The sequence below is a fragment of the Zalophus californianus genome, chromosome 5, assembly GCF_009762305.2.
Source record: "Zalophus californianus isolate mZalCal1 chromosome 5, mZalCal1.pri.v2, whole genome shotgun sequence".
In the NCBI taxonomy this organism is placed as follows: Eukaryota; Metazoa; Chordata; class Mammalia; order Carnivora; family Otariidae; genus Zalophus; species Zalophus californianus.
This window is the reverse complement of record NC_045599.1, coordinates 60702481-60911896: the sequence shown is the minus strand read 5'-3', so window position 1 is coordinate 60911896 and position 209416 is coordinate 60702481. Positions and strand designations below refer to the sequence as shown.

The 209416-nt window shown below is 37.9% G+C and overlaps 5 protein-coding genes and 1 long non-coding RNA gene across 17 annotated transcripts; 2 read left to right on the top strand and 4 right to left on the bottom strand.

Moving 5' to 3' along the window:
- Positions 1-4506: 4506 nt before the first annotated feature.
- Positions 4507-19592, top strand: ANKRD34B (ankyrin repeat domain 34B). 6 transcript variants are annotated; one of them, XM_027604354.2, is made up of 4 exons: positions 4507-4590; positions 6117-6258; positions 8085-8182; positions 16367-19592. In XM_027604354.2, exon 4 carries the CDS (start codon positions 16389-16391, stop codon positions 17931-17933), a length of 1545 nt encoding a protein of 514 aa, XP_027460155.1. In that variant the 5' UTR covers positions 4507-4590; positions 6117-6258; positions 8085-8182; positions 16367-16388; the 3' UTR covers positions 17934-19592. The 6 variants fall into 6 exon arrangements, with proteins under 6 accessions (XP_027460155.1, XP_027460157.1, XP_027460153.1 ...); XM_027604356.2 differs by lacking the exon at positions 4507-4590 and adding an exon at positions 4959-5129 and having other exon boundaries at positions 8088-8182; XM_027604352.2 differs by lacking the exon at positions 4507-4590 and adding an exon at positions 4959-5129.
- A 7895-nt stretch (positions 19593-27487) lies between these two features.
- Positions 27488-74533, bottom strand: FAM151B (family with sequence similarity 151 member B). Of its 4 annotated transcripts, none has more exons than XM_027604521.2 (6): positions 74224-74533; positions 66172-66297; positions 54632-54797; positions 49364-49581; positions 45489-45624; positions 27488-29642 (listed from the first exon to the last, which is right to left on the bottom strand). In XM_027604521.2, the coding sequence occupies exons 1-6, from the start codon at positions 74246-74248 to the stop codon at positions 29483-29485; spliced, it is 831 nt and encodes a 276-aa protein (XP_027460322.1). In that variant the 5' UTR covers positions 74249-74533; the 3' UTR covers positions 27488-29482. The 4 variants fall into 4 exon arrangements, with proteins under 4 accessions (XP_027460322.1, XP_027460324.1, XP_027460323.1 ...); XM_027604523.2 differs by having other exon boundaries at positions 74392-74508; XM_027604522.2 differs by lacking the exon at positions 66172-66297.
- On the bottom strand, positions 63301-64349 carry LOC113928661 (aminoacyl tRNA synthase complex-interacting multifunctional protein 1-like). The gene has a single exon (XM_035727542.1). The coding sequence runs from the start codon at positions 64319-64321 to the stop codon at positions 63389-63391; it is 933 nt and encodes a 310-aa protein (XP_035583435.1). The 5' UTR covers positions 64322-64349; the 3' UTR covers positions 63301-63388.
- Positions 74534-74548: 15 nt separating the features above from the next.
- On the top strand, positions 74549-141937 carry LOC113928664. 2 transcript variants are annotated; one of them, XR_003521918.2, is made up of 5 exons: positions 74550-74614; positions 82065-82218; positions 93784-93847; positions 102314-102405; positions 141350-141937. It is a non-coding gene; the product is annotated as an uncharacterized LOC113928664 (long non-coding RNA). The 2 variants fall into 2 exon arrangements; XR_003521917.1 differs by lacking the exon at positions 82065-82218 and having other exon boundaries at positions 74549-74614.
- ZFYVE16 (zinc finger FYVE-type containing 16) lies at positions 82330-134178 on the bottom strand. Of its 3 annotated transcripts, XM_027604518.2 has the most exons (19): positions 133761-133932; positions 130989-131038; positions 120153-120261; positions 117242-119496; positions 116241-116337; positions 112673-112834; positions 110445-110587; positions 108101-108476; positions 106728-106850; positions 105877-106032; positions 105102-105326; positions 101360-101442; positions 100491-100595; positions 99759-99906; positions 97986-98066; positions 93674-93836; positions 92750-92855; positions 91086-91253; positions 88104-88265 (listed from the first exon to the last, which is right to left on the bottom strand). In XM_027604518.2, exons 3-19 carry the CDS (start codon positions 120220-120222, stop codon positions 88104-88106), a joined length of 4623 nt encoding a protein of 1540 aa, XP_027460319.2. In that variant the 5' UTR covers positions 120223-120261; positions 130989-131038; positions 133761-133932. The 3 variants fall into 3 exon arrangements, with proteins under 3 accessions (XP_027460321.2, XP_027460319.2, XP_027460320.2); XM_027604520.2 differs by lacking the exon at positions 130989-131038 and having other exon boundaries at positions 82330-88265; positions 133761-133931; XM_027604519.2 differs by lacking the exons at positions 130989-131038; positions 133761-133932 and adding an exon at positions 134047-134178.
- Positions 141938-175487: 33550 nt separating the features above from the next.
- Positions 175488-177202, bottom strand: SPZ1 (spermatogenic leucine zipper 1). Its single transcript, XM_027606128.1, has one exon. It carries the CDS (start codon positions 176931-176933, stop codon positions 175818-175820), a length of 1116 nt encoding a protein of 371 aa, XP_027461929.1. The 5' UTR covers positions 176934-177202; the 3' UTR covers positions 175488-175817.
- Between the last annotated feature and the right edge of the window lie 32214 nt (positions 177203-209416).

The window sequence follows — 209416 nt, the reverse complement described above, 5'->3', positions numbered from 1 at the left end:
CAGTCTGCCACAACTACTGTGGGACACACCACTTAAAGCTTTCAAAAACCATCTTTGAAACTTCTGAATTGTTCATTTTAAGACAGTTTATTTTGTTGTGTGAATTTTACCTCAAACATTTTTTTCTTTAAAAAAAAAGATATTAGATGGAGTTTGTGAAAGACAGGCGAAAGAGTAGTCAAGAAGAGTTGCCTGTTTAAATGCTTCCCCCCCCAGCCCCCCTGCACTTCCCCAGCACAGGTCATTCTCTCCCGGAAACCTGGCTTGCTCCCTCACTACACCACTGCTTCCCATGATAGTCATGTCACTACCCCAGGGTCTCCAGGAGTGACATCTGTCGTTTCTAGCCAGTCAAATGTAGATAGCATCTTTTCACTGTCACCCCCTACTCTGTAAGATGAGGCTATCAGAGACCCCGCCCTCCTGCCACTCACTTTCCTTCTCTGAACTCCCCGCTCTGCCATCTTACTGTTATCTTTATATCACTGAGACTGATAAAAGGTTAGTCTCTTCCGCAATTATAATTACATCTTCTGCGCTTTGTCTTCAAAGTTAAAAAATCAAGTTCCGAATATCTATATGTTGTTCACCGCACTCTTTAATAACTGCTTTCCAAGAAAATTTCCCAGAACTGACATACATGAGTTTCCAGATGTGAAGGGTTTACTAAGTGCCTAAAAGATTACATAAAAACAACCCCGGCCTAGGGTGCCTGGGCAGCTCAGGCGGTTAAGCCTCCAACCCTTGGTTTCGGCTCAGGTCATGATCTCGGGGTTGAGCCCAGAGTCTGGGCTCTGGCTCAGTGCAGAGTCTGCTTGAGATTCTCTCTCTCTCCCTCTACCCAGCCCCCTTCGCACACACATGCTCTCTCTCAAATAAATAAATAAATCTTTAAAATAAGTAAGTAAATAAATAAATAAAGACCAAAGCGAATAATAGTGAAGTTTTAGAGCCCTTGTAGAAAAAGAGTAAATCCTACATGTTTCCAAAAGGAGTGGGAGTGGGGGTAGGAGTGTCCCAAATAAAATCAGGAATCAGAATGGCTTCAGATTTTTTCTCAGTTACTCTGGGAACTAGAGGATAAAGGAGGAATGCTTTCAGATTTCTGAAGGACGATTATTTTCATCTTAGAATTTTATACTCAGATAAACAATCAAACAGTATTAGGGTAGAATAAAGACATTTTCAGATATGCAAGGACTCCAAATTTACCTTCCACATACCCTTTTTAGGAAGTTACTGGAGAGATATTACCCACAAATAGAGGAAGTGAATTAAGAACGAGGAAGACACAGACCTATAAAATGGGGTCCATCCAGGAAATCACAGAACAAAGTCCCAGGGTGACCGTAGAGCAGTGTTCCCAGGTAGTTGAAAAGGGTGAGGTAAAAGACTTGACACTGTCCTCGGAACAACTTCAGTAAGTGGTCAAGGCAGAGAAACCTAAGGGGGACTGGGGTAGAAGGGAAGACGAAAAGGCCAGGGTAGGGGGAGGTTGTTCAAGACAGGGGAGCAGTTATTAATGATGATTATGGCTAGGAGGATGATAACCAAGGGATTTTTAATTCAAAATGGCAGACTAATCACACATCTCCTCTCTGTCTTGAGATCTGAATTAAACAGATAGTAAATGACTTATAGTATAAACCACAATTTTGAAGAGAAATGGAGGGGTTCCATCAATAGACCAAAGTGTTCAGCTTATTTCTGGAAGGCAGAAAGTTGATGGAGGGATTTCTGATCAAGATGCTTATCAAACACAGGTAACTACTGTTACATGTTCCTAAAACCCCCCCAAAACATATTTTTGATGGCATAAAACCAGGTAATCCCACTGTATCACCCACAAGGTAGGATGTGTCCAGTTTGGTTTGTGCATGTAGGGTCAGTTCTGCCTCAGCTCCCATGACTTCAGGCGTCAGTGGATCTCACACACCAGGGAGATGGAACAGTGCCAAAGGGGCAAGAAGAGCTGCAAGGATTGCTCGGTTCTGGTCCCGTTCCTGAGGCCCCTGGAGTAACTCAGAAAGCTGCTTGGAGCCCTGCTGATCTCTTTTGTAAAACGGGGCTAATAACATCTGTCCTAGCTCCTTCAAGGGTGTGGTTGCTGGATCAAAATGAGACCAGAAGGAAGTAGAAACTATATGTCCTCGGGGCGCCTGGGTGGCTCAGTCAGTTAAGCGTCTACCTTGGGTCCGGTCATGATCTCCGGGTCCTGGGATTGAGCCCTGTGTCAGGCTTCCTGCTCAGCAGGGAGTCTGCTTCTCTCTCTCTCCCCCTCTGCCCCTTCCCACCGTTCGTTCTCTCTCTCTCAAATAAATAAATAAAATCTTAAAAAAAAGAAAACTATATATCCTCATCCTCAAATCTAGAGTGTGAAAGCCATCCATCTCCCTTTAACATTCAAGTTACAATGAAGGCATGGGCATGCCTGCCTAGATTGCAGGCTCTGCCATCCCATCACATCTTCACCTTACCCCACAATTCCACCAGCAACGCTGAAAAGGATCAGTCCTCAGAGCATGTAGGATGGACAGTGACATGGATGGGGTGGGACACTGTCTGCTGACCACAGGACCTTACCCATAGTGCATAATATGACTTGTTCACACCAATCCTTCCTTAACATTTCACTTGGCAGGGTGCCCAGGCCCAAATCGACCTAGACTCTCATTCTCTTTATGAAAGCCCTTGGCCCCAGGTATGTTGGTGGCACCAGGATCGTGGTGGCCAGAGATAATTTTCCAGTATCAGGCTCCTCCTGCCTACCAGCCCTAGCACAGCCCCTAGGGCAACAGAGCCAATCCTCCAGGTGAATTGAATCTCAGGGCTTCATCATCCTTTTATCTTTCTTTCTTTCTTTTTTTTTTTTTTTGTTCAGTCCAGCCTCTCTCTATCCATCCAACATAGCAGGTTTCAATACCCTGCTGATAGGTGTAGTAGAGTAAATAATGGCCCCCCAAAGAGGTTCACATCCTTGTCTCTGGAATCTATGAATATGTTACCTTATATCACAAAAGGAACTTTGCATATGTGATTAAACTAAAGATCTTCAGATGGGAGATTATTCTGGATTATCTGAGTGGGCCCAGTACAATCACAAAGGTCCTTGTAAGAGTGAGGCAGGAGGATCAAAGGGAGATAAGGAAGCAGAGGGAGAAAAAGACATGTGACAACAGCAACAGAGTTGAGAGAGAGAGAGAGTTTGAGAATGGAAGTCAGAGTAAGGGGCCACAAGCCAAAAGAGATAGTCAGCCTCTAGAAACTGGAAAAGCCAACAATTGGGACATCTGACCTCCAAAACTCTAAAAGAATACATTTGTGTTCTTTTAAGTCACTAAGTTTATGGTAATTTGTTACAAGTAGCAAAAGGAAATTAATAGAGTGAAAATTAGATCATCTGCTTTGGAAAAACTATTTTGCAATATCTGCAGAATTTGAACATATATGGATATATGTATGTTTCATAGGTATGTACCCAACAAAAATGTGTATATACGTTCACCAAAGACATCTACTATAATGTTCCTAGCAGCATTATTTATAATGTCTCAAACCTGAGAATTACCCAAATGTCTATCAGTAGTATAATGAATAAATTTAGGTAAATTCACACAGCAGAATTCTACACAGGAAAAAGAAAAAAAAGAACAAACTATGACCACTATGACCATAGGCAGTTTGCATCTCCTAAATATAATGTCAAGTGAAGGAAGTCAGACAACAGAGTAAATTCGGTACGATTTGACAGTTATAAAGTGCAAATATAAGCAAAAAATCTATGCTGGGTAAAGCCACTACCCTACCCCCCCCCAAAGGGAGGATATGAGGGAGTCTTCTGAAGAGCTGCTAATGTTCTGTCCCTTGATCTTAAAGATGCTTCATTTTGCACAGTATCATTGAACCTGTGAAATGGGCACCTCTTAATATGTACTATACATAAATAAAAACTTTTTTTAATGGAGGAAAGGAGACCTATGCCTTCATCCAAATTTGCCTCCTTGGGACCCTCCAATCTCCTCTCAAAAATGGGTGGGGGTACACGGTAATCCAGACCCAGGATTCCAACTCCCTTAGAGCCCAACTCTGGGTTAAAATATCCTGTGAATTTGCTTTATCTATTTTTACCAAAGGGCCCATTTCAGCGGGTTATTTTCCTAAATAAAAGAAGCTTGCCCAGAGATAAGTTTACTTTCCCCCTTTGAGGACTCAAAACTACAAACTAGTTTTGATTGACATTAACCGAACAACAACAAAAACATGGTAATAGTCTTTTCTCCACCCAGACGACCCCTGATAAATGAAGAGTTAAAACCACTGCAGCACAGTTTAACACATAAAATAGACATTTTGTTAAATTTCGAAGTGTTAATGTTTTAATAATAGTGTCACAAAGTTTAAAAAATAGTGTAATAAAATTATAAACTCAAAAGAAAAACAAGAACGGTTGCTCCCACCAACACCCCAACCTGAAGGGAGACTCAGGATCTACCTAAAGCGGGTAGAGGGACGAGAAGGAGGAAGAAGGAGCCGTGGGAGACAGACACATGGACCAGTCTGGTCGATTATGAACTGGAGGGAGAGATGCAGGTATGGCCAGGGGAAACCAGAAGCCGGGATGTCGGGGTGGCGGTCTCGGGACAATGGAGAGGACCCTATCGCCCCTGCTCTGGGCAAAGCCGACCCCGCCAAAGCGCCGCGGCTGCGGTGAGGGGTGTGTGTGTGTGGTTGTGGGCAGGGGGCTACTTGTGGGGACACTGGGCGGAGCTTCAGAGACAACCTTTGAAGGTCCTAGGGTCCGAACAGACTTTGGCCCCGCCGCCCCCACCTGCCGAGCAGCTGGGAACCAGCGCGTCACTCCCAGCAGAAACGCCGCACCGCCCGGGCGTCTGGCGAGGTGCGCGCCTCCCGGCCCCGGCTTCGACGCTCCGCGGCTCCGGGCCCGCCGCCCGCCTCTCTGGGCCGAGCAGGGGCGGGGACAGGGCAGCACCTACCGGGATCCGCGACTCCAACCGCCGAGGAGCCCCCGAAGACAAGCCAGCCCGGACGGCACCCTGGAGACTGGCGCGGAGGGTCCGAGCCTACCCGTGGGTGGGAGGCGCCGACGCCGACTTGACGGCGCGTCCCAGGTTCGTGTGCGACGGCGTCTCTGCAAGCTGCACGTGGAGAAACTTTGGTTCGCCGTGTTGGCTGCCGGGAGGAGGTTATGGAGGGTGCTGCCCGGGGCCCCGCGGCCTCCGTGCGCCCCGGCAGGTACGCTCAGGCCCTGGGAGCCCGCACCTCCCGCGCACCCTGACACTGCGGTGTCCTGAGCGGGGACCGAGACCCGCCGTCAACTGAGGGCTGCTGGGGGACAGGGGCCTGTCCAGACTCCTCCCGAGCCTACTCTCGCGTCTCCCGCAATCCCTGTCTGTTCTCGGCTCGGGCTTTGCAGCGGCTGGGGCTTACAACCCCGCGGGGATAGTGTTTCATCTCCTGCTCGGCCTTGCAGCGCGGGAGAGTGGATAGGGGCAGCCCCGCGACTGCGGGATGTCGGGGAGCATGCGGGCAGGGGCTCGCGGGCGCGGGTTAGCGCCGCAGCGGGAACGGCGCGCGCGAGGCCGCAGGAGCGCGCGGGTCTGGGGGTCCGACTAGCGCGCGTCTCCGCAGGTGCCTCCGGCCGCCGGGAGGCGGGAGGTACTGGCTGGGCTCGGGAGGCGGGCTGGGGGCTGCGGAGCCGTTTGCGGTCACTGGCTGGACAAATGGGAGCCACACGGGGGCGGGCAGCCCGGTCCCGGCGTCTCTCGGGCGCGCACCGCCTTGGCACCCGGACCCCGAGCCCCCTTACAGGAGGTCCGGGGTCTAGAGGTGCCCCTGCCCCTGTCCGGGAATGGCGGCAATGGCTGCTCCCCTCGGACGCGCCCATTTCCCAAGGGAGGGCCGTGTTCTCTGGGCTGGCGGTGCGGGGACGGCTCCGCTGCGGCTCTGGGCAGAACCCCTTTCACGTGGATGGCGATCGCCTCAGCTCGCCGGCTGCCTGTCTTGTCTCAGAGACGAGGCGACAGAACGCACACCCCGCCCCCATCGGTGCCCCGGCGCTTTCGCCCCAGTCACCTTCCTTTGCCCTTCTCCGACAGCACCACGGGCTCGCTCGCTCTCGCTCTCAGGAAAAACTGAGGCACCCAGCTTGGTTCCCGGAGCCAGCGGGGACTGTGGAGACACTGCCAGAATCCTCAACGGCTTGGAAATCCTATCACCTTGGTTCCCTGAGACTTGGAGGTATAGGTTTGTGTGTCTGTGTGTGTGCTGGGAGGGGTGTCTGCTGAGAGAGGTGGGGGTGTAGCCGCCGGGGGACCCAACCCAGAGGCCTAGGGGACATACAAGTAACTAAAAGACACCAGCCCTTTTTTGGCTTTGTGTGGGGAAACATAGCAAACCTTACCAGCTACTCACTCCTTCCCTTGGGCAGTTTCGAAATATTTCTTCCAAGCTGGTGCCAGAGAAGAACACTTTCCTAGCAAGTCATTACATTTCCTGGGACAATCTCTGGCACATCTTTTGTTCTGGCTTTGGCCCTTCGCTTGCATGGCAAGAAGACACACGTTTTGCTTCAATTCTAAGTGCCACTATCCCCCACATCCTGGCCTTGGGCTGCCCACTGTACCTCTGGATTTTTTTCAGACCTGTCTGGGAAGGGTGGGACTGCAAACCTCCAGTGCCTGGCCCATTCTAACTCAAGTCTGTACTCTTCTCCAGACCTGTGGGCTCCTTCATCCCTCTCTAGGCCATGGCAGTCATCTCTGCCCTTAGCTCCTCTGGGAGAGTTGAGCAGCAGACACCCTAGAAGTGACGATGTAGACAGCCAGCCTGGTAAGAGCCTGAGGCAGGGGTTGACAGCAAGTAGGAAGCGAGACTAGAATGAGGAAGGATGAGTTTGTCACAGATTTTCTCCAAGTCTGCATAGGAAGCCTCCCCTATTGACTATGTGGGAGTGGAGCCTGAAATCTTACTTTTAAGAAGCTCTCTGTGTGATTATGCCCACAGAAGCTGGAAAACCCATCGGTGTAGGCACTTTGGCCTCCATTGTCAGACCTCATCAGCCCAGGATTCATATGTAGTGATGCATGTTTAGAAACTGACATTTGTTTAATTCCTAAATGGAAAGTATATTAGGATCTTCTAAAATTCTCACAATCATCTTCTGTAGATATTATCCCCATTATCAGAAACTGATCTCAGAGGATCAGTTTCCCAAGGGTTGGTAACTTGGGAATAAACAGAGCCCCAGTCTCTGATACATATAGCCTGCTGCCCCTTCTGAGCATGCTCTGGTCCCCTTGTGGGCAGCACAAAGACAGGACGACCTTGGGGCAAGAGAGAGGGGCTGAATTTCCAGCTTGAAACCCATTTGTTAATTTCCACCCCCCTTGCTGCCCTCTCCCACCAGGGCCCTTTATGGGAGGGAACACCAATCCTATTTGGAGGTGGAGTACGAATCTCAAAGGAAAATAGCATTTCTCTCTGCATGCAAGGAAAATGGGGTGGCTTGAAGAGAAAGAGCCACAGGGAAGGCCAAGCCTGTCATCTCCAAGAAGGCTTTTAAAATACCTCAGCCCATGTGGCACTACCATTGTTGATACCACTCAAATCAGGTACTCAAAACAGAACCCTACTCTGTGGGAAGCTGGTATCCAAGAAGCAAGGAAACATTAGAGAAACAAGAGAAAGGACACAGGAAGATCTAATTAAGTCCTGGTGAGCAGGCGAATAAGAGGAGTGACTGGGAGTTCTCCCACCCTTCCTTCCTAGGCCTCCTCCGCTGCCGTGGACTGGGATGGGGTGGGGGAAGGCTGGATCAGGTGAGTGCTGTGCCCCTCTCAACCCCAGCATCCTTGCAGGGCAAGCCTTGGCTTGTATACACAGGACTGCAGTGCATGGGATCCACTCCAGACGCTTTTACTCATAATCACTGAAATATAATTAACTGAACAAACACTGTAGGGATGTCTTAACCAGGAATTAAAAAACTAGACTCCGAATGGGAGAGATGTGTGGAACAAATTATTGGTATTTATGTAACTCTGAATAGCTTTGATTTCCTTCAGTAGGAACTGACAGCTGGCTGACAAAAAAAAAAAAAAAAACCTCATCCAGGGAGAGAAAAGACATAAGTGAAGTATGAAATTTTGAATAACGTTTTCAGGTAACTTTCTATTTCCATTCAAGAGTGGGTGTCTGGAGGGGCGAATGTAGTTATTTGAATTGCTTCATTTATCAACAGAGATTTTTAACAGGGCTCATAATTCTAAGACCCAGTGCTTTTTTCCTTCTTTTTCCCTGGCTTCTAGTCTCCTGCTAGCAGGGCAGAGGTCTGGGAATTCCACCATTCAGCCTGTAAACTCTCACTTTATCACCTATTTTTAGCCTTTCTGATGGATCTGTTCAGAGCATAAATCTTGTTTTCTTGCCTAGGATAGTGGTTGTCTACTTGGGGTGGGGAAGAGTACCTGGGGGTCCAGTAGATTTGTCCAGAGACGTTGAACCACCCTCGCTGTCAGCCCTGCACCCCATTGCCACTTTCTGTGCTACGTGGGGCCTCTCAGCACTAAACTTCCCAGGGCCTGTGGGTCAGCTGGCTCCCCTGTCATGGGGCCACCTCCTGGGAGCTTTATGGTACAGCCTCTGCTATGCTAAGGCAGTTTACCACACCGCCATCCCCACTCTGTTTCCAAAGCTTGTCTGAAATCACTCATCTGATGATGCATCTCTCCTGCAAGTTTTTGTTCTTCAGAGTATATACTTTTTTTAATTTTTAAGTAACTAAACTGTAATTTCAGTGAGGTCTCGGGAGTAGAGAGAGGCACTAAAAGAGTATAGTAAATATGCCATGATGAATCATAAGTGATGTTAAAGACATTCTAATTTTAAAATAAAAAGCAATTTGTCCAGCTGCTTAATAATTAATCTATAATATGCTGAAACTATTGTATTTGGAAATTATAAGGAAAATACATTTAAGGCTATCTTTTTTCCATATTCACTTAATAGATTCCATTTATGTTTACAAAGCATTATTTACAGATCTTTAAAAAATTTTTAAATATTTTATGTTATTTAAGTAGCCTGTGAATTAGAGACATGATAAAAATAAAAGAAGGCTAAATTCTGAGATAAAATTTTTGAAAATACACTGCCTAGTGAGGCACAATAGGAAAGTCTTTTTCTAGACATCTGATTTCCTCCCCACCTTGAATGAAGGTTAGATCCTTGTCACGTTACAGAGGAGGGACCCAAGACTGAGAGGCTGAGAGATCTGACTGTGGTACACAGCTTGTAAATAGGGGAATCAGGATGGAAATGTGGGTCTGAGTCCTGAATTTTCTCCAGTTGAACTGCTATCTATTTGGCAGGTGTAACTGAATGTGGGGGTTACTTATATGCTATATTATAACAAAGGGTCTGACTGAATGTTAACACAGTATCAGCAGTGGGTACTCAGTGAGGATGTTTCACAGAATGAGACACGAAGCAAGAACATTCCTGAACTAGGATAACTGTAGGCTAGAGAAGTGATCTTCGTCACAGGTAGGGCTTAGCTCTATGAAGAGTAGATAAATAGAGCTTCAGTTTCAGCATTTTTTGATGTGCAAATGGATGATCATGATAAAAGAATTGAAAGAGAGTAAAGGCATAAAGACAAGGGGATTGTGCCAGTAAGGAACTGAGTATGAGACACTAAGAAAACAAACATATATACATGTGGACAATAAAGTATCTGACAGCTTTTTTTCTCTGTGAACTTTAATTTTAAACAATTTTAGAATTGTTCTATTAAATGTGAACAATTTAAAAAGTGAGCAACCCAAAGGGTTTTAGAAGTCTTTAAAATGAACCAAGAGGGCACTTGGGTGGCTCAGTCGTTAAGCGTCTGCCTTTGGCTCAGGTCATGATGCCAGGGTCCTGGGATCGAGCCCCGCATCGGGCTCCCTGCTTAGCGGGGAGCCTGCTTCTCCCTCTCCTACTCCCCCTGCTTGTGGTCCCTCTCGCTGTGTCTCTCTCTGTCAAATAAAATCTTAAAAACAAAAATCTTTAAAAAACAAAATAAAATAAAATAAAATAAAATAAAATAAACCAAGAGTAAGGCTTTGTTGTGGCTGGTTTTTTTTCTAGACAGTTCTAGAGGGGGTATGCCTACATCCACGAGACAGATTCACTAGTTGCCAGTAGCTAGTGGTGCCATTGCCCAGCTTCTTCAGAGAGCCCTGGAGCCCACAGCAACAGCCCTTTCCACAGGACCACAGTGGGGCCACTGCCCCCCTCAAGCAGCCAAGATGGCAGTACCTTGCCAGTTCCCCCTTCTTTTCCCAGAACCTTCTGATACTAATCTTGGTGAGAGAAAGTTATGACAGAAAGTGGTCAGGTTTAGTGTTGTAGAGAAAGCCTTTACATGAGGGTGGGTGAAAAGATTTGAAAGTCTTTCCAAAAGATTCTTATAAGACTTTTTTTAAAAAACAAACAAACAAACAAACAAGCAAGACTGGCCCCAAAACTAGAAACTATATGAGAATACAGTATTGAAATCTACAGGGCGCCTAGGTTGCTCAGTTGGTTAAGTGTCTGCCTTCAGCTCAGGGTCCTGGGATTGAGCCCCGTGTTGGGCGGGGAGCCTGCTTCTCCCTCTCCCTTTGCTGCTCCCCCTGTTTGTGCTCTCTCTCTCTCTTTCTCTCTCCTTGTCAAATAAATAAATAAAATCTTAAAAAAAAAAAAAGGAAAGAAATCTGCTATCTGGCAACTTGTTCTCATTTGAATATGTTTCTCAAATGCCACTATGGTCAAAGGTGTTTTTATGTGATTGATACTGTATCTCTTCTCCAACTGTGGTTACTAAATGATTTCTATATTTGATATTATGTTCCAGCTAATTTCTCTACATCTCTTTGCTTTATTAAACACCTTAGTATTGGGGCGCCTGTGTGGCTCAGTCATTAAGCGTCTGCCTTCGGCTCAGGTCATGTTCCCAGGGTCCTGGGATCGAGCCCCGCATCGGGCTCTCTGCTTGGCGGGAGGCCTGCTTCTCCCTCTCCTACCCCCCTGCTTGTGTTCCCTCTCTCGCTGTGTCTCTCTGTGAAATAAATAAAATCTTTAAAAAAAATAAAAATAAAAAAATAATAAGCACATTACTATATGAAAAATGCTAAAAGAAGGTTTCTTTTGCGAACTCTTTTCAGATGCTTTGCATTCAGAATAGACCTCTGTTGGGACCCAAGCTGTGAACCAATCCTAAATTCCTAAGGTCCCAAATTGCAGGTGTGCCTGGCTTTGGAATAGCTTTCATAGAATGTTGCACAGGGAGACAAAAAATGCAGCATTCACTTTCATTGTATTTATGTATGTATATATTGAATAGTTCTTTGCTTAACATCATGAGTGATACTGAAGTAGAATGAGTAAGTATATTCTTTTGAATACTGCCTTTCAGGAGCTCACTAGTTGAAAGTCCTTGAAAGTCTAGGCATAAATACTATTGATAATACCACAAAACTGAATGATATTGTAAAAAGTTACAACCTCATATGGCTCTTTTAAATTTTAATTATGGAATAGGGCACCTGGGTGGCTCAGTCTGCCTTCAGCTCAGGTCATGATCCCAGGGGCCTGAGATCAAGCCCCACATGGAGCTCCCTGCTCAGCGGGGAGTCTGCTTCTCCCTCTCCCTCCGCCCCTCCCCTCTCCTCATGCTCTCTCAAAGGCTCTCTCTCTCTCAAATAAATAAAATCTTAAAAAAATATATAGGTACTGTGTTAAAAAGGAACAGAGACGCAGTCAGGACAAAGCACGTAGAGATAAGAACTGAGGGCAGGGTCACTCGGGCATTTTGTTCTCAGTTAATAAGATAGTAAAATGACAGTATGATCTCAGAGATGATGTGCACATCCATCATACTGACCCCTCACCATCTTCCTGGAGATATTTTGTACTTCTCCTCTAAGATGATCTCCAGCCTCTGGTATCTTGTTTCCTCTTTCTTCTTCTACCATTTTATCTTTGTAGATTATATCCTTCAGTACATTCTTAAGAGTCTCTCAATCCTTGGGGTGCCTGAGTGGCACAGTGAGTAAAGTATCTCACTCTTGATTTCACTTTAGGTCATGATCTCAGGGTCATTAGATCGAGCCTGGCTTTGGGCTCCTTGCTTAGCATGGAGTCTGCTTGAGAATCTCTCTCCCTCTCCCTCTGGCCCTCCTGCTCGTGCATGCTCTCTCTCTCTCTAAAAATAAATAAATCTTAAAAAAAAAAAAAAAGAGTATCTCAATTCTTGACTGATGGTTTGGCTAGATATAGAATTCTAAGCTGGGAGTCATTTTTCCTTCAGATTTTAAAAGACATTCTTCCATTGTCTTTTACTGTTGTTGATATATCTGAATCCACTGTAATTCTTGATCCTTTAGCATGTGACTTATGTACCCAACTCCCCACTTGCCCCCAAGCTTGTGGAATCTTCTTTATTCTCAGTGTTCTTTGAACTTACAGCCATGTGCCATGGGTCTGTTTTCATCTATTGTGCTATGTTCTAATTGGACCCTTTCAATTTGGAAACTGGTGTCACTCATGACATTTTTCTTGATCTCAGTCATCATTTCCTTTCCTGCTTGCCCCTTCTTCCACCCCACTATTTTGTCTTGCCAGAGCTTCTAGTAGTTGAATGTTCAACTTCTAGCAGTTGAATTTCCTAGTGTAGACCTCTAATTTTCTTTTTTTCCCCTCTATTCTTTTTGTTTAACTGTTAGAGATTTTATCAACATTGTCATCTAACCCTTCTATTGAGTTTTGCAGTTTGTATGGTGTTTTTACCTTTTGAGAATGCTTTTTATGGTCTCTGAATATTCTTTTTCCTAGAATTTTATTTTTGTTTCATGGTTACAACATCTTATATCTAAAGATAATGAGCTTTTGAAGTTTTCATCTTCCCGACTAATATCTGTCTCGTCCAAGTTGCTTTTTTTCTATGTGTTCTGGTCTCTAATGTAAGAGGCTTTTCTATTTTGTTTTGTTTTTTATTTTGATTATCTGCTCATGAATAGAGGGCTTGGATTGAAAAGCTGATGAGAAGCCTTGAGCACGTGGGTGAGGCTTGTAATCCTTAAACCTCACTGTAGGATGATCTGGGTGGCATGTTAGGGAATCTTAGGTATTTTCTTTTGAGCGGGTCAGATTATTGAGAGAAGAGTACAGCAGTATTCTGTTGCATAATAAGGGTATAGCTGCCAGCCTTCTTGGAGTTGAGTTGGGGAGAAGGCTCTGAGTCTCTTCATTTAGTGATCAGTGAGCATTCAGTCATTTATTCCCTGTTTTCTTGTCCCCAAATATGTCAGGTGCCTTCCAGTCCAGAGACCCTCCATTTCACCATTTCTGGAGAATAAAGGTCTGGACATCTCACGTGGGAGGGCTAATATCCTATCTCCTAGTGGCTTGGAGTGGAGGAATGACCTGAGGCAGTCAAATTTTAATGCACATAGAAGTCACCTGAGGATCTAATTAAAATGTAGGCTCTGATTCAGTAGGTCCAAGACGGAGCCTGAGATTAAGCTTCAGGTAATGGCAGTGCTGCTGCTGGTCCAAGGTAGGATCACACTTTGGCTGACAAGGACCTAGGGACCTAACTGCTTCTCCTGACAGCTTTTCACCTAATCCTCATTATTTTAGCTATACTCCCCACCACCACCACCACCACCTGCACAGTTCTAGAACTTCTGCTGTTATTGCCTCTTGTGAGGATTCTGCAGTGTCCATGGGCTGAGTTCTCAGCTTTATCATGAATGATCTGAGGTACAGCCTTCTCAGGTTGGATAAGTTGGTTAACACTGGCCCATCTGCTTTCTGGCTTCCAAAATGTTGCCATTGTCTCCTTTTCCTGCTATCCTTGTGAAGTTGTGTCCTTTAAAAAATTCTTGGGGCACCTGGCTGGCTCGGTCAGTGGAATGTGTGACTCTTGATCTCAGGGTTGTGAGCTAGAACCCCATGTTGGGTGTAGAGATTACTTGAAAAATAAAATCTTGAGGCGTGGGTGGCTCCATTGGTTAAGTGTCTGCCTTTGACTCAGGTCATGATACCAGAGTCCTGGGATTGAGCCCCGCATCCAGCTCCCTGTTCAGTGGGGGGGTCTGCTTCTCCCTCTCCCTCTGCCCCTCCTCCCTGCTTGTGTTCTCTCTCTCTTTCAAATAAATAAATAAAATCTTTTAAAAAATAAAAATAAAATCTTAAAAAATAAAATTAAAACTTCTTTTGTTTTAGGGGATTGTTCGGGAAGAGGCAAGATTAAATGTGTGTGTTCTGCCATATTTACCCTAACTAAAACCATCTGCTAAAATATTTTTCTAAAGTTTGGTTATATCAGCATAAATAGAGCCTGATTTATGATAAATAACTGCTATTTTAAGCCTCTAGGTTTTTGCACAAGGAACATTCTCTACTTCTCTCTTCCTACTTTATCTGCCTACCAGACTCTTATGCAGTCTTTAAGACCCAGCTCAAATGGCTGGCCTCTGTGAAGCCCCTCAGTCCCCAAGCCACCAAAGCCACCAATATACCACCTGTATATTCTCATGACTTTAACTCATAACCAGCTGCTTATATAGTGTTTCTTCCAAACAACTGAGCAAGCTCTTCAGGGCTAGGGCATGTGCCTTTGTAGCTAAGTGCCCAGGACATAATAGGAGCTTGCAGCTGTTTAATACTTAAATTCTAAGTTCTGTGTGCATGTCTTTCTTCCCCCCTTCATTTTCCTTCTGTTCCCTTCATCTCTTCTTCTGTCTGTTAAAAGGTCATTATATTTATTATCTATTCTATTATCCAGTAAAAAAAATTCATGTCCCATATTGCTAATCTAAAAGTAAATAAATGGAATAAATAATACTTCTCCATTTCTGAAACCTACCTCATTAAATAAAATAGATTTAAATATTATATAAACTCCATTTGATTTTTCTCCCCAGCTCTAAGTACTCTTCAAAGACAAACATTTCCTCAGCTCTAGATAAAGACATAATTCTTTATTTTAATAAGCTCTACACCCAACGTAGACACCCCTAAAGACATAATTCTTATCAACTAATGGAATTATCTGTTGAAGGGGTTTGAATCTAAATTATTTAAATAAATTAAACATAAATAATTTTTAGTTTTAAAGATAAAAAATAAAATGTTTATAAAGGCTACATGTTGGAGCACCTGGGTGGCTCAGTCGTTAAGCATCTACCTTTGGCTAAGGTCATGATCCCAGGGTCCTGGGATCGAGCTCCGCATCAGGCTCTCTGCTCAGCAGGAAACCTGCTTCTCCCTCTCCCACTCCCCCTGCTTGTGTTCCCTCTCTCACTGTGTCTCTCTCTGTCAAATAAATAAATAAAATCTTAAAAAAATTTATAAATAAATAAATAAAGGCTACATGTCATCATTCACATTTCCAGCCTAGAAAACTCCCTTTTCAGAACAAATGTACTGCTGTCCAAATTTAACCAGACAGTATGTGGCCAACCCCATCCATAATCTAGTGTCTGATTTAAATAATGAAATCAAGGAAACTGCATAATCACCTGTTCACCATTCCCATCTCAGTGTGAGTTCCAGACAATGTGTCAGGTATTTTAATGTCTTGTAGTTTGAATGATTTTTCATCCTTTAAAAGAAACATAGAAATGTTCTTCAAGGGGCGCCTGGGTGGCTTAGATGGTTGAGTGTCTGCCTTTGGCTCAGGTCATGATCTCAGGTTCCTGGGATCAAGCCCCACATCAGGCTCCCTGCTCAGTGGGGTCTGCTTCTCTCTCTGCCTCTCCCCTCCACTCATGCTCTCTCTTTCTCTCAAATGAATAAATAAAATATTAAAAAAAATGTTCCTCAAGTTGAAAATCTAGATTAATAGTTGCATTATTTAACTCAAGAGCACATATAAGTAATTTGACACTAAGAAATTTTTAGATTATCTGCCATAAATATCTATATTTTAATTGATTTAGTTGCAATTACACAGAATTTTGGAATTTTTGCTTAAATCTACATTTTTAGTGTTATTTTAAAAATATTTTTCACAAGTAGAAAGTAAGTGGATTGTTGTTTAATTAATGTGGAATTTAGGGAAGTAATGGGTTGGTATTATATCATAAATATTCAATGAAGATTTTGAAAGTTAATTTTAGTATGTAACTCCCTAAAAGCTGTTACTATTCTAAAATGTCTTTAAGTTTGCAGTTCACTATTTTGTTCTATATTTATTAATAATATAATCTCATGTCCTATTACTCTATACGTACATATTTTAGAAATTATGAATTATAACATGAATACAAATTGGGATCTGTCTAATCTTTTGTTCTTCATATTCTTTGATAACCAGGTATTAATTCTGACTTTTGAAGATGGATGAAAGTGTAGAAATTTCAAGTGATGGAAATTCCCTCATCAAAGCAGTCCATCAGAGCCGGCTTCGCCTCACAAGACTCTTGCTAGAAGGTGGTGCCTACATTAATGAGAGCAATGACCGTGGGGAAACCCCTTTAATGATCGCTTGTAAGACCAAACATGTTGATCACCAAAGTGTCAGTAAAGCCAAAATGGTTAAATACCTGTTAGAAAACAACGCTGATCCCAACATACAGGACAAATCTGGGAAAACTGCTCTGATGCACGCTTGCTTAGAAAAAGCCGGTCCTGAAGTTGTTTCCTTGCTCCTAAACAGTGGAGCTGATCTCAGCTTGCAAGACCATTCTAGTTATTCAGCCCTTGTTTATGCTATAAATTCAGAGGATAGAGAAACCCTGAAACTTCTACTTAGCGCTTGCAAGGCAAAAGGGAAAGAGGTCATTATCATAACGACCGCGAAATCACCCTCTGGTAGGCACACTACCAAACAGTACTTAAATATGCCTCCTGTAGATATAGATGGGTGTCATTCCCCAGCCTCCTGTGCCACTCCTTCAGAAATAGACATAAAAACAGCCTCATTGCCACTTTCACATTCTTCTGAAACTGAAATGACACTTTTTGGCTTTAAAGGTCTAGAGCCCTCAGGAAGTAGTGATGATACACAGGACCCCGGCTCCCCTATGAGGAAGCCTGCTATGGCCTCTAATGGGCCCAAGCTACCCCAGGCTCCAACCTGGATCAAGAGTCCTCCCTTATTAATGCACCAAAACAGAGTGGCCTCCTTGCAAGAGGAGCTCCAGGATATTACTCCAGAGGAAGAATTATCCTACAAAACCAATGGGCTAGCACTTTCCAAGCGATTCATCACTAGGCACCAAAGTATTGATGTAAAAGACACTGCACATTTGCTAAGAGCCTTTGATCAGTCCAGCTCAAGAAAGATGTCATACGATGAAATAAATCATCAGTCATTTTTTTCAGAAGGAAGCCAGCAATGCATTGAAATCCCTGCTGACCCAGATCCAGACTCTAACCAGACAATCTTTGCTTCCACCTTAAGAAGTATAGTTCAAAAAAGAAATTCAGGGGCAAATCACTATAGCTCTGATTCCCAGCTCTCGGCTGGTCTTACCCCTACAACTCTAGAAGATGGCAAAGCACTTATAGGAAAGAAAAAGATCTTCTTGCCATCTCCTTCCCTGTTGTCAGGGCCCAAAGAATTGCTGGAGAATATCTCACCAGGTCCCTTGAGCAGGAGAAATCATGCACTTTTAGAAAGGCGTGGTTCAGGAGCTTTCTCTTTAGATCACAATATTACTCAAGCCAGATCAGGATTTCTGCCACCCTTAAATGTGAATCCTCACCCCCCCATCTCAGATCTCAATGTCAATAACAAGATTTCCAGCCTCCTTTCTTGTGGTCAAAAAGTGCTTATGCCAACAGTTCCTATGTTCCCTAAAGAATTCAAAAGTAAAAAAATGTTGTTAAGGAGACAATCATTGCAAACAGAACAAATTAAGCAATTAGTAAATTTTTAAGAAATGGCTAGAAAGTACATTTGTTCAAATGTCTACATCAGAGAAATATAGAAACAGAAGAAATCTCAAATGTCAATCCTTTTAAATCTTGTAATTGGTTAGTCCATAATTGTTAGGGGTATCAAAATATACTGTGTATCATACTAGGCACTGTGGACATACAAATAACATGTAGTTCCTACTAAGGAAATTCAAACAAAATTAAAGCTATATTTCTCAAAACTTCTAATATTTAACAACCTTCATGTGGTCCAAGTTTTTAATTTAAACAAAAATCAGTAAAAAAAAGATCAAATATGTTGGAGATGACTTTAAAATTTTTTTCAGATTTCCCAGATATTTTATTAGGAAACACTGCATTCAAGTCAATAAACGTTTTTAACATTACAAGTCAATAAATAAGATTGTAATTTTCCATGATGCCAAAAGCATAAAAAAAAAACCAGAAATAGCCTATGATCAATAAGCCTATAAGGTATAAGGCATAAGGAAAGAATGAACTAATTCTTAAAAATGTTGACTGCAAGTATATGAAATCTAATTAAAATTGTAAAAGGCCAACCATTATAGTAGACTTGGCAGCTAATATTCACGTTGTCAGCTTAATCAATGTCAAATAACAGATCAGAGTTTTACAAGCTAGTAATAATCTATGCTAAGTGTTGGTGTGTTGTTTTTTGCTTGGTTTTATTTTGTCTTTAATATTATCTCATAGAATTCTTTCTTCATATCATTTAACTCCTATTATTATTTCTGAGATCTATCTATAGGTTCCCAAAAACAAGATAAAGCAAAAGTTTAAAAGCATTCCTTGTTACTTATATCAAATTATTCTTGTCTTTCTTACAGACAACCAAAAAAAAAAAAAAAACCCCAGGGCTTTATCACAAATAGAGACTATGTGCTTGCTTCATTTTAGAAAAGAAAAACTGATTATTAGATTCTCTTAGATTAGCTAAAATTAAGAAAGCCAATAGAAACTTACAGAATAGAAACAAAGTACACTAAATATTTGGTAAAGATTAAACAATAACTCTTAATTTCTAACATAATTATTAAACATTTATATAATAAGGATAATTTCCTTAGTGTGACATTCCAATCATCTAGTATTTAGGACCTGTGAATAACTTCTAACAAAATAAATGAATACCATGTTACTATTATAAAACATTACAAAATGACTATATTATCTATATGATTTCAAAATGTGGTGTTTATATAAAGAGTCCTTATTTCAACCTAGCAGTTTCACAACAAAGAATAAGTCAAATTATATAAAACTGGAGTGTACTAATCTGATGACTGTCATATACAAGTTTATATCTTTGCCTTCTGTTAGTAGAGGAGATCCTAACAATTGGTATGATGCTTTTCTTGGTAATTTGATATAAGCAAGTTGTAATGTACATGGTAATTATTTAATGTTTTTGTGGCTTTTATTTGAAAAAAAATAATTGGAGGTTTTTCATTTAATGTTTTAAAGAACATTAATGTAAATTACATTAGAAATAGTTTTTGATTCAGAACTTAGAATTGTACCTGATGTTTATAGGTAGCTAAACCCTTTTCACAAGTTTTAATATTGAGAAAAGTGCTTGGCTTTAAGTTGCAAGGATACAGTTTGGAGGAATATGTAAATATATTAGTTCATAAACAAAATGCTATCAATAAAAATTTTAAATGTTATTTTGATTATCATTTTTATTTATCTCAAATAGTAATGATAAATATTTCAACATAATCTCAAGAGAAATTGTGCCACATGTTCCTTTGACTAAACAGAAAACAGAATAATTTTTGTTGCTATTCTAATACCAACATGCAAAAAATATTTAATAGGACTAAACCTTTGTTGGCCATATTTGGAAGAGCTTTTAGTCTTCTCTCAATCCTGAAAAGATTTTAGGGGCTAAGGTTGCTTTAGGTTGTAAAACCATCCTACGGGACTTTGCACTCCATTAAGTGGAGTATATCACTGGGCTCCCAATGGTAAGTCACATATGTTGGCACCAGGAGTCAGATATGTATATATGTGTTATATTTTAACATAAAAGTATGATTTAACTTTAATTTACAGGTATGATGACACTTCATGCATTAGTTTTACGGGTACCATTCTTATTTACTTGTGGCTAGGATTTCCAAAGAGTGCAGCTAATACTGATGCACAGCAAGGATAACTTGGGGAGGGTATAGGGCAGTCCGAGTCACAGACACAGGTGCTGACGGTGTCCCGTTCAAGCAGTGCCCAGGGAAGGTGACGAACACCTGCCTGACATATTCTTTGGTAGAGATGCACCCATCAGTTATCCGGGGAGGATATAGGGCAGTCTGAGTCACAGACACAGTGCTGACAGTGCCCCATTCAAGCAGTGCCCAGGAAGGTGACGAACACCTGCCTGGCATATTCTTTGGTAGAGATGCACCCAGCAGTTATCCAGTACCTGGACCTTATGCTTAGTCTGATTAAATACTATGTAGCCTTCTAGTAACTTGATTTCCGTATAGCTTGTTTAAAGGAAGGAATGAACTTGTCAGGGTGGTGACAACTGTATTAATCATGGGGGTTTTTTGTTGGTGTTTTTTTGTTTGTTTGTTTGTTGTATTTTCTCATGCTTTGATATCTTGGGGCCTTGCTGACACTAGAGGGACCACCCCTCCCAGGGTTAGCTAATTCCTAGGGATAGAAAACAATTTGCCCCAGAATGCGTCTTTCATATGCAAACCAACCAACTCAGAGTCTGTACTCCAACCATCTCCTTTATCAGGCACTCAAAGGGCTCTCAGGGCCACTACCCCCCTGTCCTGATCACCCCAGGGTCACGTACCAAACAACCAGTGACAGCTCCCACATCCCAGAAACCACTGAAATTATTCAAACTAGCCAATCCTAAACCTGTTTACCTTGTCTCTCACCCTCCTACAGAAACTATAATAAAGGGTCTGACTGACCCAGTTTTCCCCTCATTCCGTCTCCAGGCAGACACTGGTGCTTCCCCACATTGTCCCTGTGTAAGGTGGTGTGCCTGCCTCCTCTTGGCAACTGTGAGTAACAAACTATATTTTCAACGTAACTGTCTCCTGTTGGCCTCAACGTATGTGAATAATAAAACCTATATTTTTAAACAAGAAGGCACAGTCTTCTTGGAAGTCATAATTCTTGATAAAATAATATTTGAGTTTATATAGCCTTGTTTAATGCCAATATTCCTTAGATCTAAGTCACATTTTTAAGGCATTTCTAAGTCACCAAGAGGGCCAGAACATGGACCATGATAAATCTGCTAGATTTACTGGAGCTGGCCATTGGCCTTTCCAAGGTGACATCCTATCTCCTTATGTACCTTCTTTGAATGTCTATAATTCTTTTTTTTTAAGTGTATGTATGTATGTATTTGAGTAATTTCTATACCCAGTATGGGGCTTCAACACATTCCCCCTGACTAAGCCTGCCAGGCCCACCTGAATGCCTACAAGTTTTTTTTTTTTAAGTTTTTATTTATTTATTTGACAGAGAGAGACACAGTGAGAGAGGGAACACAAGCAGGGGGAGTGGGAGAGAGAGAAGCAGGGAGCCCGATGCGGGGCTCGATCCCAGGACCCTGGGATCATGACCAGAGCCAGAGGCAGACACTTAATGACTGAGCCATCCAGGCACCCCAACAAGTGCTTTTCTTTAGGGCAACCATTGAATTTCAGTATACAGAAGACCTGTTCTGTGTTTACCTCCCATTTCATCACACAGACTATTAAAGAGTCAAGATGTTAATCTTTTTTTAAAGATTTAAAAAAAAAAAGATTTTAAAGATTTTATTTATTTATTTGAGAGAGAGAGAGAGAGCATGAGCAGGGGAAGGGGCAGAGGGAGAGGGAAAGGGACAAGCAGACTCCCCACTGAGCAGGGAGCCTGACACAGGACTCAATCCCAGGACCACAGGATCATGAACTGAGCCAAAGGTAGCCGCTTAACTAGCTGAGCCACCCAGGCACCCCTTTAAGAGATTATTTTTAAGTAATCTCTACACCCAACATGGGGCTCAAATTTACAACCCCCAAGACCAAGAATCACATGCCCTACCAACTAAGCCAGGCAGGTGCCCCAAGATCTTTTTTTAAAATTTAATTTAATTTTTTAATTATTATTATGTTCAATTAGCCAGCCAGCCATCATTAGTTTTTGATGTAGTGTTCAACGATTCATTAGTTGAGCATAACACCCAGTGCTCATCACCACACATGCCCTCCTTAATACCCATCACCTGGTTACCCCATTCCCCCAACCCCCCCCTTCTGTAACCCTCAGTTTAGTTCCCAGAGTCTAGAGTCTCTCATGGTTTGTCTCCCTCTCTGATTTCTTCCCATTCAGTTTTCCCTCTCTTCCCCTATGGTCCTTCACGCTGTTCCTTATGTTCCACATATGAGTGAAACCATATGATAATTGTCTTTCTCTGCTTGACTTCTTTCACTTAGCATAATCTCCTCCAGTTCCATCCATGTCAATGTAAAAGTTGGGTATTCATCCTTTCTGATGGCTGAGTAATAGTCCATTGTATATATGGACCACATCTTCTTTATCCATTCATCTGTTGAAGGGCATCTCGGCTCCTTCCACAGTTTGGCTATTATGGACATTGCTGCTATGAACATTGGGGTGCATGTGCCCTTCTTTTCCCTACATCTGTATCTTTGGGGTAAATACCTAGTAGTGCAATGGCTGGGTCATAGGGTAGCTCTATTTTTAACGTCTTGAGGAACATCCATTCTGTTTTTCAGAGTGGCTGTACCAGCTTGCATTCCCACCAACAGTGTAAGAGGGTGCCCCAAGATCTTAACTCAGGGATGTTAATCTTGACTCAGCATCAAAAATTAATAATTTTTGCCAAATCAGTGATGATACTTCTAAGTCTTTTTTTTCCTTTTTAATGTGAGTGGTGGCAGTGAAGAATATGATTACTAGTTGATGCCATGAACTTGATTTATACTAAGGCATCACAATTTAACCTACCATTGTTTTTCCAACATTGGTGTAAATGTCAACACGAGACAGGCAAATGCTGTTATTTGTGAATAATAACTATTTCACAAATGGTTCTGACCTCATTAATCTCCTAAAAGCATCTCAGGGGGACTGAGGGGTTTGTGAGCCACACTGTAAGAACAATTTGTCTAAAAAATTACTGAGGTTTTGTGTCATCCATCCATCCATCCATCCATCCATCCCACCATTTGTTAAGGGCCTATTCTGACCAGAAATCATATTAAAATGAATAGTTTCTTCCTCTAAAACAACACAGCTGAGAACAAAACACAAACCTGTAGAATAATTATACTCTAGCAGAGAAGGTGCCTCAGGAGAAAGTCCACAGGTCTGCCTGGGGAAGTCACAAAAAACTCCTTAAAGGAACCTTGGTTTATGGCTGACCTCAATAGGCTCTGTGAAAAGATCATGCCTTTCTACTTCAAACCAAAGTTTTTGATTAGCTCTTGAATTCACAAAGTAGCAACAGACTCAGTCATTATTTCAGTTAAATTTTTTGAACTCTTATTACATTCTTTCATCCCAAGGAAAGGATAAAGAAGAAAGAGGCAATGACCAGCCTTAATGAACATTCTGTAGCAGGAAGCAAACCCAAAAGAGCTCAGCCACCAGATTTAGTCAGACTGGTCCCCTTCTTGGGCAGAAACATAGAAACAAGAACCTCCCTAGAGGGCAGGAGGCTGACTGAGGCCCTTTCAAGCCCTGTCTGTTTTCTCTCTTCACTGACAGTGGGCCTATGGAAATAGTTTTCTTATTTAAAATTACAGAATAATTAAAATATGTAGTAAAGTAGCAATTACTTGGGGGGGGATCTTTAAAAAACTAGTCAAATTAAATAAAAAAGAGCATCCTTCCTAATGTTAGAGTAAGAGGTAAGTGAGTTAAGGGGCAGGCAGATGGGGTTTTGAGTTTTCTTTCCAAGTGGTATAAAGGAGCAATATCAACAAATCACTGAGAAATACAGCCACACTTGGACTCTGTCCTATCCTGTGTGGGTTAGTAGGAGCACCTGACTCTCTGTTACTTAACTGAAAAAACACATATGCTAGACTCTTCCCTCTCTCCCATACTTCCCATTCAACTAGTTTAAAAACTCTTACAAATTCTTCCTTCATAACCTCTTTCCTCTGTCTCTTGAGCATTTCCATTCCCCTTTGCAATCACCTTACTTCAGGGCTTCATCTCCTTTCACTTCCAGAATGCTAAATCTCGGGGCACCTGGGTGGCTCAGTTGCCTGGGCGTCTGCCTTCGGCTCGGGTCGTGGCCCTGGGGTCCTGGGATCGGGCCCTGCATCGGGCTCCCTGCTCATTGGGGGGCCTGCTTCTCCCTCTGTCTCTGCCTGTCTCTCTCTCTCTTTCTGTCAAATATATCAATAAATAAAAATAAAAATTTAAAAATTTAAAAAAAATTTCAAATCTCCTTCTCATGCCATTGTAAACACATTTCTAACACTCAAACTGATAATAAGCCTCCCGTACTTAAACTGGTATAATGATTCCTATGACCTACGAGAAAAGAAGCAAATTCCTCAGCTCAGAAAGTCAATCTGGTCCCTGCATAAATGCCCAGCCTCATAGTATGGTGCCTCCACATACTTTTTGAACAGGTCAGGTCAGTCTCTTTCCCACTTAAAGTTCCTTTGCTCATGTGCTTCTGTCTGAAAGGCCCTTCCTCCTCTTAGTATACCCAGTGAAACTTGCTCATCACTGAAGATACAACTTAAGTGTTTCCTCTCAATTTGAACAAAATGCTGTCTGTCACCACAACTTGGTGTATAGTTCCATCATATTGGCAAATATCCAACTTATTGTTTACGGGTCTCTCTCCCCCACCTAGATTGTAAGATCCTTGAGGTAGAAATCATTTCTGAATTATTTGCACAGCCTCAGCACATCAGACACCAATTAAATGCCAGTCCCCTCCCCTCCACGCAGTACTCCTCAGTGAGCACTGAAGACAGAAATGACTAGACAAATTACAGTCCCTGGATGGTAGGTACAAAGAAGAGAGAGAAGCAATCACACTCACGAGTAAAAGAATGACACTGATGTGGAACACTAGACACTAGAACAAAGACCCTGAGTTCCTGCTGCTGAGGTCCCAAGAACCCCTGTATCCTACCCTGCTTCTTCCAAGACCTGGTTATCAGACCTTCTTGGTTTCGCTCATTCATTATACTCCCATTTTCTAGACAATAAAAAGTTCTTTAGTACTACTATCTTCATCTTTCTACCATTCAGCTATTTTCCTGGCATTGATTCATGAATTTATGATTATAAGCAGAGTGTAAGCTCCCACTAGGCAAGCTCATATCTTAAATTTCAAGGTGAGAGATAGGGCATTTTTCCATATATTCACTAGGTACTTAAGTTTTTATAATTACAAGGAAAAAATCTAAGACCCTTGCTCCAACAAACAAGCAAATAAGCAAACTGTTCTGAATAACTTTTAACAATTTCCCACTTGATAAATGAGTACATATCTGACTAAATAGTAATTACATCAATTTTACAGGGCCATAAACTACTGTACTTTATAAAGCTGATTTTTTGAAAAATTGGCTCTCATACCAAAGTCTCTTCTAGGACCAGGATTGCTCTGCCAGGCTTGGGAAATAGCCCTCAGATGCTATGAGTTCTCAACACCAATACATTAGACTTGAGAACCTGGAGGGGAAAAATAGGTTATACTTATATTGTGTCTGGGAACTTCTTCCCAAATATTTTCCTATGTATACAAATGCACATAAAGACACACAATTTTACATAAATAGTATGATACCAGACATCTGTTTTGCTGCCTGTAATATAACATCTTTCCATGTTAATAAATATAGATTCTCAGTGTTTATATACTATTGTATTGCATTCTTATACATTAAGGCCTTTATATCATTATTATTTATTAACCAACTTATGAAGTGTCTGTTCTTTTGCTTATTTTTCACTGGGTTGTTTAGCTTCTTTTTAAAAATCAGTTTATGGGGGCGCCTGGGTGGCTCAGTTGGTTAAGCAACTGCCTTCGGCTGGGGTCATGATCCTGGAGTCCTGGGATCGAGTCCCGCATCAGGCTCCCTGCTCAGCGGGGAGTCTGCTTCTCCCTCTGACCCTCTTCCCTCTCGTGCTCTCTATCTCTCATTCTCTCTCTCTCAAATAAATAAATAAAATCTTATAGGAGTTCTCCATAGATTGAGTATGTCCTTTGTCAAATATGTGTTAATGGTGTCTTTTGATGAGAAGTGTTAAATTTTGATAAAGCCCATTAAACAATGTTTTTCTTTTATGATTAATGTTGTGTTATAAGAAATCATTGCTAGGGCACCTGGATGGCTCAGTTAGTTAAGCATCAGACTCTTGATTTTGGCTCACATCATGATCTCAGGGTTGTGAGATTGAGCCCCAGGTTGGGCTCCACACTGGACGTGGAGCCTGCTTAAGATTCTTTCTCTCTCCCTCTGCCCTTCTCCCCATCCCCCCAAAAAATTTTAAAAAATATCATTGCCTTGGGTGTGGGGAAATAGGGAAAACTGGAAATATCTGACACTTTCATATGTCAATTATACCTCTATAAAGCTGAAATTTATCTTTTAGTTTTTTATAAAGCTGAAATTTAAAAAAAGAAATTATTGCCTACTCCCAAGTCATGAAAATATTCTCCTTTATTTTCTTCTAAATGCTTTCGTTTTAGCCTTCACATTTGGGCCTAAGATCCAACTCAAATTATCATTTGCATATGGTGTGAAGTAGGGATCAGTTACTTTTTTCTGTGTGAATATCCATTAAAAATTTATTTTTCAGGGGTGCCTGGGCGGCTCAGTCGTTAAGCGCCTGCCTTCGGCTCAGGTCATGATCCCAGGGTCCTGCGATCAAGCCCCACATCGGGCTCCCTCCTCAGCGGGAAGCCTGCTTCTCCCTCTCCCACTTCCCCTGCTTGTGTTCCCTCTCTCACTGTGTTTCTGTCAAATAAATAAGTAAAATCTTTAAAAAAAATTATTTTTCAATAGAATACATTTTATGATTCCCTTATATATATTTGTTCCCAAGAATGTTTTAAAATACACCTTTAAATCTTAACCTAAGTAATAACCAGCTGATAAGTTTCTCAATATAAAAGCATTTTGCCTTAAGACTAATATTTTTAAAAATATTATCAAGGGTCATGGGGTGCCTGGATGACTCACTTGGTTAAGCATCTGACTCTTGATTTCGGCTCAGGTTGTGATTGCACGGTCATGAGATTGAGCCCTGTGTCAGGCTCCACACTGGGCGTGGAGCCTGCTTAAAACTCTCTTCTCTTCCTCTCCTTCTGCCCCTCCACCCCATCTCTAAAATAAAAAAAAAAAAAAATGTGTGTGTGTGTATATATATATATATATATAAAATGTGTGTGTGTGTGTATTATCAAGAGTCAGATAATCAAGTAGGAAAAATAATCTGGGCAAATGACTTTTATTTAAAACCTCATTAAAATGCAGTTTATTTACAAATTCAATTTTCTTTATAAAAGTAAAGCATGGTCATTTTAGAAAATTTATAAAGTAAACATTAATTTTTACTATAATTTTAAGAGTTAATCTTTGTTGCTATTATTAAAATTTTATAATTATAAAATCGCATCTTTTGCTTTTGGCAAACAACCATAGAAAGTGAAGTTTTGGGTGTTATTTGACAAATGGCACTGCATTTAGTTGGAGCTAAAATTTAAAGTGGAAATATAATTGTCTTCTTTAAATATATGTCTACAATGTTTCATGTTATACCCCTTACTGTTCTCTATCTACAGTGGATATGATCATGTGATAAGTCTAGAAGAAGGGAACTAACTTTGTTGAGTACTTGCTATGTGTTGAGCACTGAGCTAGATGCCTCTATTCCATGGATCTCAATATTCATAACAACTCTTTAAAAGAATCCTCATTTTCCCTCCATTTTATAGATGACGAAACCAAGATTCAATGCGGTTAAATATTTCCCAAAATGTATAGCTAGGAAGGGACAGAGGTGGGGCTGTAAGGGAAGACTGTCTGAATTCAAAACCCAAGCTCTTTTCTCTATGTACGACTATTCTCTGGGAGAAAATGGTTGACAAACAAAGGCAAATTATGTATCTTAGGACATTCATTGGTAAGTTACTTTTCAATAATGAAAGAAGTAACGTGTTTTTCTGAATACCTTGCCCAAGACTATGGCACACAATATAAAGTACAGTTAAGAATGTTCCCTTACCATGAAGGACTTTATATAACCTAGCTGAGCAGATAAAACTAACATTTATGACCTAATTAGTGAACAATATCAAATAGTTAAAATTGACTGTTAAAGATCTGGAGACCATTGTTGTTGTAGGCATTTTTGAAATGATGACTGTGCTGAAGGTCACTAAGGTGATGTTTAGAGTGGGATACACTATGAAGGATCTTGAAAGAGTAAAATTTAATTAAGTGGCATTTAAGAGACCCCTGGAGCTTTCTGATTTGGCAAGAGGTGCTTACAAAAGTTTTGTTCAGCAGAAATACTCAGGGCATCTCTGAGTAGAATGTGAACAATAAAGTCATGAAGAACTTTTTAAGATTCTAGCAGTAGAACAAGGGCCTGAACTAAGGTGGTGCTGGTGAGAAACTTGAAAATCAAACGATATGTTACTAGGATTAAAATTCTGCTCTCCAGGGGTGCCTGGGTGGCTCAGTCGTTGGGCGTCTGCCTTTCGCTCAGGTCCTGATCCCAGGGTCTTGAAATCGAGCCCTGCATCGGGCTCTCTGCTCGGTGGGAAGCCTGTTCCTTCCTCTCCTGCTCCCCCTGCTTGTGTTCCTGCTCTCACTAGCTCTCTCTCTGTGTCAAATAAATAAAATTAAAAAAAAAAAAATCTGCTCTCCAGTAGTATTGTACTTACTATAGATAAAATACTATGATTGAAACAAAGAATATAAACATATACAGTTGTCAGCATGCCCCCAACAATATGGAAATTCTAGATCCATCTAATTTAATCTATATTGTTTTCAGTAAATGGATTTTATTCTGTTATGAGAAAGCTGCTCACCTCTATGAAAATTAAAATATTTTTAAAGCCCTCTTACTCTTCCTTAGTCTCTGAAATAACAAGTTCTCCAGGAAAAAAGAAAGAGGGTGCCACAAATTTGTGGAATCTCTGTAATGCAAGGCCAACCAAAATGTGATTTATATCTGTATCACATGTAATGTGCTTACAGGTTATGACATGTAAATTCTTTCAATTATCTTCAGTATATCAAAATTACATATTATAAGGGGGTTTAAAGCATAATTTTCCTAAATTATTATTAGACCAGGCCCACTGAAATCTCTTCTTTCCAAATCTTTGAAGTACATACAGTATCATAAGGATATAGGCCTAATAAAGTAAGCACTAAGTGTTTTTTTATTAGATGAATTAGAGCATAAATCAATCATCACAATTTATATGGTAATTAATTAGGACCAAAGCAGAGGATTATGAAACCAAAACATGAAATAATTTAGAAGAATCTTCTTAGAGATTAACTTTGACTCCAATGGCTTGTTTAAATTCATGGTTTTGTGGTTCCAGGATGTCATAGAAAACTTGTTTTTTGTCAAAATGGTCTCTAATGCAAAGTAAATCTTCAATGGAATAGTTATCATTTTTCCCAGTCCAAATAGTCAGGCTGTACCTGCATTAAAATAAAACAGAATTTTGTAGTGAAAAGTAAAAGATAAGAAACAGTGATGAGGAATTCCATAAGCCTAAAAATAGTCACTTTCATTTATCTTTAACCCAAATTCACACAAACAAAAAAATTAATTAGCAGTGCTGGAACATATAGTTCCTGTTTCATTCCTTCATGAACATCAGAAGGACTAGAGAGAAAAAAATACACATTGCCATCATCTAAATTAGGTAACTGCTATATCTGAATTACAGGAATGTGAAATGGCTTTGGAAACCCAGACTGGTAACACTGAAAACGGGCTGAATTTTGGACAAAAAAAACTGAAGAGATTGTATTGCTGATCAAGGAATCTGTTCTCTACACAAAACCTACAGCTCTAACTTGGGTTTTTTTCAGTAGCCTAGGTAGGGTCAAAGGCATGACTATAAAGGATTATGAAGAGACACTAATGTCAATGACATTACCAACATTCATATTCACTTACAAGTGGCCCCACTCTCCCTTCTGGGGGGAGGGAGGTTGTATGAGATATAAGAATGCCAAGAGATGTCACTAAGGATGCCAAACAATAAATTTAGATCCATTTCTGGGCATTAAAAAAGCAATAATAATATATGCAGATTTATCATGGATGTTAAGAACATACTCAGAATTTTAATGTTATTTAAGTTGTGCATTTTCATTTCTTCCAGTAGACATTACTTCTATTAGAATACTCCTGTTGCATCAGTCTAAGAAAATGCAAAGCTGCTAAGTAGTTTCATACTTATTTTCCCCATAAACATTTCAGAATGCAGGAAAAAAAATCTCCAAAACACTTCTTCTACTAATAATAAGAAATAGTCTAACCAAGGTATGAGTTCTTGCTATGCTGACACGTTCCTGTCCTTAAGGATGGTGACGCCATTCTAGAGATATACTTTGAATTTTATGCCACAGCAGCATTATGTGGCAAACCAAAAAGAAATTTTAAGCTACAGATGAGGACACACACAGACACACACACTGACGGGAATTACTTTAGGATCCATATTTTTACAACTTATCAAGACTGAATTAGAAAGAATTAAAAAATCTGGATAGATTAATTACTAGTAAAGAAACGGAATCAGCAATTGAAAATCTCCCAGTGAAGAAAAGCCCAGAACCAGATGGCTTCACTGTTGAATTTTCCAAACATGTAAAGAAATAACACCAATTCTTCTCCAACTCTTCCAAAGAACTGAAGAGCAAGAAATTTCAGCAGCATTATGTTGATACCAAATCCAGAAAAGACACTACTAGTAAAGAAAACTGTAAGTCAATATCCCTGATGAATATAAATGCAAAAATTCTCAATAAAATACTACCAAATTCTGCAGCACAATAAAAGAATCATTCACCATGATCAAGTAGGATTTATCCCTGTGATGCAAAGATAGCTCAACACACACAAATCAATCAATATTATACATCACATTTAATAGAATGAAAGAAAAGAATCATATGATCATTTCAGTAGGTGCAAAAAAAGCATCTGACAAAATTCGACATCCACTCATGAAAAAACTTAATAAATCAGGCTCAGAAGGAACATATCTCAACAGAATAAAGGCCATATATGACAAGTCTACAGCTAATAGCATACTCAATGATGATAGGATGAAAGCTTTTCCTCTAAGATCAGGAACAAGACTAGGGTGCTCACTCTTGCCATTCTTATTCAACATAGTACTGAAAGTCCTAGCTACAGCAATGAGGCAAGAAAAAGAAATAAACAGTATAAAAATTAGAAAGAAGTCAAATTGCCTCTATTTGCAGAGGACATGATTTTGTACATAGACTTTGTATAAAGACTCAACCAAAAACCTGTTAGATCTAATCAATGAATTCAATAAAGTTGCAGGACACAAAATTAATATACAAAAATCAGTAGCGTTTCTATACACTAACAGTGAAATTTCTGAAAAAGAAATAAATTGATCTCATTTACAATAGCATCAAAAACAGTAAAAGACATGCGAATAAATTTAACCAAGAGGTAAAAAATCTTTAAACTAGAAATTAGGACACTGATGAAAGAAATCAAAGAAGACATAAATAAATGGAAAAGTATTCTGTCTTCATGAATTGGAAGAATTAATGTTAAAATGTCAGTACTACCAAAAGATTCAGTGCAATCCCAATTCTAATGGCATTTTTTAGAGAAGTAGAAAAAAAACTCCCCTAAAATTTATATGAAATCACAAAAGACCCTGAATAGCCAAAGAAATCTTAATAAAGAAGAACAAAGCAGGAGGCATCATACTTCCTGATTTCAAGTTATACTATACAGCAATTGTCATCAAAACAGTGTGGTAGTGGCATAAAAACAGACAAATAGACCGAAAGAACAGAATCAAGAGCCAAAAAATAAACCCAAGCATATATGATCAACTAATATTTGACAAGGGAGCCAAGATTACTCAATGGAGAAAAAAGTCTCTTCAATAAATGGTGCCTGGATAATTGGATAGTCACATGTAAAAGAATGAAACTGACCCCATATCTTATACCAGTCACAAAAATTAACTTGAAACAAGTTAAAGAATTAAATGTAGGATCTGAAACCATTAAACCCCAAGAAGAAAACATAGGCATAAAGTTCCTTGACATGGGTCTTTGTAATGATTTTTTGGATATGACACCTAAAGCACAAGAAATAAAATAAAAAATAAACAAGTGGGACTAAATCAAACTAAAAGGCTTCTGCACAGCAAAAGAAACCATCAACAAAGTGAAAAGACAACCTCTGGAATGGAAATGGGACAAAATATTTGCAAACCATATATCAGATAAGGGGTTATTATCCAAAGTACATAAAGAACTCACAGCAAAAAAACAATAGTAATAAACTATAACAAAATAACAAATAACCTATTTTAAAAATGGGCAAAGGACCTAAATAGACATTTTTCAAAAGAAGATATATGAAAGGCCAACAGGTACATAAAAAGATGCTCAAGATCACTAGTCATTATGGAAAAGTAAATCTAAACCACAATGAGATATCATTTCATGCATATTAGAATGGCTATCATCAAGATAAGAGATAACAAATGCTGGTGTGGATGTTAAGTAAAGGGAATCCTGTGCACTGTTGGTGGGATTATAAATTGGTACAGCCTCTACAGAAAACAGTATGGAGGATCCTCAAAACTACCATATGATCCAGCAATTCTATTTCTGGGAATATATCCAAAGGAAACAAAAATATTAACGTGAAAAAATATCCACACCCTCATGTTCATAGAAGCATTGTTTACAGTAGCTAAGACATGGAAACAACCTAAGTGTCCATCAGTGGATGAATGGATTAAAAAGTTGTGGTATATACATATATACAATATAGTATTATTCAGCCATAAAAGAATGAGGAAACCTTCCCATTTGCAACAGCATGACTGGACCTTGAAGGCATTAGCTAAGTAAAATAAGTCAGACAGAAAAAGACAATACTGTACAATCTCACTTATATGTAAAATCTAAAAGGAAAAAAACTCACAAAGAGATTAGACTTGCGGTTATCAGAGGTAGAGGGTGGGAAGGGGGAAATGGAGGAAGGTGGTCAAAGGTACAGACTTACAGTTATAAGATAAGTACTAAGGTTGTAATGTATAACATGATGACTAGAGCTAACACTGCTGTATGATTACATAGGAAAGTTTTTTAGAGAGTAAATCCTAAGAGTTCTCATCACAAGGAGAAATTTTTTTCCTTTTTCCTTTTCTTCTTTCTTTTTACTGTATTTATATGGGAAGGTGGAGGTTAGCTGAATCTATGGTGGTAATCATTCCACAATATATATAAATCTAACCATGAGGCTGTATACCTTAAACTTATACAGTGATGGGGGTGCCTGGGTGGCACAGTCAGTTAGGGGTCAGATGCTTGATTTTGGCTCAGGTCATGATCTCAGGGTTGTGGAATCAAGCCCCACGTCAAGCACTACGCTCAGCATGGAGTCTGCTTAGGACTCTCTCTCCCTCTCCCTCTCCCCCTCCCCCTGGCTCGCTCTCTCAAATAAATAAATAAATCTTAAAAAAAAAAGCTTGTGCAGTGGTGTATTTCATTTATTTCTCAATAAAACAAAGAAATACAAAAAAAAACCCTGTATTTTTTTGCTAAAATGGCATCTTTATTACTTTATTTGAACACCATAGTGACAAACCTTATTAAAAAAAAATACAGATATGAATTTAGGTTACAAAAGGAGCTCTCCAGTGTTATTCTGCCTCTTTTAATCCTCCATTATATTTAAAACAAAATAGGAAAAAAAATTGCCTCAGGGTACCTTAAATTGTATTTATTCAAATCAATTCTCAGGTTTCATTTTTTAAGCCCTTTTTCTTAGAAAATAACATATATAGGAAAAATGCATAAAACATAAATATGCATTTTAACAAATTATTATAAAATGAACTCCAGTGTAACCAAAACACAAATCAAGAAGTAGAGCACCACCAGTACCTTGGGAGGTACCTATATGTCACTCTGTGATCACAACATTTCCTCTACCCTGGAGTCCTCACAACCTTAACCTTTGTGGTAGCCATATTCTTGCTTTTCTTTATTTACTACCTATATATCCATCCCTAACCAGTACAGTTTAATTTTTGCCTGTTAGTTAATTTTATATAAATGGAATCATATGGTATATAATATTTTTTTGGTCTTGCTTCTTTTTTTAAAAAAGACTTTATTTATCTATTTGGGAGAGAGAGTCCTAAGAGACTAGTCTAGAGTCTAGAGAGAGAGCGAGTTGGGGGGAAGGGCAGAGGGAGAAGCAAACTTCCTGCTGAGCAGGGAGCCTGATGCAGGGCTTGATCCCAGGACCCGAGATCAGGACCTGAGCCAAAGGCAGACGCTTAATCTATTTCATGTAAAGAAGTGAAGAGAATTTGCCCATGTCTGTAGATGACAGAGAAAGCCTACCAAAGACATTTCTAGATGAGGGACACATTCCACCTAAACACTTTGCAACAGTGGGAATAGCATCCCTGAGCGACAAGTGGAAGCTTTCTTGAATTAGGTTTGATCCTAAGAAGCTATGAAGATAAGGAAAGAGTTAACACAGGAAAGCCATAGTTGTGATTTTTCCTATTCCTGTGGAAACTCAAAATTTAAAATTTAAGCAATAGGGGTGCCTGGGTGGCTCAGTCATTAAGCATCTGCCTTCAGGTCAGGTCATGATCCCAGGGTCCTGGGATTGAGCCCCGCATTGGGCTCCCTGCTCAGCAGGAGGCCTGCTTCTCCCTCTCCCACTCCCCCTGCTTGTGTTCCCTCTCTCGTGTTCTCTCTCTCTCTCAAAAAACAAAAAAAACACAAAAAACAAAAACAAAAAAGCAACTTTAATTAAAAAAATTAAAAAATAAAATAAAATTTAAGCAATAGATAAAAGATTTTACTTAGAGGGGTGCCTGGGTAGCTCAGTTGGTTAAGCATCTGCCTTCAGCGCAGGTCATGATCTCAGGTCATGGGATTGAGCCCCACATCAGGCTCCCTGCTCAGCAGGGAGTCTGCTTCTCCCTCTGCCTCCCCCTCTGTTCTCTCTCTCAAATAAAAAATAAAAAAGATTTTATGTAGAGATACCACATTGCCTACCTCCATTGACAAAGAAAAGTTAAAGGCTAAACAAACTCACATACAAGACTCTCTAGGTCTAAGAAACAGAGTCTTGGTCCCTCTCCAATATCCACTTTGGGCAAGTAGCCTTTCCAGAAAAAAAATGACTTTCTTTAAAGTACAATAATCAAAATCCACAGAGGTTTTACACAACAGAGTACAAGAAAACAGAAGGATTAATAGGGGTGCCTGGGTGGCTCTGGTCATGATCCCAGGACCGGGATCGAGCCCTGAATCTGGCTCGGGAAGCCTGCTTCTCCCTTTCCCACTCCTCCCTATTCTCGCTCTTGCTGTCTCTCTGTCAAATAAATAAATAAAATCTTAAAAAAAAAATATATATATATATAAGGGTAAACAAATGCAGATGGAGAAATAAGAACTTAATCTTTAAAAAACTATCAGGTAGCAGAAATATATGTAAAACTTAAAGAATGCCAAAAGGCAGATAAAAGCCATGACCAACATTTTTTACATGATGCGACAGCTTCTTTGAAGAAAGAACACAAAGCAGAGGTATGAGCTAATGGAAGGGGATATAAGACAATATAAAAAAGATGATGAAACATTAATTGGCAGATTTTAGGAAAGAAATAAAAAATTAATACTACTACAGAAATAAAGTGAAATCGGAAGATATACAAGGGAAAACAGACATTGTTGCAAATACTGTAAGGGATATAGGAGACAGATAATAAAATCAAGAAAAATAAAATCCAAATAAATAGAAAGGAAAGAAAGACTAAAGAGAAAAAACAGATACCAAAGAGAGGCAATGGAGATCTAAATATTCATAGCTGGAATCCTGGAAAGAGAAAAGATAAGTTTACAAATAAAATAGAAAAAGTATTTTAAAAATATAATTCACAAAAACATTCCAGAAAAGAACATTTGAATCTATATACTGAAAACAACCCTTGAAAACAACCCAAAGACTGTGAGCTAAGAATTTTATAGCTAGCCAATTTATCACTGATTATAACAAAGCTGGATAATAAGAGACAATAAGTCAACTAAAATTAGCTGAAAGAGGTGAAGAAATACACTAATTTTATTACTGGTCACAGGAAGATGTTAACAGGTACCTGTAAAGAAGCAGATTAAGCATACTTTGTGAAATTACAGTAATAACCAATAGAAAAAAATGAACCTCCCAAATTATTAAAATTAAAAATACAAAACAGCTACAGTGAAATGTTTTCAAAGCTATGCAGATAACAAGTACTGTAGTTTTAAAAAAATAACAGAAACAAGACCAAACAAGACCAACATCTCTGTCTTACAAACAAAAGTAAATAAGTTAAACTCTCCTTTTAAAAGGCTGTTAGATTAAATTAATGGGAGTCAGGTAAGTTTGATAAGAAATTCACAACAGAGAAAGGGAGAAGGCTAGAAAGAACCCTAAGGGGTTGGGTTGAAATTGGAAGTATCAGTATGAACCCATGGGCTTTATATATATATATACAGACACATAGAAATGGTTATAGATATATATATTGGCATGTGTGTGTGTGTGTGTGTGTGTGCGCATAGGTGTGTGTCTGTACACATACACAGACTGTAATCACAGACACACACACAAGCACTTACCAGCTCTGTCCCCTGAAATGTCCTAGAAGCAATGACACTCTAGTAGCAATGATCATACTAAACTTCCAGATTTTACTTTCAAAATACCATCCACCACTATAATCAGGCACACATCCTTGAAGAAGTAGCTAATTTGAGAATTGAGACAGGGAAAGTACATGAGTCTCCAGAGAACATAAGCATGAGATCTGTCATGAGGAAATAGTGAGCTGATCCAAGTTGAGAACATCTTTCATAACAAAAGCCCTGTCATCTTTAAGACTGTCAAGTGTATGAGATAGGGAAAGACTGAGGGCCTATTCCAGACTGAAGGAGACTGATGAGATGTGAAAACTAAATGCAGTACATGTTCTTGGAGAGTTTCTTGGACCACAAAGAAAAAAGAAGCATTTTTTGAATGGTTGGTAAAATCTGGAATAGTTCCTCAGTCTCATGCTTTTTAGTGGGGTCTTTATCTGATTTTGGAATCAAAGTAATGCTGGCCTACATAGAAAGAGTTTGGAAGTTTTCCCTCCATTTCGATTTTTTGAGACATCTTCAGAATAGGTATTAATTATTCTTTAAATGTTTGGTACAATTCCTCTGGGAAGCCATACAGCCCTGGACTCTTGTTTGTTGGCAGACTTTTTATTACTGCTTAAATTTCCTTGCTGGTTATGGGTCTGTTCAGGTTTTCTATTTCTTCCTGGTTCAGCTTTGGTAGTTTATACATCTCTAGGAATGCATCCTATTCTTCCAGATTGCCTAATTTGTTGGCATATAGTTGCTCATAGTTTTTTCTTATAATTGTTTGTATTTCTTTGGTGTTGGTTGTGATCTCTCCTCTTTCATTCATGATTTTATTTATTTGGGTCCTTTGTCTTTTCTTTTGGTAGGTCTGGCCAGGGTTTTATCAACCTTATTAATTCTTTCAGAGAACCAGCTCCTAGTTTCATTGATCTGTTCTACTGTTCTTTAGGTTTCTATTTTATTGATTTCTGCTCTGATCTTTATTATTTCTCTTCTCCTGCTGGATTTAGGCTTTATTTGCTGTTCTTTCTCCAGATCCTTTAGGTGTAAGATTAGTTTGTATATTTGAGAACTTCCTTGTTTCTTGAGAAAGACTCATATTGCTATATACTTCCCTCTTAGGACCACCTTTGCTGCATCCAAAAGGTTTTTGTTTTGTTTTTGTTTGTTTTTAAAGATTTTATTTATTTATTTATTTGAGAGAGAGGGAACACAAGCAGGGGGAGTGGGAGAGGGAGAAGCAGGCTTCCTGTGGAGCAGAGAGCCCGATGTGGGGCTCGATCCCAGGACCCTGGGATCATGACCTGAGCTGAAGGCAGATGCTTAATGACTGAGCCACCCAGGTACCCCGAATCCAAAAGGTTTTGAACAGTTGTGTTTCCACTTTCACTTGTTTCCATGAATTTTTTAAATTATTTTTTAATTTCCTGGTTGACCGATTCAGTCTTTAGTAGGATGTTCTTTAGCCTACATGTATTTGAGTTATTTTCAAATTTCCTCTTGTGATTGAGTTCCAGTTTCAAAGCACTGTGGTCCAAAACCATGCAGGGAATAATCCCAATCTTTTGGTACTGGCTGAGACCTGATTTGTGACACAGGATGTGATCTATTCTGAAGAATGTTCAATGTGCACTCAAGAAGAATGTGTATTCTGTTGCTTTAGGATGGAATGCTCTGAATATATCTGTGAAGGCCATCTGGTTCAGTGTGTCATTCAAATACCTTGTTTCCTTGTTGATCTTCTGCTTAGATGATCTGTCCATTGCAGTGAGTGGGGTGTTAAAAGTCCCCTACTATTATTGTATTAGTATTGATATGTTTCTTTAATTTTGTTATTAATTGGCTGCTCCCATGTTAGGGGCAGAAATATTTACAATTGTTAGATCTTCTTGTTGGATAGACCCTTTAATTATGATGTAGTGTTCTTCCTCATCTCTTATTACAGTCTTTGGTTTAAAATCTATTTTGTCTAATGTAAGGATTGCAACCCCAGCTTTCTTTTGATGTCCATTAGCATGATAAATGGTTTTCCACCCCCTCACTTTCAATCTGGAGGTGTCCTTGTGTCTAAAATGAATCTCTTACAGACAGCATATCGATGGGTCTTGCTTTTTTATCCAATCCGATACCCTGTGTCTTTTGATTGGGGCATTTAGCCCATTAACATTCAGAATAACTATCGAAAGATATGAATTTAGTGCCATTGTATTTATTACCTGTAAAGTCATTGTTTCTGTATATGGTCTCTGTTCCTTTCTGGTCTATTTACTTTTGGGCTCTCTCTTTGCTTAAAGGAATCCTTTTAATATTTCTTGTAGGGCTGGTTTGGTGATCACAAATTCTTTTAGTTTCTGTTTGTCCTCGAAGGTTTTTATCACTCCTTCTATTTTGAATGACACCATAGGTGGATAAAGTATTCTTGGCTGCATATTTTTCTCATTTAGCACCCTGAATATATCATGCCAGTCCTTTCTGGCCCACCAGGTCTCTGTGGATAGGTCTGCTGCCAATCTAATCTTTCTACCTTTGTAGGTTATGGACCTCTTGTCCCAAGATGCTTTCAGGATTTTCTCTTTGTTTCTGAGATTTGCAAGTTTCACTATTATATGTCAGGGTGTTGACTTATTTTTATTGATTTTGAGGGAGGGTTCTCTGTGACTCCTGGATTTTGATGCCTGTTTCCTTCCCCAGATTAGGGAAGTTCTCCACTATAATTTGCTCTAATATACCTTCTGCCCCCCCTTCCTCTTCTGCTGGGATCCCAATTATTCTAATATTGTGTCATTTTATGGTGTCACTTATCTCTCAAATTCTCCCCTCGTGATCCAGTAGTTGTTTATCTCTATTTTTCTCCATCATTTTGTCTCTATATCACCAATTCTCTCTTCTGTCTCATTTATCCTAGCAGTTAGAGCTTCCATTTTTTATTTATTTTTTATTTTAAAAGATTTTATTTATTTGACAGAGAGAGACACAGTGAGAGAGGGAACACAAGCAAGGGGAGTGGGAGAGGGAGAAGGAGGCTTCCCGCCGAGCAGGGAGCCCGATGTGGGGCTTGATCCCAGGACCCTGGGATCATGACCTGAGCTGAAGGCAGACGCTTAAGGACTGAGCCACCCAGGTGCCCCTAGAGCCTCCATTTTTTATTGCATCTCATTAATAGCTTTTTTATTTCAACTTGATTAGATTTTAGTTTTTTTATTTCTCCAGAAAGGGATTCTCTAGTGTCTTCTATGCTTTATTCAAGCCCAGCTAGTATCTTTATAATCGTTATTTTGAACTCCAGTTCCAACATCTTACTTATGTCCATACTGATTAGGTCCCTGGCAGTTAGTACTGCCTCTTGTTCTGTTTTTTGAGGTGAGTTTTTCCATCTTGTCATTCTTGCAGAAAGTGGTCACTTTTCTATTTGTAGAGTTGCAGTTATTCTTTTCTTAGATCTCTGGTTGAGTTTGTAGGTGTTCAGAATGATTTGATAACTATCTAGCTGAGTTCCTGGTACCAGACGAAACTAAGGTCTCCTAGTCCTCCACCACCTTGGACTCCTCATTGACAATGTGAATTTAGGTAAAAAATCATTCATTAGGCCAAGAAGATCTTTTAATAATAAACTTCTAATTAATTCTTCATTAAGATAAAAGATATATGAATATGCACCAAATAATATATGAACATTTTAAAAAGCAAAAACTATGAAGGTAGAAGAGGAAACAAAAATATTTTAACAGCTGGAAACTTGAACTCTCTTAGTCCATAAGAGAGCAAATGGCCAAAAAATTAAAAGATGATGTAATGGCACACATTAAGATTATTTATTATACCATCCTGTGCAATATCAAATATTGGAAACATTCTTCATGTTTACCAATAGGAAGCTCATTAAATACCATATTATAGTACATACATAAATATGATGCACCTAGAAAGGAAGCTTACCTTGGAAAGAGTCCCAAGATGTACTGCTAAGTAAAAGGGGAGAAAAAAGCAAAGAACAGAACAGAAGCAAGGTATATGCTACCTTTGCTTTAAATAGAGGGGAAAATAAGAATCTGTATTTGTATTCACTCTTACCTGAATAATGAAACTACTAACTGTGGCTATCTAAGAAACTAACAACTGTGGTTAGTGAGATTGGGCAGGACTGGCTAGATGGGAAAGAGGGTTTTCACAGTATAACTCTCTGTTCTTTGGTTTTTGAACCAGGTAAATGTATTAGTTATACATTAAACGAATGAATGAATTACATTAAAAGTATTTTTTAAAGCAAGCAAAAATTAAGGCATAAAAGAGTTAAATTACATAACTAATAGTGTACATTAATGTGTTACATAAATTAGTAGTTTTACTCCAATATTAATTTTCCTTTCTTACACAACAAATACCTGAATTTTAACTAGACACAAGATTTACAGAATAACAGCAACATTTCCCAGCTTCACCAGCATCTAGGTATAGGCAGATGACTAAATTACAGCAAGAGTTGTAAGAGGATGAGAAGGTGTGAAACTTCTAAGTCATGCCCTGGAAAGAAAGAGGCCTGCCATGAGCTTCTCTTTTTTCCTTCCTTACTACTGATGGAGTATTTGAATATAGGTGAGGTTGGTGGGGTGAGGTCCATAGTCGACAACCAAGAAAGAATTCTTGAGATGTCTTTGGTGCAACATGGTGGTTTTATTAAAGAACAGGGACCCATGGGCAGAAAGAGCTGCTGCACCAGGGTTGTAAGGGGTGGCTGATTATATACTTGGGAGTTGGGGGGAGGTAAGGAAAAGGGAGGTTTTCAAAAGAATTTTCAAATGCTAAAGAGGACCTCTAAGATACTGGAGGCTTTGCCATTGTCAAGTTAAGGCTGTTTTTCCCTCTACTAAGGCATTAACATTAAGACAGTTGGGAGCTTCCTGGAGGAACATTATACTCTGTCTGCCTCAAGTATTTGTGAATGGGCTGCAGATTATAAATGTAGATAAAATTAAATTTAATTTCATCTACATTTCCTTCTGGAAGTTAGATTATTGATAAGAATGCTTTTTTTTTTTTCTTGTACATCACTAAGACATTTTAAACTGAGGGAGACTCTTGTCTTGGAGGACTATAATCTCTATAAGTTAACCATTTGTTTTTCCTTCCTTTAGCTTTAGGGCAGCCAGGAATGCCTGAGGATTGTCACACATTTCCCACCTGGGGGGGGGGGGAAGAGGGAGAGGGTTTGTGGGTGTCAGCTTGTGCTTTGTCCTCAGCTTGCCTTCTGCTCCCTCATCACCACCACCTGAAACTCAGACTGAGCAGTAATCAATCTGACCATATGGACGAAGGAAATATCCTAAGGAAAGCAGAGAATCAAGATAGAAGCATTCTGGGTCCTTGACATGTGGAAGCACAAAATCAGCCCTGATTTATTTGTCAGCTATGTGAGAGAGAACTAGACTTGTTAAAGCTATTGTAATTTAGGTTTCTACTGTAACAGCCAAATTATATCCTCATACAATAGATGAACTCATACAAAATATCTATATATTAAGCCCTTAATAAAACCTACAAAGTAAAATAAGATGTTATCTGATTACGATACAATAAACCTAGAAACTATTAATAAACCCAAAACAAATAATTCAACTACCTAGATGCCTAAAAAATTTCTCTTAAAACAACTTTTGAGGAAAAACTCACAATTTTATAATACTTACAAATTTATAATAATGAAAATCTACACAAAAGAAACAATGGGACACTGATAAAGCAGTGGCCAGAGAAAAAAGAAAAGTCTTAAAAACTTGTATTAATAAATATAAATATGTTAATATTTATTATATAATATATATATTATGTATAATATATATTATAATATAATAATAAATATAAATATGTTAATATTTATGTATAAATATAAAATGTTAATATAAAAATGAAAGTAAGTAAAGCATCCAACTCAAGAAATTATAAGAAGCTACATAAAACATAATTTAAAAAGATAAAAGAGAAATTCATGAATCATTTATCAAAAACATGAACAAATCTAAGAGCTGATTCCTAAAAAAAGAGAAAGAGATAAATCCATTATCTAGTTTAATCAAGAAACAAGAGGGAAAGCTCAAATAAATAAAATAAGGAAATAAAGACACAGAAGTGTAGGGGCCAAGAGCAGGCCATCACAACATGGGCCATTTTGGAACAAACATTATTTTGAGTTAAAAACAAAGAAAATCCCAGCAGATACAGGAAAATCTCTTTACCTCCCCCACAACAGCCAGCATGTACCAGGAAGAGACCTATTAACAGAGATTGCTCTTAACCTAAGAAATTTACCACATTAATAGAGCAACAGTTGTTTTCCAAACATCTCTCACCTTCCTGCTAATGGTCTTTCTCCCCTTTGAATCCTCAGACCCAACCTTCCTACTCAGTTCCTTGAAGTCTCATGTTGCCTCACAGTCTCTGGAATTTCCACGTCTGCGTGGAGTCCCTGTGCATATGCTATTAAATTTGATTTTCTCCTGTTAATCTGTGTCATATTTATTTAGTCCAGGACCTTGAAGGGAAGAGAAATACTTTCTCTCCAACAGAAGAAATTAAAAGAATGAGAAACTATTTTAATAGCTTCTGTGTATAAATAAACTTTCAAAAACCTGGGTGAAATGAACAATTTTCTAGGAAAAATATATCAAAATTAGTTCCCCCAAAGATAGAAAATCAATATAGACCATTTACCATAAAATAAAAAGGCTGTCTAATTAAGCTTTCTACAAAGTATCAGGTTTAGATAGTTTACCAAAACTCAGGTGCAAGCCATCTCAATGTTATTTTTTGTAATATCCCAGAACACATAAAAAGAATGGTCCCTAGCTTTTTTAATGAAATGTACATAACATTTATACCTAAAAAAGAAAGAAAAAACACTACAGACCAATCTCACTTCCAAATGCAAAAATCCTAACTAAAATTTGGCAATGAAATTTTGCAGTAGATTAAAAGAATGATATATTTCATGATCAAGTGGGATTTATTCTGGAAATGTGAAGATAACTCAATATTATGAAATATTAACATAATTTATTTTATTGATAGATATTGAAAAAATATTATTTTCACAGAAACTGAAATGGTATTTAGTAAAAATTCAATATCCACAGGAATGTGAATACTTTTTTAATATACACATATCTGCTTCTCTTACTCTTTCCAACAGAGTGAATTACTAAACTGAGTTTTTCCCTGGATGATTTGGGAAAATTCTTTATTAGAATTCTTTATATCTGTGTGACATATGTATCAACAGTTTTATGAGAATCTTTACTTTTTAAAAAAAAAGATTTTATTTATTTATTTGAGAGAGAGAGAGAGAGAGCATGAGCAGGGGGAGGGACTGAGGGAGAAGCAGACTCTCCGCTGAGCAGGGAGCCAGATGCAGGGCTCTATCCCAGGACCCCGAGATCTAGACCTGAGCTAAAGGCAGATGCTTAACCGAATGAGCCACCCAGGCGCCCCTAGAATCTTTACATTTTTATGTGTTCAAATATATCAAACTTCCCTTTTTTTTTTTTTTTTTTAAAGGAAAGAGCGTTTATGAGTATGCAAGCATGAGGGGAGGACAGAGGGGGTTTGGCAGAGGGAAAGGGAGAGAGAAAATCCTAAGCAGGCACCACACACAGCAGCACAGAGCCTGAGCCAGGGCTCAATCCCACAACTCTGCCATCATGACTTGAGCCAAAATCAAGAGTCAGCTGCTTAACAGACTGAGCCGCCCAGGTGCCCCTGAAACTTTCCTTTTATAGTGGTGAGAGAAAAATTCTCTAAAGTCCTGATATACAAAGGAAGCTATTTTAGATTTCCTTCTAAGTCAGCAGTACTGTATATAAACTTTTTTCAAGCCAAAAGCCTGATGTATGGCCTGCCATGCATGCATTGTACACCTGGTTTGTGAATGAGTAGCCTAAAGGAAAACCGTCTTGTCCTTGAGATATTGATTAATGCTCCTGCTCCCCGCATTCCTTGATGCCTGCCTATATGCTAATCTATAATCCTTGGAGCTTTTACAAGATGTAAAAAAGTATATAACCCTGTAAACTCATTCATTCTCTAGAACACTTTCTACCCGGCATTTCCCAGGTAGCTATCTTAATTTGAGCTCAAGTAAAACTAATTTTTTTTTTAATATTAGAGTTCTTTGGTAACGTTGTGGTGACAAAAGCTTCTTGATTTGTGCCTTACTAAGAAAGGTCTTCTCCATTCTGAAACTATATAAAATATCATATTTTTTCTTTATGTATTTAATGTTTGATTTTCAAGTCTTTAATTCATCTGGAATTTATTTTGGAGGAAAGTTTTTTTTTTTTAAGATTTTATTTATTTTTTCAGAGAGAGACACAGCGAGAGAGAGAACACAAGCGGGGGAGTGGGAGAGGGAGAAGCAGGCTTCCCCCTGAGCAGGGAGCCCGATGCGGGGCTCAATCCCAGGACCCTGGGATCATGACCTGAGCCGAAGGCAGCCGCTTCACCGACTCAGCCACCCCAGGGCCCCCACACACTGTCTTTACATAATCAGTTTTCATCCTCTGTCTCTTTCTCATATATACTCACAGGCACACGATATTTTGTTAAACTTATACGTACCTGTTTGATTTCTTTAACAGCCAAAGTAACTGAGAATAGGACTGCCTGACTAATGCTGCTCTGACAGGAAATGTTACGGGCTGCTTCAGCTCCTTACATATATATTCCATTTCTTTCACCATTGTCCAGCTGTAACCTGAAATGAAAGAAAGAAATTCAGTTTTTCTAACTGGCATCCTAAAAGTCAGTTAAATAAAAAACTAAATTAAATTACCTATGAGTAGGTAATTTATAGGTATTTTATTAAAAGTTCTATTTGGATTCAGAGTGAATTAAAATACCACTTAATACATGAAAATATTTTGAATGGAAAACAGAGACAAAAAATCAAGTCTAAAATCATACCGCAAGTGACCTAGAGGAAATTTAATAAAACGTTAAAATATTAAAAAAGGTTTTACTAATCTCTCAAGCACAAAAAAAGCAAATTTTGACACTATGTTTATCTTAAAGATTCTAAGACTCTTCCCTTAGGTATATCTGCCTCATTTTTTTTTTTTAAGATTTTATTTCTTTGAGAGGGAGACAGAGAGAGAGAGAGTGAGCAGAAGCACAAGAACAGCGGGAGGGAGAAGCAGACTCCCTGCTGAGCAGGGAGCCTGATGAGGGGCTCAATCCCAGGACCCCGGGGATCATGACCTGAGCCGAAGGCAGAGGCCCAACCAACTGAGCCACTCAGGTGCCCCTATCTGCCTCATTAATATCCTCTATAAACATATTTTCCAGGGTGTCTGGGTGGCTCAGTTGGTTAAGCATCTGCCTTCAGCTCAGGTCCTGATCTCAGGGTCCTGGGATTAAGCACATCGAGCTCCACACTCAGTGGGGAGTCTGCTTGTCTCTCTGCCCCTTCCCCTGCTCATGCTTGCTCTCTCTCTAATAAATAAATAAAATCTTTTTAAAAAGGTAAATAAATAAACTTAGATTTCCCATTGTGTTACTTAAGTATTCTTTTCCAACAGAAAGATGCCTGCTAGGTAGTAGATGTTTAAGAAATAATTATCTTCATGATTATTTTTTGGCTAGTCCAAACTATCTGGACTAGAGTAGAAATAGTAGAAAAATGTCCTGCTTTTTTAATGATTTTATTTATTTATTTAGAGAGAGAGCATGTGTGCGAGTGGGGGGAGGGTCAGAGGGAGAGGGAGAGAGAGAGAATCCCAAGCAGACCATGCTTTTAGCATGAAGCCTGACATGGGATTTGATCCCATGTCCCTGAGATGATGACTTGAGCCAAAATCAAGAGTTGGATGCTTAACTGACTGAGCCACCCAGGCATCCCCAAAATGACTTTTATATATGGGTTTTAAATCATGTTAAGAGACTGTGGAAAACACACTTGCCTGTTTATAAAGGCTTTGGGAAAAAACTTTATATTTTGGGGGGCACCTGGGTGGCTCAGTCGGTTGAGCAACCAACTCCTGATTTCAGCTCTGGTCATGATCTCAGGGCTGTGAGACTGAGCCCCTCATCAGGTTCTGCGCTGGGTGTGGAGCCTGCTAGGGATTCTTTCTCTTCCTCTCCTCTGCCTCTCCCCGCTTTGTCTCTCTGTCTCTAAAAAAAAAGAAAGAAAAAAATTATATTTTCAAAATAACAGCCTCTATGGGGCACCTGGGTGATACAGTGGGTTAAAGTGCCCGATTCTTGGTTTCTGTTCAGGTGGTGATCTCAGGGTTGTAGACTGAGCCCCACGTTGGGCTCCGCACTCAGTGTGGAGTCTGCTTGAGACTCTCTCTCCCTCTCCCTCTGCCCCTCCCCTGCAGAATAAATAAATAAATAAATAAATAACAGCCTCTATCAAAAACAGGCTGTAAAAAATATTGGTAAATAAAGGAATATTTTACCTGCTTCTTCCTCTGCCTTTCTCTATCTCTCTGTCTCTCATGAATAAATAAATAAAATCTTTAAAAAAAAAAAAAAGAGGGTGCCTGTGTGGCTCAGACGTTAAACGTCTGCTTTCGGCTCAGGTCATGATCCCAGGGACCTGGGATGGAGGCCCGCATCAGGCTCCCTGTTCCGCGGGAAGCCTGCTTCTCTCTCTGCCTCTGCCTCTCTCTGTCGCTCATGAATAAATAAATAAAATCTTTAAAAAATAATAAAGGAATATTTTATAGAAAGCCTATGTGGATATGTTAGTTTAGCAGCTGAATTCCTCATGAAAGAAGGGCAATGTTCTGCTTTCCTTGAAAATCTGAAAAACTGTATCTTTGTAATTAGAAAAAGGGATTGCTAACAGAAGCTGTATTTACATGACTATAAATTTATAAACTCTTTTCTAAATCTGTGAAATAAGGGGTGCCTGGGTGGCTCAGTCAGTTGGGCATCTGACTCTTGATTTCCACTTGGGGTGCAATCTCAGGGTTGTGAGATCTGGCTCAGAGCTCAGCATGGAGTCTCCTTGGGATTCTCTCTCTCCCTCTCCCTCTGCCCCTCCCCCCACTCACATGCACAGCTCCCCCAAAAATCTGTGACATAAGAAGTAATGAAGCATAAAGCACATGTTGGTAATGACAAGAGGGCAATGGGAAAAAAGCAGCCTGGACACATTCAACACCAAAATGACTTCAAAGTCCAGATACAGTCTAATTCAGTTAAAGCTTGAGGTTAAGCCAGAATTATACTAAACAGTGACAAAAGGAGTTTAGAATCAGTAAGGAAGTTACTAAACTATTTCTAGTTTACCTTATTTAAACACTTTGAAGTATAAGCAATATTCTTTAATGAAACTAATAAAAATTAAAATGATTAAAAAATTAGAATTATGGTAAAGCATATTATTCTTTGTCTCAATCACATCAATTGGTGGCCCAGAGGGTTAGAACCTAAATGTCACTACTCACTAGATAGCAGTTACTCTAATCTTATGTTGGACTAAAAAGTTAACATCTAAAAACAATAATTGCAGGGGTGCCTGGGTGGCTCAGTCAGTTGGGCCTCTGCCTTCAGCTCAGGTCATGATCCCAGAGCCCCATGTTGGGCTCCTTGCTCAGCAGGGAGCCTGCTTCTCCCTCTGCCGCTCTGCCTGCTTATGCTCTCTCTCTCAAATAAATAAATAAAATCTTTTAAAAAAACCCAATTATTGAAAATAAGTAAAAGATGAATTCCCTGAACACAGGATAAAGACTAACATCTCCATAGGCTCTAAATACCTTCTTAGTTTATTTTTACCATGTGGACAGGTGCTCCAGAGCATTTGATTGCTACGAGCTGTTTACCTGTAAATCACTGCCTAGGGATATATGAAGAAATAAAAAGATGAACCCAAATAGCATAATCAGTTTCAACCAGGAAAAAGCTGAATGTCAAGTCGATCCTGAAGTGAACAGGTGAAAGGAAAGAAGGGAGCCAGCCTAGAGGAGAGTCTCATGGCCTCCCACTCCCCTGTCCAGCCAAAGAGAGGAAACTAGCAGTCCACTGGTGGAGCCCCTTTCAGTGTCCATGGAGTATAACTTGTGCTCTTCAACAACACACTCCTAACTTCTGTCCTCACATCACTGGGGAAGTTTTTGTTACTACTTCTTTATCTTTCTTCTGACATTGGAAGTTTGCTCCAAGGTAAAAAAAAAAAAAAAGTATAGAATGTTTTGCAAGTTCAGAGAGACCAACTCAGGATTTGTTTAAAGTTTGTAGAGGCAGCTTTGGTTAATGTAGACCATGCAAATTTCCCATCGAAGCTTGGTGACACAGTGTCACAAACAAATGCAGTCTATGTGAAATAAACGAAAGAGTCATACAGATGCCTTTAGGGCTAGACCTTTATATCCATTAGGCTCTTAAATTGTGGAATAAGTTTTTGGTTTTGTACTTAAACCTGTTATTTTTATATTTCGAGTGGATTTTAATTTGACCAGTACGAAATACATTTTAAAAATCATTACCTTCATTAACTTTCTCAGGATGCCATCCTGTTGTCCAACCCAAAGAAAAGGTCACATTAGGAAAGAAGGATGTTACCATGTCTATAAAAGGTTTTGCATCCACTACCCTGCTATTTCCATTTGGACCCGGAAGAATATCAGCATTAATCCACACAGGACGTTTCAGATGCCTCTTCACATTCTCCAGGAGCATCATGGATGGTTCTACAGCTGCCAGACTAAAAACATAGTTGTTGTCAATGAGACGTATTCCTAAAGTAAAAGTAAAAAGTTCTTTCAGACTAGTGGTTTCAATGTTTTCAACTTCCTAACAAAAGTGTAGTAGGATAATGCCTGAATTAAATAAAATCAAAGATCGTATAGCACCAGAGGAGAAAGTTAACATATGCTATATCTCAAAATGTTGATTTATACTTATTATTATGAGGATACCTTAAAGGTTCTATAAATACATGAATAATGCCACTACTTGTAGACAGGCTGAAGTTTCAAAACTCTGTATTAGGAACACTCAGTATAAAATAACTTAAGAAAAGACATAAATATTCACTCATTAGAGAATGTATAAATAAGACTTAAAAATTAGATATACTCATAACTTGAAAATTCACATTTATGAAAATACCTACAGTAAAACCAGGCACTGTGTCTCTAATACTGACTCATAACCCTAGAGAAAAGAGCCTCTTTTCCTTCATGTATTCTTTTAAGTTTGGATGCATAAATATGTTTCTAAAACTGATTGCAAAGTATAAAATTATAACATCCTCTTAAAGCTTTTATACATTTCATAAACATCTTTTCTGGAAACTAGAGACAACTATATTTTAGTTACTATTTATTTATTTATAAAGATTTTATTTATTTATTTGACACAGAGAGAGAGAGGGACAGCGTCAAGAGAGGGAATACAAGCAGGGGGAATGTGAGAGGGAGAAGCAGGCTCCCCGCTGAGCAGGGAGCCCAATGCGGGGCTCGATCCCAGGACCCTGGGATCACGACCTGAGCCCAAGGCAGACGCTTAACGACTAAGCCACCCAGGCACCCTATTTTTTTTTAAAGATTTTATTTATTCATTTGACAGAGAGAGAGCAAGCGAGCACAAGCAAGGGGAATGGCAGGCAGAGGGAGAGGGAGAAGCAAACTCCCCAGTGAGCAGGGTGACCGATGTAGGGCCTGATCCCGGGGATCACAACCCAAGCCAAAAGCAGTCACTCAACCAACTGAGCCACCCAGGCATCCCTTTAGTTACTATTTAAATAAAAAAGCAGTTTTACTCTTTTCTCTACATCTATTCTAACTGACATCTATAGATTTTGAAACAGTAAGGTTTTAATCAGCCTACATAAATTTTACTTATTTTTTAAGATTTATTTATTTATTTATTTTGGGGAGGAGCAGGGGGAAGGGCAGAGGGAGAGGAAGAGAGAGAATCCTCAAGCAGACTCCCTGCTGAGAGCAGTGCCCAACACAGGGCTCCATCCTAGGACCGTGAGATCATGACTTGAGACAAAATCAAGAGTTGGACACTTAACCAACTGAGTCACTCAGGTGCCCCCATAAATTTTACTTTTTAAAATAAATACACAAACTTTACTGGACTAGTACACCACTTATAATTCTGAATCTCTTCTAAACCTTTGAGGTCTAAGTTTGCTTCTGAGAAAATTAGCTTTTAATGACTACTACAGTGGGAGGCTAAAACTTGGGGAGACGGCTGTTGGAGGGGAGAACATTCAGTACCCTCTCCTTACATTTCCATCTTTCTTAACGGATTGAGTCCTCCTGCCTAGGTTTCCACACTCTTCAACTCACTCCTTTCAGGCCTCCTACTCTAAGAAGAGAAACTGATAACCTCATTATTTATTAGGTCATATTTATTAGTGAGCAAGGATACTGCTCATTAAAACCAGAGGAAGCCAGCCTCCAGCCTGTCACTCTGCTCCCATGTAGTGAGCTTCTTTTTGTTCATTCTTCTCCCTCTGAAATGGAGGCCCTAGATGTTAGTGGATTACTAAACTCTAATGCTGGGCCTTGCAGAATTTAATTCAGATGCTGTCATTTCTCTGTCTCAAACACTTTCTGCCTTGATCAAAATCAGTGCCATGTTAAAACCACAATTCTAAGATCTGGCATCCCCATTTTTGGTAGAAAGCAACTTATATCTGTGACTCCTTGCTTGTCTGCAAGTCCTGCAGCAGCAGCCAAGTTCCTGTGGGATTCTGCTCTTCATGGATGGAAGAGGAGGAAAACCTGAACTAATCCACGCATGTCTGCCACCAACATCTCTTTTTCCAGAAAGAATTTTGATTTCTTAAGAAATTTGGTGTCTGTGGAGGTTGGGTTAAACACTAATTTCCAGTTTACATTCAGGGGGGAGATTCTTAGGCTTTCTCAATTTAGTAAGGTGATATATATGGGGCTGTTCAATAATGGTTTACTACTGGTTAACATCAGCAGACAGCATTTTCTCCCCAAAATTGAAATTACACCAGCGTATATGAAGTGTCTACTATGTGTAAAGCACCGTGCAGTTAAACCTAAGGAGTTATGACACAGAACATAATGAAAAAGAATTTAATACATGTATTCTATTTTTATATGTAAATAATTTAATTATTGCTAATATAGACTATGTTAATGCTACTTTCCCTTACCAATAACTTAAATAAGAAAACAAAACCTATATTAAGAAAAACCTAAAACCTTACTAAAGAAAATAAAACTTTTTGTGTTGTAGTTTTTATATTTCTGGAACAGCAAGTTGACAAAACAATGATAAAATTCTTCTTGAAGAGTAAATGTTGAGGAAAAGCCATATCATTTTAGGGGGAAAAAAAAAGACTGAGGATGTATTTTGCCCAACAGCAACATATAATGTATACTTCAAAGAATAACATACCATGTTCCAGAAAAAATTTTAGTACTTAGTTATTATTTGTATGCCAAACAAAATAACTTAGAGGCATAAAATAAGAACTAGTAAAATTTGAGTAATAGGTCCATCGGCTCCTGTTACAGAGGTAGTACAGAGTTCTGGTTCACAGTGAGAACTCTCCAGCCAGGCTGGTAGATTTCCTACCAACTATGTGACAACAAGCAGTCTACTTCCTCCTCTGCCTCTGTTTCCTTTATCTGGAAGTGAGGATGAAAGCAATAAGCTGCCTCCCAGGATTGTTATGAGGATTAAATGAATTAACACATTCAGTGCTCTTAGAAAAGTGTCTGACACAGTATACATGTCCATATAACTGTTAGTTAAATTCATTCCCCTTCAAATGTGTTATGACCAAAAACTTTGCAAAATCCTTTTCTTAGTGGCTCAGCTCATGTGTGTGTGGTAGCTGCTAGGAATGAATGAGTTGATCTGACTAGTGAGGAGCCAAAGAATGTATCAGAGAGAACAATTCAATGGGCAATAGTAAACATACACATGAAAAGGCAAGGATAGCTAAAACTCTGAGTTACCAAATATTAAAGATCAAATGTTTTATTTCATGGTACAGAGAAAACTGAACTAGCTCCAGGAAACCTGGGATCTCGGCCTAGCTCAGCTGTCAAGTTCAGCTATTGTTCTTGGGTCAATTATTTAACTTCTCTGGGACTAAGTCTCTTTGTCAATAAAATAGAGTTGGACCATTCGACACTCTAAGAGCTTTAAGATCTTAAAATAGTTCTCTCCGGGAGGGGGGGGGGGGGCGGGCGCCTGCGTGGCTCAGGTTGTGATCCCAGGGTCCTGGCATTGAGCCACGTATAGGGGCTCCCTGCTCAGCAGGGAGTCTGGTTCTCCCTCTCCTTTCCTCCTGGCTTGTGCTCTCTCTCCCTCACTCTCTCAAATAAATAAATAAAATCTTAAAAAAAAAAGGTCTCTCATTCACCAAGAGTGTAATGAGGTTGACTGGTATATTTAGCCCTACAACAAACAGAGTCACCTTAATAATTCTGTAAGTAAGAATTCCAAATCTTATTAATTTCTTGAGAATATTCTATTTAAAAATATTGTTCATAGATAAGGTAGGTTTACCACAAATCCTAGATTTTTTCTTTTCTTTTCTTTTAGATTTTATTTATTTGAAAGAGAGAGAGTGAGCAAGAGAGAGCACAAGCTGGGAGGAGAGGCAGAGTGACAGGGAGAAGCAGACTCACCACTGAGCAGGGAGCCTGATGCGGGGCTTGATCCCAGGACCCTAGGATTATGACCTGAGCCAAAGGCAGATGCTTAACCCACTGAGCCACCCAGGTGCCCGAAATCCTAGATTTTCATAGCAGTCACCTTCATGGGACTTATGGTGAGCTTTTGTGATATCACACTATATTCCTGGCTTTATCTATAATTTTTACACTGCCAAAATACCACAAAAGTAAAATTTTCCATGACAGCCAGAGAAAAGGAAATAACACTTAATCTTGCTCTTCATTGTCAATGCTTCCAAATATTATTTATAAAGAACTCTTGGGTTATTGAAAGACTTCTAGATAATTCTCCATATACAAATATAACATAAATCAAGTAGGATATGCATTAACTACCCAAACTACTACGAACTCTCTCTCTCAGACTATTTTTTTTTTTTTTAAGAGGGGGAGTGGGGGGTAGGCAGAGGGAGAAGAGAATCTTAGGCAGGCTCCATACCCGGCACTTTGCACACTTTGCACTCGGGACTTGACTCACAACCCTGAGATCATGATCTGAGCCAAAATCAAGGGTCTGATGCTTAAATGACTGAGCCACCCAGGTTCCCCTCAGACTACCTTTTTTTCTTTTTTTTAAGATTTTATTTATTTATTTATTTGACACAGAGAGACATAGCGAGAGCGGGAACACAAGCAGGGGGAGTGGGGAGAGGAAGAAGCAGGCCTCCCGTGGAGCAGGGAGCCCGAGGTGGGCCTCAATCCCAGGACCCTGGGATCATGACCTGAGCTGAAGGCAGACGCTTAACCACTGAGTGACCCAGGCACCCCTCCCCTCAGACTACTTTAATGAAAGTAGCATTTTAAATTTACCATTCTATTATCACAATGGTCACTTATGATAAATTCCTTTGCAAAAATGAACTTAATTTTAGCTTCAAAGGGTTCCTAAGAAACAATTTAAGTGACCAACTCAATAGGTCTTAGGTCCCTTCTTGAAACATATTAGTTTGCAATTCCATTTTCAGTTTAAAGTATAAAGTTAGTTAGTCAAGCACAGATATATGAAGCTATTAATCTTTTAATTTCATTGTTACTCTCTAACAGCTAAAAGACTGAAAATGTTTATACAAATACCTCTTGAAATCCAGCTTGATGCCTTTATTGCTTTTTATAACTGCAGTCAGCCATTCCTGTAAAGTATTATCACTATTTGTTTCAGGAGGGTGGGCCATGATCGGTTGGCTATATTCTGATCCATCACTTGGAAGAAGGACATCGGCCTCTATCATGTGAGCAGTGCCTGTCCAAATAAAAGAACTTAAGTTAATGCTAATAAAATAGGGACTGAAGAAGATGTCATGTCCAGTAGCCTTTTGAGGAAGATAAAAACTGACACTTACTGAATAACTACTAAATACCAGGTACCATACTAGGCCTTCATATGATTGTTTGTTTCACAGATGAGCAAACAGATGAAGAGTTAAATGCCTTTCTGTAGATCATACAGCTCTTAAGCTGTTGTTAAAATATTTAATTTCTGGGCAGAGGAATAGGGGACCCTATTCCAACCGGTCCCGGAATTGAGCTGGATATCTACAAGACCACTCTGAACACCCATGAAATCAGCCTGAGATGTAAGAAGACAGATCTGGATCTCTACAAACAAAATATCGCAGGCAGTTGGTTTTGAGGTATGAAGTGGGAGCCAGGATTCCGCGGGTAGATATCAGAGGATAAACAGAAGGGGGAGGGAGCCGAGCCTTCAGAATCCTGCACTGCCAGTGAGTGATAGCCTCCTGCGCTGGGGACTGGGCACAGACTTGCAGACTGGTAGCGAAGGGGAAAAGACTTTAGGGCAGCCCCCCAGACTGAAACTAAGAGCAGCGGGCCGCACGTATGAACTGGAGGTAGCTGGTGGTTTTAGAAGCACAAAGGGGAGAGAGGCGTCCCGACCTGGAGGCGAGAACTGGGAGAGCTGCTGAGGGGCGCACAACCCAGGACGCTGCAGTTTATAGCAGCACAGACAGGAACGGAGATAGTGTGGCCTGGAGAGCTCACTGAAGAACAGATTGCGATCTCTCCGCTCTGAGGCAGAGGGTTGGAAACGATCTCTTTTGCCCTGACTCTTGGAAGAGACGCAGAAAGCCTCCAGGGAAAGCCACCAGAGAACAAAAGCCCCAAAAAACCAGTTTTCACTGAGCCCATCCCCCACCACAGGGGGCAGGGTAACTCTGCCCAAACAGGGTTGCCTAACAGCACGGCAAGCCCCTCCCCCAGAAGACAGGCTGGGAGAACAGGAGGCCAGCAACCCTAAGGTCCCTATAAAACAGGTGCATCTTTCTTGGGTTGTGGTCAATAATTTGAACTCTGTACATTCCGTCAACCACCCCTCAACAAAATGACCAGGAGGAGGAACCCCCAAAATAGGAAAGACTCAGAGACTGTGACTATTTCTGCCAAAGATTTACAAATGGATACAGATATAACCAAGATGTCAGAGATGGAATTCAGGGTAGCAATTGTGAAGATAATAGCTAGAATGCAGAAATTGATTAATGGCAACATAGAGTCTCTAAGGGCAGAAATGAAAGCTGAATTGGCAGAACTTAAAAATGCTATCAATGAGATCCAATCTAATCTAGATAATCTAACAGCTAGGGTAAGCGAGGCAGAAGAATGAATTAGTGATCTAGAAGACCAATTAATAGACAAGAAGGAAAAAGAGGAAACCAGCGAAAAACAACTCAAAATCCATGAAAATAGAATCAGAGAAATAAGTGACCCACCATGAAACATTCCAATGTCAGAATTATTGGAATCCCTGAGGGGGAGGAGAGAGAGGAGTAGAATATATATTTGAGCAAATAGTAGATGAGAACTTCCCTAATATGGGGAATTAAACAAACATTCATGTCCTAGAGGCCGAGAGGACCTCTAGGATCAAGGGGAAAACAGGCCAATGCCCCGGTACATAATAGTAAAACTCTCAAATCTTAGACCAAGGAAACCATCTTAAGGGCAGTTAGGGGGAAGAGATTCCTTACATATAGAGGGAGGAACATCAGAATAACGTCAGACCTATTCACAGAGACCTGGCAAGCCAGAAAGGACTGGCAAGACATATTCAGGGTACTAAATGAGAAGAACATGCAGCCAAGAATACTTTATCCAGCAAGGCTGTCATTTAGAACGGATGGAGAGATGCAGAGCTTCCAAGACCGGCAGAAATTGAAAGAATATGTGACCACTAAGCTGGCCCTGCAAGAAATATTAAGGGGGGTTCTATAAAAGGAGAAAGACCCCAAGAGTGATATACAGAAATTTACAGAGACAATCTATAAAAACAGGGTCTTCACAGGCAACATGATGACAATAAATTCATATCTTTTAATAATCACTCTCAACGTGAACAGCCTAAATGCTCCCATAAAATGGCACAGAGTTGCCAAATGGATAAAAAGACAGGACCCATCCATATGCTGTCTACAAGAGACTCATTTTGAACCTAAGGATACATCTAGACTGAAAATGAAGGGATGGAGTTCCATCTTCCAGGCCAACGGACCTCAAAAGAATGCTGGGCTAGAAATTCTTATATCAGACAAATTACATTTTAAGCTAAAGACTGTAGTTAAAGACACAGAAAGACACTATATCATTCCTAAAGGGTCTACCCAACAAGATCTAACAATTATAAATATCTATGCCACCAACATGGGAGCAGCCATCTACATAAGCCAACTGTTAACCGAAATAAAGAGTCATATTGATAACAATATGTTAATTGTAGGAGACCTCAATACTCCACCCTCAGCAATAGACAGATCATCTAAGCAGAAAATCAACAAGAAACATGAGCTTTGAATGACACCCTGGACCAGATGGATCTCATAGATATATACAAACATTCCACCCTAAAACAAGAGAATACTCATTCTTCTCGAGTGCACATGGAACTTGCTCCAGAATAGATCACATACTGGGTCACAAATCAGGTCTCAACCGATACCAAAAGATTGAGATTATTCCCTGCATATTCTCAGACCATAATCTTTTAAAACTGGAACTCAATCACAAGAAAAAATTTGGAAGAAATTAAAACATTTGGAACCTAAAGACCACTCTGCTCAAGAATGTTTGGGTCAACCAGGAAATCAAAGAAGAACTTAAACAATTCATGGAAATCAATGAGAACAAAAACACATCAGTCCAAAACCTATGGGATACTGCAAAGGTGGTCCTAAGGGGAAAATACATAGCCATCCAAGCCTCACTCAAAAAAATAGAAAAATCCCAAATTAACCAACTAACTCTACACCTTAAAGAACTAGAGAAAAAGCAACAAACAATGCCTAAGCCACACTTTAGAAGAGAAAAAATTAAGATCAGAACAGAGATCAATGAATTAGAAATCAGAAACAGAGTAGATCAGATCAACGAAACTAGAAGCTGGTTCTTTGAAAGAATTAATAAGATTGATAAACTATTGGCCAGACTTATCCAAAAGAAAAGAGAAAGGACCCAAATTAATAAAATTATGAAGGGGGAGAGATCACGACTAACACCAAGGAAATAGAAACAACTATTAGAAATTATTATCAACAACTATATGCCAATAAATTGAGGATTCTGGAAGAAATGGATGCCTTCCTGGAAACCTATAAAGTCCCAAGACTGAAACAGGAAGAAACTGACAGCCTGAATAAGCCAATAACCAGTAACGAGATTGAAGCAGTGATCAAAAATCGCCCAAAAAACAAGAGTCCAGGGCCTGATGGATTCCCTGGGGAATTCTACCAAATATTCAAAGAAGAAATAATACCTACCCCCTGAAGCTGTTTCAAAAAATAGAAACAGAAGGAAAGCTTCCAGACTCATTCTATGAGGCCAACATTACCTTAATTCCCAAACCACACAAAGACTCCATCAAAAAGGAGAATTTCAGACTGATAGCCCTGAAGAATATGGATTCCAAAATTCTCAACAAAATCCTAGCTAATAGGACCCAACAATACATTTAAAGGATCATCCACCACAACCAAGTGGGATTTATCCCAGGGATGCAAGCGTGGTTCAACATTCGCAAATAAATCAGTGTGACAGAACACATTAATAAGAGGAGAGAGAAGAACCATATGGTCATCTCAATTGATGCAGAAAAAGCATTTGACAAAATACAGCATCCTTTCCTGATTAAAACTCTTCAGAGTATAGGGATAGAGGGAACATTCCTCAAGTTCATAAAATCCATCTATGAAAAACCCACAGCGAATATCATCCTCAATGGGGAAAAGCTGAGAGCCTTTCCTTTAAGATCAGGAACACGACAAGGATGCCCACTCTTGCCACTGTTGTTCAACATAGTACTAGAAGTCCTAGCAAAAGCAATCAGACAACAAAAAGAAATAAAAGGTATTCAAATTGGCAAAGAAGAAGTCAAACTCTCTCTCTTCGCAGATGACATGATACTTTATGTGGAATATCCAAAAGACTCCACCCCCAAATGACTAGAACTCATACAGCAATTCAGTAATGTGGCAGGATACAAAATCAATGCACAGAAATCAGTTGCTTTCTTATACACTAACAATGCACCTGTAGAAAGAGAAATTAGAGAAACGATTCCATTTACAGTAGCACCGAAAACCATAAGATAACTTGGAATAAACCTAACCAAAGAGGTAAAGGATCTATACTCTAGGAACTACAGAACACTCATGAAAGAAATTGAAGAAGACACAAAAAGATGGAAAAACATTCCATGCTCATGGATCGGAAGAATAAACATTGTTAAAATGTCTATGCTACCCAGAGCAATCTATACCTTCAACGCCATCCGAATCAAAATTCCAATGACATTTTTCAAAGTGCTGGAACAAACAATCCTAAAATTTGTATGGAATCAGAAAAGACCCCGAATCGCCAAGGAAATGTTGAAAAAGAAAAACAAAGCTGGGGGCATTCACGTTGCCTGATTTCAAGCTATATTACAAAGCAGTGATCACCAAAGACAGCACGGTACTGACACAAAAACAGACATAGACCAGTGGAACAGAGTAGAGAGCCCAGATATGGACCCTCAATTCTATGGTCAAATAATCTTCGACAAAGGAGGAAAAAATAGGCAGTGGAACAAAGACAGTCTCTTCAATAAATGGTGCTGGGAAAACTGGACAGCTATATACAGAAGAATGAAACTCAACAATTCTCTAATGCCATACACAAAGAGAAACTCAAAATGGATGAAAGACCTCAATGCAAGACAGGAATCCATCAAAATCCTAGAGGAGAACATAGGCAGTAACCCCTTTGGCATTGGCCACAGCAACTTCTTTCAAGATTCATCTCCAAAGGCTAGTGAAACAAAAGCAAAAACGAACTTTTGGGACTTCATCAAGATAAAAAGCTTCTGCACAGCAAAGGAAACAGTCAACAAAACAAAGAGGCAACCCACAGAATGGGAGAAGATATTTGCAAATGACGCTCCAGATAAAGGGCTGGTATCCAAGATCTATAAAGAACTTCTCAAACTCAACACCCAAAAAACAAATAATCAAGTCAAAACAAACACTTCTCCAAAGAAACATATAAATGGCTAACAGACACATGAAAAAATGTTCAACATCATTAGCCATCAGGGAAATTCAAATCAAAACCACATTGAGATACTTAGAATGGCAAAAATTTACAAGGCAAGAAACGACAAATGTTGGAGAGGTTGTGGAGAAAGGGCAACCCTCTTACACTGTTGGCAGGATTGCAAGTTGGTACAGCCAATTTGGAAAACACTGTGGAGGTGCCTCAAAAAATTAAAAATAGAACTATCCTATGACCCAGCAATTGCACTACTGGGTATTTACCCCAAAGACACAGATGTAGTGAAAAGAAGAGCCATATGCACCCCAATGTTCACAGCAGCAATGTCCGCAATAGCCAAACTATGGAAAGAGCCGAGATGTCTTTCAACAGATGAATGGATAAAGAAGATGTGGTCCATATATATGATGGAGTATTACTCAGCCATCAGAAAGGATGAATACCCAAGTTTTACATCAACATGGATGGGACTGGAGGAGATGATGCTAAGTGAAATAAGTCAAGCAGAGAAAGTCAATGATCATATGATTTCATTTATTTGTGGAACATAAGGAATAGCATGGAGGACATCAGGAGAAGGAAGAGAAAAACTAAGGGGGGGGGGAATCGGAGGGAGAGACAAACCGTGAGAGACTATGGACTCTGAGAAACAAACTGAGGGTTTTAGAGGGAGGGGCATGGGGGGATGGGTTAGCCCAGTGACAGGTATTAAGGAGGGCATGTATCGCATGGAGCAACTGGGTGTTATACGAAAACAATGAATCGTGGATCACTACATCAAAAACTAATGATGTATTGTATGGTGACTAACATAACATAATAAATAAAATAAAATAAAATAAATAAAATAATATTTAATTTCTTCCCAGTACACAGCAAAGTGAATATACAAAGGAAAGATTAATAAGTATTTGTTGAAGTTTCTGAGAATAAAAATAATACTTTTATCTTCTCACTCCTCAAATTAGAAACCGTAGATATTTATTGCTTATAGTCACACTTTTCCTGAAGATGTTACAAAAGCTTTTTTAAATACATTTTTTATTCTCAAAAAGACTTAATGTTTTCTATTTTTCTTACCAGCATACTTTTTAATATGAATGTGTTTAAAATCTAAATGCTAATAAATAAATAAATAAATAAAATCTAAATGGTGAAATACTGTAACATAAAATTACATTTAACGTAATAACTTCTGTAACAACTTTGACTATTCTGAGATCTGGATGGGTTGACAATGCAATACCAAGTGGTACTTTTACATTGTTCCTCCTGTACTCTGTTTTTTTAAATCATAGACATTGTTGAAAATCCAGTTTTACATGTTAGCCAAACTGCAACAGCTCTATTACTAATAGTTATACTAAGTTTAAATATTCTGGGAGAAATGAGATAAACCACTGAAATATAGCCTTCATGTCTCTAGGATCCTCTCTTTTCCCTTTAGACTAAAAGGAAATCGCAAAACTAACCATGGCTGAAAAAGGGGATTTGTGAAGAGCATTCCCAAACTATAAAATCTGGGGCTCTGGTTTTGCCTAACAGAATGTTAAAAGGACATTATCTGAAGACTAAATAACCTACGAAAACTTCCCAGATCAACATCAGACTGTCAGTAATTGGAAATGACTTTCCATTAGCAATTTTAAAAACAAGGCGAATGGATGGAACTAGAGGGAATTATGCTAAGTGAAATAAGTCAGTCAGAGAAAGACAATTATCATATGATCTCACTCATATGTGGAATTTAAGAAACAAGGTAGAGGATCATAGCGGAAGAGAGGGAAAAAACTCAAACAAAATGAAACCCGAGAGGGAGATAAACCATAAAAGATTCTTAATCTTAGGAAACAAACTGAGGGTTTCTGGAGGGGAAGGGGGTGGGGGGATGGGGTAACCAGGGGATGGACATTAGGGAGGGTATATGTTGTAATAAGCACTTGGTATTATATAAGACTGATGAATCACAGACCTGTACCCTTGAAACAAATAATACATTATGTTAATTAACTGAATTTAAGTTAAAAAATAAAAAATTAAAATTAAAAAAAATAAAAATTTTTAAAAAAGAAAAGGTTAAAAGTGAAGTATCCACATTTAATTAGATATTTCTAGCATAAGATTTCAGCATATACTATTATGAATTGTAAATTTTTCACGATTTTTTCCAAATTTTTAGTTGTTGTTACATAGAAATAAAATTTGTTTGACTTTGGATCCTGAGATTTTCTAAATTTACCCATGAATTGCAATCATTTATCTGTAGCAACTTTTTGATTTTCTATATACACAACCATACTGTCTGTAAGTAGTACTTTTATTTCTTCCTTTTTTCCATTTTTAAAAATTAACATGCGGTGCCTGGGTGGCTCAGTTGGTTGGGCGTCTGCCTCAGCCGGGGTCATGATCCCGGGGTCCTGGGATAGAGTCCTGTGGGCTCCCTGCTCAGCGGGGAGTCTGCTTCTCCCACTGCCCCTGCCCCCTGCTCATGTTCTCTCTCTTGCTCACTCTCTCTGTCTCTCAAATAAATGAATAAAATCTTTTAAAAAATGAACATATAATTCACAGACCATAAAATTCACACTTTTAAAGTATACCATTCATGGTTCTTTTTATTTTATTTTTTTAGATTTTTAAAAATTTATTTATTTGACAGAGAGAGCACAAGCAGGGGGAGTAGCAGGCAGAGGGAGAAGGAGAAGCAGGCTCCCCACTGAGCAAGAAGCCCATACACAAGAAGGGGGAGTGGGAGAGGGAGAAGCAGGCTCCCCACTGAGCAGGGAGCTCAATGTGGGGCTCCATCCAGGACCCTGGGATCATGACCTGAGCCAAAGGTAGACACTTAACTGACTGAGCCACCCAGGTGCTCCAACTTAGTGGCTTTTTAGAATATTCAGAAGGCTGTGCAACAACCACCAGTACCTAATTCCAGAAAAACTTCATTATCCCAAAAAGAAACCCTGTACCCATTAGCATTTACTCCCTATTCTCTACTCTGGCCAGCTCCTGTCACCCACTAACCAACTTTTTCCTGAGTGTTGCTTTTGCTAAAATTCATTTATTACACAATCACTGTGTGGTTATTATGTGTTAGGCACTGTTTTAGGTATCAAGGATTCAATACTAAACCAAAGTTCCTCCTTTTGAGGAGAAAGAATAACAATTAAAAAATATCTTGGGCGCACCCGGCACTAAAGTGGTAAGGATTTTTTTTTTTTTAGGTACAAGTGACAAATATATTTCTTTTTATTGTTATTAAAGTTTTCTCAAATGTAGTTCAGTAAATGAAGTATTTTATTTTATTCCACTGTTGGTCATAGTTTGAGCCCTACACACTCCCTTCCCTTTCACCTCAAAGGGAGCTCCTTTGTATGTAGCTACACACTCATCATTAGTAAAGAGATCAGGCTGGATCTGCTCCCAAATCTTCTTAGGATTCAGCTCCTTGTCAGGTTCTCCAGGAAAAGCATCAAAAACAATTCTGTCTCCAGGAACAGACCCATTAGGAGGTGCCAAGATTTCAACCTTCTCAGGTGAACTAGCACACATTACCATTGCTTGAGATACTACTCCCCTCATCTTTGCAGGTTTCAGGTTACAAAGTAAAATCACCATCCGATTTTGCATCTGTTCAAGAGGAACATGATTCACCAGGCCACTGACAACTGTTCTTGGGGCTGTTTCTCCAACATCTACTTCTTCCACATATAAAGAATCTGCATCAGGGTGTTTTCTGGCCGTGATGATACAACCAACTCGAAGATCCAGACGAGAAACATCTACTGGCTTAGAGTCAGCGCTTCCTGCTACTGAATGCTGTTTTTTCTCCTTTTTCTCTCCTTTCACTTCAATTTTCTCTTTCATCTTCTTTTCTTCCGCTCCTCCTCCTATCTGTTCTTTGGCACCAGAAGTTATAGTTGTTATTGGTCTAGACTGTATCACATTTTCAGAAACTGTGGAATTAGCTTGCAGCAGAGTACCAGATGGAAATGGTATTTGTTTCACTCCATTTTGAATTTCTGCCTGAATTAGCTCTTGTTTCAATTCTTCAATTTCTTTCTTTAATTTAGCATTTTCAACTCGAAGTTTCTTCTCTTCTCTCAAAGTTGCCTGCAAAATTGCTTTCTCCTTAAGAAGAGCAACTTGCTGCTTTAAATAGTCAATAATTTGATCTGCTTCTGCACCCTTCTGTTCCAGTCTCTTCAGAAGAGCACCATTAGTTGCCATTTTTGCCAAGAAACGGCAGAAAATCCGTCTGTCTGATTCTGGAGTTAGCTCTTTTAATGTCCAAGCTATAATTTATGAATCGGTGGACAGAGCAACCTGGGGAGCCTCACCCGGGCAGCCTCAGTCCGGCAGTAAGGATAGATTTTAATCAGTATTAACTCCTGCAATAGGGAAAGGAACCCACCATGTGCTGAACTCAATTTCTATTTGTACGAAGGTGCCTGGACCTTTCAAAGGGGGAATGAATGAATAAGGAGGAGGGTGGGCAGGGTCTCAGTAGAGTCAGGGAAGTGAAAAATTACAAAAATCAAGGGAGGTTGATCCATGGAAAACTCTGGGTTTGCTAACTGGTGCCTGTTCAAGTTAGGCTCCTACTATCCCACAGAGAATGAGAAATAGGGGCCTTATCTTCAGATGCTGACTAGAAGGAATAGTAAATTCCTTTGGCATGGTTGAATTTTCTCAGGCAGGCATTTTAACGGTAGCTAGAGGTCATCCTAGTTATGAGAACTTGATCTATTAGAAACTATGTTAGAGTTTGTTCAAGTGTTTATAGACCAAGGTTAAGTCTAGATGAGAAGAGTGCTCAAGGAAGCCTGGCTAGAGTTTGGTCAAAAAGAGAATCTTTGTCAGTTGTTTCCAACATAATGTTTTGTCCTTTTCCTCTTAAGCAAAGTTGAGATAATTATTGTTATCACAATTGAAAGAATCCTAAATAATAAATTAATTATATACTTGGAATAATTTTCTAAAAGTAGAATAAATATATCAAAGTGTATTTAAAAATATATATATATCTTGGGCGCCTGGGTGGCTCAGTCGGTTAAGCGTATGCCTTCTGCTCAGGTCATGATCTCAGCGTCCTGGGATTGAGCCCCACATGGCCCCCTGCTCTGCAGGGAGCCTGCTTCTCTTTCTGCCTCTGCCTGCCATTCCACCTGCTTGTGCGTGCTCTCTCTCTCTGTCAAATAAATAAATAAAATCTTTAAAAGAAATAAATAAAATGAAAGATATCTTTACAATAAAAGAAATATATATATTCAGATACATTATCCAGATACATAATTGAGTAGGATGCAAAAGATACATAGATTTTTTACAATAAAACTTGGGACTGAGAAGTTTTCCTCATTGTACCAGGTCATTTTGAGCTATGCCCCAGACCTCTCTAGTAATATGCTTTTAGTCTCCTATGCTGCTGTAGCCAACATGGGTACTTCATAGGAAGAGGCTAAAAAAACTGCTAATGTGTTCATCTATAATGAAGGGATATATATATATATATGTGTGTGTGTGTGTGTGTGTGTGTGTGTGTGTGTGTGTATTTTATATATATATATGTGTGTGTATATATATATATATATATATATATATATAAAATTATAGATTAAGTTAGTAAACCAAAGTCTTGGTTTCTAGCCTAAGCATAAATACTGCCCAAGGCAATTAATTATAAATTAGTATACAATGGCTTCATCCATCTATCAACAAATATTTATTGAACTTCTCCTTAGTTCACTATGAAAGACACAAAAATATGTAAGACATACAACACTGATCTTAAAAACTTACTCAAGTCACTACAGTATATAAGCAAGTATAATAATACATTGAGAGTTTCAAATAGACACAGAAAAGGTAAATCACTTCTGGAAAATAAGAAAATTCTTCCATTATGGAAATTTGTTCATTTTGTAAACAAAATGAGATCTTTTATAAAAATGTTTATGTCAGCCTAGAATTTACACTTTGATCATCTAAGTCTTTGATACCTACAAATATGTCCAGATATCAAAAAAAGAGCTGAATTAATTTATCCTGTGTAAATACAAGAAACTGTATTGACTTACTTTTCAGTGCCTCATTCAGTTGTGCCTTGTGGTTAGCTGCATGATACCAGACGATCTCAGCGCCATCTTCTGTTGTGATCAGGTTATTTCTCAGAAAATATTCTAGTATATTTTCACTCCAAGATCCTAAAACAACATTTATGTCAAAACGAATGGATTGTTTTTTATAGTGTAAACATTTTTTAATAAGAATGGGCAGAACATACTTTGGGGAAGAACATAAAGTAATTTAACTGGGAATTATATAAGGTCTTAAAAATTGAGAACAAGTATTATGATGTGCAGTTATATATTATATACACAAGCATGCTATATATGATATAAGTAATAATTAGTAAGCATATAGGATAGTCTATCTGAAACTCAGAAGCATGAGGAAGTATGGAGGAAGAAAAAGAAATGGGAAGAAGCAGATACTTTAAAGCAAGAAATTTTACATGATATTGTCTCTAATCCTGGACTATAACTAAGTAAAATGTATGTGAAGTCATATTAAAAGCTATATTAAAACTTCTTAAATTTTGTGCAACTTAATTGTTTTATCCACCTGAGACCCCATTCCATATTTATGTTAATTTAGAATCTTGTAAGCATATTCACCTTCGGATTATGAATCTCAACAACATTTATATGAGTGACCAAACTCCTGAATTAGTAATTATAGATTTATCTAGCATGTACAAATACAGATAATTCCCATATCTATCAACTACTTTTTGGCTCACCAGATTTTCTCTTAATTAAGCCTTAAAATATGTGAGTTAATCAAGACTAAAATACTTGAATCCAAGTCTACTCCACACTATGTCATATCCCAATATAACAATGAGAAAAATAGTTATCTACCTAATTCTTATTTATTCAAACATTTTAGTGCCTGCCAATTGGCTGCAAATTCCTTATGCATGAGATTATGTCTTCTATCAATTATTTATTAACTCTGCCTAATAACTGTTAAAAACCTACAAATGGCCAGCAGAAACTGCCAGTAAGACATTGAGAAAAAGTAGATTTTGATTAGAGAATGGAGGGACATATAAAGAGAATTTCTAACTAATATGCATGGAACTTAGCAACCACTCTGTATATCGGGCTACAGAATAAAGGTGAGAGTTAGCTGCAGCATCCACTATAGCCCAAAACACATGGCTCTCTTTAGCATATGCAACAGTCACAGACTATTCAGACTCAGATGAAAATACATAGTAATTTTTAAAATATTTGAGTTAGGCATTTTTAGAAGGCAAATTATAGGCTAAACAGAAATGTCCTACAATGGGAAAATAATTAAAACATAGTACATCTTCATGATAAAATATGTGACTGATATGGCTGTTAAGTTTTTGAGATATACCAAAAGTCTCACAGAAATGGTAATCATGCATATTATTAGAAAAAAACTAAAAGTTAATTGTGCATATTGGGTATGTCTGTGGCACCTTTCAACTAGACACACTGCATTCACAATTTTTATAAGGGCAACTTACAAATTAACAATTAAATACCATAATTCCAGCAATTAAAAACATTTGAAGTAAAAAGTTCTCCTTGCCCTATTAATGGGTGAAACTGACCTTACACTTACCCACACAGTGTATGTATTTAGAATTTAAGAAGGCTCCAATTACCTATGATCTAGTGTATTATTGCCATTTTAACTAGGCTATAACTGAAAATAGGACAAAGAGAAAGTCAAAATTAGTTGTAATTTTTTAATTAGGACTTTTTGGGAAGTAGTTTTAGGTTTATAGAAGATGTGCCCTCCTCTATTTTTTTACATCTTTTTGGAGTGATGGAAATGTTTTAAAATTGATTGTGGTGATGTTTACACAACTCGGATACACTAAAAACCACTATATTATATATGCTTTAAATAAGTGAATTGTATGGTATGGAAATCATCTCTCAATGAAGATTTTTTTATTTTATTTTATTATGTTATATTAATCACCATACATCATTAGTTTTTGATGTAGTGTTCCACGATTCCTTGTTTGCGTATAACACCCAGTGCTCCATTCAATACGTGACCCCCCTTAATACCCATCACCAGGCGAAACCATCCCCCCACCCCTCTCCCCTCTAGAACCCCCAGTTTGTTTCTCAGAGTCCACAGTCTCTCATGGTTTGTTTCTCCCTCCAATTTCCCCCCTTCATTTTTCCCTTCCTACTATCTTCTCTCTTTTTTTTTTTTTTAACATATATTATTTGTTTCAGAGGTACAGGTCCGTGATTCATCAGTCTTACACAATTCACAGCACTCACCATAGCACATACCCTCCCCAATGTCTATCACCCAGCCACCCTATCCCTCCCACCCCCCACCACTCCAGCAACCCTCAGTTTGTTTCCTGAGATTAAGAATTCCTCATATCAGTGAGGTCATATGATACATGTCTTTCTCTGATTGACTTATTTCACTCAGCATAATACCCTCTACTTCCATCCACATTGTTGCGAATGGCAAGATTTCAGGGTTTTTTTGATGGCTGCATAATATCCATATATATATATATATATATATATATATATGCGCCACATCTTCTTTATCCATTCGTCTGTTGATGGACATCTTGGCTCTTTCCATAGTTTGGCTATTGTGGACACTGCTGCCATAAACATTGGGGTGCATGTATCCCTTTGGATCACTACATTTGTATCTTTGGGGTAAATAACCAGTAGTGCAATTGCTGGGTCATAGCATAGCTCTATTTTCAACTTTTTGAGGAACCTCCATACTGTTTTCTAGAGTGGCTGCACCAGCTTGCATTCCCACCAATGGTGTAGGAGGGTTCCCCCTTCCCCGCATCCTCGCCAACACCTGTCGTTTCCTGACTTGTTAATTTTAGCCATTCTGACTGGTGTGAGGTGGTAGCTCATTGAGGTTTTGATTTGGATTTCCCTGATGCCTAGCGATGTTGAGCACTTTGTCATGTGTCTGTTGGCCATTTGGATGTCTTCTTTGGAAAAGTGTCTGTTCATGTCTTCTGCCCACTTCTTGACTGGGTTATTTGCTCTTTGGGTGTTGAGTTTGAGAAGTTCCTTATAGATTTTGGATACTAGCCCTTTATCTGATAGGTCATTTGCAAATATCTTCTCCCATTCTGTCAGTTGTCTTTTGGTTTTGTTGACTGTTTCCTTTGCTGTGCAAAGCTTTTTATCTTGATGAAGTCCCAATAGTTCATTTTTGCCCTTGCTTCCCTTGTCTTTGGCGATGTTTCTAGGAAGAAGTTGCTGCGGCTGAGGTTGAAGAGGTTGCTGCCTGTGTTCTCCTCTAGGATTTTGATGGATTCCTGTCTCATATTTAGGTCCTTCATCCATTTTAAGTCTATTTTTGTGTGTGATGTAAGGAAATGGTCCAGCTTCATTCTTCTGCATGTGGCTGTCCAATTTTCCCAACACCATTTGTTGAAGAGACTGTCTTTTTTCCATTGGACATTCTTTCCCGCTTTGTCGAAGATTAGTTGACCATAGAGTTGAGGGTCCATTTCTGGGCTCTCTATTCTGTTCCACTGATCTATGTGTCTGTTTTTGTGCCAGTACCATACTGTCTCGATGATTACAGCTTTGTAATAGAGCTTGAAGTCCGGAATTGTGATGCCACCAGGTTTGGTTTTCTTTTTCAACATTCCTCCGGCTACTTGGGGTCTTTTCTGGTTCCATACAAATTTTAGGACTTTTTCTTCCATTCCTTTGAAAAAAGTTGATGGTATTTTGATAGGGATTGCATTGTGTATATAAAGATTTTTAAAAAAGAAAAAGTTAAAAAAACACATTTACCCTTTGACCCAGAAATTCCACTTTCATAAACTTATCCCATAGACAGATATGCTTATAGGTGGAAAATGACACATTTGATGAATGTGGTTATTTTCACTCTTGCTATTACAATCAATGTTATAGCAAATATCCTAAATATCCATCAAAAGTGGATTCATTAAATAAATTATGGTTTATCCATGCAAAGGGACATTATGCAGCCATTAAAAAGAATGAGGCAAATCCATATGTATTGATACAATCTCAAAGATACGTTAAGTGGGAAAAAAGCACAATGGAGAACAATTTGTAGGAGTACTGTGGCAGGAAGAATAATGAACCCCACCCAAAGATGTCCACATCCTAATTCCTGTAAACTATAAATATGTTATATTACATAGCAAGGGTAAGTAAGGTGACGAACAAAATTAAGGTTGCTACTCAGCTGACTTTGAGGTGGGGAGATGAGCTGTGATTATCCAGGTGGGCCCAGTGAATCACAAGATCCTTTTAAGTGAAAGAGAGAGGCAGGAGAGTCAGTGTCAGAGTGATACAATGTGAAAAAGACTGAACCAGCCATTGCTGCCTCTGAAATGGAGGAAGAGACCATGAGCCAAGGAACTCAAGCAGTCTCCAGAGGATGGTAAAGGCAAAAACACTGATTCTCTCCTAGAGTGTCCAGAAGGAATGCAGTCATGCTGCCACTTTGATTTTAGGTCAGTGAGACCATTTCAGACTTCTGACCTACAGAACTATAAGATAATAAATTTGTGCTGTTCTAGCAACTAAAAACTAATGCTCTAAAAAATTAGTTTGTATATTTAAAAAAGTAGGAGAAAACCATAAAAGAGATACATAGTATATGGTGGCATGTATACTATGTTCTTAAAAGTCAGGATTGTTAGTGTCAATCAAGGGAAAAGGCAGAACTGAAAAGCATTTAGTTGGGGTGTGAAAATTGCAATCTGGGGAGTTTTTAAAAAAACTCAAAGCCAGGGGTTTTTTAAAGCCAAAAAAAAAATGCTTATATATATTGTTTACAAAAAATTTTAATTGGTGTTAATGGCAGAAAATTAATCTTAGCTAAACATAACTGGTTGCTAAGGCTATCACTAAGAAAAAGTCTGTTACTGCAGTAAGTTGCAGGTATTCGTGCAGAGTCCTTGAAATATTTGCAGTTTAGCCCAGTTCAAAAGTTCAGGGTTCTACCTGATGAGAATGTGCATAAGGCCCTCCTCCTTAATTGCCTTCTGGCTCCATTTTAAAACCCCTTGACATAAGTTATTCCATTTTATTTTACCAGTCACATTAGAAAATATATCAAAAAGTTACTATTGGCATTGTGTGGACTTTTTTTCCTACTTCAATATATTTTACAAATGCTCTATAATGAGTATGTATTATGTTTACAATCAGGAAAAAACTTAGGCTGAAAAAAGATTATGTCACCAAAGCTGTCTAATGTGACTACTTAGGTTTATGTAAAAGATACTATAATCCTCTGGGGGCCCCTGGATGGCTCAGTCAGTTAGGGCCCCTGGGTGGTTCAGTAAAACATATACCTCTTGATTTCAGCTCAGGTCATGATCTCAGGGTCCTGGGATCGAGCCCCACACCCAGCTCCTTGCTCAGCAGGGAGTCTGCTTAAGATTCTCTCCCTCTCCCTCTCCAGCCCCCTCGATATCTCTTAAATAAATAAATAAATCTTAAAAAAAAAAAAGAAAATGTAACCTTCTGGAGTATAACGCCTGGTTTAAAACACCTCTAACTCTGGGGTCAAGGGACAGGGACACACTAATTACCAGCTTCTGAAAATTGTATAACAAAAAGCTGGAATAATTCTTGACCACATCCCTTTGTCTTCATTTCTCACTCTCACCCAATTCCAAGAGAAATCAGACTGACCAAAACTACTCCCCATTTGATCGAATGAAATTACAGATCAGGTAAATGTCACTTTCAGCCAGGACCTCAAGATGCGACAGTCTACCCCCTCACCACTCCTTTTCAACATCACACTAGAAGTTCTAGTTATGCACCAAGACAATAAAAGTAAATAAAAAGTATACAGATTGGGGAAGAAGATATAAAACAGTCTTTGTTCACAGATGACATGATTGTATATGCAAAGAATCTGAAAGAATCAACACAAAAACTCCCAGAATTAATAAGTGATTGTTGCAAGCTTGAAGGATACAAGGTTAATATATTAAAGTCAATTGTTTTTCTACTTACCAGCAAAAAACAAGTGGAATTTGAAATGAAAAACACTATACCATTTACATTAGCACCCAAAAAGCCAAAAATACTTAGGTATAAACCTAACAAAATATGTACAAGACCTATAAAAAGAAAACCACAAAACTCTGATAAATGAAATCAAAGAACTAAATGGAGATATTCCATGTTCATGGATAGAAAGACTCAATATTGTCAAGATGTCAGTTCTTCCAACTTGATGTACAGATTTGAGCAATCACAATCAAAATCCCACTAAGTTATTTTATAGATATTGACAAACTGATTCAAAAGTTTATATGGAGGGCCTAAAAACCAGAATAACAAAGAGGTGACAGTACCCAACATCCAGACTTACTATAAAGCTACAGTAATTAAGTCAGGGCAGTATTGGTGAAAAAACAGACACATAGATCAATGGAATAGAACAGAGAGCCCTGAAGTAAACACCCTGTAAATATAAAGTCAACTTATCTTTGACAAAGGAACAAAGGCAATACAATGGAGTAAAGATAATCTTTGTAACAATGATGCTGGAACAACTGGACATCCACATGGAAAACAATGAATCTAGAAACAGACCTTACATCCTTCACAAAAATTAAACATAAAACTGTAAAACTCCTATAAGATAATATAGGAGAAAACCTAGATGACCTTGGGTATGGTGATGACTTTTTAGATACAACACCAAAGGCGCCATCCATGAAAGACATAATAGGTAAGCTGGACCTCATTAAAATGAAAAAACTTTTGCTCTACAAAAGTCACTATCAAGAAAATGAAAAGACAAGCCACAGATTGGCAGAAAATATTTGCAAAAGGCACATCTGATATTGGACTGTTATCCAAAATATTAACACTTAAAACTCAAACAATAAGAAAATAATCAAATTTATTTCAAAAATGGGCCAATGACTTTATCACCAAATATAAAGAAATGTCAAGCATTTGAAAAAGTGCTCCACATAATATGTCATCAGAGAAACACAGAAGAACACTGACAACACCGAATGCTGGTGAGAGTGGAGCAACAGGAACTTTCATTTACTGGTGGTGGGAACGCGAAATGGTACAGCCACTTTAAAAGTTAGGCAGTTTCTTACAAAACTAAACATACTCTTACCATACAATCCAACAATTGTGCTCCTTGATATTTACCCGAAGGAGCTGAAAACTTAAGTCCATACAAAAACCTGCACATAGATGTTTACATTGGCTTTATTCATAACTGCCAAAAATTAGAAGCAACCAAGATGTCTTTCAATGGGTGAATAGATAAATAGATAAATAAACGTTGGTACATCCAGACAACTGACCAGGAGTATTACTCAGTGCTAAAAAGAAATGAGCTCTCAAGTCATGGAAGAACCTTAAATGCATACAATTAAGTGAAAGAAGTCAATTTGAAAAGGCTACATACTGTATGATTCCAACTATATGACATTTTGGAAAAGACAAAACAATGATTAGTGGTTGTAGGAGGTGGGTGTGAATAAGTGGAACACAGAGGATTTGGGGATCAGTGGAACTATTTTGTATGATACCATAATGAGGGATACAAGGCATTATACACTTGTCTAAACCAAAAGAACATACACAACCAACAGTGAACCCAAAAGTAAAATATGGATACTTTGATTATGATGTGTCAATGTAGATGCCCAAGAATGGGAACTGTTGATAATGGGGAGGCTCTATATGTGTTCAGGTAAGTGGTATATGGAGAATCTTTGTGTCTTCCAGGTCAATTACCCTATGAACCCAAAACTACCCTAAAAAAAGAATTCCTTGTTAAAAAGGGCCCAATATTCTTGCTATTCTTGACCGCCTCACTGGCTTTTCTCTTAACACCCACGCGAGGAACCAGCATTCTAGGCCAGTCCATTGTGCGCGCTCTGAGAAGGCAGACCCCCATCAGCAACCGGGAGTGCTGCTGACAGGGGAGTCTCTCAAAGCGCTCCAACTATAGGCCGCAGGCCAGAGAAAGTGCAGGACTGCGAGCCAATCGTGTGCAGCCCTTCAGGGACCCACAGAGGCGGGATCCGCGCTTACCAGGGCCCCCAGCGGTCGCTGTCATGGCGACGGCCAACCGCAGACCGCGGAGACGCGGAGCCGTAGGCCACCGCGGCTGACCTTCACAGGTGGCGTGGAAACCCTGGAAACCCGACTCAACAAACGACACACTCTACACAAAGAAGCCTCCTCCCACGGCCCACCGACCTCCGAGCTGAGGTTTCCGAGCGGAGGCGAAAAAGAAGCGCTGCGCACGCGCAGAGGCTGAGGCTCGCGTTTCCCCAGCGCGCAGTCTCCTGGCTGGTGTTCGCTGTCCAAGTGTCGCGCGAATTGCTCTTTTGATAGTCAGAAAACGGGTACTTCCGAAGAACTCTACGTCAGGGAAGGCGGAGGATCAAGTCCCGAGGTTGAAAGAAGTCACTGGTGTGGGGTACGATTTTCCAAAGTTGGATGTATTTTCTTTTTGATTTTAGTAACATCGTAAAATGACATAGAATCATTTCTCCATAAAAATGAGTTTCTTCACAAGGATACAAAAGTGATAACTTGAAAGTTTTCTGCCTCCCTCTTCCTCTCTACCAGGGTTCATTCAGGAAACACTTGTACCACTGGACTCTCTCACCCATTGCCTTTTTTGCCTACAACTCCTTACTTTCCGCAGCCAAGCTGAAGCTAGAGGAAAAACCTCAGGGGAAATCAGAGCACTGACATTTTCTGGTCCTGTGACTCTAATACAGCTCAGTCGGTGGTAAAATTAGGATGACACATCACCTGACACATAACGCAAGTGGCAGCCCTTCAGATTTTAATATATTTTAGGCTTTCCACACTTGGGTTGTAATTATTTCCATTTGTCTTCAGTCAGGCTTCCAGTATTCTCTGCATGTTCTCTAGCTGAATCAAAAAGATGTCTAGAGTTTCAGAAAACACTAAATTCTAATGATTTCAGCGGTGTTGTTTTTTTTTTTAAGAAAAAAATCTTTGAGATATACAGTTGGTTGACTCCTATTTGATTTGTAGTTCCCTAATGATAAAAAATGTTATACATTTAAAGTGTCCAAGTCAGTGTATTCATAGAATTTGTAACCACACCACAACCAACTTAAGAACATTTTCATCACCCCAGAGCAGTTACTTTCCATTTTTTCCCCAACCCTATGCAACCACATATCTACTTTTTGTTTCTATGGATTTGCCTTTGCTGGACACTTCACATAAATGAAATCATACAATGTTACAGTCTTTTGTCACTGGCTTCTTTCATTTAGCATATATTGGCAAGGTCCCTCAGTATTGTAGCATGCATCACTACTTTATTCTTTATGGCCAAGTAAAATTCCATTGTTTGTATATACCACACTTTGTCCATTCATCAATTAATGGACATTTGCATTGTTTCTGCTTTCTGGCTACTAATAACTAATACTGCTTATAAGTATTCATGTATAGATTCTGTGTGGAAGTATGTGGAAGCTATTTCTCTTGAAGTAGAATTGCTGGTTCATTTGGTAACTTTATGTTTAACTTTTTGAGGAACTGCTAAAGTTTTTATTTATTTTATTTTACTTTACTTGAGAGAGAGACAGCACGAGTGCGAGGGACAGAGAGGGAGAGAGAGAATCTCAAGCTGACTCCATACTGAGTGTGGGGCCTGACACAGGGCTCGATTTCATGACCCTGAGATCATGACCTGAGCCAAAACCAAAAGTCAGATGCTTAACTGACTGCGCCAACCAGGTACCCCTGCCAAACAGTTTTTAAAGGCAGCTATTCCCATTTTACATTCTCTTCAGCAAGGTATAAGAGTTCCAATTTTTCTATATCCTCAAGAATAATTGTTATTTTCTGTTGATTTTATAAAAATTGTAGCCATCCAAGTGCATAATGAAGTAGTATCTCATTCTAGTCTTGATTTGCATTTCTCTAGTGATTTATAATGTTGAGCATATTTTCAAGTGCTTATTTTTTTAAATATTTTATTTATTTATTTATTTGACAGAGAGAGACACAGCGAGAGCGGGAACACAAGCAGGGGGAGTGGCGGGGGGGAGAAGCAGGCTTCCCGCCGAGCAGGGAGCCCGATGTGGGGCTCGATCCCAGGGTCCTGGGATCATGACCTGAGCCGAAGGCAGATGCTTAACGACTGAGCCACCCAGGTGCCCCTTTTCAAGTGCTTATTGACTATTTTCTTTGGAGAAATGTTTATTCAAATCATTTGCTCATTTTTAAAAAATATTTACTTATTTATTTGAGAGAGAGAGAGAGGGAGCATGCAAGCTGGTGGAGGAGCAGAGGGAGAGAGAGAGAGAGAGAGAGAATCCCAAGCATATTCCATGCTGAGCGCAGAGCCCAATGCAAGGTTCAGTCTCATGACCCTGAGATCATGACCTGAGCTGAAACCAAGAGTTGGACACTTAACTGACTGAGCACCCACGCGCCCCTTTTTGCTCATTTTTAGTTGGGTCATTTGTATATACCACAATTCAATTTGTATATTAATTCAATTCCATTCAATGTAATTCAGAGTTTTAGAGAATTGAGAATTTAAATATTAATATAGCTTGGTTCCCTTTAGCTGCTTAAAAAATTTTTTTTGTTGAATTGTAAAAATTCTTTATGAAGTCTGACTCCCAGTCCCTTAACATAGATGATTTGCAAATATTTTCTCCCATTCTGTAGGTTGTCTTTTCACTTTCTTGATGCTATCAGCTGCACTTCAAAAGTTTTTACGGCCTATTGGTTATGGTATTAGGTCAATTTTCATAGATTTTACGGTTATGAATTGATTCAATTAAAATTACTCTTCACTGTCCATTTGTTAGAGCTGTGCACTGAAGTATCTGGCATGAAATGATGATGGCTCAGATTTGGTTGAAGGTACTCCAGCAAAGAAATAAAGGGTAGATGAAGCAAAAGTAGAAAATCTTGAAAATTGTTGAATCTGAGGTTTGTTGTAGGATGGGTACATGGAGCTATATCATACTATTTTCTCTACTTTTGAGTAGGAGAAAATATATTTTTATACCAAATATGTATCTAATTACTTTTTTTGGCACAAAGGAAAGGTTTCATATGTTAAGGGTATATGGTGCCTTGAGGAAAGAAGAGCAGATATACAGAGCCTTATGAGATTAGAATGTGAAAATTGGGCATTGACTTGAGAGTTTGGAGATACTTTTGATGATATATATAAATAGGAATAAGGAATGTATTGTTAGTTCTCAGTAACCCAATCTGGGTAGAAGTGGTGACTTTATACATATTAGAGGAGTGGAATAAGGTGAAGCCATTTGTGGAAGGATGACCTTTGATTCAGTTTACATAACTCACTCTTGAGTAAGAGCGTAGCTGGCCTTAGAATTTAGTTATCTTCCAGTCAGCACTTATGTGTGTCTGTTTCTTTATTTGTGTGTGTGTATACATATATGTAAAAATTTTTTTTACATGTATGGTTGACCCTGAACAATGGGGAGACATGGAGGGTTAGGGGCACTGACCCCCTGCACAGTTGAAAATCTGTGTATAACTTTTGACTCCCCCAAACCTTAGCTACTGATAGCCTACTGTTGACCTGAAGCCTCACCAATAATATAAGCAGTCGATTAACACACATTTTGTATGTCATATGTATTGTATACTGTACTCTTACAATAAAGTAACCTAGAGAGAAGAAAATTAAGAAAATCATAAAAAAATCATGAGAAAACATTTACAGTACTTTCTGAATCAAAAAAATCTGTGTAAAAGTAGACCTGCATAGTTCAAGCCTATGTTGTTCAAGGGTCAACTGTGTGTGTACGTAGGTATATAATATTTATAAATATTATGTTTGCTATATTAAATATATTTTTTAGTTTTCTGGTCTCTATTTTGTTATTTACAAGTTTATGCCAGCCCAATTGCTTATTCTTTTAAGTTTAAAGCAGTCTATTTTCACTCTCTGGTTCCCTCTAATTACTTTTTAGATAAGCCTACATTGATAGCTTCCACTTACTTGATATCCATTTCTCGGGCTTATTCTGCAGTTCAGGAGACCTTTTTTTTAAAACAAAAGATGCTTAATGTCATCTGCCAAATTTGGAGTCTTTGCAATATATGCTGTCTTCTACATAACTTAATGCTAAAAAATCTGAGGATCCCACTAATTACAAAATCTCTAAAATGTGATTAAGAAAAAAACTAATGTAATTCAATGTAATTCAGGGTTTTTGAGAATTGAGAATTTAAATATTATATACCTTGGTTCCCTTTAGCTGCTTAAAAAAATTTTTTTTGTAATTTAACAGATTTGTCAGGCATTTTTGCCACTTCACCCAGTTAGCTGTGTTTACTTACAGTGTTAAACAATTCATGAAAACACATATATTCATGGGATTAAAAATAAACCTTAGACATCATGTAGAATATGAGCATTGGTTATAGTGAGAAGGGCAATGGTCAGAAGGAGACTTGGATTCTAGTTTCAGCTATATGCCTCTAGCTATGTAAGTAGTCTCAGTGCCCTTTAACTAGGATTTCATTTTGTTAGTAAAAGTAGGGACATTTCATTAGATGACCTTAATGCTTTTTTTCTGGTTCTGAAATTATAAGCAGAGCCATCAAAAATGTGCATAAATTTAATACAGCTTACTTCAGTTTGGAGAGTCCTAATTGCTAGAAAGTTTCTCCTTAAATTCCAATAGTTAGTTCCTAGATGTGTGACTTTAGGAAAGTTATTCTCTTATTACTTCGTCTATGAAATGCAATAATAAACCACAAGGTAAATTTTCTTTTACTGAAATCTGCTCTGTCTGATAATTACCAAAGCCACTCCAGGCTTTTTAAAAAAAATTTTTAGTGCTTGCATGGTATATTTTTTCCCCTTCTTTTTACTTTTTAGCCTATATATTCCATTATGTTTCAGATAGTTTCTTGAAGATAGTATACAATCAAGTTTTTTTTTAGCTGATCTGTGTTTTAATTACCATATTAGACCCTTTAAGTTTAATATAATTTTTTATATTGTTGGATTTAGGTCTACCATTTATCATTAATTGTCTGCTTTTCACTTCTGTTTTCCTTTCTGGTCTCCTTTTGATTTTTTTTTTTTTACAGAATTTCATTTTAATTTATATATTGGCTTTTAAAAATATCTCTCCATGCATATATGTTTTAATGATTACTCTAGAGATTTTTTTTAAAGATTTTATTTAGAGAGAGAGAATGAGAGAGAGCACGAGTGGGGGGATGGGCAGGGAGAGGGAAAAACAGGCTCCCTGCTGTGGGGCTCAATCCCAGGACCCCAGAATCATGACCCGAGGGGAAGGCAGACACTTGACTGAGTCACCCAGGCGTCCCTCTAGAGATTATTGCATACCAAACTTTTTGCTCTCTCCCATTAGGATGTTGTTCTCACATGTATTAGATCTATATGTGTTGAACATCCATCAGTGTTATAAATTTTTTATTTCAGTAGTTATACATATCTTAACAAACTTAAAAGGTGAAAAAATAGTCTGTTTATCCAAATATTACCATTTCTGTTGCTCTTTCTTCTTTCTTGGCATTCCAGTGTTCCCTTTGATATCATTTTACTTCTCTATGAACTTTCTTTAGCATTTCTTTTACAGCAGTTCTACTGGCAGTGAATTATCTTAGTTTTCCTTTTTCTGAAAATGTCTTTATTTCACTTTAATTCCTAAAAGATGTATTTGCTGGTTAAAGTTCTGGGTTGATAATTTTAAGTATTTTTTTAAAGCACTTTAGAAGTGATGTTCCACTGTCCCTGGTTTCTGGTGAGAAATACAACATAATTCAAATCTTTGTTCTTCAAAAAGTAGACGATGTCATTTTCCTGTTTTCAAGATCTTTTCTTTATGTTTGGTTTCATCTGTGTGGTTATGATATGCCTGGATATGGTTTTTGTTTTTAACTTTTTAGCAGTTTGCTGTGCCAGTATAACTGTTGTAAATATATTTTATGTAAACATATAAATTTATGTCTTTAACCAAATTTTGGAAGTTTTCAGTTATTATTTCTTAAAATGTTTTTTTCTTTCTCTTCTTTTACAACTCCTATAACATGAATATTAGACCTTTTGATATTTTCCCATAAGTCCTCAAAGCTTTTCTTTTTTCTTTTCTACTTTTTTATGTTATTCAGGCTGGATAATTTCTACTGATCTATCTTTAAATTTGCTTACTCTTCCCTTGGTTATCTCCATCCTATTAAGACCCTCTAGTAAATTTTTTTATTTGTATTTTTCACTTATAAAATTTCAATTTGGCTTTTTTTTATAAGATTTTATTTATTACTTAAGAGAGAGAGAGAACAAGATAGAGAGGGAGCACAAGTGGGGAAGAGGGGCAGAGAGGAAGAAGCTGACTCCTTGCTGAGCAGGGAGCCCAATGCGGGGCTGGACCCCAGGACCCCAGGATCATGACCTGAGCTGAAGGTGGACACTTAACTGACTGAGCCACCCAGGTTCTTTTTATAGCTTCTATTTCTTTGGTGAAGACTTTTTCCTTTCCATTCATTTAAACAATGTTTACCCTTTCTTTATGGAATATAATTAAAATAACATGTTAAGTCTTTTTCTGATAATTCTGAAATTTTAATAACCCCAGAATAACTTTTGTTCCTTGTCTTTTCCCTTGAGAGTTGTTTAGATTTCCCTTTTGTTTTACATGTTGAGTAATTTTGGATTATTTCCTAGATATTTTGAATATTATGAAACTGTCAGTCCTGTTAAGTCTTTAGAAGAATGCTTTTGTTTTGTTTTGGTTTTAGCTTGCAGTCCATCCAGTTAGTTCAGACCACATATCCTGGACAGCATTATGTGGGTTGTGGTTTCAATGATAATTTAGTTTTCAACACCATTACAGGGCAGTTCTAATCTGCCCTGATTGTGCACCACCCAGTGGCCATCCTGAAACCTGCATAGAGGCATAACCTCATTTTATTGCACTTCACCCATACTGTTTTTTACAAATTGAAGGTTTGTGGCAACCCTGGGTCAAGCAAGTCTATCAGTGCCATTTTTCTAATAGCACTTGCTCACTTGGTTTGCTCACTATGGTTTACTGAATATTTTAAGCTCACTGTTGAGAACTGCTCAGAAAAAAAGATTCCTTTCAAAATATGACTGCTCACTGACAACGCACCTGATTACCCAAGACCTCTGATGGAGATGTACAATGAAATTAATGTTGTTTTCATGCCTGCTAACACTGTATCCATTCAGCAGCCCATAGATCAAGGAGTCATTTCAATTTTCAAGTCTTATTTAAGAAATATATTTTTTTAAGGCTGCCTAGATAGTGATGGATCTGGGCAAGTCAACTGAAAAGCTTCTGGAAAGGATTGTCTAGTGTAGATGCCATTATGAACATTTGTGACTCGTGGGAAGAGTTCACAATATCAACATTAACGAGTCTGGAAGAAGTTAATTCCAGCCCCCATGCATGACTTGGAGGGGTTCAAGACTTTAGTGGAGTAAGTAACTGCAGATGTGGTGGAAATAGCAAGAGAACCAGAATTAGTAGTGGAGTCTGAAGATGTGACTGAATTGCTACCATCTCATGATAAAACTTGAATGGCTGAGGAGTTGTTTCTTAAGGATGAGCAAAGAAGAAGAAAAAAAAAAGGATGAGTAAAGAAAGTGGTTTCTTGAAATGGAATCTACTCCTGGTGGGGATGCTGTGAAGATTACTGAAATGACACCAAGGATTTAGAATATTATATAAACTTAGTAGATAAAGCAGTGGATTTGAGAGTATTGACTCCCATTTTGAAAGTTTTGTGGGTAAAATGCTATCAAACAGCATCACATGCTACAGAGAAAATGACTGTGAAAGAAGAGTCAATCAATGCAGCAAACTTCTTTGTTGTCTTATTTTAAGAAATTGCCACAGCCACCCCAACCTTTAGCAACTACCATCGTGATCAGTCAGCAGCCATCAACATTCAGGCAAGACCCTCTACCAGCAGAAGGATTATGATGTACTGAAAGCTCAGATGATGGTTAGCATTTTTCACCAATATTTTAAAATTAAGGTATGTACTTTGTTTTTTAGATATAATTATACACTTAATGGACTACAGTATAGTATAAACATAACTTTTATATGCACTGGGAAGGCAAAAAATTCAAAGTTGACTCGCTTTATTGCAATACTCACTTTATTGCAGTGGTCTACAATGGAATATACAATGTCTCTGAGTTATGCCTGTAGTGACCTACAGTGTAGTTCAGTGTTTAAAACACTTGCTCAGCTGCTTCTGGTCAGTTTCACACATGCAGAGGTTGGAGGTGATCCCAGGATTTTATACACCAATTTGGAGGTTCACTTTTAGTTCCTTCCTATGATCTCCCCCCCACACTCTCTGGTTACAAGATCTTCCTCCTTGCTGTTCTGGTAGAAAGTCAGGGCTTTAAGCCTCCCTTCACCATTCCCAGTATTCCACCCTGCAGTGTCTGATTCTCTGCCCCCACTGCATCAGTAGGTAGAGACGAGTGATGCTGTTTTGCTGTCTTGAGCTTGGTGTATGGCAGGGTTCCACCTCACAGGGTTTGCACATGGTGAAGAGGGGGTGCTACTTTTCTGCAGCTCCCCTGGAATAAGTCAAGTAAATTCAAAAGTTTGTCTCATAGCCCCAACCCCTTTCCTGTTCGACTAGAGAGAGCAAACTGTTCCTTGGACTCTGTGCTAGCTGGAAGTTCCTGTTTTCCTGTTATATGTCTATAATTCCTTTTTATTTATTCTGTTTGGGATTTGTCTAGCTTAAGTGTGTGGAGTAAGGTCTTTCATTGACTTTGGAAGTTTATATTTAAAAATACTTGTAGTATCCTATTCTCCTCTTTCCTTCTGCCGCTAATTAAGCATATGTTAGGACTTCTCACTATCTGCTCTGTATGTTTTTTTTCCCATCTTTCCATCTTTTTGTCCTTCCCAGCTGTACTCTGGATAATTTCTCCTGATTTATATCCCTGTTTATAAATTCTCCCCAGTGGCTGTATTCTACTGTGCCATTAAACCTATTTAATTAGAGCTTAACAGTCCAGTTTTTAATATATTCTTGTAACACGTGTATTCACTTCTTTCCCAAATTATCTCCATTACTTTGTATGGTTTCCCATTCCCTACAGGTACCTTATACTTGACTATTTCTTGAAACACAGAAAGCAAAAATCTAATACCTGTCGAAAGGAGTTTTCCGTTATTTCTACTAATTCTTGGCTCTGGAGTAATTTCCTTATGTAACTATTTATTGTATTTTAACTGTGTGTTGGTAAATGTTATATTTGAGAAGTAATTTGTGGCCTGCAATGAAGTTACTTTCCTATAGAGAGGATCTACGTTTTTATTCCTCCTAGCACCTAGAGGGATCACCAGTGTGGAACCACCCTAAAGCAAGTTAAATGCTTAAGATTCTTTGGGTGATCCTCATCCTTTGGCGGGGTGGAGGGAGGTCATGGGGAAGTTCCCATTAGGTTCATAATTCTGAATAGATTTACAATGTTGTGTGGGCCTTGAACTTTGATCTGTTCCCTCACCCCATAAGGTTGTCTCAGTAGGACCCCATGCCCCCTTTCCTTCTCTTTTTCTCTTTCCTTTTGGACTGAACATTCCTTACTATCTTAATATCTTGATGCTTTAAGATGATTTTTATATTTTAATCACCTTTGGTTTTCAGCAGGAATATGGACCTAACTATCCTAGCATACAATTCCCAGAAACAAGAAGTTTCCCATAACTGCATCTTTGTTCCTACATGGGCAAACCCTACTCTTTCAATTGGTATTCTCTGCACTTAGCACATGCTACTTTTGGCATATAATCCATAAATGTTGATAGGAAATATGCTTAATTCTGCCAGCAATTAATTGTAGCAACTTTTATGTATAGCTGCTCAAAAAACGTAAGTATCTTATATTAGTTATCTAATATTACTTGCTGCATGTAACAAATCACCAGAAAATTTAGCAGCTTAAAACATTATCTTACATGGTTTCTGAGATTCAGGAATCTGAGAATGGCTTAGTTTGGTAGTTCTCATGAGGTTGCAAACTTTGGATGATGGCTGCAATTTGAAGGCTTTGACTGGGGTTGGAGGATCCACTTCCACTCATGTGGCTGTTGGCTTCAGTTCCTTGCCAAATGGGCCTCTCCAATAGCCTGGCAGCTGGCTTCCCCAAGAGTGAGTGATCTAATAGAGAGTGAGGGACAGAGGGAAGAGGAAAGGATAGGAAGAAAGGGACAAAAGATAGAAAGTGGGGAGAAATGCACCAAAGATGGAAGTGATAGCTTTTTACAACATAATTTTAGAAATGACATCCCAACCCTTCTGCCACTTTTGGTCACAAAGACCAATGATGTTATGTGGGAAGGGGCTACACAAGGGTATGAATACCAGGAGGTAGGGATCACTAGGAGGCTATCTTGGAGGCTGGGAAGTACTGTATTTTACCAAAAGAAAAAAAGAAAACCTTTATTATATTCAGAGGTTCATAACAAAGCACTAGAGTTAAACCCACTCCTTCATTTGTATAAAGCATGAAAATGTTTGTAATTTTATCAATGCAGATGCGCAAAATATTTCCCAAAAGGTGTTATATATTAAACTGTTCCAAGCTAAATCCAAAAGAAAGAATATAAAGATTTAAAACTACTAAAAATATGATGTGAAAAAAAAATCTGTTAAATGGTAAGAGATAAATTTAGATGGCAAGCCTTAGTGTCTGGTAGGAAAAAAATAAAGGATTTAAATATAGCTAAATAAAAAATAAACTTGCAAGTTAATTTTAGTAATAAAAAGTTCGTTACGAGAAAAATAGTCCTCGTACTGAAACATATGGTCATAATTCCAGTAACATGCTTTTATCAATCAAAAGTGGTTTGAGAAGGCATGAAACCTTTAAGATTCTAAATATGAACCTCATAACTCAAAGTAATTGAGGAAGTCAATGTGTTCTTCAGTGTAAACACCATCCTACATTTTGTATAAAAAATGAGAAGAGGAAAATAATACATATATCTATTTGTATTTGCTGCTACTACACCTAAACCATGGGAAGATACATAAGAAACTAGTAAAACGATTACTTGAGATTGGAGGGTAGGAAGAACAAGCTAGACACATACAAGGTGGAAGGTAAAATTTATATTGATAAGTTTTTTATACTTTTCTGATAATCACAAAGAAAAAATTAAAACCTAAGATGGGTTTATAGGTTTCTGGTTTATTTCAGGATATTTTCTCTTAAAATGTGAGTCAAGTTATCAAAGTTACGGTTGTGACTGAAAAAAGAAAAGTCTGTTCTTCACTTATAAAACAATATCTGAATCTAGGCTGTTATAAAATTAGGCAGTTGAGACACCACAGTCAAGCTACTGCTTTTATGATTAAATCATAGGGTAAGATATTCATACAACACAGTAGACTCTTTAAAGTAAGGGAAAGTTCAGTCTTTTTATAGATTACCTACTTTTCAGATTTTTATCTCTTACCTAGCCAGGTTTAATGCCCACTATCTAACAAGTTCTTGGCCATCTCCTTATTGGTATGGCTATCCTTCTGGGTTGTTTTCCTTTTTTTTTTTTTTTTTTTTTGGTGGGCAACAAAGCAAAGTTTAATGAGTGATACAGTATAAAGCTCCCAAAGAGGGAGCAGACCTGAGAGGGTTGCCTCCTGGGTTGTTTTCCAACCATGTAGTCAAGATTCATATCTCTATTATAGCAGTTACTTTTACTTTGTTAATTATCTGCTTCATACAGTCAGCTCTAATAGGGACAAGAAATATTTTATTCATCTTTTGACCAGTGAAGCCTAACAAAATGCTCTGCACATAGCAAGTATATAGACACACAAAGTTTGTTGGGTGGCTACACAGAACAAGTGGGCTAGATTTTACTTCGTATTTCAGAATTCAGAGAAAGAGAACCATTCTATTTCTTCACCTTTAAAAAAATTAAAATTTCAAAATAAATACCAATGTGAAGAACATGACCAAATAAGAAACCTACCTCTACAAAGAATACTTTAAAATGTACCTCCAAAGGTACATTATTCCATTATCATTAAATGTAAAGGCTTTATGAAAACAAATCTAAAGCTATCCTATCATGGGAAGAGCTCTCCACCATTTGGTTATTTTAAAGTAATTTCAGGGGCACCTGGCTGGCTCAGTCAGAAGAGCACGTGACTCTTGATCTCGGGGTCATGAGTTCGAGCCCCATGCTGGGTATAGAGATTACTTAAAAAAAATAAATAAATAAATAAATAATTTCATTATTCATAGACTGCGTAACTAATACTGCAAAATAAACACACTATATAAAGAAAACATAAACTGATAAAAATAATCTTACACCATCTCAGTAAATTTCACAGGTTACTTTGTGTTGCCATTTTATTTAACAGCTGCAACATTTTACATTGCTTATGAAGTAGCTACTTCCAGAAGACTGATAATCTCCTTCACAGGGTATCTTTGGCTCATACTACAGATGTGATTCAGTATGAACCATGTGACCAGTGGAGTAAAATTCTCAGTCTCTACTAGCCTGAGACCTCAGATCCTGAGTTAATAACCCTGACTTGGTCTTCAAGTTGAGATGCTTCATAAGTATTTTTCTTACATCAGGGTTATTTAGTGTAGTTTCTTTTTCTTGAAATATATAATGAGTGTTTTTGATACAAAAACATATACCATATAAGAATAAAAAAAGCATCAAAATAGTGACTGTATTTTATATAATGTAAATGGAGGACTAACTAAAATATCCCCGTTACTTTCTTTTAACACAACGTACTTCTTAAAATTTTGCTGTTTGAAGAGCAAAGTTCTGTAACAGTTTCAAATACATAGAATTTAACTTATGTTAATATCCTGTTATAAAAAATAACTACCATATAAAGAATTTAAAATATGCAAAAGTAATTAGTTCATTAAAATGTATATTTAATACATTGGTGTCAGTGAAAATATGCAGACTTGCCAAGAAAGTTCTAAGGTTTAAAGGAAAAGTTTAAAAAAACCTGTTTCAGGCTTCATTTATTGCTACATAATGACTACTTCAAGGGTCATATGGCCTGTTGTCAATCACTTTTAGAAGTGGGAAATAAAGTGGTGTATATTTTGAAGGAAGGAGGAAAAATAATACACTGCAATACAAAAATATTACCTATTTATAAATTATTAGACTTACAAAACACATACTGAATCACATGTTCTTGCTATAAAAACAATGTACTTAAATATAGAAGCACAAAATTCTGAAGCACCCACAATTATTTTAAGAATACCCATTTAATCAAGAAAAAAGCCATATATATATATATATAATAATTTGAGAAGAAAAAAGGCAAAATTCTGATTTTAATCCAAATAACCAGTTTATCTAATCATGGAGGTAGGTCTCCACTCCAATTATACAAATAAGTTATCTGCCTTACTCAAAGAATTATCATATGACTAAGATCTGAAAACTGTCTATGTCACTGAAATTCATTTTTAACAGACTTTAGAAACCAGCAATGTAACTGGCTAATGTAACAGCCATTTCCCTCATAAGGTTACACCTGAAAAGAGCCTTCATTAAAATCATTCTTGGCATAACGAGGTATACATAAGTGCAGATACTTTGGCTTTGCATTTAAATAACACAGTAAATGCTACAAATTTATTAAAGACAGAAGAAATCCTTGTCCTTTTAGAACTTGTATTACGTCAAAGCTTCAAAAACTGTTGGTCTCTTAAATTTTTAGAGATTTAAATATTGTGCTAATGATTTAAAAAGATCATTTCCTGCCTAAAAAGCAAAACTTACGTGTTTCAAACAGCAAACATTTACTTTTAGTGTTTGTGGCATTTCAGCTTTAGTGAATTTAGTTTTAACAAATTAGTTTGCAATATATAATATGACTCATATCTTTCACTAAAAAAGATTTTCTATAATGAAAAATACTAATTCTATTTCTAATGGTAAACTAGTAGAGTTGGAGGTCCCACCATGGATCACAGGGATTAGAGCACTATCAAGATCATTTAAATAATGCTGAGGAAGAAGCTGGCCTTCAGATCCTGCCTGAAATTCAACCTGGGGGGGGAAAAAAAATCTTGATAAGTCAACCTTAGAAAGTAAGCAATCTTGTTTAGCTTAGCAGATGAATATGAACTATTTTAAAATATCATTCATTTTAAGCATGTTAAGAAAATATTTGATATTTTACTCATAAAATGTTTCACATTCTATATTTCTTTTATCTTCTACATAAATTATTGTCTCTCCCACAGATATCATAAAAATTGTTTAAATGCCACTACTTCATACTTTAGGTTTCTTCTCAATGCACACATAAACACACTAGAGAACCAAGGTTTTAAATAATTACCAACATGACTTAAATAAAAACCTATAGTATTAAAAAATCGACTTAAAATATTTTGAATTTGTTGTTACAAAAGTATTTAATATTTGAATTTAATGTTGCTGTTGAAAATTACATTTAATATATTTGACTAAAAAATTAACAGGGCTGCTGAAATAACAAATTATTACTTCCTTGAAAAAGGAACCTTTAACAGTGAGATCAAAATATAAGTTCTTCTTTCCAAAAGAACTATGAGTTTAACAAATCCTGACTGAAGAAAAGCAAACCCTCAGTATATGACCTCATTCATGTTTAGATTAACCATTCTAATGAAAAACTTGCTTTGAAATTGATTATACTGGATGTTGGAAACAGAAATGCACATTAAAATAATACTAGAATACCATTTTTCACCTATAAAATTCATAAAGTTCAAAAGTTTGATTACATATTGCTTTGATAAAGATGCAGGGAAAAGAACTTTCTCATACAAATTGTGGTAGTAACCTGTATTTGAGACAATATGGTAATATCTATTGAGCATATACTTAGACCTGGCAATTCTACTTCTTAGAATGTTTGTTATACTCACACTTTATGCAGAAGCAAAATATTGTGGATAACCTCAATGTCAATCAGTGCATACTAAATTTACATAAAAACTAGTTAAATAAATTATGGTACATTTATATAATCAACGACTACTAAGCAACTGTTAAAAAGAATAGGTAGTAATATGAAATATCTCTAAAATATAAGATCTTAAAGAAGCAAAGTCAGAAAAAGTAAGAGTAAAGGGAGAAATGAAAAGGACTTATATACTTATTTGGCTGTACATGCAAAAAATCACAGAGACTCCAAGAAATGGGTAACATTTGATTGCCTGACCAGGAAGGGAGGATGAGGAGGAGTATGGAGATAAGACCTACAGGGTTGAGAGTCAAGAGTGGGAAGGAGATCTTTCCAGGGCTATTACCTTATACAACTCTACTGGGAACCATTTACATTGTAGCCTGGAGTTAATATCTCTAGGGGCTACCCATTACATAGATGACAACATGAATGTTGCTCTCTGGAAATGTTGGATAAAATGGTCCTATTATACACACACTTGCAAGATAACAGAAAATATATATTGTTCTCTACCTCTGGTTCCTCGTACACAGCTCCTGAAACCCTTGTAATTTCTTAAGTGATAAGAACATTCTGAATATCTCGTTCTAATATTTGTATTTCACACCGTCCGTGACACAGGGCTCCTAAAACCCTTGTACATTCCTAAGTGATAAGAACACTAGGAATATCTTTTAATGAGGTGACTCTGGGTGGGCTCCTGGATGGAGACTGGTCACCAGAAAGACCAAACCATAATTAGAAGCTTTAGATTTTTCAGCCCTACCCCTCATCTTCCAAAGAGGGGAGAGGGGTTACAAAATGGAGTTAAATCATGCCTACATGAGGAAGTCTCCATAAAATCCCTATAGAGGAAGGTTTGGAGAGCTTCAGGCCAGCTAATACATCCATACCAGGAGGGTGACACACTCCAACTCCACTGAGACAGAAGTACCTATGCTTAAGAACCTCCCAAACCTCACCCTATGTATATTTCTTCATCTGTATAACCTTTAATAAACTGGTTAACATGTTTCCCTGAGTTCTGTGAGCTGCTCTAGCAAATTAATTAAACCCAAGGAGGGGGTTATTAGAACTTCTGATCTATAGCTGGTTGGTCAGAAGCACAGCCAATAACCTGGGCTTATGGTCAGCATCTGAAGGCATGTGGGGGCACAGTTTTATAGGACTGAACCCTTAACTTATGGGATCTGGTGATATCTGGGTAGATGGTGTCAAAATCGAGTTGAATTCCTGGATATCCTGCTGGTGTCCAAGAACTACTTGTTGGAAGGAGGAAATCCTCTACATATTTGATGACCAGAAATGTCAGAAATGAAGTATTTTTGTGTGAGTAGTAAAGGAGACTCACAGGAAGGAAAGACACAGTAGGGAAGAACTTTTTTTTCCTTACATGGGAAGGAAAAGACTAAATTTTCCTTTTTTTAACACTTTTGGACTTCTGTAATTTTAAATCATGTGAATATAGAATAAAGTCAGAATGAAAAAATTAAAAACCTACTTATCAAGCAAGATTGCTGTAGTGCAGAGATCAGCAAACTATGGCCTGTGGGCCAATGTGGCCCACCAACTATTTTTGTAAACAAAGTTTCATTGGAACATAGTGAGCTCATTAGTTTATATACTGTCTGTGGCCACTTGTGCACTATAATGGCACGACTGAATAGTTGTAAAAGACATCATACAGCCCACAGTGCTTAAAATATTTACTGTCTAGCCTTTTACAAAAAAGTTTGCTGACCCCTGCTGTGGAGAGTAAAGGTAATAATATAGAGGAAGTACGTAGCACACACTGATGTTCAACAAAGTTTAGTTCTCTTCATTCATCCCAAATAAAAGGTTAAAGAAGAAACTTTTGATTATTTTAATATATGATACATTCATTTCAAAAATACATCACAAAAACGTCTTACCATGTCAGTGTCAATGGAAACTCTGAGGCCAATTTTATTCATCCCATTACTCTTTAGAATTTTCAGGTGAGGGCACAGCGCAGCACTACAAGCCATGGCTATTTCTTTTGCAAACTGATAACGAGTTGCTGAAACAGATAAATCCTGGTCCTTTAGAAAGTAGAACACCTGAAATGTATTTAATTAGGAAACAAGTCATGATTAAGATTAAAAGCAGCTTTAAAAAGACAATTGCTACTTTCAATTCAACTTTATTAATAACATCCAATGTTAATGCCATGAAATTCATTAGTTGAAAAGCATTGTGTGTGGGACACCCAGGTGGCTCAGTCAGTTAAGTGTCTGCCTTCGGCTGGGGTCATGATCCTAGAGTCCTGGGATCAAGCCCCATGTCGGGAATCCTTTGCTCAGCAGGGGGGCCTGCTTCTCCCTCTGCCTCTCCCCCTACTGGTGTTCACTCTCCCTCTCTCTCTCTCAAATAAATAAAATCTTTAAAATAAAAAACATTTTGTGTGTAAATATATATATCTTGATCTGTAAGTAGTAAAAGCCTAAAACCAAAGATTATGGACTATGGCATGACTTAGCTATTTTTACCTAAAATTAAGCTGTAGCAACAAAAGCCCTATTAATTCAGTTTAGAGAAGTGTACTAATGAGTCCTCCCTATAATATCAACTTCCTGTGAGGACATCTTAATAAAGTTAAGATCAAACAAAGAAATAACATTCTAAAATTTCTTTTTTTGTTAAAGATTTTATTTATTTGAGAGAGAGAGAGAGCACAAATGGGGAGCAGCAGACAGAGGGAGAGGGAGAAGCAGGCTCCCCGCTGAGCAGGGAGCCCGATGTGGGGGCTTGATCCCAGGGCCCCAGGATCACGACCTGAGCCGAAGGCAGACACTCAGCCAACTGAGCCACCCAGGCACCCTGATGTTCCATAATTTCTATATCCTCTATAGTTTCCATCTATCTTGTACATGTATAAAATCACAGAGAATACAGAAGAAATTAGTAACAGATTGCCTGACCCAGGAGGCAGAGTGAAAAGGAGTATGGAAGTAGACTAAGGGGTTGGGAGTCTATAATTTCATATCCTCTTAGTTTAAAAAAAGTTGGAACATGCAAAAATAATTTTCATATGTGAATGCTGATTATAAACTAGTATCTATAAAAATATTTTATTTTGGGGGGTGCCCGGGTGGCTCAGTCAGCTAAGCATCTGACTCTTAATCTCAGCTCAGGTTTTGATCTTGGGGTTGTGAGTTCAAGCCCTGCATTAAAGTAGGCCCAGCATGGAGCCTACTTAAAATAAATAAATACATACATACATACATAAGTTAGTTTTAATTTACATATATATTTTTTGTAAAATAAGAGAAAAATGAAAATAATATGGTCAAATAACATATACTGTACAAAAGATGGCAATGCTGCCAAAACTTAACTGAGTTGGCAGGGAGTAACACCATACAATAGCCTGAAATAGTCTTACGGAAATCCAAATCTGATATAAAAAAGGCAGTCTGGGGTTAAAATAAATGTGTGTTTCAAGATGTAATGTAAAAAGTATTAATAAGCTGCAATGAGAAATCTCCCAAGTTCAAAAAAAATAAAAGCCATATCCAAACACAACATGTAAAGGGAAGGAATCTTTCTCAGTTACCTCAGTACACTTTACAGTCTTCTCATCGGTTTCAAAATCTGCTTCCAGTTTTATTTTTTCACTTGGAAATCCTTGTAATGATATTCCATCCACTGAACTAATAACACTATAGAATAAAACATAATACAGTAGTATTATTAGTACCAAAATGCTTTCTATGAAATGAGTTATTAGATTTGAACAAATAAGGAAAATATACATGAAAACTATATAGCACTAAGATAACTCAATTACATACAAAATAATTAAAACTATAGTCCATTCATTTACCAAGATTTCTTGATTGTGTAGCAAAATATATCTACTCTTTCATATGCCCAATTCAGACCTGAGGTTTAAAATGCCTCAGTTTCCTAACAGAAAAGCTGTCTCATGAATTTTAAAAACTTATCTTGGAATCCCTCAGCATTAGCCCTCTTTTTCCTTCTTTACTTCAGACCCTTTAACCAATCTCCAAAAAAAGAAAGAAAAATAGTAATTGAAAAGGAGTGGCACAGTAATATTCTATAAGACCTCTAATGTATATATTATTAAATTCAGTTGTATTTACAGTGAATCAATAAAATACAAACTAAACATCCAAAGGGTATCCTTTACTTCACAAAAATAGGTACGAAACAACAGAAAAAGTATATTGCCTTTCACAACCTTGGCATCAAGGTCACACTGCTACACAATGCACATTTTATCACTGTCCCCTCCCAAACTGACCATCCTTTAATAGCTTATAGCATCCTGGCCAAGAAAATACACATGAGGCAGGTTAGGTACACGTCTGAAAAAACAAACTACATTCATTAGTGTATAAGCATTTAAATTAATGGTATAATTCTATATTTATTCATAAAATGTTTAATTTGTTAGGATTTTTTATCCTTCCCCCTCCATCAAATCAATTACATTTTAGTAACAAAAATTTCTTACCCTTGGTTTCCTTTTTCTTCAGAATCTACCCAGCAGATATCCACATATTCTCTTAGGTCTACAGCATCAACTTTCCCACATGTAATTTTAAAGTCTTTTTGTTCTCGTAGAGCAAGCCGCAAGCCATCCATAGTCTCTGGCGTTATTTGTACCATTAAGCCATCTAATAATGAGGTATGTTTCACATTCCTTTTATTAAATGTCAATTAATGTCTAATCCATAAAATTTGCTATCAAAATATGTTCTGCATAAGATATAAGTTTTACATCATCTGTTAAATAATCTTAATGATTGTTTTCTACTAGGAAAGATGAAAAATATTTCAAAGTTAAGGATTCTCTTTTTTTAAAAAAACAGTTAAACAAATAACGGCAAAATTTTTCATTACCAACTAATGAAATTAGTGATGCCAAACTGCCCTTTTATAACAGCCAGCCATAAAACTAGACAAAATGTATGAGGCAGTTGTTTTCAGGTACTGAACAAGAGGAAGTGCAATACTGTGATTTCTAAGGAAAACTCAACAGGTAAGCCTACAACTGCCCAGGCTCTTCGCTTGGAGATAATTTCTTCATGGCGACCCATTAAACCTACAATGGCCACAATGGGCTGAGAAATTAGAGATAAGTTTGGGGAAGCCTGGAATCTGGAGTCAAGACACTGAAGAGGAAGGCACCAGAAGACTGTGAGTCCTTGGACTAGAACTGGGAACACGTTAATAGAGTGAGACTAGATGAGGCCTAACAGTGAACAGCTATTAGGGTTGGGAACAGAACAGAGATACTAGAAATCAAGCAATGCTGGGGGATATTGACAGTCTGGACCAACCACAGTAGAGAGACCTTATGAGTACTCAGTAACTTACACTGTGGCAAAGCAAAAACAAAGCCCTTACAAAATCTGTAGGCAAAATAGATTTAGAGAATGAGTCCTGCAGACTGTAACACCTTAGGAGTTCCACAGATCCATCTGTTAACGGAGTGAAAAATACAGACTACACAAACTCAACATGATATGCCATGAAAATGCCTGCTTAAACATAAATAAGCCTTCAGAAAAAGCTAATAGAATCTAAAGTCTCTAAAACATATTAACAGTGACAAGTATATAATCAAAACTTATCAGAGAGAACTACAAGAAAATGTGAGCCTCTATACAACTGATACCAACCATGAGACAGATAGCCAAGACAGTGGATTAAATATATATGTACTTTAAAACACCTATTCTAAAATATATTCAAAGACCTAAAGCAAAACATTCAAAAAATTAAAAGCAAATATGGGCTAAATGAATAAACAGATTTAAAAAATCTTCACAGAGAAATGGAAACTGAAAAAACCCAAAGGGAAATTCTAGAACTGAAAAGTGTAACCTGAAATTGAAACCTCAATGGATAGGCTTTATAGTAGACTGAAGATGGCAAGAAAAAGACTCAGAGAAAATGAAGAAAGGTCAATAAACATTTTTCAATCAAAGAACTTAGAGAGGGACACCTGGGGGTTGGCTCAGTAGATTAAGCGTCTGCCTTCAGCTCAGGTCATGATCCCACGGTCCTGGGATCAAGTCCTGCATTGGGTTCCTTGCTCAGCAGGGAGCCTGCTTCTCCCTCTTCCTCTGCCTGCCCCTCCACCCCCTGCTTATGCTCTCTAACAAATAAATAAAATCTTTAAAAAATAAAGAAATAAAGAACCTAAAGAAAAATGATTAAAGAAAAATAAACAGAACATCAAGGACCCAAGGAATTGTATAAAACAGATATATCTATAAATATAAATACAGATATACATATGCATATATACATATATAAATATATAGATATCTCCCAGGAGAAAAAGATTAGGATATAAAAAAATTAATAATGGTAAGAAATTCCCCAAATTTGATGAAAAATATTGACACACATATCCAAGAAGCTCCATAAATACTAAGCAGGAGAAATACAAAGAAAACCATATTAAGGCATATCACAGTAAAACTGGTGAAAACCAAAGATAAAGAGGATATCTTGAAAACAGACTGGAGAAAAGGGTGCATTAAATACAGGGAAAGAAATGTAAAAAATTATATTGACTTCATTAGAAACAATGGAGGCCAAAAGACAAGATGACATCTTTAAGGAAAATAAAAACTTCCAAAGAATTCTATAGCTAGCAAAAATATCCTTCAAAACTAAGAATGAAATAAGGACAGCTTCAGAAAAATGAAAGCCAGCCAGCTTATATTACAAAAAATGCTACTAACTTCTTGTGTCTGCTCCATTCTCACAACAAGACAAATGCTGAACAAACTGAAAATGAACAACTGTTATATCAGAGAATTGAGGTCACAGGGCAAACCCTCCCTCTCTCCCAAATAATAAAAGCTTTAAAAAAATCAACAAAAATATGTCAACACAATGACATATTTATAAAAAAAGATTTTATTTATTTGAGTGAGTGAGAGAGAGAGAGCAAGCACATGAACAAGGGAGAGGGGTAGAAGGAGACAGAGGGAGAAGCAGACTCCCTGCTGACTGGAGAGCCTGACACAGGGCTAGATTCCAGGACCCTGAAATCATGACCTGAGCCGAAGGCAGATGCTTAACCCACTGAGCCACCCAGGTGCCCCAGCAAATTATTTTAAATCAGAGTTCAGGAGTGTAGCTGGTTATAAAATAAAAATACAGAAATCAGTGAATTTCTATACATCAAAATAGATAAAAATTTTAATTTAAAAAGATACATTTACCTTAGCAATAAAACCTACATTACAGAAATAAATCAAAAGATATGTGGGACACATGGGTGGCTCAGTTGGGTAAGCGACCGACTCTTGATTTCGGCTCAGGTCATGATCTCAGGGTTGTGGGATCAAACCCGGAGTCAGGCTCCATGCTTGGCTGTGAGTCTGCTTAGGATTTCTCTCTCTCTCCACCTCTCCCTTTGCCCCTCCCCCCCAACTCTCTCAAATAAATAAATAAATCTTTAAAAGAAATCTAAGACTTATACAAAAACTATAAAATTTTATTTTTTTAAAGAGTTTATTTTTAAGTAATCTCTACATCCAGTATGGGGCTCGAACCCACAACCCTGAGATCAAAAGTCATATGCTCTACTGACTGAGTCAGCCAGGCACCCCTATAAAATGTTATTGAAATAAACTGAACATTTTCTAAATTGAGGATAGCCTATTTTTATGGACAGGAACACTGAGAATGGAAAATATGCCAGTTTTTCTCAAAATTAAACTAGTGATTTAATTCAATTCCAAAAAAAATTCCAGTGGACCATTTAGAACCTGTCAAGTTGATCCTAACATTAATATGGAAAATCAAAAGGCTTAGAGTGGCCAAGGCACTACTGAAAAAAGGAATAAAGTATGTATGTGGCATCAGAGATGGGAGGACTTCCTAAAAAGCTATGCTTGAAATAGTACAGAGGACGACATTAGTGAAACATTCACACTGTGAAAAAGCAGACTTAAGAATCTCCAAAAATACTCTCCTCCAAAAGAACAACGAAACTAATAAGTCAAAAGAAACCTTTTCAGAACTCTGGAAATTAATCAAAGGCTTGCAGCAATCTGGGAAGTATTTATTTAAGAAAAATGGCTGGATCTTCATAAGAAGAATAAGCTTTGTTCTTTGTGTCATTTTAACTCTTCTATTCCAATCCCCTCCTCTCTAGCTCAGTGGAAGCCTTAAAAACCAATAGCCTGGAATCAGGGTGAAAACCAACAGCCTGGTAGCCACTGGAAAGGGCAAAAGAAGGTTGGAGCTCCTTCAAAGCCTCATTATCAGAGAATTATTATTTTTTGAATGTTGAGTATTTTGCCCAGGGAGAAAGTTTTTTCTCAGGGAGCATCTGTGAAAAACAATTAGAAGCCAATGATTAACATCTCAGCTACCTGTGGCAGCTGATAATAGCAGAGGCAAACAATAGGCCAACCAAACACTTCTGGGGAATGAGATGTCCATAAGGGCTTTGAAAAGCTCTAACATATTTCTGGGAATTTAGAAGGCCACACACATGTACAATACTGTATGCATACTCAGTGTATGCATGCTAAAGAAATGCCCTAAGCTCTCACCTCAGATGGACTTTTAGGCTCTGTACAGTCAGGAAGTGCAGGTTATGGCAGAGTTGTTATACTTAGCGTAGACCCAAATATTGACCATGTTCTACTTCTTGAGCTGGCTAATGATTTCGTGTAAGTTTGGGGTACTGTGCTTTGTAACTGACATATGTTCTTTTGTAAGTATCAAATACATTTTAAAAGGAAATGGAAAACATCTTTACATTAAAACAATCCTAAAGATGAAACTCATACCTTCAACTATGCTGGACTTAGCAAGAAATCCTGAAGATGTTTTTAGAGCTCCATTGAATACCACAAAACTTGCACCTGTCACTGATAAGAAAAATACATTTATGTTTTAACTTGCCTTTTTTTAATGCTATATGATATTTGTTAAATGTATAATGTGGAGCATGGCACACTTAAGTACCTAATAAATGCCATGCCCATACCACTTATGTTAGAAAGGTAATAAAAAAACTAAACCAAATTAAGATAAAATATTGCATAAGGGTTATGTAATGTTTGTATATAATAACTGGTAGCTATTGTACTACTTAAAATGTTTGTGTCTGTGTCAGTGGGAATACGGGAAATCGAATATCCACCACTGATAAGAGCATAAATCAGAGCAATCTCTATGGAAGACAACTTAATAATTACCTATTAAAATTATAAATATATATATCCTTTGACACACCAATTCCATAACCAGGAATTGCACATATACAAGGTTATTCACAGTACATTTTTATAAATAACCAAGAATTGGTAACAACTATACCCATTAATGAGACAATTAAATGATGTACACATATAAAGTGAAAAGTTATGGAGAATGCAAAAGTTCTTTTTATACTAACAGAATCATCTCTAAGGTGTGTTAAAAGAAAAAGCAATGTGCACAATGGAACACGTTATGACTTGTTTAAAAAAGTGGAAGAAATTTGCTACAAATTAAAAAAATTAAAATGCAAATTAAAAAGCGGAAGAAAGATGTGTGTGTGTGTGTGTTTGCTTAAATATATATGTAGGCAAAAATGTTTCTGAAAGGATATATAAGAAACTGGTAACACTGGTTTGGTTGCCTGTGGGGAAGAGAAGAGGGTAGCCTTGGGGTCAAGGGAGGAAAGGAAATTTCTCACTGTAGATACCTATACCTTTAAAATTTTATAACACATATACCTATTCAACAAATATTAAATAGTTGTTACATTTTAATAACAAAAGTATTAATGACATATTAAATAAAAAATACAAAAGTGTAAATATCCAATATAAAACCATCTATTTAATAGATATATATTAATATAAGAAGAAAATATATTAAAATGTCCACAATGGCCATATCTTGGCACTTTATTTTCTTTTACTACTTTTTAAAACATATTTTCTAAACTTAATAAGTATATATTATCTTTATAATCAGAGGCTAATTTTATTAGCAGCCAGAATGTCAAACTATTTTAAATGTTATTTTAAAATGTACTAATTTTATGAAATACTCACTTCCACTTAACTTTCAATTTGTTAGGCCCTCTACTGCAAGGATGTGGCAATCACAGTAGTCACTGAGGCCATTCAGCCAGAACTGAGAGTAATGTTACTCACATAGGCTACTCCACCATCTTTACCATTTCTATATCCCCAGCCACTTACAGTTTTATAAATCATTCTTCATCCTTATCCAGACTGTACTCCCCTAAGAGGAGTTGGAGCAGAGAGCAAACAAGAGTGACAAACACCTCATTCCAGAGAGAAATTACTGAAAATAAGATTCACACCATATAGGATAAATTAAACCTGAAGATATCAAAATAAAGTGTTCCAAGTCCTTAAACCTAATGTAGCCCAAGAAAAAAACACAAATTAGAAGCAATTTTTAATCTGCGTCGCTAAAATTTTAAATCAAATTGTATTATTACCATCAATTCAGCAAATAAGTAAAATATATACATTTCCCCTTTGAAAGGAATTCCATTTATTGAGGTGTTTTATAGGTCAATACTAGGAACCAACACTTACCTTTTCTAGGATGGCCAGTGGCACTGTTGGCCTGTGTTTGATAAATGCCATCATTTTGTATACAGACTAGGTGAGAATCTGCTTCAGTACTAAAACTAGCTCCAATGCTAATCACATGCTCATTAGAAGAATTTATAACCTTCATTACCTGGAAAAAACACTCATTTAGAAACACTACTAACATGTTATGTCTTTATTAGTTACAGTCATTCAAAGGGCCACAATTCTGACCAGCTTCATAATTATCAAGCTTTGGTCTGGACAACTCCCTGAGAATGTAATGGAAACAAATGTTTTAAGATAAAATCACCTCAATTTATAGATAAAACAGTAAAGAAAAAAGTTTTTAAAAACATTAAACAAATCCTTTATTAGAAAACAAATCTAAGACGAACCATTAGAGACAATGGACTCTGAAAAACAAACTGATGGTTCTAGAGGGGAGGGGGTGGGGGGATGGGTTAGCCTGGTGATGGGTATTAAAGAGGGCACATTCTGCGTGGAGCACTGGGTGTTATGCACAAACAATGAATCATGGAACACATCAAAAACTAATGATGTAATGTATGGTGATTAACATAAAAATAAAAATTTTAAAAAAATCTAAAATTTCAAAAATATTTTTGCCATTATGTATTAGACAGTCCGATTCAAAACAAATTTAACATATTTTTATAGAAATCTAATGTTCAATAATTATCTTCAAAATCTGCATGAAGAAATTAAACTTACATCATTGTATTTTTTCCGAGGTATTTTTATGCAGCTCTTCCCCATTTCCATATGAATCAACAGCTGATCTATATTATGCAAGGTATACTGGTAATTTCGAAGGTCCTACATATAAAATAATGACATTTCCATAAACCTTAAACTATCCATGAGCATTTTACCCATTCATTAAATCCTTTTTTAAGAGTATCCACCATTTTAAGACTTGTGATACATAACTATCAAAATGCCATCCAGAAAGCAGTACCAACTGAAAAAAACCAACTAATCCTTCCAACTATTCCACAACAGTAATAAAGAATATCATTCTCAGGAAGAATTCTGTAGTATTTGGGGGTGATCTCCTCTTTCTAATTACAGATCTTCCAAAATAGGTCTTCAAAGTAAACATGTATAAATAAAAGTCAGTCCACTGAAATACTTTTCTATGGTTACAGATAAAACAATTATAGAAAAAAGAGGTGGAAGGGAACCTGAGATTATCTAATCCAATTCTTCCTATTACAAATGAGGAAACCTGGGCCACAATTTGCTCAAAATCACCAAACTGATGGACTTAGGATACTAACACTTTTGCTAACCCTTCAACAACTGTGTAGATCTCACATTACCTACATGTGAAAGCACTGCAGCAGAACGAATCAAAAGACAATTACAACCAGGTACAAATATATTAGGAGATGTGTTCTAAAAAGCAATTCATTAAAAACAGAGCCCATGTATGCTAAATAAATTAAGATATATAATAAATGAACTTTCATTATACCAAATATGCCAAATTAAAATAGGAAAATATACAAATATGTAAAATATGCTAAATAAAATTTTAAAATAACAATGTAAAAACACTTAATAGTTTGATTACTCACAACAAGTAAGTTCATAATAGTGTGTCCTATTTCTCCAAAAAGAGGTTTTCGGCCTCTAATACTCGTTAGAGGAGCAGGATATGCTATACATAAGAAAGGAAAACTGGTTACTTTCAATAAAAACCCAAAAAAGTCTTGAATTTATTACTTTTTTTTAAAAGATTTTATTTATTTATTTGACAGAGAGACAGCGAGAGAAGGAACACAAGCAGGGGGAGTGGGAGAGGGAGAAGCAGGCTTCCCGCTGAGCAGGGAGCCCGATGTTGGGCTCGATCCCAGGACCCTGGGATCATGACCTGAGCGGAAGGCAGAAGCTTAACGACTGAGCCACCCAGGTGCCCCACTGAATTTATTACTTTTAACTCTCATTTCTCAAACATCATGGATATATACCACCCAATCAGTTCTTTGGGGAAAGTGAGAGAAACATTAACGCATAGTGTGTATCTACTGGACGCTACACTGAACTGAGAACTTTATATACACTATATCTTATTTAAGCCCTAAAACAACCCAGTGAGGCAAATATGTCTACTCCTACTTTACTAATGGGAAAGTAGAGACATGGAAATTAACAAACTTGCTTATGGTAGGTAACTAAGTTAATAACCAGTGAGACAGATGTGAAATTTAGGCTTGCTTGATTCCAGAGCATTTCATATTTTCATTATACATGTTGTTTCCACAAAAGGATAATGACAGGAAAATTATAGTAACTGGATAAAACCCTATAAAGTTCTGATAATTTAAGACTTTTTAAAGAGAAATATGAAGAACTCAAGATTTTTAAGGCATGTATAATTAATGTTCAATTGTGGGAATTTATAGACTGTAGTAAACTTTTACAGTTCTTGGGTCAGCCTAATAAAAGGGGCACACAGAGTCAGAAAAGTCAGTGCAGAGAAATAGAAGGAACATGGAGTCTATCACCTAACTACTTTTCTCTTTCTTTAGGGCACAATAAATATTATTCAACGAAAAGGAAAAGGTATTTGGTTGGCAATGCAGCAGGGCTTCTGGAAGAAAAGGAAGGTGAAAAAAGGAAGGTAAGACATTTCTATAATGATAAAGAGCAGAAAACTTTTTAACCTTCAGTTCTCAGCCTAGGTCATTAAGCAAACAAACCGCTCTCATACCTTTATACCAATATATGTCCTTAAAATTCTAAGAAAACACATTACCTGACATCTATTTTTAAATTTAAGTCAGAGTAACTCACATCTTTGTTATTACTGACATATTTTTTAGTGTTTTGTTTTTTAAAGATTATTTACTTATTTGAGAGAGAGAGCGCGAGCAGCAGGGAGGAGCAGAGGGAGAGGCAGACTCCCCACTGAGCAAGGAGCCTGACATGGGGCTTGATTCCAGGACCCCGAGATCACAACCAGAGCCAAAGTCAGATGCTTAACAGACAGAGCCACCCAGGCGCCCCTATTTTTTAGTTTTTAAAAGGAAAACCATGTTATTTAGAGGACAGAGGGTGCAAACTGGAAAAAAACATAGGACATTTGTGGTAAAAGACATTAAAATGATATGATTAAGATAAATGATGCCTTTTTACTCCATCTGTTATGAATGAGGGAATATCCTTTACAACTTGATTGAGGTAATTTTATTTGAAACAGTACTTTCAAAAGGTTATGACTTAGAAAGACATTCCATCAGTTATAAAGGACCTCATAAGTCCTCTAAGGCAACAGTGAATAGTATTCCAAATAGTCTCAATGTAAGTGTAGATAATCCCCATTTGAAAGTTACTAATTTCAGACCATTATTTTCAGTCTTTAATCTTGGGACTCTAACTTTTGCCATTAAATCTTCCATACATCCATTATCTCTAACAAACACATATACACACACACATCACATTTCCAAGTTCATATCTAGAGGCATGGGCACCAATAACATCAAAATGTCAGTATATCTAAAATCCAGCAGTATACAGTGAACTCAAAAAATAGCTAAGACTAATTAATTTCTATGTACAGGTTTCCTCCCATCCAAAAGTTTGCTTTATACCACTTTGCTTTTACAAAAACCTGTTAGTACCTGTTTTAACTGACTGAAAGGAATATGAAACAGATTTTTGTGTTTATGAAATGGTACTTGTTGGGGCGTCTGGGTGGTGCAGTCGGTTGAGCATTCGGCTCTTGGTTTTGGCTCAGGTCATGATCTCATGGGTCGTGAGGTGGAGTCCCACATCTGACTCCACGCTCAGTGCTAGTCTGCTTGTGTTCTTCTCTCCCTCTGCCCCTCGCCTCCTCAAATAAATAAATAAATTCTTACAACAACAAAAAAGAAATGGTAATGGTTTCTTTGCTTTATGCCATTTTGGCTTACAAAAGGTTTCATAGGAATGTTCTACTTTCAGATAGTGGGAAAAACCTGTATAACTGGTGATTTTTATCTTCATCATTACTGAACACCTATCATAACTTCGCAGCTCCAACCCCTGTGATCTTTTAAGAAGTCCCACAAGTAGCTCCATGATTTTCCTTCTTTGTGTGTGAGAAAAACAGTTGTGGTATCTAGAACTGATACTGACCAAAATACTGGCCAAACGTATAAACTGTATGTTCCATAATGACTTAAGATCACATATTGACCTAACTTTCCATAAAATAGCATTTAAATATTTATAGCAGAGACAAAGTATCAGGCTGAATGGATGAAACACTTGATGCAAAATAAACTTTCATAAGCTCTGTAGTTTACACAGTAAAAAAACCTGCGATGAAATTTAAATTTTGATACTTTTTAACAACAGCATCACCGTTGGGCTGTGATGGTGTTGTGTAATGGTGGGCTGCCTGGGTGGCTCCGTTGGTTAAGCGTCCCGACTCTTGGTTTCAGCTCAGATCATGATCTCAGGGTTGTGAAATCAAGGCCCACCCTGGGCTCCATGCTTAGCAGGGAGTCTGCTTAAGATTCTCTCTCCCCCTCTGCCCCTCCCCTAGCTCCCATACATTCCTCCCTCCTCTCTAAAATAAACAAATCTTAAAAAAAAAAAAAAATCGTTAATGGTAAAGACCTCTCCCGCAAAATCAAAGAACTTAATAAATCTGCCAAAGAGAGAGATTTATATCTCTTTCACTGAATTTGTCCATTTTGAAATATTTTATGTTTTATAAATCCCCTCCATTTAATTTTCCTCCAAGAAAATACCTATTTAATTATATTAGAATCAAATGCCTGAAACTTCATTAGATATACTTTACATGGTATAAATAAATAATTTCTTGAAAAAAGTCAAGGATAAAGGGTGGGAATTCAAAAATTTTAATGCTAAAAATGATTTCAACTTAGAAATAACCATATACATAAACTGGGGCCATTATTTCACAATCCTTCATGTTTCGCTTTGTAATATACACAAATTCAGAGGGGAAATCATTTACCTTCTTAAAATATAGGAAACATAACAAAATGAACTCCCTACAGTACATGCTTTTAAGAAAACTCTTCAATGTTTTCTGTATTTTGTTCTGAGAGTTAAAAAAAATTTTTTTAAGGTAAGTTAATATAATTATGAATATCTAGAAACTTCATGACATACCAAGGTTGTCTAGACAACTCATTTAGTAGTAGAGGAGGGTTGTCTTGGAATTTTAAAAGTATATCAAAACAAAAGTAGTCCCCTCAAATCCATTAAAAAATTGATTTTAATGATATCCCTGAAATTCTTATTTTACATTTATTATATTTGAACCTATGTGATTTAACTTCTTATTCTAAAACTTACCTTTATATTCTGCACCCAATCTCAACATTAAGCGCATAGGAAAAACCTTTGCCCAGGGAATCTCTAGCTTCTGAATAAGAATTCCACAAAGAAAAGGATTACTTGGTAATAGGAGATCATCAAGTTTCTGAAAAGTAGGTGTAATAAACAGAAATCCTCCATGATCCTTACTACTGAGAAAACTCTCAGTAAAAGTAATATTGTCCAAGTTTTCTATGTATTTTCCTGGAAATAAAGTAAAAGACCTTAAGTTGTTTTAAAAGGCATTCTGAGTTTGAATGTTGCAGTATAAACTTTCTTAAATAACAGCAATGTGGATTTTTTTTCTTATTTCCACATCTGAAGAAGCATCTATTGAATAATCTGTGTGCACAAAGCTCAGTTAATCCTGGAAGTTGGGAATTGTGAACAAAAATTTGAAAATGTTTCTAACCATAGGCGGTTTTACATTTTTCTCTTTACTGCATGACCATGTGAAAATTCATCATGTCTCCCCAATCTACAGATAAGTATATAGACACGTGTAAAAAAAAAAAAATTAAGAAGACAAATATATTTCCATTTTTAAAATTAAAAAAAATCCTGTATAAAGACACTAATGACATAAAATGCTAGATTTAAGGAGACTGAAAATGATGACTAAGATCTTTTAAGAAATCATCAATCTCTTCACAAAATAAATCTTTAGTACAGTTAGCATAGCCAAAAGCATAAATGCCTTTAATTAATTTATCCATTCCCCCCAGTTGGAACAATTCAAAATAAAATGCTATACCTTTTAGAGCATCCTTATAGATGGTGATAAATAGTTTGAAGATGTCCTTTGGAATAGTATCTTCATTTGGCAAACATAATAACAGAATAATAATTTCTGCCTGTCCCAAGCCATGAAGTCCATTGGTTGAGAAGTACCAGTATTTGTCTGAGGAATCTTAAGTGATAAAAGCATACAACTATAAATGTCAACTTCTGTTAACCAAAGAAACTAATATAGTCGTCTTGGTATGAAGCACAACTTTTCAAATTCCTTGTTTCCCCAAAGTTCTTCTCACAAAAAAACTTTAAACTGAATTGTATAAGATTAATGTAAAAAAGAGAAAGGATGAAAGGCTATCTTACGGAGTCAATTAATAAATAACTAAAAATAAAATAAATAAAATTAAAAGATGCACTATTATGCTGAAATGTAGTGAGTAAGAATCAAGTTTTTGTCAGAGAATGAAAGCTGAGAGAGTCAATGATGAGTACTGAGGATTATTTACTTCCTTACTTTTAATTAGGTCACATGTCACTTACTTTAAAACTGTCTTTATTGCTACTAAATCAAGAATCTTGCTTAATTAACAAGTTTCAATTTATCTAAAAGCTATATGAAATACAGTCAATTGTATTATGAGCATCAGGTACAGCTAGGAGCCCACATCCTTAACCTAGGACTGAATGCAGGACACTAGTAAAAATCTTTAAGGTTTGAAGTCCCACTCAGTGTAAGTCTGCAAAATCTATATATGTGGCTGACAAATCAGCATCCAATGCTGCTTACTTTTCATGATTGCCAGTCAAAATTTAATTAATTTCAGAAATCCTATACACCAATTAGGCAAAGAAAGATCAATCATTACTTACAAAATACTAACTTGACATTCACCAGTAGATTAGCATTTAGGACAAATGTAACAGGACGAAAACTTTTGCCTTCAAGAAGCAAAATGATCTGCTCATGAGATGGGTGTTCCTCTACTACAGGCACTAAATCATGAAAGTAACATATTAGTTAGAATATGACTTCCTGTTAAATATGCTTGCAATAAAAAAATTTATAAATCCACCAATGGCTTTATCAAATTTAATAACAAAAGCAAATCTATTTCATAAAAATCAGTAAATACCCTAGACAACTATTATATACTAGTTTTTACTTTTCTACTTAAAGATATTAACACTGTAATACATATAAATCCTGATATATTAAATTATATATATAGTACATATACAAATACGTTGATTAAATAGCATATTTATACAATTTTAGCCCCTGTACAATTTTAAAACAAACATTTTTGCAGAGTGGATTCCAGACTGCCAGCCACTCCAATTATAAATTCTGAAATTTACAACTCTTAAAGTAGTCTAGACTCAGGCTGTACATACTGCTTGCTGCCATATGCCCTATGTCACCAACCAAGTGTAAAAAAGGATCTTGACAATCAACGGGAAAATATGTATGGCATGCGAAGTACAGAGCTTAAGGTATTTCTGCCATTATAGCTAGGTTCATGAAATAGCTCCCAGTGACAGAACAGAGATCCTAAACTTCATTCCCCTATATTATCATGCACAGAACACAATCATTTCAGGTTGCAGGATGCAGCATAATGCCTGGGGTGACAAGGATGTATCTATCCTTAGGGAACTACTCTGAGGTGGGAGCTAGCCACAGAATCTCCAGCTTGGAAAGGACCTTAGAGATCAAATAGGTTCTCATCTTTTACATAGGAAACTGAAGCCCAGAGAGATTAAATAACATGCTTCAAGTCATAGGTGTATTAAGTAGCAGATGAGAAACTAAAATTCCTAGGTTTGCTGTCCAATCCAATACTCTCTTCTTTAGGCACTTTGCACCTTTAAAATGGTATGGAGGGGGGAGGCTGAGAAAAAAATGATAGAGTTAAAACTCTAACACAATGGGAGTATTTTCAGGATTAAAAGTGTATGAGTTTCCCTGTCAAATTAAACGTTTTCCTCATTCTAAATTAGGGACTCAAGATGAGATAAATGAGTCATATTCATTCAACTCAAAAGTTCAGATATTTTTAGAATTTGGTTTCACATAACAAGACTTTTTGTAAACTAAAGATACCAAGCTATAGTTCATATTTCAATCAAATTGTCTCAGCTTAAAAAAAAAATGCATTTCATACATCACAAAATTCACCAGTACATTCTTTCAAAAAACAAAGAAAACCTTCTTTTTAAAATTTAAATAACTATTATCCTACCTGATCCCTTTTCTCCAGATGCAACCAGAAGAGGGGGCAAACTGTCCTCATCATTAGGTAGAAGACTAATCTTACTGCAAACATTCTTGTCAATACCACACAGTAACCTATAATCTGAAGTACTAGCAACAGGTAAATTGCTGTGAACTAAGACATCAGTAGGACTAGATGGTCCCTCAACTTCTGCAAAAACATCATCATTTAGTGTAAAAGAACAAGAAGTAGGTAACCCCTCAGTTCCTGTGTTTATAGGTAGTTTTTCCACAGATGGAACCTGAGAAATAGGACTCCGAATTATCTCATTTCTTGTAATATCTCCTATCTCACTGTTTGCTTTCTCCACTGTAGAATGGGCATGATCCACTGTGTTTACTGTCTGTAAAATATGGAATTAAAAAAAAAAACCAAAACCATCAGTTCATATTCTCTATTCAACTGTGAAATGTTGATCTCTATAGCCAAAGATACCTTTTTAATAATAAATAAAACCAAAATGGGCTCAGAAACTCTTCAAAAGCCAAATATGCCAAGAAACAGTACCATTTTACTCCTTTAAATTCAGAAGAGTAAGGTTTAGCTTTACCGTATCATATACTTGGGTAGGTATTAATGACTTTAATTTTATAGACTAGAAAAAGGAGGCAAGGAGAACTTCAGTAACCTGTACCATATCACACAGTAAGCAAACTTAGTTTAACCAAACTCTCCTGACAACAGCCCAAAAGCCTTGAGTGGGGAAAGGTAGCAAGGGACAGATCAGAGGGAAGGCAGGAAGGAGAATGGTTAGGAAGCTGAGTGGCAGGTGTATTCCTCAATAGTAACCACTAATAAACACTTCAAACCAGCTTCAATAAAGCCCCTTTCTTTTTAAATTGGCCAAACCTGAGTTAGTATTAAATGAGAAGCATTTATGAACTCAGGTAAAACTTATTAGGCTGTTTAGAACTTTCATTTTGTTAAAATATCAATTGAGGGTAGGTGCTTGTGGTAATTAGGGCTATTTGTAAATTCTAGCTCATGAACCCTGACAAACAGCATACATTTATATGGTATGTGAAACAGAGCAGGATACTTCTGATCTTGTCTAATATATACACACAGGATAAACCAGGTAACTGGCACTATTGAGTAGATGCTCAATAAGTATCTGTTTACTGAATAAAAGCATTCCTATTAAATATATGAATACTAGCTTCTATGAATATTTTGCTACTTTACAATGAAAGTTCTTAGTTGGCTGGAATTCTGTATTATGTATCTTTTATTTAACACCTAGCACATTTGTGTAACTGCAAACATAAATAACATTGTCCGATACTTTGCTGGATGTTTGGAAATCATTAAACAAATATTAGTCTAAATTAAATTACTAAATCTCAGTTCTATTTCCCTATACCAGGGGTTCTTAAAATGTGGGTCAGGGTTCTCTGAGGTCCCCAAGACCCTTGCAGGGAGTCAGTGAGGTCCTAGGATTTTCTTCATATAATTTAACCAAAAACAACATATCATAACAGACTGAGTATAGAAGCAGATGTGAGAATTTGTCTTTTATTAAGCCAGACATCAAAGAATTTTGCAAAAATGTAAAACAGTGTTATTCCTCTCACTAAACTTTGTTTTAAAATATCTCATAAAAATATTATTTCTATTACTACAAATTTTTAAATTAATTTTAAATTTTTTCCACAATTTTAATTAAATAAATTTACTTATTTTATTTTTTTTAAGATTTTATTTATTTCTCAAATTGAGAGAGAGAGAGAACACATGAGCAGGGAGAGTAGCAGGCAGGGGGAGAAGCAGGCTCCCTGCTGAGCAAGAAACCCGATACAGGACTTGATCCCAGGACCCTGGGATCATGACCCGAGCTGAAGGCAGACACTTAACCGACTGAGCCACCCAGGCATCCCAAATTTATTTATTTTTAAAGTAGGCTCATGCCCAGCATGGAGCCCAATGTGGGCCTTGAACTCATGACCCTGAGATTAAGACCTGAGCTGAGATCAAGACTTGGACACTCAACCGACTAAGCCACCTAGGCGCCCCACACAATTTTAATTTTAATACAGTAATTATCACTAGGTATAACCCACATAATCTATAGTTCTTTGAAGTTCTCAGTAACTTCTAAGAGCATAAAGGGGTCCTGAGACCAGTAAGTTTAAGAATCATTACCTTAAACTGACATTAAAAAAGATAAAATCTAAAATATATTCACTACATCATGTTTGTCATTTTAGGAAGCTCACAGCATTTTAAAAAAAAGTACTCTAATAATCACACTATGAAATATATTTAAAATAAAATGTTATTAAATTAAGAAGTCATTCTTTAGATTCCTTACCAAGGGCATATCAGGTAAGAGAGGACTCATGTCTTCAGAACATCTTTTATTTCCAGATGATAATTTTGCTGTATCTGCAACTTCACCATTGGGCAGTATACCATCTGCAAACCATACTCTCTTCTGTTCTTTGGAGCATAATCCTAGAATCAGTTTAAAAAGTAAAGCACTTGAATTTGGTATATTGCAATGATTTAATACTAAATCAAGTGGGAAATGTTTTCAAAACCTTTTTGCTATCCACTGGCAAGACCTGCCTTCTCAGGGCTGCAAAGGCCTAGAGAAGTGGCCTTTTGTGATTCATCTAGCTGGAATGGAAGTCTTTTCCTAATTTATACAAAGGCAGGAGTAACCCTAGGAATCATATACTCAGAAAAAGAGTGGACAGGAGAGGTTATATCTTTAAGACAGTGGGGGCAAATTTAAAGCCTGTATTACTTAGTAGTGAGTGAAGAATGAATAAATTTAAAGACTGACGCACAAGGTGGAAAAATGTAGACCGGAGCATGACAGATAAGCAAAGAAAAACAGGGAAAGAACAGAAAGAAGTATAAAAAGTCTAAAAAAGGAAACAGGATCACTGTGCATCAGAGGTCATTTTCTTAAAATTCTTTACTTAAAATAGGTCATTTCTTATTTTTAATGTACTTAATAAGAGAAGCATAATATTTTTATTCTTATAATGTGGATATTGAATTTTATTAATATTTTCCTCCCAAATTTGGAGGAAATAACTAGATATCAGCATAAATATTTATTTTCTTTTGTTACAAAGCATCCACAGAGGAAGGTTATGAAAATAGCTGTCAGATGGCTTTATGACAATATAAAAATCAAAGGATCAACATCTACCTTCCAGAACATAATATAAAATTGGAATTACATACCATTTTTGCAGTATGGGTAGACATACTAAATAAGGTATCCATATATTTACAACACTTTCATAATTTAGTAATTTAGGATGTCAATATAAGAGAACATGTAAATATTTTTAAAGCATATTTATTCATTTTAGAGCTGTAACATACAACCATATATGCTGATCTCCTTATCTAGGTTATAATGACAAATAGAAAATAGCTATATTAAGAGATAAACTGAATCCAAAGTAATTATCAGAAGTATCTGAATTTGTTTTTAGCTGACATTTACAGTGATTTTCTAGCAAGTTAGAGACTAATATTTTGTATTTAAAAATGTACACAGGCTTGGGGCACCTGGGTGGCTCAGTCACTTAAGCAGCCAACTCTTGGTTTTGGCTCAGGTCATAATCTCGGGTTCCTGAGATCGAGCCCACTTTGGGCTCCACACTCAGCAGGGCATCTGCTTCAGGATTCTCTCTCTCCCTCTGCCCCAGCCCCTGCTTGCTCACTCTCTCACTCTCTAAAATAAATAAATCTTAAAAAAAAAAAAATGTACACAGGCTTTACTCAAGGTCCTAAACTACAACAGATTATAAAAAAGAACAGAGAATCCAAAAATTTGTAAATAGATTTTAAAAAACATTTATTGTGGTAAAATGTACATTTAAAAACAGATTTTTAAAGAAAGGGAGATATGCCAGTTATTTACCTATTGTCTCTCAAACCCAAGCCCACCCTTCCATAAGGTGCTCTTTGATGCCAGGCTGCAGTCTGGGAAGTGCAACTCCCAGACCCCCTTGCTGGTTGGCTCTGGTCACGTTCTGCCGGTAGCATTGGTGGGAGACTGGAAGGTGGGAAGAGAAAGAATTGTGTTTCTCGTTCCTGCCAGGATCCTTGCAGCAGCAGTACCACCGGATATAGGTGCATGCCCTGTGATTTGCAGTACTCCGACCATCAAGCCTGGAATACTCCTTCATTCACTGAACACCAATCCTATGAAGCCCCCTGATGGTTCCAGCATTTGCTATTTGGTATTCTCCCAGAAATCACAACACCAGTCACACCCTGAATCCCAGGTCTGAGAACCAAACACTTCTTAGTACTCCTGAACTGAGTTCTAGAATACTGCCTTTCACCTTTCATTACTCCAACCCTAGGAACAATGGTTGCTTCCTGTAGTTAGTAATCTCTGAGTCACTTGAGCATGCCCCTTTTGCTCTTCCTTCTAACACACATATACCAGTTCCCTGTACCGAATTCCTCTGATATCTAGTCTCTCTCTCCTCACTAAACCTTATCAAACTAGAAATTCCATTAAAAAATTATCTTTAGTCTAAGACACAGCATTTTTTTTCTAGTTACCTTCAACATTTGGTTGTTTAAGTGCTGAGATCGGTAAAGTTGTAGGTGAAGGTATACTGGATGTTTGAGTCTCCTGAAGAGGCTGCATTGTGGCACTTTCATCAGAATGATTAGATTTAAGATTAGAACCAGTTGGACTCATCATCCTTTCAAATGCCTGAGCTAGAAAGGGGAACAAATATTAAAATATTAAAATACTTTTGAACTTCAAAGTAAATTATTATAAATTATCTATTTTTCAAGTTGTGAGGAGAAAGAAATCAATGGGTAAGCAAGAAAGAGATGTGGCACTTGGCAAAGATAATGTCCTTACTCCAGTTGGCAGCACTCTACTTCAATATAAGCTACCAATTAGTTATTTCAATATTATATTTGGCATATGTTTATCTACTAAAGAAAATATGACTTTATTTAATATGACTGTCTCTGTTTTTATCCTTGTACCCCTATAGTATATTTTCAACACAGTTCAGGGTGATTCCTTTAAGACATAAATCCTATCACATCATTCCTCTGTTTAAAATCTTTTAATGGCTTCCCAAGTGGAGTGAAGATTTCAGTTTTTACAGTGGTTCACAAAACCCTACATAGTCTATAGCCCTACCTCCTCTGCCTTCCTACTTAGCTCTCTCTCTGACCTCATCTCTCACTACTATCCCACTTGTTCATTATGATCCAGCCATCCAGGCTTCCTGGTTCTTCAACAAGTCAAGCAAGCACTCTCCTAGTGTAGACTTTGCTCTTACTGTTCTCTCCACTTGGACTGTTCTTCCTATAAATACTCACATAGCTTTATTCTCTCACTTCCAAGTCTCTGCCCACATGTCAGATTATCATAAAGCCTAACTCTACCTACCATTAAAAAATACTACCTCTTGGGGCACCTGGGTGGCTCAGTCAATTAAGCATCTGCCTTCAGCTCAGGTCATGACCCCAGGGTCCTGAGATGGAGCCTCATATCAGGCTCCCTGCTCGGCGGGAGGCCTGCTCCTCCCTCTCCCACTCCCCCTGCTTGTGTTCCTGCTCTCACTATCTCTGTCAAATAAATAAATAAAATCTTTAAAAAAAAAATACTACCTCTTGCCACCAATCTGTTACTATCTATCCCTCTTACACTCTCTTACTTTAATTTAGGATATTATCACCATCTGATATTCTCTTCGCTTACTGTCCACCTCTGCCCACATTCCTAAGCTCCATGAAATAATAAACTCCATGAGAACAGGAGTGTATTCTCTTCACAACTGGAGCTCCAAAATGCAAAAAACTGCTTGAATATTGCTGAATGATGTTTCATCCAAATGACATGGAACAGCACTGGTAGCTCTCCCCTCATTTCTCCAAACCAATCTACTCTAAATGTCGCCACTGCTAAAGTAATCCTCCTTAAGTGCCACTGAATGATAGCACTCTCATGAAATGGCTTCAACTCACCAAATAAAATCCATATATCTTACTCCAGGTTTTGAGTAATGTCCAACTTGCCCCAAATCTACCTAATGGCACTCACATGCAGGCTTCCCTGAAACTTACACAGTCTCAGCACAACTTCCTCATTATCTATAATCTCTAATTAAACTATTTTTTTTAATCCTTCATGGAATTTGTCTTACAACCCTTGTGCCATCTTTCTCATCTTATTTAATAACATTATTTTATTTTTTTTTTGAGATTTTACTTATTTATTTGACAGAGAGAGACACAGCGAGAGAGGGAACACAAGCAGGGGGAGTGGGAGAGGGAGAAGCAGGCTTCCTGCTGAGCAGGGAGCCAAATGTGGGGCTCAATCCCAGGACTCTGGGATCATGACCCGAGCCGAAGGCAGACGCTTAACGACTGAGCCACCCAGGCGCCCCTAATAACATTATTTTAAATGATCACTTCTACCATCTTCAACCCTAAGGCTGATATTAAAATAACTTGTATTTGTTTTTTTGTGGTATATAAATTAGTGTTAAACAGAACCATAAGTGCAGAGCACCTGGGTGGCTCAGATGGTTAAGTGTCTGCCTTCGGCTCAGGTCATGATCCCAGGGTCCTGGGATCGAGTCCCGCATCAGGCTCCCTGCTCCTTGGGAGCCTGCTTCTTCCTCTGCCTCTCTCTCTCTCTCTCTCTGTCTCTCATGAATAAAAAAAAAAAAAAAAGTTTTATAAAAAAAACAGAACCATAAGTGCAAATACCTGCTATATCATAACACTATAAATAAAACAGATAACTAGATCACCATATTCATTTCAAGGTATTTTCTTTGATAAACCAAAGCATGATCTCAACATCCTATTGAGTCTCTTTAATGACTGTATCTTCTCCTCTCCTGGAACCTTACCATCAAAATGTTTTAATGTTCACCCAAAAATCTGACCTGTTAACTCAAATGTTTCAGATCTTCATGGCTATTTATTTTTCAAGTGGGGAGAGAGGATTATTATGGGAACTTGCTCTCATATTTCTGAATTCCAGCAGGTTGTCTTGCTAACAGCTCCAGCAGGCTTCTAGGCTACTGAAATAGCACAGGAAAAAACAAAACAACTATAGAGTCTTAAACTAACCTCTTCATAAACAATGGTGGTAAGATGGAAATATAAAAAGTTTACACTCTATTATCTTCCAGAGCAGAGGTCAACAGCAGAGAGAAAAGCAGCTTACCTCAGGCTAATAGACTCACATCAGAGCTTTTTGGAGAATTGCTGAAAAAAGTTATCTTCATTCAAAAGAGAAAAACAAATTATTATCAGGTATTTATTCTCCTGGCTAACAGGAAGCAATACCTGAGCTAGTATACAGGTCGAGTATTGAAAAGTCCCAAGTACTATTTGCTGGGAATTAAACTGTGAACAAATCTTTGGGAAAATGCCAAGAAGTACTCAAAAGAGCAAATGTGTATTTGAGGGGAAAAAAAAAACACACAATACAATGCACATACACACACACACTCTGTGAGAACACAAATAAGACCACCAAGATAATTGCTGATAATGGTAGTAGCTAAGCTAGGGAGCCAGAAACAATGGGAAATACATACAAACAAAATTCTAAAATTGAGAAGGGAAAAAAATATATGAGACAAAAATGTGCCAATACTGTGACAGTCCTACGAACTTATCTATAAAATCATAAATATTATTACCTTATTTTGTATTCCCATCTTAGGGTGTATTTTCCAAAAAGGTGGGAACTATTATCTTGCCTTATGCTATTAATTTATAACACTGAATTCTACTTATTGTTAAGTATTCTATAAATGTTTAGATTAGGATGATAAAGATGACAATGATGATGACAAAACAAATAGGCAGATGAAATGCAGCATTTAGGGACTTGGTACCTGTTAAAAGTTAATGAACTGCCACTCCAGAAACTGAATGCTTCCTTTCCAGACTGGTAGTATTAATTGTGAGAGTAGAACAAAAAGAAGAGAAACCAAGCCGTGGGATGTCCCACCTAAGCCAGATAAGTCAACACTAGGTCCTCGCCTTAAGAAAATAAAGAAGTTTATCTTTGTCACAATCCAATTGTTTTTAAGATATATTCAATTACTGGAAGAAAATATGTCAGGTTAATACTCACCTTTACTAATAGTCTCAAAGCAGACTACACATACTCTTGCTTCCTTTTCTAGATATTGCAGTTTATACTTCCTATTACAACAGACACCACAAAATACCTATAAAGAATAAAATATCAAATTTGGTTTTGTGTCAAGCACATTTATACCTATGGAAGGCAGGGGGAGAGGAGCCAAAAATCTAATTAACCAAACACCATTTTTCTGATTATATAAATAATTTTTCTAATCATTATAATCACAGGCAGTTATTAAAATGACTCTATCTGTTTTACTTCAATGAGGTTTCTGCAATTTAAAATCATATCTCTGACAAGGAGAATTCCTCTAAATCAATTCTGCTAATTGGAAAAGAACAAAAATTTTCTTTAATGAATAGGTTTATAATTAAAAAGTTTTCTGTGGTCCTTTATTTAAAACTTTTAAAAGCAGAATGTTATTATTTTTCTAAAAGAGAAGAGGGCTGATCTGAGACCAACATAATACTAAAAATTGCTGAATAAAAAATGCAATGTTATTTCTCTAGGCAACCCTTAGAGTTTATAGACAAGGCAGTCAGAATGCAAACAAGGTCAGCTTCAGCATTCTGAACCTTGTGGCAGCCAATTTGCTTCCCACTCCCCAATGTTTCCTTAGATATAGACTATAACACTAACTGCAGAGTGGTCTTGAAATTAATTCAATGATACAGGGGTATATTACTGAATTTGGGACATCTCATGTGTTAATGTTAGAGGGATAAAGACATATTCTTAGATTTCACAAAAACTAGTAATTAGCATTCCTCATTTCCCAGTACATCATACTCATGACAAGGTGACATTTATTCACCCTCAAGCAATCTATAAAATGACAGTGCCTTATATATTTCCATGTAAGTGAAAAATGATTTTAAACTATCCAAAACTTTTAATTATCTATTCATCAGATTTTCTGTCACATTAAATTTCACTTTCACTTAAAATGTCTCGAAAGAATAAAAGACAAAGATTTTTAAACTTACTTTCCCACATGCTCGGCAGTGGTGTCGCCGTTTCGTAAAAGTAAATTTGACTTGGCAGTTCATACAGTTTGGAGCTTCTGAATCAGGAACCCAAGTAGGTTGTTTCTGGCCCAAAACCAGGCCTTCTTTGCAAGTGTTTACAGGTACAGATTCTTCATTCACAGTTACAAAAGTGGATCCACCTTCAAAATTACTTTCTATATCAATGTAATTAGAGTTGAAGCTAACCTGAGGATCTATTGTAGAATCGGTAGTACAAGTGGTTGGAACAATCGTATTTGCTATGCTGGGCTCACTTTCAGGCATATTTGGAACATCTGGTTTATTTGGTTCCTTTGAACCCCTTGGTCTTGATGGAATGCTAAACAACTGCTTTGGTCTGGCCCCTCCAACATGAACAGACTGATTGTTAATATCAGAGACTGATAATTCATTCGTAATCTCAGATTTACTGTTAGATAACCCTTGTTCAACTGGAATTGTACTTTCTTCCCCTAAAGAAAGGTCACCATTTTCTGTTGCATTCTGTTTATCAACTGTTTCACAAATCATATTAATGCCAGGACTTTCTCCAGTAGCACCTGTTTCAGCATTGAAATACATATTATTGATGCTCCCATCATCTAGGCCTTTCGTGTCTATCTGATTCATTTGAGATTTTGAGTCATTTACACTTTCTTCAAACGATTTTATGTTACTAGTCTGAAGATACTGTTCAGTCAGAAAGGCATCAAGTTCAGCATCACTAATTAGTGCACCACTTTTCATGCCCTCATCAATATTAAAGTAATCTAAGTCTTGCCCATCAATATCATTGCTTGAAAAAGAGAGACCTTCACAATGATCAGGAAACACTGGGGCATTAGCACCAGAAAGCTCCATCTGAGATTCTGTAGCTATAGAAGAGTTTGTGTTACCAGGATGATCCAAAGACTCAACTCTGATTACCATTTGGTTGGACTCTACCTTTCTATTTCCAACCTGTTCAATTATGTTTTTACATTTTTCTTGTTTCAAAAGATCAGTCTCCTCCCATGGTTCCCCACCCAGAATAACGCTCTTCTGTATTTCTTCATGTGCTGGCACTGCATCTTGTATATTATCTATATGTTCATTCTGTGGTAAACAATCACCATGCACTTTACTTTCAATTAATGATCCACACAAAGACCCAGGTACTGGAAGACAGGTCAGTGAGGAGTACATCTCTTCACCTGAAACATGTGGATTTGGAGAGGAATCTTGAATTACATCTTGATTATCTTTAAGATCTACATCTCTTGAGCCTTCTTTTGCAGTTTGTTTTATAACTATAGCAGTTCTATCTTCCTGAAAGGAAAAGTCAGGTAATTTGAAACTTTCATCTTTTGCATTTGAATTATTTAAGTATAAATCTTCATTTTTTGGAAAACTGCAAGGCAAAGCACTTGTGTGGTCTCCTTCTTCTAAACATTCTGTGGCAGCTATGACTGCCACATCTACTTCCTCTTTTACCAAACATTTATCGGCTTTCAGTAACTCACATGGCTGGTCCTTGTGTTGTAGGCTTTCTTTGGCATCAAACATTTCGGAACTTTGTTGAGTCAAAGCAGATGGCATGTTAAAATCAACAACTGGTTCTAACTGATTAGAGATCTTTTTATCCTTTAAATTCTCTTTTACACTGTAATTACATGAATCTGAAGGTGTTGTATCTACTTTTATAACCAATTCTTCAACTCCACTAATTTCTCTGTTTTGTAATTCAGAGTTGACATCATTCTGTTCCTCTCTGACAGTATTATTACCACGGTCTGTTGAAGAAGCACAAAGAGTTTCTGACACTGAAGATAAATCCAATCCAATCAAAGAATCTGCCCTAGACTTAAAATCACCTGGCAATAACTGTTTAATATCTTCTTCACTATTAGTTACATGAACTAAGTTACCCATGTCGCTTATCAGATCACAGACAGGTTTACTACATCGTCCCATATAGAGAGGCTGGATTTCATGTGAAGTGCCACCATCCAAAGAAGAAAGGAGATCAAGTCCTGTTACATTTTTTTCATTTTGTATGGAAGTTAGTTCCTCAAGCATTTTGTTCAGGGAAATCTGATTTGTTTCACAGCATGCTTCTGATGAGGCACAACAATTAATGCACTGTTGATCCTTTGGTAGCAGTGAAGTCAGTTGTGAGGAAGCCAACTCTGAAGAAACTGAACAGTGGTTAGAATCAAATGTTTTTTGCTCATCCTGGAGATAATCCTGTTCATCTAGTTAAAATAGAGATATAATGTTATTCAGGAAGCCAAAGCAAAATTATCACAAATATGTTTTTTAAGACTCCTAAACTAACTAAACTTTTGTTTAGATCAGAAATAGGCTACTCTCTTACAAAATGATAACCTCCAAAAGTATTTTTATTTAGATTTAAACTACTTAGGGTTTTTACTTTTCAGTGTAGATGTTACAATGTGATAGAAATTCCACCTAAAATAACTCAGTTGCATTATAAAAACCAGACTGAGGAGGAGCTGAAAAACAATATAACTTCTTGGGTCTCTCTCTCTCTAGTTTCCTCGTCTTCATTATCAGCTGATAATGAAACGTCTCTCATATTAATGAAATACCAATTTATGTAAAGTTTTCAAGTTGCTTTTAGCTGGCTCATGTTCATTTTAAAGGTCTTTCTTTTAGTTAAATTTGTATCTGTAGAGAAAACTTCTAGTTTCCTTACTTCTATTTCTGGCTATTGGTTCTATTCAGTATAAGAATAGACTAGTATATTATAATGAAATGTGAACTTACACAATATAACCATGTGACCAAAACTGAAACTAAATTTTGCTAAGAGTACTCTATATCTGGGATAACTGAATCACAGACACTTAAAAATTCCATTAGTAGCAAAAATTAAAAACCAACAAACCTGGATTCTGTTCAAAATCATCAAGGAGTTTGTCCAAGTCACTGACTGCTGCTTTAAAATAACTGTCCATCCTACTTGTAGACTTATTCAGAGTTTAATCCTTATATGCCTAGAAAATAAAAAGTTATGATAGTTCATTTAATTCTCTAACATATAAATATAATGCCATCTACTGAATACCAAGAAACATAGTCAGGAAAAAGACACAAATAAATTGCCTTGAGGAATCTACAATTTAGTTGGGGAAACTGCCTCCTTATATACAAAATGACATGAAAACCAACTCTAACAACATTACATACATACATACACTACTGTAAATTTTAAGACTTATCTAAGTAACTCATGTTACTTAAGTTACATAAGACAAAGAAGAATTCATAATTGAAAGCTAAAAAAAGTTGTAAGTACCATATACCAAATATAAATATATAATACAATAATATAAAATATACTACATACAAGTAAAAATACTTCATACAAACACTTGTGGGATTCAGCAGAAGTGGTACTTCAAATGCTTAGAGCTTTAGATGCTTATATTCAGAACAGAAGATTAAAGACTAATAAGCTGAGAGCAGGAGTTAAAGAAATAGAAAATGAACATACAAGAGAGGTACAAAAAGGTTAGTTTTATGAATAAAGTAGATAAACCTCTGATCTGTCTCAAGAACTCCACAAATGAGCCTGAGACTCCTTAAAGGAATCTATCGGTAACTAAAGGGATAAAATCAAAAGGACAGAGGAGCCTAGTTGAAGGGGGGGCTCCTACTGTCTTAAATGGGACAACCAAACATCAAATGAATGAAGGCTGCAAAGGACTGAACACAAATCAAATAGATAAAAAACCAAGAGATCATAATGATACTAAAAACAAAAACACCACCACTCATTAGAGGGCTGCCAGGGCACAAACTCGTTACTCTGAAAGTTGATACGTTGAGGGAAAAGAGCCAATAATTTATCCTCCCCTTTATTTACAAAATGTACTTTAGAATAATAAAGTAGCTGCTGAGGGAAAGTTTTTTTAGATAAGAATTCCAATTAATAAACACAGATGGATTATTAAAATTTTTTATTATTAAAATTTTATTAATTATCTCTTGGAAATTCTTAATGCAATTAACAGACTAGGCAATGGTTATCAATATATTCTAAAAGTGTTAGATGAAAGGTTGGAGGGTAACTTTATAATGGTGGGAACAGGCAAACACATCTGACTTCCACTGATCAATTTCACCATTAATATATGTGGAAGAACCAAACATTATGTGCCTGGTGTAGAAGATACAACATCACATATAATGTATTCCTGCCCAGAAAAACTGAACCTGAATCTAATCAAGCTTTTAGAACTGCATATTTACAGGAAATTCAGGCATAGAGGGACAAGTTAGGTGATATCAAAACAAAGCAACCAGCTAAACCCAGAAAGTGGAACACTCTACAGCAATGTTCCTCACACTGTCTTTAGTGAAAGATCTTTAAAAAAAAAAATTTCCAATCTGTTCCATACTGTTACTTTTGTAAAACACAAACACAAATTTTGCAATATATACATACAAACAAAAAGATATACATTACGAAGCATATCTGAACAGTTGCCTGGGGTGAGGAATAGAGTAGGAAGTGAGGAATAAAAAACAATGAACAAATGAGAGGGTTTTACAAGATAGTTGCCATGAACTGAAAACACTTGAGGTCCAGAAAAAAAACAAGGATACTTTAAAGATGAGTTAAACAGATTAGACACAGCTAAGAAAGAACTGAATGAACTGGAAAACCTAACTGAAGAAATAACCTAAAATGCAGCCCAGAGAGACAGGAAAGAGGAAAATATAACAGGTTAAGAGACATGGATGGCAGAAATCATCCAACATGAGAATGGAGTCACATACAGAAGATAGAGAGCATGAAACAAGTTTGCTTGAAAAGATAATGCTAGGAATTTTTCTAGAATTGATGAAAAACACAACAAATACAGGTAATTCATTATACCAAGCAATTTAAATGAGAAATTCAAAAGTGGCCACTCTATAGTGAAACTTTGGTACTTCAAAGGTTGAGCACCCTTAGGAAAAGGTCATCTTAAAAGGAACAATAATTATGCTGGCAACAGGTAAACTTCAGAACAATCTTCAGTAACAGTGGTATGTCATCCTAATTTAACAAAGCACATTACTTCTTTTATTTCCATCTTTAAATCGTGGTTATACCATACATATACAATAGTACACAAAAACATAGACATTAAAACAAACAGAAGGAACTTGGAGAAAGGGACAATGCAGGAAACAGAAGAAAACTTCAAATAAACTAATTAATATTCTCAGAAAAGTAACAATGCAACTATGACACAGAAATGGGAAGCCATAAATAAAGAACATATGGAGGGGGAAAAAGTCATCATGGAAAGTGATAGCAAAAATCTCAAATTCAAGTGAAGCTTGTTGGATGCAGTGAAAGCAGTGCTTAGAGGGGCATTTATAACTTAAGTGCACAGGTTAAAAAAAGACAGATCTAAAAGTCAATCATCTAAGCTTCTCCCTTGGGAAACTAGAAAAAGGAGAGCAAGAAGAGCAAAACAAGTAGAAGCAAAGATGACAAAGAATAGAACAGAAGCCAATAAGATTAAAAACAGGAAAACAATAGACAAACAGAAAAAAAAAACACTGAAACCAAAAACTCTTTTCTTTGAAAAAAAAAAATCAGTAAAATTAATAAACTAGGCTAATCAAGAAAAGAGAGAAACACAAATCACCAATATCAGAAAGAAAGGGGGAATATAACTGGATGCTATGGACACTAAAGGAAAATAAAGGAATATTATTAACAACTCTATGCCCAAAAACTTGATAATCAGATGAAATGAACCAGTTCCTTAGAAGACAAAAGCTACCAAAACTCACACAAGAAGAAACAGATAACCCAAACAGCCCTGTATTAATGAAATGGAATCAATGATTAGTAACCTTCCACAGAACAAATCACCAGATCCAGGTGGCTTCACTGATGAATTTTACCAAACATTTAAGGAAGGAAGAAATGATATTTCATAATTTCTTTCAGAAAAAGGAAGCAGAGGGAACCCTTCCTAATTCACTTTATAAGACTAGCATTACTCTAATACCAAAACCAAATAAAGACATTACAAGAAAAGCAAACTACAAACCAATACTGCTCATGAACACAAACATAAAAATCCTCAACAAAATATTCGCAAGTAGAATCCAACAATGTATAAAAAGAATTATACATGACAACCAAGTGGGATTTATCCAGGTATGCAAGGTTGGTTCAACCTCTGAAAATTAATCAATATAATCTACCATATCAACAGGTTAAAGAATTATCATATAATCATATCGATTGATGCAAAAAAAAAAAAAAAAGCATCTGACAAAACCCAATACCTACTCATGATAAAAACTCTAAGCAAATTATGAGCAGAGGGGAACTTTTTCAATTTGATGAAGAATATTTACAAAATACCTACAGCTAACATACATTATGATGAGAAACTGGACGCCTTCCCACCAAAGACTGGGATCAAGGAAAGGTATCTCACAACTCCTTTTCAACATAGTACTGAAAACCCTCCTAGTGCAAGAAGAAAGGTGAATAAAAAGTACACCATTTGGAAAAGAAGAAATAAAACTGTCTCTATTTGCAATGACATGATTTTCAATGTAGAAAATCCCCAAACACTAACCTCTCGAAATAGAGTAGTGAATACAGCATGGACGTAGGATACAAGGTTAATAAACAAAAATCAAATGCATTCCTATATATGAGCAAAGAACAACTGGAATTTGGAATTTTAAAAATGCCATTTATGATAGCACCTGAAAAAATTAAATACTTAGGTATAAATTTAATAAAATATATACAGGACCTATATGTGGAAAGCTACAAAATACTGATTAAAAAAATCAAAGAAGATCTAAATAAATGGAGATATATTCCATTTTCAGGGATAGGTAGACTCAATATTGTTAAGATGTCAGTTCTCAATGCAAACCCAATCAAGATGCCAGCAAGCTATTTTGTAGGACTCAGGAAACTCAGAATTCTGAAGTGTATATGGAAAAAAAGAGGACACAGAATAATGCTGAAAAAGAACAAATTGGGACAACTCACTCTTTCTGATTTTAAGACTTAGAAGGCTACAATAATCAAGGTACTAGAGTACTGGCAAAAGAACAGACATATAGATCAATGGAAAAGAATAGAGAGCCTGGAAATAGACCCACACAAATATAGTCAATGTATCTTTGACAAAGGGGCAAAGGCAATTCAAAAGAGAAAGGCTAGTCTTTTCAACAAGTGGTGCTGAGAAAACTGGACATTCCTATGCAAAAACATGAAACTAGATACAAACCTTACACCTGAATGTTTTTAAAATGGATAATAGACCTAAATGTATTTAAAATGGATAACAGATCTAAATGTAAAATGCAATATTATAACACTTCTTGAGGAAAACATAAGAGAAAATCTACATAACCTTGGGTTTGGTGATGAGTTTTTAAATATAACAATGGCATGATCCATGAAAAAAATGATTAAACTGGATCTTATTAAAATTAAAAACATCTGTTCTGAAAAGAACACTGTAAGAGAATGAGAGGACAAGCCACATCCTGGAAAATAATATTTGCAAAACACATATCTGATAAAGGACTTGTATCCAAAGTCTACAAAAAACTCCTAACGTTAAATAATTAGAAAACCAACAATCCAATTAAATGGGCAAAAGTTCCAAACAGACACCTCACCAAAGAAGATACACAGTTAGCAAATAAACATATGATGAAATGCTCAACATCATTTGTCTTTAGGGACTACAGATTAAAACAATGAGATACCATTTTATATCAATTACAATGGCTAAAATCCAAACAACTGACAATATCAGATGCTGCAAGGGTGTGGATCAGCAGGAACTCTATTTACTCCTGGTGGGAATGCAAAATGGTACACCCACTTTGGAAAACAGTTTGTCTCTTACAAAACTATAGTCTTACTACTACTACATACTACTACAGCAATCATACTACTACATATTTACCCCACTGATTTAAAGATTTATGTCCACACATGAACTTAAATGTGAATGTTTATAACAGCCTTATTTATAAGGGCCAAAATATGGAAGTATTCAAAATGACCTTCAGTAAGTGAATGGACAAATAAACTGTGATACATTCATTCAATGGAATACTATTCAGTGATATAAAGAAATGAGCTAACAGAGCCACAGAAAGGCATGGATGAGTCTTAAATATGTATTGCTAGCTAAAAGCAGCCCATCTTTAAAAATCTACACACTGGGGGCACCTGGGTGACTCAGTAGGTTAAGCGTCTGCCTTCGGCTCAGGTCATGATCTCAGGGTCCTGGAATCAAGCCCCAAGTTGGGCTCCCTGCTCAGCAGAGTCTGCTTCTCCTTCTCCCTCTGCCCCTTCTCCCACCCCCCTGCTTATGCTCTCTCTCTCTCAAATTAAAATCTTTAAAAAAAAATTTTTTTTTTAAATCTACTCACTACATGGGACACCTGAGTGGCTCAGTCAGTTAAGCATCTGACTCTTAATTTCGGCTCAGGTCGTGATCTCAGTGTCATGACACTGAGCCCTGCATTGGGCACTGTGCTGGGCGTGAAGCCTGCTTAAGATTCCCTCAGTCCTTCCCCAGCTGCTCACTCACTATCTATCTAAAAAAACAAACAAAAAAACACCCCAAACCAAAAAACATCTACATACCATACCATTCTAATTGTATGACATTCTGGAAAAGGCAATACTACAAAGAGAGTAAACACATAAGTGATTGCTGGCGGTTTAGGGTAGAGGATAGATTAACAGGTAAAGCACAGGGGATTTTTTTAGGGTGGTGAAACTATTTCGTATGGTATTATAGTGGTGAATACAAGACATTAAAAGCATTTGTCAGGTTATCGCACAAAGAATAAACCTCAGTGTATGCAAATTTTAAAAAATTATTTAGAAGGTTGGGTGATCTCAGAATGGAATGCAGAATGTGAAAAAAGAGGCTACATTTATTACAAATATATAAAACAACCTTACTGAAAGGGGTGGAGAAATACAGTGCTACCTTTGGAAATGAGTGAGTCTGTAAGGCTGAAGGCAAAAGGAACACAAGCATTGTGCTCTAGTTGATAAACTGTTTCCCATGGGGATATGGGTTAACAATTCTGAAACCATTATACATGTATACTGGATTGAACTAGAATTAAGAAGTAAATGGATGGCTGATGATGGGAGCCAGGTTTCTTACTGTTGGAAGGGAAGGTTAGATAAGCAAAAGGGAAGGAAGCTAAAATGATCCATATGGTAATGGATTTGAATTGGAGACATCGGTATATACTCATGGGTAGCTTAATACGGATAGAGATGGTTACACATCTGTGCTAATTTTTTATGTGAAATATTTATAGATATTAGTATAAACACGTGTATCCCTTGCTGTGTTAGCTGAGAGGGCCTAGAAGCAAGACATCCCAGGGGCAACAATCATACTTAGCACCCAGAGCATGGTTTCTCCAACAAAAGGAACCAAGGCTCCATTTTGAGGCAGAAAATATACAAGATGAGCATGGAGCATCTTGTAATCCCAGAAATAAAGTGCATGTACACATGCGTGCATGGATGTATACACACAATGAAGGAGGTATGTTAAAAGGATACAGAAGTCAACTGAAAGAGCTCCCAAAGGCCAAAGCTGGAACAATCTGAACAATAAAATATATAAACCAGTACTGGCTTATAAACCAAAACATTAAAAAAATGAGTTCATATTGAGATAAATAAATAAATAGGGAACAAGACAAATCTCTCACACAGAAAAATTCTGAATAATTTGCATAGATACTTTGCTCTCAGGGAAGTGGAACATAACTCCCTGCTCCGTAAGTGTGCTGTACATACTTTCTTCTTAAGAGTACAGTATAGAAAGGGAGAAAAAATAACTTCACAGTGGAGAAACCTGCCAAACTCTACCTCAAGCCAGTGGATCAAAGAAAACATCAACAGTGGTAAGTCATGTTGATAGTATGTACCCTTGATATGATGTGATGACAATGGCACTTTATCTCTGTTGTCTTCTTCCTAAAACACATTACCTCAATCTAATTATGAGAAAAATATCAGAAAAATCACAACTGACATTCTACTAAATAGTGTACTAGAATTCTCAAAACTCTCAAGAAGATAAAAAACAGAACATCTGAGAAACTGTCACAACCAAGAGGAACCAAAGGAGACAAGACTAAATCAGGGTAGGGCGCCTGGGTGGCTCAGTCGGTTGAGCGTCTACCTTTTGGCTCAGGTCATGGTCCCAGGGTCCTGGGATCCAGTCCCGTATCGGGCCCCCTGCTCCGCGGGGAGCCTGCTTCTCCCTTGGACCCTCCTCCCTGCTCGTTCTCTCTCCCCAAATAAAATCTTTAAAAAAAAAAAAAAGACTAATCAGGGTAATGTGGTATCCTGGATGGACTCCTAGATCAGAACATATTAGGGAAAATTTGAAGAAATGTGAATAAAGTATGGACTTTGGTTAATCCTAATATATCAATACTGGTTCATTAATCATGATGTGTACCATATTAATATAAGATGTAATAATAGGTATGGGGTTAATGGGAACTCTCTGGACTATCTTCCCAATAATCTTATAAATCTAAAACCGCTCTAAAATAAAAAGATTTTTTTTTTTTAATGAAGTGAAGGCACTGGAAAATAAACTTGAGAAAATATCCTAGAAAGTAAAACAAAAAGAAAGGGAAAGAAAGTAAGAGGAAAGATTAGAAATTTAATCTAAAGAGGTCCGATATTCAAATAACAAGTCCAGAAAAAAAGTGTAGGAAGAAACTGTCAAATAAAATACCTTAGAACTGAAGGATATGATCTCCAGGTAGAAAGGGCCCAGTCAGGGCCTAACACAATGAATGAAAAATCCTTATCAAGCCACATCATTGTGAAATTTCAGAATACCAGAGTGGTTTACAGAAAGATCAACCCATTTCAGGCTGTAACTGCATCCCACACCTTTCCCCTACACTCCTGGCCACCCCATCCCATCCTGCTCTCCTTTTTCTCTATTCTAAGGCATTCGTTTACTTCACAACCTTCTAACTTTTCATATAATGTATTTATTATATTGTTTACCATCTGGAACAACTCCCCCCTCCAAGAAATTACGCTTCATGAGGGTAGATATCTTGTATTTTTGTTCACCAATATATTCAAAGTATCTTGAGCAATGCCTGCCACAAAAAATAAGCTTATTACAGACTTAGTGAATAAATATAAAAGCTTCCAGAGAGCAATAGCAGGTCACATACAAAGGACTGGTTATCATAGCTGTCATTGGACTTCTCAGTAGCAACACTAGAAGGTAGAAAACAATGCAACCATGCCTCCAAAATTCTAAAAGTAAATTATTTACAACCCAGAATTCTATATTTAGCTAAGCTATCAATCACATTTGAGAGAAGAATTTTAAAAAATATGTTTAGACAGGCAAGAATCCAGAAATGTTGCCTCCCCTTCAGTCTTTCTCAGGGGCCCACTAGAATATGTACTCTATCAACATGAGGGAGACAACAAGAAAGAGGAAGGGCTGAAGTCAGAAACAGGCTATTCAACACAGGGAGAGACAAATGCAATGCACAGATGATCATACAAGGACACACCTCAAAGAAAGCTGTGCAGCAACAGGCCTAGAGAGCAATGCATGAAGATGGATGCAGGGTGACAGGCAATTACCGGAAAGATGTTGCAAAACAAACAACAGACATTTTAAATCTACCAAAAGGAGATTTACATATCTTGTCTGAAGGGTTGTTAATAAATTAAAGATATAAAGGACAGGGTGCCTGGCTGGCTCATTAAGTGGAGGGTGCAGCTAGCTCTTCATCTCTGGGTTGTAGGTTTGAGCCTCATGTTGGGGATAGAGATTACTTAAATAAAATCTTAAAATATATACATTTTAAAAGATACATTAAAAAGATATAACATACATTCATAAAGATACATAAAAGGTAGATATATAGAAGAACTAAGGTAGGGGCGCCTGGGTGGCTCAGTCAGTTAAGTGTCTGCCTTTGGCTCAGGTCATGATCCCAGGGATCTGGGATCGAGTCCAACATCAGACTCCTTGCTCAGCAGGGAGCCTGCTTCTCCCCCTGCTTGTGTGCTCTCTCAATCTGACAAATAAATAAATAAAATCTTAAAAAAAAAAAACTAAGGTAATTACAAATGCTAGGAAAAAAACAAAAAATTATATAACAAAGAAATAGCACAATATACCTGGTCACCTGTACATATTATGCACATACTTAAATGATGTAAACACTAAATAATGATTTAACTAAAAATTAACATAGAACTAATCTGCAGATAAGAGGTGAGGAAAAGTGCAGTGTTCAAAGGTGGAGGCTTGTGTAACAAACCTAAACTCTCATCTTCTGTGATAGGAAATTGGTAAATAATATCTAAAACTGTGGTAGGATGGGGAGATAGCTGTATAAGTAAGCAGGTTATTTAAAAAACCTAGAGGTGAAAAAGAGTTGAACAAAAAAATAAAGAGCTGAATAGTCTAGTCACTCTGCAAGTGCGTTTCTCAGCAAGGTTCTATAAGAGAATGAAGCCTTAATGCCCTAAGGCATCCACCTTATGTAATGAATTACCTTCTTTCCTATGTTTCTTAAGTATTACTAGTTTTAAACCATCCAGGAGGGAATTAAGGAAATAGTAACGCAATTTATGTTCTAGATGAGGAACACTGATTGAAAAAGGCTGCTTTTGCAGGGTGGGATTCAGGAGAGAGGACTGGGGCAAAAGATTATTGCTTTTCATTTTAAGTCTTGTAGTCTTATTTTACTCTTTAAATTATGTACAAGTATCCCTTCGATAAACATTAACATTACATTACAAATTTAATAGCAAAAAGTAGTAAAGGAACTCTGAATATAGAACGTATTAAAAACATAAAGCATAGGAATTAGAAGGTCTAGAAATAGTCTCTCATCAGAAAAAAAACAATTTTTCTTAAAAAGTATGGAATTCATGAAATATCTATTTATAGAGTTATCTCTATATAGCACACTGTACTACTAAGCATTCTGTCATTTGAGGTGCCTAAAAAGGTATAGAAAAGGTAAGATAAATAATAATAGAATCCAACAATTTATGTAAGATATAATACAGATACTGTACATGAAACCTTTTAACATGAAATTTGAAGCTGCACATACTTTCCATTTCATTCAACTAAGATGTACTTACTGTGCCAATAATCTAGCACATACAGTAAGAAGACACAAAAGGAATATAAGATATACTCCCTATTCCCAAGAAGTTTATGTGTATGTATGATAACCTATTTCATTTAGGTAATATTTTTACTCACCTGACCATTTATGTACTCTCAGATTTACAATCAAATATTTACAATATTTACTTTACAAAAAATGGTTTTAAAAAATGTCTTCATGATTAAAAAAAAAGTGGCAGCAACACAGATTAACCAGAAAACCAACAAAACCAATAGTAAGGAGACTCCTAAAATGGTTCAGATGAGAGATGATGAGGGCCTGAACTGACACAGGACAGAGCAGATGGAAAGGAGATTGATAGAAAATAGTGGCTAAAGAATGGGAAATTCTGGAGAGTGAAAGGGAGAAAAAGCTAGGATTGCTGCCAGGTTTCCATCATGGGTAACTGGGCAGACGGTGGGACCATCAACCATGACAGGCGATACAGAGAAGAGCAGGACTGAGGGAAAACATGAGTTCACATTTGGACTGTTGTTTGCAGTACCTTGAGAACATCCTGGGGGAGATGTCCAATAGGCAGTTGAATACAAGGATCTGGAATGCAGGAAAGAAGTCTGAGATAGGTAAAAGATTTGGGAATTGGCAGCACATACCTGTTAATGGATGAGATCACCTAGGAAGAGATTATAGAGGACAGGAGCCTGACATCAGATAACTAAAGATCACAATTAATGTTCCTAAAGCCCCTCTGGAGAAAACTGCCCAGAGTTATATGTACTTCTATAGGAAAATAGCCAATATGTAATGTTAAATGACAAAAAATCAAACTGCAAAACATCATGCACAGTACAAACCCATTTTTACAAATAAGTTGTTTAAAAAAAAAAGTATTAGCAAAGGTACAGAAGAAAAATATGGAGGGCCAACACCAAACTGTTAATAATGAAAAAAGAAGATAATAAAAATCTGTTAGAAAAATACATTGACACTGGACTATAAATTGGCAACTAATACAAACAACTAATAAAATTATGAAAAAATATTCACAGCACCATCTGTACTATCAACGTAATATGAAGTAGAACACTTACCATTTGTTGCCTACTGAATCAGAACACAATTTTTCTTTTTAGCAATCTCACACCCAACATGAGGCTCACACTCACGATCAAAAGTCGCACAATCTACCAACTGAGCCAGTCAGCCACCCCCACAATTTTTTTTAATAAAAGTGGTCAATGTTTGTAAGGGTATGACAAAAAGAGCATCTCAGATACTGCTGATAGGAAGTAAACTGGTATACCCTCTCAGAAGAACAATGTGACAACATGTATCAACAGTCCCAAAGAGATTCCGTTTGATGTAACAATTCTCCGTTTTAAAAATTTAAGAAAATCCAAAGCAACTGAAAACATGCAAAGATATTTCACTAAATCATTAATTGAAACCATCTAATACCCAGGCATCCAAAGTAATTCTACTTACACACACACACACACACACACACACACACACACACACACACACACACACACACCAAGAGCTTTCAACTTGCAATGTAATAGTGCAAAATTTCAAAGAACCTAACAGCGCATCAATACAAGAATAGTTAAATCATCTTTCTCAAACTAGTCTGAAGACCCCTGGAAGACCCAAGAACTTTTTAGGGGGTCAGTGGGGTCTTTCCTTTTCCAAACACTTATCTATACAAGGCTGGATTTTCTTAATGTGCTTTAGTGTACAAGATAGCACACCAGATTGAAGGGAGAAGCAAATATGAGAATCCAGCTGCCTTCTATAAAGTGAGACACTAGTGATCTGCAAAAATAAAAAACAATGCCACCCTTCTCACTAAATTTTTTAAAGAAAATATATTTTTCAAAAATATTTAATTCAACATGTGAAGGGTTTTTAATGCATAATTTTTAGAAATTTTCTGAGTTTTAATTTCTAAAATACTAAATATATTGCATTAGAGAAAAACTCTTTTAGTCCTCAATAATTGTTAAGTTTGTAAAGGGATCCTGAGACCCCACTGGGTTAAAAAACTGTGATACCATCATATTATGTAACACTGGGATTAATTAAATGGGAACGGAGCTTTATCTGTCATGTAACTGTTTCAAAAGATATTTTGCTCGTGCCTTACTTGTATAATCAAACATCATAAAGTTATACTTATGAAGATTTTTTAAAACATGAGGAAACACTTAAATTTAAGCAAGGAAAGCAGGCAATCCAACTCTATATAATATCTCATCATCATAATTAAGAAAATGCCACGAGAAAAAAGACTGGAAGGTAAAAAGTCAAAATATTAACTGCGATTATCTTTAAATGGTGGAATTATGGCTTATTATATTTTCTTAATCTTTATTATATTTAAGATTTTCTTTCTGACACTAAGCATGCAGTTTAATATCCACCGGAGAGAAAAAAAAAAAAGGGAGAGAAATTGGGTGAAAAATTATATATAGTTTCCCTGGATCAAACCATTACACTTCTGCCGATTCAGAAGACAACGAGCTTAAAATAATTAATTTAAGGAACCTAAATCGACCAACCAATTTCCTATTTTGTTAAATGAAAAAGATGAACTTATCACATGTATGGACTGATTTCCATACCAAACTAACAAGAACACTCAGTCTGGAATAATTTGCAATCACTTAGTACACGTAAGTTAGTAGTTTAAAAGTTAGGTCATCTTTTAGAATTTTTCAGAGGTACCAGAGAAAAGATAGAGAAAAGATAGAGAAAAGCAACACCACCGCATCCTTCTGTCCAAAATGATGAGAAAATGCATCGGTGCCAGAATGGGGTTTACGAAAGAGCAAGGGCGGTGATGACAGATTCTGCTGGAGCCAAGTCCTCCCAGCGCAGAAACTCTCTCTCCGCGGGAACTACAGTCCCCTCAGGCAGGCACAGCCCCTCCCCTGGCGGGACAGGCAGCCCTGGGGGCGCTTCTCCGTGCCCGCCGCGGCCCCCGGGGCGCTCTCCGGCAGCCCGGAGCACTCGGGGCACTCGAGGCGGCCCGGGTGGGTGGGACCCGGCAAAAAGCCGCCGAGATTGCCCTCCCTGCCGGTTCCGGCCCTCCAAGCTCTACCGAGGGGACTCGAGGTTTGAGGATCGTGATTCCCAGTCCAATTCTGGGGGCTCGGAAAGAGAACAAGTCGGGGGCCCAGGCTCGGCCCCTGGAGAAAAAGGAGGGCCAGACCCTGCGCCCAGGTCGGCGGGTCCAGCGGCCACCCCGCCCCCTCCAAGAGTGCAGCAGGGGTGAGGAGAGGCCAAGTTGCCTGTTAATGGGGGCTCTTACCTCCCCACACCCCTGAGGAGCTCTCTGGGGACTCGATGCGACGTCAAGCAGAGGAGCGAAGGGCGACCCCGGCCGGGAGCCCCGGGGGTGCGCTACGCCGGCTCAGGGTTTGTTTTCCCCCCCGACCTGTTGGGGAGGGGAGGGGGAAGAGCAGAGAGCGCAGGCGCAGAAGAGGCTTTCCTACGGCTCACACACCCCCTCCCTCCGCGTCCGCAGCCTCCGCCGAGTACCGAAGCGCCTGCGCGCTGCTCTGCGGGGTCTGGGCTGCGGGTGCCGGGCTTCTTACCGGAAGTGCTTGGGAAGGTTGTGGGGTAATGAGGCGCTTGGAGACCGGCTTCGGTTGGGGACTCGGTTTCTCACTACAGGCCTGAAAGCCGGAATCGGGAGGCGAACTGCGTCAGTGTCCGGCTTCCTTTGCCCTTCGTTGACCTAGCCTCAGCTTCCCCCGCCCCCAGCCTGCAGCCTCCGCAGCCGGAGCGGCTCACCGGCCTGTACCGGACACGCCTGCCGCCGGGCAGCTAACCAGGCCTGCTCTCCGCGCTGCTGTCCTCCCAGAAAGCCTTTTACTTCACACTGGTGTTGCCACCCCCGTTTTTCTCCCGGCAGCAACAAAAATCCTCCCACCCATCCCCGAGTTTAAGCCCTCCAGCTCACTGCCTGCTCCCAACGCTGCTGCCCTTTCCTCTCGTTGCTTTAGTTCTGCTTTTCTAACAATGACCACAAGAACAGCTGCCTCCCCGCGTCTAAGAACAAAAGCTAACCAACTGGAGAAATAAATGCTACTCATGTGATATATATTTTGTGCTTGTTGAGCTTTACTATTTTTACCACAAGTTTCCTATAAATTTAAATGAGGGGAGAAAAGATAATCTGTACGGGGAGAAGAATCCATCTGTTGCCAGAAAGTTTTGCCAGCTCATAATTCATACCAGTCTTTTAAAATTTCAAGAGTTAGGGGCACCTGGGTGGCCCAGTGGGTTAATTCAGGGTAGGTTGTGATTTCAGGGACCGGATCCCCAAGGGTCCTAAGATGGAGCCCGGAGTGGGGCTCCTAGCTCAGGGCAGAGTCTGCTTGAGATTCTCTCTCCCTCTCCCTCTGCTCCTGCTTGTGCTCGTGCGGGTGCTCTCTCTCAAATAAATCTTTAAAAAAATTTCAGTTATAATATATCAGGAGTATTTCAATCAGGTGTGATTTATGGTGAAAGATTTGAGAATTGGTTCAAATTCTAAATCTGCAATTTGCAACTACAGTTTGTGATCTTTCAAAAACATGGAATCTTAATTTTTTTCTCTAGCCTTGATTTTACTAAACTCCGAAATGAAATTGTGTGGTTTTAGTCCAACAGTAAAACTTTTATTGATAGCTTAATTTCTTGAGCATCTACTATATGACAGTCACTGCATTAGATGTTTTGCTTACATTATCTAATTCAATCCTAAGCAACTCTACAAGGTACAGTATGCATTTTCTCTATGTGTTAGGGGTTATTTAAATAAATAACCCCTAATAAATAAAAATGGGGTCACTGACCTTATGGAACCACCATCTAATAGCAGAGACTCGTATATACAAATGTATATTTGGGATAGAAGTATTTATATAGAACTATTCATATAGTATAATACATGTTTATATATATAGTGTGAGGACAAAGAATAGAAATAGAAAACACTGAGACCTTAGAGATAAATAGGAAAAGTATACACATGAATGGTCAATTCACAAAACAAGAAATTTCAGTGCCTACTGCATGTTTTACTAATGTTCAAACTCATTAATAATGAAATGAAGACAAAAGAGATATTATTTCCAGTGGATCTAATTAGCCAGTTTGTTTAAAATGTGAATAAACTCCATTGGTGAGGGTAGAGTGAAATGCGCACTCATCCTGTTGGGGATATAAATTAGGACAAAGATTTTGGAAAGTTATTTGTCAAATCAGATCAAGAAATGTTCACATGACCTAAATTAATAATTTCCCTTCTAGAAATTATAAGGACATATTCCAGAATACAAAGATTTATATGAAATAACAATAAACAACCCCCCCCAAACTGGAATGCCTTTCACATACAAAGGCAATTGTACTTTGTATCACATTTATTTATGGATGTTTCCTCTGTGCAGTGCCTTATGCTAGGAGTTGTAAGGATTACAAAAACGGACAACTCATGAAATTTGCCCTAAGAAGTTCACAATTCACTGTGTCATTCTCTTATTTACTAACACAAATAGTTGAGAGGTTGCTGCAATATAATGAAATTACAAGCTGTTTTTGGAGCTTCTTTGTCAATTAAATTTCCTATGATTTCCTTTGCTCATTGAAAGAAGAAATCTGCACATGAAATGCAATGTCAAATAAAAATATTAATGAAAAAGAGTCATTGCAAAGTTTGAGTAATAATTATTGAAAAACTCCATGTATCATATTTGACCTCTAAAGATCCCAATTTATAATTAAATGGTTTTGACTTCAGGAGATCATCCCAATTGTAACATACTTGGCCAGTTTATTCCTTAGACTTTAATCATTGCTTGGACCATAAGCATTTTTTTTATTATTTTGAAAGGTAACCAGAATCTTGATTATATTAAGAGGCTTAAATTCCACAGTAATATGAACTTACAAAGCTGTTCCCTTTTCATTAGTAATCTGGATGGCGAAAATATCAGAAGCAAATGAAAATAACAATTACAATTATTCATTTGTTTCATGGCTGGTCTTACACAACAAGCAATTTTAGAACTAGGGGTTCATTGCTCCCAAATACAGAAAGCGACATAGAACTGTTAACCATTAGTATTTAATGCTACCTAACCATGTTAGAATACCCAGGTTACAAGGAAAAGAGCTAATTTTTTTTTTAATTATCTGTTTAGGGCCACTTAGATCAGCTATTTGGAGCAATGTCACTAATTAAGAAATGGTTATAGTTTTTGTGACTACAAAAACTAATTTTTTTAAATGCATAGAAAAAGTTTGGAAGGAAATCCATTAAAATACAAGCTGAATTACCTTTGGAAGGTGAAATTATGAGTGATTTGTCCTTTTTCTTTCTAGTTTTTTATATTTTCCAAGTGTTTTACAATGAGAACATATTACTTTAATAATCCAAGGGGAAAACAGAACACTTTAAAAAAGTATTTCTAAATTTATAATTGAGTCAACCAATTACTTTACATTCCTTATGCAATCAATACATTGCATACTGCATACAATCTACAGCATGACTATGGGTCATTAAGAGTGAAATAACCCAAAAGGATGTATAAGCACTTGTGTCTAGATACTGTCTTAGGGGTGGCAACAAGGTACAGTTATCCCCGGGGCTCATATATGATACAGCTTCAACATAATGACACAGGTTTTCTTAGGGAGGAAGTCAGAATTCTTTGCCAAGTATTTCTAGTTCTCTCTTCTGGGCATATGATGGCAATGTATTTCTGGGCCCCTTGCAGTTGAATAGGGCCGTGTGTCTGATTCAGGCAAGTGAACTGTGAAAAGTGAGTGACATGTGTCTTTCTGGATTGGATTCTTTTTACCCACCAACATAAGATATTCTAGAGCCCACTTCCCCTCTGGCACAGCAACAGACAAGACTTGATACTGTGGCTTCTCCATCCGTGTGAGTGCTTGAGAGAGTCCAATGAACAGATCACTTCTAGAATAAGAAATAAACTTTGTTGTTATATGCCGCTGAGATTCTGGGGGTGATTTGTTACTGCAGCATAGCTTAGCCTGTCATGGCACATAAACTTTGTTTAATGCCTCTGAGATTTGGAGGTGACTATTCTGAATGATACACTGGGTGCCTCAATGAGATGCTCTGTGGCGGTGATGTTTGCTAAACTTTTTCCTTCACAGATGAATTACTACTTACAATTATTATGATATGCCAGCTAAATACATTTTGTTGTAAATGAATACTTACCTCTAATACTACTCAGAGTGACAGTGCATTTTTTTTTGCTTTTAATTATTTTGTTATGGAAAATGTCAATCACATATAAAAGTAGAGAGAATAGTGCAATAAACATTGCAGCTTTAGTATCAACAACTCGTGGTCACATCTTATTTCATCTATAAATTCACCCACTCTAGCCCTTTCCCCTCAGCTGGATTATTTTGAGGCAAATCTCATTTATCATGTCTTTTCACCTCTAAATATTTCTACATGTATATTTAAAAGATAAGTACTTTACAAAGTAGAAATAATAATGCAATGAACTCTCTCATATCCACTACTGCCATCTAATTCCAATATGGACAAACTTGTTTCATGTATACCCTTACCCACTTATATTATTTTGAAACAAATACCATATGTCATATCATTTCATCCATAAATATTTCATTATGTACTTCTAAAAAAATTGCTCTTTACAAAAACATAATAATACTATTCACATCTAGAGATTTAACAATAATTCTTCAATAATGCCAGATATTTAGATACTGGTGTTAATATTTCTAATTGTTTCATGGATGTCATAATTTTTAAATAGTTTGTGCGAATCAAAATCCGAATAAAGTCAACATTTTGAGATTGATTGATGTCTAATAATGTTCTCTCTTTTTTGTTCTTGCACTTTATTTTTTTTGAAAAAGTCATGTTTTTGGCCTGTAGAATTATCAGGATTTGGATTTTTCAGCCCCACAGTATCTTTTAATGTGTTCCTTTTGCCCCTATGTTTCCTGTAAGCTTGTAGCTAGATCTGGAGGTTTGGTTTGATATGGGTTTAGTTTTTTGGCAAGGCTGCTCCATAAGAGGTGTTATGTACTTTCATTAGGAGACATAATATCTTGTTGGCTCTCTTTTGTTGATGTTAGCAACCATTGATAATCACTGCTTGGATCCATCTTTCATTTGGCTTTACAAAATGGTGACATTCTATTATTTATTTTTTTTAATTAATATATAATGTATTATTTGTTTCAGGGGTACAGGTCTGTGATTCATCAGTCTTATATAATACACAGCACTCATTACAACACATACCCTCCCCAGTGTCCATCACCCAGTTACCCCATTCCCCACCACCCTCCCCTCAAGCAACCCTCAGTTTGTTTCCTAAGATTAAGAGTCTCTTATGGTTTGTTTCCCTTATTATTTCTTTTTTATTCATTGATTGGAATTCTTCTAGGGATAAAAATTTCCTCAACAACTATTTAGTTTTCCTGAAGTATAATTCATATAGGAAAGGGAAATTAAATATTTGACCTTTTACTTTACTGACGGTTTCCAGAAAAATGAGTTTCTTCCCTTGTATCTTCTAAAGCAGACCAGTGGTAGTGGGGGAGAGTGTGTTAATACATGGAAGTTAAATATATGTACATATATGTATATATGTATGATACTAAACCAGTTCTCTAGATTTCCATTGTTCATCCCAATGTTTGACACTATAATGAACACATCATATTCATTGCCTTAATCATAGCACAAAATATATTATTAAAATTGTCAAAGGAATCATAATTAAACTTGAATTGGATTAGGATTTACTTTTTATTCTAATGTTAGATTTCTACTTTTTTCTATCAAGCTATAAAACAAGTCAATAAGAAAAGGTGTTCTATTAGTTGCTTTTATGTATCTAAGGATAGTCACATCCGAATTCATCTGCAAAAATTTCAAAGATATAGGTATATCATATTAGTACACAGTTACACTAATTTTATATTTTGAAGCTGGCATAAGGAAATTCACCAGAATTCAAATGTGTTCAGATGGAATTAACAATTTCAGGCAATCTAAAGAGAGAAGAAACAACTGCTGATGATCCAAATACACGGCCAGTTAGCATGGAAACTGGAGGCAGAAAGAGAACTGAAATTCAAATCAGAGAAGTGAAATTAATTATTCTCCTTGTCAGTTGCTTGAATAATATTTTTCTGAGAATAAGCTCAAAACAAATGTTAATGTGCTTTCTGAGTTACATAAGTTTAACACTGTGCCACAATTAGGAGAAAAAATGAACTGCGGTTATCATTTCTCCTTATGAATATTTGAGAAAAGAGATCACATTTCCAAGCATTGGAAGAATTTTAGCTCTCTTTGGCTGGAGAGAAGACAAGGAACCCACTACTGGGTGACAGAAACCAACCCCTGCAGGCATGTAGTGACCTTCTCGGGAACTTGGCAATGAGAAACAGGATCTGAAGTCCATGAGAAATCACCTGTGAGATGCATCTCTGAGCCAAGAGGCAGGCTCCAGGGCTCTACAGCAGCATATTGCAGGCAACAGAGCAATGGCATAGATGGCTAAACTATGAAGAAAAAGGATAGCACAACCTCCTAATTTTGACGATACGGAAGTCCAGGATTATTGCAGGACCTTCCTAAGACCTCAGAACAGATTACATTTGATTTAGGAAATAAGGGAATGTGATATTTCTTTTTTCCTGGCATTGTGGAATAAAATTCATGCCCATTGTATGTAATTTTATAATAGTGATCTCTCTCTCCCTCTGTCCCCCCCCTTTTTTTTGTGAGCTCTACACCCATTGTGGGGCTCAAACCCACACCCCGAGATCAAGACTCACATGCTGTACTGACTGACCCAGCCAGATGCCCCTCTAATAGGATCTCTTGATTAAAAAAAAAAAAGTGTATAAATAGAATGGGAATCCTGTCCTTTATTATGAGAGATAATGTTTTCTTCAGGCTTTTTTCCCCTTTTTTGGTAACAGATTGGGTAGTCAGTTCAAAGTGAATTTTTTATATTCACTTTCTTTGACTTCTTCAAATCAAGAAAGAGAAATAGTGATAACCAAAGAATCTTTTCTGCACACTTTGCAATGTGCCTTACTATTTAAAAAAAAATAGAATTATGGGGTGCCTGTGTGGCTCAGTCAGTTAAGCATCCAACTCTTGATTTCAGCTCAAGTCATGATCTCAGGGTTGTGAGATCGAGTCTTGCATCAGGCTCTATGCTGGGCGTGGAGCCTGTTTAAGATTCTTTCCTCTCCTTTTGCACCAACCTCTCTCTCCACCCCCCCAAAAAAATAAAATTATAGATGAAGACTTTTACAATACAAATTAAACTCTGCATGCATATGTGTACATATAATGTGTGTTTATATATAGCAGGTTAGATATATATGTACAGTTAAACAGGTTAAAATATATACACACAGTTAAATAGCTTAAAACAAAGTTTGAAAGTATGCATGAAACATGAAAAGGGAATCATCATCTGGCTCATTTTCCCTCTTAAAGTAAGGTTTTGCAAGATTGTCTGCTATGATTGACCAATGATACACAAGGAGACTGGATAATATAGGACCACATTTCCTCATGTGGCATTTTCTCCCAATTATGGTCATTTCCATGTCCATTTCCTTCTTAACATCAAGGACTCCTGGACAGGATACCTGGTCTTAAATTAACTCTGTTATTTTTTCTTCAATGATTTCTAATCTATTTTCATCTCAATGATGGTTTGTCATTTCTATTACAGTCTGGGCTTGTCTTGCTGTCCTTCTATATATAGTTAGATTTAGATTTGACTAAGGATATTAGTAGTCTTCAGCATATCAGCGGCTTAAACTAGATGTTTATTTTTCTTTTGCATTAACATCCAGATACAAGTGGCCTAGAACTGCCATGGAATTCTATGAAGTCAACACAGACTTTGGATTCTTCTAGTTTTTTACTCTATCATCTGTGGCCTCTATTCTCAAGGTCACCTCATGGTTCAAGATGGATCTTCAGCTCCAGCAAGAAGGAGGAAAAAGACATGGTGGGTCAAAGGGTTCAAGTCAGCTATTTTTTAAGGAAGGGTCTCTGAAGCTGCTACAAGATACCCTTACTTATATCCATTGATTAGAACTTTATTTCTTGACCACATACAGTTGCAAAGGAAGAATGGGGAATAGTCTTCATTTTGGGAACCCCTGTGCACAGCTGGAAATCTAATGGAAGAATGGCTATTGGAAGGAATTAGCAGTTTCTGCCACCCTCTATTTGAACCATGGTGCCATTGAGAGCTCCCTCCCCTTGTTGTGAGAACACAGTAATATTTTATCAAACAGCATGGATCCGAGCAGGCTCGGAATGATTATTGTAACTCCAGAATAAAGGCTGATTTTTAATTGGAGCACACTATTAATGATTACTTTGTCAGTGTTTAATCTTTACCTGCAAAGTCAGATACAAAACCTTTCCTCCCCCTTCTCTTTCTTCCCCTCATCACATATTTGGGAGTATCTGCTCTTGCTGACTCACTTCCTCACCTCCTTTATTTATCTTCAATCTTATTCAGAATGGATTCTCCCGAATTACTCCACTATTCTTGATAAGGCCAACAGTTAACCCATAAAACAAAATTAATCAGGTGTTTTTCTGTCATCTTCCTTGGTTTCTCAGCATTGGGTAATATTGGCACTTTTCTCTTCCTTGAAATCCTTTCTTCCATTGGATTCCATGACACAAAACTCTTCCAGAGGCTTCTTGTAAATGCCCTTTGTGAGCTTTTCCTTGATCAGAACACAAAATGATGAATCTCCAAAGTCCAGTTCTAAGTTCTTCTCTTCTCGGCCATTACACATAGATGAATTTATCTACTGCCGGCTTCAGTTATCACTGTGTTGAGGATTCCCAAAACTCTGTTTATAATTTGATCTTTATTCTGATTTGCAATATCTTTTTTTTCTTTCAATGAGCAAGTGACTAATTTGTCTTTGGTTAGCCAAAGCTGCTTCTTTATTATCCATATGAATGCACAGTAATTTTTTTTTTAAATGTATGAGCTTGGGGCGCCTGGGTGGCTCAGTCCTTAAGCGTCTGCCTTCAGCTCAGGTCATGATCCCAGGGTTCTGGGATTGAGCCCTGCACTGGGCTCCCTGTTCGGCGGGAAGCCTGCTTCTCCCTCTCCCTCTGCTGCTCCCCCTACTTGAGCTCACTCTCTCTGTCAAATATATTGTAAAAATCTTTTAAAAAGTAATTAATTAATTAATTAATAAAACGTATGAGCTTGTCAGTAAACCATAAACTCTATGACCATGTAAAATATTTTAACTAGCTTATCATCATAATGTTTAGTCTTCCACTTGTTAAACGGTCAATCAATATAATTAGGTATCTGCTGTTTCTCAGACACATTCTCTATATAACATTAGGATTTAAGAACAGAAACTAAAGACAATGTATCTTTTATTGGGAATTTTAAAATATAATTGAGAATGAATATATGCATGAAATGTACAAATATACACAGGTATTTGCAACATATGCATAATTATACATACACAAAAAGCAATGTTAAGCCCTTCTAGGGATAAGTATAAATTCATACAATGAGTCTGTGCCTTAGTTTAGTCACTTGTAAAATAAAGATAACAATACATACCCCACAAGATTGTTGTAAAGATTAAATGACCAGTGTACATGGGAGTGTCTCAAAAGCTTTAAGAAGAATTCAACATACCATAGATATCTTAATAAAACTAAGATATTTTTGAGCCATGCCTCTCAGAGTTTTATTCTCCATGAGACATTATTAAAGCTTGTTTACACTTGTTTTGCAATTTTTTTTTAGACCAAAATGATTGTTGTGGGTGTTCTGCCGTGGAATACTAAGCATAGCAAGTAAGTAGCTATTCAAGTGTTAGAGGAAATCCAAATCTACTTCTTAAGGAAAAGAATATCACTGGTTTTGTCTCTTGATACCTAGTCGTATGACCTACTTACATGCAGATTTGAAGATCTTCTATTCTACCATGCCCACTCCCAATCAGAACCCATCAGCTACAGAATACCTGCATTCCTGGGTCTTCCTCAGATTTTTATATTTGAATTTTCTGCTGGCGAACTCATCATATCTTAAGTTTAGTTGAGAGAAGTAGTTCTTGAGAAATCATCTATGGTAATGTTTTTTTCCTTGGATTAAATTATATTCTAAGAAGGCACACTTGAACTAAATTACTTAGCCCCTTGCAAAATCACCAATACGACACTGAGTTTTAATTTTATAGTCCCAGCTTTTATCAAAGTTATTATAATAAATAGTCATATAAAATTTGGTTTTGTTTTTGTTATTAAGCAAAACTAGGTCATTTCATTGCTCAATGAGGTCATTTTATTGCTCTTTATGTCTCTTGTCAGAAATTGCTATTAGAATTTAAAACCTGAGTGATGTATGTATTAAGGAATAGGTATGCTTCTTCCTATCTAAAAGTTATGAAATCTGACTTATTTTGTCCCGTTTTGGTTTGGTACTGGCTGCCAGGAAGTTAAAAGGCAAATCAAATGATCAATCACAAAGTCCATCACCATTATGATCACTTTTTACCTTCTTTAATGATTGTTTCTCTATTTCTATTTTATTGTATATAAACAGATAGATGATAGATAGATAGGTAGATAGATAGATAAATAGATAACAGATCTCCCTTAGGATAAGCCACATAAAAAATCTGTTAAGGAAAGATTTTCTTTTTTTCTACTGTGTTATATATGTATTTTTTTAATGTTAATAGAAATTTCTCATTTCAGAGAGTCATTGTAAATACATAAGAAATATTGGAAGGAGGATTCAAGGTTTAAGAAATTAAATAAGATACTTAAAATTATCCTCTCAGAATTTGAATACTGCAATAACAAATATTTAAATGTATTCTAAATTTCAATGTAATCTTTTTTAAAAATGATCAACAAATAGATTTAAATTGTGATTTGATTTGCATTACTAATTTACACATCATGAATTCTATTGAATAGGGTAAATTAGAATGGTTTTGTATATTGAAGACTTAGCAAAAACACAATCTCTAAAGAATATGAACTGCTTTATTTAAATCACAAGATCTCTTCAACTATAATTTTCTTCTCCCATGCTGTTTTATATTTTTCTTAGGAAATGCAAAAAAGCTCAAATTCCCATTAAATTTTCATGGGCTTATAAAGCTAAAAGTATTTTTTAAAGGGTTATTTCATTAAAAATTTCTTAAATTAATTAGACTTTATATTTTAAAGCAGTTTTTAGATTTACAGAAAAATTGAGCAAAAAGTACAGAGTTCCTATATATATTCCTATATACTCTCTCTTCTCTCACCCACAACAATATTTCATTTTTAGTAAGAAGAGTTAAAAAAAATTTAAGCCAAGATTACTTTATCTCACCCTTAAATGTTCCCTCCGGAGTCATGTACGTTCAGTATTGGCTAAATAAATTAGATAGATAAATTCAGCCATGGGTTTCTTCAACATTATCAATATTATTTCCTTCTGGAGAGTTCTCTTTTTTTTTAAGATTTTATTTTAAAGTAATCTCTACACGCTGGAACTTACAACCCTGAGATCAAGAGTCTCATGATCTACTAACTGAGCCATTCGGGTGTACCCCTCATTCTTTTTCTTGATGAATTGTTGCTCAAAGGCAATTTGGAGAATATCTGCCATTATATTAACTCCTCTTTATTCTTCTTCAGAGTGTTTGATTTTTCCCAACTACTTTTTCTACCATCATAACCATGTCTAAGGGTACAATTCAGTGGTCCTAAGTACATCCACATTGTTGTGGCACCATCCTCACTATCCGTCACCAGAACTCTTTTCATCTTGTAAAACTGAAACTCTGTATCCATTAAACCCTAACTCCCCATTCTCCCCTCTCCCAGTTCCTGGCAACCACCATTATTCTTTCTGTCTTTACAAGTTTAACTATTCTGAGCCCTTCATTTAAATAGAATCATACAGTATTTGTTTTCTTTTTTTTAGTTTTTTAAAAAGATTTTATTTATTTATTTGAGAGAATGAGTCAGAGAGAGCACGAGTGGAGTAAGGGGCAGAGGGAGAAGCAGACTTCCCACTGAGCAGGGAGCACAGGGAGCCTGATGCAGGGCTGGATCCCAGGACCCTGGGATCATGACCTGAGCAGAAGGCAGACACTTAACCGACTGAGCCACCCAGGCACCCCAAGTATTTGTTTTCTTATGACTGGCTTGTTTTCCTTGGCATGATGTCCTCAAGTTTAATCTATATTGTAGTATATGTCAGCATTTCCTTCCTTTTTAAGGTTGAATAATATTCCATTGTATGTATGTACCACATTTTGCTTATCCATTCATCCATTGAGGGACATGGTGTTGCTTCCATGTTTTAGCTATTGTGAATAATGCTGCTATGAACATGAGTGTACTCCAAGTGTTTTTGAAAGAATGCTTATCAGGTGTCAGGGACAAACCCAGAATAATTCTTGCATAAATTCCGAGACTGATGAGCAGATGTGGTCTCCTTGCCTCCAGTCTCAGGGCCTCACATTGTGCTTAGGGAAGTCTGTGGTCTTTGTCCATTTGTATATAACGTGTGAAATTAACAATATGATGGACATCAGAGTTTGGGATTTATGAGGAATTACTTTGGAGTGATTGTGGACTCAAAAATTCCTGTGGGAGATCTCTAATTATTGGTATCTGCAAGGATTTTCTTTTGAGCTAGTCATTTATCCAAAGAGTGATATACCAATTTCCTGGGGTTGGGGGAAAGACTGAGGGACAGGGAGTGGGTAAATCTTCGCTGCCAGCTTTCTCAGAATCAAAGGAGGGAAGAAAGATGGGGTTTCACTCTCAGATGTACAGACTTTCACTTAATAATTTTCCTAGTTTCAGTCCTGAACCTCCTGCATTATGTAAAAAACAACAAAAAGAACAGTTTTTAAAAGGACCTTTTGAAAACAAAAAGTTGGGGTGCCTGGCTTAGTCGGGTAAGCATCTCTCTTTGTCTCAGGTCATGATCCCAGGGTCCTGGGATGGAGCCCCACATCGGGGTCCCTGCTTAGAAGGGAGAGAGTCTGCTTCTCCCTCTCCTTCTCCTCCTCCCCCACCTCCTCTTTCTGTTCCTACTCTCTCTCTCAAATAAAATCTTTAGGAAAAAAACCAAAACAAAAAGTTCTGAAATTCAGCATATTAAAAACCAAATTCTGAAAATAAAAAATTTTAAAAATTAAAAATAAATTTAAAAATAATAAAAACCAAATTCTGAGGGGCACCTGGGTGGCTCAGTCGGTTAAGCAACACACTCTTAATTTTGGCTCAGGTCATGATCTCAGGTCTCTGCACTCAGTGGGGAGTCTCTCTCTCTCCCTTTCCCTCTGTCCCTCCCCCCTGCCACGCTTTCTCACTCTCTAAAATAAATAAATAAATCTTTAAAAACAAAACAAAAACCCCCACAAATTCTGGCTATTCTACCCAAAACTTCTCTTCTCACAGTTTGCCCATTTTGACAAATGGCGACTTTATCCTCCTGGTCGCTCAGACTAAACTTGAGTGTCATCATTCACTCATCTTTTTTTTTTTCCTTTTCTCTCACATTTACATTTATCAATCAGTGTGTCCCCTTGGCTCCACCCTCAAAATATATCCCCTTCTCCCGATCTGATGAAAGCCACCACAATCTCTAGTCTACTGCAGATTGTTCTACTAACATTTATTTTTGGTCCATTGCCAACGAAGAATGTGTTATCTTCTCAGACTAATAAGCCCCACTCGCCTTTGTTTTTTCCTGCTATAGCTTTCCACTCTGGACATGACCACTGATACTCTGATTTGTGAGATTCCTTCCAATCTAATCACAGTTTTGGAGCTCACTACCTTAGGCCTACCCTACAGCAAATCTAGGGAGGGAGGGCACTAATGGCAAGGTAAGGGAAAAAAGCAAAAGCAATAAACTATCTGCCTTGTAATTCTGTTGCAGGCCATGCAAACAATTCCTCAGAAAATAGCTGTGACTGTGCTGGTCATTTGTCTATTTGTCCTCTGATTTTTCTCCGTGCTCTTTCCCCCATTCCATTCTGTATTGCCAGGTCCTGACCCCAACAAACTGCCTTTCCCGGGCTCTTGGTCAACTGGTTTGGAGTTAAGATGAGACAGTGACTAGAGATTGGAGGGTGTCAAGTCGGAAAACCAGGGTATTTCTCCTTTCTCTCTCTGCTCTGTGTAATATCTCAGACAGGGCTCCCTCTCCACCATGGTTCCATCTCTCTCCAGGCTCCTTAAGCTCTGGTTCTATCTCCTTCTCCCTTTATCCCTTTGGTTGTGGGGGCAATAGCAGTGTCCTGCCATTGTTAAACTCCAGCGTGGCGCCTCACCGACCTCTGATTGCCTTCTCAGTTCTCCCATCACTTTGGTGACTAGTTCCCCACATTAAATTTTCTCTGTTAAAGTACCTTGGTTCTGTTTTTCTGCCTGGGCCCTGACTAATACTTCCACCTTTCAAATTCTTGCCATATTCTGCTAATACCTGCTCTAGTTTCATGTTTATAACCAGACTTCCCTCTCCCGATGCATTGCTAATATTTGTTTGCTTTCATATCTATTCTGAAGATTCTAGACAAAATTATCCACCTTCTATAAAAATGAAATATGTTTAGAATCAAAGCCTAAGTGTTACTTCTCAAGACCAGGGATAGCAGCATCCATTTTGGTAAATCCCTATCACATGTTGGATAATGAGCTAGAGACTTCACAAATGTTTTCTCAGATCTTCATGATCACCTCCAAGGCAGTTACTACTCCCTATTTATCAAAGGAGAAAACCGAGGTGCAGAGAAAGAGAAGTGAAGTTACTTGATCTAGATTATGTAGCTCATACGTGGTGAAGGTTGGCTTCACACATATCTGCTTAATACAAACACAAACTACCCCACTCTGCTTTTCTAATATGCTCCATGCCCACCTTCACATTAATCAATGTTTGCTCATCCTCATGACGTTAAGGCACAAATAGGTTTTATTATATACTTACATAGTAATTTTAGGGTCACATGAAAGATACATGAATTTAGGAAATATTAAGTACAAGCATAGGAAACTAATTGTGTCTTGATCAGGTCAAAAATTGTACATGGCTTCAAACATCATTCCAGCTACAATTTTTCCCTTGAACCATGGAAACAATATCTAATCAATGAGTTAATTCTATCATGTAAAACTAATCATATGTTTCAAGATCCATTGAGCTAGCCCAGAACAAGGTCCTTTCATTCATTTTACAAAAAAATAGAGAAACCAAACCAAAACAGCTGCTTTACCTAGTTACTGAACCCCTGTTTTGAATGGAGGAAGCTACTTCCCAAGAGAAGCTGCCACATTTAGCAAAGAAACAGAGGATATAATGGAGCCAGTTCTTAAGAACTGCAGGATTTATTTATTTTATTTTTTAATTTTTTGACAGAGAGAGAGACAGCAAGAGAGGGAACACAAGCAGGAGGAGTGGGAGAGGGAGAAGCAGGCTTCCCGCTGAGCAGGGAGCCCGATGCGGGGCTCCATCCCAGGACCCTGGGATCATGACCTGAGCTGAAGGCAGACACTTAACAACTGAGCCACCCAGGTGCCCCAGCACTGCAAGATTTAAATCCAAAAAGCATCCTATTACTTTATTTGCTCAAAATCTTGAGGGCGTGCACACACAAGTTTGTATGATATTTTTCAAGCATCATGTCCAAAGAAACTAGAAAGGAAAGTATGACACAAAGAAGGGCTGAGGCCAGGATTTCAAGTGAGAATTAACAACAAATGAGGAAAGAATAGATTTTACTTGAAATAGAAAGTGAGGGGCGCCTGGGTGGTCAGTCAGTTAAATGTCTGCCTTCAACTCAGGTCATGATCCCGGGCTCCCTGCTCAATGGGGAGTCTGCTTCTTCTTCTCTCTCTGCCCCCCCAACACCCCTTTCCACCGCCCCCCCACTCATGCTCTCTCTTTGCTCTCTCTCAAATAAATAAAATCTTTAAAAAGGGGCGCCCAGGTGGCTTAGTTGGTTAAGCGGCTGCCTTTGGCTCAGGTCATGATCTCAGGGTCCTAGGACCTAGCTCCACATTGGGCTCCCTGCTCAGTGGGGAGTCGGCTTCTCCCTCTCCTCCCCTCTGTGCACACTCTCTCTCAAATAAGTGAATAAAATCTGAAAGAAAGAAAGAAAGAAAGAAGAAAGAAAGAAAGAAAGAAAGAAAGAAAGAAAGAAAGAAAGAAAGAAAGGAAGGAAGGAAGGAAGGAAGGAAGGAAGGAAGGAAGGAAGGAAGGAAGGAAGGAAGGAAGGAAGGAAGGAAGGAAGGAAGGAAGGAAGGAAGGAAGGAAGGAAGGAAGAAAGAAAGAAAAGAAAAGAAAGTGAAACAATCCTACCTTTCCTCTTTCTGTTGTTAAATCTCAAATCCTTGAGCCCTGGCATTCACCTTCAGTAGTTAAAAATCATCAGAGAGAATTTGGCCTAATTTCACAAATAACACTTGGGTATAATCTGCATGTAGATTTGTACTTTGCAGGATTTTCTGTGACAAATTAACATTCCACACTGGTTTCTTGCTGCTGCCTGGCATTCACTGTTGCCAATTCCTTCCAGCACTGGCTACTATATGTTAAGAAATGACAAATGAATTATAATATACAGTTGAGTAAAATACACGCTCCCTATGATTCCACACACCTGGGGGGAAGAAAACACCTCACAGTTCACAGTCTTACCATACATTTTTAAGACAAAAAGAACGGATTTCTTGGATGATCTCTTCTAAAAATGCTTGTGCCCTTAATCCCTTATTTTGGCACAGGAGGTCAGAAGTTAATTCTATACCCTTGTTTACCCCAATGCAAAATAAAGGAACATGGAGTTTAGTTCTGACTAACTCACCAAAAATGTGATAAAAATAAAGGATCCTTCATTTGATACTCATTTAACGATCCATAATAAAGAAAATCTGATTTCTTTTACCATTTAATGGGGGACATTCTGTTCACCATTTTAGGCTATGCTTATAAAGTTTCAAATACTTTCATGTGGAACTTATTATAAAATTATTTTCTAGACTTCCACTGGCTGTAAAATATATTTGTTAGAAAATAGATGGACTTTTTTTTTTTTAAAGAATTTATTTATTTATTTGACAGAGAGAGACACAGCGAGAGAGGGAACACAAACAGGGGGAGTGAGAGAGGGAGAAGCAGGCTTTCCGCCAAGCAGGGAGCCCCATGCGGGGCTTGGTGCCAGGACCCTGGGATCATGACCTGAGCCGAAGGCAGCCGCTTAACAACTGAGCCACCCAGGAGCTCCTAGATGGACCTATTTTGTATCTTATTTTTAGATTCTTCCAGGGAAGACTTTTCCATAACTTCTCATGATCGAGTGTTGCCTCTAAGAGAGTAGCTAACCCTGTTTTATTTACTGTGGGACCTTTTTTGCTGAGATTTACTTTCTTTTCAAAAGGCCATAGTGTTAAGGCATTTAGCATTCCAGCAGGAGTTAACAATGCATCCTTTATTTTTCTTATTTTATTTTTTTAAAGATTGTATTTATCTATTTGACAGAAAGACACAGTGGGAGAGGGAACACAAGCAGTGGGAGTGGGAGAGGGAGAAGCAGGCTTCCCGATGTGGGGCTCGATCCCAGGACCCTGGGATCATGACCTGAACCAAAGGTGCCCCAACAATGCATCCTTTAAAGATCTAGCATTTGGTCAAGAGTCAGGGGACAGGGGTTTAAGATCTGGCTTTACCACTAACTAAGCCATGTCACCTTGGGAAAGTGTTTTAACTTCTCTGAGCTTAAGTTTCCACATCTGTACAATGGAATAATGATTACAGGTACATGTCATTCACAGGCTTCATGTGAAATAATGAGTGTATATTAGAGTACTTAGAGAATCTGCCCATTCTCTCTCTAATGCTTGAGAACCTTAGGAATGGCTAACATGCACCAATGAAGCAGGAAGTACTCACCTATGCCTTCAGTCCCAGATTTCTTTTTTTTTTAAAGATTTACGTACTTAGAGAAAGAGAGAAAGAGCACACACACAAGTGGGGGTGGGGAGCAGAAGGAGAGGGAAAAATGAATCTCAAGCAGACCCCCAGGGAGTGTGGAGCCAAATGTAGGGCTCGATTTCATGACCCTGAGATCACGACCTGAGCCAAAATCAAGAGTCGGTCGCTTAACCAACTGGGCCACCCAGGTGCCCCAGTTAAATAGTTTCTAAGTGGTGTTATCTAGCCTAGTTGCTCTAATGAAGAATAATTTCTGATAGGCAATGCATACAACATTTATCATCAACCAGATCTGACACCCCAGAATTACATCTTAAAAATTGTATCAAATGAGAATGCTGAGTAATGTGTAGAATTGTTGAATCACTACATTGTACACTTGAAACAAATATAACATTATATGTTCACTCTACTGGAATTAATTTTTTTTAAAAGTTGTGTCAAATGAAATAATGTGAAATGCTGGATTTTAAAAAATAAAAGGGGAAATATTAAGAGACAAGTTATTGGGCACGTGGGTGGCTCTGTCAGTTAGATATACAAATCTTGATTTTGGCTCAGGTCATGATCTTGGGGTCATGGGATCGAGCCCTGTGTCAGGCTTCACACTCAGCCCAGAGTCAGCTTGGAATTCTCTGCCCCTCCCCCCTGCTTACTCCTGCTGTCTCTTGGCGGGGGGGGGGGGGGGGGTAGGACAAGTTATTTAGAGAATTTCAGGATGATGGGACACTAATAATTAAGAAGTTTTACAGGGATTCCTCAAACCAAGCTTTTAATTCTCGAGGCAAATTGCTATCTTTCGGATAGCAAGCCCTCCCCCCTTTTTATGGAGAATAAGAAAGTAAAGAAAAGGAGAGAGGATTAATGCTCAAAATTTCTGAGATGTAGTACCAGGGACTATATTTAGTCTCCTATCCGAAATAACTGAGAAGTCTAGCAAAAAATAGTTGTCAATGACAAAACAATGTTCAAGACATTGGAGATCAGGTGATGAAAGCCAGTGATCCCTGAGAGATGGCAAATGATAAAGTGAGCCCTATGTTTTCCCAGTCCCCTGACTTAAGAGAGTTTCCAGGCCACAGTGTAGACAAGGAGCACCCAGGTAGAGCCCAGCAGAATCCCCAGGTTACAGAGAGAGAGCTGAGAGGGCAGGGAGAACAAGACAGCCAAAGTGTGTAGGTCAGAGTACCAGAGAGGGCAGAGCTCCATAGAAGAGAACCCTAGAGACCGGCAGAAGGAGCCCCCTCAAAGATTCAGCCAAAGACCGGTAAGAGTAGGTATTTGATGAAACTACCTGTGGTGGGCGGGTAGTTAGGATTCAACAGAACAGAAGCCAGAGCTGACACAGGGCCAGGAGTAGGGCCTATTCCCACCAGCCAGACTGGAAAACCTTAGTTTACTGAACATTAGAAAGAGTACTTAGAAGAGACTTGCCTCGGTGGTGGGGAATAATTAGCCCTAGAATAAAGGCTGCTTTGGTCCGTATGTTTCTCTCTCTCTCTCTTTTTTTAAGATTTTGTTTATTTATTTGAGAGAACACAAGCAGGGGGAGTGGGAGAGGGAGAAGCAGGCTCCGCACTGAACAGACAGCCCGATGCGGCGCTTGATCCCAGGACCCTGAGATCACGACCTGAACCGAAGGCAGACGCTTAACCAACTGAGCCACCTAGGCATCCCATGTCCGTTATGTTTCTCAAACATCACTTCCTCTTCCATATTTATTTTATGCAAAAATAAATGATGCATTTTAGCCTTCCATCATTTTACATTACCACAAAATTTTAACACTGTCTCTATTTTGTAAGTGTTCCCAACATCTAAAAGATGTATCTACTGCCTTCTGACACTGCACATAAAACCAGTTTTTAAAAATATTATTATTTTAAAAGTCATTTTACATATACATTCTTTCCGCTTACTTGCATTTTCAGAATTTAGCACTCTTTAATTTCAAGTTTCTTTAAAGATAATACATTCATGATATGTTATTTTTAAAGATTTTTGCATAATAATACATGGTTTAAAAACAAAACAATAAAAAGACATGCCTCGAGGGGTTGTGCAGCTGGCTCAGTTGGTACAGCATGTGACTCTTGATCTCTGGGTCATGAGTTTGAAACCCAAGTTGGGTGTGGAGATTATTTAAAATAAATAAATAAAATGTTTAAAAAAATATATGCCCAGTAAGTCTCACCCCCATATCTATCCTCATCTTGTATGATTTCCGCACTATAGTGTACAAATAACTACTTTTAGGAGTTTTGTGTGTTTTTTCTGGTTCTTATATATACAAATAGAAGTAATTACACTTCCATTTCTTACACAAATATAACATTGTATCATCTTTTTTTACTTTGTAATTTATTTTGAAGATCTTTCTATCTCAATATACAAAGAGCTTCAATGTTTTTGTTTGTTTGTTTGTTTGTTTTGTTTTGTTTTACAGTGGAATAGGATTCCCTTCTATGGATTTAGAACCTATAATTTATTTAATCAATTCCCTACTATAGGATATTTGGGTTGTTTCTGGTACTTTTCCCCTAAAAGTATTCCACAATGAAAAACTTCATACATACTTCATTTCTTAAGTGTACAAATATATCTGTAGTATAAATTGTCAGAAATGGAATTACTGGGTCAAAGGGTAGAATACATTGGTAATTTCACCTTCCTTAAGGGTCAGACTAATTTGCACATCTGCCAATAATAAATGAGAGAGCTTTTCCCCCCAAACTTGCGGATACACTGTATTCACTGTATATTTTGTAAATAGAAAATACCCTTTTTTGCTAATAATCTATTCTGATTGAATAAAAATATTTCACTTCCATCATTAGAACACAAAGTATAATTTTTCATATTTTTAGTGTTCTTAGAAAGGATGGAATACTGAAATTTTAAAAGTTAGTGTTTAAATATACTTCTATATCATCATAAATACTCATTACTTTCTTTGAGAAAAAAATTAGTACCAGAAATGAGGCTTATGAATATTTTATGTGCCTATTCTCTTTATTGACATTTTAATTCCGTTTAATGATTATTGATATATACTAGTCCAAACTCAAAAAGCATACATAAAAAGCCCTATTTCTAAAAATTTAGCTATAAGAAACAGTCTTTTGAATAAAAATTAATATGAATCCCAAAACCTCTCAAGTTGTCTAGCATCAGTGGTTTAAAAAAATGTATGTAATAATGGAAACAGAGGACAGCAGTCACTAGCTCATCACTTCAGTGTACAGTTTAAAAAAGAAATGTCTAAGTATATGGCACATATGTGTGAAGAGTATTACATGCATCATTTAAAATTGGTCCTCCTTGCAAATGGGACTAAATAAGTAGTGGTATTTTCACATGGGGAATACTCTAATCAGGAGTGGTGTTCAAAATTAAATTGAAAAATTAAAAACTTCTGCTCTACAAAAGACAATGTCCCAAGAATGAGAAGACAAGCCACAGACTGTAAAAGACACATCTGGTATAAGAGGGTCATCTGAAACACACAAAAAACTCTTAAAACTCAACAGGAGGAAAACAAACAACATGATTGAAAAATGGGCCAAAGACCCAAACAGACACCTTGCCAAAGAAGACACATAGATGGTAAATAAGCATAAGAAAAGATGCTCCACTTCATACGTTATCAGGAAAATGCAAATTAAAGCAGTAATGAGGTACAGTTATACACCTATTAGATGGTCAAAATCCAGAACACTCACAACACCAAGTGCTGGTGAGAATGTGGAGCAACAGGAACTCTCATCCATTGCTGATAGAAACACAAAATGGTACAGCCACTTTGGGAGGCATTTTGGCTTTTTCTTACAAAAATAAACAAACTCTTACCATACGATGCAGCAGTTGTGCTCCTTGGTATTTACTTGAAGGAGTTTAAAATCCAAGTCCACAAAAAAAACCCTTCCTATAGATATTTATAGCAGCTTTATTCATAATTGCCAAAACTTGGAAGCAACCAAGATGTGCTTCAGTAGGTGAAGAGATAAACAGTGAGTGGTACATCGAAACATGGAATACCATTCAGTGCCAAAAAGAAATGAACTAGCAAGCCATGACAAGACATGGAGAAATCTTAAACGCATATTACTAAGTAAAAGAAGCCAATCTGAAAAAAGCTACAAACTGTATGAATACAACTGTATGACATTCTGGAAAGAGCAAAACTATGAAGGCAATAAAAAGATCACTGGTTGCCAGGATTTGGGGTGGAGGAACAATGGAGAAGCAGAGTACAGAAAATTCTGTACTCTATAAGTGAAAGTACTCTATAAGAAATTATAGTATGGATAATAATGGCATGATAGATACATCTCATTATGTATTTGTCAAATTCTGGTCATCTCGGATTTTTTTAAAGAAAAGGGATGGGAGGGGACCCCTCAGTTTTTGAGACCACCACCTTAGTTGATCTAAATGATGAGAAAGTACACCAGTGGGAAAAGGGAATACGTATTGTAGGAATGTGGAAGGTGAGAGTAGTACAGATGCAACAACTCTTGGGAATGAAAGTTGGGAGTAAGAGAAAGAGGAATTAGAGAAGTTAAGGGCGCCTGGCTGGCTCAGTCCAAGGAGTGTATGACTCTTGATTTCAGGGTCATGAGTTTGAGCCCCAGGTTGGGCATAGAGATTGCTTGGATAAATAATTAAATTCAAAAAAAAATACACAAGCTAGGAGGCTCCTGTTCGATGGGGAGGGACAAACAGTTGGTGAGTCCAGTGTTTTCCAAATGACCAGTGACCACCACATAAGGCTGTTGTGAAGGTTTTATGAATTAATTCACATCACATGCTTACTATAGCAGACACTCAGTAAGAATTAACTATTACTACTATTGATGGTTATATATCTTATTGTGACTGAATGCATTAGCATTCCTACAGATACATTAGTCTCCTGTGATTCTGGTAAGTGTGCACTGGTGCCCTACAGCCCAATCTCATCTGAATATTCTAATATACTAAATTTCTGAGGTCTATAATACTAAGGACAAGATACTGGGCCATATTGATGTTCCACTGAATTGCTGCAGTGTGCAAATCAAAGTTTTATAAAATGAGAAACAAAAAATTAGCAAATACAAAATTTATACTCCTGGATTCTTTTTTTTTTTTAGAGAGAGCGAGAGAGAGGGGCTTGTTAGGGGCATAGGAAGAGAGAATCCGAAGCAGGCTCCAAGCCCAGCACAGAGCCTGATATAGGGTTTGATCTCACGGTCCTGAGATCATGACCTGAGCTGAAATCAAGAGTTGGATGCTCAACCAACTGAACCACCCAGGTGCTCCACTCCTCCATTCTTAAATTTAGTGCCAAAGATCTTAATGACAAGGATGTAATTCTGAAGTTGATAAAAAAAAAAAAGCCTGCAACAGTTTAGTAGAATGACATCTGCTTCATATTTTGAGTAGGAGTTATATTTGAATTTCATTAAACATGTAGAATAATGGGAGGAAAAATCTTTGAAATCCATGATTATTACTTTAGTCAATTAACGGCATAATAGTTGAGAAAGAAACAAACAACCCCTTACATCTGGGAGCTGGTCTGGTACTCACAGACCATGGTCTTGTTCTCTTCTTGAACATAAACAATTTCACAGAATATCAACATCATATAAGGTAACTCCGTGACCGTGATGGATCTAGACAAAAACAAGACCTTTCCTTGATCATGTCTGAACATAAACAAAACATGAAATTGTCCAAACCTCAAAATGCCAAATATCTATCCTGGCTAATATGAGTGACTGCTGCTTCTTTATCAATAAAAGCTTTAGTATGGGTCTAATGTTCTCTTCTCCTAGATATCTAAGAATTGTTAAGATACCTAATCATTGAGGGATGCCTGGGTGGCTCAGTCTGTTAAGCGTCTGCCTTTGGCTCAGCTCACGATCCCACAGTCCTGGGATGGAGCCCCACATTGGGCTCCTTGCTCCGTGAGGAGCTGCTCCCCCCTGCTTGTGCTCTCTCTGTCTCTCTGACAAATAAACAAATAAAATCTTTAAAAAAAAGAAAAAGATACCTAATCATTGAATTATCCCCACTTCCTAACAGTCTCCAATTCAGAACAAATCCTTGCTTCCTTACCCCCACAAACCCCCAAATCACCAAACACAAGCCTAGATCCTGTAAGTTTTTTCTAACATCCCTTTCCTGTGACATCCATAGTTTCCTGTCATATCCGTCTCCCTCACAGCAATGAGCAATAAATCCAACTGTAAGTGTATTTCTGGTGGTTTTGCCTGAAGGGCATCAACATAGTTATATTTCAAATATATTTATTAATTTCTAATACACATTTCACTCTGGCTTTGACAAAACAAGCAGAAAAGGGTACATTCAGCAACTCAGATTTTGACTTTTAGTCCCTTCCTAGAAATAAAATGACAATCCTATGACAAACAAATAGGCCTTTCTTCCAAGTTAGTTCACATAACGTTTAATTACAAACTATAAATCTCTGAGAACAGCAATGTTCCAAAATAGAGCCAAAGCAATTCCTACCCGTTGATTACAGTCATCAGCTTTATATGCAAAATTCCTCATACCAAGAGTCAATTCATTGCACTTCTTCCTGACTGTGAACAATCTTGGTCTTTAGCTATAACCCAAACCTACATATCACTAATTTTTCATGGTGTTTAGTTGTTGGTTAAGTAGAAAAATAGTCATTCAAGAACACATAGCTGTTAGCCCATTGTCCCCTTATACCAAACACTGTTATTTAGTATTGGTTCTTATAAGAGCCTTTTCAATGCTCCAAGGACAGTCACATTTGTAATGTACACAATATAATCACTGAAGATCCTTGGGAAGAGTGATAAAACCCTTGTACATGCAACATTCCAAAGATCAAAAAGGCAAATAACCAAGGGTTGGGGCAATAAACAAGATAACATAATATAAGCTAATTATTTTATTGGCTTCCTAGTTATAAAATTTAGTACAAATATTATGCAAAACTTTTATACTTCGTACATGTTCAGTAAAATGTGGGAATATCTGTTATCCAAGTCAACAAATATCTACTGTTTGTTGAACTGAATCTAATTGTTTATGTCGATGATCCTGGTACATGCACTGCAAGGTCCTGAAGTATCTTGTAAATCATAAAAACAAAGAAATAGATAAGCAGTGTATGCAATTTTAGGGGCAAAGGTATTTTATTACATTTTACTTTTGAAAATTCATAATTCATACAAATTATATGTTGTGATTCACTCCTCAGGTAGTCTAGATAAATTGGAAACTTGCCCCAAATCCACTCTAGTATTGGGGCAACTGCATGGTGCAGTTGGTTTTGGCTCAGGTCTTGATTTGGGGGTCATGGGTTCGAGCCCTGTGTCAGGCTCCACGCTCAGTGTGGTTTCTGCTTGAGATATTCTCTCCCCCTCACTCTCCCTCTGCTGCTCTCACTCGTGCTCTCTCTCTAAAATAAGTGAATAAATCTTAAAAAAAAATCCACCTTAGTATTCAGTTATAATATTCTAACAAACTGAATTGACCTAATTTGACAACTGAAAACAGAAGGCTATTACTAATCTATAGCTAGAAAAGCTTGCATGCTAAATTGTTTTCCAAAAGTAAATGGTCATAAGTATGGGCTGTGCATAGTGACTTCCCCCTAAAGAATATAGTATGAGGAGGGGGGCAGAGGAGAATAACTTTCCCCTGGAGAAACCTGAGAAAATTACTCGAGGCAGGTGATCAAGGTCCATACCAACAGCCACAAATTATGTTGAGAGTATGTACCCTTGATATGACATGATGAAAAAGGCACTTTACCTCTGTGATCTTCCTCTCATAAACCCATAACCCAGTCTAATCATGAGAACACCAGCAGGTGGAGTCCAATAGTGAGTGGGGCATCCTATATTATAACTGACCAGTACGCCTCCAAACTGTCAGTCATCAAAAACATACAAAGACTGAGGGGTGCCTGGGTGGCTCAGTCGTTAAGCACCTGCCTTTGGCTCAGGTCATGATCTCAGGGTCCTGGGATCAAGCCCCGCATCTGTTTCCCTGCACCTCAGGGAGCCTGCTTCTCCCTCTCCTACTCCCCCTGCTTGTGTTCCCTCTCTCGCTGTCTCTCTCTCTGTCAAATAAATAAATAAAATCTTAAAAAAAAAAACATACAGAGATTGAGAAATTGTCACAGCAAGAGGAGCCTAAGGAGACAGGACAACTAAATACAATGTGGGACCCTGGAACAGAAAAAAGAAGTTCAGTTAAAAACCAAGAAAATATGAACAAAATGCAGACTAGTGGGCGCCTGGGTGGCTCAGTTGGTTAAGCGACTGCCTTCGGCTCAGGTCATGATCCTGGAGTCCCGGGATCGAGTCCCACATCGGGCTCCCTGCTCAGCAGGGAGTCTGCTTCTCCCTCTGACCCTCTTCCCTCTCATGCTCTCTATCTCTCTCATTCTCTCTCTCTCAAATAAATAAATAAAATATTTTAAAAAAATGCAGACTAGTTAAAAATAATATCAGATTTAATTATAAATAAATAAATAGTGGCTTTTTAATTCATCTTATATTACTTTGTAATATACTTGTTTCAGAAACTGTAGTTAGAGTTAGTCTGTTGCTTTGAAACTGAGCAAAGTTAATCAACAAGTTCTTGTGGTTATCAGAACCATGGCTATTTTTCCTTAGTATCTCTGTTCTAACCAACAGAACTGGCTGTTCTTCATTATTTTGACTGATAATCAAATCTTGTTGATGGTTTTAAGAAGCTTAAATTGCATCGTGGCATGTTTTTTCCAAATTTCCAAATATTTTACACTGAACACCATATTATTATTTGTGAACAAACTATTTCTCATTCTTATGTAACTTGCATGGAGAAAGTACAGGAAGCATGTAACAGTGAATCATTTGTAATTTTCCTCTCAGTTGTTTATTGTTTCTTTCTTTTTTTTAAGATTTTAGGTAATCTCCACACCAAATGTAGAATTCGAACTCATAACCTGGAGATCAAGAGTCACATGCTCTACCAACCAAGCCATTCAGGCACCCCAGTTTAGTGTTTCCTAATTGATCTTACTATAAAAAATACTATTTTAAAAGTAAGCTTTACGCCCAATGTGGGGCTTGAACTCACCACCCCAAGATCAGGAGTTGCATGCTCTACTGACTGAGCCAGCCCTATAATAAACATTTTTAAACAAAGAATTCAATGCCCTAAAAAAATAAGATATAATTTGTAATTCTTAGGTTTGTAGTTGACCATAGGGTTCAATGGTATTTTTGTGTAAGTAGCATGTGTTTCTTTTCTTTTCTTTTTTAAAGATTTATTTATTTTTGAGAGAGAGAGAGAGAGCACACATGCAAGCAGGGGGGAGGGGCAGAGGGAGAAGGAGAAAGAAAGAAGCAGAGGGAGAAGACGCCCCCATGAGTGTGGAGCCTGACTCAGGGCTCAGTCCCAGGACCCTGAGCCAGTGGTGAAGTAATAAATGAATAATTCAAAGAGCAATTTCACTTGTTTTGTGAAGGACATTTAAATTTTTGGTAGCCTAGTTATTTCCTTATATTAAAACTATTTCTATTTCTTGGCAAATATGAATTAATGCTAAAGGCTAAGACCATGGCTTGTTATAAAAGAAAAGCTAAACTGTGATAAAGAATTTTTCTGTAGATAATCCATAAATTATACAAATCATACACAGGTAACCAAAAGTTGAATATCTGGTACGATTACACTATGTAAAATAAAATGAACAGACAAAAGGACTGGGAAAAAATACACTACATTATTAACTATAGTTATATATGATGAATGATGAATATATTGCTGGGCTTATGTTTATAGAGTCTGGAATGGGGGATAACTATATTTCTAGCAGATTTTTTGTACATGCTACTTCAACATCATTATGTAAGTTCTGTGAGTCACCCGCAACATATTTCAAGTAACATGATGAAATAAAATTTTTCCTCATTTTCTTTCTCTAAAGCATGTTTTCCTTCTCAAGTAAATTCAATTATTCCTGTTATAGTTTTTCGGGTAAGTATATTTTACATAAATTTCTCCCCACTTGTACCATTTTTAGGGTCACACTGAATTCTAATTCAGTTCTCCAGGGTATCAGATATATGATCTAATTTTTCATCTTTAGTATATCTAGGCATTTTCACAAATTTTCATCTGAATGTCTATTGCCTATAATAATTACAAGGAGTATCCATTGCCATGATCCCAATTCAAAGTTGTGATTAGCATAAGTAAACAATGAAGTCAATTAAATTCAAATCTCAGTAGAGTCTAGTTATAAATTTGTCAGGTTTCTATTTTTTTCCATTCATCAACACAAAGTGCTCAATATTAAAACTTTTTCAAAAATGTAAGTTTGTGGGGCACCTGGCTGGCTCAGTGGAGTAACTATGACTCTTAATCTCAGGGTCGTGAGTTTAAGCACCACATTCAGTGTGGAGATTACTTAAAATAAACAAACAAACAAACTTAAAAAAATGTAAGTTTGTTTTCACATTTTTATTTTAAAGATTTTATTTATTTTTTGACAGAGGGAGACACAATGAGAGAGGGAACACAAGCAGGGGGAGTGGGAGAGGGGGAAGCAGGCTTCCTGCTGAGCAGGGAGCCCCATGTGGGGCTCGATCCCAGGACCCTGGGATCATGACCTGAGCCAAAGGCAGATGCTTAACCATCTGAGCCACCCAGGCACCCCTGTTTTCACATTTAAGGCTGGAGGCAATACAGACATATCTTGACATCTCGCTCTCTCTATATATACCTTTCCACACACAAATATATATACTTTATATACTATACTTAATACATATACAAAAACATATACTACAAGCAAATATGTACTATTTTATGAAGTATCTTGAACTGAATGCTTGAAAGCTGAGTTCCAAGAAACTCACAATAAGGCTCAAAAGGGCACAGATTCTACCAGGCCTAGAAAAAATCTATAGAGAGCACAGCCAAATGTTGGTGAACTAATTCTCCTGCCAGTCATCACTTACAATGGAACCAGGAAGAGAAGTGAAATTCAAATCAGTTATTCTCCCCTGCCCCTCCCCCTCCCCTTCCCCCTACTAATCTCTACGCCCACATGAAAGCACCACCCTGAGATCAAGGACCATATGCTCTTCTGACTGAGCCAGCCAGGTGCCCATCAGTTATTTTTTCTTGAAAAGATATTTTGTGAGAGAAAATGATGAAACAAATGATTAAATTTTGAGTTATACAAACTATACTGGATAGGTTATTTTAAAAAATCAACTGGATGGGGCGCCTGGCTGACTCAGTCAGTAGAGCATGCGACTCTCGATCTCAGGGTCATGAGTTCAAGTCCCACACTTGATGTAGGGCTCACTAAAAACAAAAGAAAAAAAATCAACTTGATTTAGCATATTGTTTACTCATCCTCACCATTGTGAAGATCAATCCTGTTTCTCAAAACTTTGAGAGTTTTGGGAGCACCTGGGTGGCTCAGTCATTAAGCGTCTGCCTTCAGCTCAGGTCATGATCCCAGGGTCCTGGGATCGAGCCCTGCATCGGGCTCTCTGCTCAGCGGGGAGTCTGCTTCTCCCTCTCCCACTCCCCCTGCTTGTGTTCCCTCTCTTGCTGTGTCTCTCTCTGTCAAATAAATAAATAAAATCTTTAAAAAGAAAAAAAGAAACTTTGAGAGTTTTTAAGCTTCTTTGAGGTCTGGGAAGGCAACAGGAAAATACAGAGACCATCTGGTGGCAGAGATCCAGAGAACATGGGTATGTTTTGAAGTCAGCAGGGGAAGACTCCGGCAAAACCCATGCCTGAAGCTGCCTTGGAACCTCAGAGCCCAATGACAGTAGCTGGGACCAGGCTGTATAGCAGCACTGTGAAGTCTTCAAAGCAATGGCAAAGATGCAACGGCCAAAGACAAAGTGCCAGCCCTAACCCCTGGTTTCTGAGAATTCTTGTGAAATCCCATGGAGTGGAAGAAGGAGCCCTCAAATTACTGAGGTTGACTACCCCCCCAACAATGCAAAGCAGATTAAATGTGATCTAGGGAAAGAAGGGTCTGTGACTTTTTGTATCTGTTTAGTACCCATTAAGTATGATTTTAATCTCTCAGTAAAGAAGATTGGAATCAAGTAGGAATGTTACCCTCTCTGAGAGCATTTCCAACAACCTCTAGTAGTATTTGCCATTCCTGGGGTGTAATAGTCAGTAAATCTTTGATTTATTCTTTTTTTTTAAAGATTTTATTTATTTGAGAGAGAGAGAGACACAGAGAGAGAGGGAACATAAGCAGGGGGAGTGGGAGAGGGAGAAACTGGCTTCCCGCGGAGCAGGCAGCCCGATGCGGGGCTCGATCCCAGGACCCTGGGATCATGACCTGAGCCGAAGGCAGACGCTTAATGACTGAGCCACCCGGGCACCCCCTTTGATTTATTCTTTTGGGTCAAGAATAGATTCTAAAGGACACAAGATGTATTTTTCCCTCCATATTGTATAATTTATCGTAATAATTGATTTTACCATACCTTCATTGAATGAATAAATATGAACAGAAACACCTGGCTTTGCAGGCCCTTGTTATATACATTAAACAAAAATATATAACAAACAGGTTAAAGAAAAGTATGCACTAAATGGAAAAAAAGAAACTTAGTGTCCAAACTTCTCCTTAGTTAAAGTCTCCTTACAGGGTGATTGCAATTTGTGCTCAGTTCACAGAAGGATTTGGCTCATTTGGGACTTCATTCCCTCCATGGCATTTTCTCCTCTTTCATGATCATCTCCTTATAGGTGTCCTATTAAGGTTAAGAGCTCCTAAGCAGGCCCTCTCGGCTTTAGTTATCTTGATGTCAATAAATTTTCTCATACGTTTTTTCCTAAATGGGACTTTCATTCTTAGGTTTTTATCTGTTTTGTTGATGGCCTATATCTCCATTAAGCCTATTTCTGAGTTTGTCTTATTGTCTCTATATTTGACACTAAAGGCATTAGAAGGTCTCGTGGAATAAGAATAACACTTTTGATTTGGTACACATAGGCTGAACAGACTCTGTATACCTATTCATCCTCAAACCAAAAGATTTTCTTTAAACCAACAAGTTTTTGAAAGCAGAGAAAGTATTTTCAGTCACCCCTCAAGAGCGCTGGTAGTGTTATTTGCATAATCTTTGCCGATAAAGCTGAAAGCCAAAGCTCTTCCTTGACCCTTCTTTCTTTCTCTTCCTCTTCTGTAGAAAAGAGCTGTCAACCCTCCCTCGCTGCCTCCATTTCCTCACCTTAACCATTTCCAATTAGACGCCATCTAATTAGTCCATTAAACTGTTCTTACTGTTCTTGCTAAGTCACAATGACTTCCAAATTGCTAAGTTCAAAAGACATTTCCAGTTCTCATAGGGTCTCAGCATTGACCTGCTTGTCCATTCCTCCTCCTCCAAGCTCTCTCTCCCTTTGACTCTGTGGCACCACACTGATCTGAAGGCTTCTTTGAGTCTCCCTTGAACTTTCCCCCTTTTAGGAGATTATTAAATGCTGGAATTCCTCAAAGCTCCAAACAAAGTCCTTTTCCAGATAACACAACCTAGATGATCATATCCACCACCACGGTTTATTTACCACTTATGTGCTGATGACACCCAAAGCCATCTTTAGCCCAGATTCTTCTTCCGAACTCAAGATCATGTATCCAACTGTCTGCTGGCCATGGTCAAGAACTACAAATGGTTTGAGAGTTTACCCTACTTCTAAAATAACTAATTAGCCTGCCAGTTTTAGAGGTGCTGACCAAAGACATGAGACTCCTCAGTCAGAAAAAAAAAAAAAAAGGCCTTAATACTCATAGCAGAGGCAGCATGAACTTCAGGCTTGCATCTCTTTCCTTGCCTTTCAAGATCCCATGGGAGTGACAGAGAGAAGGGCCCTGAAGGATGCTATGCGTACAATGGGTTTATGTCCCTGCTGAGGAGCTCTGAATTTAAGAAACCCCAACCTTGGGGCACCTGGGTGGCTCAGATGGTTAAGCGTCTGCCTTCGGCTCAGGTTATGATCCCAGAGTCCTGGGATCGAGCCCCACATCGGGCTTCTGGCTCAGCGAGGAGCCTGCGTCTCCCTCTGCCTCTCTCCCTGCTCATGCTTTCTCTCTCTCTCTATCTCTGTGTCTCAAATGAATAAATAAAATCTTAAAAAAAAAAAGAAAGAAACCCCAACCTTTTTTTCTTTCTTTTTAATTTATTTATTTGAGAGAGAGAGTCCGAGCATGAGCAGGGGGAGGAGCAGGGGGAGAGGGAGAAAGAGGATCTGAAGCAGACTCCGTGCTGAGCTCAGAGCCCAACGCAGGGCTCAATCTCATGACCCTGAGATCCCGACCTGAACCAACACCAAGAGTCAGAACCTTAACCGACTGAGCCACTCAGGGAGCCCCCAGGAAATCCCAACCTTTAAAAGTTACTGACAGCATATGAACAAACAATGAATCATGGAACAGTACACCAAAACAAATTATGTAATATATGGTGATTAACATAACAATAAAAAATTTTAAAAAAAAGTTATGACAGCAAACCTACCCAACCTTTGCCATGGAGGGAAACATTATCTTTATTACCCTAGACAGCAAATACATTGGCTCTCTGACCTGGAGGAAGACATTATCTTAGTCTTCTAAGGCTGTTTGTTATACAAATATCCTTGAAAAGGTAATTCAGAAACAGTTGCCACAAGACTTCAAAAATCCATAAAGAACTATCTCCCAAACGATACATTTCTCTGTTTCTTTAACATCTATCTTACCTAAGGCCTGGTATAAAATAGGTGCTTAATAAAAATTTGTTGACTAATATGACTACATATTTCTATTAAAAGGATGGACATGTCAAACCAATTGGTTTCCTTTTATTTAGGAAATTATTATTCTTTTGAAGTAAGCTCCATGCCCAACATAGGGTTTGACCTCACAATCCCGAGATCAAGAGCCACATGCTCTACCAACTGAGTCAGCCAGGCGCCCTACATTTATGGAACTATTTTGTTTTCAAATATATGTTTTCAGTAGTTTGTACATTGTGGAAAACAATAAAGAAATAGAAATTCCATACCCAAAAATTGATTTATTATATTTCTTTCCAAACCACATCACCTGTTTCACCTCCTACTGTGGTGAATGGAACCCAGTGCTGAAGTTGGAGACTTAGGTCTTACCTTCAACTCCTCCTTTTTCCCTAGACTCACTCTTCCAGATGCCCACATTCACTCCCTCACCAAGTCACACAGAATAGACAGCCCATGAGATATGGGATGTCATATCCAACCCTATTTTTCAGTCCCAGTCTGTCTATTCTTTAGGCAGTTTTTTAGTGGGGGGTGGGGGAAGTACAGTGGGGTGTCTGGATTACTGCAGGCATGTACTAATGAGATCACCTAAGAAGAGATGAAAACTAACAACAGAATGCTATGGAAAAAGTACGCTGAAGGAGTAGGGGTCAAAGGTGTCAAGCACCACAGAGAGATCAAAGGAGAAAATGATTGCAAAATGCCAATGGACTCAAGAATAAGTAGGTCACACCAGCAAGAATTCCAGTGCAAGGAAGAGAGATGACAGTGGGAAGCAGTAGATGAGGAGTCTGTGTAAGGTGGAACGAACTGATGTTCTCATCTAACAAAGTCAAGGACTATTGTTTATGACTAATGGAATGAGAGTTAAGTGTGATGCTTACAGCTATAAAGGTTGATCAGAGAAGGAACTGAGAACAGCAATGCAAATTTCTGCGAGGGGAATATACATAATGGAGTTAAATGTTCATCTTTTACATTGGGAAGCCAAAGGAAAATGTTTAAATTTGTTCACTCAATAAATAACAATGTGAACATATTTACAAAAATGGAGGTAACCAAAGGAAGAACAAATCACAAAAACAGTTTTAACTAAGGGCCCGTGGACTGCAAAACTGATGTGAAAAAAATGGGGTGTGAGGGAAACTAGTGCTTTTCTTCATAAACTCATTTGTACATTGGTTTCTTTATCTGTAAAATGGAGATAATACTATCTGCCTTATAGATTGTTGTCAGGATTAACTGGGATAATACATGCAAAGGGCTAAAAAAGCACTAGGCACATAGTAAGCATTCAATTTATGCACTCATTTTTTAAAACTTTGTGTGTATTAGTTTGATAAAAAAACTTAAAAGGTGGGGAATTAGAGATGCTGAACATGAATTGCTTTCTCTAGACTCTAGCTAAAGTGGGAGATGGGATAAGGGAGCTGTAGTTCCATTTTGTTTTAAGATTAGAAACAATTGCATTTGCTTATAGATGGAAGGCTGGGGGGCATGCCTGGGTGGCTCAATTGGTAGAGCATCCAACTCTTGATCTCAGAGTCATGAGGTTAAGCCCCACATTGGGCGTGGAGCCCACTTTAAATAAATAGATAAATTGACAAGATCCCTGAGATTTTTGTCTAGAAAGGCAAGCCTGAGGCCTGAGGACAAAATTAATGGGGCTATGAGATTATGAGATTAGGGACTATGTTTTATTCATCTTTCTAACTTTAAGGCTTAGCATAATAGTGGGGTGAGAAGAGTATGTCACCGTACATTCTTCTTGAATCTTCTTGAATTTTGCATAGATATTCAAGTACGGCCTATGAAATAATGAGTAGGCCTTAAAATATCTAGCAAAGTGTTATACACAAATGCACTTTGCTTAGAATCCTCTAATTTACAATTCTTATTCCCTAAATAAGAATTCTTTTTTTTTAATGTGGATTTTGATTCTATCTCTATTTCCCCCAATATTTATTTTGTGTGGTTTTCCAGATTATGAAACTTTAAAAAGTTTCCCCAGATTTCTATCTTCAGTGCAGCACAAGAAGACTAGCTTTCATACTATAGTTATTCTTGTTATATTCTTGTACTCACAAGATCCTGCCATACGGATATTTTTATTGAATCAAATTGATACAATTAGATAACAGAATAATAATCTCAAATGGAATATTAAGTATAATAAAATTATAATTTAATATTATTTCCTAAAATTCTTTAAGTATTAAAAAAACATTTTGAAAAATAATATCCTTCAAAACTTCATAAAGGGAAAAGTTTATCAACTGCTGTACAACAATCATATATTTAGGCTATGATTTTGATATTATAGGGAATTTCAAAAGTTTCAAATCAACAAACTTCCACCTCAAAAACTAGAAAAAGAAGAGCAAGAATAAAGCCAAAGCAAGCAGAAGGAAGGCAATAATGAAAAGCAGAAATCAATAAAATTGAAAAGAGAAAAAAAAAAATCAATGAAACAAAAAACTGGTTCCTTGACAGCTCTACACATATAAATTTGATGACTTAGATGAAATGCATCAATTACTCAAAAAAACACGAACTATCACCATTCACCCAATATGAAATAAAGCATTTGAATAGCTTTATAATTATTAAGGAAATTGATTCATAATTTAAAATCTGCCTCTGAAAAACTCCAGGTCCAAATAATTTCACTGAAGAATTCTGCCAAATGTTTAAAGTAGAATTAACATCAATTATACACAATCTCTTCCAAAAATTAGAAGAAAAAGGAACTCTTCCCAAATAATTTTATAAAGCAAGTATCCCCTTAATACTGAAACCAAAGACAGTGCAAAAAAGGGGCACCTGGCTCAGTAGGTAGAGCACTTGACATGTGACTCTCAATCTGAGTCACGAATTTGTGCCCCAAGTTGGGCGTAAAGCTGACTTAGAAAAAAAAGAAAAGACAAAGAAAGTGTAAAAAAAAAGCTATAGGGGCGCCTGGGTGGGCTCAGTCGGTTAAGTGTCTGCCTTTGGCTCAGGTCATGATCTCAGGGTCCTGGGATTGAGCCCCGAGTCGGGCTCCCTGCTCAGTGAGGAGCCTGCTTCTCCCTCTTACCCCCTCCCTCTGCCCCTCCCCGCCACCCCTGTGCTCTCTCTTTCAAATAAATCAATAAAGTGTTAAAAAAATAATAATAAAATAAAATAATTTTCACCAATAAACCCGATGTTCAGAAAATACTATTGGAAAATCTAAAATACGGCTGTAAGTGATATCAACACACTGGGCATAGAGTGACTGGTGAAAGTTGCCATTCTCTTTTCTTCCTTAGAGCATTAACCCTTGAAAAAAGAACTGACTTGGGGCACCTGGCTGGCTCAGTCAGTTAAGCATCTGACTCTTGATTTTGGCTCAGGTCATGGTCTTGGGGTCTTGGGATTGAGCCCAGAGTAGGGCTCCATGCTCAGTGCAGAGTCACCTTAAGATTTTCTCCCTCTCCCACTGACCCTCCCCCACCTCACACTCTTTCTCTCTCTCAAACAACAAAAACACTGACTTTAAAATATGTATAATATTTTGCTGTTGAAGGAAATATAAAATAAAATGATAAATGATAAATAGTAATATAAAATAGTATATAATTGGGGCACCTGGGTGGGCTCAGTCGGTTAAGCATCTGCCTTTGGCTCAGGTCATGATCTCAGGGTCCTGGGACTGAGTCCCTCATCAGGCTTCCTGCTCAGTGGGGAACCTGCTTCTCCCTCTCCTCCCCACTCTTGTGCTCTCTGTCTCTCTCTCTGTCTCAATCTCTCAAATAAATAAATAAGAATCTTTAAAAAAATAGTATATAATCAAGGAAATACAAATTAAAGCTACCATGAATTAAAAAAATTAAAAAAAACAAAAACAAATTAAAGCTACCATGAGATATTACTACACAACCACCAAATTAAAAAGTCTGACCACCCCCCAATAAAGTGTCCCAAAACCTAATAAAAAAAGTAAAAAGATATTTTTAAAGTAGGCTCTATACCCAATGTGTGGCTTGAACTCATGACCCTGAGATCAAGAGCTGCATGTTCTATGGACTGAACCAGCCAGGCACAACAGAAGACACACACACACACACACAAAAGTCTGACAATACCAAATTTTAACAAGAATGTAGGGCAATAGAAACACTCTCACAGTGATGAGTAGCTGTAAATTGGTTTGACATGACCCAAGTGGTGGTTAAATGGGTTTTTAATTATTTGTTAAATTGTACATATACGTTTTATGCATTTTACTGTCCACTTGTTATATTTCAGAAATTTTTAAAAGATTTATTTATTTTAGAGAGAGAGAGAGAGCACAAGAGAGAATAGAGCGGGACGGGGCAGAGGGACAGGGATAGAGAGGAACTTTAGCCGACCACACCCTGAGTGTGGAGCCCGAGGTGGGACTTGATCTCATGATTCCGAGATCATGACCTGAGCCCAAACCATAAGTCAGAGGCTTACCCAACTTTGCCACCCAGAGGACCCTCATAATTTTCTTTAATTAAAAAGGTACTAAATAAACCTTTACTTTGACCTAAATGGAAACCCTTACTTTGACCTAAATTTCTTTTTTAAGATTTATTTATTTGAGAGAGTGAGTGAGCAGGTAGGGGTGAGGGGCAGAGGGAGAGGGAGGCTCTCAAGCATACTCTGCGCTGAGTGGGGATCCTGACTCAGGACTTGATCCTGTGACCCTGAGATCATAACCTGAGCTGAAATCAAGAGCTGGATGTTTAATCAACTGAGCCACCCAGGTGCCCCTGACCTAAAATCTAAAAAATTTTTGGTTCATGAAATATATTTTAAAGGGCAAACAAGATGCTTATTCCTGCTAAAATATTAATATTATCAAGAACTGCTTTTTTATTTTTTAATCTGTGGAACTGCTATGGCTTGATGGGAAAAACTTTATAGAGATCCAAATACTTCAAAATCAAGAATCTCTAGGCTCATCAAACTATTGGAAAAAATTTATTTGACAAAAGATTTTCCCTTCTTCCTAAGAAGGATTATCCAAAAATATATCAAAAATTATATAAAATTATAAGATACATAAAATATGTTATATAAAATTATATATGATATATAAAATGTATCTTTAAAATTGCTGTTGAATGTAAGTATACTGATGATGGGAGTGGACATCTGAAAGTTCTGAAAACATAGTTTGATGTTTATTGGAATTTGAATCTCAGGTATAAGAAAATATAGTGTTAAATAAGCCTGGACTAGATCAGTACTGATTCATGTTTCAGATTTTCACTGATGTCACAGCTTGGCTTTTCACTGCCAACAAGTGATGTCTTAAATTTCTTTCCACACATAAAATGCCATGATACTTCTCCAAATACATTTGACATTGACTGAAGGAATATAATAGATCATTACCCACTGGAACCCACATGAAACACATTTAATAATGCGTTGCTTCTAGAAATTTTCACTTGCATGTTTTGAAATTGGACCCCAAAAATATATGGCCTCGTGGTAGGAGAACAATTGTATATACACACACAAAATGTTAAAGGTAATGCCAAATCTAGAGGGTCTGGGATAGCAGAGATTGCTTGCTGTATTTGAAGCTTAATTAAAAAACTGTAATTTATTTCAGCAACTATTTCTTTCTTGGCAATATGAACTATATATCTGGTAAAGTATAAAAAGGAACTGCATGTTTTATTAATCAAGATGGCTGGAAAATAGAATAATGTACATGATAGTTTCCATTCGAAGGAAAGTCAAATGGAAAGAAATATGATTCTTTTAGTATCTTCTGTTTAACTGTAAATTTTTGAGTAGGAAGCAGTATTTCAGATTATATATTCAGTACTTCCACCATATGAAAAATTCTTATGCCTTATGCTTCAGTCATAATAGAATATGTGGTGGAGATTGTGATTGTCTTTGTGGGTTTTTCATATTCATCTTATTTTATCCTGAATACACACATGAAATTTTTGGATCAGAGACAGATTATTATTACTTACATAATAATAATTGTGCTGGTTCCCCTTGCTTCAATTTCTATCCCTGGAGAGATGCGATGAGAACCCTACATGCAACAGGGTCTGTACTGTATGTGAGAAAATGAGTCCAGGCATTTTTGTAGGAAAGAAAGGCAACTGTCCTCCTCCCCCTCTAAAAGTGGGGAGAAAAAAAATGCTTTGCTCCTCGAAGACAAGATGTAAAGAATCCTTGTTCTCTCTCTAACTCTTTTATAATGTAAATAAATCTCTCCAGGGGCAAGAGAAGCCCATATCTCCAGCTTTATAACTTAGAGATATCTCCAGAGTCCCGGTCTCACACCAAGTTGAAATGAAAACACACATCTCCGAAGTGAGGTATATCTTTTGAGTTCTAATTATCTATGCAGTTCTAAATTATCTCTGTAGCTTGCTTTTAGTCTAAGATCTCAAGGTTCCATAAAACTTGCTGAGAAAATCCTAACTGTGCAGAAACATAAAAATATTTTCTCAACACCTTACAGCGTTCCAAAATTAATTCTTCCTTCTGCCTGGGCAACATGGCTGCCCAGCTAAAAATCTCATTTCTCAATTTTTTTCAGATAGATGTGCCTTGTGGCAAATTCTTTCAGTTATCCTCTAGCTGAGAATGTATTGATTTCACCCTTATTCCCAAAGGATATTTTCACTGGGTAAATAATTCCAGGTTCACATGTCTTTCAGTTCTTTAAAAATGGTCTTTTCCTTCTGGCCTCCATGGTTTCTTTTTTTTTTTAAGATTTTTTTTAAAATTTTATTTATTTGAGAGAGAGTGCATGAGTGGGGTGAGGGGCAGAGGGAGGAGCAGACTGCCTGCTGAGCAGGGAGCCCAATGTGGGGCCTGATCCATCAACTCTGGGATCACAACCAGAGCTGAAGGCAGACAATTAACTGACTGAGCCACCCAGGCGCCCCTGGCCTCCATGGTTTCTGATGAGAAATTCACTGTCATTTGGGTAATGGTTCCTTTATGTCTATTGAGTTTTTTCTATTTTCAAGATTTTTACTTTGTCTTTAGGTTTCAGAAATTTATTTTAAAGATTTATTTGATAGAGAGAGGGTACAACCAGGGGGAGCAGCAGGGAGAAGGAGAGGGAGAAGCAGGCTCTCCACTGAGCAGGGAGCCCAATGTGGGGCTCGATCCCAAGACCCTGAGATCATGACCTGAGCCAAAGGCAGATGCTTAACAGACTGAGCCACCCAGGCACCCCAGGTTTCAGAAATTTGATTTGAGTGCCTCAAACTTATTTGAGTTTATACATCTGGAGTTCACTCAGTTTCTTGAATCTGTATCTTTATGCCTTTCACTAAATTTGGAGAATTTTCAGTAATCTGTTCATTGAATACTTTTTCAGGCCACATTCTACCCCTTTTGGGGGGTATCTCTAATGACACCAATGTTAGATCTTTTGTTACTGTTCCACAGGTTCTTGAGACCTTTTTTTTTCCAGCCTATTTTCTCTATTGTTCAGAATGGGAAATTTCATTCTTTTATCCTCAATTTCATGGAATTTTTCCTCTGACATCAACATGCTATTTTTGAGCACACCCAGTGAATTTATTTTACAACTATTTCCATTTGTTTCTTCTTTATATTTTCTATTTATTTGCTGAGACTTTCTATTTTTTTATTTGTTTCAAATGCATTTGTAATTGCTCAGTGACACATTTTATAATGACAGCTTTAAAATCCTTATCTGATCATTCTAACATCTATGCAATCCCATTGTTGGCATCTGTTGTCTTTCCTCATTCAAGTTGAGATTTTACTGGTTCTTGGTATGATGTATGATTTTTCTATGTATCCTGGATATTTCAGCATTATGTGATGAGACCCTGGATCTTACTAAATCTTCTGTTTTCGCAGGCCTCCTCTGATGCTGTACCAGCAGGAGAAGGGTATAAAAATCTAGGTGGCTCATGAGGCTTCCAAGACATTACAATTCACTGGAGGAGGGGGTCTAGGGGATCACCTTGTTACCATCAGGTGGGGGTGGGACTTCAGAGTCCCCACTCTGCTTCTTCTGCACCATCCCAGAAGAAAGAGGGAGGAGTGCCTCATTATCACCAGGCAAAGGCGAAAATCTAGGCTTTCCACTCAGTATTTGCTGGTGGGGGTGAGGGTGGAGGCATGGCATTTTCCAAGCAATTTGGCTAGAGTTGTCCCCTTCCTCTCCTTTTCTTGTCTCTCTTTCCTCATCTTTTGCCAAGGGAGAGCAAGGGAGGGGAACATTATTCTCTCTAAGCGCATTGGCATTTCTGGGATCCTCCGACACTCCATCCAGGATACATGAGACAAAAAGAAAACCCAGGGAACTCAACACCATGCTGTTCCTTAAGTCTCAGGCTCTCTGGATAGTCCATCTCATTCTCTCCGTTTTTCAGGGTCTTCGTATACTCATTTTATATATAATGTCCAGGGTATTGAGCATACTTAATGGGAGGAATAGGAAGAAATGCATCTGATGTATTTTTTTGGGAATCAGGAGTCCAATTCCCTTAATGGAAGATACTGCTCTTTCCCTTGGGTAACTCTACTGCCCCCACCTGGAGGAAAGGGAGGAATTTTGCCAACACAGAACAAAAACTAGATATACATCTATTCTTCTAAACCGGCTGAAGTATCCTTCCCCAAGGGCCTCTGCTGCTTGGTATGCCCACTGTTCACTAGAGGAGGAGCAAGGGAGGAGTATTACGAAAAATAGTGCTAAAGAATGGGGACATTTATGAGAAGAGAAAAACTGTTCTGCGGTGGTTTATCAGCATTTTTTTTTTTTTTTTACTTCTTTACATCATTACTTCCCACACTTCAGCATGATAATAGGAAAAGGAGGCGCGCCTGGGTGGCTCAGTCGTTAAGCATCTGCCTCAAGTCATGATCTCAGGGTGCTGAGATCGAGCCCTTCATGGAGCCCCGCATGGAGCCCTGCATCCGGCTCCCTGTTCAGTGGGAAGTCTGCTTCTCCCTCTCCCTCTGCCCCTGCTGGTGCTCTCTCCCTGAAATAAATAAAATCTTAAAAAAAAAATAGGAAAAGGAAACATGAATTTAAAACGTGAGCTTTAAAGGTTCACAATGAAAGTATTATATACTTTTTTCTTCCAGAACTTCCCTAACACAGTAAATGATTAAAGAAAAAAAAAACTTTTCATTGTTCATTCTAGTTTTTATTTAGAGCTTTATTAATTGGACCTGTAACTTCTCCCTCTTGGTTACAGTGTCATGGGATCTATAATAACTACAAAAAACAAGCAAATTGTATGACAGGTTATGAAGTTGATGTTGACACTAATGTGTCAACATTAGTCACAAAACACCAAACTTACGTAACTACTGAGGTAATGAATAACGTTAAGTGTTAATCTTCTTGCTCTGGAGCTCGCTCTTGGTTGAACCAATCGTTCTAGTCATAGGTTTGATGATTGAGTATGCCTGCAGTTGATGTATTACAGTTTTGGAAGAATTGCCTTTTCTTCTACTTTTGGTACTTTCTAAGTTAGGCTGCGGGCTGGTCTCTTTTTTTCCACAAGAGTTCCTCCTGCAATATGAGTATTGAAGCTGTTATTAAGTGCTTTCTTACTACAAGCATCCAGGCCTCTGTAGAACTTGTCTTTTTTCGGAAATGTACCTTCTCTTTCTTGCATTTTCGGCTTATGCTCTGCTTCTGATAGCATCTGTTTTTTCTTGTCCTGTTCAGAGTTTATCTGAATTGGCTTCTCTTGCAGAGTTCCCTCTTTCTGATCATGGAGTTCCTTTAGAAGCTCTATTCTCTGCTGCAAGATTTGACATTCATTTTCCAGCAAAGCTGCAATCAAATGCAATGAATACATGTCATGTTCCAGTTTCTTCACTTGTTCCAGCAGTTCATGCTTAGCTGACACGTCATGATTTGGTTGAGTTTGGAAATGCACTCCATTATTTGTAAGAGTTTCTTGCATATCTCTCTGAGATTTCTGACAAGATCTTATCAGCTCACTGAGCTCAGTGTGTTGCACATTCCAGTGTTCTGCTTCCTGCAGTAACTGCTCCATGTTGTTCCTAAGTTTGATGTTTTCTTCTTGAACAGGAGGGAATCTGTATGTTGCTTTTTCCTCACTTAGTTGAGTTTCCTTAAGGGCTCTATTTTCTTTTGGACAATTTACCAAATCCCTTCTAAAAACTGGTACCGTGTCTCTGCTGTTCTGGTTTTCCAGGATCATCTCCCCGTTTTTTGCCTTCTGTTCTTTCTCTAGGTCTGAACTACCAAGCAGGTTGTTCAATAACGCTTTATTTATCTTCTCAAGTTCTCTGATTTTTTCTTTCAGTTCTGACACATCCTCAGAAATACTGGTTTCCTCAGAAGAATCTTTTGCTTCTGTGATCTTCTCTTCACAACTTGTCACATTTTTAATAATATCTTTAATTTCTTTTAAGAGATTTTCAAACTTCTGTGTAGTCTGCTGTTGAGCTGCTTGACAACCAATGTTGCTTAGGGAAGGGAAAGAACCCCAGGAGACAAGGGGAGGTGATCCAATTTCAAATAAGGCAATGATAAACTTAGGGTCCAAAGACTCTTGATTGAGATCAGGAGTAGGCTTAAAAGTTTTGGAGAGGGTAGACACTTCCATCTCAGCTGAGTTAGTAAGGATGGTGATTAGAGCATGCAGCAAGCAGAAACACCTTAGAGATTCTGGGAAGAGAAGGTGGTGGTCCTCTGTGCAAATGGGTAGAGAATGTGGAAATAAGCAGAAGTCAGAGACCAGAGCTGAAGTCTGAAACCAAGGAGAAGACGTTTAGGTAGAAGGTGACATCTCAGATGACCTAGGAGGGAGGGATGGTGAGAAAGGGGACCAGGAGCTGGGGCTCCATCTCTCCTTCTCCAAGCTTTTGGTGTTTATTCCTGACCCTAGCAACCAGGTCTTTATTCTGTCACTGCACTCTAGTAGCCTATCTCCAGCTTCTGTTTCTTTTTGTCACAATAGAAGCCTTAAACACCTGCCCAGTGACTCATGAATCAAAACCAACCTTGAGTGACTCCTACTCTTCACCCCAGAAAGATCTTTATGCCAGTCCCTTCCTTCCCTACTTTTCTAGGTTTTTATTCAACTCACTCTAATGTATTCGATGACTTCCCTACATCATCTCCACTACTTACAACCCTAAACTCAACGGCAGTATGTTCATTTTACCACCTAAGTACATGGTGTGAGAAATCCTCCCTGGACTTTCCACAGCAGCTAGAACTTTATTGCTCCCATTCTAGGAGACATGTTGCCATAAAAGAAAGTTGTCATTACAAAATAGAACCCAAAAAGTGCTTCATGTTTTTGTGAGTTTAGAGAAATAATGTCAGAAATCGCTCCATTCAAAAATATTTCACTGCAGTAAAAAGAGAATATCTGAATGCTTCCTTAACACAATTACAAACTGGGACTTTTCTTGGCTTCAAATACAGGCATCCTTTAAGACAGGCTTATAAGCTTGCTCCTGATTCATTTACAGGTGCCATAAAATTTTAATCATTACTTTCCACAAGAATTTGCTAAAAATAGGGCGCCTGGGTGGCTCAGTCGGTTGGGCGATTGCCTTCGGCTCAGGTCATGATCCTGGAGTCCCGGGATCGAGTCCCGCATGGGGCTCCCTGCTCAGCAGGGAGTCTGCTTCTCCCTCTGACCCAACCCCCTCTCATGCTCTCTCTCTCTCTCTCTCATTCTCTCTCTCAAATAAAAAAAAAAAAATCTTTAAAAAAAATAAAAAAAAAAGAATTTGCTAAAAATAGCATAATTAATCTGAAACATTTGAAACAACTAAATTCTGTAGTGGGCTATGTCTTTTTAGCCTTAAGAGTCAGGACCTTGAGACTATTAAATTCAAAGAAAGTATTCCTTAAGTGAGACTTTTTCTTGGCCTCCAAAATCTTACTAGCAAGCCCTTCACTAACTACAAGTTTGCTTCCAATCTAAAGGGAAAACTCATACTTTAGTAGGTTTTTTTGGTGGGGGGGGGGAGTTGCCTTAAAGAAAAGAAATGTATGTTTTTTTCTTTCATAGCTACCAACTCACTCTGCCTTTACTTTCCCTGAGGCTCGTGCTCATCGGCCAGCCAGCTGGGCTCAGAGCCCTTGCGTCTTGGCGGTCTCAGAGAGAGCAGTGCTGGTCTTTCTTTTCTACTTGAAGAAGGAGCACCTTTTCTAATTCATACAATAATACCACAGAGGCTACCAGTTGCCCTTACGCTTTCATTCTATGTCTTAAATTCCAACTTTTGTCGCTATTTCCCCTTTGACTTAAACCATCATTTAAGACAATGTTTTAAACTTCAAAACAAGGGAAGGTTTTTTTTTTCTGATTTGGTAATTAATTTCTAGCTTTATTGCTTTGTAATCAGAAAATAAAAAATTTGTACCTTTTGAAATTGATATTTTCTCTTTAGCCTAATTACCAGTGTTCACTTGTGTTTCATGGTTACTTGAAAATAAATGTATTCTTTATTATTGTGCTTGTGGCTTTTGATGCTTTTGGACATAAATCTGATATTACCTTTGTTTTTAATTTTTATGGAAACTGGTTTAAAGATGGCTTACTCAAGATACCGAGATTTTTTTTCATCAAAAGAGGATTTAAGTATTTCCTTCCTCCTTACAAGTATAATGAATTTCAAATAATATTTCTGTTAGTTTTACTGAAATTTGAGTTTACTATAGATGCTGAAAGATATCTGGAGTGGGACACCTGGGTGGTTAATTGTTTGCCTTTGGCTCAGGTCATGATCCCAGGGTCCTGGGATTCAGCCCCAGGGTCAGGGTCCTGGGATTGAGCCCCCCTCCCTGCACATCCCCCCCGCACCTCCCCCTGCCCCCCCCGCCACCCCCCCTTGTAGGGCTCCTTGTTCAGTGGGGAGCTTGCTTCTCCCTCTCCCTCTGCCCCCAGCTTGTGCTCTCTCCCTCCCTCCCTCTCCCCCCCCCACAAACAAATAAATAAAATCTTAAAAAAAAAAAGAAGATATCCAGAGCAGCTTCTTTTTTTTTTTATTGACCCATATCTCAGTGGGTAACTATGAAAATTAAACAGCCTTAGATTGTCTTAAAATTGCTGTACACGAAGTTTCCAGTAGCTTAATGACTTATAAAAAAGAAATGCTAAAATGAGTCAGAGAAAGACAAATACTGTATGATTTCACTTATATGTGGAATTTAAGAAACAAAATAAATGAGCAAGGGGAAAAAAATAAGAGAGAGACAAGCCAAGAAACAGACTCTTAACAATAGAGAACAAACTGTTACCAGAGTGAGTGGGGGCATGGGTGAAACATGTGATGGAGATTAAAGAGTACACTTGATGTGATGAGCACTGGGTGTTGTATGGAATGTTGAATCACTATATTGTACCCCTGAAACTAATATTACATGTATGTTAACCCTATTGGAATATTAAAATAATTAAAATAAAATAAAATAAAATAAATTTTTTTTAAAAATGCAAAAAGCTGTTCCTAAAATATTAGAAGAAAACTTGTATAGAATTTTGTCTGTCTTTAAAACCAGTTTGCCTTGGGGCTCCTGGGTGGCTCAGTTGGTTAAGCATCTGCCTTCGGTTCAGGTCATGATCCCAGGATCCTGGGATCGAGTTCCAAGTCAGGCTCCCTGCTCTGTGGGGAGTCTGCTTCTCCCTCTGCCTCTCTCTCTCTCTCTCATGAATAAATAAATAAAATCTTTAAAAAAAATGGTTACAATGATCAATACAAAAAAATAAAACCAATTTGCCTTAACAAAAGCATAAATTATATCACAATATACATGATGTCAATAGGTCTTACTGCTGGCAATGTTACCCTTGGTCACTTTATTAAGTGGTATCTGCTGGATTTATCCACTGTAAAGTTACTCTTTCCCTTTGTAATTAACAAACATCACAGAGAGATATTTTGACACTATGAAAGTATTCTGTTTCTTAAACTTTTGCCTCTACAGCATAATTTTAGTGTACAGAGGTGGATTTTTCCTGCAACAATTATTACAGTGGTGATCTAATGGTGATTTTCTATTTCTGTCATTCCTTTTATATGTGTTGATTGGAATTATTTTATAAAGAAGAGCTGTCTCTTTTCCTGTATTTACTTATCCATTCATTCAAATATGTGTTTATATATGTGTGGACTCACAGATACTTATTTTATTTTGGGGTTATAATTGAATACTGTAATTTATTTTCTTGCTCAAATATACAAGAATAATTTTAATTTGATGAAATTTTTTTGGTATAATGAAGTATATTTTTATTTTGTATAATTGTTCTAATTCAGTAGTTGCATTTTGTTTTGAAACCAAAGCAATAGCTGATTAATTCTGACTAAGGATCTTTATCTTCACAAGGGAATCTAGGCAGGGTGTGATTTTATTTTATTTATTTATTTATTTAAAGATTTCATTTATTTATTTGGGAGAGAGAGAATGAGAGATAGAGAGCCCGAGAGGGAAGAGGGTCAGAGGGAGAAGCAGACTCCCTGCTGAGCAGGGAGCCCGATGTGGGACTCAATCCGGGGACTCGATCGGGGACTCCAGGATCATGACCTGAGCCGAAGGCAGTCGCTTAACCAACTGAGCCACCCAGGCGCCTGGCAGGGTGTGATTTTAAACATGACTTGTATGATTGCTTTTATATGTAGTTGTGTATTTGTATGTAGCCAGTTAGAAGAAAAAATGTCGGAAAGTGTGAAATTTTTATTTAAACAAGCAAAATACAGATATAACTGGACGGGTCTAGTAGCCTTGTTCCTCTGAGTGGCCTCTTTTCTTGGACCACCAGGTGGTGGTGCTGTTGGCTTTCAACATTACAGAAGTTGCTGGAGGTTTTTTTGTTTGTTTTTTTGTTTTTTATTTTTATATTTTAAAGATTTTATTTATTTATTTGACAGAGAGAGACACAGCGAGAGAGGGAACACAAGTACAGGGAGAGGGAGAGGGAGAAGCAGGCTCTCCGCGGAGCAGGGAGCCCAGTGCGGGGCTGGATCCCAGGACGCAGGGATCATGACCTGAGCTGAAGGCAGATGCCCAATGACTGAGCCACCCAGGCGCCCCTGTTTTTTTGTTTTTTTTAATATCCAACTCAGAATTAGTGATATTGCAGAGCTAGTCTCATCCAGTCTTTTTTTTTTTTTTTCCAGAATTTAAGAGTGGTGATTCTAAGTGCCTTGCCCAGAGTTACAGCTAGTTATCATGAGACTTGGGATTAGAGTTAAAGGTGCAGGGGAGGCAGGTTCAGCAGACCAGGAGGCTGTGGAGGAATTTTTAAATATCTGCTAAGTATTACATGAGAAAGGGGTTATGTGGAAAAGCAGGTTTTCAAAGCTGTTGAGACTGGTTTGTTTTACAAGATGTTGGCAAACAAACCTATGTAACACTAATGGCATTTCAGATGGGCAAAAATGTGACCAGAAACTCACAAGAATCTAACCTTGTATTTCCCTCAGAAGCAATAGCTAATTCAATGTTGACAGTGACTTTATAGAACATTGGCTATATATAAAAATAACAACAACAAAAAAGTGCAAAACTTACATTCTGAAAACTACAAACTTAAAGAAGATCCAAATAGAAAAACATCTCATGTTCATGGATTTGAAGACTTGACGTTGTTAAGATAGCAATACTTCCCAAATTGATCTGCAGAGTCAGTACAATCTCTTTCAAACTCCCAACTCCCTGTTTGGCAGAAATTGACAAGTGGATCCTAAAATTCGTATGGAAATTCAAGGAATCCAGACTAGCCAAAACAATCATGAAAAAGAAAAATATAGCAGGAAGACTCACATGACCTGATTTTTTTTTAAAGATTGTATTTATTTATTTGAGAGAAGAGAGAGAGTGTGCACAAGTGGGGGCGGTGGGCAGAGGGAGAAGCAGGCTCCCCACTGAGCAGGAAGCCAGATATGGGACTCGGTGTGGGGCTCGATCCCAGGACTCCAGGATCATGACCTCAGCCAAAGGCAGATGCTTAACCAACTGAGCCACCCATGTGCCCCATAACATGACCTGATTTTAAGACTTACTCTACAGATATAGTAATCAAGACAGTGTGGTATTGGTGAAGGGATAGACACATAAATCAATGGAACACAATAGAGAGCACTGAAGTAGACCTACCCAAATCCAACCAACTGATTTGTATCAAAGATACAAAGGCAATTCTACAAATGGTGCTGGACAGATTGGATATCCATGTGCAAAAAACAATAAACTTTGACACAACCTGACATCTTACAAAAAAAATTTAATTCTTTGGGGATTAAGGAATGCACTCATTGTGATGAACACTGGGTATTATATGGAAATGCCAAATCACTATGTTGTATACTGGAAACAAATATCACACTGTATGTTAATTAACTGGAATTTAAATAAAAACTTAAAAAAATTAACTCTAAATGGATCATATACTTAAATGTAAAAACTAAAATTTCTAGAAGAAAACAGAAAATCTGTGTACCCTACATTTGGTGATGAGTTTTTCGATACAATACCAAAAGCATAATGCATGAAATTAAAGTATGATGAATTGGAATTTCTGAAAATTAAACTTTTCATTCAGTGAAAGACACTGTGAGGTGAATAAAATGACTAGCCATAGACTGGGAGGAAAATATTTGTAAATCACGTATGCAATGAAAGACCTATATCCAGAATATGAATACACACACACACACACACACACACACTTAAAAACTCAGTAATAAGGAAACAAACAACCCAATTTAAAAACTGGATAAAATATCTGAACAGAATATTTTAGCAAAGAAGAAAATAAGGATGGCAAATAAGACATGGATATAAAAAGATGCTCAACATTATTTGTCATTAGGGAAGACAAATTGCAAAACAATGAAATAACATTGATATTTCATATCAAATGACATACCATTAGAATATTAAAACACATACACACAAGCATACACACAAACCTGACAATACCAAATGCTGTCAAGGATTTGGAACAAGAGTACTATCTTTCATGGCTGGTGAGAATGCAAAATGATACAGGCACTTTGGAAGGCAATTTCCCAGTTTCTTATAGTGTTAGAATAGACTTATCAAAATGACATAGCAATCATGCTCCTAGATGTTTACCCAACTGATTTGAAAATTTATGTCTACACAAAAACCTGCATATGAATGTTTATAGCATCTTTATTCATAATCACCCAAAATTGGAAGCAACCAAAATATCCTTGAATAGGTGAATGCATAAACAGTGGTATACATGATGGAAAATTATTCGGCAAGAAAAAAAGGAGCACACTTCTCAACCACACAATAACATGGATGAATCTTGGGCACCTGGGTGGCTCAGTCGTTAAGCATCTGCCTTTGGCTCAGGTCATGATCCCCGGGTCCTGGGATCGAGTCCCACATCGGGCTCCCTGCTCAGCAGGAAGCCTGCTTCTCCCTCTCCCACTCCCCCTGCTTGTGTTCCTGCTCTTGCTGTCTCTCTCTGTCAAATAAATAAATAAAGTCTTAAAAAAAAAAAAGGATGAATCTTAAATGTATTTTATTAATTGTTAAAAAAAACAGTCTGGAAAGACTGCATCTTCTGTTCATTCTGCTCGTAAGACATGATGGAAAAGGCAAAACTGTAGGGCGCCTGGGTGGCTCAGTTGGTTAAGCGACTGCCTTCAGCTCAGGTCATGATCCTGGAGTCCCGGGATCGAGTCCCGCATCGGGCTCCCTGCTCGGCAGGGAGTCTGCTTCTCCCTCTGACCCTCCCCCCTCTCATGCTCTCTCTCTCTCTCTCTCTCTCATTCTCTCTCTCAAATAAATAAATAAAATCTTTAAAAAAAAAAAAAAGAGGCAAAACTGTAGGATAGAAAACAGATCAGTGGATTCCAGGAATTAGAAGAAGAAGGGGTTAACTAGGGAAAGCTCCGGGTATTCTTTAGGGTAATGGAATTAAACTATATGGGAATAGATATATGACTCTATGGATTTGTCCAAACCCATAGAACCTATAGCAGAAGGAGTAAACTATAAAGTATGAAAAAGTTTTAAAAATCAACCAGGAGGTCAAAGAACACAAGGGATGAAATTCAGATTGTGAAACGCTTAATGACTTGCCTCCACAAAGTAGAGTATGGGAAGGGGGAATAAAAGTAACTTTACTTTGGAGAAACCTGGCAAACACTATCTGGGCTATTACCATCAGTGCTGAGCCATGACAATAGCATGTATCCCTGATGTAATGAGAACGGACCTTCTCTATGGTCTTCCTCCTCCGAACCCATTTTCCCTAGTCTAACCACGAGGAAACATTAGACAAAAAACAAACTGAGACACATTCACAAAACACCTGACCAGTTCTTCAAAACCATCACAGTCATAAAAAGCAAGGGAAATCTGAGAAACTATCACAGACCAGACTAGACTAAGGAGACATGGTAATGAAATGTAATATAGTATTCTGAATGTGACTCTGGAAAGAAGAAGGACATCGAGGGGAAAATGATGAGATCCAAATGAAATGGTAAGCTTAGTTAACAGTGATGCACCATTGTTGGTTTCTCAGTTGTGGCAAATGTGCCATAGTAACATAAGATGTTAACAATAGAGGATATATAGGAACTCTCCCAACTATCTTCACAACTTTTCTTTTTTCTTTTTTTTAGAGAGACAGAGAGTGGGTGAGGAGGGGCAGAGGTAGAGGGAGAGAGAAAAAATCTTAAGCAGGGTCCACACCCAGGGCAGATCCCAACACAGGACTCAATCTCACAACCTTGAGATCATGAGCTGAGCCGAAATCAAAAGTCAGACACTTAACTGACTGAGCCACCCAGGCTTCCAGGAACTTTTCTCTAAATCTAAAATTTCACTTAAAAATAAAAAATGTTGAGGCACTTGCGTGGCTCAGTCGTTAAGCGTCTGCCTTTGGCTGGGGTCATGATCCCAGGGTCCTGGGATTGAGCCCCACATAGGGCTCCCTGCTCTGCGGGAAGCCTGCTTCTCCCTCTCCCACTCCCCCCTGCTTGTGTTCCCTCTCTGGCTGTCTCCCTCTGTGTCAAATAAATAAAATCTTTAAAAAAAATTAAAAAATAACAAAGGTTATTTTTTAAAAGTTAGTTGAATTCCTTACTTGGTAACATTGAGATATATGGTAGAGTGTGATTTCAATTAATTATGAAAGTGAAGTTTTTGTGTTGCTTGATATTTATGTCTTCATGTCAGCTCTGTGTAATTGAAAGGTGTAGAATAGATATCAAAAGGACACAGAGCTAGCTTGAAGGAGTTCCCACTGTCACATATGGGATGTTGAATGCAACATAAATAATGGCATTAACAGAAATGACCAATAGACTAAAATAAGAATCCATGAGTCCATACAAATACAGATAGATGATAGATAAGTGGTATAATAGATAAGTGTAAGTAAAGAACAAACTCTTCCTTATGATAGAATGGCAACTGTAAATGCAAAAGTAATGATGGGATTAGAAAATCACCATTTAGCAACCACCGTAATAACAATTGTTTCAACCAAAGATCATCAATGTATGATTAAAACTAATGGGTGAAAATTTGATGAGAAACCTAATATTGACATAATCTCCAAGCATCTTTCCAAAGATAGTTGTTAATAGCAAGAGGACAAAGAGTAACTTTACGGTGGGAAACCAGGCAGCCACCACCCTAACCAAGTGATTAAAGTTAGCATCACCAGTAATGGGACAAATAAAATTTTCTACCCCTCCAGGATGGACTGAGAAAGACACAACATCACTTTTGTAGCATTCATGGCCAAAAATGCATCATCTGAAACTAAGCATGAGAAAACATCAAAAAAACAAAAATTGTGGGACATTCTATGAAGTAACTGGACTTACTTTTCAGAAATGTAATATCATAAAAGCAAAGAAAGACTGAGGACCGGGGCGCCTGGGTGGCTCAGTTGATTAAGCGACTGCCTTCGGCTCAGGTCATGATCCTGGAGTCCGGGGATCGAGCCCCGCATCGGGCTCCCTGCTCAGCAGGGAGTCTGCTTGTCCCTCTGACCCTCTCCTCTCTTGTGCTCTCTATCTCTCATTCTCTCTCTCTCAAATAAATAAATAAAATCTTAAAAAAAAAAGACTGAGGACCTGTTCAAAGGGCATCAAAAAAGTATGACAACTAAATGCAACGTGTGATCCTTAATTTTTTTAAAAAATTACCTTTGAAAGTCATTATTGGGACAATTAAATTTGAATACAGTCTGTAGATTGGAACCCAGACATCAATAATTTTTAAAGCTCCCCATTTCCATGTGCAGCCAAGTTTGAGAACCGGTAGCGTCCTTCTTCTGTTTTTTTTTTTCTTTTAAATGAATAGATTTTTTTTATTTTTTATTTATTTATATATTTTTAAATAAAAAATTATATATATTTAAGGTGTACAACATAATGATTTGATATATATACCTAATGAAATTATTACTAGTCAAGCTAATATAGTTAGCATTTTGTGTGCATGATTAGTGCACCTGGAATGTATTTTCCTAGTATATTTTCAGGGTTCAATACGGTATTATTAAGTATAGTCATCATGCTTGTACATTAAGTCTCTAGATTTCTTCATCCTGATATTCAGTTAGAACTCACTGCTTGCCCAGTAAGACCAAGCAGTTTCCAACTCCTGCATAGTGTCTAAGGACCCCTAGGATGCTTTGAAGACAGAGATCGTCAAGATGACATGCTATAAACCTAACGTTGGCATGCTTTTATGGGAATTAATAAGATTAATGATGATGTAACTGCATTTAAAGAATTGGAGAGCACTTGAATGATGTAAATAATTAATCTTCCTTCACTATGATGTTTTTTGGTCATCAATTCTACCTTGTTTCTTAATGTCTAAAGACAAGCTTCTATCTCTAAAAAGGGCAAGCAATGAAATCGATTGGAGGATAAGGTTAAGAAGAACCCAAGTAGCTTGTCTCTAAGTGTCAGATTTCAGTTCTCTTGCCTATCAGGCCTAACATCCTCACCCTCCTTTCTTCCTTATCTCCTCTGGGCCTAGGATGCCAGGACTTTTACCCCCTGAAAGACAGGGTTTTTGCTGGCTACACTGTACTATGTACATATGCTGAATCTCCAAAAAATAAGAAAGAATATTGCATCCTCACCCATCTTCCAGCTAAGGCCCTACCTCCCTTCTCTTTCCAAGCAAACAGCTGAACACCACGTCCATTTCCTTATTCCTGCTCCCTCTTCAAACCACTAGAATCTATCTGCCTTCTTGCTCCAGAACTTCAAGAATTTCCTCAAAGACCCCCTTACTGAGAAATCCGAAAGACAAGTTTACATATTTACTGACTAGTCCCCAGCATTTTATACTCTTGGCCATTCTAGACATCCAGACCTAGAACAAACTTTGAAGTCAGACAGCCTGAGTTCAAAACTTGGCTTAGCCACTTACTAGACCTAATCTCATAAAGCCCCAGATCCTCAGCTGCTCCATGGGGATTGTGATTATATGTACCCATGAGACAGGATATTGTAAGCAATGAGCACAGCATCTGGCTGGCACTCAATAAGCATTCAATGAATTGTGACTTTATTTTCCTTTTTGTTCTTCCATGGCCCCAACTTCCCTGATTTTCTGCTTCATTCTTGTGGCTTACTCAGGCCTTTCTATGTGCATGGTTTTCTGGATTCCCAGGCATATGCCTTATCTTTTCAAAGCCACCTTAGAATATCTCATTATCCAGTTTTTCCATTTAAATTTCTTGGTCAGCTTCTCATTAGCTTCAGCTGGGATAGCCACCTCAGGCAGCTGCAATATCAAACAATTACTGCTAATTGTTTTATGATAAATGCCTTGGGGATAGGGCTGTTCTCACACTGTGAGCTCTTAGGTGAAGCAAAGACAAATAGTGAGAATGGGGCATTTTGGGAACTTCTAGATAGATCATATACTGGCAATTCTAAAATAAAAATAAAAATTAAAATAGTGGCAATTCTATTGGGGCTAGGGCTTTTTTGGAAGCTCCAAACCTATTCTGGCCCCTATGGTGGTTGCTAGGTTACTGGTTTCATGGCTACTCAAGCTGTGAGCTATTCCAGAGCTGGTGAGTGGAGGATTAGAGTGGAGCAACTTAACACACCACAAATCTCACTGTTCTTACTAAGATTCAGTTGTTTTCTTTTCTTTTTTTTTAAAGATTTTATTTATTTATTTTAGAGAGAGAGAAAGAGCAGGGGGAGGAGCAGAGGGAGAGGGACAAGCAGACTCCATGCTGAGCACAGAGCCTGGTACGGGGCTCCATCCCACAACCCTGAGATCATGACCTGAGCCAAAATCAAGAGTCAGATGATTAACCAATTGAGCTACCCAGGGACCCTGAGTTATTTTTCTTGAAAACCCAGAAATAAACCCACAACTTATGGTCAATTAATCTTTGGCAAAGCAGGAAGGAATATCCAATGGGAAAAAGAATGTTTCTTCAACAAATGGTGTTGGGGAAACTGGACAACCGCATGCAAAAGAAAAAATTGGACCACTTCCTTGTTTTTTTGTTTGATTGGTTTGGTTTTGTTTTGGTGAAAAAATTTGTACTTGGATTTAGCCAGCTGGACTCAGTTTAGATGATCCCAATTTTGTTGGCAACATCCAAAGCATCATAGTCAGGAACTAGTCGAACATATGCCTTCTTCTCTCCATCAGGTCTAATCAAGGTGTTGACCTTGGCCATGCCAAAATCATAGAGTGTCTTCACAGGCTGCTTGATCTGGTGCTTGTTGGTCTTGACATCCACAACGAACACATGTGTGTTGTTGTCTTCTATTGTCTTCATGGCTGACTCAGTAGTCAGAACCTGATGGCATAGTGATCAAGCTTGTTTCTTCTGCGGGCGCTCTTTCGAGGATATTTGGGCTGCCTTTGGAGATGTAATGTCTTGGGTCGTCAGGATGTAGGTGATGTGTGGATCTTTTTTTTTTGAGACTTTGGATGTCTTTCAGCACTGCTTTCTTGGCCTTCAAAGCCTTTGCTTTGGCTTTGGCTTTGGGAGGGGAGGGGCTTCCTTCTTTGCCTTCAGTGCCATCTTCTTGAAAGGGATTTCCTTGTTTTTTTTTAAAGTAATCTCTGTACCTAACATAAGGCTCAAATTCACAACCCCAAGATCAAGAGTCCCATGGTCCACTGACTGAGCCAGCTAGGTACCCCCTGGACCACTTTCCTACACCATACACAAAAGTAAATTCAAAATGGTTTATGGCATAAATGTGAGACCTGAAGCCATAAAAACCCTAGAAGAGAACACAGGCAGTAACTTTTTTGACATCAGCCATAGCAACTTCTTTCTACATATGTCTTCTGACACAGGGTAAGCAAAAGCAAAAATAAACTACTGGGAGTACGTCAAAACAAAAAGCTTCTGCACAGCAAAGGAAACAATCAACAAAACTAAAAGGTAACCTACAGAATGGGAGAAGATATTTGCAAATGACAAATCTGGTAAAGGATTAGTATCCAAATCTATAAAGAACTTATAAAACTCAACATCCAAAAACCAAAATCATCCAATTTAAAAATGGACAGAAGACATGAACAGATGTCTCTCCAAAGAAGACACACAGATGGCCAACAGAGACATGAAAAGATGTTCATCATCATTTACCATCCAGGAAATGCAAATCATAACTACAATGAGCTGGGGTGCCTGGGTGGCTCAGTCGGTTAAGCGAATGCCTTCAGCTCGGGTCATGATCCCAGGGTCCTGGGATTGAGCCCCGCATTGGGCTCCCTGCTCAGGGGAAAGCCTGCTTCTCCCTCTCCCTCTGCCCACTGCTCTGCCTACTTGTCCTCTCTCTCTCTCAATCTGTCAAATAAATAAATAAATAATCTTAAAAAAAAACCTACAATGAGCTATCACCTCACACCTGTCAGAATGGCTAAAATCAACAACACAAGAAACAACAGATGTTGGTGAGGATGTGGAGAACTGGAACATTGCTGCACACTGGTGCAGCCACTGTGGAAAACATTATGGAGGTTCCTCAAAAAGTTAAAAATAAAATTACCCTATGATCCAGTGATTGTACTTCTGGGTATTTACCCAAAGAATACAAACACACCCAGTCAAAGGGATGCATGCATCCGTATGTTTATAGCAGCATTATTTACAATAGCCAAGATATGGGAGCAGCCCAAGCGTCCATTGATTAATGAATGGATAAAAAAGGTGTGGTGTTTGTATATCCAATGGAATATTATCCAGCCACAAAAAAGAATGAAATCTTGCCATTTGCAACAACATGGGTAGAGCTAGAGAGCATAATGGTAAACAAAATGAATCGGAGAAAGACAAATAGCATTTGATTTCATTCACATGTGGAATTTAAGAAATAAAACAAACAAACAAAGGGAGCAAAAGAGAGAGAGAGAGAGAACTCAAGAAACAGATTCTTAATTATAGAGAACAAACTGATGGTTACCATAGGGGAGGGTGGTGGGGGATAAGTTAAATAGGTGATGGGGATTAAGGAGTGCACATATCATGATGAGCACCGGGTGATGTATGGAATTGTTGAATCACTATATTGTACACCCAAAACTAATATACCACTTTATGTTAACTAACTGGAGTTAAAATAAAAATTTAAACACTAAAAAAAAAAAAAAAGATTCAGTTGTTTTCCTTGAATGAATGCTCTTTGGGTTCTCACAAGCCTTTGGTTAACTTTCAGAGTTTGGCAATTCTTTGCAAGTAATCTTGTTGCTTACATAAAAGAGTGGATTTTCAGAGGTCCTTATTCTGCCATTTTTAATCCAAAACCACTCACCTTCTTCTCCCTAAGCCCCAAACTGCCCTTCCTGTTTGGTTTCTCGTCTCCTTAAATAGTACCCACAGAGCTTCATGAACCAGCGATCTGGAAATAATCTTTGACTCCTCTCTTTCTCTCTCCCTCCCTCTTTGGATTCAATCAAATACCAAATCACAACCATTCCACTTCCTAAATCTCTCTCAATCTTCCATCTCTTTCTTCTCAATCCCCTTTTCATTTACCACGGTCCCATTACCATCATCTCTCCCTTTAACCCCTGTCTCTAATGGGTTTCCTTCCTCTCTACACCCTCCATTACACTCAGTCATAGGGATCATTAAAAAATGTAGAATAGTGGAGGATAAGAGTTCAGGCTTGAGACTCAAGTTGACATGAGATCCTATGTCAACTTTACTATATACTAGCTCTGGGTCCTTGGTCAAATTACTTATTTACTCTGTGACTCAATTTTCTCACCTATAAAATTGAAATCACATTAGTTCTTAGCTCATAGGATATTCATGAGGATCAAGTGAGAAAATCCTAATAAAGATTTTATTACATTGTCTGACATGTAGTAAGGATTCAACATATGATAGTAATATAATAGACTAAAGTCCCTACCCTTTTTACATGACTTATAATGCACAAGAGCATCCCCTGGGGGGGTTTACCCTTCAACAGCTTCTCCCAATCTTGGAGCCATTAGAAATTTCATTTCCTCATATATATGAGAACATAGTATGTTCATTCTCAGGTCTCAGGTCTCAGCCCTCGGCCTTCAAATATATTGTTCTCTGCCTGAAACATCTGCAGTTTCTCCAATATACCAGACACGATTCTGGCTCAAGGCCTTTGCACTGGCTATTTCCTCTGCCTGGGAGGATCTTTCTTAGATCATCATTCCCTTGCTCCACTCATGCCTCTCTGCCCACATGTTATCTCCTTAGTGCAGCCTTGTCTGATCACCATATGGAAAGTTCCCACGATTACCGCTTTTCATTGTTTAGTTGTCCTTCGTAGCCCTTATCCTGGCCTGGTATTAAATGATCACTTTGTTACTTACCTGGTTTTTTTGTTCAAATGTAAGATCTGCAAAGGCAAGAATTTTATCTTGTTCTTTGTTGTTTCTCTAGCACTTATAAATCCCTGACTCATGAAAGACGCTTACAGATGTTTGTGAAATATATCAATAAATGTGAGATCTTGGTGAGTTTCCCTGGTAAGATATTTTGATGAAGCTATACCGAGACACAGATAAGAAATAGATATTATTTTAGATACTTGAAATAACCTCCTAGGACCAGATATAGGACAAGTGACAGACCTAGGTTCACTTTAACACATCTATTCCATTAAGATAAGAGCAAGAAATTCCAGGTGGGATCAGTATCAGTAAGAGTAGAGGGTTTCACTAGGTTCAAAGGATGGACCAAAAGACCTATCTAGGTTTAGTAAATCTCTCTTTGAAGGTTTCTATTATTACGGTCTTCCTGGGGTTTGTTGGACATTCCCTGGCTATCGAAAAATTATTATCTTTTGATATACACACATTAATATATGTCTGGAACTAGGCACTTGTGTCTTTTCCCTAGAGCTCATTCTGCAGTACATGCAATCAGCTCATTCTGCAGTACATGCAATCAGTACATGATATTTTCACTGTCATGACCTTTGTTATCATGAAGAGAAATCTGGGTTTCATAAGATCTGTATTTTTCTGCTTGTAGAATTTTACTTACTTTATAGCTGATATTTCTGTTTTCTCTCTTCCCATTCTTAATCTTCCCGAAAACCTTCTTTGGAAGAATGCTGCTTTTCTGCTCCAGAATTTATTAAGTATATCAGCTAGCTGATGCAAAGTTTCATGTTCATTTTCCAGTAGAGTTTTGGCTTAAAGCAGTCACTAAGATTTGTGTTCCAAGTTTTCTGTTTTCCAGCCCTCGCCGAGCTAGCAATTCGGCACTCAGTTTGGATTGGAAATGGCCTTTATCTTTTTCAACTATCTTTAACAAAAGTTCCCTTTGTGAGCCATCTATCATCTGTTTTTTAACTTCTCAGTCTGGTCACTGCCCCCTATTTCAGCTGCACAATGCCATTACTCAAACCTTGAATATCATTTTCTTTGTGAGCAAGGGCACTTGCTATGTCTTTTGGAAATTTCTGACAGTGTTTGATGAGATCACTGAGCTCATTTCAGTCTTCTGCTTCTAGCTGCAAGTATCGAAGTCTCTGAAGTTCAATGTATTCTTTTTAACCCTTTGGAATTCAGGTCTTGTCCCTTTACTTAGAGTAACTTCATTAAAGGCTCCTTTCGTCTCTGCAGATTAGCAAAAGCCCTTGTAAAAACCAGTGATAGGGGTGCCTGGGTGACTCAGTTGTTGGGTGTCTGCCTTTGACTCCGGTCATGATCCCAGGGTCCAGGGATCAAGCCCTGCATTGGGCTCCCTGCTCCGCAGGAGGCCTGCTTCTCCCTCTCCCACTCCCCCTGCTTGTGTTTCTGCTCTCGCTATCTCTCTCTCTGTCAAATAAATAAAATCTTTAAAAAAAAAAAACAAAACAGTGATATTTTCACTGAGATTTTGCATTGTAATATTTTATCCTGGTTTTTTACATTCCTGTTTTGGGAGGGCCTAAAATAACAAGTGGATTTACCACTGGCGTTTGATTTGTCCATCAAGCTTTTTAATTGCATCTTTAAACTGACTTCCTCAAAATGATTCTTATTTGTATCTTGGGTTCCTTAGAAAACTTCTTTGTAGCTTTCATGATCTATTGATAATCTGGCAACTCTCTGAAAATTTATTTTTCCCCCATGAGGTTTTTAAATTTCTGTAGAGTGTGCTTCATATCTTTTTCTCATTACAGACAGAAACATTCCTCCTAAAGAAAATGCCAAAGCAATTACCTCCTAATAAGGTGGTTGCAGATTCCCAAGGCACTTATTGAAAATTAGGCTATGGAGGGGCATCTGGCTGGCTCAGGTGGTAGAGTGTGCAACTCTTGGTGTCAGGGTCATGAGTTTGAGCCCCAAGTTGAGGGTAGAGTTTATGTGAAAGAAAGAAAGAAAGAAAGAAAGAAAGAAAGAAAGAAAGAAAGAAAGAAAGAAAGAAAGAAAGAAAGAAAGAAAGAAAGAAAGAAAGAAAGAAGAAAGAAAGAAAGAAAGAAAGAAAGAAAGAAAGAAAGAAAGAAAGAAAGAAAGAAAGAAAGAAAGAAAGAAAGAAAGAAAGAAAGAAAGAAAGAAAGAAAGAAAGAAAGAAAAGAAAGAAGGAAAGAAGGAAAGAAAGAAAGGAAAATCAGGCTATGGAGACTGCAGTTAGGGGACAGTGCTGTGGCAGGGAAGACAGAAGGCTGACGCCAGCAGGCACCAGAGAAAGGAGCCCAGCCCTGGGAACAGGCAGTGAAGCTAAATTCCTGCCAGAGCCAAGTGAGATGAAAAGTCCAGAAGGAAGAGCTAGAGCTCAAGATCCACTGGTCTCCCAAAACTTCCCGTAGTACTGCATCTGGACCTGTCACCCAGATTAATTGCAGAGTCAGGCGGGGCTGGTCTATCCCCAGATCTTATTCTAGCCCTGCTAATCAGACCCCCTCCTCAGCAGTGCAGGTAACTCAGTAGCACTGGTGTGGGAATTAGAAACAGGTTCTTCTAGGGCTCTTGGCTGGCTCAGTTGGTAGAGCATGTGACTCTTGATCTTGAGGTTGTGAATTCAAGCCCCACACTGGGCGTAGAGCTTACTTAAAAATAAGTAAAAAACTTAAAAAAGACACAGTCACTCCTTCCATGAGGCTTTGTAATACGTGCACAAATCTATGGTGAGTATGATGTGATTGGTGCCCCCTAAAGACACGCCATTTACAACCTATACAATCAGACGTAGTGACCTGTACCTCTTGCCCCCATCAGCATGAACTTCTGACCCTAGAATGATCCTAAAAATAGACATGGCCTTCCTTCTGGGAAAGTTTTCAGTTTATCTCATCCCATTGGCCTTCCCTTTTCTCTAGCCCCTTCCATACCACTATTCAATATGGAAGGTAAATCTCCATCATCATGGATATCCAGAGAATCTCAAAATATATATATATATATTTATTTTAAAATTTTTTATTAGGCTCCATGCCCAATGTAGGGCTTGAACTCAAGACCCTAGGATCAAGAGTCACATGCTCTATGACAGAGCCACCCAGGCAACCCTGGAAGCCCAGGGTTGGGCTTGGTTAAGCCCAAAAGATGGTTAAGGTACATGAGAAATTGAGAAGAACGTCTTTTCGCTCATGAGCAGGAAGTGTGAAAGGTGTCAGGCCAGGTCCCAATCCCACATGTGCCATTAGCTGAACAAGCTGATCTCTGGCATTTTACTTTGGGCATTCTACTCTGAGCTTCTGAGATGTCACTATAAGATAAGTCGACTGAGCTGGATAATCATGAGGGCTGCTTCCACGTGTGGCCTTCTGTGGGTATACAGTGATCAGGGGTTGGTGGCCCGCCTGAAGGAACAGTGAGAAACCTGAAAATAGTTTCACTGCTTTTCTGGGATGACATGACTTCGGAGAAATTACTCACTTGGGAGGAATGAATCACGCCATACTACCTAGACCTGGACAAGCAACCTGACACTCTCCTGATGTTTCTTTCATGCCAAAGTCAGAGCTGTAGAGGCTGCTTTTAAGCTATCAGGCTTGAGTGATTCAATGTAGAAGGTGCCAGGCCCCTCAGGTTACTCACCTCAAAATAGCCATAGGCCCTAACTGACCAATGGGCTATTTACCACCAGGCACAGTTCCCAAAAAGGGGAGAATTCCATATGTCACCATACCTCCTCATCTTCCCCATTTAAAAACAGCCCCCACCCACTGCCTCTGCTCAGCTCTCCCGCCTGCAGCTCCCTCGTGGTGTATTCCATAAACTTCTATCTCTTCTGTTCTGTCTCAGGTGAATTCTTTCATCTCCCATGCCACCGGCTTCCACCTGATCATCACCCCACATCTGGGCGCCTCCATCCAATCAGGATAGACACCCCATTTAGACACCACCAGAACCAGTTCTAGCGTCTCTAATTATGCAGATTTTGACCACAGTAGGAATGAATGTTGAAAGTCTTACGTAAGTCCATTTGTTGGCTAAGGAAGTTTTCTTCCATTTCTAGTCTGTCAGGAATGAGTGTTGACTGTCTACGGCCAAATCACCCTGAATGCGCCCGATCTTGTCTGATCTCAGAAGCTAAGCAGGGTCGGGCCTGGTTAGTACTTGGATGGGAGGAATGAGTGTTGACTTTTACCAAATATGTTTTCTGCATCAGTAGAAAGGATTACGTGGTTCTCTCCTTAAATTTGTTAATCTGGTAAATTATATGGATAGATTTTCTAATATTTGAGCATCCTTGAATTATTTTGAAATCATGGGGTTTTTAAATACACTGTTGAATTGGATTTGCTTGTGTTTTATTCAGGACTTTTCCATCTATGTTTATAAACAGTGTTTTTATTTATTTATTTATTTATTTATTATTTTTTAAAGATTTTCTTTTGAAGTCATCTCTATACCCACCATGGAGCTTGAACCCACAACCCTAAGATCAAGAATCGCAGGCTCTATCAACTAAGCCAGCCAGGTGCCCCTATAAAAAATGTTTTAAGCACAAAGGAGAGTGTATTGGCTCATTTGACTGAAAATTCCAGCAGTAATTCTATCTATGTTTATAAGTGACAGTGATTTTTAATGTGTGCCTGGTTTGGGTGTCAGGATTACAGGAGTCTTAAAAATGAGTTGTGTAACTCTCCTTCTTTTCTTCTTTGGAATAGTTTATATAAGATGAAGATTAGCTGTCCTTTGAAGTTTTATTAAACAAATCTCTAAAAATATCAGAGTGAACTTCTACTTGGTCAGGATGCTGTCCAGATACCCGGGACAAACTTCCCAGTAAAACAGCTATGTGGACATTCAGAGGAAGCAAGAAACCAAATTTCTCCCTCAGGTCATCTCCAAACTCTGGTAAATTTGAATTTCAGTTTTGATGGTTGGGTATAATACAGAAGAAGAGGCGACAAAACCCTCTCAGAATCTAATAGAAGATTTCTCTATAAAGCTAGGTCTGCAAAATGGTAAGCTCTTTATATAAGGGTGAACTAGAAATAATGCACGTCACAGAAGGGTACTGTAAGGAAGCTTGCTTGTCTTGACCTTGTTGCTAACTGGAAAGAGGGAAAATGACTTCCTTGGGAATTTATTTTATTTTATTTCATTTTATTTTTTTAAGATTTTATTTATTTATTTGACAGAGAGAGAAAGCATGAGCAGTGAGAGTGGGAGAGGGAAAAGCAGGCTCCTTGCCAAGGAGGGAGACTGATATGGGACTCAATCCCAGGACCCTGGGATCATGACCCAAGCCCAAGGCAGACGCTTAATCATCTGAGCCACCCAGGCGCCCTATTTTATTATATTTTTAAGATTTTATTTATTTATTTAAGAGAGACAGAGAATGAGCAGGGGGAGGGGGAGGGGCAGAGGGAGAAGCAAACTCCCCGCTGAATGGGGAGCCCAGCTCTGGGGGAGGCGGGGGTGGGGGGGCTCAATCCCAGGACCCTGAGATCATGACCTGAGCCAAAGGGAGACATTTAGCCCACTGAGCCACCCAGGCACCCTTCCTTGGGAATTTAAAGTCAACTTTTATTTGGGCGCAAGGCTCCTGGAGTAAAGATTGTAATTCCCAACCTTCTCTGTACCTAGGTATGGTCATGTGACTATATATTCTGGCCAATGGCATGTAAGTGGAAGTGATGCTTACAATTCATTAAGGAATTTTTGATGTATGTTCATAAATGAGATAGAATTTTATTGTATTTATTTTTTAAAAGATTTTACTTTTTTATTTGAGAGAGAGACAGAGCACAAGTGGGGGTTAGAGGGAGAGGGAGAAGCAGGCTCCCTGCTGTGGGACTCAATCCCAGGATCATGACCTGAGCTGAAGGCAGAGGCTTAACTGACTGAGCCATCCAAGTGCTCCAGTGAGATAGAATTTTAAAGTTCTTTTCTTGTGTTGATTCTGTCTGATTTAAGAGCTCTTAGAAAGAATGAAAGGTATTGGTATAGATGACTCGCAGTCTCTGCCACCTTGGTGCATGAAGTGAATGAGACACGGAAAGGGGTATCACAGAAATAGAAGGTTCACATGAACAAAGGGATTCTTTATTTTTTTTAAGATTTTATTTTTAAGTAATCTTCGCACCCGAAGTGGAATTCAAACTCACAACCCCAAGATCAAGAGTCACATGCTCCACCACCTGAGCCAGCCAGGAGCCCCAAGAGGGATTTTTATTCCTTAAGGAAGAAGATCCCAGCCCTAGGATCTTCTAAGTTTCAGCCAAGATAAGTACCTTGAAAAATTAATGATCGAATGTGGAGGGACATGAGGTGAATTATTTTTGTCTTCATCCCAAAGTAATCTGGAACATCCTGTGGGCTGAAAGTGGGGAGAGTTTTGGGTTAAATTACTCAGAAAGGAGAAAAAAATTGTGTTTGTGTGTGTGTTTATGAGAAAGGTCCCGTGCAATTTAAAATATTTCTTGAATTATATCTTTTCCTGAGTGTGCTTGTTCGAGCTTTTATTTCAAATAGGCCTCAATTCAACCTCAATCTAGCCTTCTGCATTCCTCAATTCCTCTTCTCTTTTGTCCTAAAAGGAGTCTCATATTACCTGCGTTATCAGGGCCTTGCCCTTGAGCAGCCGGCCTCCCCTATTCATAATCACTCTGGGCTCAAGGGCACAGGGCTGGTCTGAGCCTTAGTTGGAGTGGTTTAAAGAGTTCCTTATCTGGGAGAACTGCTGACTTAAGGACTCTATTCCAGTTCCAGTGAAAAGTAAAAGATAAAATATTCATGGAGCCCTTCCAACCCCATGAATTCCACAGTTTCAGATATATGCCCCTTTTTCCTAGCACTGGCTTGAATCCTGTGAACATTTACATGCTCGTACGTATTCTAAATTAGCAGTCTTCAAATCTTTTTGCTAGTATCCTCCACATAAAAGTTTTTGAAAAGTATGAACTCCCCGGGCACCTGGGTGGCTCAGATGCTAAGCGTCTGCCTTCGGCTCAGGTCATGATCCCAGGGTCCTTGGATGGAGTCCCGCATCGGGCTCCCTGCTCCTTGGGAGCCTGCTTCTCCCTCTGCTTCTCTCTCTCTCTCTCTCTCTCTCTTCCTCTGTCTCTCATGAATAAATAAATAAAATCTTTAAAAAAAAAAAAGAAAAGTATGAACTCCCTCACACATTTCTACTTTGACAAATGTTCTCAGCAAATTTCATTTGGGTACATAGACTATAATTCCTGCATATTGGCATTTTGACATAAATCTGTTACATCATTCTTTCAAATGTATCCAATGACATCTAAACACTGTAATGATTTTGAAATGCACCAGCATCCATTTAAAAAATGCACAAACAAGCTCCTCTTTAACAATGGGAAATTTTCTATCACTTCTCCTTGAACTGATGTTTCCAATACATTCTCCCCCCCCCAGAATTTTATCTTAATGTAATATGTATTGATGCTTGAACATTTTTATATCACTTCTCATAATTCTTTGCAACAAAAATGTGTATATTTTCATTTTGTTTAATTTGCTATGAACTTAAGGCTCTAAGTCATATAAATGACAATTATTAGTAATACAATATTGAAATGTTATGCTTATTGAAGGAGCTTGAAACAACTGACACAGATTTTTTTTTAATCTTGTAAAAAAATAGGTTAAAGTATTTTTAGACTGTCTTCGTGTCAGGGTGACTCGTGTGAATCACTCTTCCACTCAGTGTCAATGTCTTTTTTTCCCATATATTGTCTCAGGGGCATCATGGGCATTGGTGAAGTAGCATTTCCTAAAAAAACTGCTTCACTCCAGTCTCAGGAGGGTTTTCCTCTAAGTCACCAACATCTATTCAACTTTTGATGCTGGCACTTTCTCATTCTGACCAGAAGGTGCCAGGCAAAGACAATTATGACAAGACTGCCACTTGGTGGCTGTAGATGGTAACATTCATCAATTTACCATGTGGAGGGGGAAAAGAGCACCTTAGAATCAATGAGGGATAGAACTGAGAATGGGAAGGTAGGAAAGGAGAACTATAGGAAACTAGGACAGAGTACAGATGGACCTTAGGGATCTGGGAAATAAACCCTTTAAATCTCTCTGTATCTCTTTTCCTCCCTGGACAGTGCACCCCGTTTGAAGACCATGCCCTAAAGGATCAATTCTCAAACTTTTTGGTCTCAGGACACTTATGCACTCTTACAGATAATTGAGGACACCAAATAGCATTTGTTTGTGTGGGTTAAATCTATTTACAGTGAAGGGGTTCAGAACAGGCCCTCTGTGCTGCCCCCAAATGTACCACTTTAGCATGTGGACTATTTTGAGCTGAAGGCATTTGAGATCTTGTGGGCTCAAGAGAAAATTTTGACTTATTTTAACCACACAGAAGAATTTAAATTGGGGGTCTTTCCCAGAATAAGGATTATTGACAGAGATGAATTTTAACTGAATGACCCATCTGTATGGTAGGGCAAATATGTAATTACCAAACATTTGCTCTTCTTACTGCTCTCTGAAGTGCATTCCTTTCCTCAGAAGTCCCAGACCCCTATCCCCTCTCCTTAGTTCAGAATGATATATATATATCTCATTTTGCTTGACTGTCTTTGGAATTTCCATGTCTGTGTGGATTCCCTGTATATATGCCTATTAAATTTGATTTTCTCCTATAAATCTGTCTCTCAGTCCACCGAGAAGGACCCTTGAGGGGACAGGAATTCTTGAGAGGAAATAGTATCAGTAACTAAAACAAAAAATTTAGGGGTGCCTGGCTGGTTCAGTCAGTGGAGCATGTGACTCTTGATCTTGCAGTTATAAGTCTGAGCCCCACATTGGGTGTAGAGATTACTTAAAAATAAGAAAATCTAAAAAAAAGAGAAAATTTTAAATATTTATGGGATTCATTTTAAAAATGATAAACCTATTGCAAAAAATGTTTTAAAATAAAAATAATAAACCTATTGCATTTTAGCCAAAATCATATATTAAAAAAATTTTTTTTATTTGAGTACAGTTGACACACAAGTATACTTTCAGGTATACAACATAGTGATTCAACTTATTGATATGTTATGCTATGCTCACCCCAAGTGTAGCTATTAGTCACCATACAATGCTACTATAGTACCATTGACTATTTTCCTTATGCTGTGCCTTTTGTTCCTGTGACTTCTTCATTCCATAACTGGAAGCCTGTATCTCCTACTCACCATCACCCATTTTGTTCATTTCCTTACCCCTCTCCCCTCTGGCAACCATTAACTTGTTCTCTGCATTTATAGGTCTGATTCTGCTTTTTCTTTATTCATTTGCTTTTTCATAATTAACATAAATGAAATCATATGGCATTTGTCTCTCAGTCTGACTTGTTTTACTGAGCATAACAACACCCTCTAGGTCTATCCATATTGTAATGGCATGATCTCATCCTTTTTTATGGTTGTATGTGTGTGTGTGTGTGTGTGTGTGTGTGTGTGTGTGTGTATAACTCATCTTCCTTATCCATTCATCTATCAATAGACACTTAGATTGCTTCCATACCTTGGCTATTGTTTAAAAATATATATTTTTATATATAATAATATATTCGACAAAACAATTACTATTTTTTTTGAAGATTTTATTCATTTATTTGAAAGAGAGAGAGCACAAGTGGAGGGGCAGAGGGACAGGGAGAAACAGACTCCCTGCTGTGCAGGGAGTCTGATACAGGATTCAGTCCCAGGACCCGGAGACCACAACCGGAGCTGAAGGCAGATGCTTAACCAGCTGAGCCACCCAGGTACACCTATTTTATATTTTTAAAAACCTTTTTAATGTTTGCTTAAAAGAAGACAGCTAGATTCTTGTATCTGCTTCTGCTTTCAATATGTTGTGAAATACTGTTTTGGTTAAAGGATATGAAGAAAATTTGGACTCACAAAGATATGTATTTGGAAAAGGTAGGATCTCCCAGAAGGATTCCCAGGGGCCCTCAGACCACATTTTTAGAACCATTAGCCTAGAAAAATATTTCTACATGTGCACCAGAAAATACATACATATCTTATGAACATGACTTTTTACAGCACCATTGTTTTAAATAACAAAAAGCTGGAAGCAAGACATACCCAGTACTAAAACCATGCCCCATAGGGTAAATGAGGTTTAAACTGTCACCAACGGGACACCTGCGTGGCTCAGCCGATGATTAGGCTCAGGTCATGATCTCAGAGTCCACCCATGCACCCTTAAGATTTTTATTTATGTAGGGATGCCTGGGTGCCTCAGTCAGTTAAGCGACTGCCTTCGGCTCAGGTCATGATCCTGGAGTCCCGGGATCGAGTCCCACATCCGGCTCCCTGCTCAGCAGGGAGTCTGCTTCTCCCTCTGACCCTCTTCCCTCTTGTGCTCTCTATCTCTCATTCTCTCTCTCTCTCAAATAAATAAATAAAATCTTAAAAAAAATAAAAATAAAAATCTTAAAAAAAAAAACTGTCACCATCAAGACATCCATTGACTCCCCTCCCCCCCTTTTTCTTCACAGGAATGTTAACCTTATCTTTTAAGGCAGGCAACAGGAAGAGCTCCAGTTTGAGCTGGACCACTGACTCACACCTGCACAGATAGACCTTGGAATGTTCAATAGTTACCTCCACCTCATTATAATGTTAAAACCTCTGCCCAAGGAGGAGCACAAACTTCATTAATACAACCTAGGATACGCGTATGGGCATATTTTCTAAGTAAGCCTGCACAACCCTATGTCGGCCGTTATAAGCAATGACAAAACTCCCCTTTCTGAACATTCATCCTAACCCTAAGTAAAAGAAACCCACTCACCCCCATCGGGCAGTCATGGCTTTGCAAGTTGTTCCCCATGAAGTCCTTATTTGCTGCAAATAAAGTTTTCTTTGTGTGACAATGCCACCTGGTGTAATCTATCTGTAACTCACCAAGGTGCAGACTTACATTAGTTCAATTACAATGCAAGTAGAATAGATAAGCAAATTGTGGTATATTCATATAATGTCATACGTATTGATGAAAATGAATGAAAACAACCAGTTTTATTAAAATGGATGAATCTGGGGCGCCTGGGTGGCTCCGTCGGTTAAGTGTCTGCCTTTCGCTCAGTTCCCGATCCCACGGTCCTGGGATAGAGTCCTGCATCTGGCTCCCTGCTCAGTGGGGAGCCTGCTTCTCCCTCTGCCTGCTACTCCCCCTGCTTGTGCTCTCTCTGTCTCTGTCAAATAAATAAATAAAATCTTAATAAAATAAAATTATTTCACCACAATGAAAACATACAGCAACCTTCATTGTACAAGCCGTGCCCATTCTGAGGTGCTTTTGTGATCCCTTGTCCTGCTTTGGGATTCAGACTGAAATAAGGCAATGTATATAAATTTGGAAATCAGTGGGACACAATGTGGTTGGTTCCCTTGCTCCAGCTTCCTGTCATACAAAAGGTGGTGGTTTTTTTGGGGTGCCTGGGTGGCTCAGATGGTTAAGCGTCTGCCTTCGGCTCAGGTCATAATCCCGGGGTCCTGGGATGGAGCCCCACATCAGGCTCCTGGCTCAGGGAGGAGCCTGCTTCTCCCTCTGTCTCTCTCCCTGCTCATGCTTTCTCTCTCTGTATCTCTGTGTCTCAAATGAATAAATAAAATCTTAAAAAAAAAAAAAGGTGGTGGTTTTTGACTCAGGCTCTTCCCTGAAATCCAGGGTCCCCAATATCTATGGCAAAATAGAGGCCACAAGGGTTCACATGCTAAAATTTTAATCTTAAGTGAACTAACAGATGTTCAAAGACCTGTTTGCCTCTAAGCACTCCCTGTGTGAAAGATGCCCAGAGTTAGAGAACTCTGATTAGATTAAGGTATTGTTTCCCCTTGGGGATTCCCATGGAGCAAGGCTTGAGGTCAGATGGCAGGCAAACTTTGTACAGAAGATGAGGGCCCAGGCTGATCTCTACCTGCATCTGGCTGCAGTTGACATATAGTTAGAGGCACCATCTGACATTCTTAAAACATAAAAGCTAAGAAGGCTTTATACCTATTGGTATTTCTTCTACCCAAACACTAAACCTCATTTATTCCTATGGTAGAAGCTAAGACATCTTACTCTGTCTCCTACTTTTCCAAATGTCTCTGTGTTTCTTTCTTTTTCTTTCTTTCTTTCTTTCTCTTTCTTTCTTTCTTTCTTTCTTTCTTTCTTTCTTTCTTTCTTTCTTTCTTTCTTTTTCTTTCTTTCTTTCTTTCTTTCATCTTTCTTTTTTAGATTTTATTTATTTATTTATTTGACAGAGAGAGAGAGAGAGTGAGAGTACAAGCAGGGGGAGCAGCAGACAAAGAGGGAGAGAGAGAGAAGCAGACTCTCCCCTGAGCCAGGAGCCCAATGTGGGACTCCATCCCAGCACCCTGGGATACTGACCTGAACTGAAAGTAGACACTTAACTGACTGAGCCACCCAGGCATCCCTAGCCATCCTTAGCGAAACTAATTTGAAAATAACGGCACCAGGAAAACTTATATTTCTAAAACGGAAACCTCCCAAAGTTATCTCCTTAATGAAGTCATCACCATTAGCCTCCATGAGATGGCGAATCTGCAGGTTGACAGCAGCACGAGTCTTTCAAAAATTGATATCTAAGGTTTTCCCAGGGGTAGATTTCAGTTCAGCCTTTTCTCTACTAAATGGCCAATCTTTTGCTTCCCTCCTACTCATCCCTTGTCTCTCTCCCTCCACCCTCAAATCTATAACATTGCTTTAACTGCATTTTCTACTAATTGGTCCCATATCCAGGCCAAAACAAACAAAAATTTGGTGTCTGTGTCTTATCTCAGTTTACTGCGGCTCAGATCACACATCCTGGTTTCAGATTTTAAGCTTTGGCTGGTGGGTCAGAAATGAAAATGGCTAAGGTTCCATTTGCTTCTTCAGAAAATATAATCAGGTTATGTAACAGAACCCCACTGCTTTTTAAAAATAAAACAGGGGTGCCTGGGTGGCTCAGTTGGTTGGGTGTTTGCCTTCTGCTCAAGTCTATATCCTGGTATAGAGTCCCTCGTCAGGCTCCCTGCTTGGTAGGGAGCCTGCTTCTCCCTCTCCTCTGCTCCTTCCCCTGCTTGTGCTCTCTCTCTCTCAAATAAATAAGTGAAATCTTTAAAAATAAAATAAAATAAAACAAAAAATAAGAATATTTAATCTTTCTTTCAACTTGTAGAAATGTCATGGGAAAAAACAAAAAGAAAATATTCAAAATGATTGATTGAGATCAATTCAGTAAATTCATAGTTTTTAAAATAAATGCATACCTTTAAAAATCTTAAAGCAGCCATTTCTAAACTTCTCACTAGTTTCAGAGTCACCAACTTTCTTCATTGGGTATGTTCCTCTTTTGCATTAAAGAGGGAAACAAAAAAGTAGTTTTTGAATGTTTTCTTACCATTTTTTCTTAGACATTTAAAATTCTATTGTTGAATCTAAAACATTCTTCTCTAACTGAAATGTGAGTACAAATAAATAAGCTACATTGTCTTTCTGTGAAACCTCAGGAAGATCCTTCCACTTTTCCATCCTTCACAGAACAATGTAAACATCTTTCAAGTGAACCCTCATTGAAAGCCTTTTATTGATTTTCAAGAAACTAGATGGTTTCAGTCAGTTAGCACTCTGTGGCTCTTTTAAAACCAATCACCTCCTAAGAGGCTAACTCCAAAGGAAGTATCATATAGAGGCGATTTAATAGAAACTAACAGGAGGGGCGCCTGGGTGGCTCAGTTGGTTAAGCGACTGCCTTCGGCTCAGGTCATGATCCCAGAGTCCTGGGATCGAGTCTCACATCGGGCTCCCGGCTCAGCGGGGAGCCTGCTTCTCCCTCTGACCTTCTCCCCTCTCATGCTGTTTCTCTCTCTCTCTCTCAAATAAATAAATAAAATCTTAAAAAAAAAAAAGAAACCAACAGGAGTAGTCTCTTTAAATACACATTAAAAAGATTAATACAATACCGAGGTGTTTTCTTTTCTTTTCTTTTTTCTTTTTAGATTTTATTTTTAAATAATCTCTACACCCAACATGGGGCTCAAACATACAACTCCAAGATCAAGAGTCGTATTCGTATGCTCCACTGACTGAGCACCAGGAGCCCCAAAGTACTCTATTTGAAGAAGCGGGCTCACCTCTTGTTCTTCCTCTCAGGAAATGAATTAGAATGGATTAACCAGGAAAACTGAAAAGGTTACCTGCTCTTTTGTCTTCCCTTCCTCCCCTCAGCCTCAAGGCTCTCTGAATGTGTTTACTTGAAATCAGGGTATGGAAAGTCTTTTGGATTGAGTTTTAAAACCAAACAAGTCAGAATAATTTTCCTTGGTATGCAGAAGAACAGAAATGAACTGTTTGCAGAAATGTTTTTTAAAGTTCATAATAAAGTTGAATAGTGACGGTAATGTTGATTTGCCTGATTTATGCAAAATATTTATTTCTAAGAGAAGAAAATGGAGACCAAAAAATTTCCTCTGCCCTTTAAGGTCCTTCCAGTTGGACTAAGAATCAAATTGACATGAGACAGATTAACAGGAGAAAATCAAATTTAGTTTCCTACATACTGTGTAGTTTACTACTGGGAATCCACATAGACATGACATTCCCTACTTGTGCAACTTGAGGCTTATCCTGAGCTAAGGAGAGGGTGAGGGGCCTGAGGACAGGAAGGAGAGGAAGACTACTAGTCAGAAGGTGAGAGGAGATGTTTGGAAACAAAAGTTGCCCTGTCAGGGAGATTTTTCCTTGGATAAAGAGATCTCTGTTAACAGATCTCTTCCTGGTACAGGTTCTCTTTCCCAGGGTAAATTTAGGCATTTGAAGGGGAGATAAAGAGCTTTTCTTGAATCTGCAGGGTTTTGATTGCTTTTAACTAAAAAAAAAATCTTCATGCCAAATGGTCCATCTTGGGGCAGTCTGTCCTTGGCCCCTACACACGACACAACTCTGAATGGGTGCAGGAATATATATACATATATAATACATATATATGTTTTCTCTCCACTGATAGTAAGTCTAGTCTATTAACTTGAGGATTTAGAAAAAATTAATTTGTTCCCAGAAGGGTTGAGCAACTTTGAAAAACCTATTGAACAACCCTCTACCCTCTTCATTAATTTGGAATTTACGTTCCCTGGGATGTTAAAAAGAGTATTTTCTTGGGACGCCTGGGTGGCTCAGTTGGTTAAGCATCTGCCTTTGGCTCAGGTCATGATCCCAAGGTCGTGGGTTGGAGCCCCACATAGAGCTCCCTGCTCAGCAGGGAGCCTGCTTCTCCCTCTGCCTGCTGCCCCCCCTCCCCCCCACCCCCCGCTTGTGCTATCTCTCTCTGGCGAATAATAAATAAAATCTTTTTTTAAAAAAAGTATTTTCCTTTGTATTGGATATATTCAAAGGACTTATCAAGGAAATTAATAATGTAGAATGAGTTCCTGGGAAAATCTTTAAAATACTGAGGCAAAACACTTTAAAGCACCATTTGAGTGGTAAAGAATCATTAGCTTTCCATACTGACAAAATAACTGATAATTACAAAAGATTTCTTCATTTCTCCAAAGCATCAACCAAAGAATCTTGACCAGGCAACATACTGTTAATTTATTTACAGTCATTACTTGAATTTGGAAAAATAAAAGTACATTTAAAAAAATATCCTCCCAGGGGCTCCTGGTTGGCTCAGTCGGTTTAGCATCTGCCTTTGGCTCAGGTGATAGTCCTGGGATTGATCCCGGCAGCCCTCTCTGTGCTCAGCGTGGAGTCTGATTGTCCATCTACTCCTCCCCCTGCTTATGTGCACTCTCTCTCTCAAATAAATAAAACCTTTAAAAAAAATAAAAATATGGAGGTAAATAGGAGAAAACTGCTAACCTAGTTGAAAGTGCTTGCTTCTGAAGAGGGGACTGAAAGGTAGGGTGTGGAGAAGGGAGATGCTATTTTTCATTCTATGTTTTGTCATATTTTTGATATTTAATAAATCATTGTGCACATGTTAATTTAACAGAAATCAAGGAGCATGCACTTCCCAGAAGGAGTAGGGTGAGGGCACTACAGGGTTCTGATTAGTTTTTGCTTGGGTCCTCAATTTATAGCTCTTTGTTTCTAAATGAATACTTCGTTGTTCATTGTAATTGAAATTAATACAACTTCCACTACTACTCTGAGGTCCCTAGAGAGTTTATAAGTGAAGATTAGAGAGATCTCTTCTTTTATATTTAAAAACTAACAGAGGGAGGGATGCCTGGGTGGCTCAGTCGGTTAAGCATCTGCCTTTGGCTCAGGTCATGTTCTCAGAGTCCTGGGATCCAGCCCCACGTCTTCAGTGGGGAGCCTGCTTCTACCTCTTTCCCTCCCTTCTGCTTGTGCTCGCCTTCTCTCTCTCTGACAAATAAATTAATAAGTAAAATCTTTAAAAATAAACTTAAAAAATAAAAATAAAAACTAACACAGGGAGACAAACCATAAGAGGCTCTTAAGCATAGGAAACAAACTGAGGGTTGCTGGAGGGGAGGGGGTTAGGGGATGGGGTAACTGGGTGATGGACATTAAAGAGGGTACATGATGTAATAAGCACTGGATATTATATAAGGCTGATGAACCATTGACCTCTACCTCTGAAACCAATAATACATTAATTAAATTTAAATAAAAATAAATTAAAAAAAAACAAAACTAATAGAATGCACCACTAGGTTTTTTTTTTCTTCCCAAAGTTGAGAAAGTTTTAGGGAATTGGAATAATTAATTTTATTTGCTTTTAAGCCATTATTGAACTGGACGTTAAATTTATAAGGAAGTTTCGTAGGTGTCTATGACTAGCTTTTTTCTTTAATAATATGTGTATACCACTGTTTTCAGTTCAGTGAGTGGCGTTTTAAAACTCAACATTGACTTCTATTTCCTAAAAACGAAAAACGTAAAAGCACTTCAAATTCAGGAGGAAAAAAACGCAAATTATAAACTGGTTATTTATAATATGTCATATATACATATATAAATATATGGGCATAAAAGGAGCTAATTTAGTTAATTTAAGAAAAATTTTGTGGTTGAAATATTTCACATGGTCTGCCAAGAGCTAGTCTTATTAAAGCAGGGATATTACTGCTTGTTCCTGAAAAATCCAAATCAAAAGAGATGGACTGTAAACGTATCTACATGTTAGGAGCACCATGTACATCTGTCTTTCTCGAAAAAGTCTTCAGAGCACTTAAAATAAAA

Excerpts from the sequence above, each read along its gene's own strand:
- LOC113928661 (XM_035727542.1), bottom strand. The coding sequence starts at position 64,321 with ATGGCAACTAATGGTGCTCTTCTGAAGAGACTGGAACAGAAGGGTGCA.
- ANKRD34B (XM_027604354.2), top strand. The coding sequence starts at position 16,389 with ATGGATGAAAGTGTAGAAATTTCAAGTGATGGAAATTCCCTCATCAAA.
- ZFYVE16 (XM_027604519.2), bottom strand. The coding sequence starts at position 120,222 with ATGGACAGTTATTTTAAAGCAGCAGTCAGTGACTTGGACAAACTCCTT. Across the intron at positions 116,338-117,241 it reads ACTGCCGAGCATGTGGGAAA|GTATTTTGTGGTGTCTGTTG; the intron begins GTAAGTTTAAAA and ends TATTCTTTATAG. Across the intron at positions 100,596-101,359 it reads CTATTATGAACTTACTTGTT|GACCTTCGAAATTACCAGTA; the intron begins GTGAGTAATCAA and ends TTTTATATGTAG.
- FAM151B (XM_027604521.2), bottom strand. The coding sequence starts at position 74,248 with ATGACAGCGACCGCTGGGGGCCCTG. Across the intron at positions 66,298-74,223 it reads AGCGACCGCTGGGGGCCCTG|GATCTTGGAGTGAAAATATA; the intron begins GTAAGCGCGGAT and ends ATGTTGTTTTAG. Across the intron at positions 45,625-49,363 it reads TCCTGAGAAAGTTAATGAAG|GTTACAGCTGGACAATGGTG; the intron begins GTAATGATTTTT and ends CTTTCATTTCAG.
- SPZ1 (XM_027606128.1), bottom strand. The coding sequence starts at position 176,933 with ATGGAAGTGTCTACCCTCTCCAAAACTTTTAAGCCTACTCCTGATCTC.